This window comes from Catharus ustulatus, chromosome 3, assembly GCF_009819885.2.
Source record: "Catharus ustulatus isolate bCatUst1 chromosome 3, bCatUst1.pri.v2, whole genome shotgun sequence".
Classification (NCBI taxonomy): Eukaryota; Metazoa; Chordata; class Aves; order Passeriformes; family Turdidae; genus Catharus; species Catharus ustulatus.
Window position 1 is genome coordinate 42,486,818 of NC_046223.1, and position 288,358 is coordinate 42,775,175.

The following is a 288,358-nucleotide window of genomic DNA, read 5'->3' on the forward strand; positions in this document are numbered from 1 at the left end:
AGTTATTGAAAATAAAAAACAGGGCAATACATCCTCTCTGGAGTCTTTGACTGTTTTTTAAAGAGATAGCTCTATTGAGCTCTGTAGCAACAATAGAATTTCCTATTAAATGCTTGCAGAAAAAAAAAAAAATTAGGACATTCTTAAGTTAGAGAATACACCAAAAAAGTAAGTTTTCAGCTGTGCTGTGCACATACAACTCCCATCAGCACTGATAATAAGGAAGACACGTGAATACTGGGGAAACAAGCCCACTAAAATGGCCAAGTCAGATAGTGATTCTCTCTTGTTCTACACTAACAACAGACAACATTCATTTGTGCCTTAGGGATTGGCTTTACTTTCAAAAGGGAAAGACAAAGGACTTTAGTGTCTCTTCCAGATTCTTCGTTAACCTGGTGGCATTGCTTGCTTTCTCTGAGCTCTGAAGCAGTATAACCTGCACATCTGTCGGTGTTTTCCGGAGACACCCCGCGCCCCTGAATGGTTTGTGGCAATGCTTGGAAAAGCACAGCAGAGGGCAGAAGTGACGGACTGCTCTCTAGAGCCAGGCTGGCAGCAGTGCAGAGCCCTCTGTGCTCCTTTGCCATGTGCCTGCTGTGCTAGAGTGATGTGACCCTGTTGTAAGAGTCTTTCATGGACAGACCTCTTCCAGCAGGGCACTCTGAGCTGCTTCCCTACTGGAGACCCGTTCTCCTCCTCCTTGTGACTAAACTCAAACCAGATGGTACCTCCCAAAGTGAACAAACATTTTTTTCTTCATTTAGTGCAAGAGTAACACATACAAAATGTTAAAAATGCTAAATACAAAAAGTGGCATTATAATTGTGGTTCTGTGGCAAAGGAGTCACACAGCTAGGAAAAGACTTGTTAGATACATCTTGATAAACAATCAACCAGCTTTAAATAGCCGTACCAGAAAAAAATGAAGTAAGCAGTACATTTTCCCTTTGAAGTTTTGACAAGGGTAGGGACCACAGATTGCACTATTTTTACTAACCTCATTAAGCATTTACATACCTTTTTTTCAAACTTTTTTTTTCCCAAGACAGCTGTGAGCAGACAGCATAGCTACTCACACTTTTGGGTACTCTGCAAAAAGAAACATTGGAGAAGCTTTTGGATATATTCTCTCATTGTCTTACACATCACAGTACAACATGTGGACAGGATTTTCTGTGCCAGAAGGACCGAGAATATTCTTCTTTCTTCTGTTCTATTATTGTCACCAAGAAAAACTGATTCTGCTGGCAACGGAAAATGTTAAATTTCAGTCATGGTGGATCTGATGTTTTAATCCCATAGTAGAGGGCATATATGAGAAAATATTGTGGCCATATCTGATTATTGTCTATAGCATCAGATAACAGAAAATGTGGTGCTTTATGAGTCTAAAATACCTAAACAAGGGTTTCTCTAGGGGTGAAACCAGTTTTCTCCAACTCACACTTGTATCCTTGGCAGCTGGTAGCTCTCACCCCATGGATGAAGCCTGCCATTTGTACAGCTCGTTCAGCCAAGAGCTAAAAAAGTACATCATGGATGTTATTTCATTCCAGATGTTCTGTGTGACAAGTCCTTGCCACAGCTCAGCTGAAGCCCTTTCAGGCCAAAGCAGGACAACCTAAAAGAATGCTGCCAATCAAATGAAAAATGTTCAATGTATTTTATGTATTTTGAACATCTTTGGTGCTCAAGGAAGATTTCATGGAGTTCTGTAATCATAGAATCATAAAATCATTAAGGTTGGAACATGTAATTAACTTCACAATATTGATGAATTTCTATCCATGGTTTATGGCTAGGGAGATTGGTACAGGAAAGACAAACAGCCCTTTGGAAACAAAAATATTTTATACCCTAGAAGAAGAAGAACTCAGGCAAGTCAAGCAGTAAACCTGCCCACATCTTATTTTCCATAACACCTGTGGAACTACACTGTTTCTAATTTGGAGGAGATGGCAAACAACAGTTCCAGGTTACAAAGAGGTGTTTTGCTTTACACCAATAAAAAGAGAAGGGAAATGCATTTCTTCTCAGATCTCCTTCCTCTAGGTATCTAATAGCAACTGAAAATTCCAATAAGGCAAAGCATAAATGCATGTAATTAATTATTCAGGCTTCAAAAAGAAGGAGATTGTTTTAGACTGTGTCCTTCTTTTTAAAAAGGTATTTGTATATTTTGCCTTTCAAATTTGATCCTGTATGGTACACTTCAAATGTATTTTTAGCTTTCCTCCACAACCACTGGAATTAGAAGCATTGCTATTGTTGGGAATGAGAGCTGAAATCCGTTTCAGAAATTAACTAGGATTTTCAGAAAAGGCAATTTCTAAAAGGGCTGTCATAGCCACTATCACTTTTGCTTTTCTTGGTTAGCAGAATAAAGTTTTAAAACATCCCTATCTCTTCATAGGCAACATGGAAAGTAAACAGGATCTTTCTGCTGCTTTCAGATCACATAGCTGTACATATTTCCAGCGGGGGTGTTCAGTGCAGGTGTCTGGGTTCTGGTTTGCAGACTGGCTAGGCTGGAAACATCTTCCACGTACATGGCAGCTTCTCCTGGTCCTGGCAGACTCTGCAGCGCTCAAGGGGCAGTGATGGCTGGAAGAAAAGATTCCCTCTCGTATGTCCTGGGGACCCCATTCAGAACATCCTAGGTTTTGCAGAACCACTGTTTAGATGTAGTTTACATGACTTTGGTGAAGCTATTGGTGCTGCTCCTTGTTAGAAGCTGTACCTTATCAGACCTGTGCAACCTTTGCTGTTGCCTGGAGATGCAGAGAGGCAATCAGGCACTGAGCAGCAGTGGTTAACACAAAAGGAGCAAGTACCCTGCCACACATTTAAGAAGGGGAGTCCCAAGCCCAGAGGAATGCAGCTTTGGCTTCCAGAGCCTTGAGGCTGTTAAAAAGAAACAGATTTTGTAGAAGTGTCATAATAGTAAAAGGGCTTTCAAATTGATTTAGAAACTTTTGACACATAAAACAGTGTAAGAACAGATGTGTGTCCATTTTCCTGCATGGGAAGGAGTGGTCCCATGGATGTATTGAGGTGGTTTTTCAGCTGAAGGTGAAACAAGTGGAATATCTGTGTGCTTCACACAGCCATGTTCAATTTTGTGCTTGCAAGGGGTATGGGGGGAGCAGAGCAATGGGTATTTCTGTCGGAATTGAGATACAGCTCCACACTTATGTGGTGGGGGAATGGGCAGTGGGGATTAGAGGTCCTACAGTCAGGACTAGGAGGATCACGGATGCGGTGGCTGGGCTCCAGGGCCTTCCTGAGGCTCCAGAATTGCCATGATCAGCCAAGAGCTGTCCACGTCCTTCTCAGCCCCACCAGCGGTAGATGGCACCATCTCATAAAAGCTGACAGCAGAAGGTGGTTCTGAACCCAGAACAGTTTTCTGGAGCCGGTAGTCAAGGAGTGTGGAGCAAAAGAATCCCTCCTGAAAGGCTGAGCCCTCTTTTGGATGTGGGCCAGCGTGTGCCTTAGAGTTTTAAGGATGTGAGCAAATGGTCTGAGCACAGCTGAAGTTTACAAAAACTGTCTGTCAACAGGCAAGAATTGTTGCTTCTCTGATGTTTGGGCAGGTGACGTAAGAGCAGATACTAGGTGCACAGTCTACCTGAAGGCATACCACCCAGTTTCTAAACACTACTGTATTATCAAAAATTACTGATGAAATAACAATGCTTTGAGGAAATTTCATGGGAAGAGAGTGATTGTAATTCCAAAAAACAACGGAATCAGAAGAAATGGTGCCTAACCATGGGTGATTACACATTGCACTGAGATTTGTTTCTATGGAAGGGAAGAAGCAGAGCTTGGTTAGGTAAATTCCTTTGGTACTACTGAGAGTGCCCTGGAGTGCGACTTTCCTGCTCTGTCACATAGAAGATGCTTTATATGGGACATCTGTGATTATATATATATTTTTTATATGGGCTGCAGTTCTCCTGCCTTCCTCATCTTTAGGATACCAGCCAGCTGTTAATAGCAGGCAACAAAGGTGGCAAGATGGGGTCCTGATTTTGTTTGTGATGTTTTTTGGAGGCAGAGAAGAGACCCTGTTGGTTTTTTTCCTGGTCTACCAGGGCAGATTCCTGGTGACTTGAACAGTATTGCATGGTGGAGACAGACTGAAGGGAAAATATGGAATTGTATTCCCTGGGCTGGAGAGGAGAAAACATTGGTTTTACTACACTGAGGGCTCTGGTCACAAAATCAGTAGCACTTGTGCATTATATAGATGCTAGATAGAAGAGACCAGCTGGTCAGTGGTGTCCTGCTTTTTCTGAGGATCCTTCTGACTAGCCAGTGTTGGACATATACAGTGGCAGAAAAATCATGACCAAGAACTTGGTGAATCCCACTGAGGCTACTACTTTACAAACTACATGATGAACTGAATTAGTGATACTCCAGATTCTTCATTTTTTGTTATTAAATAAAAGCCTCCCTAAGCCCAAATACCACTTTCCTGTTGAGCTGAGATGTGGGAATATCCCAGCTGTGAGACCAAGCTGCTGTTGCCCTGACCCTTTCGTCCACCACTCCCTCAACAGAGACTGTCATACAAAAGTTCCCATTGCTGGTACTCCCAGCTCCAGCCCCGCAGACCCAAGGTGCAGTAAATGCAGTGCTGTGACTGCACTGACCAAGTTGGCACTGCTGATCGGCATTGCCTGATAACCAGAAAACGCTCGGAACAAGCCAAAAAGCACGGGCTGCTCGGGCCTTAAGGGTGTGAGCGCTAGGTGTCAGTGCAGTCCAAGGAAAAGGCAACACTGCAGGGCTCCCAGAGGCTGCCAGGGAATAAGAAATATTTCGCATTTCAGGAAATGTTGGTCCTACTGATGGTAAATAAATAAAAGAAAAAGACAACCCTATTATAAATATAGCCACAAGCATAAATATATTAATTTTACGTGAATAGCATCTTTTACTCAGAAGGAAAACGGTAAATCGCTCTCCATGGTTGGATCACCTTTGTTGGCACACAGTGATAGAACTCTCATCTTGTTTCAGCTGAAGACTCCCATATTGCAAAAGATCTGCTGTATTGAAACTGATTGATATTATCTCCTTAATTAGCTGCAAACTTTAGATAACCGGTGTAACTTAGGACACAAGAGGATAAGAAACACAAAACGTAAGTGCAGAAACAAACCTATGGAAAAACAGCTATACCTCTCCAACCCCTCAAATTTTTCACTCATCTTTTTAAAACTTTTTAACCTTTCTCCCTTATTGCTTCCTCCTGCATCCTAGCCTTATTTCTTCTACTCCTTCAGTCTAAATGTGTTCTGAAATAATTGCAGACATTGCGAGTTGGAAAAACTAGAGTGAAAAGTGAGAAATATAAATTTATATTCAGAGCAAATAAATCCTTTTATTTCTTTTTGTCTAGATTTCATAATTTTCTGATTTTTAATGTAGAAGAGCAGCATGAATAAGAAACAAAGTTCTGGCAATGGATTTGGGTTTTTTTCTGTCTTTTGACAAATATTGACTTCTGTCAAAATAACCCCCCATAAAAACCTATATAGCTCCCTTGTGAGTTCTTCCTATGCCAATAGTTCAAATGAAATGCAGTGGCACTTTTAAAAATTATTATTTCTTTATTATTATTTATTAAATGTGTCCAGACAGCCTCTGGCTACCATCAGAAATTTGCAAATAAAACAGCTTATTGATGTTTGTCAGCTCAGCTCCCTCAGAGTCCCCTCCAGAACAAACTAGACATGTTCACCACCACATCCTCAGGCAAGGGCCTGAGCAAACAGATGAACCATGCATCCTGCCCAAAAAATCAACAAGCTGGGATACTGGCAGACCAGTGGAGGAAATGATACTCAGAGGCAGACAGATCTCCTACTGGTGGGTAGGTAGGAGGCATTTCCATGATGAAATGTCCCTGCTAAGAATGACAGGTGAACTATCCCTGCTGATCTTCTGCAAAGGAAGAGAGGAGGACTGGGAAGTAATTTGGTATCTGTCTTGCCTTTTCCCAGCAGTGGGCTCAAAGCTGAGCTCTACATTCACCCACTGGTAGGAGTACTTTCCACTGAAATGGGTGGGTAATTATGGATCCAAAAAGGTTTCTGGAGGAGGTGAGTCACAGGATTGGCTGTTCATTTTGCAGATGCAAGGAAAGGATGCAGATTCATGGTGCTGAAAGAGCTGCTCTTGACCCTGCTTTGAGAAGGGGGGCTGAACCAGAGACATTTAGAGCTCCCCTTCCCACCTGAAAGATTTTTCCATTTCTAGTTCCCAGGTGCATGGATTGTATTACAGAGAAGTGATAGCAAAACAGTTTCTGGCTTACACCATTGCAGGGAAGGAAAAAACGGAGAGTTCAAAGATGTTGAAGTAGGATCAAAGCACTCTAAGAAAAGAATGTGACCTCATGGTGGCCTACCAAATTTGCTCTAGTTTAGTTTAGGAACTTTTTCACCCGGTTACTTCAAGTGTGAAATTATCCTGTTAAGAATGGGTGTTAACAGGTTAAAGAGCTGCAGACTGATAAATGCAGATCTCCTCAATCATGCTTGATGAGAGGCACTTACAGGCCACATGAGCTGCCAACAGGACTATCTATCAACTCTGTAGGTGTCCAGACCATAACAGAGGTAAGCCAGCAGATGACATGCCATTTTTCATAAGATGTGAATATTGAGATCTGTGACACACCGCTAACATCAGACAGTGAAAAAAAAAAAAAAAAAAAAAAAGTGAGCTGAAGTAAACTGGAAAGCTTTGTGTAGTTGGAATTTTTTAAGGTTTAATTACGAGTTAATTCACAGTAAGTGAGAGATAAATTAAGTTAACATGAGCTTAAAACAATGTTTTCCATAATAAATTGTATTGTTTTATGTCAAGACCTACAATCAGGGTCCAGGTCCCTAAACAAGATGAATCTATCAAAGACCACTTGAAACAGAGAATTTTGCTTAATTCTCCTGACAATTTTACTGTAGAGTATGAGAATGCTGCTTTCTTCTAAATATCACAGTGATAGCAAGATCAAATGCTTCAGTGTCAGTCCTTGAGCTCTTGGCGTGTTTGGGGCCGTCCCATCGTTCTCCTTTCTTCTTCTGTCCTGTACCTCCTCTTTTCTCAGCTTATTTTCCTTCATATGGTCATGTTCATGTCTTTTCCATAAACAACATGTTCTTTCCTCATTTTTCATCTCTCCTTAAACATAAGCTCTCCTTCACCAGGGCCAACTCTGTAAATGTCTGAGTCTTGCTGAATCACTCATTAATATTATCCCCACAGACTTCTCTTGAACAATCATTTCCAACAGCACATCAGCACACCACGACTGCCAAAGAAGCTGCTTGAATGGAAACAAACTGCAACTCAACATGCCCAGTGTGACACCAAACACATGTGATGTCATTCCATGACCACAAGACTCAGTGTTATTTTGTTTTGATTTTCCCCAGCCACTGGTACTGGACTAGCAGCTTCACAAAGAATGGTTATTTAATGGCTGCTGTGTAAGCCAGAGAGTCTGAGCTAGTAGCTTGGGAAAGCTGTGATTTGATTTCATCCTGACCAGAAAGTCTGAAGCATCTGACATTACACAGGCCCAGACAAACAGAAGACATAAGACAGTGATTTCATAGGAGGAATTGAGCTATTATAATAAGCTTGGGGACCAAAAGGTGAACAGCAAAGGTTAAAGAGAGCATGTGGAAAGACAGTCTACTTTTCTTCCTGGATAAGAGGGAAAATATTTGTCTTCTTTCCTCTAGCTTGGAGCACAACAGAGCTCTCTCATTTCTTACTAAGTAGGGGGATTACATGATGAATCAAAATATGGAGCTTGCTTTTGGCTTAAAGTAGCAATCCAGACGTAGTCTCTTTCTAGCCCTTGGCCAGCAGTCACAGGAGCACTATCATGCACTGTATATGGCAGAGTATTTAACCTTTCCCTTTTAAACAACATATAGCACAGCAGTTAAGAGAAGATCTAGATCAAGCAGAGTACGACAGGAATGGTTTTGTCTTCTAGCGGCTGCTTCTGAGAAAGGAGGATTGAACAGACCCTGCCTTGATGACTAAGAAAAATAGACAGTGCCATTGGTACCAAGTGCTTGAGCCAAAACTAAGAGAAAATAAAATTGCAGTATCAGCAGATTCTTCTCTGTGGCTTTCTGTAATGGAGAGGGGCTAAAAAACCCAGAGGGGGCAGGCACAAGCACACATATGCACCATTCCTCCTTCCAGGGACATCCCTGTTTCTTTTTTCTATACCCATCAGGTCACTAAATATTTTTCTTGCTTATTTAGATCCGTTTTAAATAATACATGGAAGGTTTATTCCCAGGTGTTTGGTCAACATCTAGTGAAAACAGAGGAAGTGTTTTGCTTCCCCTACTCATCAAATCCTAGTCCCCCGTTAGAAACACAAAAGCTTTATTTGTCATAAATGCTGTACTTCCATAAGGCTTCCTCTGCTTTTAGTCACAGAAATTCCGTATACTGACTTGTCCTGCTGTGCCAGCTCCATGCTTCTGCCATGGCCAAACATGACATTCCCAGTGTTTACTGGGAACTACGGTGACAATAAGTTCAGACGTACTCCAGGCATGCCTGTGCAAGCGTCAGGGAAAGGCTCTGAAAAACTTCCAGGTATTTCCATTGTCACTGGGCTTTTACAGCCTTGCTAACAATTCAAGATATAAAGTATTAATTTTTCTAGACATATTTTCTGATTCTCAGACAACCCACAGAAATATTGAAGTTTTCACACCAATACTTTCCCCTGAATATACTTGCTTCAAAACTTGTTTACCATAAATTGCCTGTCTGCAAAAATTTGAGCCAGGCTTCTCGCATCATATGATGTCATTGCTGTTGTCTGAGCCCAATAAACAGGAAAGTATTTCCTGCAAGAAATATTGCACGTGCATTTTTTTGAATAGTCTCAAGGGAGAATATTCCATTAAATTTATTATTTCCTTTTCTCTGGGCATTCAGGTCAGTGGAATATTGTCACTTCAATGTTTAAGGAAAGATTGAAGGGAAAAGGAAATAGCAAATGGCATAAGCATATTTATTTCATTGCTGTTATAGAAGATTCTTGGATTATTTTTTCAGTTCTGATTTTCTGGAATTTGAAATAGATTCATAAATTGGTACATTCCCCCAAAGAATTAAATATCATTTGTGTTGCTCACAGAACTGTAATATATCCTCACAGATTTCATTGAAGCTTTGCATTTCAGCTCAGGTTATCAACACTAGGATCTGTAGGACAGAAATAGGAATGCCATGGGTTTTTTTAAACACTGGTTTTCTGCTGAGTTCACTAAATCTACAAAGAAATATGCCAAACATCTCTCTATTTCAACCACAAATTTGCATTTTATCATTGCCTCATTCCAAGTTGCTTATTTCTCTCTCTTTCTAGGGGTCAAATGAAAATTTTCCCTTGTAAAGAAAACTTATTTCTCATCAGAACTTTTAAAAACATATCCGAAAAAATCAGCACATTTTAATGACAATTTAAAAATACCTGCTTTGGTTAGAGAATGTACTATACTCTGTGAATAGGACATGTACTGATTTATGAACAAAAATAAATAATAAAATATGTTTTAAAGGTTCATTTTAGTTTGACAGCAATTTTCTATCCAGGTCAACACACATGACACTTGTAGTGTTGCCATTTCACATAATTTAAGCTTTAAAGTTTCAAAAGTTGGTGTTCTTCTATGAGGCTTGAAACTGAGCAATTTGCAAAACTCAGGCTGAATTATCACCAACATATTGAGAAGTGTCCACTATGTGTATAAGTGAAAATGATATAATTTCTTCTGGGATGGAAATAATGTAATTGAGAATAAAAATAGTATCAGATGACACAGTTCCAAACAAAAATGTAACCCAACAGTGAGTATTTAAAACGCCTAAGTGTAGTACATTAACATTGATAGCAGAAGTGTTAAAATCACTGCGTACAGCACTTGCCCCAAACAATATGAAAGTCTGATGCATAAAAGAGTTAAAAAATCTCTCAGCAATGATTGATCAGAAAAGTGTGTGTGAACTACCTCTTTTTCCTCTTCAAGTCAGAGTGAAGGGAAGAGAGAAGTTGTACAGGCCTATTACCATCCTTTAGTATAAAGACACCGCCCTCTGTCCTAGGGACAGTTCATTACTTGAGCATGACAACAGTTAATGCACCTATGCATTGGAAGCTGTATTATTAATGGCCCTGCTAATACCTGGTGACAGTGAGAGAGTGAATTTCCACAGTTCACAGCCCTTTGTAAGTCTTCTTCTGGAACATTTCTCTCCACTATCATCACCCAGACTCCCCCTCTGACCCCTTTATCAGTCAGTGAGTGGTACCAGAGGCTTAAGACACATAATCACTGCAGTGTGCCATGCGTGCTCTGCAGGCAACACAACACAGGGAGAGACTAGAAGAAAACCCCAATACTTCAAAAAATATAAATTCGTATAAATACTTTATGAGGTAATTATAATGTCATTTAGTTCCACTTCTATTCTTTTGTGCTTACTTACTCCATATGAATTTTCATGTCTCATCTTCAGGTCAATCTTCCTTTTTACAGCTAGGCAGCCTGATCTAAAATTCACTGTGGGCAGTGGAAATACTGCCGATTACTTCAGTGGACTTTGGATCAAGCCCATCTCTAACTTAGAACTCTGTTTTCCTTGACTCCTAGAAATGAAATCAAAGGCTGAACCTGGTTTATCTATATATATTTGAAGAATACAGAAGCAACATTAAAAGGAAACACTATTATGTTTGCTTCCACTTCTGCCTCCCTTCCAAGGGGAACAGAAGTAGCTGCTCATTCCATCACCTCTGCAATTAAAGGTAATATAACCAGCTACGTGTTACAGTTTATTTCAAGCATGCTTTATGTTCAGCAAACCTGAGAAAACTGATGTTTTTTGCTCCCACCTTTTAGCACCACAGAACAAGTGGTTGAATGAATCCCCACTGTTTGGTACAGACAATGTTACACAGATGTTGCTGAAGCACAGCACTGGCTTGGACTGTCCTTGGTGTCTGCAGGAGCACCTGGAGGGTGTCTGCAGGGCCTTTGAAGCCTTGCACTTGGCCTTTCACAGAAATGCACCAAAACACAGTGATGCTGCTGTTGAGAGAGGATTGGTGTAATGTCCTGCTCCGTGTGAGACAGCAAACACATCACCTCTCACTACTGCACCTCTTGAAACTGCCAAAGCTTCTTTAGACTCTTTGTTTACCATTAATGCTATTAAAGGTTACTGTGCTTCCATGGAAGCCTAAGATAAGAGGTTGACAAAACCATCCTGAGTGTCTTCTCTCTAAAAAGAGACCATATTAAAACAATGTAAGTAGTTCACTACCAATTTTTAGTAATGCAGACTTTGAGTTTACATTTAATCTGTTCAGAGAGATTTAAACATTTTTTTCAGCAGCATCAATGAATTTGTATTGCATAGCATCTTCCATTACTAAAAGGTCAGTGAAGCTATTTTCAAGTCTGCTTCACATGAGAAGTAACTTAAATCTTCCTGTCCCTCTTCTTGGTGTTTTTCAGCATCCTAGAAGAGCACTTGAATGAATCACTTAGGGTTAAAATTTTTTAAAAAGTTCTTATAGGAATTTTTTTGTTGGTTTGTTTCCTTAACACAAAATTTATATATAATTTTCGCTCAAATTCAGTAAAGCTGAATTAATATTGGATTAGCTAATGCAAATAACTATCCTGGTTTGCACAATATTGCTGAGTAATGGTCAATCAGAGATAATTTATACAATTTTCCCCCTTTTGTTTTGCTTTGATTATGAATACTGGTGGTACTTTCAGCTTTATTGGGAACCTGGGCAAATTGAGGAGATACTTTTTCTTATTTTTTTTTTCCAGGAGTAGCAACTCTAACAGTTAGGTCAATATATAAAACCCTCTGATTAAGGGTAAACGGGGCCCAGAAGCTGTTCTGGAACCACTGAGACTGAATGGCTTCCCAATAACATGTTATATCATTGAAGATAATTCTGGTATTTCAGCAGCTGGAGGATACTGTGGCTCTTTCTCTGCCTTAGCAGCTATTTCTGGCTGCTTACTTTAATGACATTTGAAGGATCTTAACTTCCTCAGAGATTGTTACTCCTCCATCAAATTGATCAATGAATTCATTGGGAGATGGGGCAGGAGGACAACCAGACACATGCAGATCATGACAAATGTCTCATTTCTCTATGACATCAAAGAGAAAATCATCATCATGTTATATTTTAAAAGAGTTTGTGTTTCTGCAGATTTTGCATGGGTAGCATAGAGCTCCTTGCAGTGGGCTGGCAGCAAAATGCCCAAGGCAAAATGTGGTTTGCAAGCCTTCAGCAGCTTCATGGGGGGAGAGGGGCAGCTGCTGTGAGGCAGCCCCTCCTTTGCCCGGGACTAGACCTTTCCAGGTGCAGCACATGCTGGCCCCACTCCAGCAAAGCACTTAAGCACATGCTTAACTTTCAACACATCAATTACTCACAGAGAAGTCAAGCTCGGAGAAGCTGCTGGTGCAGAGATAGCGGTGAAAAGGAAATGGGGAGGTGGTGACCTTATTGCCTCTCTTTCCCAATGGACCTGTCTGCAGACATCATTCAGGGCCTGGGGTAAAATGATCACAGAGGCTAATAGGTCAATGACCTGCTACTCTGTCCTTAGCCCAGCCCCAACCTTTGCAAGAGAGAGGGGAAGGGAGTGGGGAAGATCTGTACAGTTTGTCAGATGTTATCACACTTGATAAGACAAAGCTTTGCTTTCAGGAATTTCTTCTTCCCTAGTTTGCTGTGATGAAAAGATGGCAACCCAGAGATCTGTACTGGCAAAGAGGAAATTCACAGTCTTTTGTTCTTGCTCTGCCACTCACATCTGTGACAGGTTTCCTTTCTCCCTTAAGCTATTCCAATTACTGGCTCTGCATGTGTCAAAATAAGTTTCCAAAGCAAATCACAAATGTATGGGGTAATTAGAGCTGTCATTTTATTGTCAGAGGAAGGCACTCCCCTTCCCGAAGAAGAATACACCTCCTTGTCAAAGGCTTACTGTAGCGATGATGAAGAATTTAACATTAATCTCTTAGGTTGATTAATGTTTTTTTCTTCTCACTTGAGGGATGGGATAAGGAAAAAGAGGAGAATTGCCTGATATTGCTTCTATATGGACCCTTCTCTAAAAAAACTCCTGAAAAATGCTGTTGAGTGGTAGACGAATATGCATAACCACTGAAACACACAAAAGTGACCCCAGAGCCACCTTTTCAGACATGTGGAGACTTGCCTGAATTCAAAGAAAATTTAAAAATAAGTATCCAAAAATGACGTTCAAAAAAATTGAAATGCAGCTTATTGAAGAACAAGATCTGTACCTTCAGACCACCAGAAACACAGAAAACATTTTCTAAATGTTTGGAGGAGTATCTTTAGAAAGATGGGCAGCCCAGATCCTCACTCTTCCAGGGAATCCCTCAGAAACACATCTGAAGCTCCCTTCACAAGCCACAGTAATGACAAGCTCACCATAAACCTACTCTCAAATGTTTTAATGGTTTTTAATGTGAGTATTCTGTAATAATGGCAACATATATGGAGATAATTATTTCAAAAATTATTTGTGGGAGTTTAAATGCACACAAAAAGAAATTACTTTACAATTAAGCTTCCCTGCTTTAGTTTTATACTCCTTTAGCATACATGACTCCCCAGTCTTTGTGAAACAGTTTTCTCCAGGGCACCCACAGCACTTCACTCATGGGAAATTTCAATTAAAATGGAGTGAGACATGTCTTTTAGATGCAGAAAGAGTGGAAAGGTATCTAAAATGCAAACTGCAACATGGAAGAAGAATGGGCTTTCTAATCAATGTGCATTCAGATTTGCTCTCTTACTGCTATCCAATCTACTTGTGGTGACCCACTTACTTCCAGTGCCCAGTTCCCAGTTCCACAGAGGGAATCACTATGATTCCTTTCTTCCATCTTTCTGGCATATTTTGCAGCATGATATGTTATTAGTGTTCTGGGAATAACTACTGTGGAGCACGAAGCATGGTGAAAGCACCAGGCATGGAAAGGCCCCTCTGAGGTGCCATTCAGCAGTGAGGTTTAATGGTCAAGTCAGTCTAAGGACTCCTGCCCATTTCATCTCCTTATCCCTGCCTGTGTACTACAACTCACCGCCTTGTCAGTTGTTCCACTCTGAATTTTTCTGGAAGATGCTGAAAACATATCTAGTTAAAAGTAAGTCTTCTCTCACCAACACAGTTTCTCATTCAGGTCAATGTGCAGATAAGGACAGTGTCGTCCCATCAACAGATCTTAGCACAAATAAAATCTTACAAGGGCTGTGAAACCTAGCACAGGGGTGAAAACAAAGACTTTGGGTGATCTTAAATTAGTTTAGTCAACATTTCATTTCACTCATTAGCCTCAGCAAAACTTTTTAGACTGGAGAAGCATCAAATGTTGTTACATGAGTCCATGCTCCAGCTCCATTGTGAAATTTTGCCCTTCTGCAGGATTTCTGATCAAGTACCACAGCAGCTCTTTGCAAACATTAAGTGCTGTGTCCCTACAACACACCTGGCAGGCAGATACAATATCCTCTTATCAGATGGGCAAAATGAGCTGCACAGTGATCACAACTGGCTCAGCCATGCAATGCAGCACGAGCCAAGAGCCAACAAGAGAGGCAGCAAGAAGCAGAAAGTCCCAACAGCCAGACTGATGTTTTAACTATAAGGCTTCTACTGGAAACCAGTGGCCACTGGCAGTAACTGCCAATACAGAGATGCTTCAAGCAGCAATAGAATGGGGTGAGGAGTAACAATGATACAACTTGCAGATGGCTTTCATTAAACAGAGTTTATATTGGATTAAAGACACAATTTTGAGTCTACAGTAAAACTGCTTGAAATTGTTTAATCTAATCTGGAAGAGGCTTTTTGACCAAATCAAACATTTTGCTGCAAATTTTGCAACTCCACTGAAATTTCCTGGGGGATTCCATGTTTGAAAAAAAATCCAAAAAAACCCCAACCATCTCCCCCGCTCCAAAAAAGAAAGGAATCTCAATACAGTCATGTTTGTAAGTCTTATCACTGAAAATGGAATATATTTTATAGGAAATGCACGTCTATGCTTTTAAAAATAATTCTTATTTTCTAGCTTTTACCAGCAGAAGCTTTGTTATTCATTAACACGAGTGAGTGACTGGGCTACAAATAATGTAAAAAGTAAAATGATTTTCTATGTTACAGCAGTAACAAGAAAATAGTTATTCCAATGACAAAACTAGTGGTAATCAGCTTTTGTTGAAAGAAAGTTTGTTTCATGCTGTATTTGGTGTCTATCTTCAAACTTTAAAAATAGTATTGTTTTTATAGCAAAATTGTTGTCATGTGGCTTTGTATTTGTTCAGGGGTTTTGGGACCCTAAAAGTTAAAAGATAATTGTATTATGCCAAAAGTTACCATTTTCACATACATTCATACGAAACTTCATCAAGGCACATATTACTTCATCTGCAATGCACAATTCAAATAAGGTTATATACATGCCTGCAACACCATTTCCTGTTGTATTCTTGGACATTAATAAATTTTTTTCTGAAGCTTTTCTTTTTGGGGGCAAACCCACATAGGTAATCTCATGGATAGACACTGAAACTATGAGTGAACAAAGTAATTATAAGTTTGCCTTTGAACAGTCAAAAGAAGAAAAGAAATTGCCTTAATAGGTTTTTGAGCCTATATGTAATTGGTTAAATGCCCAAACCAACTGAAACTTTAGCTGCACTTCCCTTCTAAATTTCAATTGTAAAAAATTAGCTGGGGACCTCAGGCTCCAGTAGAGAGACACCTAGGCTGACTCCTTGAAGGACAGAGAAATCCCTTCTGATTATAGTTCATAGAAAGAAAAATTGTTTATAAGCATGGAAAATAATATTCATATTTGCATAAATGATGATAACAAGGGGTGAGGGAGGTTAATGTAAGGGATGGAGCTTGGAATTCTAAAGCAAAGAACAAAAAACTAAACCAACAGCCCCTCAAAAGATTCAGAAGTCCCATCAGACCAAACCCAAATGTTTTCAAAATCTGTAAAAACCTTCTGGTAGAAAATAATTTCAAGTTTCAATGACAGTGTGGTTGGCAATAAACTATAAATCACTGCACACAGAGGTTTCTAACTGGCAAGTGGCAAACACATGAAGGCTCTTTCTCCATGCTTTTGGCTTATTTGAATACAGTTTTTTGAAGTTATTCATAAGGAAACAAGATTTATATAACATTGTATTTCTCAGCCCTTTTAATCTCTCTGATCCCTACTGGATAACTCCAGTTGAAGTTAACAGAGCACTGGAGGCTTGGAGTGATTGTGGTCCTAAATGCCCCTTTGAATGTCACTGCCCAGGTACTGGAAAGACGCTCAGATGCACAGAAGAGCTGTGATAGGAGATCAACTGCATCACCTGCTGCCAGAAAAACTGAAGAGATGAGACCTGTGGTGCACATATTGGCAGTAGGGAAAGCTGTAGCTGCAGCTCAGTTTACCAGATGTGAGGTGTTTCAGCAGAATTGAGGCCAGAGGCAGAGTCTGCTACTCACTGAACAGGTTTGGTCTCTTTTTTAGGGAAGGAACCTCTGATCATTCTTCACTCTCCTTCTACACTGTTATTTTTATTGGCTTTTAATTTTTTCCCCATTTTTCTCTCCTTTAGCTTCGTCTTAAAAGCTAAAGAACAGAAACTGAGCAAATGTCCCTGTGTGCACAAGGATGTGGGTAGTCCGATGGTTTTGTAACAGCTGCTGTATTCTCCTTCACTTCTTCTTCTCTCCTGCTATTTCTCCTTCATCTTAAGGGAATTCCTTATTCCACGGTATTCCCACCAATGAAATAAAAAAAAATTAAAACATGTTCCCTGTGTATGCAGCAGTCACTGCTCCAACAGTATCATGTAAGACCCTAGTGAGGCAGAACCCTCCTCAAGATTCCTCCTGCGGACAAGAAGGATCTTGGCAAAATGTTCTTCCAAATCTACCTCTCTCTTAACCTGCTGTGATAACAGGCAGGAAAAGACTTGTCTTCCAGCAGTGGATCCGTACCTGACAATGGCAGGAATGGAGAAAGGTGAATACATGAAAGACAGGAATAACCTGCATTATACAAGCATCTGAGGATTTTTCCATAAGGGCCCATGAAATTCAAAGTTACCTCACATACCTAGTGAATCAATTTTCGGACACAATCTGTACATCTATGTCACCAACACTCTAATATAAAGGTGCTTTTGTTGCCACCCTGCTGTATGGTGCAGAAGCAGACGCAGACAGGATCACATTCAGCACTGACAAGTCATCTGAGTATTTAACAGCTTCTCAGCAAGTTTTGAAAATTTTATACAGATTCTGGTTCAGCCTGCAGCCAGTGATACTCCTCCTAACCCCAGCTGGTCAGCAGTCAGGACCCCCCTACAATCTCAGTGCTACATACAATGAGCATGACAATGTATGGTGAGGTGTGGCTTTGAGGTGCAGCTAATCATGGGCAGGCAGGACAAATCTGAGGAGCATGAACCTTGATTCAACCCAAAGTAACCGTAGCAGGCTGTTCAGAAAGTGTATTCATTGTACTGGAGTGGGAATTATTACTGTGCATACTGACGCAGAATTAAACTCAGGCAGAGACAAACAAGAGAGAAGGGATACTCCCCAGGAGCATTCAAAATGAAGCTCTGTATTGGGGGACGAAAAGAAATTAGCCAGCTGAGATTGATGTTGGAGGACAAATGTGGTTCCTATTTTATTAATAAAAGAGGTCTCCCCACAAAGGAAATTCCCATCTTGGCCTGGCGATGTAGCACTAAGTGGTAATGGATACATGAAATGCCAAAACCCATAGATCTCTGGTTACACCAGAGTAGACACTCTTTGGGACTTGTAATTACAGGGAGCTGGCAGACATTCAGATTTCATCTTTGAGAGAGAAAAGGACTTTCTGCTCTCCTGCCAACTGGGAAGACGTAGCTCAGTGCCAAGTTGGACATACCTTCCAGAGTATTTGCAAAGTAGCATTCAGCTCTACCTCAGATTCTTTCACTCTCCAGGTTTCTGAAAATGAACAAATAAAATATTTGTAATGGCACCTGTAGCAGCGAGGCATCTCAAAGAGAAAAGCCAAGTCCTGCCTCCCAACCAGAGGAAAGCAAAGTCAAGAAAAAGCAATAGCTGAGAGCTGTGTGGGACTGAAACAGAAAAAGAATCATAATGGCTGGGGAACAAATGATATGTCCAGGACAGTAGATACTCTTGGACCCAAGTTTGCTCTCTGGACCCATCCTAATAGTGTGGATTAGGCACTGATGTACTGAAACATGGAGCAAATGTGGTTTCCCAGACTAAAGACAAACTGACCATGCTGCCAGGGGCCATCTATATATTGTTGTAACAAGACCTGAAAAGCCAGACCTGTCCTCGGTTACTCTCTTCAGATCATCCCTGGACATTTTCCCTCGATGTGTTGTACTGAGCTTAACCATACCAAGTCTGCCCTAGGAGATTTATGCTGACTGCCAAGGTGGCAGATGATGAGCTATCTGATATTAAGTTGGACCTCTTCACATGAAATATGTAAACCTGTGAGCAAAAGAGCAACCCAATACTTCTTAGCCAAATTCTGTCCTCAGTTGCACCAGAGGAATGCAACTGGAGCCAATATGATTTACAGGAATAAATGACAGTACATGGCTTGGGTATTTTTTGAAATGACTTGTAGATTCTAGTTGTAGTTAATAGGACTAGCCACAGAAAAAAACTCAAAGAAAACTAACACTGTTGTTTGTTTTTCTTCCCTAACTCTAATGTCAGCCCCAGTCTAACAAAGCACCCAGTAATATTTGCTTAGGCACTGAATTTGTTAGCCTAACTTATTTTCACTGTTTATCCCACATTTCTGTAAAAATGTGTTAAAAAGAAATAATCTGTTAATGCCAAAAGTTCTCAAATACTCTATTTCACAGGCATAGTGTACACTAGAAGGAGCTTGCAAGTATAGCTGTGCTGGAATTTTTATATCAATAAACCCCAGAGGGGTGGTGCAACTCCTGACACTGCACCAGTTCCAAGGATGAAATAACATCCTGGCAACCCAACTGGATTTTGCCAGCAGAGTTGCAATGCTTTTTTTTTTTTCCTGAGACAGAATACCAGCAAAAACTTCTCCTGAGAAACCAAGCAGGGACTACACATTAGCTGGTTGCTTGGGATGCTCATCTCGCACACAGGAGACAAAGATGCACATCCCTGCTCCTCTCAAAACAGCTGTATCAAATCTTAACCCCTCTCCTAGTGAAAAATTTCCCCAGACCTGGCCCTGCTGACTACCAAAAGATCATTCTGTCCTTCTGAGCTCATCTGACAGAGCTGCTCCAGAGTAGTTTAATCAAATGGTGCTTAGGATGGGATGTGGGAGAGCTGGGTGTCATTGAGGCAACACAGGAGCTTGAAGAAGGGTGTCCTCTATCTCCAGACATTTCAAGCAGCAGCCTTTTGGCTGAGGGGCAAAGTTCTGTCTGCTTGTCAGTGGAAGCATTTGCTGGGGGCCCAAGGAATCTCTCCTGACAAGGGTAATATTGCAATTGATGTGCCCCCATTGTGAAAAGTGTAGCTTTTTAAAAGTTGGTGTGTACTGGCACAAACACATGTACATTTTGTTTCCCTGAAGAACTTCTCATCAACTCTTGTGAGCTCAGAAAAGGCCAAATGACCTAAGGGTTATAAGGTGCCAGTTACAGATACTGTTTCACATTCTTTCTTAGAAAAATAGTTATGAAACTACTGGATTTTCTTTCCTTTTTTTTTTTCTTTTTTCTTCTGTATCTCTTCCAATGCAAAACATTTTGCTCTCTCAGTGGAAACAAATCATTTACTAAATACTTAATGCAATTCCTATCACTGTCTCTCAAGTGGGCCTGTGTTTACATTCATAAGCAAGAATCTTTTTTCTTATATCATAGTCACTCCATAGAAATAAATACAAGCCACAGAACCTTCAAAAATCTTTGCTGACACACAAAATTTTAAACACCTTATGGATTAATGTTAATGAAACCTGTCAGAGGTTTAAAACCATAATGAGAAAGAAAGATTTTCTTCAGGTTTGAGAAATGAATTTTTGGTCTAATGTCAGCACTACACCGAAAAAGCCTTTGTTTGTCTTAGCCAATACTCCTTACTCAATTAAGCACAACGTCTCTCCACTTAATTCTTGCTATAAATTTGTCTCTTTGCCCACTTTTTACACTGTACCTCAGTGTGCCCCAGAGACATGGTGAGCCAGCAGCTCACCACTAACTCAGCTTAAGAAGAAATGCTAGCAACAAACACCAGCCTGCCAAAACCCATAAAACTTGCTGCTTTTTGCTTCAGTTTAAAACAAAAAAATAATATTGTCTTTTCTCTGAAGTGGTAAAGCAACACATGCCCAAATGAGTTCTTGACATTACTCTACAGGATTTTTAACGGTTTTGAAGAACCCCTGGCACTTATGAACACATTCTCCAAAATGTATGGTTGTTAATTAGTTTAGTAGTCAGGATAAGTAAAAACAAACAAACTGGTGACAGAACGTGTAACTACTGGCTTTTGGTAGGCAATGGGAAGTACCTGAAAATCACAGCTTCTGAAATACTAAATAAATTGTAAAGGAAAGAACTGATTAAAAGGTAGTCATATCCATTGCCATGTTAACCTGCTGCTGCTGCTGTTATCACTGGGTCTGTGAGAATGTACCTGTACTTACCAGCTGGGCAAAAAACAGTTAATGAAAATCCAAAACATGAAGAAAAAAGAACATTTTCCCCCAGGTGTGGGGTTTGGTTTTTGTTTTTTTTTTTTGGTAGATTAAAAGTCACTGTTACCCATTGGAAAGCAAAATTTTGCTAGCTCACATGTAGCAATTTTTGCACAGAACTCTGCATGTTGACAATACCACTTTCCCACCAGAAGTGCCTGCTTCTCTGCATACTTCCTCAGGATCATTCAAAAACTGGCTGCAAAAATCTACTGCAGATCTGCACCCTCTGTAAGGCCTGTTGGGTAGATATTCTTGCTCTCCCCCAGTTTCAGGGTCCTCTCCTGTCCCTCTTGCTTGTATTTCCAGCATCTCACCTCTGCAGATGAGGCTGTTTGTAGTCATGAGTCACGTTTTCTCACCCAGCACAGAAAATTTGCTCTGTCTTTCCTTGGACAGTCATGGAGAAACACTTTTCTTTTTTGTGTGCTCATTATAAGGAGGGGGCAGGAGTGAAGGGCAGAAGGGCTAAGGAACTTACAGTAATTTCACGATTATAAGCCGCACTGAGTATAAGCCGCACTTCTGGGTTTCAGCAACTTTTTGGTTTTTTGTCCATATATAAGCCGCATGTTACAATACAGAGTGTGATAAAAGGTATCTGTTCTATCACCATCTGTTGAGGGTGGGGACAGTGATCCTTATCTCAATGGCAGATATTCTGCTAATGGGCCATCCATTGAAACCAGACAGGCCATTGTTCTTTATCTTTTCACACCCCGTCCTTCCTCCAGGGAGTCATTGTCTGCTAATGGCCCATTGAGTCCCACTGTGGGACTGATAAAATTACTGCATCCCATTGAAAGTTGCTCCAGCCAGGGGGAAGAGCCCAACATTTCTTACCAAGATAAAAACAGAGGTTTTGGGACACTAAGGGAGCCCCTTTCTCCACTGGACTCCAGTGGAAAACCGGATTTCTCCACATCACCACTGGACCTCCAGAGGGAAACTGCACCTTCTACAGGAGCACTGCTCCAACTGAGCCACATCTGTCACTGCAGGAGGATGCAGCCACCATGGAATGGGACTGCTACCAACACCCTGCCTGACGGGGTTTCAGGTTGTACTCTGACTTTGTCAGGGTTTGGAGTTTGTTTCTTTGTAGTACTGTATTTCTATTTTAATTTCCCTAGAAAAGAACTGTTATTCCTAATTTCCATATTTTTGCCTGAAAGCCCCTTGATTTCCAAATTATAATAATTTGGAGAGAGGGGGTTTACATTCTCCATTTCAAAGAGAAGCTCCTGCCTTTCTCAGCAGACACCTGTCCTCCAAACTAGAACAGCAACTTTTTGTTCTTTGTCCATATATAAGCCGCACCTGATTATAAGCCGCACTTTGGGTTCGGACCAAAATTTTAGTCAAAATGGTGCAGCTTATAATCGTGAAATTACTGTATTCCTTATTCCTTTTTCCTTATTCCTTTTTCCTTATTCCTTATTCCTGTTTGTTTTCTGCTTCCTAGTGTCTTAAAAGGCATTAATGTCTGCGCAAGGTGCCCTGAAGAGGAAAGCCCTCTGTTTATGTAGGAACAATGTGGGAAGGGACAAGGATGGCAGCCCTGCATGCTCAGGCAGCTTTGCCTCCATCCTGTCCTGGATTATCTAGCCAGAGGTGATGGTGCAGCTCTGGCACTGGGCCCATGTCAGCCTTGGCCTTTGGGCTGAGATCACTAGGTGTGGTGAAGGCTTTGCAAACACCTCATGCCCACAGACAGCTGGCTTCAGACCACAGAGCTCCCTTTGCACAGGGCTGAGGAAGAGGAATGACAATGTAAAGGGGTTTGGCTTACAACAGATTTACAAATCTGAAATGGCAAACTGGTATACAATACAAATGTCGGTGCTAGTGATTAGAAATAAAAAATATTCACACACAAAACTTAGCTTTTTATTCCACATTTAGGACTGCATGAAATTTCCACTGGTAAAATACCACACTTTTCCTGTGAAAGCATTTCCATTTGACCTCTTGGGATTAGAACAATGGAACCTCTTCCTATTCTTCTGAGAGCAGTGCATATGGATGCTGAAGTGGTAAATCTCTGAGATCTGGTCAAGATCTTTCCCGTAAGAAGATTTCCTACATTATCGCTTTTAAACTGTTAGTTCCTTCTTTTATTTGAAAATAAAAAATATATTTCCTCCAAAAGATGATGAGCCATACAGTAAACAGGTAATGATAGCAAAATAAATCCAGCCATGGAAAGGAACTAATAGTAATAATACTAATAATAATACTAATAATAATAATACTAATACTACTACTACTACTACTACTAATAATAATAATAATAATAACAACGACAATAATAATAGATAAACACATACTACTTCTGTGCCCAAGAATTTTGATGTCTTAGATCTTCTGGCATTATTGTGTGTTCTTATTTTCTGCTGCATCCTAAGTCACCTAAGTCAACTACTCCCCTGGCTCTCAGAAAACTATTTTACAGCCAATATTTCACTTCACGCAATAGTTCTTTTTCCTATATGATTTTAATGGTTGGTGAAAATCTAGATGCAAGAATTCAGGATGAATTTATCCCCCCCAGACAGAGCTTCTCCTGCTGACATTCTCCACAGCATGGTTTATGTCCAAAGCTCCAAGAATCATGCAGAATTCCACAGCTGCTTCCAGACAGTCAAGCCGGAGACAAGGTTTCTTAGCAACACTTCCAAAAAGTTGTTTTTTTCCTCTTTATCCTTCTTGCTTATGTTGGTGTTCACATCCTTCTTGCCAACACTAGTGCTCCTTTAACTCAGCCACCAGATGTTTTTTCAGGGTTTGGTTCTCATCCCAGCCATGCCATCCCAGGCTCCACATTTGAGTGAAAGTGGAGCACCTGCAGCTCCTCATTAAACCTCTGATTTAACTGAAGGTGAGTGAATCAACAGCAATGCCTCTCTCTGCACTGAAGTAAGGAATCTTCTGAGAAGTCTAAAGAGTGTGCTGGCATTGGGTGATGGGGAGAGTGTGGAAGAACTGTGCCTCTGGCAGGTGGGAACACTACTAGCATTGCTCTCAGGTCAAGATGTTGCCCTGGAGAGGTCCTCTTCGTCATACTGACTATTCCCTAAGATATGATGAGTCTCCACATAGTAAACTCTAATAATGAAAAATGCAACATGCTGAAACTAGAACATCTAACTGAAGGATGATGCTTTTCAAAGATGTCTGTTTTCCCAAGGACAAAACAGCCACACACACTGGTCTGTGCCTCTGCAGCTCTCACGTGACTTCTGTATTCTGTCCCCTCCTTAAAAAGTCTGATAACTTTATTTTTAATGATCAAATAATGTATAGGCCTTGGTGTTTTGGCTCACTTGTAAAACTCTCAAAAAACAAGATTTCAGCCTCTAGTTCCCATAAACACCTAAAACCTCCAAGTTTCATATGGCACAGAATACATCTTAGTCATCGATTGCTTGCTCACAGCTGTGTGAAAACTTAATTTTATAAAGACCATTTTCTACTTAAAAAACGAATTTAAAGAATGAGCAATTTTTACTTTTTTTTAAAGAAGTCCCACAGACTCCTAATTAGTTCTTGGAATTCATCTTCCCTACTACTCACAGCAAACACAAAATAAGACAGCAGAGAATTTTATTGCTCCTTTAAGCTAAATATATGTTATATACGGGATCTCACCCCCATCAAGTATGAAAACTCATGAATACTGTTCAATGATACCACAAGCACAGTACAGCTGGAGTTCCTCAGGTTTCTATTTTGGAACTTTTCATCCATGTTCATTTTAGAGCCATGAGAGACTTGCATGTCAGTTGGGTATGATTTAGTATCTTTGTTTAAAAGAATTCTTAATATAGTAATAATAATTATAGACAGAATTATAATTATAGATAGAATAGCTATAATAATAATGCTTTACAAGAAAAAAAAATAATTACTTATATTTTCTTATTATTTATTACAGGCACAATCAGTCTCTGTCACTGACTGGGGTTTCATGATACTCAATAATGTAGAAACCCAGAAGAGACAGGTATGTCTTAGTCACACAACACTGAAATAACTTTTGTACTTGTTTGCATGTCTGTAAATGCCTGTCTATTCCAAGAACTGGAATAGACAAGGTATTCCAAGAACTGCTTGTTTGAGTTTTAATATTATTTCCCATTATTTTTTCAAACTTTAAAAATAAATCAAATGTTTGGAGTATCTCAAGTGAGGATGGTATATCTCAAGTGAAGCTGCAGAATGCATTTGCCTCTTGAGAAGCAGCAAACTTGAAAAGCGGGTGTGAACAGAGAATCTGCTTGGTAATTCTTTGAATAGATGTGCCAGAAATTCATAGGTGAAAAGGAATCTCTTTCTCAGCATTGCATTATCCTCTGCCAAACAACACCTGATCCTGATAAGCAGACTCCTGAATGCTTACACACCCCCGCCAAGTAACTCAACTTGGATCTAGCAGTCCATCCCTGTCACTACAGTACTATATTGTAAACTAAAAGGATTTACTTTCTGTAGGCTTGATAGTCAAGAGCTAGATAAGTCTTCCTTTCTCCCGAACAGAATTGCCAAGATCTTTATTGGAACAATCCTGTTGAATTTAATGCAGGATCAGCAGCCATCCCCAGGATTCTAGAGCAGCCTGCACAATTCTACTGCAGCAAGATAATTCCCTTTTGCTTTTTCTGAACCAAATAGAAGCATGAAATGAAAGCACTCATTAAATTCTGCTGAGTTATTTCTGTGTGTTTGGATCCACTGCTGTTGAACTATAAGGGTGCTCCATGAGGTTCTTTCATCTGAGCAACATGAGCTGTTTTCGTCAACAGCTCTTGAAAAACTCAGGGGAAGAGAAGAATACACGGGCCTCATGATGCAAATGGAAGCGTAGGACCTCAGGAGACTTGTGTACAAGCAGAGATCCAGTGTGGACACAGTCCTGGTGTTAGGTAGCAACTGACTCCAACATGACTCAAAATGTGTCTAGCTGTGGGGGCCAAAGGCTGAGCTAAGGATAATCCCACCACTGACAAACTATAACAAGTAATGTAAACCAAAGTTTTCCTTCAGTGGCTTCTATGCAGAGGTGATGGCTCATGGTGCATTGTTGTGAACAGACCTATGAGTCCTTCTGGAGAGCTGTCTCCTTTTAAAATGGGAGGTCAACATCTGTAAAGATGTTGATCTGTGAGGAGTATTGATGCAACCCTTTCAAAATCTTTCCCTGACTATAGCAAGAAAAACCTTTTCTCCTCCTTTTTATGGCCCCTGTCTAATCAGACGAAGTTCTTGGAGGCAGGTAGGCTTCTTGCCACATGGTGCTGGAAGCTCTGCCTGTTAAAATCACTCTGTCTTTTACATTTATACAATGCTACATTCAGTTGCTTAAAGCTTGCTAAGTTTTTATCACTTAGTCTCATATTTTCCTCTAAAAATATCTACTTTAGGCTGAATTATTTTCTGGGATAGGGGGGCAGAAAAATGAAAGAAGAAATTTTAAATGGCATTTTTAACTTCTTTTGAGAAAACCAAAGCTGGGGAAACGATAGTAGAGTAAATAATAGTGTATATTTTGGCAAATCATCTTTATTTTAAAATGATAATGTCAACAGTTTCTGGACTCTAAACTTGCCTTTTTGCAGAATTTTGGCCTTTTGGCTATTGTCCAATTTGTGTAAATCCACTCACATTTGATTAAACCCTCAAAAACCTGCAGTTTGTTTTTATTAGATATATTTTTCCTCAATTCTGTGAATGTATTTTTTCATATTGTGTCGTTCAGAATGTCCTGACAGATAAACCAAGAGCAAAGGGACTGCTGGCCATGAATTACCTTTGCCCAGCTACATGCCAGCAGTGCACACAGCACTGAAGTGAAGGTGAAGGAGCTGAGGGGTTTGCATGATACAAAGAGCAAGGTGAAAGAGGACGGACAGTAGGCACGGGCTTGTGATGAAGGGGACACGGACCCAAACTGGGAAACAAACTGGGGTGGACTGGAGAACAGGGAAGAGGACTAGAAAGATGGAGAAAACATGTGGTGAATAACTTTGTGGTATGAAGGAGGCTAGTCACGGTCACAGGAGAAAAATAAAATTCCTTTTGTCTCTGACAGACACATCAACATTGCCAAATTTCACCTAGCTGGGAGGAAACGGCTATGAAGCCCAGGTTGGCAAATTGTACTGCAGTGCCTTCAGTACTGCATTCAGCAACTGGCAACTTGCTACCACTATGAGAGATGCTGCTACTTTGAGAGCAATAGAGATCTGGTCCAGTGAAAGGCCTCAATCATGCTCCAAGCTGGGCAATAGAATATGATAGCTTGGTTTTCTTTTCCCCATTTAAAAAGCACAGGAGATATTACAGGCCATTTACACACAGATGTGTGCAAATACTTTGTTAAAAATTGCATCATATAAAATAAAACCTTTTGAAAAGGGAGCTTTTCAAATTCTTGTGACTGTGGGTGCTCACTGAGACTTGACGATGCTGTCACTAGTTTGCTGGCTGCATCTATTGAACATTGTAGGATCTGGGATTTGGAAAAGTCAGCAGTGTCTTAAGTAGGATACTCAAATCTCTCTGTAGTCAATACCTACTTCTCTCCACCTTGGTTCACCATGCATGCAGCTACTCCTCTAGAGAGCATGCTCTATCCGGAGCCTGCAAGGATGCTCTATTCCGAGCCTCTCACTGAGCCATGTGTGACAAAGCCTGCAAGCATGCCAGATTTAATGCTCGAAGAAATTGTCACTTGTGTGCTGGGAGCGTGCCACTTTGCAGCCTTCCTAAAGCCCTTTCGTGTCCTCTCCCAGAAACGCACACACACGGAGAATAAAGCAAGCCCTGATGGCTTCAGAGTCCCTGGTAGTACCACTTAACTCTGGGAATCTCTGCAGGCTGGCAGTGCGCTCTGGGTTCGCGGGAGGAGCGGGGAACTCCAGTGACAAAACTGTAGTGAAAGGGTTTCTTTCAGGCAGCAGGGATGAGGAGATCCTTCATAGTAAGGAAACATAAACAGACCTCTATTTGTCTCCTAAGAGATGAGCAAGAAAAGCGCATAACTCCGTGGTGGAAGATTTCACCTGGCACTACCTGCACGCGTAGTGGTGGCCCCGCATCCCCCCGGGGTATCCCGCCCGGGGCCGGCAGTCCCGCTCCCCGCCGTGCCTGGCAGCCCCACGAGCAGCTGCCACCGGGCTTCTGTCCCAGCCCAGAGACCTGGGTGCCGCGGGCCCGGCTCCCGCCCCGTGCGGTGCCCGGCGGGGCCGGGGCACTCCCGCAGGAGGTCGGGGCTCAGCGCGGCGGAGGTCGGGAGCAGCTGCCCGCCTGCCAGGGCTGCCGGTGTTCTGCGTGTTCGTTCAGCATGAAACGGGGATGGGGGAGGAATAAACCCTGCGGGGGAAGCAAGCGGTGTCCCCCAGGAGCACCGGGGAGGGTTAATCGGCGAGGATCTGTGGGTCTGGGAGGAGAAAGCGGAGGCCGGGCTGGGGAGGGGGAAGGATAAGAGGAAAAGGGCAGAGCGGCGCGGAGAGGTCGCACACCGCCAGGCTCTGCAGCCGCGGCGGTGCCTTCCCGCGTGCTCCCGGCGGCCGTGCGTCCTCCCCGCCCGTCCCACTCGCTTCCTCCCGCTTCCCTTGCACGGAGGGCTCGGGGCTGCAGGGCAGAGCAAGGGAGCCCGGGTCTCGGCAGCAGCCCGCCCCAGGCGGAGGCAGGCGCAGCGCCCCGGGGGAGGCGGCGGCGTCCGGCAGATTGCCCCGGCAGTGGGAGGGCTCCGGGAGAGGAGAGGCTGGGGAGCATCTCCTGGCCGGGGCTCACTCCCGAGGAGCGAGGGAGGGACACAGAGAGAGGGAGAAAGTGCCGCCTCTCAGCTTTATAGGCGTCCCCAAATTTGAAGGACTGGGGTGGGGAAAAAGAAGACCGAGGACCTGAGCTGGGACCTCCCAGCCGGAGCGATTGAAAAGGAGCCAAAGCAGGCGTCGGGGGTGGGAGCGACATCCCAAGGAGAGTCGCGGTGCTCCGCTCGCCGCAGCCGCTGCGTGCCCGCCGCCGCCGCTCAGGATGTGGGTGCCGCTGCTGCTGCTGCTGCCGGAGCTGCTGCCCGCCGTGCCGGCACAGAAGCTCTCCGCTCTCACGGTAAGGCCACCCTGCCGCTGGGCCGGGCGCTCCCGGGAGCACCTGAGCGGGCGATGCGGCCCCCGGGCGGCCAGGGGCGGCCGCGGCTGCCGGGCCGAGCGCGGCTCCCCGCTCCGGCCGGGCGGGAGCTCCGCCGCGGCTCGCCCGGGAGAGCCGGCACCGCCGCCCCGCCGAGCGCCGCCGGGACAGCGCGGCTCGCCGCTGCCAAGGGCAGGTTTACTGCGGCTCCCCGCAGAACTTCGGTCAGGCGTTAATGTCCCTGTTAATGCTTTCATTTGCCCGAGGAGGAATAATGCTGCAGCGTGGTCTGCTTTTGGGCTGACCGATTTTACTTTATTTTAATTATAAGGCGACATGAAGCAAGCCTTTCTGGCTATTCCAGGCTCCGTGATGCTATACATGGAGCTCCGAGTAGAGATGGGTGAGCCAATTCATTGGGCTTACTAAATAAGCCATAACCACTTTTCTAGCCAAGACCTGAGGTTTGCAGCTAATAGCTCCGTTCAGTCTTCTTGTAGAGCTTGCAGTGTTTGCAAAGCTATAATTAATGCAATCTGTAGAAATAAAAACATTTTGCTTAAATGTGTTTTAAAACAAGTGCTTGAGTAAACATAACGGGCAGCGAATACCTCTTTCAAGCTGTTTTTAAGTGTTTTGGTGAAGGCTGTGTGCTCAGAGTTTATTATGGTAAAGTTACAGGCAGCTGCAAAGTGAAATAGACCTATTTTGTTGAAGTTTTTCAGAAAATTTCTGTGAAATCCCGAGAGCTGAGTTTTTTCTTTTTTTGTTTTTTTTTTCCTTTTCCCCTCCTTATCGAGTAAGGTGCTATAGGGACAGCTCAAGCTGAAATGGCAGTGGGGGATGGCTGAGCTGGTCATACCTGAAATTCTTCGGGAAAAGTTTTGCTGTGTTGTCTAAGTTTGACTTTTTTTTTTTTTTTTTTGTCTTTTAAATGATTTGTAGATTAAAAGCTGCTAATTGAAAACCTTAAAGGAATTAGTTTGCTCTGTGAATTTTATTGCATGTGGCATTTTAAAGTTTGGGACAGATAAAGTCAAGTGATTATATATCCTACTTTTTAAGACCCTCATTTGAAGCCCCCTTAGACTGTCAGGTGATATATACTATTCTAGTAACCAGATTAACATTGCAATTTACTTTCAAGTTCACTTTAGCAAATATGTAAACATAATTTACAAGATAGGACATGTAATATTCTTTTCCTCTGTACATAAAAAACGTTCTAAATATTAGTGTGGAAGTAAACTGGAAATGCTACCAAACCTTAGTTTGTCCAAATGTAAAGTAAGAGTGATTGTGACTGTTATAATAAATGATGCATAACCCGAATGATGTCATAACCTTTTAAAATGTGGATATAAATCACTGCAGAATATACGTTTCATTTAGTGAGCGGTTGTCTGCCTCACAAAAGGGAAGAAAAATTTGGCCAAGAGCACCTCGGCAAACTTTTTGCAAATTAAATATCATAGACTCATGCAAATGCATTTAATTCACTGTTATCTGAGTGATGTTAGAAGTCCCTCTGTTCCTTCTTTCACCAATTCCGAGTGTGCATTACTCATTTCTGTACCTTATAGTAGTCTGCATCTTTATGAACTATGAGCAGAAAAGTTAATCCTTGTGGAATTCCCACCCTCTGCCTCTGCTATGAAAAAGGTGATGGTTTTGAAGACCTCAAGTTTTCAGACTGAATTGAACGTGAACATTTTGGTAGGCATAGCTAGCTTTGTTAGTAGAGGACTGTAGGTAGTGAGCTCATGCGTGTTTTTCTGCTGCCTGTGCTCTTCTTACGGAAAGGGCTCACCCATACAAATACTGGACTACATTGGAAATCCTTCCCTGTAACAAGTAATGGACACAGGCAGACACCCATAGGAACGAAATAACACACGCAGGGATGGATGCACATCTGCATCTTCCCACAAGGCTGAACGTTGAGTGAGGCAGGTTTATTTCTGCTCTTTCTGTACTTACCTATTTCAACAACAATAAAAAAACAGTGCTGTTACAGCAACAAGTACCACACCACTTAATCATTCTTAACTCCTGTAGTCATTTTGCTTGTAGCTCACAGACTATACAACCCCTTTCCACATGTACCTTTCTCAAATATTCATGGATAGTATCTGCATAATTACAAACCCAAGCTGTGTAGAACGACCAAGAAAATCTATGGCTTTTTTTTCACCTGCCACTGTGTGGCAACTGAGAATGGCCATTCTTTTCTACACATTGGATGCAGATTATTTTTATTTTTATTTTTTGTGGCTTGAAGAGTAACAAATAAAGGCTGAAATTTTCATAAATAACCAGAGGTCATGGGAACAGGCCATGTTTCACTGTGGATCTGAGTTTTATAAAAACTGTGGGATGATCATGGACAGGGAATGCACATCCCTGATGACAATACGGTCGCAGGTATGCTAATCTTGCCAGGTGGTGACAGTATACAGGGACACAGTCTCCTTTACTGCAGTAGTAAATCCGACATAAGAACCTTGGCAGACACATGACAACAAAATCATAGTTTCCTCTAGCAAAAGCAACTTACCATTTTCCAGAAGGTAACAAATGGATTAGAGGTTTTTTTCTTTGCTTGGGCTCTAAGCAACAAACTGCGTGACGGCATGGAAGGTAGGGAGGATATCAACATATGTCTTTAAAATTTTCATCTGTATAAAGAGATCTCTGGGCTGTTTTAACTTCATGTCCTCACTAGCTCCAGGAATGGATCAAGTACTACTTTCAGGAAAGACTTTCAGTAGTTTACAGACCTGCTTCCCCATGTAATTAGGAATAGTATTTTTGCATTTCACTTGTACAGAAATACCCACAGCAAGCACCCAAGTCTGTAGTCCAGGTGAATATGTGATTTTCAGATGTTGGAAGCTTTGCAATAAATTACAATAACAATAAATGGCAGAGTTTTCACACAAACAATACCTACAAGAGATTTCTGATTGTCTGACAGCCTTACATGACTGCAGGTTTGCAAGGAGTGATGAGCATATGGCTTCCTACCATGTAAGAGCTATTAGGATGATTTCTGGCAGGCAGATGCATCAGAATAGTGAGCAGCTAGTTGAAATACTCTAGTCTGTCTAGAGTCTGATCCCCTGGACCTCATGGCTATATCTAAAGTGAGTGTGAGTGTTGTAATCTGTCCCTCTGTGCCAAAACTGTGGACCCACACAGAAGTTACTTGACTGCCTGCCTATGTGCCAGGATAGAGAAGGAACATGAGAGATGGGCTGATGCATACCTGAATCTTTTTTGGGAAGCCATGATGTGCACCAGGGCTAAGAGTTTCACGGTTTCTGTGTATTTGCTGGGTTAGAGAATGTCCAAAGTTGCTTTGAGTTTGTACCAGTCTTGGCTTCTTGTCACCAAAATTACTCTTTGCTAAGGTTGCTCCTGGACTCTGGTCTTCTGAGTAGGACAATATTGCAATACTAGATAAAGTGAGGGGAAATGTAATATTCCAATTATTAATTGCTAACTGAGCCTCAGGGATGCATGCAGGACAAGAATGTTCTTTAGTATTCTATTTATCATTATTTCAAATTAACAAATACTGGCAACAGAACAATGACTTTCATTATGGAAAGGTAGGCTGAGAGCTGTCTATTAAGGACCCATGAGATCTGAAGGGACTGTAGCCAGTTTGGCTGCTCCTGTTTTTTTCTCCCCTTGTGTCAAATACTAATGTAAAACATTAATACATTCCACAAAATGTCTTAAGTAGCCTTGTCCTTTTACCTTGTTTACAGAAAATCAGGTAGCGCTCTGCAGTTTTTGTAACAGTCTGTTGAGATGTTATTGCAATACTGTATTTTCATTCTCCTCTGTGAGATGCACCCTTTCTTTCTGGATGTATGAAACTGAGGAGACCTGAGTCTTGTTGACTTCTTGTATTGGGGAAATTAGGCATAGGTACTTTTGTTTTGAAACACAGTGCTTTGAAGGAAGCTCATTTTGTTCCTCGAATAAGTAAGTTTATGATCACTGCACTTACCAACACACTTTGTCATTGTTTATACTGCATTTTTGAAACCCTCAACTTTGCTTTCATCTCAGTTGCAGTGTTGTGTGTGTGGATGTACTTCTACAAACAATAGGATACAAGTGTTTCTTATTTTAAAATCTTGATGACTTGCAACATACCACAAACTATTGTTTCAAAGCCTTGCTGAACCATGTACTTTTCTCAATGCAGTCGATAGATCTTACAAGGGAAGAAAGTTTGCTTGAAATTACTTCTTGTAATGAACACCTCTGCCTGTTAATAGTTTCTTTCATCAGCAGCTGAATATTTTGGGGAACAATTGTTTTCTTTTGGCACATGCTTTGTGAGTATTCAATGGCATTTAGTGCGCTGGATAGCTTCCACAACACTGACCAATATAAGATGGACCACTAAGGTGGTTCAGTAAAGGGAAGCTAAACACAATCAAAACTTTCCAAGTTAAGGACCCATTTGGATGGCGCCTGCAAACCAAAACATTTGGAAAAGTTACTCTAATTGTGACTGAAAAACCGAGACCATAAATAAAACTGTAAGTGGCTCCAGATCCTAACAACATTGTTACTGCAAATGGGCATTGGTACAACCAAGGGTACATCAGCTCTGAAAGTAAAACACTTTCAACAATGCTTCCGTGCAATAAACTCTTAAGACACTTCTTATTAAAGAAACAACAGCAAAACCTGTGGGAGTTGATACTGAAAGTGTCAGGAAACTTTTGATTGAGGGTCAGAAGTAATTTTTGTGCATGCAGAAAACATAAACTGCATCTTATGTGTAAGACATTAATGGGGATGACCAGCTGACTGCATGCCCATAAGATTTTTAAAACTGGAATTGAAGAGTAGGAATGAGTGTGAGTGGGGCAGGAAGAGCAGGACAGAGCAAACATAAAGAAGTGGATGGATCATGCATATTGTGGCCACTTTTGATGCTGTCATTGGCCCCCTGTTGCCTACTCAATACCTCGAGGAACAGCTGTGTTTCTTGACAGTGGGCAAACCTCAGGGTTTAGTTCATTCTGAAAAGCCTCCAAAGGTTTAGCTGCTATCCAAAACCTATCTGAACCCTGTTGGTCTGGAAACCAGGCTACAGATCTTTTCAAGATCTGGCTTGCTCAGGACTTTGCTCATGTTTCCATTTCTTCAGCCAGACCAGCCTCACCACAGGCACAGCCATTTTCATGGTATTTTGGTACTTCATTTCCTCTCAGGCCTGAGACCAGGAAGTGCAGAGGCGCCTGAAAATTAAAAACTGAGTAAGAAAGAGTTGGATTCAAAGACCTATTTTTGAACAGCGATGAAGGTCTGAGTTTGGTTCAGGAGTGACATTTTTTATCTGAACAAATTCAAACAGTCTTGGGGCAATCTGCAGAGTGAAAGGAGGTTACATCTTGCAAAGGACTCGGGGATTTCCAAAAATTTTGCGGTTTTTTTTAGAATCAAAACCCAAATGCATCTTAATTTCCTGGTTGTGAGGCAGATTTTTAAAGATTTGACAATATAGATTCACGAAGAAGGCCATTTCACAATGAAATTTTGTAATGTTTTCTTCCAAATTAATGTCGTCAAAGTAGTTTTTGACTTTGACTTTGTGAATACTGCCTTGTCTACCCCTCTGCTGTCTTCTACAGCAAAAATCTGGTGATGCCAGTCATTTGGTCTCAATGGCCCTTTGTCTTTTCTGGATATGCTTCTGTTGACATTTCTTTATCCACTTCTGGTTATTAATAACTAATCACTACCTTAATATTATCTACAGTGGCAGATAAAACACTTTCCAGTGCAACACTGGAGGCACTGGAAACTGGAAAGAGAAAATACTTTAGAAAATATCTGCAGTATGGTAATCTCACACAGAATAACTTATGCCAAAAGAAAAGGAGGGATAGTGAGATGTTACACGGTATTGTGTATAAGCAAATAAACTAAGCAGAGAAGGTACAACCTAAATACCTGCATTTTTTCCTGCAGTTTTTCAGCCTTTCCCCAGCTGCCCCATATATGTCCCATGGTCTGAATGACAGCCATTGCATAGTGCAGTGGTATGCATGGGATACAAGGATACAAACTTTGGTTATGGGGAAGTGAAAGCTGCCTAGAAGAATTTGGACAAGTTTTGAGATTGGTGTGATAACACTTGGTATCAGTGGGTTACTTAATATGACATTACCAAATTATCAGTGCCTGTCAAGCAGCACAGCTAATGCAGTGTCACATCTTACCACAGAACCTGTGAAGTCAGTCTCCCAAATGGAAGTTTTAGCTGATCCTTGCAGAAAAAATTGCTTTGATAAGTTAGTAACTGCCCTTCAGTGATTTTTTTTCCCCTCTCTATTTTATTACCTTTTAAAAATGACCACTAAGTGTTTCATCAGCTGTTGAAAATCCAGGCTAATAGAGAATGCAACCTAGAATTCTGGTTGGGACAGAAAGAGAAAACATTTCCTGAAGGCAGTCCTTTCCAGCTCTCTCCCTGGCTTGCTCAGTGGGTTGCTAGAAAACTTACTCGAGAATGTTTACATCATACCTATCCAAAACCTAGCTTTTCTTCCTTCATTTACTTTAGGGCTGCTTGTTGTGTCAACTTCTGAGTCAATGAATAAAGATAATTTTTTTCTTTTGTGTTGCCTTAAATTTGTTTTGAGGAGTTAATAATATACTTTCTTGTCTTTTACTTGTTCATTTTTAAACTATACAAATTAGGTGTCATATGTATGCTATAAATCTTTGAATCTGTCCTAGAGCATCTAAAGAGTACTTACATGCAAATAAAGAAAAATGCCTTTACTTTGCAATGCTTTTTAAGTCATGGGTTCATATTGTATTTTGCAGATTTTTAGAATAAAATTGCTGCCATGAAGTCTTTGCAGTCTTTTTACTTGGGCTACCTTGATCATGCAATTACTAATATTCTGACCTTTTCTCAGAATTAAAATAAGGTACTATCAGTGAGTAAACAATGCAAAAGTTCAGGAGAGATTAGTACATTTTTTGAAATGCAATTAGCGACAGGTAAATATTAATTTTATTAGTATTCAGGATGGACTCACTGTGATTCATGTAGCATGCTGAAGTACAGAGAAAACCTGCAGATTGCAGGTGTTCTGGATATCAGAGTGGGAAGGCAATGCCTCAGGTCCATTATCTTTTTCTTGCTCTTGACTGGATTAAAGTGGAAGAATGGTTGAGTTTAATCTGAGTAAAATCTGCCCTTGAGTCTCATTACTACTTTGAAGGATGGGTAGAAGAGTGGGTGACATTTTAGTAGGCATGCAAACCATTTTAACCATGTTTTAACTGCAGCATGTCTACAGACATGTGTCTGGAAATATCACAGAATAAAAAGTATGTGAACTGGGGACCTAAGTCATGCCATCCAGAGAATTGCTTCCCAAATGCTTTTCTTTTCTAGATGCTGCTCTTCACAGAGGCATCTTTCTGCAAATGGTAGAATCTATGTTTGGGGCCACTGTTCTGAGAATACGAGGTAGAAATGTGACACTGACAGCATGTCAGGAAGATGGTGATACTAAAATGTGAGAATCTCTTCTCAATGAGGCTGATACGTATTGTGCCAGGCTGGTTTCCGTGCATTTGTCTTCATCCTGATTTTCTGCGATCATCCAAACACACTGAGTTCCTCTTTGGGACTGTGAGGTAATCCTAATGGTCTTAAAATTAAAAGATTTTCTGTTAGAAGCAGGAAGACACATTGAACACAGCTTACCAATGGTCTCTGGTTCAGTTATCTCAGTTAATTTATTTGTCCTTGTCTGTGCAGGTGAAGAATTATTTATTGCATTTAATCACAGTGTATTAATCAGTTCTTATTCACTGTAGCCTCCACATGGATGTCTCTTAGTGCAGACAAAGGGGTGTCAGTGACACTGACCCAGGCTCTGTAAAGTTGTATTTGTTAGTGCTGTGGTCAGTGTGCCTCACCTTTTTTTACCTACAGTGCTGTATAACACTGCTCAAGTCCAAGCAGCAGTTGTCAATGTAGGCTGATGAGTCTTCTAGAGTGAAAAATCACAGCGGCAAATGTCACTTTTTAAAAGTGACTTTTTAAAAGTAAAAATTTCTATCAAACAAATGAAATCATGTAAGTGAAACTTGGTCCTGAAATAAGTATGCTATGATGTACTCGAGGGTAGCACATATTGTAAAGATACCTTTGTCCCCACAAGAGGGTGCAGAAATTAAAAAGATTGTCAACATAGAAAATAAATCAGGCTTTGAGTTAACCATAGGATTATTTGTTTAGTAAATTATCTCTGGTGTGTTGGATGGCTTATTTTTGGAAAACAGCCATCAAGGATTTAAATTACTCAAAATAGAAAGCAGAGATGGGAGGGTCTGTACAGATATGTCTCCATTTCTCCCCCCATCCATTCCGCTGCGGGTGCAGAGTGGTGGCACAACTTGAGCAGCATCCTCAGGGACAGGGAGGTCACCTCTCCTCTTCCATGGCTTTTCAGGGATCCACCACGGGAGGGAGAGCAAGAGCAGCGCTGTCTGCCCCGTCTCCTCTGGGAAGGGCTGGAAGGAGGGGAAGCCCTTGTTTCCCTCCCCGTTGCGTTTAGTCCGGAGAGGAACAGCTGGGTACCTTAATTCTTCAGCACTTGCCACTCAGTTGCAGGTCAGATCTGAACTCAAATGGGAAAAATCTCAAATGGAAAAATAGTCAAACTATTGAAAGGTAGAAAAGAATTCTGCAAAAAGAAAGTGTCTTTAATGACATGGCGTGGCTTGACATTAATTAACATGAATTAGCATTCATGAGAGCTCAGGCAGGCTGGGGTAGACAAGAGGGAATATATGGCTTAACATATGAGATGCTCTTGGCTGAGAGACTGAGGAGGGGTTCAGTCTGCAGAAAGCATAGGGCATATTAATTTCATTTAGTGTATCCATGCTGTTCCTTTTTGCAGCATTTATTACATAAATTCTGGTGAGCAAGACAAAACAAAGTGGACAACTTATTTTTTACACTGTATTTAATGGGATTGCATTTCAGACCATGTCCTCCTGGGACGGTAGTTTCCAAGCATGCCAAATTTTTGATAGATTTCAGCCTAAGTGGATTTAGTTGCAAATCTGAACTTTAAACAGGAGGTTTTGTCTTTCCATCATGTTTTCTCCTTGAAAGGTTCCATAAATTACATTTCTGAGAGAAAAGGAAAGTGTTTTTTTTGAAAGAAGTGTTCATTTGGTAAATTGCTCTTCTGTTCAAGCTTCCTTTTTCCAGGTGCTGAATCCCAGAGCAAAAACTGTCGTTACTTGATAATGTACTTCCATTAATTTGCAATAAAATTACAAGGCAATATTCATGCATGGATAATAGATTTCACTCTGAAGGGAATATGGCAAAAAGCAGAGCTCAAATGTCTACTTGCCTGTAGCTAGTGGAGCAATTTTCTCCACTGCAAAATGGGTATCAAGTACTTCTCTTATGAAGTGTCAGTGTTTATGTTCATTAGCTGCAAGACCAGGAGAGGTGTAGGGCAATGAGAGAGTCAGGGTATTTCCTACTGGATGAACAAAGCCAGACCTGGCACCAAGACTAAATGGCTGATAGAGATTAATTTTTGCATTTTGTGGCTGGTGACAAGACTCACTAAAGCTCAGTAGACACAGCACTGCTGGTTTCTAGACACAGCACTGCTGATTTGGTAAAGTGACTGGTGAGATAATCACAGGTTTACAATATGTGTAGTACTGAGGTGAAACTGCTGCTAGGAGTGATCCCAGAGGACCTGGAAACTGGCATCCTGTGGGACTCACAGTTTTGACTGGGTTCTCTGACCGCTGTAGATTTTTCATCAGTATTCTTCTTCCCCATCTAGTTCATCTGGGTTGATCTAAGTTGATCTTAGTACATCTTCAGTGTTTACATGCTTTTTCTATTTGTAGACTGCAAGCTCTTTGTGTTTGTACAATGTTTTGGGCAAAAGAGGCTCATGCCTGGTTGGCCTTCTTGGTCTGCCAGTAATAAATAAATCTTGAATGACACCTTCTTGCAGATGAGACTGAACACAAATAGCCGAGGATATACAAATAGTAGAGTTCATCAGGCAGTCGTGGCCACAATTTGGTTCCTTACACCCTCTGCAAGTTATCCAAGCTGGTTGTTTTGTATAGACTTTCTTATATATGTGTGTGTATATACACACACACACGCACACAGAGAAATACATGTTTGATCCTACTCTACCTTTTGTAAAGAATTGGAGCAAGCATTTCAACATTACAGGAAGTGATCAGCAAAATTTCTCTTGTCATGCTGTTGGCCAAAGTGTTCTGCACAGTGCAGAGAGCCAAGTGTCATCTGCTTGGTATTTCCTGACTTGTGAGAGCTTAGTGTTTCAACCTTATCATTGCCCTAAAGCTGGGGTTCTCAGGCTGTGGTATGTGTTTCCTTTCATGGTGCAAAACTCTTTCTCCCCTAAAGAAAAAGAGCCCTGAATCAACGCAGCCTGGTCTTCCTACAAAGAATAACACGAATGTTTGGATGCCTCTCCCTATTTTTGCAGGTAGGTCAGATGGAGCTGGAAGCATTTCTACCCACTGCCCTTCCCTACCTTTCAAAGGAGAAGAGGAGATGGGTTTGGATGAAAGGTGCTTCCATCCTGTGAGTGCAGTCCAAAGTGCTGAGAGGGGTCTTGCTGCTACATTCATCACCTCTGAGTATACTCTCTTTTTCTGTTGCAGAGCACCAAAAACCCTCTGGGAAACCTGGTCCAAAGGCTCTCCTGGCAAACTCAGAGAGGTGTCAGGCATTATTAAGAAGCACAGAATGTCTTATTGGCTTTCTGTGGCTTCAGAATGTCATATCCATCAGCTGCAATAAATTCCCTAGATTGCCATTTTCTACCTTAAGATGACCCATGTGTGTCATGTATGTGTGTGCAGAGGTACATTATGTACATTATATTCCCATGCAAACCTTTTCTTCCTTTTCTTTTTCAGCTATGATTGGAAAACCCCCATAAAAGCTTGAAGTTCCCTTGAGGTTAATAACTAGAATGTCAGATACTTTTCCCCTGAAGTTTATGTAATTTGATATGACTGCTTTGATGTGCAAATTTTTTTTGTTGTTTGTATGTTTTGATCTAAGGGAAAGATGCATAGGAGTCTAGTGTTGTTTTTCATTTGACAAGATTTCTAAGTTGTTAGGTTTTGACTGTGTTGGAAGTGCTATAGGACAGCTGTGTATTTTACTTGATGAATTTGTGTAATCTAAAGACTGAAAAGAACAAAAAGAATAACATCTCCCTTCAAATCTCAGATCAGGCCACTTCAGGAACTGCCTCAGGCAATATTTGATTTTATTTTAGTAGCTATTATCATTCTAAATAATGACAGAATAGAGCTTTTACTGCATGCATTGCCTATTATGACAGGAGAAATCAAAAGGTCACACAGTGTCTTTCCTTCTTACAAAAGTAAATTGTTTATTGAAAACTGCTATCCTGAGTCTTCTCAACACACCTGGGGGTCAGGAAACTCCCAAGTCAGATTCATTTTACAGCCATGTCAGGAAATCACATTCATTTAATAGAAATAAGAAGCAAGCAGACGTCTCCAATGAATTTAGGAGGTTACAAATAGGACTAATCACATGTAAAAATTCACTATTTCCAGCTGACAGCAATTAAAGCAGTGTCAGAGATGCAATGAAATTCCCTCCAGGGATCTTCATAAAATTGAGACAAACATTAGAAAGAGTGTGCATGATGGATGGAAAAGTGAAAAAAAAAAGACAAGTCTATTAAAGCTGAAGGGGGTCACAGTTCATACTCTCCAGCTCTTCTGTGGTATGCAGGATGTCTCTCAGGAAGAGCCCTGCAGCTGTCTGCTGTCAACAACAGCAAAGCAGGTGTGCATGTGTGTCTACACTATATGCTTTCTTTTTCTCATACCTGGTGCTTCTTGCTGGATAAAGGTCAACATCTTTTAAAACTTTGTTATTATTTTTTTCCTGCTTCTGTTTTTGCTAGAAAACTGTTCAGTGGAGTGAGATTTAGAAGCTGTTGTCAAAGTATAATTTGAGCTGATTACCAAATTTCCTTTCATTTGTCGTGACTATGAAATAGCCTGAGGGCTGCATATGTCATATGCACGCATTCTGTGTCCTGTATTGATTAAAAAGTTGTGTGATGTGTGCCAGGTGTCTGCAAGGCAGTTCAAGGAAGTAGCATGGGTGAGAGGAAGAGATGGTTTGCCCTGGTTGTACACTCTTCTAAAAGATCAGAAATAATTATGCCTCACCATGCTTCAGTCCTTCCTGGTAAAGAGGGCTGTCACAACTGCAGTTTCTGTCCCGGCTCTCTGGAATATCACTTTGCTTCTGTACATCCCTGTGTTACTTGGAGACAGGCACTCAGCTCAAGTGGAGATCCCTGATCGTGGCCTGTGTGTTGTGGATACAGGAGCTGCAGGTTCAGCTGTGCATGGGTCCCAGAGGATGGATTGCATAATAGCAATCCTGATATTCCACAGTATTTGTAATGGGTGTGTCCAGCCTTCTCCATAACATCCTGCTGAGTCCAGTGGCAGTTTCAGCAAGACAAAGCTGGGCATCTGTCTGTCCTCTTATTCTGGAACAAGGGAAACTATGGGTTTACCCCATAAGGGCAGGAGTGTGCAGAGGAACTTGGAGATAATTGAAGTGCCTGAAACAGATACTATCAATGTGCATGTTTGGATATGAAGCCTGGGAGGTGTGGTAAAATCCTTTCGTCTCTATGTATCTGGGTCGTGGTGCTGTTCATAACTGAAACATGTTGGCAGCTTTTTGTGTATGCAGGTAGAATTTGATGAAAAGGATACCACTGGGCATATGCTGGGCATATAGAGTATAAAATCAGCTCTCCCTGCTGTTTATTGCTACCAGATGGTGTTTCTTGAATCAATCCTGTTGTCATATTTGTTCTTCTTATATGTTATTGACACATGCATGTGACTACAGAACCTAAAGGTCCATTGAAATAGCTGCTAATTCATGAAATAAAACTTGTTAAAATCCTGTTGTTCACTTTTCAGGGCAAATATATCTCACTCTCTTGCTACAAATTAGATAAATCTCATATCCACCAAAACTGTTACTATGAGACTACTGTGTTGTTTTTTTTACCCCTGTGAATATGATGATTTTGGTCTTTGTGGCAAAGGCACAATCTCTTCCAAGACACAACTGTTCTTAAACAACATGCTCAGTGAAGCTCCAAAGACTCTTCTGGGAGACAGAGACTGGCTTATAGATACCTTAGCATGGTGGAAGCACTGGCTGCATTGAAATAGAAATGAGCAGAACTTGCAAGAGACACAGTTTTGAAGTCAACAGAATGAGGAGCTGTGCTCATGCCAAAAATGTGTGCAGAAAAAAGATTGAGTCTCAGATTTTTTTATGTTTCTTTTTTCCCCTCAGAACTAGTATGTTTGTTTCAAAATGGGTTATAAATAAAATGGGCTGTAAATAACATGCACACATTTTTTTAAAATTCTTTTCTTACAAGCAACCTGTAAGGCAATGTCCAAATGATTCATGTTACCTCAGTGACATACACTATCTGTGCATACAACTCTGTTAATTAGACCTGAGAGTGTGTATGTGTATGGTTCAGCTATACAATCATTAAGAAAAGCTCATGAAACTGGGAGAGCTAAAATACCTGCTCTTCATTCTGACTACATTATCTGGGCAAGCCCATTCAGTGTGCACTGGTTTCACAATGCACTCTTTTTCCATGCCTCTCAAGCAGTCCTGCTGTTCCCCATGGCCTGGAATCCTGCTGAGCTTGACTGCAGTATGTCAGGTGAACTTCCTTAGCTGCTTCCTTAGCTGACAACTTCCCATGTTGTCCAAAAGTGCTTACACATTGTTTTAAAATTCCTACAGATTGCCTATGGAAATATGGAATGAGGGAGTTTGTGTTTTCAACAGACATCCTCTGTCTTACCAACTGTGTGAAAAAAGTCAGTGCTGTTATTTCAGTTAATGTGGCCAGGACTCCCTCGTGTCCCTTAACCTGAAACTGTGAACGATGCTGTGAAAAGAAGGGCTGGTCTTTCTGTGTTCAGGTCACTTGCATTATTGTGGTAGCACATTGATCAAGATGTTAAGCTTTTTCTAGCTCAGAGATCTCTGTTGCTTGCTGTTTTGCTGTCTTAAATAGCTGATGGCTATCTGCTGTCTCTCAGATCTTTTTCTTCAGTGCATTTTGCGTGTCAAAGGTGGACACCATTGCATTATTGCTATTTCATTTTCCATATAGCATTGGGATCTGTGCCATGGGAATCCATTTAACTGTTACAGTGTTGTTGAAATAAACTGAACTTGAATTGAACACTTGGCAGATTTAGCCTGATAGACTGTGAATCCAGATGTTACCCTTCTTCTGCTCATCACCTAATAAAATACATACCCAGTACTCTGTTACCCTAGGGATAATTTATCAGCTGCACTCAGTTTCATTATTGACACTTCCCTTACCCTGTGGAGAGCGGCTGATCTGTCTGATGAAGTGCAGTCCCACTCTATGTGGTAGGTTGTTTGGGAATTTGTCTGGGGACCCCTTCCTGGTAGAAAATATATATTAGGGATTGGTAGGTAATCCTGATGTTCTGGTAAAGGCCAGATTGGTGACAGTGTGCCTGTAATGTCCCTCAGAAACATAGGAGACAAACAGGTTAAAAAAAAAAGTTGGCAAATATTTCTGCTTTATTCCTAGGTGACTGTGTTTCTGGTTGATGGCTGAGTATACAAACAACCTCACATGTGAGGCACAGTTGCAGTTGCCCAGATGTTGCTGTTTATTTACCATCACTGAGTTGGTGAAAAGGATGGCTTCCTCATCTACTCAAAGAAGCGCTTGTGAGAGGCTGAAAATTGTATCAGCTATAGCATGGGCTGAAAAACAGAGAGAGAAGAGTCACAAATATCCAAAGATAGGTACATATGATTTTGAAGGATCAAAAAAGAAAAGCACAAAAGAAGAATTTGTCAATCAATATCATATACAAGATAGCCATCTAGCTCCAGGCAGCCTAGGGAAGGTGCTTTCCTCTTGCCCAAATCATGTACATGCATGTACTGACTCATTTTTTTGGTCTTTTTGTTTGCTTTTAACTAATTTCCTTCATTTGGGGATAGATGGCTTTTCATTATCTGAGATTTTAAAAAAGCTGTTACCAGTAACAAAGCATGTGGAATCTTTCCTAGCTAATCTGATTAGATGAATGGCTGAATGTTTTCTCTCATTATAAGAATTATGTAATCAAAAAAATACAAGTGATTAAAAACTGTATTAGCATAAAGAGAGAAAGAATAAGAATTTTGAGGTTTTTAAAATAAGTTTTATAAAAGGCAATTTGCCTATGAAATGTTGCATTTTTAGAGAAAACACTTGTTAACAAGCAGCTCTTCTTATGAAAGTTTTCTGTAAACTTGGTTGATTTTATTGAAATTCTTAAGGAGATGGAGAAGCACTCTTACTGTATTCCAGAGATGTGTAGTAATGCAAAAGAGCTTGGTTTCCAAAGAGAACTGACAGAAGACAAAAACGCAGGAAATCTAGCAATTTTTAAGTAGAAGGATTTTGATTAGAAGGAACGTCAAACAGCTGCAGAATTTCATATGCAGTGTAACATGGATGAAGCTACAGGCTGCTATAATTATAATTTTGTTTCAGTAAAAGGATGTCTGCTAAACAGGAATTAATGCAGTTTTAAAAGTTTCATGAACTGATTCTTCTGAAAATCTTTTCTAATCCGAAATGTATTCTGCAAAATTATAAAATTCTGCAACTTCTCTTAGTTTCTTGTTAGCAGTCACACCATCTTATTTCAATATTGAAGACAATATAGAAATATTCAAATATTCATTTTTTTTCTTTTTTTGCAAATTTCCTGAGAAGTTTCTCTACTATTTTTAATATGTGAATATCTATTTCTGATGAAAGATTTGATGTATGTCATAAATGTGGCTCATTTAAAAATCAGCTTATCAAGCCCTCTGTTCAGAACAACCATAGCTTTAATACAGAGCAGCTAAAATATCCAAGGATTTTGCATATTTTACAGAATATTTTCCAGCCTTGAAATATCTTATAAAATTTGACTCTGTTCATGAAACACTTGTAGGCAAATAATAAATGCTGGTTAATTGTCATGCCATGCAGGACAATCTTGTAGGTACATCTGAAGTATGGGACAAATTGACATTTGAATTTTGAGTAACAAGAGGCTGAGATAAGACATGTCATGCTGTTGTTTTTTACTTTTGCTAAATTTGTTTCTGACTAGGCATATCAAAATATCCACAGATAGCTGCAGATTTATCCCTGCAGAAACAGGGGGGAAAAGTCCTTAAGTAACTATTACCAAAGCCAAACACTTTGAAGTGAAACTATTTATTTTATTATCACAGGGTTTTTTTCTGTTTCATACTCACACTCTTCTTTGCATGGGATATATGATCGCCTGAAGAAGTGTAAGGATGTGATTTGGGAGATGTCTCCAAAGATGCATTTTTGAAAAATCTCAAGCTAGTTAATTAATGTATTTTTAAAGATCTCTTTGGTGTTATATAGAAAATTGCTTTGTTTCATAGTGCAAGTTCCTTTATATCACTTTTATGACTTAGTGTCAGAGTGACCTTACCCATATCAAAATTTTCAGTGTCAAAAAAGTCCAGCTGTTTTCTCCAATTACCCTTATTACCCAATGTCAAAACATCCCAACAACCCAGTCTAAACACATTTGAGTCCAACAAATTAGCACATGTAAGGCTTTTTTTCTCATATTATTCAATTAAAAATGAATTTTCCTTCCTCGGTCCAAAGAAAATCATTACACATTTGTCTCAGGAGACCAATTCCTTTTTACTTGAAACACTACAACTGCCTCTTAATATGGTAAAAAATGTAATGTAAAAGGCAAGAAGTCTACATTAGAGTGTCAGGTGCTGTGAGGAGCAGGGAGTGGGAGCAGTGGGAGCCTGTCCCAGCCCCACTGGGAGCCCCAGCCCCTGGCATCAGATGCCTCCCCAGGTATGGGATGGTCTCTAAGTGGGAGGTCGCTTGTGGGATGGAGTATGGGCATGGATGAGCAGAGCCTGTGGGGAAGATGGAATGTGGCAGGGGCAGTGGATCAGGCAGAGGCCAGGCAGTGAGGTTTCAGATGGGAAGTAGGTCCTGTGGGTCCAACAAGCCTCAGCAGGGTTGTCTGCTCTCCAGCATGGCATGGGAGCCCCTCTGCAGGGACACCAGGAAAGAGGTGCTGCCAGTGGGCTGTGCTGTCTCTCCTTTGGTCCTGAGCTCACACAGCCAAACCTTTATGAAGGGCGTCATCTCAGGACCCGTACATGGAGAGCCAACATTAAGTTCTAACAACCAGAATGTACCCTAATAAATCTCTATAATCTGTAAAATAACTCTTCTGATGAAAAATCCTGGCAGTCAGGATTTTGATCTTGGCAAGGTGACACAAACCAACTTAGGCAAGCACAGGCCAAACTTTGTGTCTAGTTTTACAGGACAAAACTGTCCTGGGTTGGTTGGTGCCTGCATAAGCACCTCAGTAAACCACCTCTGCATTCTAGTTGATGTTGAGTTACAGTGTGCTTTCTATAATACAGATTTTTATAGCTTTAATTGCTATGAAATGCACAGGCAGCAGAGACAATTAACTTCTCATCTGAGCACATAAGCTGTGCTGAAGCTGCTTTGCTGTTTGTGAGTGAAGACTTTTCCCTTGGAGAAGGAGAATTAAAAGAAGCTAGCGCAGTACAAAACAAAACTGAAGGGACTCATCATCACCTAAGTCATGAAAAGACTGAACAGGGGATCTGCAGAAAACTGTGAAAGAATGCAACCCTCTGTGTAGTGGGCTGACTCAGACTGTGGAAGCAATGTGTGTGCTGCTGTCTTACAGCTAACCACCCAGTGTGCCTAAGGAACATTAGGTTTTGTAGGTTCCCACGTCATATTGGCTGTTGTTTTGCCAGACAGCAGTAACCAGACTGTTGACAGCCTGTGTTCATGTATCTGATAGGACAGCAACCTGTAGGTAAAGTTTCTGCATCCACAGTCTCCTCAGGTGTGAGTAGCAAGCTGTTGCAGGAAATGAAGAACACTTTCCACATTGCTTTCACTGCTTTCCACACCCTATAAACCAAGAAGTGCAAGCAAACCTTGCTGAGGCGTGGGTAGGCTGCCAGAGACAGAAGCTGCAGAGGGACATGTCTGTGCCTATGTGCACATCTGTGTGTCCAAGTGAAGGAACACAGGAAAGACAGGTGCTTTATAGCTATTTTCCTACTGCACAGCTAAGTATTGATCAAACACTCCTGGTAGTAGGAGACCGCATAGTTCAGTGTAACTGTGGCACGGTGCCCATGCTGCTGTGGCTTTCAGAGTCCTGCAACAGGGAGTAAACATAGCCACCTACATCAAGACTAATGTGGCAGTAGAGTTCCCCAGCAGGCAATGCAGGGATGCCAGAGATTACAGTAGTTTCACGAATACAAGCCGCACGGATTATAAGCCGCACCCCCGGTGCCTCGACAATGTTGCTGTCTTTGTCAATAGATAAGCCGCACCCCGAATATTAGCCGCACTTTCGTTCGTGCGCAGCTTTCACAAATTGGCCAATTAGTAACAGGATCGCGGCATAGCGGGCTTTACTGGCTCGGGGCGGGGCCAGGAAGGCTCGGCCCGCTCATGGTTGCCGACGGGGCCGGGTGGCCCAGCTCAGTGCCACGGCTCGGCGGGGCTGGCCGGCTGGTGCTGCCGCCGCCGCCGGGCTCGCTGGCCCCCCTCTCCCGTCAGCACCGCCCCGCTGCCGCTTTCGCTCGCCCTGCGCCGCGCCTCGCGAGCGCCGCGCCCGCCCCGCGGCGCTTCGCTCGCGGCGGCGGCGCTTGGCTCGCGGCGGCGGCGCTTCGCTCGCGGCGGCGGCGCTTTCGCTCGCGGCGGCGGCGCTTGGCTCGCGGCGGCGGCGCTTCCGCGAGCGGCGGCGGCGCTTCGCTCGCGGCGGCGGCGCTTCCGCGAGCGGCGGCGGCGCTTTCGCTCGCGGCGGCGGCGCTTGGCTCGCGGCGGCGGCGCTTGGCTCGCGGCGGCGGCGCTTCCGCGAGCGGCGGTGGCGCTTCGCTCGCGGCGGCGGCGCTTCCGCTCGCGGCGGCGGCGCTTCGCGAGCGCCGCTTTCGCTCGCCCCGCCGGCAGGGCTGCCGCCGCCGCCACCAGGCTCGCCGGCCGCCCCCTCCCGTCTGCACCGCCGCCGCGTTTCCTCGCCCTGGCCGGCACTGCAGGCCCCCGCACCGCCGGGCTCCCCCACGCTGCTGGCCCCGATTATGCTGGGCTTCCCCCGCTGCCAGGCAGCCCCACCCGCCGGCCTTCCTGCTTCTGCCATGCTCCCCTGCACTGCTAGCCCCAGTTCTCCCGGGCTCCCCCGCCATGCTGGCTCAGGCTCTGCCGCCCGCCCCCACACTGCTGGCCCCGCCTCTGCCAGGCTTTCCCACCTCTGCCGGGGCCGGCCGGGCTCCAGCTTGGCTTGGGGCTGCCGCGGGCTCTCACTTCCGTGTTGGCAGCTTTTAGAATTTTGTTAATAGATTAGCCGCCCCGGAATATTAGCCGCACTTCCGGGTTTCCACCAAAATTTTGGTCAAATTGGTGCGGCTTGTATTCGTGAAATTACTGTAATTACCATGCTGGTAATTGTCACATGCATCTTTCACTGTGTTCACATTTCAGAAGACTAAACTGAATAAGCAAGTTGCAGGTAACTAACAGACATGTGGCTTGCCTTCAAATGTTCAGACCAGAAATACCCTAGTGAAATCAGTTTCTATTATATTGCAAAGTTTGGTCAGAAATAGTTCTGGACCACAAGAGCTGATCTCATGTTGATGAAAGATCAAATTTCATGCTTTGTGTTTGCAGTTATGAAACGAAAGGTGCTTGCCAGCATCAGCCTTCCTGAGACAACAAGAAAACTCTTGACATTTTCTCCTCCCTGAAGAAAGAAGATAAAGGAATAAAGTATCCATTTCTCAATCCTTGCTGCAAGAGAAATATTTTTACTTTCACATTCTTACTTTACCATATCAGGATTTTTTCCCAGACTTTGGGAGAAATGTTTACACTGAAAGCACTTGCAAAGTTATTTATGTTGCTGTTATATCTGGTCATAAGGTGGAACACTAAACCAAACTAATTTACGGGATTTGGAGCTGATTTCCATTCATAGTTAATATCTTGGATCAACTTGAATAAAAAATAGGAAGAATTTTAGAATCTTACAGTTGTCCTGGAAATTTTCATTGCTGTTTGGTTTTGCTACATGAGGCTGGTCTGACCTCTTTTGATGTCTTTCTTCAGAATAGGCAGTAGCTCATGAAATGATTTAATTTTTCTACAGGAACTTATTAAGAGTTTATGTAGGGTAAAAATTTTATTGGTAAGTCCTGTCTGCCTTCACAATAAATGTATTAACCTTGAGTGATCCATCACTGAAATTTTGTTTAAGTAGTGAAGATTTTGTCATGTCATTGCAGTAGCCTTGTTTTTTTAACATGATGTGGTTAGAAATAGACTTTTTCACCCATATAAATTTACGGGTAGCACTTGAAATGGATGGTATGTATTTAAGGAGAGATAAAACCTGTTTTCCATTGGCTCCAGCCTGTGTCAAGGAGATCTGCTGTAGTTGTCTGTTTAGCTAGCTCCTTCCCTGGCCTTTTTATAGCTGGTAGTGCCAGGCAGTCTGATGTGTTAGGCTGGGAAGGGTCTGAGGGAGCTGTTGGTTGAGCTGAGGCGTAGGGAAGGGGCAGGACTGTCAGTGCATCCTTGCCCAAATGCCCTTTGGGGTATTGGCTCTCAGGGTTTTTCCCAGTGCTGCGGCTGACAGAACAGATAGGGATTTCTCAGGAGGGCTTTCAATGGATTGCTTCTCTGTGGCTGGCAGCCCCAATCTGCTGAGGAGACTGCTTGTTTTGCTGCCAGCAACAGTGCATAATGCTTGCTACCTAGATAATATGTTCTAGTTTGAACTAAGTGTTCGGGCTGGAAACAAATCGGGTGGAGAGACTGTCCCTATTTAAAGTTCTACTCTAGACGACTTTAAAATGCTTGTTTTTCTAGTGGGAAAGGAGCCTGTGCCCTCCCTCTCCTCACCAGAGCTGAACACAGCCCGTGTGCTGCAGATCTGAATAGGAGTAGTTTTTCCTGTTCCTTCTGTACTTTTTATGCCTTCTTTAGGTGTTGCACACTAACAAACTATAATTTAGGAAACAGTTTAATTCCTCAGATAAAGGTACCAACAGGGAGGGAATTCTGAGTGTCAAAAATGCATTATGTTTTTATACTGCAGGAGCCTTGAAAATATAGATTAATAATTTGGGAATTAAATTTTTTTCATTATGTCACCCAATGTCTTTCAGTCCCTTTATTATGCAGCCATCTCCCTGAAGAGAATGTCCATTTTCATGGGTTTAATCCCATTTTTTTGTGGTTATTACTGTACAAACATTGAGTATCTCTTTGAGCACTGACATCTCAGAGGGGCCAGTTCACATCTAATGCATTCAGGGCAGAGATTTCTGGGACTGGGTGAGGTAAGGGGTAAATGTGAGGTTGGGAACTGTAAAACTCCTAGAAGTGCTTTTGTGGGGTAGTTTATGTACCTCTCTATGGCAGTGGTGGTGTCAAGGATTCTGCTAAACTCTATTTGTTGGTCCTTTTTAACGTGGTGGAGGGAGCTGTTGGAATCCGGCTTGTGGCACATGGAGGAGACATAAATTCATTGGAAAGAATTGAGCAACATCCCATCTTTCCAGGCACTTCCAGACTGAGTGCTTCTGTCAAGGTCTTTTAGCCTAGAGGCAGCAGAAACCTGTAGCTGTTTGGCAGGAACAAATGAGAATTTGTCTAGATGAAATTGAAATTCTTCAACCTTACCTTTTTAGCTTGAACAATCTGAGGATAAAGCACTGCTGCCCATGTAGTCCTCCCTTAGGGAGAGCAGTGTGTTGGAGGAGCGGATTTGTTAGGCAGATTGTTGTGTTACTCAATTTGAGGTATCTCGAGTAAAATCTTACACGGTGGTGAACTCTTACATGAACTGAACTTTAGGGTGGATTTAATGCCAACTTGCATGTCATAACTTAACCTTGGTGCTCAGAGCTCTGTGGTTGCTTTCAGGAAACAGGATTTTCCTGCACTAGCATTGTGTGTGATTCATTCCACAAGTTCATGGTTGGGAGAACTAAATGTCACCCCTATTTCTGGTGGTGGTGGGAAGGGGAGGATGTGAAGAATGTTGAAAAGATGTTCTCTAAACCACATAAGAGAAACAATGAAAAAAGGAAAAGTTGCGTCTCAAGCCTTTATATCCCATGTGTATGTCACTGTGAGTTCACTCAAAATTGCTGTGAACACAGTGCCAATATTCTTAACTTAAGGTACCACTGTGTATTTAAGTCTGTTGCATACAGGGGCATCCTGCAACAGTGAATTTGCAGCACATATCCCAAGAGGAAACTCAGGGGAATTCTGCTGAATACCAGCCCCTACACACCTGTCAAGCCCTCCTTTTATTTCACTGGTGTGATAAATGCTATTGGATATGTACATTAGATAACAAAAGGAATTTTTTTTCTTGTTATAGCAGTGAATCCTTATTCAAATGGAAGTCGTTGCACAGCTGCAGCTTGGAAGCTTTTGACCTGTACTATTTGCAGGTGGGAACACAGTGATGGATTACTGACATCTGCTATTTGTTTTGTCTTCTGTGAGATGCTGCTGTGTTTAGTGATGATAAACAGCATTTCTCAGTGATCCTGGATGTGCCCATATTATTCAGCTAGTAGTCAATCTGTTCAGTTGCAAGGATGAAACTAAAATAGTTAAATGCACCAGGAGATCCTGTATGGAATAGGGACTTTCGCCACAGGAAAACATTTATAATATTCTAAGGTGTCAGCAGATGAAACTTGCACCTTTCCTGAAGGGAAAAGACAGATAACACTTCCCAGTACGTGCTCACTTTAAGATCAGGAGAACAAACCCTACTGAAGGTTGTATTACAATTGGGTCCTTGCAAGAGTTCATCAACCTCTTTGGTTTTCTTGTCTCTTAATAACAGAGCAGATTGACATCCAACTGGCTTGTGAAATTTTGAAGATCTTACCTATTTGAGAGGAAAAGCACTATAGTTAGCAACATTTTACTGACTCCTGTAAATTGAATTGAGTGCATTAGAACTAAGATTGTAACCATGGAGCTTTTTTCTATTTCTTTTTCCATTAATGGAATCTAAAAGGGATGAAACACAAGGAGAAGTAGTAAATTGTTTCTTAGTCTGCTAGGAAAATTTCTGAAGCTGAGCATTTTCACCACAAAGTCTATTACCTGCATTAAAACACATCAGTTGAAATACTGCAATATAATTAAAGAAATTTTCATTTTCCCTGTGTAGTCTTACAGTTAGTAAAAATCCCGGGTGCTGCCTGGATCTTAGAAGTAACAAATTACAAAATAAAGGAAAAGAGGATTTTTACTATGAGTTTTTAAAAGTTCAGCCAAGCATATATGGGGATGGCTTTCTCTGCTGAATCTACAATCCAGGGAAGGTTTAAATCTTACAGGAAAATGGTACATAACACATTGTTTTCAGGTCTGTTTTTCTGCAGGTACACTGTGTGTTGCTAGTGCTTTTCTCTATGAAATACAAGAAATTATTGTTACATTGATTGGGCCAAAACTCCTTGAACACTGATTTCATCTGGAAGCTTCCAAGTCCTAGTCTCATAAGAAAACGTCCTTGAGTTACCAGTGGGGAAAAAGGGATGTTTGTTTCACTTTTGTTTGTCCCAGTTATATGGCCCATCAATGTACTGATCAATCTAGTTAATGATTTACCCTTTAGAGAGTCAAATGAGTTTAAAACAAACTAAATCTCTCTAGCTGTAAGGTGTAGGTAGGTGTGTTTCCACTGAGACAATAGCACAGTGTGGGGAAATTTATCAACTTATTAGGGTAAAATAAGCCTTGCACCTCTGCATTTTAGGTACTGCTAATCTAAATTGTGTAACTTGCAAGAAAAAGACACAGCTGGGTACACCAATGTAGTTTACAATGGCTTCTTACAGAGTCCAAAAAACCAGCATTAAAAGACAAGCTAAAATTAACCAGTTACTTGGGAAAATATTTTCCAGATGTATTAAAATCTTTCACTTCCACAAGCTATCTTTTCTAGTGACAAATGGCCAAAAAGATGTTTAGATAGAGATGGATCTTCAAAGTACAACAAGTATACTGCTGCAGTATTTAAAACTCTTCTCTATGCAGGGTAGCACAATTCCACTTCAAAGTTGTGATTTTGCAGATGATACGCTGACAATTTTGGAAATTTTTTTTTGTGCCCATCAGAAACAGCAATAGCTGGAAAACTCCATTTCCCTGGTTCTTTGAGCCACAAAAAAAGACCACAGAAATTTTCATTCAGCCAGTTACTGTTAGTTGTGTGGATTTATTCACATAAAAGAAGTTGAGTCTCCTGTCTGTGCCAGAGTGAAGAATCATTGCAGACATGCTTGGGTTTTCATAATGAGTGCTTATCACCCTTAAATGTAGATAAAAAATTCCAAGCCAGACATCAGAAAAATCAAGATCAGCTACTTCCAGAAACCTGCATTTTATTTGTGTGTATTCTCTAAAGGTGTGCCCAAGCTGACGAAGGCACAGCTGGGCTGACAAAATATCACCTGGCCTTTTTGGAAGCAATTGATATTTTTCATGTTATCTCAGTATTGACTGGAAGATTTTAATTAAACTATAGATGTTACTTGCAGCTGTGAATCAAATATAGGTGAATTTTCCCGCTCTCATGTGATAGAGAAGAGGTTGTTTCCTACTTTCTGGCTCCCTGATTGAAGAAAGATAATAATTTAGTTGTCTGAATGCACTCTTTGGGTAAAACAATAGCTGCCCTCCTTGCTTTCATAGTAAGCAGTATATTCTTTGCTGAAACTGAACTGCAACATACTAAGTCAGTAAAATAACACAATTCATTTCTATAAGTCTGACTTTGTATGTTTTTCTTGTATTTAATATAAGAATCACAGTATGAGCAGTAGTAAGGGAAATTTCTCATGCAGTTCATTGGCAACGTGACCTTGACTCAGATATGCTTTAAATGAAATAGTTCTATCCCTAAATCTTTCCAGGCTCAGAATTTTTTTAGGTACTCAAAAAAGTGACTGTAGCAGGTCACATAGACTGTATAAAGAAAAGAAACTATGCCCAAACTCCCAACAAACTTATGATTTCACATGTAAGCTAGCTCTGAATAGATAGATAAGAATGTAGATAAACACATAAACAGACTGATGTATCAAAGTTCCCCATTTAACCAAAAAAATGCCAGTTTCCCCCCTCTTGTTGAAAACATTGAGTTTACTCCTACAGTAACAAAACTAAAACATCTGGCTATGACAGGTGTTGTAGCGTGGATCTCTCTGAGGCATCAGAGTTAATTTATGGATGTTTGGAAACGATTGTAGCATTTGTAGTTTTATTTTGATGAATAGTGGGACTGTTGATGTGGAGACTCAAGAAATCGTATTTCTCTTCACCCTCTTTGTGCTTTGTGCTCAGATGACAGTTAGAAGTAGAATACTGCTTGTTTTAAACTAACATACATAATCTTGTTATATCATATCCTGGTAAGTGTTGCTGTTTTTCTGGCTGGGATGAGGCTTTGGGATCTGCTCTGAAGGTTGCTGTTGTACCCCAGAGACTTGTACCTTTTGCTACCTGAGCAAAATCTATGGAAATGGTGAAAGGAACTGAATGAGAGAAAATAGGCAGAATATTCTTTCACTGGGGAGAGATAAAATACTGATTAGTTGGGAAAATGTTGCATTGAGAGAAAGGCTGACAACTACAGTAATGTCACGATTATAAGACGCACTGAGTATAAGCCCCATCTCCGGGTGTCGGCAACTTTTCATTCTTTGTCCATATATAAGCCGCACCTGATTATAAGCCGCACGTTACAGTACAGAGTGTGATAAAAGGTATCTGTTCTATCACCATCTGTTGAGGGTGGGGGCAGTGATCCTTATCTCTGCGAGAGATATTCTGCTAATGGGCCATCCATTGAAACCAGGTGGGGCATTGTTCTTTATCTTTTCACAACCCATCCTTCCTCCAGGGAGTCATTTTCTGCTAATAGCCCATTGAGTCCCACTGTGGGACTGATAAAATTACTGCATCCCATTGGAAGTTGCTCCAGCCGGGGGGAAGAGCCCAACATTTCTTACCAAGATAAAAACAGAGGTTTTGGGACACCAAGGGAGCCCCTTTCTCCACTGGACTCCAGAGGAAAACCGGATTTCTCCACATCCCCACTGAACCTCCGGAGGGGAAACTGCACCTTCTGCAGGAGCACTGCTCCAACTGAATCACATCTGTCACTGCAGGAGGATGCAGCCACCATTTAATGGGACTGCTACCAACACCTGCTTGACAGGGTGTCAGGTTGTACCCTGACTTTGTCAGGGTTTGGAGTTTGTTTCTTTGTAGTACTGTATTTCTATTTTGATTTCCCTAGTAAAGAACTGTTATTCCTAATTCCCATATTTTTGCCTGAAAGCCCCTTGATTTCAAAATTATAATAATTTGGAGGGAGGGGGTTTACATTTTCCATTTCAAAGAGAAGCTCCTGCCTTTCTCAGCAGACACCTGTCCTCCAAACTAAAACAACAACTTTTCATTCTTTGTCCATATATAAGCCACACCTGATTATAAGCCACACTTTGGGTTTGGACCAAAATTTTAGTCAAAATGGTGCGGCTTATAATCGTGAAATTAAGTAAATGCTAACATCCAGCACAGAGCTTCAATTTTGCATTTTTGTTCTTTAATACTGCCTGCTGAAGAAGAGGATTTGAAGCTGTCTTACTACACCGAAAACTTAAATTACCGGGTTGTCACAGATCAGAGTGAAAGGGGAAATGAAGGCTTCTTTTGCATATTCCCAATATTTCTGAATTGTCAACTTGGTTGCCAGCATATACCATCCCTGAGAGAAAACATCTGTGTCTGGAGCCAGTAGACCTTTAACTTAATTTGAAAGCACTTTCTCAAATGTGAAATTACTGGCCTAGACTCTAGGAAAGAAACCTTTTTCCCACAACTAACTGCATAGTCAACATATTTTGGTTTGGACACTGATTCTCAAGAGTGGGATGATGATTTAATTTTATTACTAGGTTAATTACTTCTTATACAACCAGTTTCAGTATATACATTTAAAAAGATGAATACTTCAAAATTCAGAAAAAAATAAGCTATTAGGAAAGTATGTGTTAAGCATATACATATTCCTAGATGGGCTGCTCCTGTTCTTATTCATACTAAGGGTATTTAAATTCATCTGATTAATAAGTTTCAGCTTTTAAAAATGAAATCAGTTTGTGTTTTGAATTTTTCTAACTTCAGCTTCCAGTTATTGGGTCTTTGCCTTTGCTGGAAGTTAAGACAGATTGATTGAATGAGAAAGGTATTTTGCTTGTTTATTACTTTCTGCCAAGTTTACTTGCATTTCAGATGAGTTTTCATCATAGGTAAGTTCTGCTTTCTAATGTGTAAGCATTCAATGACTTGTCCTATGGAAGGAAATGGGTTTGCTGCTGCTAATGACATTAAAAGAGTTCAATGTCTTCCAAAAATATTTGAACAAGGAAGCAGCTAAAATTGATGGATAATCACAGAATCAGAGTTCTGACTGTAAGCAAAAACTGGGTTTGGAATCATGACAATTTTTGCATGCTGGAAATTGTTGAGTTCTGTCACAGGTGTCCCTGCAGCTTAACTCTGGAATGAGTTCTTCCAATGATCATGTACTTGTGGATATAGCAAATTAATGATCACATCTGAATTATGGACAATGGAATTTATAATTTCAACATCAAGTTGGCGCTTGCCTGTTAACATGTTTATTTTTCATGTTTCTTTTTTGTTCTACACCAAAAAGTACTTACTGTTTATGTTCCACAACTTAATTTACCAGTTACCACAAAGCCTTTAAAACCCGAAGCAGGTGCCGATGTATTCAGTGTGATATATTACTTAAAATTACAGCAAATTTTGAGTTGCTACAATTTATATAGACAAGGACCTGAATCAGAATCTTGGATCTAAAACACACTGAGCTTGAGGAGGATTTGGATTCAGATCTAAACTCTGTGGTTTGGGTTTCTCTTTAATCACATGGTGTTAGAAACATCTATTTCATTTTTCTAAACCATCCCAGCTGTGCAGAGTATTTCCTTGAGCACATTGGACTTACTTCTACACAGATGTAAATCAGGAGTAACTTTGCTAAAGTGAGTGCAACTGGTGCTAGTAGATGATCTGTAAGTAAAGGTCTTTTCTGTCCCTGTGAAGTCTCTCTGTGCAAATAGTACAGAAATTGCATGTATTAATTGCATCCACTTTGGGAACAAACTGTCTGCAAGTCTTTGCGTGTACAGGAACGAGGTGCAGGGGTGTTAGCAAACTCAGAATATAAATGAGTTGGAATGGCTGCCCTTTACAATGGCCACTTCACACTTTTCTTAAGGTAATGCTCAGTGCCATTGCTGCATCCTCCTTCCCGTCTTTCTCCCACCTCAATGTTTTTTTCCAGGCTCTACTACAACCAGTGAATTCTCTTCACATGTTTTGTAGTCACATCCTGTTTCACCCTGTCACTTCACTGGATTTGCCATTGTGCTGTTTGCCTCTCACCTTTAAGGCTATCACTCATCAGCTCTTAGGAACCAACATTATACTGTATTTGAGGTAAAGAGAATATAAGACCTGGATCAAGTGTTGATTTCCACTCCAGCTTTCCCTATTGAATTACATAAAGGTTTCAACCGAACTTGAGCTATAAAGAAACCCAAGCCTTTCTTTAGGTTGGACAGAGCTTGTAAAAGTCCTGTGTTTTTGTGTCTGTCATTCCCCATCCCTCCACCTTCATTATTCTTGCATGCATATCCAGTTTCAGATTAAACTGTGGTTGTTCTTGTGGTATTTCTTGTCCTGGCCAGAAACAAGAACTCTGGAAGCGTTGCTGCAAAACCCTCTTGTTGAGTGTTCCTGTGTAGTTTTTCAGGCTTGCTCAATCTAATCTTTGTTTTTAGATCCTCACTAGATGAAAATAAATTACCATTCCTTTACCTGCAGCTTTCTTTGGATGCAATTGCTATTCTTCTGTTTCATCAAAGGAGGAGACTTGACTTATCTGTACTAGTGAAAGTGACCTGACTTGCACCATATTATGCTAGCAATGAGAAACTGCCTTACAGATTCGTACTTTCCAAAGATGATATGTGGTCTCTCCACAGCTGCCATTCCCCTGGAGGAAGATGGTCAGACTTCTCATTGGGGGTTGTTCGTTCTTGCCTCTTCAAGCCAAGAGCAATATAAACCAGGGTCAGTCAAGGGTAAGATCCATGCAGTTACCAGTTCAGTAATGCTTAGCATGAAAATATACTCCACGAAGGGAGTCCATCTGGACAAAAGTATTATACTTTTGAGCTGGGGAGAAAGGAGGTGTATGATAAGTGGAGTGTGCTATGGCCCTTTTTATTTGCCTTTTCTAAAAGTTGCAACTGGAATATTGTTGCAAGAGGCAAAGCTTTGAGGGGACTGACTTAAGCAATAAGAGTGAGCTGTTCTTTATATATTAATTACAGTTGACTCATGTCACTTCACCTCCCAAAACCAATGATGGTTGGTTGAGATTATATCCAAACCGGTCATAAGTTACCAATGAATCAGTAAGAGAATATTCTGGGCTGGTATACAAAAACATGTCTTGCTCCATATTTAGTTAGCTTGGATCCTTTTGTGGTTCAACAATATTTTACAGAAACAAAACATTTTCAGCTTCAAACAGAGTCCAGTTTCCTTAATAAAACTCTTAGTGCAAGGAGGGAAAGAGTTCGGCCAGTTTGCAGTTTCATTCCTCTAGGAGCAGCTAACAGGAATACATTTTGCCTACTCTGTGTTCAAGACTTCCTACTGTCATTTATTTTGATTACCTGAAAACTGTTGTGATATTAAAAGCATGGTTTGCAGCAGATAAATTATGATATCAGCTTCTTGTCTTGCTAATCCTCTCTGTTTTTCCAACTGTGAGAAAAAAAGGTTGAGATGCTTGAGTATGGAAACCAGGTTGAGCAACGTGTTCTTGTTCATCAAAGCATTTCCTATTTTTCTCAGGTTGGTTTGCAATTTGGTTAAAATATTGCTGTGAAGAAGCACTGAGGTATAGCTTTTAAATAAATTAGTGGTAAGAAAAAATGTTTAGAAAAACCTTGAAAAATATGCCTCTGCCTTTACAGTGTCTGTTTGCTATAGAAACACTAATGTATCATATCTATTCTGTTTGGATGGATATATTAACAATGCTGTCATTGTTTCTCTATATCTGACAACCACATAAAGAAGTATCTGGAAACTGAGGTGCTTCTAAAAGCTGAAAACCACATAACTAAACAAAACTCTACACTAAGCTGATATATGTAATACAAGTAATTAATGCTTAACCATAAATAAGCCCCAGAGAACTAAAGCAAAAGTCAAGTCTGTGGCCATGTTTAGAGCCTGATCTTGTGGCTTTGGCACTTATTTAATGTTTTGTTCTTACTGTATTTTTCATTCATGGTTTATGAAATGCTTTACAAAGACAAGTAATGATAGTCTGATTTTTGTTGGAGGAGGTCTAAAGAAGCACTAAGATAAAATGTCTTGTCTGATTTAGTCAGTTCATTGTGGGTAGAAAGAGTACAAATATTTGCCTTGATTTTGAGGGCAACATGGTTATTTTAAGAAGGAAAATTTTGGTTATATATCTCTTACAAACTAAATTATTATTGTTTTCCTCTACTCTTTTAGGCTCAGAAGTGGAGAACTCTGTGAGACCTTAAATTCAGGACTTCCCCTAAAAGAATTAGAAAACCAGTCAGTACCACACCGTTCAAAACTTGCAAGAACTAATAGTGTGCAGAGTCCAAACAGATCAGCCTGTGTTTTTTGCTGGGAGCATCATCCTAGATTGCATTAAAAATGACATTCAGTGAAGGCTTGTTTGTTTTTTTTTAAATTGAATCAAAAGTTATAAATTAGTTTACAAAATATCCTCAAATGTTTTTCACAAGAAAATCCATGTGCCAGTTTTGAAGGACTCATACTGTTTGTCTTGCCATGTCATTGGTTTTTTAATGAACTGGGCTTATTTCAGCCATGACTAAATCTTATGTAGGAAAGACCATTTGAAAAGATGACACATGTGGTTAAGAAACAGGAAGGAGTTTCTGGAGTCCTGTATTTAATTCCCAGCATTGCCACAGACTTCCTCTTTTGACTTTGAACAAGTCACCACATCTCTGTGACTAAATTAACTCTCTGTAAACTGATGCTAGCAGAAATTTTCTCCTTTAATGGCAAGTTGTGGGTAGAATGTATATTTGGGTATCAACAGCAGCTGCAGAGGACTTGGGTTTTTAGCTTTCTAAAACGTGAATCCAAGAGAATTATTTAAAGGCCATAGCCATTTTTTCTGGGTTGTTTCGATAATGGAGAAATACCACAAAATATTTGGAGTTGTTTTGCGTCAGCACTCTATGGTACTATGGCACCTCTTCATATCTGACAAATTCATGGCAGAATATGCTTTTCTACCTGTGGACCTGGGTCCAAGGCAGTGATAATGACAGATGTGTCGGTCTGTCCTGTGGCAGATGTATCGGTCAGCTAATGATGCTGCTCTGAGCAAGCTGTGTGTAGAGCTGTGGTGTAGATTGCAGAGGTGACAGACCTCAGGGAACTTTAATTAAAAGAGAAGCCTGGCCTTCAGGTGCTGTAGGAGGTGGCTAGGGATACAGGCTTAGTGTAGGGCATCCAACAGGTCAAGTGACAGACTGCAGCTGGCAGGAGGATAACTTAGGTATCAAAGGCAATCTGTTCTAGGTGATATGGGACAAATTTTATGCCAGCAGGCCTACATCTTGAAGACAGGAAGGTCTCTGAAGTACTAAATATGGGCATGCTGAATTGACATAAAATATTTACTCTCCTGTTTTCCGAACAGTTAAACAGTGATTCACATTTGCCAAGGTGCCTGAAAAATACCCATGTTCATCTAGTCCAAGCCATATAGCCATATTCATGGCTGAATATATTTACACTCTCATTTGTGATTTTTATCCAGATTACTTTAAATGAGTTTAAGTGCTGTCCACTGAGAGCATCATTAGCCAGTGGTGGGCAGCTTGTAATTGTCCTTAGTCCAGTCTCCTGATTTTCTTTTTCCTCAGGCAACAACATAAATGGAGGTAAGAATGTCTCAGCATTTGCTGTGGAGTATGCTTTTTTTATCCTCTGTGAGGCAGATGACAGGGGAAAAAGACTTAAGTTTTTTTAAAAATGGCATCACTATTTCTTTTCTTCCTCCTATGTCAGTGAGATGTGGTCAAAACTAGCCAGCTGACTGCTGGCATTCCAGGCCACTGCATGCACCAGAGAAACAAAGCTGTGGCTGAGGCTTGACCTCACAAGCACTAAAAGACAGAATAAGATTTGTGAAAGCCAGATTCCACACTCCAAGGAAGGCAACAACTTGTAACAGTGGGAGGAAGAGGATGTGGAATTGGTGTGATGGGTCTGCCTGTTAGAAGGCCATGGGCTCTCTTAAATATTCTTCCAAATGCTATAATCTGTGCAAAACCATATCAGGGACCCATTTTCCATAATGAAATAGGAAAATATTTCATAGGTGCCACCTCTGCCTGTATTTTGTTGGTCAATTCCACTGCATATAAAAAATATCTGTAACATGGGGTAATTATAGGCTTCCAACAAAAATAATCTGAGAGGAAAAGATTCTCTGATTTTTCAAGTACGGCTAGAAACCACAAATATAAAATACTGCATCAGAGACTTCAGAGTGCAGAAATCTTCACTCTTGAGCTGTAAAAATATGATGTTAATATAAGCTCTAGGTAAGAGCTGGAACTCCTGATGGGCCTTAATTCTTTCACTTTGTGGGGTGAGATAAAATACGATTAAAATGAAATACCTGTTCTTTAGAGGTCTGGGGTTCCTTATCTTTTGTATTTTCAAAGTACTTACAAGCATTTCTTTATCACAAATACAGTGTCTAGGCTTCCTCAAGCGTGCAGAAATTAATTCTAATTGCATATCATTAAAAAAACTCCAAACTATACAAAATCTTTGATGTGGGTGATTTTTATTAAAAAAAATCTCAATAAATTGTTATGGTCTTCTTATTCTGTGTGTTCTCAGATCCGCTATGTTTAAAAGCAGCATTTTTTTTTCACTTCTGAAATGCAGTAGTCTCTTCTATTGTTGATTCTTCATCTACAATACAGGATGTGTGACTGTCATTACAGACTTTCTGGAGATTTTTTTGGTACTGCACCAACTGTTGTGAGGTTTTTGGTACTGCACCACTGGACTCAAATGGAAGCTCTTCAAATTCTCCTCCATTTGGTTTGTCACCCATAAGAATTCCTTTTGCTATCAAGAAATCTCACACATTTGGGTCTGTGGTGGAAAATGAGTAATGGGTTGTACAACTAGTACGACAATTTAACATCCTTAGGATTACCGGGGGATCTTTTAGGACAGATTTTAAAGCTACTGGCCAACTGGTGTGTAGAAGGCAAAGAACTGCAAGGAAAAGTTCTGACAAAGAAAGCAGAGGCCACTTAAAATGTGAAACAGAACGTGGAAAAATTCTTTTGTGTCTGGTTTGAATCATGGTTTGTTGACCTCTTTTATCCACTGCTAGATGCACACAAAATTTTGTCTTTCATATTTAAGGTTTTTTCTTTTGAAAAAGTTCTCATAATAATTAGAAATAAATGGCTTCCTAATGACTTTTTTCCTTGGAAAACAATGGCATAAATTAGAGGAAAAATGTTTTTGCCCAGCATGCAAACAAACATACAAGAGTTCCATAAAACCCCAAACTTGAGAGGAAATAGAACTGCCAGTGGTTTATGAAAACTGCTTACAGGTTCTTGTGTCCTTGTGGAAAGTGTTTTTTTTTTTTCATTAGACTGGCTTGTTAAACCCTTGTATATTCTAAATGTGTACTATTAAACCCTTTGCTTTTAGCATGATTGCTCTTTTTAAAGATGACAGTATTTAAACCTAGCAACATGTTATTTGAAGATCAACAGTTTAGAAAGAGCAAAATCTGCCTCCCAGACTCAGCTGCTTGCCTTCTTTCCCAAATACTTTGTTCTGAAGGAGCTGATGGCAGTGATAAATGTAAGAGAGTTAGAGCTCTGCAGTTATTGTCAGCAAGTTAGCTTTATGGCTTGGGGATTAGACCTTTGATGTCTTATCGAGTTTCTGCCCTGCGTGAATCAGTTGCTTACTTGATTTAAATTATAAAAAGAAATGCTCTGTTGTGATATTGTCTCATACTGTGTCTTCGTCATTTGAGATGCCTCTGTGTTCTTTAGTTCCCTAGGAAGAGAAGGCAACCAGCCATATGGAGAGTGGCCAGTTGCCTGCCGATCGTGATAGGCACTAAATAGAGTTGCATAGAAATTCAGATGTAGAAAAGCCCTGTTTAGCTGAGCCCTTCTGTCCCCCACAAAGGGAGATTGTTCCCTACAAGTCTGCAATGCAACTTCCAGCACTGTTTCAGTTTAGCTTTTGAGGGGGGTCCCTCTATTCCTTTAATAAACGATTTCCTTTTCACAGAGGTAAGTGCTTCTTGTGAAGTTTTCTTTTTGACATCCCTCAGTGTAATTGCAGCTGGACCACTGCTTCAGCATGTGGTGTGGGGAGAGCAGAGGTGACCTGGAAAGGAAGTTCCCCTTTCATGATTCCAGGAATAGTGATACCTTACACTGGAGACATCTAGGAGCTCATTTCTAGGGTTTTTGCAAGTCCTCTGTGCTGGAGATTTCTGACATTTGGGATAGAAGTTTAACCTAGTGCATCTTATTTTGAGTTATAGGTCATTGCCTTTAGTTTTATTGTTTTACGCTACCTCAGACACTTTAAAGGGTGTGTACTGATATATTCCTTAAACCTAAAATAAACCTCTCAAATATAGAAACGTTGATCTGACTGAGATTTTATTTGCATTTTAAAATAGCTTTTCAATATTTTGGAAGCCAAAGTATTTTTCAAACAAGCGACCTTTAAATAGCACTAAGAAGGGAAATGTGTCTATTTTCCCAAGTTGTTGCTGAGGTTATGGGAGATACCAGCCAAACAGATTAGCTGTGTCTCAAAAAACTGGCTAACAGGATGGTTGTGCTAGCCCGCTTGTATTCTGAAAGCTGGGTCAGTACTTATGAAAAACTTAAGTAAACCAGAGGATAATTCAATACATAGACAATGCATCCCACTGTTTCTCTGTTTATTTTCTCCCTGTGTGACTTCTGGCAACTGAGAAGAAGCACTATAAATGACAGTGACCCGCCAAAGAAAAGATTATGAATAACAATACCACAAGAATGAAGGGCATGAAATTACCACTGACTTGGGACAAATGCAGAGCAGTGGACACATGATACAGCCAGCAACTAGTGGATTGTAGTAGATGCAGAACAGAGTATCTTCAGATTAAAACCGTTTCAATTTGAGTTTCGATTTAAATTTATGCTAGTTTGTCCTGTCTCTGGTAACCGAAGGTCTTTATATCTGTAGGTTTTTTTTTACTTTGTTGGACCAGTATACTTTGCTGGTAATACTCTGAAACCAAGAGAAGTGATGCCACTGGACACTGACAAAATAAAAAGGCTGAGCTGTCTCTAACTTACATTATGCATACATAGAGATGGTACTAGCTTGTTTTCTGCACTGTGCAAGTCTGTCATGCTTTCTATCCCAATCTAACATTTAATTTTCCAGCAATGCATACCATAAGTTTCAATATTGTTTAACTTTTTGGATGTTGCAGAATGAAAGAAACCAGCTGTTTATGTTAAAGTGAAGTTAACTGTAATAGAAATCACAGGCAGATTTTTCTTATCCCTGAAAAGTCAGGTAACCTCTTTTTTGGAAGAAAATAAAAGGTTGCAGATCATATACCATTGCTGAGGTGCACTTTTATTACTTCTAAATACCTTCAGTATTAAATGTGTTGGCTGTTTTCTTCTAGAGTGAATACACTAGGATCAGTTTGCAAAAATAAGTGCTTTCATGAATATGAAGGACTCCTCATTTTGGAAATGAATGAATGTAGTCAGTTAAAGTGTGTTTTAGGGTCACTTAAAATATTTATCATATCTTGAACATTAAGACCATTATTTTATTTTTAGTTGTATAGAGTGAATGCCAAAACATTTTTCATATATTGTTTCTGATGCTCAGATTTTGCACCTTCTGGTGTGACTCATTTGATGTGAGTGCTTTGTGCTTGAAAAGACTGCTATAGAGGCATTGAAATGAATCAGGGAAAGATCCTTCTGAAAGAGTGATTCACCAGGGTTGAGTGCCACTCAATAGGAGCCCCAGTTTGCTCCTGTTGGTGTCTGTATATTTACATTAGTAGGAATGGAATGAGATACTAGAATTAAGCTACTGAAGAGAAAAGCCCTTCAAGAGGTATGATTTCTCTACGTTTAAGTTTCTTTTTAAGACAAAGGGTGGGAAAAAAAGTAGATTTGGACTCCTTGTTCATGTAGCATTTTTTGGCATTCATCTGTCCCTCCTTTCTTGAAAGAAGGAAAGAATGTGTGTCACTGTTTGCTTCAGTTTCAGTCTAGTCCTTCCTAGTTTACAGGGTTGCACAACTGAGACGTTTTGCCTTTTTTAGTGATTTGTGAGGCAGCAGTAAAGGAAATGATGGATGTGCTGACATTCACCCCTCCATCTCTCTATCAATACAGCAAAGTAGAGGTCCCTTTAAAAAAACACCTGTTAAAGCAATAAACATTTAAAAAATAACATACCAAACCAAAACATATCAATCAAAGCACAACCCTGTTTAAAAATTTTCTGTGCTGGTCATAACAAGAGGAGACTGTAGTTTTGGCAGTGAGGCTCAAAAAGCCCTACTACACTCCAGGCATGGAGGGAGTGAAGCACAGCACTGTTCTAATTGATAGGTAGGTAGCTTGGAGCTGACTTTGAGTACTAATCCTGGGTGATTAAAAAAAAAAAATAAAACAACAAACACCACCACAACACAAAAAACAAAACCCAAGAAACCCAAACCCCAACTTCCCACTCAGTGAAATTGCATACTCTAGCTGTTCATTCAACCATCCTGGCTAAATTTTATAGGGAAAGAGACTACACATAAGTTACATATGAAAAGTTTCATGAAATATAATGAAGCAAAGGCAGTGGTGGTAAGGGGTCTGTGTGCAAAGGTTTAACATGATTCTTTTCAATAAAACCGTGTCTCAGCAGGTATTAGAGGCAGTTCTACCTCCTGTGTGTCCCTGCAAATGCATAACCTATGGAGACCTTTGATAAAGTTATTTTTGAAACATACAGCCCACCTCTGTTTCAGTTGTCTGAAACCTGGGACTTTGAGAGTTTGTTTCCCTTTGTTTTTCTGTGACACTGTGGGATGGATTACTCTCACAGGACTTGAAACAATTACAGGAGAGCTAGTTTATCAGACTCTCCAGGTCATGAGGTAGAAGGGATGTTTTTAGGACATGATCTGTCTTTTCCAAGGCAGGTGAATCTTATCCTAAAGCTGCCAATTTCTAGTTTTTTAGTCTACATAATTAGTTCCACACTATGACAGCATGATAAAGGCTTGCTGCCCTGGAGAGTGCTGCACTCTTGTGTCTAGGTCACTAATTTCTTTTTAAACAGGGATAATGAACTCCAAAGAACAAATGTTCATTTTTGCTCAAGTATAGCTTCATGGAAACCAGTAATCTGCTCACTTGTCTGGTAGGTGAGTATAATGGGAAGATTCGGATGCACACCATGCACCCTTAGCACTGAGAAAAGACAGAAATGTTTTGATGAGACTCTTTGTTGTAAGTGTAAATGGCCTTGCCCACTGTAATAGCAAGTACGGGCATGTTCTGGCTCATCAGAATAATATCTGATTAGTCTCAGAATTGCAGAACGGGTCAGTCTGGTGATCTGGTCCAGCCTTGCTGTTCAGGCGGGGTCATCCTAGAGCACACTGCCCAAGATTGCATCCAGATGCTTCTCAAATATCTCCAGTGAAGGAGACTCCACAACCTCTCTGGACAATCTGTTCCAGATTGTTGCTCAGTCTCCCGCACAGTGAAGTTCTTCCTTACGTTCAGGTGGAGCTTTCTGTGTATCACTTTCTGCCCATTTCCTCTTGTCCTATTGTTTTGCACCACCGAGAAGAGCCTGGATTCATCTTCCTGACACCCACCTTCAGGTATTTGTACACATTAATGAGGTCTCCTCTCAGTCATTTTTTTTCTTAAGGCTGCACAGACCCAGTGTGTGATGACTTCTGTGTAAATTCTTCCATGCAAACTTAGCCTTAATGGTGATGTTCTGTATGTTGTAAAGAAAAGGAGGTCACAATTTCAGGTACACAGCTCTGCGTTTGTCATGTAGTCATTAAGTTACATTAAGTCAGTGGGACGGTGGAAGATGAACAAATGTTAAAGATTGGTTGAGTACAGAGTGGGTATTTTGAAGGTATCTTCTGGTACTGTCCTGAAAAACAAGGATAGGGACAACTTAAGTTTTCCATCCATTTCAGTGCTAGGGCTGAATGCTTTCCCATGGCATTGGGATGAGAGTAGAGTTTGTTCTGTAAATATACTTTAGAATCATAGAATATGAGTTGGAAGGGACCCATGAGATCACATGCTTAATTCCTTGGGAGAAGTGTGAAAAGATAAACATTGAAAATACTAGTGAAATTAGCAGATCAATTGAGACGGGCTAGCTGATTGGAATGCTCTCTAAGGCAGTGCAACATGGCTGTTTAAACATCATTGCCTTTTTCTGAAATACACATGAGGATATGACTTTACAGATTATAACTTGCATGTGTGGATACATACCCCACATACATATATGCAGACACTCACACACACAAACACACATATATTATTGTCATCTAACTCATTTTTCTATTGTAGACAAGCCCAGAGGGAACAAAATATTCCTAGCTTGGAGATTTCTACATCTGTCTGTCAGGCAACTATCAGACAGAAACAGCATGACTACATAAATCACTGCAAATCAGCACATTTTTCACTAGCACAAAGCTCTCATCACAGAACCACTTTAGAGTGCACTGCTCCATAGTTTTTTTGCAGACCTCCCATGCCAGCAGCAGGGAAGTCAGATCATTCTATTCAACATCTCACAGTAACCAGATGCAGAATAAAGAAATTGCCCTTCAAAGCTGGAGTCTGCAGTAGGCTTTTCCAAGAAAACCAGTGAAGTCTAGCATGCATCTTTTCTTTTCTGCTTGTTTTTCAGGCCCTTTTGGCTTTCTGCCCTCCAAGATGAGGTGTTAGTCTCCTGTTTTACAAGAAGTTTTGAACTGTATTTTAGATTCTGAAAGTAATTTGCACTTGGTAAAAGGGAAAGTCTGTATATCAGTTATAAGCTGCCCACAAAAATTAATAAAATAAAAACCTGTTGTGTTGTGTTGTGTTGTGACCTAGTGTCAGTGGAGGGTATATAGCTCCAGTCAAAATTGAAGGAATCTGTAAATTGCAGAAAGATTGGTTAAAAACTTCTGATGAACTATCCAAATCCATGGAACTGAAGGTCTGTCTTTCTTGTAGTACACAGACTCCAAGCTGTGGAGGATGGAGGTTTCTGTCCAAAGACAGAAAATTGATTTCCTAGTGTTAGCTTTAGTAAGAAAACTTATATTAGGGCAAATTAAAAATAGGTTTAGCATAGTTATGAGTTATGCTCTATGTGCAGCCTGTTTGTGTTAAGTCTCTGTAGGACTGCAAGTATTACAGACAAGCTGGCCTAAATTAAAAAAAAAAAAAAAAAAGCAGCTGGGGAACTGTCCTGCCTTGCTCAGATTAATCAAACCAAATCAAAGTGTTGTCAAACCAAAGACAAAATCCACAGCTGTGCACTAGATTATGACATTTAGAGTAGAGTTTAGGAGCCTTTGAGCCAGATTCAGTAACTAATCTTTATGCCTCAGCCTAAGTGTGTCTGTTGTCAGCTTTTCTTCCAGTGTAGAGAGATGCTGGTGCTCCCCATGGCCAGGCTGTAACACTGGTCTTGACTCTTCTGCTTTCTTGGACTGACAGTTCAGCTTGCAGGTGAATCCAGTTGTTGGTGCTCTAGCCATCACGAACATCTTTGTATTTCTGGTGCACAAATCTTGTGAACCCACACTCTGTAGTTCAGAGAAATTCTACTTGCTCCTAAGCAGATGACAGAGTACAAGGTGAGAAAAATGGTGCACATGTGTCTCAGTTTTATCTGAGGACTTTCTCTGCCCTTGTGATGATGTAGTTGCAGGATGTAGACCTGAGGGAATGACTCTGAATCCCTGCATGAGAGAACAGTGTAAGGTAAGGATACATGTTACACCATAGCAAGGTTATATCTACATGCTATTTTGATGAGTAGTTTAATAGCACAGTAAGAAAACCATCAATTTCCTACTCTTAAGGTACTGGAAAAACTTTCTTATTTTTTGCAACACATTGCTTGTGGTTGAAATAACCATCCTGCCTGTCCATAGCCCACATGTGGCACCAGTGAAACAAAAACAAAGTGAAAAGATAAATCAGAGCAGAAAACAGAGAGAAAAACAGAGCAGAAATATCTTCATCCAGTTATGCCAGGTTTCATGTATCTACTACTTCATAATCTGAACTTCAGTAACAGAGATGAAAGATCGCTGGGACCATCCATCAGTGATACATTTCATCTAGTATTAAGATTCTTTGAAGTGTGAGACAGTGAAGGAATTCTGTGATGCCAGAAATATATGACAGTAAATAATATTTCAGAAATGCTTATACCTGTTAAGTGGGTATACATATCTAGTGACTTTAGTGATTAGGTTTTATTAATGAGGTAAACCTACAATCAAACATTTTTCTGCTGTAGTCCCATTATCATTCTTTCTTCTCAGAAATACTGCATGAGAAATTAAAGCAGTGCCTAGTACAGAATAGTAAGCCCCTTGGAAGCTGGGTGTTGTCAAGTATAGTGCTTTGGAAAGGCTGAAATAAATGATGCTGCACTGTGAAGGAGAAGATAAGTTCCAGCAATTCCAGTTGAGTCGTGCCTCTTAATCTGTGGAATAATTTTTATTTGAAACCAATTTTTCGAAACATGACTGGGCTGACTCCTGTGTCGTTAGGGCAAGAACACCTCTGTTAAAAGTGTTTTGCTTTTTAATAGGGTTTAACCATAATTGTCCACTTTCTGCTGGTTGTTCAAATAATTCCATCTCAGATTGGTCAACTGCTGTTGGTTTCATTTCGGTTATTACCAGCATTCAACAGAAATGCTGCTTTAAGCTTGTCTTTCAGTGAATCACATGTTTGTACAATAACGCATTTGTTTGTTAAATGAATGCAAAGACAGAAATAGATGAACCAATACTGAGAGTGAGTCACTTTCTGGTCCATATTGAACCATTTTTCTCTCTTTTTAAACTCTCCTATTTTAATCAAAAGGACTATTTTCATAGGAAAGTACCAGCTCTAAGATTTGCACCAGTGTGATTGCAGCTTTTCTCTCACTGACAATGCTTCTTCCTGTTTGAACAAGTAGCAAATCTTATGAGAAATTCTATAGCCCATTCTTGTTTCAGCATTGGTTTTTGATGTGTTGACCAATTCCTTTGGCTATGTGAGCAAGCAATGCTAATTTTGACATCTTATACTGCTGCAGTAATGATGACAATGAAGTATTTTCCAAATGTTTTTTCTAAGTGCATTTGCTAGTCTCTCTTTCATGCTGTCTTTCCTTACAATTGCTTGCCTTTTTGTCCTTCCTGCTCTTAAATACCTCAGTTACACTAGGTTGGTGGAAATTGTTTAAATGTACAACCCAAATTCTCCAGTGAGGTTTGGCTAGCCAATAAGCTATTCAAGTGGTTTTGTCTCCTTGGTCTGCTTTTCCAGGTTGCTTGAATATCCTTGAACCCTTAATTTGCCCTAATGTCCTCTAAGGCTTTGAAATAATAAAATACTTAAACAAAACTTTTTGGATAAATGCCCTTTAAAATACGGATTTATCTGTGAACTATTATGCTCTCAAGGGAGTAGATTTTGTTCCTCAGACGATTAAGGGGATTTTTCTGTCCACAGTGTTACTGCCAGGCATACTCATCTTAACTCCTGCAACAGTTCAAAACAGAGCAAAGGAGGAAACACTGAGGAAAAAATGGTACTGGGGCTAGACTGCTGCTGTTTGTGGTTTTCTTCTAGTGCCTGGGTTCAGCCCCCTGATCTGCTGCATGACTTTCTGTGGGTCACAAAGCCTTCCTGTGCTTTTGAAAACGAATTCTCTGCTCAACGGGGATGTTGCTGAGGATAAATTAAGAGTGGCAAAGTGCCTAACCATTACAGAGGGGTAGTCTTCTACACACAGAAAGGCTGTTTTCCTTACTTGACAAAATAGAAAGAGGGAGATCACTTGACTTGCTGTCACCAAATCCACAGGGGGAGTCAGAGGCAAAGCAGAGGACTGAATACAATCTTTTTTGCCAGGGGACACATGTGGTCCATTTTTCATTGAGAAATACTTTTCACAGTCCTAGGTAGGCCTAATCTCACAGTCCTGCAGATTCCACCCAGGCAAGAAGGGGAAGCTTGGATGACCTCACAGGGCTCCCGCAGTGTAGCTCATCAGAGCACCCAGACAAGTCCTGGAAACCAGCATGGTTTGGGGGCTGTTCAGAGCCATGGATGCCTGCTTTCACTGTTGCTCCTTGTACAGGTTAAGGGAGATGACCTCAGTTTTTCTTCCTCCCCCACTCAGCTCAGCTAATTACTAATTTCTGTCGGCAAGAAAGATCTGCAAAATAATACCGAAATGGGGAGAAGGGAACATCTATCTTACACTTCTGGAATTCTGTAGCTAGATTCCTTGGAGAAAGATTAGGGGTTTATATGTAATTTGTGAGTACAGTAATTTCACAACTATAAGGCGCACCCTTTTGACTAAAATTTTCCCTGGAACCCGGAAGTGCGCCTTAAGTTCGGTGCGCCTTATCTGATGGACAAAGTTCAAAAAATTTGCCTACCCAGAAGTGAGAGTTGCGAGCCATGGGGGGAGCTGGCAGGCCATGGCTGCCAGGTGCAGGCGGGGCGGAGCAGCGGCGGGCACGCCCCGGCCCTGTGGAGGCGGAGCCGCCCCTCCAGAGGCACGCCCTGGCCCCGTGGAGGCAGAGCCGACCCTACACAGGCAACCTCTGGCCCCGTGCAGGCGGGACGGCCCCTCTAGAGGCACACCTCGGCCCCGTGGAGGCAGGACGGCCCCTACAGAGGCACCCCCCGGCCCCGTGCAGGCAGCACGGAGCGGCGGCGGCCATGCCCTGGCCCCGCCGGATGCAGGCAGGCCTGGGGCCCTGTGGCACTGCCCCTGCCGGGTACAGGCAGGCCCGGGGCCAATGACTGCCAGGTTGAGGCGGGGCCTCGGCCAGCAACCGCGCGGAGGGAGCTGGGGGCGGAGCCTTGCTGCAAAAAAAAAGTGCGCCCTATAGTCCGGTGCACCTTATCTGATCTACAAAGTTGCGAATTTTGCCAACTCCCGGCGGGTGCGCCTTATAGTCCAGTGCGCCTTATGGTCGTGAAATTACTGTAATTTTCTTCTGAAATGATTTCTTCCTAAATGTGAAAAATTGCTCAAAAACATTGGGAAAAGGAAGCTTTCCTTTTTATCTTAGTGTGCCACTAAAATATAAAAATTATGGTAAAAGTCCAACCATATGACTGTTATTTTAAAGTGATACCTTTGAGATAATATCTCAGTTTTCATGCAGACTCTCCAGAAAGACATCTGTATTTCCTCATGTTAGATGATAAGAAATGCAAATAGACCACAATTTTAAGTATGAAGATTATGGAGATTTATAACTCTCTTTATATGTTTCTTATGTGTAGCAAAATGCCGGAGAACTATATGTAGCAAATGGTTTTTTTTCACTTTTAATCCCAGATTAAAATTTTCCTCCTCCAAATTTCAGTTTCTCATCTGAGGTTCAAAATTTTCTTTGCCTGAGGTTTTTAATTAAGAAGTAACAACAATGAAAATGGGGCTTTAGCTGGATGCAGATCTTTTCTGGGGCATCTCATGATGCTTAGGAAAATTATTACCTCCTGGTAGCTGTATGCCTTGCTTAATTTTGTCCTTGTTCAGAAGAGGCAGAAGGATAGAGGAATTAATCTGAACACTTACTGAATTCGCCTCCTCCCTAGTCTCAGCTTTGCAAGAACTCAGAAGATAAAGTAATACCTTTGTTTTTATCTGCCTTTGGTTTTGACTGGCACATAGTGGCATGAGATCCAGTTTGATTTTTTTTCTGGCAGCGTGTTTCAGGGTGGGAAACTCCTTCTTTTCACGTTGCCAAGAATAATGCCGAATTCATGAGCCTTGTGGACTTGGCATTGGAGGGATGAACAATTAGATCAGGTTCGGTGTAGTAGAAAGAGATGTTTTGAAACCCATAGTGAAAATATTTGTGTTAAATATCCTACTTGAGTCTTAGAACAGACTTTTCTGCTTGTTACTGTAGAATAATTAATACATATATAATAAAATAGACAGGCATTCATTGTTGTCTCATTTTTGTTGTGAAGAATGTTTCTGCTGTTGCCATTTTCACTCAAAAAACTCCCAAGTTGTTTTGAGATTCATAATGATTAAAAGAGAATCAGAGACTTCCTGATTGCGATACTGGATTTAGTGTATGTTATGGAGATGTTGCAGTCACTGCCATGTCACAGCAGCAGTGGAACAACACCAGATATGACAAATCGGCTAGGATTTGAATAGACAAAACAAGAGGAACTTTCTTTTCAGTCTTGGGTAATATTTGTATGTCTTTGCTAGGGAAGCGACCATAGTGCAGTTTTCACACTGGATTAGCATTTCCTACAGCATTATTTTTTTTCCCCTAGTTTTTGAGAGTGGACCAAGACAAAGACAGAGAATGCAGCCTGGACTGTGCAGGTTCCCCTCAGAAATCACTCTGTGCATCTGATGGAAGAACTTTTCTGTCCCGCTGTGAGTTTCAACGAGCAAAATGCAAGGACCCTCAGCTAGAAATAGCCTACCGAGGCAACTGCAAAGGTGAGAAAATCAAAGTTTCTCTTGACCATAATGAAAAATAATAGACCCTGAAATAGTGTTTGAAATGTCTGTGAATTGAAAACTAGGAATGCTGGGCTTGAAGAGTTTTCTAAAAGCAAGTGGGTTGAAAGCAATCCTGTTATTTCTATAACAATATGCTGTCTAAAAATAAATTAATCTTGAACCTTCATCAAAATTGTGACTCCCACATCCACTTATTTTTCAGTAAGTCACTATGAAGGAAATTGCATGGCCAGGTCCTTGTTCGGAGGGACCATATCACTGGCAAGTTCAGAGAAACTCTTGTGATTGTAATCTTGCAAGGTTTCTTGTCTAGCACAATTTGGTACTTTGAGTTTGAGATGGTCAAATTAAGTCTTGTATTTCCTCCTAATTGCATTCATGTTGTGTGGTGGGGGTGGTGGTCTTTGGGTTGGTTGATTGAGAAAAAGCAAAAACCAAATAAAACTTTGCAATGCATAGAGCTCACAAAGGCTATTGCTCCCTATATCACCCACTCCTTTACTTCTGATCTCTGTTTGGAGAAATTGTGTGACATGCAACCCTAAAAAATATCGGCAGTTAAATCTTTTAATTTCTAGAGAAGCATGGTGCTAGACAATGCAGTTCCCTACTGGAGTGCGGGGTGATTCCCAGCACAGTGATCTTTCTAAAATATAAGAATAGCAGTGGTCATAAAGATTTACTTTCCCTTTTTCTCTGTCCTAAAGAGATTGGCAGGGAGTGGAGGCAGGGGGCAGGGGAAAGAAAACCCCAGGGACCACACCAATTCAACCTGTAGGAGGCAATTTTCCACATCATCTCTGTCCATTAGCTCCTGCAAACCTCTGAAGCACCAAGACTGCTTCAAAGAGAGATTCTTCTCATCTTCTGCGGGATGAAACAGTATCCTCATTCTTCAGCCCTTTCATAGTAAACCATTGTATTACATGATGGATCTATTTACTGTGGTGAGCAAGGATAACATAATGAAGCTACCTGAGCCAAAGCTTTTGTTACACTCATGAACAACACAGACAATTATTGTGCATTTGGTATTTGTTCATTTTATACATTACAGCTTTGTGGAAATTAGTTTTGAGTGTTTTTCTTTATTGTTTTTTAAACCATATTGAAAAAGTAATCTGCAAGAAATTTTCTTCATTAAGACAAGAATTGCTCTACTGAAGGTTTCCTCACTGATGCTGTCAAATTTTTCTGCAGTAAATAGCTGCATTTTGAAGAAGTGATCACTTGCTGCTTATTTATTAATGCATAGAGTAGAATTGTAGAATTAGAATTAGACACCTTAGGCCCCGTAAATATTGCTGATAGCAGGGACACATCATATTCTCTTCAATTAAATGTTTTTTTCCTTTGATTGGTAACAGGCAGATATTTGTCAATAATGCACTTGGTCAGTATCAGTAAGAGACCAGTGCTCTTTTAATTTTACATTTTCATAGTATTTCTTATTCAGTAAAGCAGTCTCAAATTTTGAAGTGACCAGTGTCTTTATTCCTACTTATGGCTGTGATCATCAGAAATATTTCAAGCTGTAAAAACAAGTTTCAAAGAATAAAAAGATGATTCATTCGCCTAACTGCAGTTTCAGTTTGCTAAGGCTAGTCGGATAATCATATCAAACATTCTGAAAGAGCCAAGGAAGTCCTCTGATTAAGACCTTTTGAGCCAGTTGCTTTTGCGTGGTGAAATTTGTTGTTGCAGGTGATGCTTGATCAAAAAGGAGAGGGTTGTTTTAGTAGTGCTAACCAAAAAATGATGTTTTGTTAGAGAACAACTTTCCAGGTTTCAGAATTTTCTTGCATTCTATGTAGGAATGAAAACAGATCCTTTTGGCAGTGTTTTTTTACCCCTGAAAAAACAGACACCCACTCTAACTCCCCATTAGAGCTTTGATTTTGAAACTAGTTTTGAACTTGCAGGTAAAAGAAAGCATGCATGTTTTTGTGTGGATGTTCTGAAGGGAGAAAAGAGGTGATTCCTGGTATAGACTTCACACCTTTAAATCTGTGCCATGGTAATCATCCATCATTGATCAAAACAGGCAATCTTAAGTGTGTCTCCTGTCTTGTGAAAAAAATCTTTATTCACCTCACAAAAATCTTCTCTGAAAATGAAATATTTCCAGGTACCATTTTAATTAATTTAATGATGACTGGCTCTTTGTTTGGTTCAGTCTATTCAGTAGAAATCTAAACACCTTGACGGTTTAGCTTGACAGTCTTTTGGAATAATTTTGAGTCCATCATTTCTTGTTTAGGTATTCAGAACTGTAATTTCTTTTTACATCCATAATGAATTTAGAATGACTACCACACTGATAACTGCTTTCTCTGTTTCTTTTTTCCTGAGAAAGGCACATTTATATTGACTCTTCTTTCTCTTTTTCACGTGTTCTCAACATTTTTCTCACCTATTTGGTTTTGAGCACTTAAATACTAAAAAGTACAAAGGGATAGTTTGCTCTGTGTGTGCTTGCTTCCTCTTGAATTCAATTCTAATTCAAGAGTGCTCAGCCCAGGCAATTGTTTAGAATTGCAAAGGAAACTGTTTTAGATCCTAGATCTTAAAAGATCACAGTAAAACAGTAGCATTTAAACAATTTTTCCCCTTGTACTTCTGTTCTAGTTCCTGATGACAGCAGCAGAGATCAAAACAGTTTAAACAAACCTGAAAGTGAATGAACCCTGAACTTTCCTTTGATTTCTGAAAGATAACCCACCTTTAACAAAGCAAGCATCAAAATAGACTGTTCTGTTAACTTTTTTTTTCTGAAGACATTAATTTTATGATTTTTTTTTTTTTTAATTTTAAGTCCACTTTCAGCCTTTGCTGGAATCCATTGCTAAGCTTGGAAATGCTATAAGTTAAAATCTTACAAGATTTCCAGCCTACTTTTGGAGTTTCTAAGATCTCAAATGATCTGTGTACACTGTAGATTAACATCCACATTTTTGGATACTTTTCCAAACAAAATCTTAATTCTGAATTTCTGGAGATTTGCCACTTGCTTGACACAGACATTTACTGTCCAGTGAGATTACGGATCTAATAAATAAATGTATGTTGACAGCTGAGAAATACTGCTCATGTTGTTTAGCAGTTAGGACTGTTAAAATATCACCTGTGATGGGGATCAACCACATGCACACACAAGTGCTTCACAGTGAATCTGGCCCAGCATAACCAAAGGAACAAACCATCCACAAAGTGGAAAAGCAATATAATTGCATTTAAACTGCTCAGAAAGACACAGACACTATGTCTGCACACATTAATTAAACAATGCAAGGAGACAGTGTGAGCACCAGGCAGGTGAGGTGGTAAATGCTCCCTGTTGCACTTTGGGCACTGGCCAACTCTCCTGAGGAGTGTATCTATGTGGCTCAGCAAGAAGACGGACAAGGACTATTCCCAGCAGGCAGCATGCACAGAAGTGCCTTCTTTTACAGGTTTAAGGTTGTTCAGCTTACTTTTAAAAATTTCTTTCTTTTTCTATTTCTCTTCTAGTTTCTTAAATAGTATTAAGAATACTAATTTCATTTCTCAGTTTAAGTGCCTGTGCCTGGCCCCATAATTGAGACCTGGAGACTGATATTCTTGATGTATTGAGCAAGTGGCTTGGCAATAATATTTGGTATTCTGGCATCGTGATCAATGAAAAAAACAAATTCATATGTGCTGTCTTGCCAGCATGTCTCTATCCTAACACAGAGTTCTTAAAATATCCTAGCTGAGGTACTTGGATTTTGTGGCTTCTCTCCCCATACTTCACTAAAATAAGACTTCTCTAATGTGAGTTTTGATACAAATTGTCAATTGCTGAAAAATATCCACTGCCAGCTCACATCACATTTCCTTACTTCACTATCATCATGTAACAGCAACCTAGGTTTATAAGCAATTGGCAAACTGGAATTGCACAAATCTGTGTGGTCCTTATTAAAAATGGCAATGTATGAGCTTTCCACAGTGATACTTAATTTCTGAGGGGTTGGGAATTTAACCTAACACTGAATATATATTCAGTATTTGCAGAGGTAGCCCCAGCAGTGACTTACTGCTTTGTGAGTACACCAAGGAAAACCATCACACAGAGTAATATTATTATTTCTGTAGCTATGTAGATCCACTTTCTCCATTGGAAACCCTAAGTAGATCATGTTTAGCTTAATTCATTTATGCTGTCTTAAAGAGCCTCACTGTTTAAAAATGCTGTTCTTTTATGAGCTGTCATAGATATAACAAAGGGTAGCATCTTAATTCTCACAAGCCACATAAAGAACCAAAACACATCAAAATATGAGTGAAATTTCTCATAAAACAGATATTTTACTATTTGCTTTCCTTAAAGAAGAAAATGCTCTGCATTTGTTTCTTTAAATTAGGACTTTCAGGGATAGTGAAAAGTTTCGCTCATTTAAACTATTAGTACAATGACTTAATGAATGGATTAAAAGCATGCTTGAATAAATTGAAATTTCTGCCTTTGGATAAACATGCTAATAGGATTTTCCCTTTGTGAAGAGAATGAAGGCATTGCTGGGCAGTAGTTGTTTTGAGACCACAAGTTCATCTTGGTCCCATAATTAATGAATCCAAGCATAACTTGGAGAAACATTACTCTTGCCTGTTAGCTAAAGTGCTGGGTTGTAAGTGCTGGACGTGGTTTCTGAGTGCACAGCTTTTCCAGAATTCCCATGGAGGCTGCCATCCAGCTCAGGTGCGCCTGTGAGCCAAGCGGGTGTGAGCTTGACGTGCGCTGGCAGTGCCTGAGCACGTCCCTTGGCTCAGGGTGTGGGCAGGGACCTTGGCTTGGGCTGGCACCTGCTGCCTGCAAGGCAGCCCCATGGGATGTGTTGGGCTGGTGGAACATGCTTCCAAGATGTTTTGTTTGGAGACAGAAAAAAAAAGCAGTGCGTAGGCATGGTTCTTTTTCTAGCTGAAATGAGTGAAAGTGGGACTGGACCAAGGTGTCAGTCTTAAGAATAAACCTGTACAGAGTGAGACTTTGCACAGTCTGTAAACTGAAAACAGGACAGTTTTCACATGTCCTTAGCTCTCTCTTTTCACTTCTCCCTTTTCTTTTTTCTTCTCATCTTTTATGAGGAAAAACAAAACAAAAAAAAAGAGTGATGCAGGTTTTTTCATTACTTTCAAAAATGTATTAAAAAAAGAATACAGTAATTTCATGATTACAAGTCGCACTGACTATAAGCCGCATTGCTGGGTGTTGGCAAACATTTCGTTCTTGGTCCATACACAAGCTGCACCCAATTATAAACTGCTCTGTCATTTGCAGGGAGGACCCGCGTGCAACAAAGTTGCCAAATAGTAACAGAATTGCGGCATGGTGGGGTTTACTGGCTCAGCTCGGGCCGTGAGGGCTCGCGACTGGGCCAGGTGGCCCTGCTTGGTGCTACCGCTTGGCGGGGCCGCTTGGGGCCGGCTGCAGCCGCTGCTGGGCTTGCTTGCCCCGGCCCAGCGCTGCGCTGCGGTGGCAGGGGGGGCACAGAGCCCGCTGGCACCCGCGGCGGTGGTGGGAGGCGGAGATGGAGCCCCCCCGTTCCCACGGCGGCAACAGCAGGAGGGGACAGGAGCCCTCTGCCTCCCCCCGAGCCACGGGACCAGCAGGAGGAAGCCCCCTGCCTCCCTTGGGCTGGGCTGCTTGAAGGAGGGAGTCCCCTGCCTTCCCCACCTGCCATGCTGCCTGCATGGAGCCGGCTCCACCTGCGGCACAACAGAGTAACCAACGTGTAACAATCGCGAAAAGCCGGGTTTTACTGGCAGGTTACTTGACTCGGCACCTCAGTTTGCACTTCCAGGGTTGTAAATGTCAGAAAATTATTCACATATTAGCCGCCCCTGAGTATAAGCCGCATTTCCAGTGTGGGAGCAAATTTTAGTCAAAATGGTGCGGCTTTTAATCGTGAAATTACTGTATATTGAGAAGTGGTACTAACTTTGGGATTTTTAAAAATAAACTTTACAGAAGGAAGATTGATTATATGGCAGATTTTTGCCTTAAAATACTTTCAGCTAGGAGCCATCGCCTCCTTTTTCAGACATATTTTCTCACGGTAGACACTGTGTTTAATCTGTGGGATGACTGCAAGTGTCCAGACTGTGATGCTGGCAATCCTGGTACAATCACTTGTCAGCCACAACCTCATTTTGGTTTTGACTCTTCATTTATATTATGTGTCAAGATGTTACACATCAAACCACTGTAGTAAAAGTGTTGAGAATGTCATGGTGAAAAAGGTATCTACATCATGAAGTTACAATTCATGTTATCTCTTAAAGCAAGTAGAGTTGGCTTCTGATTATACTTTCTAGTAAGTATTTAATGGAAATTAATAAAGTTTTAAGTATGTTTGAAATATTTTTGTGGAATATTCTTTGCTCTTGTAAATGTATCTAGTGGTACTTAGAGCACAAGACAAGTGACACTGGGATAGTATCCACAATTTTCTGGAGATGGACTTTATCTCTTTTTAATATAATATATTTGATAATACTTCTCCAAGCAGAATTTACTGAAGCCAGACTGCTCAGAAATAAGGCATGTGAGGGCATTCTTATGCACAAAAAATGGGTCATCATAAAACCAAGTATGCACTACAGCAATTTGATTTGAAAGCGATCTTTCAGGGGGTTTTCTGTGAAATTTTCATTTCTGGTCTTGTATTTTCAGTTTTAATTTCAGACCTTATATAAAAATGCAGGTCCTAAAAGAGGTGGAGAGTTGCTAAAGCAGTAATCCTGCTCTGAAGACTAGGAACCACAAACAGTTGCAAATATTCTCAGATTTTCAGTGCAATAATTAGCAAACAGGACGTCGCAAAATTATCAAGTCTCTGCTCTTCTGAGAAAGCCTAGTGTAATTCTTTGGCTTCTAAAGCTGTTGCTTTAGTTTTTCTGCAAGTATTTGATTCAGTTCTAAGCAGACTGTATCTCTCCCAATGTGACTGTTAGCAAACTGAAATAGTGTGCCAGGAGGGAATCCAGCGCAGCATTCCTTATTTTATCTTAGAGCTTAGATATCTAAATTGCTATGTGGTTGCAAAATGTGAGGGGGAAAAAAAGCAAAAGCAAAAGCAAAAAGAAAATAACAAAGAAACCCCACACTGCCTGACTCTGTCTGTTAGATGCCAGCAGAGGAGAGTTTAGGCTAAGATTTCTCTGCTGTTTTGTTTGAATCCAGAAAGCAGCTATAAAAATAAATAGTGAAAGAGTTGGCCAGCTCTTGTCACGAAGCAGCAAGTCATTATTTTATGGCTGTGTCAGGCTAAATGTCTGTGCTGACATCCTTTCCAACCCAAGAGACTAGTATCTCTGCATCTTTAAAACTGATACTTTCAGCATATATAGTTTGCTACGTGATTCCTATCACTAGAGGCTACAGCTTTTTATCTGCTTTGCTGTTGGACACATTCAGTTCTTTACAATATACATTGACCTAGGTCAAATATAATGGGAAATTTTCATGAGTGGTTTATTCCATAGAAACCAAGTGGTGCCTTGTGCTCTGAATAAAATTTCTGTGCTAAATTAACTCCAAATTAAGATTGTTTGACTTTCATTATATCATTACCAGTTACCAAAAGGGTACAGCAGTGGGAAGGAAGCGCAGAAGCAGAAATAAATTCTGGTTTGTTTTTAGGACAATTCACTAAAGTGCTCAGGTGAGCAGCTGACTTGAAATGGCTTGTTGCACTGCATGTTTCTAAGTGTAAGGACAAGTGTAGAAAGGTATTCTGGCAAAACTGAGGTGCAAAGACAGTGAAAGGTCTTTGAATTATGTGTGTCTGCACTAGGTCTGCCTTTTTACATCTATATGACTTAAGGAAAGCTTTCTCTTTCGTGTAGGAACAGCTGACTCTGTGGGAAGCTCTCAAGGAAACCTTCAAATTATTAAATTAACTACTTTATATATACTACAAAGTAGTAAATGTTTCTGATATGTTCAACAGAATATTCCATCTATAATAACTAAGTAAAGGAGAAAGTGTATTTTTTGCATGAATATATAACAAGGTTGTTTCAAACACAATAATCTCTTGCAAAGCAAGCAAAATTTACTCCATGTATTGGGACTGAGAAAGGTATTTTTATTCTTACTGCGATATATAGCAGACCGAGAAATACTGGATGAACTAAATTGAAACCTTTGCAAGAGATTTATCTCTACTTTTGGAAAGCTGTTTACTTTTCCATGAGAGAATATGAGTTAGAATTCCCTGTAGAGCCCCAAAATTCCTGTAAATCAGTTGTACTGAATGTCACCTTAGAGATGGTGTTTACATCCTTGACGAATTTGTGTCATTGTTATAACGATAAGCTTCAACTTTGCAGTAATAAACTTCCCTCTGTTTGATATATTATTCAAGGATTAGCCAGCAGAGTTGAAGTTGGTGCATGTTTCTTCCCTGAAGCTCCATGTTTTTGGAGCTGAACTATTGGAAATAAAGCATAAAATGAGATTAGTTCCAAGTCAGGCTGGTGCTGTTTGTGAGGTTGACTCTATTTCCAGAATTTCCTGTTGACTTTAGTGCTATCTCAGGAAGATCCTGTACCAATGTAGTGGTACCAGTTCACTTAATAGGTGAAAGTTTTCCCTGTTGCAGAGAAACTTAGATCAGAATTTAGATAACTTTTTATTTTGCTTGTGGTGTCTGGTCACTGGTCTGCCCTGGAAGCCAGAATTGTCACCAGGGAAATTCAGAAAGACCCCTCCAAACAGCTACAACTCTGTACTCTCTAGAGTTCTGTGTATTTCTGTCGCCTCCCATACACCCATTTTTGTCTTGCATTGTACTCTTCAGGATGTGTTCATCTCATTAAACCTCTGGCTGCTTTTGCAGTCCTGGTGCTAAGTCACAGAGGTACAATCAACACATTGGCCAACATAGTGTGCTAAAATGCAATGAGCCTTGTACCAATCCAGTTTGACAGCTAAGAGAGTCCCAGTGAGCCGATTTAAGGTAAACTCATGCAGCTTCATGCTCAGTTTCTATGCCAGGAGATATTTTTTTCCAATTCCCCGCAAGGTTGTGGGGATGTAAAAGCCCATTTACCTGGATTTGAGAGGATAAAGTCTCACTGAGTTAGTCATTGACACAATTCCAAATTACAGCTTCATGTCTGCAAAACCAGTCCTTCTCATTGTAGAACTATAGGCAAATTAGGCTGCATTTCAACCAGATTTTAACAGGTCTTAGAACCTAATGGTCTTTTCACCAGGTTATACACCAGAATCCAGCTTGAGCCTACTGGCTTCTTTATTAATACTTTAGTTAGGAAGAGAAATAAAGTATAGTGGGAATTCTAGTAAGAAACCAGTAAGAGTTTCAAGCCCCTTGTTTTTCCAATAGAAACTTCCAAAAAGTTAAAGAAAAACAGATTAAAAAATAAATTAATAAAGCTTTGCAGTGTTATACAGTGTTTTTCATCCTTCCCAAACCTTGCAGCCTCAGAGTCCCCTCTGCTCTCAGGTTTATCACCAGAGGGACACTGCTTACCTCCTAATTTAGCCTGCTTTTGTCAGGGATGATGCTGAAAAGTCAAAAGCTGTGGGCTGATTAATCAGCCCAAATGTACTATGTCAGTCCTATAACCTTTCTCGGTCTTCATTTCGAAATATTCAGTGTCCATCCTTATCTGAATGATTCCTGTCCTACATAAATAGCAAGGTTGAATCTCTGTGTGAGAGACTTTATTCGTACCTATCCCCTTAGATGTATTTATTGATTGATAGATTCTTTAATGTAAATGAAATTCTGGCAAGCCACATAAGCCTAGACTCATCCTATTAATTTGAGATTCATGTGAGGCATTTTCATTACCTGCACTACTATTAGGTGCACAGAGGGGCCTGCAGACAAGTGTCTGGGTGCACTCAAAGGAGACTTTGTACAGTGAATCCCAGATTTGCCTTTGCTGAATGGACATGAGCAGTGGCCACGTGGAAGGTTTTTCTCCCTATGGATTAGGATGTCGCCCATCCCTTATTTATGCATGTTAGGAGCTGGGAGGTTTCCCTACAACTCTCTCTTGTCTGGTATTTTGATGTGAGCTTGTGTTTCAGCCTTTCACCCAGTCATGTCAGAAAAGAATGTTTTCATCCTTTTTTAGCTGTTATTTTGCATTAACGTATAGCTCTTGAAAGTCTTGAATTCTTTTTCCTTGGAAAAATTGCTAGAAGTTATACAAGAGATTTTGAAGGCATTGCAACCAGGGCACAGAGGAAGATGACCAGATGGTGAAATCTTACAAATTTATTGAAAATGTTGTAATTTCTTTTCTCTTCAGTCAATCACTTTTTTATTTTGAAAGAATTTACCTCCTCTGAATTAATAATTTAAAATTTCAAATTTATATGTAAGTATATATATTAAGTATATATATTTAAGTATGAATCTTTTTATATTCTTTTTTTCTTGATCACCCAATTACATTTCTTCTATCAGGTTTGGACCTCAACTCTGTGTCATAATTATTCTTCTGCAGTAATATCTTGGTAAAATAAAAAAAAAAAACAACTGGAAACAATATTTTGACTTTACACAGTTTCAGATGCTTAACTTGATAAAAGGTCTTCCTTATGCTTTTATTTTGCATATACTGAAGCACAGTAACGGCCAACAGGTTGAAAATGTTTCCATGGTTATATAATACAAAATAATACTTCAAATGTGAATTTTATATTCCAATAAATTTGGTGACTGTTGATTTTAAAGCATATTAGATCATCCATGAATAGGAGACCTTTTGAGCATCAGGCTGTTTAGAAACAAGTAGTGGACAGTTTTGGAGAACTTCTCTTTCTTCTTGGCATATTTTCATGATAATTCAACTATTGAAGATAATTTACAACCCTGCTGGTACTGTACCAGAGACCTTATGTGATGGAATTTATATCACTTTTCCTTTTAGACATTTAAACCACATGTCATTCTAGAAAAATGAGGACAGAGGTCCAACAAAGGAGTGATTTATTTTCAGTTAAAATACTAGCTACATTAAAACCACATGTTATTAAGTACTGTGTAACCAAACCATGCTCAGAAGAATGCTTACTACACCAAAGCTTACTTAAAATGTTTCTTTTTTTTTTTTTTTTTCCCAAAAAAAAACTTCAGCAGTGCACACATTAACAGATTTTACCTGAGCTGCACAGTACATTGGCTATAATTCTCCCTTGGAGAAACAAACTATTAAAGTGCCATAGTACAAATTAATTCAGTTCCTTATTATTTTTCTTTCTCACATTTCCGGATGCTTGAATTTCTCTGTTCCTTTCGGGTACCATTGCATTTCTCTGTGAGTATCCCTCCTGAAATAGCATAATACAATTAATTATGCTAAGACTGAAACATAGTTTGTCAATGTGAAGCTATTTGTATTTGGAGCATATTAGCAACATGAACTCTCATAGTGCTCCTTTGAGAAGAGTAAAGTAACATACACAGAGCTGGTGCTCATGAATCCAGGATCAGGAGGGAAATAGGAAGATTAGAATTAAGGGGCCCCAATTTTCTTGTCAGAATGCAGATTCTGAGGGCAAATTTCTGTCCTCATTATGCTGAACTTCCATGCCATATTGCCTAGGACTTGAAGGGATTTTTTAATGCTAATGTTGCCAGGTGAGTTGTCCAAAGCTCAGTGGAGGTGACAAGGGAAGGATTTACCCTATAAAAAGGAACTTCTGCCGCTCCACTAAGTTTCCAGGCTGGTTCTGTGAGTGTGTGTCTGGATCATACTGGCACAGAGGGGGTGCTTGGGGGACTGGAAGTTCAACTGGCTCACCTGTGTGCTCCTAGGAGCACCTCTGTCAAGTGCTGCTGCCTCACTGTTCAGATTCTGTTCAACTTGCATGGACTAGAAAGGCTGTCCCCATGCATTTGAAGAACTGCACAAGCATTAATGAATCACCACAATACCTCTGTCTCGCAGTTTTAGCCTTAAAATGGGATTAACCCGTTTCTATCATACAGTCTTTAAACCAAACTGGGATCAGAAGCAGCAAATTTCTCTGCTTGTATGTTTGAAATTATTCTAATTCAAATGTTCCAGTCACATCTTGAAGTCATTAATACTACTGTAAGCTTGTCTGGTATTCTCATTTTTCCTGAAATTGCTTAACTCAAGTAGATTATTAAGTTCTGATTCTGCATCATCAACATGCTAAAATTTCTAGTGTAAAAGGTACAACAGTTTATAGTATGTGTCTTTTTTAAGTTCTTGGCTGCCTAACTGAAATAAAGTGTATGTAGTAGACAATATAGTTTATTAGACAATGGAAACTCTGCCTAATTAAAGCTGATGGAGACCAATACCAAGTAATGAAGGAGATGGTGCAGGAAAATTCACAGTGGACAAAAAGGAACATGTGGTAGACGATGCCCCATGCTTAAATCATAAACTGTTACATTAAATTTTAGCATAATATGAATCATTCTTGTCCAAAATTATTATTTAATCACCTTCCCAATAAGTCCCTGCACCATACTATATATATATTTATTTTTTTTACCAGCCTGGTGGGGACATCTGTAGTTACAGCTGAATTTGCTGCCTAATTACAGTTAAGTAGGAAGTACAAGGCAGTTGTGGCCCTGCTACCTCCTTTGCCTTTCATGAAGTACTAGAAAGTTGTTGTTGCCACCAGCTTGGAAAGAATATTGTGGGATGCAATGTGGGAGCTACTGATGTGTTAAATTGAGAGGAAAAGCCCTGTTTGGGCTTCTGCTCCTTGGTGGCATTTGGAACAGAGAGGTTGTCTCTCCAGGTATCTCTCCATTTCATTTCCCAGTTATGGATTATTGTCCAGAAATTATTGGCTTGCATTGGTTCCCTTCCCTAAAAATAACGCATGCTGATCATACATTTTCAGTTATTAAAATTCCATTACTCTTTGCACTGAGTCTCAGAGTTGTCTTTTTCATAATAGAGATGATCACCTATCTTTTCTTCATATTGCATCCTCCAACTGACTTATCTTTTCCCTTTCTCTAGATGTTTCCAGATGTGTGGCTGAGAGGAAGTACACCCAAGAACAAGCTCGCAAAGAATTTCAACAAGTGTTTATCCCAGAATGCAATGATGACGGCACATATAGTCAGGTTGAAAACTTTTCATTCAGTGTCTTGCATGACTGGAAACTCAGAGTATGTGTGTTTGAAAAGGGTGAGGAAGAGACAAATGTAATGAAGGGAAATGTAATTTCAAAATTAAATGTAATGTGTGCCAACACATCCAAAAAATGGAAGGAAAAATCTGTGTTTTGTGTTGAGTCCTTGTTCTCTTTTTCTCAGTTGGCCAGCAAACGAGCCAAACATTACCACTGTTCGTGTAATACACTCCCTGTTCTTCTAGGATGAGGTGGCTGAGTCATTCTTGTTGCCCTCTGAATACTCATCAGATGGTAAAGTGCTTGGAATTTGTGATCTGTTCCTGATTTGAACCAGAAATCTTGCAACTGGAATCCATATCTTAAGTGCTAAATCCTGAATCATACAGGATCCTTTATTCTCTGCTGAATTTCTTCACAAGCATATGGTCTGAGACTAATTTATTTAGATCACGGAATTCAGAAGGAACACAGTTAGAAGCTTATGCTGAAGTATATATTTCAATCATGACCACCTTCTGTTCCCTGTGTACTGCTTTTTGGTTGTGAACTTGAGCAGAAAACATTTTTCTCTTTTTAAGCGTGATGAGGCAAGTGGTATTGGCCCTTAGAAAATATAATGCAATTGATTTCTAAGTGGAATTCCAAGAGCTTCCTTTCTGACAGCTTGGGATATGAATAATGCTGGCAGAAGCACTCTGTCCTGCTCCTTCAGTGGGTGGAACAATATGTTCTCTATGTGGGAAAAAACTCAGGATTGCTTGTTTCAGGAACAGTTTATGTGTCCCTTGAGGAACTTCGCTGTGAGGTTTGTATAACACCTGCCCCGTATTCGTCTAAGACAGGGTGTAAACAACCCCATATTTCAATAGCTTTCTCTTCCATTTGATTCTGAAGACCAACCACACCTATCTTGAAATATGCTTTGTGTTAAAAAATCAGATGTAGAACTGAGATGGGCCCATTGTGGTCTGTTCTAGGTTTTGTCCATATAGTGTGCTGGATAAGTCTCTGTACTCAGGTGCCATGACTGCTGTGGGATAACAGGCACATGTCTGACAAGCTGCACATGGTTCTTGTTGTTTCTGACAGGTTCAGTGCCATAGTTACACTGGATACTGCTGGTGTGTCACTCCCAATGGCCGTCCTATCAGTGGTACTGCTGTGGCCCACAAAACTCCCCGCTGCCCAGGTAAATCTTGTTTGTCTGGCTAGGTTATGACCGTATGTCACGAACAACAGAGTTTATCTGTGGCAACTGATTAGACTTAAGCAAAATAAGTTTTCAGTGGAAGAGTGGTTCAGCCCAGAAACAGGTGATGGTGGAAGCTGTGGATGCCCCATCCTTGATATTTGGTAAAATTGAACTGGATGAGGTTCTGAGAAAGTTGGTCTGGCTTTTCATGTGGTCAAGCATGAAGTCTTAGGTCACTGCCACCTTAAGCCTACCTATGATTCTGGGATACATCTACTTTGTACATTACTCTAGGTAGTGAAGTTTTTCTGCAGTCGTCATTTATACCATATTTAAATGTCCATATATGAAACCAGGTGACTGAATTGCTGATATAGCACTTCATGTTATAAACTCTGTTGCCCATAAATACATTGCAAAAACATTTCAGAGGGATTTGCATTTTTTGATAATTCAAATATTTAGAGTACAGGAAAAAGTGTAGTGGGAATGTCTATTTGTAACATAGCCCAGTGAAAGAACTCCCACAGCACATTCCACGAATGACCAGGTCCAGAGGATAAATAAGAATAAAATAAAAGCATTAAGAGCAAAATGGAAAAATTACCTGCAGAAATTAGCTAAACTCACTGCCTTCCTCACTGCCTTTTGTCTTTCATCAGGACAGTTAACAGGTTTTGGTTTTTTTAGGGGTTTGCTTCTGACCGTATTTTATTAACACTGATGATAAATATAAATGCCGAGCGTAGGAATGGTTGTGAGAATCACTGTTCATGCCTCTTGAGGTTATGAGAATTGTACAGAAATAGCTCTACAAATATTTGCACACTCCATCTTTCGTACAACTGTTTGTGCTGCAGCACCATTCTCTGTCAGAAAGGGGAAGAAATAGCTTTAAAAATCCAATCTTGTGTGTGAATGAAGCTGAAAAAGAAAGTGGATCAGGGAATTCACCACTCCTGATCTACTTCAATCATTCAAGCACAACATTGTTGTTTTTAATGAATAGAGGGAGGAAGGAAGAGATCAGAAGTGTCAGCATAATTTATAGAAAGCTCTTTTTATTTTTACAGTCTTTCTTGTTAAAGTGACTTGCAGAATCTTTCCACATCCTGCCTGTAGGTGAACTTTATCTAGAAATAATGTTCTTCAGAGTATTCTTTTAAATCCAGTCTGAAAAGTCACTGTGAAGCAAGACTCAATTTTGAAAAATAATATAAAATATTCAGAAACATTAAAATAGAGGAAAATGTACATTCATATTTATTTTAGGGTCATTTTCATTTATGAATGATCTGCATCTTCAGAAAACACATAGATGTGTCTTCTTCAGTTGTGGATGTACCATCCCTGGAAATGTTCAAGGCTGGATGGGATGGTGCTCTGAGCAAGGTGGTCTAGTGGGAGGTGTCCCTACTCCTGGCAGGGGGTTTGGAATGAGATGAACTTTAAAGTTTCTTGCAAACCATTCTGTAATTCTGTGATGCTATGGCTAGGACAACACTTTCATACTTCAGTTTAATTTTGAGTAGAGATGTTTTTACCTGTCCACAGACAGGGCTTCTCTGAGAGTGTACCTTTGTTACTTTCTCTGCAAAATCCATTTTTAGCTTCCTCTCTGCCTCTTTTCACTGACACCAGTGAATAAAGGGTTGTGCTGATGCTGAAAGTTCAATAAATAATTGTTTGTCAGGTGCCTTATAACACATGACACTATTTCGGCTCAAAATGTTGTTGAATTATTTGTTATATTTTCACTTTTTATATTTGTACTGGTATTACGGAGGAGCAACTGCAGTGTAGTTCTCAGATAATTAATCAATTAATATAAGAATTATTCTGTATCTTTACAGGAACCTAACTCTAGTTCCTCTCAAAAGTATATTCATGAACCTAGCAGATAACCTGCCAGACTGCTTCAGGTCATTTTTGGAGGGATGGGAAGGAAAATTATTTTTAGAGAAATGCTAAGGTGAAGGTCATAATAGTACTCAAATTTAGTAGCTCAGAGATAAATAAACTGCTCCAGGGAACAGGTGAGTATTCAGAGTCTGATTTTGATCCATGGAAATATTGTGGGTAATTTTTCAGTTGTTATGAGACCCTGTGGGATTATCTCTGCACATTTCGTCTCCTGCTTGTGTCGATGTTCTCATGTTTTATTGTTCATCACTTCTCCTTTGTCCCTCAGGAAAGAAGTCCAGCTACAGCAGAGTTTGGAAGTAAGACTTGAAAAGCTAGGGAATTTTGCAGTGGTATTGGCTAAGGACTCAGTTTTGAGAGATCTGGAGAAACCTTCTCATTCAACAGAGAAGACAGCTACAGATTTTCTCAGAAAGTTATGGAATATAATAAAGCAAAACTTAGTTCGTATATTGCAAAATAAAAATCTTGTGCATAACTGCATCTTTATCCCATTTTCAAGTATATATTCAAAATTGCCATCTGTTTAGGATAACAGAGTTGAGGTTTTTTTACTCACAAGAGTGTTGATGTTTTCCAGATTGCTATTCATTCCCTTTTGTACTTTTTTATTTAGTATGACTGTGCACAAGAATTACAACCAAAACTTTAGTGGGTCAACTGAAATTGCATAGATATATTCCCGTTTCAACTAGTATTGCAGAAAGGCCGTTTCTGCCAATACTGTTGTCCCTTGTTAGTCCAACATACCATGTCTTGCTAACCTTGATGCAGGAATTGCCTTGATATTTTTGATATGCAGGCAGATCTCCTGCAATGGTGGCATCCGGACACTGGTGCTGTATTTTCACTGCTCTTGTGTCCCAGGCTAGATGCTATAGGTGTTTCAAAGACATTTCTATAGATTTCTCAGTTTGCCTGTACCATACCTTTTTCTCCCAAGATCACTTTTGCCACCGTTTTGCTTCAGAGGAAAATTTGTACAGACAATTAAAATTCTTTTCTAATGGTTTTCTTGTAGGTTATGTGCTACCATGGTATGAAAATTTCTTGCTTTAATGAAAATATTCAGTTAATTTTCAGTTTTAGATTAGTTCTTCAGCAACTTCAGATAAGGTTCAAATGCATGTCTAATCAACTGCGCTGTTCTGAAATTATGGGATAATTTCTGGCCTTTTATTTCCCCCCAGTGGAGCTCCCTTTGGTGAATGCCCAGAAATAAGAAAGAAGAATATAGCAGTCTGGAAGAACTTGAATTTTAATAGAGGAAATACAGAGCAGAATTTAGGATGGGCAGTTAGGAGTTTGGTTTAGCAATTCCAACCTCTATCCATGCTTCCCATTTACTGTGTGATACTGGATAAGCAGAGCAACCTCTACATTTCCCTAACTGTTAAGGTTGGTTAACTGAATAACTTGGTGTTTCATAAAGTTATATCAGGGTCAAAAATTGTTCCTTATATTTTTTTAAGGTATCAACAAGTTTCCTGAGCCATTTTTTTCTCATCGAGTTGTTCTTGTTGCTCTAATTTAAGCTGCCTTTTGTGCAAGAGACAGAAGATGTGGAAGGATGAAGGTCATGAGCATAATGAAAAAATGCAGGACTTTCCAACTGTTTTATGTAAACCTTTGTTTCAATTACTGTATCTTTGCCTAAAAGAACCTCTTCTTCCATCCTTTTCAGTTTTTCCCACATCAACATTTTGTACTGCTAAGACATACATGATAAATCTCAAAATGCTGTTCTACTCCATGAAAATAGTCTTCACTATTGCAGGGGCAATGGTGAGAGGGACAGTAAATCAAACACATTCCCATGACGGCATTAAAAAGGAAGCTCCTTAAAAATGATTAATGTCTCCCAGTACTTTCACTAAAGAACACCAGACATTAAAAAAAGACATTTTTACAACTCTCCATCTCTGTTATCAGCATTGCAGGGAACTACAGAAATTCCATAGGCAGGGAGTCCTGAGAAATGGGGCAGAAGTTGAGAAGCAGGTGTTGTATTATCATTGGAAAATACAGTCTTGGCCTATTGTTAGGGGTTTGTTCCCTACTAAATATGCTGGGCATATTGAGAGGTATTGAGACATGTTTTATTCTCCTGTGATGTAGTTTTGTTGCCTTTTGATTAAAATGCATTGTCATCTTTTATGGCTAAAATTCAAGTACCTTTAGAAATTCAGAACTCTTCCAGTATAGTATTATGATCAGATAATATGGTCGAAAAAATATATTTGGGAAGGGAATGAACTTCTAAAATTTGCATTAAATGGCTTTTTTTTTTTTTAGCTGGAGAAAAATACCCATCCTTGATTCATCTAGATATTTTGTCCTCATACCTAGTACTTTGCCTATACATAGAAAGTCAGACACAACCACAGGTGAGATAGGAATAGTAGGGGGGAGTTTACCTTTCCTGGTGTCTGCATTCAATGATTATATTTCAAGTATTCTCTAGTAGGAGATCAGAAATCAGTATCTAAACTAGATAATAGCAGGTTTTCACTTTTTCTTCATAGTCCAGTTGCATATGATCCAAACTGTAGAAAATGGGTATGCAAAAATCACAAAACAAAAAACTCACATCACATTCCCTGGAAGATTTATTGTGCCTCAGATGCTAGAGCGAAATTAGATGGAATTGTGGGGTTTGCAATAAACTAATGCATGTATACATCTGCCAAAAAATAAAAAGCAAACAACAGAATCATAAATAGATAAATGATTAGACAAGTGTACAGGCTTGAATGCTGCTAAATTCTTCCTCTTAAAGTAATGCTGCTGAAGCTAATATCCCTCCTCCTCCTCCATTATTCCATAAGGGTATTTATTTTATGTGGTGATTTAGTTGCTTACAGTATGCTGAAAACTGCCAGTTGCATTGCCTAAGCTTTAGATGTTATAAATTGGTTTTGTTTCCTGCCCAGCTGAAAATGTGGGAATTCATCATGATATCAAAGACACAATTTCCTAAAAACTTGCAAATGCAACTTGCTATCACTGCTTAAACTAGAAGTTCTTCTACCTTAAATATATTAAGGAAATGGTAGAAAAAAGATTCAAACTCAAAAACTCAAAAATTTCATAGAATTAATCTAATTTCTTACTGAAATTAGATTAGGTATGATAAATTAGTTTTTAGTACTAGTTAATGCCATTCTCTTCCTCCATCTGTTAATTTTCCATGAAAACTTAGGGTGAAAAAGAAATCAAGTTCAGTTCTCCCAGACTTTAGTCATTCTCACAGTTTCTCATATACATGAAGTAATGTGAATGCATCTGGAAAGATGTTTCTGCTTTTAGTTTAAGATGTGGGATATTATATAAATTTCACCAGTGAGTTAAATTACTTACGCATAAACTGAGTTCAGTTTATACTATGTACATAAAGAGAATGTACATAGAGAGACAACACTGGTGCCAGACTGGAGCAGAGTGGGTATCAGTAGCAGTTCATCACACACATTCCCCCTGCTGAGACATCATTTCTACTCACAAATGAAAAGCCTGTTTAAAATGCTTGTGAGAGTCGGGCCTAAAGTGTCTGGATTTGCAAGAAAATTATAATTATAAGCCTGTGCACCAAAATGAAGTTCAGAAACTACAGAGTTAATAGTAGCTGGATGAAATTTGAGGAAAGATTGGATCACTGGTATTTTGTGCAATTAGAAAAACCTGTAATTTTGTATGTAGTACTTCCGAACACTGGAACATCTTATTTGAATTCAAGCTGAGCCTTTTAACAAATGCAAGCCAAGCACCAAAACTCAGATCTTCTAGCTTCAGCATAAATACAAAATCTGCCTCCTCTTCAGAACGAACAACATGGATTGGTATTGGAGCCCATTTAAAACAAACACTTTTGGATATAATTCCTGTAATGTTAGCCATTTTATTTTTCCTGCATCAATTAATACTCATGCATCACTAAGTTTATTGAATATCTGGTGACTCAAACATAATATAATGAAAGCACACAAAAATACACTATCACCATAAAAGGAAACAAGTCTAAACAACAATATTTTAATATGGATCTGTAAAGCTGTAACATGGATATATAAAGCTGTATTAAGAGCTGAATCCATCAGAAGGTTTTTAACTTGGCTGCATTGTCATGTATTCTTTTATGGAGGCTTTAAAATCAACGGGACTGATTTGTAATGTTAGGCATCTTCCCTCTGGCAGACTCCTTGTCTAAACTTCCTGCTGAAGTAACCATCAGCATGGTTATAAGTTCAGCATGGTAAGCAAGGCCTGTGATTTAGTGGGTTCTCTTATTTAAATTGTCCTTTTAGAACACAAGTATTGTGCTGCAAGGTTTGGGTTTTCCTTAGTTTGTTTGGTTTTCTTTTTAATACAGTGATTGTCGTTATTCCAGGAGGAATAAATTAAGAAAATGAAGGCAGCTAAATTATTTCACACACATACAAGCATATGTCAGACGTGTCAGATGGGTGGTTTTTCGGTATTTTTTTTTTATTTTAGCAGGTGCATGTAAGAAGAGACTGTGTTGTAAGAATTGAAATACTTCATGTTTTTAAAATTTGATCACTGCATGTGGCTCTTCATAGAGAAAAATACCACTTCTAAAGGTGATTTTTAATGCAGCAGAGACATAAATTGTGAAGAAGTGTCTGGCAATTAGAATCATAAAAATGGTTGTAATGACACATAAGCAAGAAATAAGGAAGGATTTCTATTTTAAATGCCAAGGACAATTGCCTCCTTGAAAAACTACCATGAAAAGCAATGGATTCTCCATTTCTGGATGGCTTGAAAGCAAGGCTGGATTCTGGGTTGTAGACCAGGCTAAAGTCATCTGTAGACCAGTTAAAACTCATCTGTTGTAATCTTCTTGACTCCCTTCTCACCTCTGCTGTATCTTGTCCTAAGGGCCGTAGTTCTGGGGATGAGTCGTGAGCCTTGCTCAGGCTCAAGCTCAGGCTCAGGCTCAGATTCAGTGTTCCAGCCATGCCCCTAAACACGCTTTGCCGCATCAGCACAGGGTTTCCACAAGACTTTGTGTGAAGCCTTTAAAGCAGAAAGGAGGAGTTTTTAATCTGAACCAGGCCTGGCCTAGAGGCTGGAAATCCCCTCAGTGCATCTGAAATGTGAGGACAAGACTGAGCAGAGGGAGGGACAACAAGGGAGTGGCTCTGGGGTGATACTCCTTCCTGCAGAACCTGTCCTTGCTGGGGCAGTGGGGAAGGGAAAGGGTCATCCTGCAGTACACGAGCATTTTCTTAGACTTGTGGCTATGTAGTGTTTGATGCTACCTCTTTCTTGGGTCTTGTGTTGGCCAAGAAGTGGGGTCTGGCAGTGTATGGATTGTGCACAAAGGCAGAGGTCAGGCAAAGCTAAAACCTTTGGTTTGCAAAGGAAGAATTTGCTGATATATGCAAAAGTGAATCATTGAAGTTGTGTTTCTCAGCATATCGGAAGTGAAAATAGTATTTTTCTGGTTAATTCCTTTTTCCAATTGCAGGTTCAGTGAGTGAGAAGCTGCCACAACGAGAAGGTGCGGGCAAAACAGGTAAATATCTTAGCTGACCTTTAAATAGAAGCTAAAATAGCAGTGGGAGACACTACTGTGATTTTCCTCATATTTAAACTATCAATATAAATTGGTGATATATTATAGCTGCATATGTAATATATATGCATGCATGTTACTAATTTCATGTTTGTAATACAGATATTTAGTAAACGTACAAATATAAACATATACATATATATATGTGCATGTATTTTTATATGTCCCAGTCCTACAGACTTTGCAATTCAATGCTGTTTGGATGACAACTTTCCTTCCCAAATCTATGCTCTGAAATATTTTCCCATACTTTTTGCTGGAGGTCAAATTATTCTGTCTGCTTGATAAGCACTGCATTCTGCAGTTCCAAAATCTTGGGAGCTGGAGTTCTCACTTTATTTCCACAGCAGTCAGTGTTTGAGTCATCTTGGATCCAACACTTGGCTTTATATTGTGATTAATTCATCTGATGGCTTACACTTATGGCCAAAAGATTGTTGTTGTTTGGTATAGGTCATGATGTATATCTTTTTGGCAGGACAAATTCTGATGTGAATACGACATAACTGGTAGGTTTAAATGAATGAGATATCTATGCTCTAAACAAAATTAAAAGTTTGCACTCTCCAAACAGTTGAATGAATTTTAGATTCAGCTGGAAACAACATACTATTTCTGTCAGTCACACTGCATAAATTAATTTTAAAGAAGTTATTAATTTTTGTTTTAATGTTAATGCCTATCTGTTTAGTGCATGGTAAATATAATCTATTTTTTTTAAAGGAGCTTTTGCAGTATTGCAATAAACCCAACATTTAAATAAACGATAGTTCTGTTAGGCTAAAAGACTCCATACTTCTTTAAAGCTAATAATTACAAGGTGCTGAAAAAAATGTTCCTTCATGTATTTCCAGACAAATTGTGGGTTCCACTAACCTTAGGTTGCCCATTTTCTTCAGGTCTGAAATTTCATTTTCAGCTTTGAACTGAACAAACTATCCTGTATATAAAACGTGTCTGGAATCCTTTATTTTTGTTTGTGGCTGTGGTGGCTGAACTACTGAACCCTGAATGAACAGTCACAGAACAAGGAAGTGAACACAGTTGATCAAATCTCCCTTCTTACCGTGTGTATTTGTGTCTCAAGTGACATGATTGCATTTTACTCATGCTGTGTTTTTATTCTCCAGCACAAGCCTGCAGCATGAAAGGCTTCTGACCTGGTTCCCAGGTGTTCCCTGCTTCTCCTCAAATGCTGCTCTCTTTGTCTCCTCACCTTTCTTCCAGATGGTCACTGCCTTATGCTTTAAATAATGTTGTCAGAGACATCCCAAATTCTTTAGACACCATCACAGAGTAGGGATCAGGATCCTACATCTGAGTTAAGGAGTTGTGCTTCAGCTTCATACTAAAACATACTTTGCAGCTCAGCTTGCAAGGGCACAGTAGTATTTTTTGCAACAACCATAACACTCTCTTGCTCCTCTTTCCTCTGCATGCTCCTGTGGACTAACCAGGGGAGTCTGCCCAGCAGGCTTAGGCTGGTTCACAGTGTTCTCAGTGCTCCAGAGAATATGCTTCAGACCTTCAAGGTGTGATCTTGAGGATTCTCCTCAAGAGGTAGCGTAGACTTAACCTGAGACAGTCTCCCCTTCCAGGATGTCTCATAGATAAGGGTCTGGTGAGCCATATCTCTTGTAGTTGTGCACTTTGCTTTCTCTGAGTATTCCAATACTGGAAGAATATTTCCAGCTGCAGATACTGGAGATCAGGGGCTTTGTTTGCATGTTTGTAAAATTAAACATTAAACTGAACTGAAATGAAGCTTAAAATATACTCCCTCAAGTATGTTCTCTGGCCCCACAGTTCTCTCCTCTATCCAAGGAAAATATTTAGACTCTGAAAAGTACAGGTGTCAGAGTTGGGATCACATCCCTTTTTTCTGATTCTTAGCTGACTGCAGGACTGTGTTCTTGGTAACTGACTTCTGATAGCAAACAGAATTTAAACAGTTTATTTTTAAATATATACATGATATGCATGTGCCAGCCAGGAAGACTTATGCAATTAGTCAGTGAGATATCCAATTAATATCAATCATTAAACATCCGTCATATTACAACACCACCACCAAAACTGTTCTAAATGCTGCTCAAATAAAGTTCAGGGGGCTAAATTTGATTGGGCTGATTTTCACTGATTGCAACATTATGCTGAAATTCAGGTAATTACATAGGATTATATGTGTCACAAACAGAAATTGTGTACCAAAAGATTATTAGAAAAGTACCGTTTAAATGCAAACCCAAGTTTCTGGCTTGGCTCTGGGTAATATCTGCCTACCATAAGTTACTTTCTGAAATACTGGGTTTTCTGAATCACATACTAATTGATGATCTAAATATATGTCTTCATTTTCAGTACGCTAGGATACTTGATAACTTCTCTGAAATTAATCAATGGTCTTATTCCACCACCCAGAGGACACCACAGAAATGCCAGCAAAACTAATGAGGAGTGACAGTCTTTCATAGCATTGGAACAAAGAATCCTGCTTTTGTGTGGATATGAAGAATGAGCACTCTTTTAAGAAGTCTCCTTATGCTTTGGTTAGATAATTTTGCATTGAAAATAAGCTCCCATTGCTACTGCTTTGGTTTTGTATAAAGGTCACTATAGCAGGGCTGGAAATTTGGTTTTGCCTGCTGTCAGTATCTACTTGGTATTTGGTGTGACCTAGATGGTGACTTTTAGAGGGAAAGGCCAGAGTGACTCCAAATCCTCTGCATGATTTAAAAACAACTCAGACTTAAAAAAAATCCCAAACAGCAATGGTGACAGCAAAGAGAACAGGAGACTGTTCTGAATTGCAGTAGCAAGAAGAAAAGGAGAGATAGTGTGTTAGCCTAAAAGCTCCCTTGTTACTCAGGTAAGGCTACATGCCAGAAGCAGCTTCTCAGTTACCTTTGATTCTGTCTTCCATGAAAATGCCAAGAAAACAATCTGGAAACTATTTTGGTCCAAGATCCAATTGTGAAACTGCAAGAAATAGTAATAAAACCTTTGCACGGAAGATGCTGTTTACGGCAGTACACCTTGGTCTTGGAGTTAGCTCCATGCCACAGGAAAATATGACTGGAAAATATGTACTAGCATGGCCTCCTGAGTCATATTTACCCAACATCTGCAATAGTTTTATATAACAAAAACATAATAAAGTAAAGATGGGTCTTTGGTACCGCTCTGTTTAGCAAAAGCTTATTTAAATAGTTTTATGTTTAATTTTTCTTTTCCAGGATGAAGGTCTGCTGTACTCAACCTAAAATGACTCACATCTTCTTGTCATTTCTGTCATTTTCCCTCCCTCTTTTCTTGCAGTAATGGTTGGAAGTGGGTGGATGAGAATGCTGACCAGAGGATAACAGTTGTGCAAACAATATTTTGGTTATATAATCTGTGAATCTTACTAATAAAATCAACTTGATTCTTAAATAGATCCTGCTGTGCTTAACGAAACTTCTGATTTTAAGGTGTCTGCAACCACTCATTCTCTCCAGACTGTTTTTGCTTTCACAGGTCTTATTTCTTCTATATATTTATCTAATTATTTCTTTAGAAATGCTGATTTTTCAGTTATAATCTTTAGGTATTAGTGTGCAGCATTAGAAATGAAGAATTACACTCTGGAGAGCAACTTGATCACTTCATGCATCACCAAAGAACTTGCAATAAATTCCATAACCTCAAACCCCATCCATTTATAAAACACAGTCTGTATATGTAGTATATCTGTGCTGTGTAGTGCCTATGAAGAATGTTTAAATTATTGTTTACTGGCCGGGGCTATGTGCAAATCATTATTTTCAATCATGTATGTACACTTATTTAGCTTACTTTCATAATTGTAGTCTCCTTGCAAATCTTTTCCATTCTGAATTCAGATGATGCCTCAGCTCCCGCGCTGGAGACTCAGCCTCAAGGTGATGAAGAAGGTGAGCAAATTAACAGTGTGGTATTAAACTGTGCAGTTATGGATTGTAGTCGACAACATGAAGTGCCATCTTAGGAGTATCTACAACTGCTGGGGCAGTTGCAAGAAATGGCCAACGTCTGTTCTTTTTTCAGGAACAACAAAGACAACAAACACAATAGAGTCATACAGGCAGTGAATTTTGTGTGATAGTCTTGAGATGAGATTTTATGTGTGGAGACCAACATCAGCAATTTTAATTGTTGCTACTGAGGGCAGACACGGATTTTAAACTTGAGCCGAAGTGCAGATTAAAACTCTGTGTTCAAATAAACGAGTAAAAGGGTAAATTCTATCCTCAGCATGATGGCTAGTATTTATCACTGTTAAGGCTGATGTTTTGTGAGGTTTATTTGCCTCTGGATAAATTAATTGCTATTAAATAAGCAATGATAGTCCAGTGTTGTAGCTGCCTTATCACTCACTGATAATCTTGCAGAATTTGGTGTGCAGTCATCATATATTTTGGATCCAGACTAGCACGTTTTTATTTTAATTAAACATAATTTTTGTCTAAAAGTATTTATTTCAATCTTCTGTACAAATAGGATAAGAAAAGGACTGTTCATGCCTTTGCATGAAAAATAGTCTTAGCTGCCCTAATATAAACCTGTCTGGCTTTTTTTTAAGGTTCATGTTTCTTTAAAACTAGCCATGTACTATTCAATTGCTAATAACTTTTTAAAAAGTTAACACTTATAAATTGTTTTCTGTTGCCTTTTTTTCTTTCTAGATATAGCTTCTCGTTATCCTACCTTATGGACTGAGCAAGTAAAGAGTAGACAGAACAAAACCAATAAAAGCTCAGGTAAGAAACTCAGGTTGTCCTTTGCAACGTGTGAAGATATGCATGAACCATTTTAATAATCATCATGCTTCCACTCTTGTTACATGAAAGTGCCTTAATGATTGGCATGGTGATGACTTACTAAGCTCATGCATCATATGTTCCTTTTGTAGGGAAGTACTTTTGGCCAGGCTTTACTTGGATAAAATTATATTAGTCCACTAAAATCTCTGGCTCACACCTATTTGCATCTGTTAGTAGGTCAGACATTTATTTTTTTTCATTCCTCATAATATCTTCCTCTTTTTTATCTGCTTATTTTTGGGTGATGTGTAGCAAGAAGGTGTTTCTAAAACGACAGTGTGGGTTACATTTGTTTGGTGGGAAATCCTAGAAGGCAAACCTGAAAAGAGGCAAACTCCCATCAGAAGCCAGTTGTCAGTGAGCAGGAATCAGACAGTGTTACCTGCTTTTTACTACCTCAGTCAGCTGCTGTTTACAAACTGATCACTGGCTTGATGTGAATTAATTATGTTGCTTTTTAAAAATAGTTGTGGAATTCTGGCTTTACTTATTTTCATCACTGTTTAGAATTGAACTTTTAAAACCTGGACTAGGAATGTCAAGTGAATGTCCTAAGACTGAAGTCTCTGTAGTGTTCAGATAAATTCAGTGCTTTGGTGGATGATAAATTTTGATGCCTTTCTCATTGCTCCTTCCTTTCAGTGGGATAAACTTTAGAGAATCTTCCTGGTTTCTATTTCTATGGAAAAACGTGTAGTTTGAAAGGAAACATTAATGATGTAAGCTATGATTCAGTAAATCACCCCAAACCACTCTTCAGATCCAGTAGAAATTGAGGTTACATTAAGTACTGTGCTTAAGTATTGTACTGAATTGAGAGCCAAAAGCATTTAGAGAATATAAGCTAAAAGGTTTAAAGATTCCTTTATACAAACTATTTTTAACATCAGTGCAATTATTAATAATTTTTTCTCTCCTCAGTTTTCCAGTAGGCACTTAAGGGAAGGACTTTAAACAGTGTAGACAGGAGTTTGAAGCAAATACTTTTCATGCTGGAGATTTGTCATTTCTTTAATCAGTGTAGGCAAGAACAGAATTCCTTTGGGACTTCTGTGGCATAAAATATGTGTATAGAAATTTGTCACTGTTAGGAGTGTTTAATTTTTACAGTGCTAGAGACTAAGGCAAGACTTCCTGAGTTGCAGTGTAGCTGCTGTAAGCCAAAGCTTCAAAACACACACACCCCCCACACAAATGGAAACAAAATAAAAAAGGTGGGTTTATTTCTGAGAGCTGGTAACCTCCAATTCCACCTAGAGACATACTTACAATAGAAGAGTAATCAGAAACATGGTTTACCTGCGTTGTGACTGCTAGCCCATCATCAAAAGCATGATTGTGTTAGATTTGCTAACAACAGGACTTGCTCACGACTGTGGTGCCATACCCAGGCTAGCAGAATTACTTCAGGAGGTACTGTGTAGCAAACCTTGCTTTAATTTGTAGTTCTATCAGTGTCCTCACTGATTGTTGTAGGCAGGTTTTTAAAGTTTTGGGGAAAAAAAAAAAAAGAAAAAAGTAAGATAGCAAGATTTTTTCCTCCTTATTACCTCTCAGAGGGGTGTCAAGGCTTGGCTTTTGGGAGCATCCACAGAGAATCAGCTCCAGACTGTTGTGTGTACAGAACAAGAAAGGTCTTGCCACTGAATCCAGTGGTTTGTAAACTTGCCGTCTTCCTACTTCTAGGCTTCAATATGAAGGATAAATATAGATGTCGTCTTTACTCAGTTAGCTTAGTAAACTCTGATTCAGACTTGGTCATACAAACGTCAGAAAGCTTAGTGAAAAGTATTTGTCTGAGGAAAATGAGGAAAATTTATCTCTGCATAGGAACTGTGTTTACAAAACAAAACACGAAGCCAAAGTTATTCATAATGGGCTACATTTTCCTTTGTTTTTCTGTAGTAATCCTAGTGCTGTTAAAGAAATTATTGAGGTGCAAATAACAATATCATCTAGCCCTGCCTATAGGACATAACTAAAAAAAGACAAAACTGAAAATTTCAGGCAAGAGACAAATATCCTGTCTAAAATTTATTATTTTATTCTGTACTGCTTTCTTCTCACTATTTTTTACCTGAATATATGGTCTAATATATTATGATCAACATGTTACCTACAAACTTCTCTTGAGCTGAGAAATCAGTCTCCTTAGGAGAAAGTTTTTGTGAGTTAATGTCACAAATGAGTACATTAAATTTGTTTTACCCCTCATTAAGTGGTTTGCTTTTACTATTCTGCAAATGACCTGCCAGTCACAATTAGCCACTAAAATCAGCGTGAACTATTTTAGGTTTTGGAAGATAGAAAATAATGGCTCAGGAAATTCTAGTTTATATTAGTTCTCCAGTGCATTCATTTGACTGAATGAGCCTAAATTAATTTAACATGGAGTGATGGCATTTGCAAGACTCACAGATGCAAGGCATAAAATTAGTGGATTATATATCCATGTTCTATAATGCCTTCTAGTGTATATTCTTTTTGTTGGCTCAGAGAAATAGGCCTTTGCTGTTCACTTAAGACATTTGTGGAGTGGTATTTAACCTACTAGTTTTTGAGAACAAAATTTTACTCCTGGCCAAAATGCCATGAACATTGGATCATGTTAAAATAGCTCTGTTTAGAGTGGCTGATTTGAGTAGAATCATCTCCATTTTAGCTCTTTTGGTACATTGAAGATGATTTTCAAAATACCTTTTCTTTCCATACTTAGAATAGAGTATTTGTCCCATTGCTCAAATAGGTTTTTTGCTGAGATATTTTATACATATGGCACAGTGCCTTTGCAAATATTTTGTGACTACCCCACTCTCATTTCCTTCTCCATTTCACAGAAAATACTGCGGATTTGCCATATCAGATTGACAGAAGTAAGAATTTTACCAACAGCTATAGAAAATAAACATTGAACAAGAGACTACATGGGTTCTGATTAAGACATCAAAATGTAGCAGCCTCTACTGCTGTGTGTTTGTGAGCTCAGTGCCTGAATTCCTGCTGTAGTTTGTGGAGCTGTAACCAGGGCAGTCAGTGAAGAGGCACAGAGTTCATTGTACAGCCCTCAGTGTTGTGAAGCCAACTGGGTAACTGGAGCTCACTAGGCAGGGTGGCTAGTTTAGATCTGCAGCTGATATTAAGGTGTCAGGGCTTTAGGCAGACTTAATTCCACACCAGAATTGGTTGATAATCCAGGTACTTCTCTTTTAGAGCTCCAATATTTTGTAAAGAACAGAGGACAGAGGGTTTCTTGCCTTGAAGAAACTGGATATTTTGGACTATGTTCTTAGCAATTGCCAGTTGCTGTAACTCCAGGGCTCAGTGTAAATTTAATGTGAATGGAGAAGACATGCTGATACTTTCCCATCGCCTAACAGGGAAAATGCAGTCCCCTGAGGAGAGCTCAGGCTGGACTGAAAATCTCTTAGGCTCTCCTTGCTACATCTGCTCTGTCAGCAGTTTATGTCCCTGTGGGATTCTTGGGAACAAAATTTTTCAGAAGTTCTAGGCCATTTTTTGTGTTTGAGTATAGACAAAAAGTTTATTTTAATTATTTTCACAGTGCCCAGTGAAACTTCAAGTTTATTTTGTTAGCCTGAATTTGAGAGCCATAATTTTCAAATAGTCTATTGTTGGAGCATTTTCCTGAGAAATAAATAGGGTGAGTTTAACGGATAATATTTTTAATGGGCAAAAGGGTTCTTAAAATACTCAGTAATTTCTCAGTAGAATCTGTATACCACAGAATAAACCATACTTAGTGTAAAAATTCATTAATTTTGCAAAACAGGAAAGAAAAAGTCATTCATAATCTGTAATGTACTTACATAGGTACTTAAAGACCTTAGAGATTCTGGTGATAATGTAATTTAAGATAAAAAATGTTTGAATATTCACTATTATCCTTTCATAGTCTGTTTCCATAAAGATGTAATAGTATCTTACTGCTAATGATTTGTATGCTAATTGATCATGCATTTGTTGGTCCTGTATTTAGTGAGCATTGTAAAGGGGTTGTAAAACTGGTGTTTGTTGTCTTGATAATCCGGTATGGCCAGTATGACCAAAATAGAAGGGAGGAAGAAATTATTACCTTTCTTTGTTGGCCCAATAGTTCACATTTCATCTGAAGCACACAGACACGTGATACAGTGTTTGTGCCAGCTCCATGATTTCTGCCACCTTTATGCTTTATGCTTTAAGCAGGTGCCAGTGGCCAAGCCATACATAATCCATCATAAAATGGGGTTGACCTAGAGGAAACCCTGATCTACCATTGAGGCTTCTGAGGCAGGGTCAGGTTTATGTCATTATGATATTTTCCTTCCAGAATAAAGAATCCTAAATCAGAATTAATTGTCTCCTCAAACTATGGTTTTAATGATTTCAAGAGTTTTAAGATTTCAACTACTTTATCTAGATATTCTGGTAATGTAGAATCATCATCCTCATAATTTTTTACTTCACCTGTGCACATGTGAAAGGGACACACAGCTTTTTATTTCGTTTTCTGACACAATGGAGTAGTGTTTTATTGCTGCCTTTTTGCTACAGACTGTCATTTTCAGGACTTAAAAAATCTGTTGCAAGATTTTATCAATTAGTCCCAGAGAGCTTGATTCAACAGGAGTTTCATTCTCAAAACACCATCTGGGAAAACACTGACGTGCACATACAGCAATGTATTATAGGCTGCAAATGCAAGTGAAAACAGTTTGTGTAATGTCTGCTGGGAATACCTTATTAATAGACTAAAATAATGAAATCTAAAGTGATAATTGTGTCTGTATCTATGCAAAATAGCTGCTTGCATTTATCTGTATAGTCTGAATCTATTGGCAAAGTGTTCCAGTGAGACTGATTAATATGACAGAGTGACATTCTAAGAGGTGAATGCAGTTTTTATTGCCTTGTCATCGGACAGTTTCAAAGACTTTGTACATAAGAGCATTTCTGACATGGAAACTATGTTGGTTGTGAGTGAGGTTTCTGTCTTGTTAGCTTGCTTTGTTTTGTTTCTCAGAGGAAATTGTTTCAGTGGTATCCTTGTGCACTGCTCATTCCCTGAAGGTCACGTCCTGAAAGGACCAAGACAAACCTTGTTCCATACCCCAATGCTCATGTTCATTCCAAACTCAACCAGACTAACTTCTTACTGTTTTGCTTATCCCGGCAAAAGTCAGTCCTAAAGTAAAAAAAAAAAAAACAAACAAAAAACCCAAAAAAACCCTAAAAAAGCCCCCCAAACTCCCATTTTCTTTCAAAGGAAATAAATGCAGCAGTTCATGTGTCTGCCCAATTACATCAATTCTAAGAGCCATACCTTTCTAAGCATAGGAAAATTAATAACCTAGACAGAAAACTGAGTAATAGCTCAGTGACTTTTTATTCTCATTAATTGTTGCGTTTTCCAGATGTTGATTTTAGTGTTCATTGAAGATAAATTACTTGCAATTGAAGTTGTGTGAACTAGCAAGGAAATATTAAGATCCAGTTGCATGTTTCCACTTACATATTTATTACAAAATAGAAGTTTTCTAGAAGTATTTTGAATTAGGTTTATTTCACAATGTGAAGATTTAAGATATGAGCAGTTGTTACCGAAGGAAATCAAAATGGATATCATAACAAAGTGAGGTAAGAACATAAGCAAGAGAGGAAGAAAATATTTTAAAAGCTTGTTGCCTTTTGAAGCACAGGTTGCTAGGAGGTCATGGCCTACAGAACCCTGGCTAATCTTCCATTCTTAGATTTGCTTGTATTTAGCATTACAGGGTCAGATGAGGATGACTCCTATTTGCTCTTAATATATTATGCCTATATTACACACTCAGAAACAGACTTCAAATTAATGGCATGAAGTAGATTTGCATAGGGAAAGAGCCCCAGTAGAAGTGGTCCATTAATTACAAACCACTGAATTACATAGAAAAACTGGAACTTGTTACCTTTTACTTGCTTATTTCAGCCCTAAAGACAGTGTTTCTTTCCAGCAATTAGTGGGGTATGAGCCACACTCAGCCATGGGAATTGCATTCCCAAGCTTGTGTAGTAAATGCAGTCATTAGGTGTAGCTGGAGAAGTCAAAAGCACGGCAGTAAATCATTGAAGTGTATCCATGTCATATTGTCATGGGCTAAAAGTTACAGCAGCCTATTGGAAATCTGTAATGTTCTGGCACAGAGGTTTGGTAATCCAGAGTATCTGAAATGGAATTGGCTTAAGCCCTAAAAATGTCCATTCAAACCACAAGAGGAAAGTAGAAGGCACAAGTATTGATTTTAACTATCTTCAAACATCCCAACGGGCTATTATTGAGTTTAAATGTCTTCATACATCCAAATGGGCTGTTAAGTCAACACATGGATCCTGTCAATGGGAACTCAGTCCGTAACAGATGGGCAATGTGTCTCTGCCAAATTTTAGACAAGTTCAAGTACAGACATTTTTACTGTGATCTTTGTACCTTGGACTCATATGCAGGTTGGTTACCTACACAAGAAAAGTTACTAGCATTATTTCATGACATCTACATCAAGTCCAAATATTTTATGTTAGCCATAGATCTGGCTTTTGGGTCTTGTAAAATCGGTGGGTGCTGAAAGACATGAGCTGGTAGAACATTTTTGTTTGGCCTGTTCTCTCAGCAAAGTGGTGCATGGCAGTTAAAGAGAAAAGCATTGTATGGAATTTTAGTAAGGAATACTCACTCAGCTGAGGACTGGAAGCTTCCAGAACAACAATCTTATGGTGTTATCAGACTCTTTGGGTTGTCTCTTGTAGCTGATTCACTAAAGTTTAGAGTTCAAGAAAGAACTTAATTATTTGGAGTGAAGTGTAATTTCTGATTTTGTTGTTGTTTTTCTGTCAAGAACCACAAAAGTTTTAGGGTAGAATTCTTTCTTAATATTGCTTGCAAGATACCCTCTGGTAGCTGAAAAAGTCACAGCTTAAAACCTACTGAATGTTCACACCACTAGGGCCAAACAGTAAATGGTTAACTTAGTTCCTAATAGACAACTTTGTCTTACTTTTCAGCAGCAATTTTTGATGATATTTTAGTCTTGATTTACCTGTTACAAAAGAGGGAAGAGTACTCTTCAACCTTTTCATGTTCTTCACTAGGGAAAAAAAATCATTCTTTCTTGTCTGGTCCTCTTTCTTTTCCTTGCCTTGCTTTGCCTTGCCTGACCTAAATTGGTAAAGGAAAATTACTGTTTTCTTTCAGTTCTTTCAGAGTCGTCCAAGAAGAATAAACTTTCCAGACCTCCCCACACTGCTTGTATATTGTGATTCATTCTTAATTCATAGGCTGCTGGATCATGCTTATTATAGAACTGTCCTATCTTTAATAATCCTTTTCACAAGGATTTTCATTTATCTTCATTTTAATTTTATGTATTAGTTCAGAACCTTAAAAAAGATCAAGCACTGACATTTTCAGCATTTTCCTCCCACTACAGGGGAAGATCCTCCCGTCCTAAACCATTAAAAAAAGAGCTCTGTTTTACTTCCAGTTGATGTTCTTTATCCTCAGGTTGTTCCAGGGCTTTACTGGACCCCCACTGTAGGGAGGAAAAAAAATCTGTCTTATGCAAGGCTGATAATTTCTATTTTACTGCATGTGTTAAAATTTAATGCCAAAAGATAGTAATCTTTCCTAACCATTTTTAATTATATCACATTACTTTCTACAGCAAGTAAATGACACAACAGTCCTGCTTGAAGTTCTTTAGCTTTCAGACATGCACTCCTCCACCTACCCACAGCTCTCTGTGGTTTGCCAGACATCAGATTGCAGAATCATAAAAACATCAATAAGGTCCATAAATCCTAAGAGGAATGTCAGGTTAATGATCTGTATTTTAGTGACAGATGAAAAAAAAATCATTTAAATCCTGTTAGTGCTCAGAAACATGTTAGACTGGATGATATCTAATGACATAATCTTTCTGGGAAATAGATAAAACTTTCAGTCAAGACAGTCTGGTTCTGGCCCTGGCTGTTCTGTGATTGTTGGGTGGTGTTTTGAAGACAGGTCTTCCAACAGGGTAAACAGTTAGAGCTGCCAGGCCTTCCAGCATCATCCAGTGACCAGATAGTTAGGAGAAAATGTCCATGTTCTGTGCAGACATGCAGTTTTTTCTTCTACCAGGATAAGTCAAATAACCAGCTATCTACCCTTCCAATAGTTGAATGAGCTTTGTTTGGAAAAGAAGTGAAAACCACTTATATGGCCTGTGGAATTCTGCTGCTTAATCTGCACAAGAAAGTTCTGACCATTAATGGAAATACAGACCATGGGAGGACCATGTAATGTTCCCCAATATATCAGGTTATGTCTAGTCATGGTGGGTTGAACCTGGAGAGATTTTTAATTGGATTATTTATCACATATGAATTCCAGATTTTTTATTTGCCAAGCCATGTATCTGAACAAAATTGTTGAAGAGACTGACAGCTTGTGTTACAGTTCATGTACTGTTTAATTATTAAAAAAAAGAAATCTTGTCTTTTTCCTTAATTCTGTAAAAAATTGCCACATGATGCAGGAACTTTTTGAGGCTTCATCAATATTTTTAGTGCTTTCCATTAGGTACAGAAGCAAGAGAAATTCAGATCCTGCAGTGATTCCTGTGTGGTGGGTGGAATTCACCCCCAGATGTGTGCATTGGCCACACATCTGCAATGAAGCTATTGCATTAATCTGACTCTTCACAGCAGTGTCTGCTTTTATGGATTGTTAAAGTCCAAGGTTAATGCTATCATCCATGGATCCTTTACCCTACCCTGTCCTTAATGCAATGTACTGGATTATTTTGTTAGTTTCCAATGTAGAGCCTCCTCTCCACACAAAGCCGCACCAAGGGTCATCAGAGCAAGGGAACTTCTTGTAGTAAAATGATGTTTCTAAAGTACATAAACCTACTTCAGTATCTTCTCATCTGTAGCCCAACTATTGGGTTATGTCTGGGTTTACATTTCACTGCTCTCTGTACACTGTACTCTGTCATCTCTCAAATTAGACTATTCCAGATAAATGTTAGGCACCATGTATTCCCTGCACTCTGCAGTGCCTAGGAATAATTGCATAGGAATAACATTAAATAGTCTTCCTGCAATGCATCAGACTTGTGTGTTTCTGGGGAAGAAGCAGTGGTTGAAGAGACTGACCACTGTTTTCTATTAAGCTGGTTTTAATACCTGTTTTAGTTTAAAAACAGCAGGCTAAGTATCTCCACTCATCCACAAATAAAACAATGTTTAAATGCAATTAAGGCTGTAAATTAAATTTCAGATCTTAAATTCTCGTGGTCAAAACACAAGAGAAAAGACAGGGCAAATCTTAATAGGCCAAACTGGTTGAAAATTCAGCCTTCTGTGGAAAACACGTCTTACTAGGGAACTTGTTTTTTAAATTTTTCAACCAATTGTATTACAGTCATAAAAAGCTGTGAAAAAATTTATATTCTTGCCATTTAAACAGTGAGTTACCTTGTACAATTGTTTGCCAATGAGATCTTAGTCATATTTAAACTCACCTGTTTTGGTCTTCAGTGAGTAAAAACAACTTATCAGAAAGAACTTTTATTGGCCTCTATTTGAAGGAATGGTTAGATGCAGTTTTTATGGCACTAGAATGCATTATAAGTACATAAATTCCTCAAATATGGGTGACTTTTAATGTCCTTGAATTATCTTCCTGTGCATTCAGTTAGATCAGGCCAGCAAACTGGTTGATATTTGGTCTGGAAGCAGAGGAGTTTGAAGTCAAATTAACTCTTCAAGTGCCTCCAAAATCTGAGATTTGCAAGAAATGAAATAGTTCAGAATTGCAAGATCTGTTCAAGTTTAAATCATAGGAAGGGTTGAGTGTCTCCTTCAGTCATTAGGCCAAATTTTCACATCTGTATTTTAGCAAATTCTACAAGATGAAAAGACTGACAAAGACTGATCGTGATGGTTGTTTGCCTGCTGCTTAGTGAATTAATCCACATACAATGGAGACTTTTAGCAGAGTCAGAGGTGTGATTGGTTGCAAAGGCTCATGACCACATTGTCCTGGTGCAGTCAGAACATCCCTGTGCCCAGTTATTCTGGCTGGCAAGGAAGTAGGGACACTTTCTGTTTGTTTACTTGCCTAAGTAGTTTGGGGAGGAGAAATTTAAGTAAATTCTGATCTTATTTTCTCTCTGACTTTCCTAAAACTCCCATTACGTAGCTAAAGTCATAGTCTCAAACTGCCAGATAGGATAATGAGAAAATTGCTAATCTCATTGCTCTCCTGTTTGGCAGTATAAGTCTCTTAGCTTAAGGGACTTACAGTTTTATTGTTCTTGCAGTTTCTAATCAGATTTTAAAAGCAATCTGAGATAATTTTTAGGGCATGATTTTGAGTTCCTATGAATTGACACAACAAAGAAGCAGCAAAGCCAAAAATATCAGTATAAATGTCAGTGGTTTAAAAGGTCACTTCTCCCCATTTTGCTACCAACATCTTTAGTATAAAACAGTGACTTGCAATGTAGTCACACATCCTGTAGTTCATCCCTTTAGCTAAACAGTCCAATATAATAATAGCAAATGACTGTAGGAGTTGATTTAGTTTCAACAGGCATGAAGCCTCATTTTACTCAGAGTAGTGTAAATAGGAGTGACTAGTGCAGTTACAAGGCTAGTACCAGTGGAAGACTTATGAGGAGAGAGGCTTGGAGGGTTTCTTTTAATTTTTAAAAGTTTTTCTCTTTATGACAACATTAATGGTACAGGACCAATGATGGTGATATAATTTCTCTTGGAAACACAGTTTATACTTATTTCTTAAAGTAGCTATTATGTAGTATATCAGTCTGATGAATCAGTGACAATAGGACAGCCCACCCCAATCCTGCTGCTGTTACACAGCTGGAATTCTTCTTGACTTTAACGAATTTGCTGTCAGCATAAGGGCTGCTCTGCTCCACTGGTATTGCCAGCTGAAAGGCTGAATAAAATATTTTAGCTTTATTGCCTTTATATACAACTTAATTGTCACCAGATGATGTGTTTTGCACACTGAATCATAAATATGTTCAGAAAAGTTGAATACTCATAAATACCTTCTCACACCAGAGAATATGTCACATAACTAACCATGGTGCTAAGAATGTCATGGTGCACTTACCTTTTCAATACTCTTGTCAAAATGAACCTGTGTGGCTTCTATATAGAGCAGCCTCTGTCCACAGCAAGTCTAGAGGAAAAATGCCTTGCTTCAGATCTTTTTATCCCTATATGATTATGAAAGTTCGTGAATCATAATACTATATTTAAGCTTAATTTATCTTTTATTTCATACCTGCTTTTATTGGAGCCCTCTGCAATATTATTACAGTCACTGTTACTCATCCTCAAAGTTGGTTGCCTACAGACAATTCCCCATTTTGTTTCCCGTCCTTTCTTTGGAGTCTTTGTCTCCTGTCAATAGCAGATCTTCACTGCCTGTTTCTCAATTTTTGCCTAAATATCATTGTGCAATCTCAAATTCTGGTGGACATTTCTTGTAACACTGATTTATCATCTCTCTTTTATCTTCTCCTTTTAACTAAGGCAGCCAGAGGCCTAAACTGGAGGCTTTATGAGGAGAATAAACAAGGGGATAAAGGCTGTTGGTCCTGCTATGAGTTTGCAGGCTGTATTCTGAAAATACTGTCACCCCAAAACCAAGCTGAGAGTTCTTTGGAGCACCCAGTTGAGCAGTGACTTCAAAGGATAGGAAAGAGGGCTTGATTCCTAGATTGAGTAAACTTGGAAAGGTGTTACCTGTCTGTGTAGGATATCAGAGACTATTTCAGAGATACCTTGTCCAACTGTGTTATCCATACTGCAGGAGGGTACCAAAATGTAGGAACAGCTAGATGTTAAAGCTAGTGAAGTATATTTTCAGAATTAATTCAGTATTTTCCTAAGTAAAAATGCTTCCTTAATAATAATTCATCCTAAGTTATAATGTTTCCTAAGTAAGAACGCATCACCTTAGTCAAAGCTGTGAGTTGTTTTGTAGAAGTTCATTTGAGTTTTTCAAATGAAACTCAGTACAAGTGTCATAATATCAGTGCTGTTGGTCAGACTGACTAGTGCTCAGAGTCTTGGACTATATTTTGTGCCAATATCACTTCCTCAGGATGTCATTGTGGAGACTTAAGCAGTCTACAAAGTAGCCTACAAAACATCTGATCTGACGTCAGCTAGCGGAGGCAGACAGTGTGGTTTCATTGCTTACATTCAGGGCAGCCAGCCAGGGACTCCAGGGCTCTAACCCTGCCTCTGCTTTGGCCAGGGCTGTTGCAGTCTGCACAGATCAGTGCAAGCAGAAGAAAAGTTTCATCAGAGAGGTTGTTGAAATAGCATCTAATACAGGACTATGGAACACAATATGCAGACTTATGCAATGTAGCAGGTGGAAATGAAGAAAAAGATGTTGTATTGACCAACTGATATAGTGGAATTTCTCTAAATGAAAAGGCACCCATTTTTAATAATTTTGCATGTAGACTTCATGCCTTTTGTTTCGTTTGTTGATCTCAGTGTTTCAGTCATGTAAATCATGACATTTGATTTACATCTTATTCCTTGTAACTGATTGATAACTTTAAAGATTCCTTCGCTTGATTCTGCAAACTATACCTGTTATTGTGTCATTATGTGTGTAAAACACCAGCAAAAGAGGATAACCTTGCCACCTGGATGCAAGGGAGAACTTGTGTCTTCTCCTGCATGTTGTCTGTATGAAAATGTGCATACATCTATGAGGCAAAATTACTGGTGTTCAAGGGTACTTGCCCTGGGAGTGTACTGTAGTTATTCCCAAATGAGACCCCAGGCAAGCAGGTTTATAAATACACAGGATTTTCCACTCTTCTTTAGCCTGTGTTTGTTCCTCATGATTGATGAAAACAAATACCACCAAAGGCCCTTGTGGACTACATTAATTATGCCAGTGGTTGATTGTTTTGGCCCCAAATGCTTTGTAACAATAGGCAGATTTAATTAACAACAGCTCTGATTGCAATAGCTTCACAACCTCCTGGGAGCATCATGCACTGAGCTTCCTTTTGCATTATTGTCAAGCCACTAAACAACGTTTAATTTTCCCAAATTAAAAAAACACAAAGCATACAATGCATTATATGTAGAAACAATAACAGAACTGTCTTCACATAAGCGATAATAAAAACGTTTCCTTATTAGGTGACTAAATGCCAATGTTGCTCTTTCCTGTGATGCTCATTGTAAAAGTTAAATATTTATAATCTGTTTTACTTGAACAGTACTGCCAAAATCAGTCTTTTGTATTTTCTTCCTTAGTTGTAGAGAGCTTCAAAATAAATATGGTTTTAGGTAATTGTCCATATCTGTGTGGGGAGGCAAGATGGGAACAGGTCTGAAAGGGCTGGAAATACCAAGCAAATACCTTGAAAAATAACACTTTGGGAAACCTGTTCTTTACTCTCACACACAGCAGATTGTTGGGAAGTATTTTTTCAAGGTCTGTACTATTTATACAGGTTGCTCAAGTGTCATTTTAAACACTTAAAGTAATGATCTTCTGAGCACATAAAGTAATCATGGGTTGTAAAAGATTAAGAATCCTTAGACGCTTTAAAACTCTCATTTTACTAGTTCAAAAGTCTTTTGCTACTATGCATTATCTAAGAAACCTTTGGAATTGTTCTGAATATTCTTGGGACTGACTTTTCTGCTGCTGATCCCTACTGTGTGCAATGGAATGGTTCCAGTTTACAGGAGCGGAAATTTTGGCCTGGAATTTTCAGTATGATTGTAGGTCTTCCATTCTTCAAAAGAATAGCGATGTTTCACTCTCACATCATATTTAGCATTATCGACTCTTCGGAGACCTATTTATTTTTGAAAACAGAGATAAAAGTGGGGTGGAATTGGAATTTTTAATTTTGATTGCTCTTGAATTTTTCCAAAGTTTGACGGTAAAGCCAAGCCAAAGATTTGTCTTTGCTTTTGAAACCAAAGCTCAGGCTGAGCTGTTTAACCACAGCCATATGACAAAAGAAAAAAAGGAAAGAAAGAGCAACATAAAACTATATTAAAAGTTGTTGGAGCCGAAATAATTAGTATTAGAATATTCTTACTGGTTTTTATTCTTCTTTGGCTCATCCTTTTTATTGCACACACGACGTTGCCAAAATCAGTAAACAGTCTTCTATCTGAATCCTGGAGCTCTCCTGTTATGAATACTGACATCCTACGTGCTGTATAAATAGTGTACTTTGGATATAGTGTGCTGGGGGGCAAAGACCTGTACAGCCTTTAATCTGAGCCTTCAGCTTTATGCAAGGTTACAGCAGTGCAGTGACCTTGCTGCATGTTCATGTTGTTGAACCTCATGCTGAAGACAAGAGTTCTGGGAGCAGTATCATCAAGAGATGATACCACCTTAGAGAAATGGTTTGTTGCTCTGTTAATAGATTTTTCATTGCACAACACAGTCCTTGTAATTAGAGACAGAAGCAATAATAGGCATGCTCATTTTCCACCTGCTTTTTGCCTTCTCTTTGACGAGGTGAAGAAGAAAAAGTAGAAAAGTGGGCAATTTTTGATTTATCTGTCGTAGGTTAGCTTTTAAGGGTGTAATTATGTTTTCAGAATTACTACAATTTTTAAATTTTAGGATTGTTTGAACCAAGTAGGTTTTAAGGGTACTTATCTGAGAGGCTATGGTAATGGTAGCATAAACTTCTGCATTATGGTTGTCAAAGTAACTGCCTGAAATACTGAAGAAAAGAACTTCTGTCTCAGTAGCCTGTTTAATCTCTGTATTCCTGCTCAGAGGGCCAAATTCTTACCATTCTGTAATGCCCATCCACAAGGGTGCAGACAGACAGTATTGACCATTTTGTAAGATACGTTGACACATGCAAAGGAGAGCTACCAAAATTCAAAATATCTTTTTTTTTTTAAACATAACTGCACAATTTTAAACTATGGATATCAGAACACATTCCCATAAAACAGACAGAAGTCCTTCTGGCTCCTGCTAGCTCCTGCAACAGTAGTGAGGGTTCTGTCTGTATGGTGGTTGGAATGAGTTGATACTTAAAAAATTGTATGTAGGTGGAGTGCAGTCACCTCAGGCAGGAATTAAGCAATGAGGCTGGAAAACACTGCATGGTGCCACCAGCATTAGTAGTGTGAACCAGTGACAGGAACATGATACAGGCTGCAGCCAGAGATGCCACTGTGCACCTCGGAAAGGAAAATTGCTTGAGTGCCTAAGGTCAAGTATCCAAAGTCATATCCACACACTGGTGTAAGTATCTGAGTTTCCCAAATGGGGAAGAGAAACAACTTCTGTTTCAAGGAGGGGAAATGCTAGATGGATAAACATTTGTGTAAGTTGTCTGGGTTATTTAAGTGTCAAAGTATGAATTTAGGCACCCCCATTCGCCTTTTTTTTTTTTAAATTTTTGGTAGAGCTGTTCAAACAAATATGAACCCTGAGCCTACCTGGCAAAGAGTTTCATTTTCACAGCTCTATGGAAAAAGTGAATCAGCTTTATTTTCACTTCAAATCTCTCTCAAAAAATGAGATATTTTTCCACTGGCAGGAGTCTCACATTTGCTGGTCAATATACTCATAAAGCAAGAATGATAGCTTTGCGCAATTTTCTTTAACGAATGAGCCTTCAGATTGCTATAGCAAGCTGACCAGCCAGCCACTGTGTTTGGGAAATGTCAGTGATTTTCATTTGCTGTAATTTTGGGTGGTGGCTTTTTTGTTTGGTTGGTTTTGCAGTTTGAACACAGTGGGGCTGCTCTGCTCTGTCAGGCAGCCATATGCAGCAATAATAGGTAACAATATTTCCTCGTATGTAGGAAAACCAGATCTCATCTCATTTGGCAAATAACTGGTTTCACATGTATCCTTGCAGGATGGGGCAGTCATTTGCACATCATCCTCTCTAATGTTAGGGAAGTCAAGTTAACAAAGCCTAGAAGGAGCAGAGCATCTGGTGATGATAATCCATGCTCTTTCCAGTAGCTGAGCAAATGCAGAATGAGGGATCTCATCTCCTCAGAAGACCAGATTTTTCACTGTCCTTGTGAAGCCCAATGCCATGTCACTGACCATTTGGCTTTAAATTATTTTTGATTTGTATAAAGGTTCTTTTTAAAGATCCATTGAAGAAGGTAGGGTGTAAACAGTCCTTGTATCATGCCTGGCGATTTGCATTGTCTTGCTATCACTTTCATACGCTGCTGTTAAAGATATAGCAAAAATACACTGCTTTTGGTATACTGCTCTCTCACATTTCATAGATGGTACAATAAAATGTTTGACCTGGGAAGTTCAACACAAAAATTTTGGCTCTAATGCAGAATCTTTGAAATAACTCAGATCTATGATCTAATGTATACTCACTTCATGGTTTTCTATTATTTATCTACTGTAGAAGTAAATGCTAATATTTAAACGTTTAGAATCTGATTGTGTCATGTTTGTAAGTGAAGACTAATTTCTCTGTGTTTTCAAGTTGGGACAGATCTCATGCTACTATTTTATTCAATCTGAATAAGGTTTATTAAATACAGAATTACATTTGGTTTCAAAGAGGTAGCTAGCTTGATCCCTTAATCTTCAATGGCAGTGATGTGAGAAAGGATCACAAACGAATAGCTGATTAGTTATAATTCTGTGAGAAGATAAATTTGAATACTTGCATAATGTTTCTCATCTGTTTAACCAAGAAGTTGGGCTAAAATAAATAAACAAGCAAGCAAAGGAACAACCAAATAGAATGCTAAAATAGCAGGCTTTTTGAAGCAAAACAGTTCTTTTTCTTTTGCAGTGACTGTGGTTACAGTCTTTCTCAGTAACTGTGGTTACATGATTTCAAATCTTAAGAAAATAAAGAATTGCAGAGGTATGTGCAAAAACTTCCCTAAACCAGAAACTTAAAAAAAAAAAATCCAGCAGAAAAATAGGTTTGGATTTTTATTGAACAGCAAGTCAACCCATTACATTTCAGACATTTGTCTTATCGTAGAACCAGAATTTGTGCAGACTCAGGGTAAAATTTGATAAAATCTTGGAGTATACCAGTAGATGATATTGATTATGATTATATTCTTTTCAGGTAAAGCTAAATGGGGGCTAGTAGTCTCTGTCTTTTGAATCTTTTTTTTTTCAAAGGACTCTGCATTTTCAGATGATTTTGCTTGTGTATTGCAGTGTCTTTGCGTATGAAACCACATAGATAAATGAGAGCATCTGTCTGTGATTTATCCTTCTTTGTTCAATGGACTAAAGTACATAAATTAATCATTAGGGCTGTGTTGAAGCAATGAGCTTTTTGCTTTTTGGGCCACAATCATCGGCCCAAGCTCCAAAAGTGCAAAATAGTGATCAGCTGTGCATTGAGAGCTTTCTGAAAATGCACACAAGGGGCCTGCAATATTTGGTTCCCACAAATTTTTTCACAAATGAGAAAGAATATGGGTAGGAAAGTTGCCAGCTTCCTCCAGGCTTTGAGAACCCTCATGCTGATGTGCATCTGAACCTTATGTAAATCAAAACATGTGGCGCCAGATGAGTATTCATGCTGTAGTTTAGTCCTAGGTTTTGGTTGCCATCTAGATGTTGGGTCTAAGGTTGAGCGTTTATTAATGTTACCTGTTTCTTACAATCAGTACTTGGTCCATGAACAAATATTAGGCTTAACTGGAAACATACGTGCATGTGAATATAGTCAGCTGCAACCTGAAGTATTGTCCATTGAATTTAGTAGATATTTTTCCATGGATTTTTATTGGGGGAAACCTGGCCTACGTAAATACTCTTTACTTGATTCAGGCTAATGAACAGCCCTTACAAGAAGCTAGTAGCATGAGGAAATTAATTCTTGCAAATTTTTGTATATTGAGCTGCACTTGATTGCAGTTAGAATCGAGGTTACTTGAAAGTGTGAAGAGGTGGCAGGCAGACAAATTCGTGTAAGAACAGGTGTCCTGGTTTGGAAAAAAACCCAATCTTCTTCAAAAAGATTGATGTGAGATGCCCATGCTCTGACCATGAGGGACAAGGAGATAACTTACTGTACACAAAGGGTAGGAAGTTGGCATTCCAAGTCCATTCACCACTTTTTCTACCTCTTCAGAGAAGGAATCTGTCATGTTAGAGAATGTCTGTACAAAAGCTAGAAACCCTGAAAAAATAGAAAACCATGGGATTACATCTTTCCTTTACTAGAATGAAATAATTTGTATTAGCTGTGCTTATAGCAGGAACAGAATTGATGGATTCTGGATGATTAAACTGGTCAGCTATAGGTAAAAAGCCTGTTAGTTTACCTTGAAGGGGCATGTTTGCTGGAGTTGGAATGATGGAGCCACTGCTGTAGTAGACCATTTTGCCATCCAGTTAACTTGAACTCCTCTGCAGGAAGTGCATAGCTTGAATAGATATTGTCCCACTTTCCACTTTCCTTTCTAAAGTGAACATTTTGGTCATATGTGGAAATACAATTTGGTGTAATGTAAGTGGAATTCCATTCAGTGAAACTTGAATACTATGAAAACTAGTTAAAAATATAAAAACATATTGTGATCAGTTTCCTTGGAGTGTATTAACTTCACTGGTTCAAAGAAGGTTCATCCTAAGCAAATGGATCAAATTCTTATTCTCATGAGATGTGAAATTTCTTGGAGGGTTTCATGTGTATCAGTAGGATAACTATTTCCCCATCTTAATGATGGTGTATTGAAATAAACTAGCAAAAAGCTTCTGTAAATCAGTACTTGAGGTGCACTCAGATTAGGCTTAATTAACAGACAGATTATTTGAATAACACTCTAATTAGCAGAGATTTTCATACAATATAAGTATACTGAAATTTGGACATTATTATTTTCTTTCCGTATATCCTTCCAGAAACAGGGCAGAAGTGCAATATTAACTGCCTGTAATGTTACACTGCACTCCTCTAGAAATCGCTTATCACTTTTGGAAGTATTTTTGTTCACAGGTTTCTTGTTACCTTCTTTCTATAGGGAACACAGAGCTTCAAGCCCTAATAAAAGATCCACTTACCCTGGAAACCAGGCTATCTAAATTGTCCTTTCATGGCCTATTATGATAATGAGAAAAGGAGGGAGAAAGAACCAACTGAAAACAGAATTTCTTGGAATGGATTCTGTTTGTTATATACACATTGTGGGGTTAAGGAAATTGGAAGGAAATGTTTGTATAGTGGCAGGAAGTGTTAAAGTACCATACAGATGCCTCTGTAATTTTCTGCAGATTTGACAACTTGTTTCTGCAGAACACACTGAAATTTAGACATAATACAGCTATTTACATTTATGCAGAAAAAAACCCACTCAAATTATTTGTAATCATGAAATTTCACATGTTGGGAGAAGTTGTGATAAGACACAGCAGAAAAACTGCTTGAATTTCTGAAATAAGGGACCTGTTATAAGACTAACAAGATGATTATCCTAACATACATAATATAACACTCAGCATTTTAGATGTGCAACAAAAAAGTGCACAGGTAAATAGATTATTCAGGATGACTTTTCCAGAAAAGTCACTGCTATTCTCCTCTAGGACTTCCCCTAGTAAACATTAATTACAGTAGTTTCACGAATACAAGCCGCACGGATTATAAGCCGCACCCCCGGTGCCTCGACAATGTTGCTGTCTTTGTCAATAGATAAGCCGCACCCCGAATATTAGCCGCACTTTCGTTCGTCGCGAGAATCCGTGCGCAGCTTTCACAAATTGGCCAATTAGTAACAGGATCGCGGCATAGCGGGCTTTACTGGCTCGGGGCGGGGCCAGGAAGGCTCGGCCCGCTCATGGTTGCCGACGGGGCCGGGTGGCCCAGCTCAGCGCCACGGCTCGGCGGGGCTGGCCGGGTGGTGCTGCCGCCGCCGCCGCCGGGCTCGCTGGCCCCCCTCTCCCGTCAGCACCGCCCCGCTGCCGCGTTCGCTCGCCCGGCTGGCAGGGCTGCCGCCGCCGGGCTCGCCGCCCGCCCCGCTGCCGCTTTCGCTCGCCCTGCGCCGCGCCTCGCGAGCGCCGCTTTCGCTCGCCCCGCCGGCAGGGCTGCCGCCGCCGCCACCAGGCTCGCCGGCCGCCCCCTCCCGTCTGCACCGCCGCCGCGTTTCCTCGCCCTGGCCGGCACTGCAGGCCCCCGCACCGCCGGGCTCCCCCACGCTGCTGGCCCCGATTCTGCTGGGCTTCCCCCGCTGCCAGGCAGCCCCACCCGCCGGCCTTCCTGCTTCTGCCATGCTCCCCTGCACTGCTAGCCCCAGTTCTCCCGGGCTCCCCCGCCATGCTGGCTCAGGCTCTGCCGCCCGCCCCCACACTGCTGGCCCCGCCTCTGCCAGGCTTTCCCACCTCTGCCAGGGCCGGCCGGGCTCCAGCTTGGCTTGGGGCTGCCGCGGGCTCTCACTTCCGTGTTGGCAGCTTTTAGAATTTTGTTAATAGATTAGCCGCCCCGGAATATTAGCCGCACTTCCGGGTTTCCACCAAAATTTTGGTCAAATTGGTGCGGCTTGTATTCGTGAAATTACTGTAACATTTTAGGTAGCCCATCACAGATGAATAAATGCAGTCTTTAATAAATAAGGATTTACAGTGTTACATCTTGTTACTATTGAGGTAATTTTCTTGAAAGTTAATTTAAATTTTCTTAATTAACATAAATTTTCTTTTAAAAATTATTGTAAATTAACTTGATTTATTGATATCCAGGCTGCTTTCTTAGTGAAGAGTGGCAAAAAAAAAATCAACCAAAGATTTTATACAAAACATGAAACTTCTGAGTTTGTCATTAGCTGAAGTGTGTTTCTTATTGACAGAAGATGCAACATTTCAGTTCGTTGTTTGTAATGGACAGCTCATTCAAAAGGCATCTTAAACCAGAACATGAAAAATGTACTTAGCAACTAGTCTTTAAAATGAAAAGGGAAGAAACTGAATAGCACTGTGACACAGGAAGTGTAACACACATTAAATATAAAGCATTTTTTTAAAACTCTCTCATAGTGATAAGCAAGAATTTTACTTTGTCATTCAGAAATGGCCATTGGATGGATGGTACAAAGGTTCTTGTGCAAAAACAGGCAAAAAAGAGTATTTCCTTATATGATTGAAATGTCTGTGTTGAATCAGTAATGCTTATAAGCCTAAAATAAAATGCAGTTTGGGCAGGAAATGTAGAAAGGTTTGTCAACCTGAAATAAATTATCTCAGCTAAGCTGTAGCACTGGTTAACATGATAGAGTGTGCAGAAATTATTTTTTTAGCCATGTTTAACTATTTTTTTACTAAGATGCTTGGAAAGTATTTCTTTTTTTCTGTCAAGGTAAAATTGAAGGAACTAAGTAAAATAACAGTGTAAGCACATTACTTGAAAAGAAAAAAATGGAGTGTCAGTGCTTTTCTGTTCCCAGAAGGAATGTTTTTGCAGTAGCACATTCCATAGAAAGTTTGATGCATTTTAATGAGTGAGGTATTTATCCCACTTTTATGGTGGCATAGATCCTTTTCCATACTGTTCACTTTATGAACTTCTGGCATCCATCTGTTATGGTTCCAGTTCATAGTTGTTGCCAGATTGTTTGGACAAACTGTCAGATATTTTCTAAGTTAATGACATTTATCACTGGTTCTCCTGGGAAATGAGTGTTTGTTGACCATGATTCTTCTGACATTACAAAGGCAATTATTTTCAGTGGCATGGTAGCTCTAGTGATAAGAGCTCTTAGCATCACAGTTGCATCTTTCCACTACTGTTGTAAATAAGTGAAAGGAAAGTCTGAAAGGGGATGAATGGCTCCCTCAGACAGGAAATCACACAGAAGATTAATGTTCTGGTTCTGGCAGGCAGGATTATAGATAAGCACTTTAGATCAGTTTTCCTTTAGGTAGGGACAATGTTCTAGTGGGGAAAACAAACAGGGAAGTAGTAATAATGACACAAATGGTTGTGTCAAGAGTGTACAAAACATTAGACTTCAGAAATTACTGTCTTGGGCAGATGGTCTGATAGCTGACCTGAAGCTCATTAGCCATTGTATGAGGCAGAAAAATGATAAGCTATTCTGCACTTTTGTTGAATGAAATTAGTGAATTCTGTTCAGTAGATTTGTAATAAGACTCAGTCATTTGGCTTATAGAGAACTGACAGATGTAGTGTATATCTTACTCTTTTTTCCTCCTAGTTTGTTAGAAATAATCTAGATTTTATCTGGAAACTAATTTAAGCCCAGTGATAAGTGTTCCTCTGCTTGTTAAAATTCCCCATCTGTAAGGGAAGGATAAGAAATTAAAAGTTTCAAGAAAGGGAAAGTCTTTTTTTCTTTAAACCTTCCTTTGATCACTGTCTGCTCTGTTTCCAGTCTCACTTGTGGTGTTAAGTTCAAGCAGTCTTCTGCCTGTCCCTTCTAAAGATATAAGCCATGTTTTGAGCCTTCCTGTGACATCTTCCCCATGATTCTCCTTTTTTGTACCTCTGAGATTTAAAACCTGACATAAGGGAATACAAGGACCAGAAGAAACATGACCTAGTGCAAAAGATACAAATTTATGGCTTAGGCAGCAGCTGGTAGAAAATCTTGCCTCAGCAAGTCAACTAGTAAAGACCAGTTATCTAAGTCTAACACAGTCTCCTAAGTCAGCTCAGCAGAGGCAACAGCCCTGGCCCATGAGTCAGCAGTGCAGTCCTTCAGGGGTTGTTTCAGTAGAAACTAGAGCTTCTCAGAAATTAGGGAGTGTCGCTTATGTCCACAGCTGAAACAGTTCCTATCTGCTTCCACACTGGGAATTTGCCTTCACACCCTCTGTTCAGATACATTTTGTTTATCTGGATGACCTGACTAGGTGGTCTTTATGCACCAGTGTATTTTCTAAGTAAAGCTGGGAGCGTACAAATGTATTTTTCATACAAACCTGTGTTTTAGGGAGATAAGGATACCTGCACATCTGACATATTATGTTGCTTGCTACAAGGATGTAAACCAAGAGAAGGTCACAGTAACTAATGGCATGGTCTCAAGGTTTATCAGTACGAAAGAGGCATTAATTCAGTGGAGTTTAAAGAGGAGTAATTATTTCCTCTCTCTCATGGTGGTTGCTTCACCCCATATGCTCTTTTTTTCTTGATTGTATACAAAACATAAAAAGTGAACAACAAAGCTAAGTGAGGTGTTCTAGAGTTGCCACTGTTTGTTATTTGATAGTCATCATAATCCAGATTCACTGAGGGCAAGACTTATTTTAGCTACTCTAGGAAGATATTGGTGATAGATTTCTACTTTGTCAAACTGTAGTTATTTCTGTGAAAGTTTCAATATGCAAATAATTTCTATTTCCCTTTTAAAAGAGTACTTCTGTCCCTACTACAGTGATTCTCTAAGTACACTTTATTATCAAAACACTGGAAATTCGAGCAGTATTCAGTCTCTGTTTATGTCAGTGGGTAGATCAAGACAAAAATGTGCAAAATCATCAACTTATCTAGATACCCTGTTCAAATACTACATGAAACAAAAGAGGAAAAAGTCAGCTAAAGACCTCCATCAGTGCCTTGTGTAATGAAGCTACTTTAAACCTTTTACATGGATTGGAAAAGAGCACACTGTTCTGTAAATTAGGCCATTCTATAGATCTAATTGTGTGCCACTCAAAGTATGAAGGTATTTAGCTTCCTACCACCTTTTCCCCTGCAACAGAAATCTTGCATGTGTTTTTGGACATTTACATATGCAAAAAGCTGTCAAGGAGCAGTAGTATTCTGGACATGATTAGTGAGTTTCTGTCAGTGCCTACAGTTTGCAAAGCATTTTCTGAACACTGTGGATAAAATAAAACAAGATTACCTAGAGATGAGATTTGTTAAAATGCGCTAGAATATTCAGTCAGGATTCAACTTGTTCTTTGTACACTGAACTATTTAAAGTCAAAGAGTAATTCCTTTAACTGGTTTGAAAGAAGAGCAAATAGTACCCACTTTTAAAACAAATTGTAACATTAAAATTACTGTTCTTTAACTGAAGACAATCTCTTATTGATTGAAATTCTACTAGCTTGAAATTTTCCTGTTAATAATTTGAACATCTGTTGAGTGCTTAATATTCTTGTTTTTCAAGTATTTCATTTTTTTTTCCCTACTGCATAGTTTGGGAATTATACAGAATTGTATTTTTAACAATCTAAATTTCACATGATAAGTGACTGATTTTAACGTTCTTGGAAAAATAATGGCTTGAATGAATAGACTTTCTTATTTACTGTCTCTGAAGTTCCACATGTACCAGCTTATTACTGACCACAAATCCTCAGCAGAGGTGTTATTTTGCTGATTGTTGTAAACTGACAGGCCTTCTCAGGCCCTGTGGTTTCTGCTCTTTCCCCCTTGCCTCATAGTTTCATGTAAAGGCTGGGAATGTGTAGATATGTAAGTTTTTCACACATTCTGAAAGATTTCAGGCATACTGATTGAATGACATGAAAATGTATTCTTCTCATGGGTCTTTGCTCTGCAGAGCAAATAACACATTGCCAATACCAGAATCACCAGAAAAGAACGTGGAAGAATTTTCACTGTGTTAAGAGGTTGTTTCAAATCTGGAAAGAACGAGCAGAATATAAACATCCAAATGAATATCTAGATGAATCATTTATTTAAGGAATCCTAAGCAGTTAAATTTTTACTATTCTCTCTGAAAAGAATTCATACTTTAGGGACTATGGAGTATATGAGGACTTTTTTAAGGTCACAAAGTATTTGCTTATCCATAGATTATATCAAATATAGGAGAGGGGGCATCCAAGATATTATTAGGACTATAAAGTGAAGCAGCTGCATGAAAAGGAAACTAAAGTTTCTAACAATATCTAGCCTAAACCAATGTAGCTAGTACTTGAGCTGTAGCAAGCCTTCACAAAGAAAATCTTATATACAATCAAAGAAAGATATAAAATCTGTTTGATAAATCAAGTAGACTCTTTCCATCTGTCTTCAATACTTTTTCTTCTCCATCCAAAAGCATCATCATGTGATCAAGAACTTCAGTCAGCCCTGGAGGAAGCAAAACAGCCCCAGAAGGACAATGTGTTCATTCCAGAGTGTGCTCAGGGTGGCCTCTACAAACCAGTGCAGTGCCATCCTTCCACAGGCTACTGCTGGTGTGTTCTGGTAGATACAGGACGTCCCATCCCTGGTACATCAACAAGGTAAGGCTGTACATATTCAGTACTCAACAGCTGCACTAAGAACATGCCCTAGTGTCCATGGACTATCATGTAGATTTCTATTGCTGGTGGAATTATGTCATATAGTTTTTTTCCACTATAAAGTTAAATGTTTTGAGACATCAAAAATTAAGGCTAGATGGCCATGGACTGTTTCACTGCAATGGCACAGGCAGTTTACCATCCTAGTCTTTTTTTTCAATCCTATTTTGTGCTGGGAATCCAAGGCTTGAAGCATATAATGAAGAATCTCAGAGGAAATCTCACACTCCTTATCCTGAATATAAAAGAGCCAAGTAAGATGGTCCGTGACAGAAACCACATCCAACCTCAGAAATGCTTAGTTATTTTTCCAGCAATCTCCTCCACTATTTCATATGATGGGCTTAGATGGAACAACTCCTTGGGAACCCATAGAGAGGAAATATCATTTTAGTGTGTTATTAATAGAAAATTGGAGTTCAGTCATCTCAGCTGAGCCGGATACATGGTAAAGTATTGTGAGCCACACAGTGCAGATGTAGGCAAAGAGCATATCAGGTTCCAAAGGATGTTATTTAGGTTGGTTATTGAGGTTTTGGCCGTTGTAGGAATGCTATAGAAGCTTATATAGAGCTGGCAGGCAGTATGAGGATCTTGATGCAATCATAACTCTTTTATAACTTAGGCAAAATCTTTTTTATCATTTGCATAAGGTTTGAGAAAGAAACATGCTTCATAAGGCACTTGCTATAAAATATGTGTTCTTGGGGAGGATTTTTTCACGTATTCTTCAAGTGCTGATTTGTTGCTAGCTGTTTATACATAGACTAGACTATGCCAGTTGCAGTGCCATCTGAAGTGGACTTGATGATCTTAGAGGTCTTTTCCAACCTTAAGGATTCTGTGATTTTATGACTTAAAGTTGCTGTTGATCAACTGTTTCTGGCAAGTTGAGGTCCATAAATGGTCAAAACATAATAGTCTAAATTTGATCCTAAAACTGCAGGATCAGTATTCATATTGTGTGAGGATCTAAAAGATGACTTCTAGACATTCCAGATACTTCCTTTTGTTCTATTTCACTGTTCTCCACCCCCAGGTTTGTTCACTGTTTCTTCTTTTTAGCGATGATCCTTCTTTGAATTACTAGCTTAAATAATTTTATTTCCTATTCTCTAATTTGAGTCTAAATAGTCTTCATGTGCTCATCAAGCAGTGGGGCTCCTGCTGTGGCTTTTTTTAATTGGGTTTTGGGTTTTGGTGGGGTCTTTTCTGTTTTTTGGTTTTGGTTTGGGGGTTTTTTTGGTGGATTTTTGGTTTGGATTTATTTGTTTTGGAGGGGGTTTGTGGTGTTTATTCTTTATTTTTCTTTTTTTTTTTTTTTTTAGTTCTTATTGATATCATTTTTTTATAAAGTCACAGATTAGCTGAGATTGGTAGGGACCTCTGGAAATTCTCTGATCCAATCCCCCTAGTCAAAGCAAGATCATCTAGAGTAGATTGCTCAGGACTATGTTCAGTTTATTCTGAATATTTCGAAGGATGAAGCTTCTCTAAGCAACCTGTTTTACTGTTTGATCACCATCATAATTAAAAGTAAGTTTTTTCTTACCTTTACATGAAATTTTCAGTATTTTATTTTGTGCCCATTGCCTTTTTTGCCTACAACTGGATATCAACAAGAAAATTATAACTTCCCCTTCATTATTTTCCTCTCTTTGGATACTTGGAGACAACATTAAGATCCTCCCTGAGCCTTCTCTTCACCAGGGTGAACATTGTCGGCACCCTTGTCTTCCTTTATCAAATGCTCCAGTCCCTTAATCATATTCATGGCCTTTTGCTAGACCCACTCCAGTATGTCCATGCCTCTGTTGTTTGGGGAGCTCAGGGTTGGACACAACATCACATATAAGTCTCATTCTCCCATTGAGAATAAGAGGGCAAGGATCTGCTCCCTTGACCTCATGGCAGTACTTCTCCTAGTGCAACCCTGGAGGCCATTGGCCTTCTTTGCTACCTTATACTCAGTATCTATTAGAAATTCCAGGTTCTTGCTTCAAAGTTGCTTTCCAGCTGGTTGGCCCGATACTGTACTGGTGCAGGGAGTTAATCTTTGCCAGAGGAAATAATCTTGCATTTTCTTTTTTTTTAACTTCATAAGGTCCCTGCCAGCCCATTTCTGCAGCTTGTTGAAGTTCCTCTCAATGGCAGCGCAACTGTCTTGTGTATCAGAAACTTCCTGCCAGTTCTGTATCATCTTCAGAGTTGTTCCATGTCCCAGCGTCCTGGTCATTAGGGAAGAGGTTAAACAGTATTATCTCTACAGTCTTTGGGGCACTGAAATTCCAGCTGAAAAGTTTCTGCTGATCCAACTATTTGAAACTGGCTGTTCAGCCAGTTTTCAATTCACCTCACTGTTCATTTATTTCATACATACTTCATCAGTTTGTCTATGAGAATGTGATCAGAGACAGTGCCAAAAGCCTAGCTAAAACTAAGATAAATAATATCTGCCCATCTCACCTTATCCCCTGAGCAAGTTATAGAATCATAGAAAGCTGCAGTGTTGGCCAAGTATGATTTCCTCTTCATGATTCCATCCTGACTACTGTCTATCACCTTCTTCATATGTTTAGAAATAGCTTCTGGGAAGATTTACTTCATCGCCTTCTCAGAAACTGAGGTAAGGCTCTCTGGCTTATTTTGCTCTTCCTTGCCCTTCTTGAACAGAGAAGTGACATTTTCTTTCTTCCAGTCCACAGGAGCCTTCCCCAGTCAGTATGACCTTTCAGATATAATAGAGAGTGGCCCACAGATCAGCCAGCTTCCTCACCACTTGTGGGTACATCCCATTAGGTCCCATGGAGTTGTGTATGCCCAAGTTGTTCAAACAATCCCTGATTTGATCCTTCATGACCCAGGATAAGTCTTCCTTGCTCTATACTTTACTACTGCCCTCAAGGAGCTGGAATTCCTGGAGACTGGTCTTACAAGGAGGTGCCATTGAGTACTTCTGCTTCCTCTCTGTCCTACTCAGCAGCAGGCTCACACTTCCTTGTCTTCTTTTTGCTGCTATTAAGTGTGTAAGAAATTCTTGTTGCCTTCATGCTCCTTATCAGATTCTTAGCCCCATCCCTGCACACTTAAAAAGTTTATTCCTATTGTATCAGCTGACTAATTGTATGCTTTGTTTTTAAATGTGAATTTTGTTAGGTGCACTTTGTTCATCTGTGTAGGCTTCCTGCCACATCCTGCACGCCAGGATGAACCATTAATGAAACTGGAGGTGACGAGCCTTAAAAATCAACCAGCTTGCTCTCCTATTCATATATATCGTGTGCATGCAGCATGGGCCATTTTGGCTCTGACTGTCACACAGACTGGAATTCTAGGCCTTCCAACCCCTTGATGAATCACCTATGGACCTAGAATCACTCTCTGTCTCTTTTTTATCCTGTTTGGTCTGCTGGGCTCTTGTTTTTGGCAACTACACAGTCACTCAGCTGTGGGAGAAGAGGCGGCAGGAAGACCTTTCACTGTGCTGCATGTCTCCAAGGTTGGAAGGCTGGAATATTGGACTCAAATCTTTCCATGCATATGGTTTAGACACAAAAGTGCTTTGCCTGATGAGTGATGCTGTAAAGATCAGCTGCTATGTTCTTGACCATTTCTAATTTTTCAGCTTTGTTAGACTTAAGGTCAGTCCTCAGTGAAGCTCTGCGGAAGTAAAATTTAGTGATATCCCCAAAGAGGACATTTCTGAGCACAGATGGGTAAGGAGAGTACTCAGTTTTAGGAATTTCATACTAAATAAAGAATGACTGGTGTATTTTGGAATGTACAGTCTTGGTAAACAAGCAGGTGGGGTTACTGCCTGGAGTTTAAGAGGAATGTCTAGACCTCATTTCTGAGAAATATTTAGATGGGCTGGAATCCCATTAATTATTTCTTCATTTTAATTTTTTTCTGTATTGATAAAACTAATTTTTTTTTCTCAGGCAGAGGGAATAAAGGGGGATTAGAATATAACTAGGAATATACACTTGTCTTTTTGTAATTCTTATAGAATGGAAGGAATGAATATGTGAGTCTTTCCTAGTTTAAACAACCATGGGCTTGTGTAAAATTTGGTGTACTGTCTGTCAGTTTTTCACTGCAAAATACAAATTAAAAGATGTTAAAACTCTACTGTACTCCTGGTAGCAAGATGGATGCATACCATACTGAAATATCTGTTCTGCAAGTAAGGATCGAATCACCAAGGGATTGAAACACTTAAATGATAGACAGATCCAGGAAGCTATTGCCAGAACACCTCAACATTTTGCTTGTTATTTCCTTTGAATGTATCCATGAGGATGATATTTGTCATATTATAAAGTTCTGATCACCTCAATAAATGGTAGTCGCTTTAAATAAGACCCTCAAAATGAAGAGAAGTTATTCGCATTCGTTTACCTTCTAATACACTGTCATCTGAAAAAAAGACAAATCATTTGTCAGTGAAGATACTTCAGAAAAAGATAAGCTCATTCTAGAATTAGAATAAAGATATGTCAATGAAGACCCCCCTCTAGGACATTTAAGACAGTAAAACTTAGAAGAAATCGGTGAAGTTGTGGAATAAATCTAGATTAAAAGAAGGTGGTAATTGAAAGGCTAAAAACAACTATTCCCACAAAAGCCTATCAGTATGGTCCTCACCAGCTGGCTCCCCATGCCTCTTGGAAATCACAGCATGAACCTCAGCCTTCTGGCTCATTGGCGACCATGGGGCTGCGTTCTCACGTGTGACTTTTTAGTGACTAGGATCTTGTGCAGAGTAAACCCCAAACTTGCACAAGATTCTCTAAACTTAAAAAGGAACATAAATCATCTGTTTCATGAAGCTGCTCACACTGTAGAATCCCTGTGGTAGCCTCCATCCTGCTTTGTACACCTCAGTAATCTCAGTGCTTCCCAGCAGACTGATCAGAGGTATAAAGCAGTCTTCCTAAGCTCTTGCCAATTCTAGATATATGTTTACTACTAGGGATTCTTTCCCCTTTTAAATTCAAAAGAGTAACTTGGGATGTCTTTTTTAACTACACTATTTTTAACCTGACAGTGCTCCATTCTGACATGCTATCCCATTCCCACTCTTTCTCCATGAAAACTGAGGCAAGTCTGTTTTTCTTATCAGTTTTTAGTGTGGCTGTTCCTGTCTGGTAAATTTTAAATGACTTGTTTTCTTTCTTCAGTTGCTTTAAAGAGTTAAACATAGACTTTTCACATTGCAGCATTTTAACACCTATTGGGCTTTTGTAGATTTAGTTTGTATCGATGAACTGTGTGTGTATTTAACAAAAATATCAGCCAAAAGGGTAGAAGAGTAGAAGCCAAAAAATAAAATGTAGGCACAGAGCAGCCACAGTAATGGAAGAGAAGGAGGGAAATGCAGAGTCAGGTATCAGATTAATCAGGGGGTCAGGCTGTTTGCCAGATACTGCATTAGTGAGTATTGCTCAGAGACTTCCCTTTCACTGTTTTCTTGGCTGATTGAAGTGGTCATCCATCAAGTATCTGAATCCAACCCATGTTATCAAAGCACCTTCTATTTCTACCATTCTTTAGGGTAAAAAGGAGTCTGTAGCTCTCCCATGTCCATAAAAACGATACTGTTCCTTCCTGCAGCAGCCAAAATTTGATGGGCCAGTAGGCAGTTTCATCACATGATGTAGAAATAAATTAAATCCTCAAAGGAAAAATAATATTGCAGTTTTCTATACTGCCTGATAATTAAGAGAAAAATATTTAGGCACTGTTCTTAGAAGCAGTTTAACCTTCCAGGACATTGCCACCATTCAATGTTTTTAGAAATACTTTGTTCCAAAAGATTTGGGTTAGTATATTTTAATAAGACATTTTAGTATGCCACTCAGTAAATGTGATTTTGATGAAGTTGGAGTAGGAGAACTTCAGTTATATAAAGTACGAAAGAATCTAGATTCAGTGAAGAGTAGTGCACACACGTGTATGTAGACGCAATTCATGTTAGTTTAGCTGAGAATTGAAACTTTCTCTGGAATGCTACCTGCTGAGTTCTGCAACTTCAATCTGCTTTAGGACAATAAAGTAAAAATTTCTCAGAAAGAGACTCTGTCAAGGAGAGTGAAAAAACACCATGCATTGATAGGAGGACATGGAAAAAGAGGTGAAATTCAGCAGCAGATGCTCCCATGCCTTCTGGTCTTGCATAAAATATATTTCTAGTGGTGTTGCATAAGTCACTGTTTGTTGGAAGTACAAATAGCACAGTTTCTTGTTACCAGTTAGACTAACAAAGTGACTTTAAGTAAACTCAGTAAGCATAGAAGAGCCAGAATGTTCCAGTAGCAGATGGAGATTCAGTCTTTTTCACAATTCACTTTAAGCAGTTCCAGCCCAATTACCTTCCTTCTGGAAATCCTATCACTTTTTCATTTTTGTTCAAAACATTCATAGTTAACCCTTCTACTTAAACTATTTTTTAAGGAGATAGAGTAGCACATGAATTTAGAGCCGCGCTAGTACCTAACTACAGTACCTACCTTGTTGTGATTTTGAAATTATTTCTCTGGTCTTTCCCAACATGAGAAGTGTCTGTGATATTGTTTATGACTTCTTTGTTTTGTAGGTGGGAGACAGCCTTATTTTTTGTGCTTCTGTGGAGTTTCTTTGGTATAGTTTTCAAGATAATTTTTATTTTGTATTAATTTGTATCAATTCTTTAGTTTTCCTTCCAGTAGAATGGGCTTTAGAAGAGACAGTATTCTTTTCATTTGGTGTCAGCTCCAGGAGAATAAAGATGGTTTATTTGAGTTAAGTTAAAAATAGACATAAGTTTGCATTGCCCTCTGAATGAAAATGGAGGCTTATTCCCTGAAAACAAGAAGGTACAAGGACTACAAAATTGGAAATAAACTAATTCTTAATCCAATTTAACCTTGACTGGTTTTATTCTGTCACTGTTTGTTCTTTAGGTATGAACAACCTAAATGTGATAATGGTGCCAGAGCTCACCCAACAAAAACAAAGGATTTGTACAAAGGACGCCAGCTTCAAGGTCAGTGAAACTGATAAATTTAAGTTTATGCATTCCAATGCTTTGTTTATTCACAACAGTAAATTAGAAAGCAATTCCTTACACTGTATTAAAACAAGGTATCTTAGATACCGCTATATTGATTTGCCACTGACTAAAGTCTTTGACTTTGGAACAGTCTAAGTCAATGTGGGTCTTGGGATCTTGTCAGAGAATGTAAGGCTCATTTTCATCAGTAGTTTAATGGCAGTCACATTTACTTACTGGAATTATTCTTTGCTGCTGTCATATCAGGGAAATCAGCAAATATCAGCCTTTTCTAGATGGAATCTTAGAGAGAATGGGCAGGTGAAGGTTTTAAGATTTCATATATCTACTTTTTATCTAAACTTCTAGTGCTTTCATACAGTACAGTCATAAAGATTTATCCAAAACCATGATGTTTTTCCAGTGAAATAGTTAAAGAGAGTTTTCAGTGCTGCAAACTCCTACCTGATAAACTAACTTTCATTACATTAGGCAATGATTTTATTTTTTTTTTAATTATGGTATTTTGCATTAGATGCACTTAAAAACAGTTCAAAAAACCACTACAGCAATGCAAGCCTATAATTATTATAATTGATATGTATGACATGGATTTGCTCTGTCTCATGACATTTGCTCAATATTTGACTTCCAAATGCCTTGTGTTATTTTAAAATAAGGCAAGTATCAAAATTTCTTCAATACTTACCGGTTAGCTAAAAGAATCTCCTTCTATTCTACAGCAGTATGGAATAATTACATGCCTACAGAAGTTATTGGGGAAGAGGCTATTTCCCAGTTGCAGTGGTGCTAAGATGCTTTGTTTTTTTTTCTTTCTCTCTCTGTAAGGCTAAATGCACAAGTCTTCAGATGGCAAATTTATTTCTCATTGTGAAAACACTACATCAAGTGAAACGAATTTAATTTACTTTAGACATTTTTTTGAAAAAAAGAGGAGATTGAAAGATTATCTTGTACAAGTATTTCTAGTTGTTAACAAGTAACACAAAGTTGTGCAAATAGCTAATATGAATCAACTTTTTAATAGCAGTGAATCACTGTTACTCATTTTTTCTATTGTAAGCAGCCTTGCAAAGGCATGTTTGCATCTGTGTTGTCTAAATTTAAATATAGCATATAATTGCTGAGTGGTGCCAGGACTGAATAAAGAAAAAAGTAGGTTAATTGGATTCTTACTTTTAAGGAATAATACATTTCTTAAAGGATGGGTTTGCTCGATTTGCTGATTATAGCCACAAAAATGCAGTAGCCCTAGGTGAAACCACCGTGACTGCCTGCCGTGTAAAACCAGGAAGATTTTAAAATTAATTACTTTACTGCAATGAATGATCTTAAATGGGATAAACTCTACTGGTAGATCCTCAAGTGGATTAAATTGACATGGTTCTGCAGATGCACTGATTTATACCACCTGAAAATTTGAACCCATTATACTTTAAGCCAAATATTTTTAGCAATAATTTTCAAATAAATTGAGAAGCAGTTTTTGGCAAGCACTGATACCTTGTTAAGGCAAAATTGTGGAAGATTAGTGTCCCTTGGAGTCTTCAGCAAAATTCCCACTAATTTAAACCTAGCTAATACTATGTCTTCACATCCTAAAGTAACCTAATATAAAGCATCTGAAACTGAAGGCTAGCCTAATGTTTGTAGGGACGATCCAAGCCACCTGTATGTCTTAGTTTGGGCTGGAAGTTGTATCATAATAATAATAAAAATTCTTCCCATTAGATTTCTAGTCCTTTTTTAAAGCCAAAGCATTTTTCTAGAGGTTACTTGCGGTTGTGATTCTTCTCAGAAACTGGTTATTCTGAGATAATGAAATTGAACTCAAAAAAGAGTGTAGAGAATGTCTCATACTATGGAAACAAAAGGGATTTTTATTTTTCTCACAGTCAGAGTTTTCAAACATTTGTATTTTGACCTTTTGTTCTCCTCTGTGTTATACAGTAAAATGGAAGCTCTGTGATGAATTAACATATTCTGTAAAGTCTGGAATAGTTTTTTCCTTACTTTGGATTACTGGTGTGTTAAAGAGGAGTTCTGTTTTCTACATAAGCTGATCAAGAGCATTTAAAAGGCTTTAGCATGAAAGCTAGTTAAGCTAAGCATATAGTTTGATGAAATGAGGTGTAGGCGGCCCTATATTTTCCTAAAATCATGAGTCAAATTCAGCCAAACTTAGGAATTATCAGCTCCTGAAACTGTAATTTTTCAGGCTGAGTCTATGGATGAAGGCATTTTGAGCATTATATATATTCTATACTTTTTTATAATTAGTAAAACATTTTTAAGCACATATCTGCAGTAAGTGTATATTTATTTATAAATGGTTTAAATTTACTACTATAATAATAAATTAAATATATTATAAAACATATGCAAATATAGAAATTGAAAAAGGATGAAATAAAGCTGAAATGCCCACAATTTAATTTTTAAAATTTCATCTTCAAGTAGCACAAACAATACTTTATTTCTGCATTCCAGTTGATTGTCATGCACCTCCCCCGGGGTACATGCACCCTGCCTTGGCTGCAATGGATAAGCTTCCTATTCATAAAGCTAGTCTTACCTCTGCTTTAAGCAGCCTGGAAGAAAAACACCTTGGTATGTAGGAGAGCAAGACATGATAGCATAGTGAGACAGTGCCAGACTACTCAGATAATTTGTCTCCTGGGCAAATCTTTTTCCTATTTAAAAAGTATGCATTGAAAGCAAGAAGTCTTTGTTTTAGTCTCTGCTGTGTGTGAGGGCTGGATTAACTTTAGATAGTACTTGATGTGGTTTAAGATTTTTGTATTCCTACCTGACTTGGGAATTTACCTGTTTTTCCTGTAATATGATTTTCATTACTCAGGCCTGAAATTTAGAATACAAATGGAAAAAAAATTAAAGTATTCTGGGAAATGTCATTTTGTTTACATAATATTTTTAATTAGAAGTACCCTTATCTTTTGTGCAGAAAAAAACCCTAACAAAACCAAAGAAATGAGTAAATGGTACACAAGTTTCAGCAAGGGACACAATGTCAAGCTAGATTTTCAGACTTTACTGGGTTGCTATGGTCTTGTTGATTTAAGTCAGACCACTAATTTTGTTTACATTTTATTTTGGTTTGCTTAAGTTTCCCCTTTAACATGGTGTGGGGTTTTTTTTAAGTTCCTACAGTTGTGATACTTCCTTTCATACAAAAGAATAATTTCAGAGGGGAAAACATAGTTTGAAAATGACAGTGCTTCTATCAGTAATACCATCTATTGACTTGGATCAAGATGTGAAGGTGTAGTAAATCAATCTAATAAAAGTCTTGAAAGTCTCCCTTTTTAATTTTCTCTAAATAGCATAGCTCCTCACTGTTGAATATTTTGTTTTTCTGAGATGCTGATCTCAGTTTACCTTGCTGGAATTTAGTAGAATGTGTCCATTGCATTCAAGTTATTGTTGGTTTTTACTGGTGACAAAAGATCAGCATTTCACTCCTATTTCTGTCCTTATTGGTAATCCTTCATTTAGTTGATTATCATGACAATTTTTGATTCTAGACCATTTCTCATAAAAAGGTGGGTATTTCAGGGTTTCGATACTACAAAATTAATAAGCATCTGAAACGTTACAATTTTTATTGTCCAGGCACAAGAAGGATTCAAATTAGTTCTGCGCAGCCTCTGTGAGACAGATTTTGAATTCTCTGTGCCCCCTTTTCCCCACAACCCAAATCTGAAACTCAATGCTTTCCATCCAGGGCCTAAGCTTTGCTTATCACTGTGGTGGTACTCTGGTGGTATTCAGTTTAAGTCAAACTTAGAACTTTATCACTCAATGGAAAAGGTCTCTTGTATAGTTAATCAACTTACTTAATAACAAAACAAAAAAATCCCTTAAAACTCTTCCTTAAATATGAACTGTGGGATATTTTCTAATTTCATAGCCTGCTACTGACTCAGCTCTTGTTTTGAGCTATGGGTGTTCTTAAGCTTAGTTCAACCTTGGCATTCAAGCAGTTAATATTTTCTCCTGCAAATCATGCATGAGAGCAGTTTAACTCATCTGTTTATTTAATTTTTATGTTACTTAAGAGAAACAAAAATATTCTAACTGCCCAATTTTCTTCCTATTGTAATGGCTTTATTTACTGTGTTTCTGATGGGATAATCCTACACTGACCCTGAACAGTTTATGTTTTGTGGAGCAAAACTCATGATTTAAGGTATGGGGGAATTATGTGTGGATGAGTACAGTTTACTTTTGGTTGTTGGCAGTGTATCTTTTTCCAAAGTTAAAGGGAAATCATCGGAAGCACTCAAACCACGATGATGCAACCCCCACAGCCAAACAGCCGTCATATGAAGTGTCTCACTTCAAAGGCATCTTAAAAGAAAAGGAAAGTGATAGAGGCTTAACTGCTTTTCCTTTTGAGGTTCATTCTATCATGCAGTGGGTCCCCTTTTGACCATGACTGCATCAGCTTTCATAAGGTGCCAGAGTATTTCTCAGTTAAAATACTGAGGTACCACCACTGCCCTACCTCATCTGGCTTAGTCTGTTTCCACATAGTCCTTCGTTTCCTCAGTGTAGTGTGGTACCAAGTAGAAAAGTAGAAAATAATCTTACCTTATTTCACATTCTTAAACCTTTGAATGACTAAAGCTTTTTTTTTTTTCAAAGGCATCAGATAAGGCATAATGCAAATTTTATGCACATGCCTGCCTTCCCATGAGCTTCAAATTGTTAGATCAATTGGCATGTAATTGTCTCCACTGAGCTGTGATTTTAAAGGATTATATTTTTATGATGTAACCAGATTTCTGGGTGCATGAGCTAATACTCAAAATACTGCTTTCTGCTATCAAATCTCAAAGCTCCAAGAAGTCAGTCAACCATTTGAAGTTGATGGCTGTTATGAATGAGCCTGTAACCATTGCCCTGAGCTCTGTGCTGTTCTGTTTACCAAGAGATACTTGTCAAAAAGGCTCTGTATGGAGCAAGCAGAACTACCTAACAAAATTGCTATGACCAGGAAATGTTACAAATCTGGTGTGAATCTTCATGACAGTGGTGGCAGAGCTGAACATCTGCGTGGTGAGTTGATGACCTACCTGGGGCATGGTGGGGTCTGCAGGGAGGACGTGGGGCTCAAGAGTGAGGTACAACTCCAGAGCTGGAGGTTCATGACAGAAGCAGAGTGAAGCCCCCATAATCCAAAAGGAAGCAGCTAATGACATTGTATGGCAATTAGACACCCACAAGTGTGGGCCCGGATAGGGTGCAGCCAAGAGTAGTGAGAGTAGTGGCCAAAAGAGCTTCCCAAATCATTTAAGTCATTTACCAGCAGTCCTGGTTAACTGGAGAGGTCCCAGAATTACCAGAAGGTGATTAGCAAATGTAACACCCATCCCCAAGAAGGGAGGAAGGATGATCTGGGAAACTAAAGGCCTGTCAGCCTGACCTTGGTACTGGGGAAAGTCATGGAGCAGATCATCATGAGTGCCATCACGCAGCATGTTCAGGGCAACCAGGGGATCAGCCCAGCCAGTGGGGGTTTAAAAAAGGCAGATCCTGCACGGGCAACCTAATCTCCTTCTATGGCAAGGTAACTTGCTCAGAAGATGAGGGAAAAGCTGTGGCTGTTGAGTATCTAGACTTCAGTAAAGGCTTCTACACCACCTTCCACAGCAGTCTGCTGGAGAAATTGAGGCTTTTTTTGGCTTAACCAGATTTTTGGCATTTTTCACTGTGTTAAACACTGTCTGGATGGCTGGGCCAGGAAAGTGGTAGAGGATAGAAGTAAATCCAGTTGGTGGCCAGTCACTAGTGGTATTCCCCAGGACTCAGTATTGGGGCTGGTCTTGTTTTGTATCTTTCATCAGTTGTTTGGATGAGGGGATTTAGTGCATCCTCAGTAAGTTCGCAGATAACAACAAATTAGAGGAAGGCTCTACAGGGAGATTTTGACAGGCTGGAGCAGTAGGCTAACTGCATGAGGTTCAATAAAGCAAAGTGCTGGGGTCTGCACTTGCATTGCGACAACCCCGTGCGTCGATATAGGCTTGGGGAAAAGTGGCTTGAGAGCTGCTTAGCAGAAAGTGATTTGGGGTTGCTGGTTTACAGCTGGCCAGCTGTGTGCCCAGGTGGCCAAGAAAGCCAATGACATCTTGGCCTGTATCAAGAATAGCGTGTACAGCAGTACTAGAGAAGTGATTTTCTCCCTGCACTCAGCACTGGTGACACCACACCTTAAGTACTCTGTTCAGTTCTGGGCCTCTCCCTGCAAGGGTTTTGGAGAGTATTCGGAGAAGGGCGCTGAAGCTGATGAGGGGCCTGGAGTCCAAGTCTTAGGAGGAGCAGCTGAGAGAGCTGGGGGTGTTTAGCCTGGAGAAGAGGAGGCTCAGGGGGGACCTCACTGCTCTCTTAAACTGCCTGAAAGGAGGATGTAGCCAGGTGAGGACTAGTCTCTCTTGTCATGTCCCAAGTGAAAGGATGAGAGAAAATAGCCTGAAGTTGGACCTGGGGAGAGTCGGGTTAGATAATAGAAAAAAGTTCGCACTGAAACAGTTGTATTGGAATAAGTTGTCCATAAGATGTCCAGGGCTGTGGTGAAGTCACTATCTCTTGAAGTGTTCAAGGAGTGTCTGGATATGGCACTTGGGGTTTTGATTTATGGATGATTTAGGTTGGTGTTAGGTTGATGGTTGGACTAGATGATTTTAAAGGTCTATTCCAACCTTGATGGTTCTGTGATTCTGTGCAGAGGAGTGCTGGAGGGCCAGGAACACTCCTTGTCCTAGTGCTGGGGTAAGAAGGGGGATGGCTGCTTCCCTTCCCAAAGCCCTTGCTATCTTCTGGTGTGTGCAGTGGTGGCCTGGGGAGAGGGGAGGCTATGGCTTAAGAGCAGCTGATCATTCAAAGAGGACTCAGTGTCTTAAATCTATAATAGTTTCCTTGGGCTTTTGAATTTAGTAACTTCAATATTACTACCCCATTGTCTGGCTACATGAGCATATTTTAGTCTCCCAGTGGGAAGTTTTGCTCCAGAAGGAGGAAGTATTGCAAGTTACTTTTCGAGGCTCTGCAGATCACATTTATTTCCTGCACACCCTCTTCTATTCATCTCCTCATCCTGATTTTTGGCCAAAGTTCTTCATACTGCTTTAATATTGTCTCAATTTTGTAATAATTTCTTATCAAAATGAATCTTCACACAAACCTACAGTAGAAATATTAATATCTGAAAATAATAATCTCAACCACATAACCCAAGAGCTGCTTAATGTGCAAATTTGCCTATAAAAATTACAGTGAAAGCATTTGTGTTAGTAGTAAAATGCCAGTGAAGGACACAGTTGTTTAACAGCTAACAAAAGAGAAAAGTTTGCTAATTAAAGGTGATGCTACTGGCTCAGCAATAGCATTTCATTCACTGGTCTAGTTCATATTAACCTATAATTTTATGTTTCTTTTAAAGGGCTATAACAGGACTAATAAACACTGACTTCATTTGCTCCACAACATTTGGCTATGCCAAAGAATGTAAATTCTGTTTCTCACCTCACTTGTTGCTGTCCTCCTTTTCCAAAAAACCCATGTTTACGGACATCAGTCTTGCCTGCTGTGCACTGGGTCCTGCTGTCAGTGTGAGCAGTGGAACACCTCCAGGAGAACATACCCAGAAGGGAGAATGTTCTCCTGGATCGGGCTGGTTTCCCACACCAGCTGTACAGTTAAATCCATAATACTATATTTACTCTACTTCTGTATGTTTTTCCTAATAGTAAAGAGACAAAGAAGGAAATGAATTTATGTGAAATGTTTCAATGCAGAGATTAGCCTAATCAAGAAATCCAAAGGAAAGTGCAGAACAGTACATTTAAAACGTCTTTGTTTCTTTTAACAAAGTCTCTGCAGAAAGTACATCTGCGTATTATGAAAATCAAGATACAGTAATTTCACGACTATAAGGTGCACCCTTTTGACTAAAATTTTGGTCCGAACCCGGAAGTGTGCCTTATAGTCCGGTGCGCCTTATCTGATGTACAAAGTTGGGAATTTTGGTCCAACTCCCGGGGGGTGTGCCTTATAGTCCAGTGTGCCTTATGGTCGTGAAATTACTGTACTTATTTTAAAGACATTCTAAAGTTTACAGTGAAAATACCACAGACCTTTTTAAAACTGTTCCAAATACATTACTGTAGATACTGAGGTAGTGCCTGTGCCCACTATAAAATCCTACAATAAGCAAAGTGAAACTTGGATCATACTGGAACCTAAAAGGAATTAAAGAATTTGCCTCATTCAACAAACTTTGATACTGTATTCTTAAAACTACAAACTTCAAGAAATGCTTTTAAAAAATCTTGAAATAATCTGTTATAGTGAAGACATAGGAGAAGTATCTCATAATAACATGGAGCAACTGGATTGTAGCTCTTGGATAAGCAGTAGAAAAAAAACAACACAAGAGGGGAAGATTGATATAGAATAACTTCAGTATTTTCTGCCAGAATGCCTGCTATCATTATCCTGTTGCAATCTAAAAGCTGTCAAGAAAAACTCATAATAACTGAATGGAAAAGGTGAAAACCTTTTAGTGTGCCAAGGCTGTAATCATAATGAAAAATGACACCTGAATTTTATCATGACAGTGAGTGGGAGTCACATAATAAGACACTATTTCCTCAAAGGCACGTGGTATGGGGCTTCTCCTTTATAATCTGATAGAGTAAATTGAATAAAAACTTGCCATGGATTTGTAACGCTGTTCCCTTCAAAATGGATATCTTGTTTTGTTGTGTTTTCATGTTTGGATACAAGTTTTCCTTGATTATGTGGCAGAAAAAGCTCTCATGTTCAGTCTCTGGACTGGGAAAAATAAATATTTTTATTTCAGATTGAATGTATATCTGCAGCTGTATTTTCGAGAGGGAACAGCAATGGTTAGGCATTTATTCTTTATATTTAGTCACTTGGAGAAGTGTTCCAGTTCTCAAATAAAATGAGCACTTCAGTTACTATGAGTTCAGTGGGATTTTCAATTCCCAGAAATTTTGAAAATATCTGGTACTTACAATAAATCACCCTAGAAATTTTGTGTTTTTCATCAAACAATGACTTTCTGAAATGCAGACTTGTGAGGCTGGAGCTTGTGGAAAGTTAAGCCAGGGCAAGACTTTGCACTTCCTAACATTTTGAATAACTTAATGTGTAATACAGTAATAACATCAGTCATTACTCAACTGAATAATGACTGAAGGTATCAAGCAATAAGCCTAATTTACTTGTCAAGGAAAATGAACTAGATGTGGTCAAAATTGTTGACACGGATCTCACATCAGGAGTATATTTTTCTGAAGAAAAATTAACCTGCAAAAGGCTTTTTGTGTAATCCCCTGCAAAAGGGAAAAAAATTTCCTCCTCAAGGGCTGTCAGTTGAGGAGGCCTAGAGGTTGTATTCAAGTAAGGAATAACATCACATATTTAAAACCACTGAGATAGTCTTGTATGCACTACGGTGTGGTATATTTAGCCTGCTGCAAAAAAGAATTACTCTGTTAACTTCTTTTGAGAAAAGGCTCTGATAATCAGAGAGTCCATTCAATGCTCACGTTTTCTAAATACCAGCATAGCTTATCTGAGACCAGTGCAAACAATCACCAGTACAAGAGGCAAAGTCAGTGTTGCATATCTCATTGAGGTTGACTTTATTTTACAAAGTAAAGTATGATTATTGAACATAGTTTCTGACTGAGGTTTTGTCCTCCTAATCATATGGGATCAAAGACATGCTATATCTTGGCAAGGAAGTGCTGCAACCTTGGTGCAGCCACAGATAGAGGATGTCATTCCTGCTGTTGTTAACGTGGAGAACCTGCAACCAGCGCTTGGAAAGACTCTGTGCTTAGTATTGTTAAATGTTTGCATCACAGCAATTTACAGTTGTGCAGACTGGGATCCCAGTGTCCTGGGCACTGTGCAAATACAGAATAACAAGATGATGCCAGGAAAATTCGCAGTCTAGATGATTGCAAAACTGCTTGGACAATGGGTGGACAGATGCCATCAAGTGGAGAGGCAGTGAAAGTTCCTGCCAATTCCTCAAAGTGCTTCAGTCTGCCAGCATGTGTCACCTTCATTTCACACTGGCTGAACCTAAGCCAGCTGGCTCTCCTCCAGGTCCTTCTTCACATCAGGTGTTTAGACTGCAGGGAATGCATTTTTCTGGGCTCACTGAAGAGATGTAGAATAAATACTCTTGTTCACAGGGATGACAGTGTATATGAGACTACCTGTGTTTTTCAAATATATGGTGTTATTCCTTGGTTAAGTACAGTTTATAGGCCTCCACAACTGAGAGCCCTCAAGAAAGAAATTAAATTACCCCATACAAACATCTGGGAATTCTTTCAAAGGATTCAGAATGCTTCATAAGGTTCAGAAATTTGCTTCTTTCTAGCTCAGCAGGAGTGCTACTGTTCATAGATTCCTGATGCTAGTATATGGTAAAAATCCATGAATAATTTTGGGAAATAAATTAGTCACAAAATTTGCCCTTTACATTGTGAAGTTCTTGAATTTGCTTTGCTATCTAGAAATGTTTTCTGGTAAAGCCTTTTTCTCTGTAAGTCATCCACAAGCAACTCATTGTAAATATTCCTAAAGTACAATTCATGACCTGCTGAACCCTGATCCTGCAAACACTTACTCACATTCTTCTTGTGATTAGTTCAATTAAAATCAAAGAAACTTTTACATGTGGTTGTAAAGTTAAGCGCAGGCTTAAGTGTCTGTAGGACGAAGGTTTAGGTTGTTCCATAACCCTTGATATTCTATGTGTTATGTAGTCTCTGATTGTTAAATGAGGCACAGACAGTCAGAACCAGTGCAAAGTCAGGCATTTTCAGTCTCAGGGTATTACTTCTCTTCCCTAAATGGAGAATTATGGAATGCGTCCTTATGAGTCTGAGGTTTGGGTTCTTTGAGTACATAATCCAGATTTGCTGGTTGCAATCCAATTTGAAATTAGCTTTGGAACACAGTTCAATGCAAAGCAAAGGTCACAGAATCAAATTAATTTAAGAAGCAGAGTGAATATTCATCAGCTTTTTTTATGGCTTCTTAATCACTACAGACCCTTCTGTGCTGTGAACTTTATAATGGGGAAAAAATACTGATAAGTGAATTCCTAGGCTTTGTAGCCAGCCACAGTTATAATGGAAAATGTCTACTAGAGCTGACCAGCAGATTTGTTTGCAGAGAATATTCAATTCGCCTGACTCACTGAAGAGAAAAGCAGAATCTAAGAATAGCTGTTGACTAGCATATTCAGCTACAGAGTTAGCCAGTGGTTTTAGTAGTAGTTAGCTGTAGTATTTTGTTTACTATACATCTGGTGTTGAAAAGAATAGACAACTGTGGATAAATATGAATTTAACTCAAAAATTTCATTTGGCATTTGGCTCTATAATCTCATTTGCCATTATTGCTGTGTCCCTCTCATTTTTTTCAAGCAGGAATTGATCATAAATAACTCCATTAGTTGTGCACCTGTGTGTGCATCTAAATATAGTCATCAGTGACTAAGCAGTTACTCTTTCATGTATGCTGGAAATATCCATATCATAATTTGAGAAGTAATGTTTAAATGGTCACAAAACAATATCTCCAAACTACTGAAAAATAAAAGATTACTGTTTTTCATTAGGATATTTAGCATCTATTTCTACCCTTGGAAATTTTTTCAGTATGTTTGCTACTTGTCCTTTAGGTTTTGAATGCAGAAAGTTAATCTGGAGTTATTTAGAGAATAGTTTTATTAGTTAGAATTTTTGTCTCTGTCTCTGAGATCTTTATATCCGAATTCATACTATCAAACAAAGAGCTGGAAGATGTAAAAATATTCCTAATAAAATGTTTTTAAAACTCTGAAATATTTATACAAGACAGTTTTGGATTATTTTCTCCCAAAATAACATGTACAGGGTTTAGGAGGGTGCATTGAAGTATAGTAATTTCTACTGGTGCTTTATGGTGTTATGTGTGCTAGTAATTTCATCACACAGGAATAATGTATTTCTGTTTTATGTAGATTAAAAGTATTTATATAATAACTAACATAGCTCTAAATTTAAATCTGTATTTATACTCAAATTCACATTTACAGACATAGATCCTCTTATGTCTCTCAACTCACAGTCCTAGGAAAGGATCATAAACTGGTTTTGCTTAAAAATATATTCCATATAGATTCTCAGTAGCTTTCTCATGTTTTGAAATGAACCAAAGCCATTCTGCAAGCTGTATCCTATCTCTGCTGTTTGCAATGAATTGTTGTGATGCACCTTAGAGAAAGAAATCACAGTTTTACTTAGGCTCACTGAAGCTGCGTGTACTATGCAAATATAAGAACAGTGATTTTGCTGTGAGAAATTTAAAATTCATTGTGTCATTGTACTAAGAATAAGTAAATATATATTTTACCAATATTTTCAATAGCTGATACCATCCAGATGATTATATACATAACTTCTTGAAAGTAAGTTTGTAATTGTATGCTTGGCAGTTACACACTCTAAAAAAGAATTTTATTTTATTTTATCTCTGAAACTGTTGTTCAAATTCTGCTTTTAATTCATTGCTTTGCATTGAAAATAGTCTCACTGTAACGAGTTCTATTAGGGTGTAAAATGGTATAAAGGAAACCAATAACTAGGACAGAGCTCACTGAAGAGAGCTCTTGATACTAGTATTTTTCTTGCCTTTTATTTCACAGAAGGAAAGAGCAAATGAGATTCAGTAGCAAGTGTCATTAGAGGGTTTCAAGGAGTGTCAGTATTTCAGTCGAAGTATCTCTTGTGAATACTGATATCCCGGGGAGGGATGCTGGGACCTGGACACAAGATACCACATCCTCTTCTCTCCAAATGTTTGAGTGGAGGTTCTTTCTTCTGCCACAGCTCTCCTACTCTTCAAACTCAGTTCAAACTCTGGCTCTGATGGGGCTGCAGGACATGAGGCTGGGCTGGCACTGGCATCCTCTGTGTGGCACCCACTGTGCTGAGATGAGTTGAGACTCTCAACTCCTTGCACACATGGCAGAGGCCAGCTTGCACAGGAATGAGTCTAGGCTGGGGGTGAGATGTGATGAACAAGTTTTTTGTATTTTCTTGTCAGCAAGACTTAGTAGGGGTTTTGAACTATTCCCCTACCAGAAGTGGGATGAACTCTGACCAGCGCACTTTCCCTGAAGACACATGTATGTGTCTGCATTTTTTTGCCTTGAGCTGGTTCTGTGACGCATTCCTCCAAGGAAGAAGGGTTACTCTGTGCTGTGTCAGTGAGCTGAACAGCCTCGGACGATGCTGGGTTCACTGCATGTATGATGTGACTCCTTGAGCATATCCACACTCTCCACTTATCGATGTGTGTCTTAAAGCTACTGAGTGGTAGGTTACCATGTACAGCGCTAGAAATAGCCACATTTTTCAGCACTTTGCACACTTATCTTTCAGATTTCTCATGCAGACCTATTAAAAAATTGGGTGTACTTAAGCATGAGAGAAAATATTATTCTACAGTCCTTAAAACTGTCTCAGCATCTTTTGTCTTAGAAAAGCAGGAAGATATCTTCTGAAAAACTGTATGCTGTATATATATCAAAGGACTACTTTCTTTATACAATAGTAGATTTTCTACAGCTGGCAAGCCAGGACACATAGTTAATTAGTAGCTCTTGGTAAATATCTCCCTTCCTCCTTAGTAGTTCAGCTGGATCCAAGTTTTTGTATCAGCTTTGTGCAAAGCATAGTTCACCATAATTAGGACACCAGCTGGACTGTAGAGGTTGAGGTCATCTAAACTTCATAAACAACACCTACAGGGAGTTCATGCTCCAGGTGTCATTGACATTACCATATCAATTTGAACCAAAGTAATGGATAAAAATAATTACAGTAATTTCACGATTATAAGCCGCACCATTTTGACTAAAATTTTGGTCTGAACCCAAAGTGCGGCTTATAATCAGGTGCGGCTTATATATAGACAAAGAACGAAAAGTTGCTGTTTTAGTTTGGAGGACAGGTGTCTGCTGAGAAAGGCAGGAGTTTCTCTTTGAAATGGAGAATGCAAACCCCCTCTCTCCAAATTATTATAATTTTGAAATCAAGGGGTTTTCAGGCAAAAATATGGGAATTAGGAATAACAGTTCTTTTCTAGGGAAATTAAAATAGAAATACAGTACTACAAAGAAACAAACTCCAAACCCTGACACAGTCAGAGTACAACCTGACACCGTCAGGCAGGGTGTTGGTAGCAGTCCCATTAAATGGTGATTGCAGTCCCCTTGCAGTGACAGATGTGATTCAGTTGGAGCAGTGCTCCTGTACAAGGTGCAGTTTCCCTCTGGAGGTCCAGTGGTGATGTGGAGAAATCCGGTTTTCCTCTGGAGTCCAGTGGAGAAAGGGGCTACCTTATTGTCCCAAAACCTCTGTTTTTATCTTGGTAAGAAATGTTGGGCTCTTCCCCCTGGCTGGAGCAACTTTCAATGGGATGCAGTAATTTTATCAGTCACGCAGTGGGACTCAATGGGCCATTAGCAGAAAATGACTGGCTGGAGGAAGGATGGGTTGTGAAAAGATAAAGAACAATGCCCTGCCTGGTTTCAATGGATGGCCCATTAGCAAATTATCTGCCGTTGAGATAAGGATCACTGTCCCCACCCTCAACAGATGGTGATAGAACAGATACCTTTTATCACACTCTGTATTGTAACATGCGGCTTATAATCAGGTGCGGCTTATGTATGGACAAAAACCAAAAAGTTGCTGAAACCCAGAAGTGCGGCTTATAATCAGTGCGGCTTATAATCGTGAAATTACTGTAATATTAGATATACAATCCTGATGTCAAATTTTGAAAGGAATTCTCTGACGGAACTTAGTCTAGTTCCTATTGAATCAAAGGAAGCTGATCTCTTTTATAAAAAAATACTTTGTCCTCTGAATTCCTTAAGTTTTGCTAATTTTTCCATTAAACTTTCCTATTGCAATCTGGGCTAAATTTATTTTCTTTTGGAAACACTAAAATGCCAATCTGTTATGAGCTGTTTGAAATCATGTTTTCTATTTCAATTGACCACTTGCTTGGACACAATGCTGATTTCATCCTTTGTCTGCTGTGTTTCTTTTTCCCTTGTTCCTCCTTCTTGATGAAAAAATGAAGACAAACAGAGCCACAACATCTGTGTCTCACATGTTTACAAGTCCATTTCATTAGTTCTATGAACTGTTCAGGATTTATGTGTGGCATTTTGTTCACTAGGTGAAGTTGTCAACAGGAAAAGTTTAATCCAACAAGGATTACAAAAAATAAAATAAATTTAAAAAATCAATTGAACTTCCTATAAAAAATTATTTTCTTTAAACAGGTATTTTGTCCCCTGTATTAGCAGGGTACACAGTTATCTTGGACCCAAGCTCATGGTTCCAGGCATGCATCACACAGTGTTACTGCAAACTTGACAACTAAATTGAGGAAAGAGATTAATGTGCAGTGCAGTGGCTGGACATGTAAGGTCCAGGAATCGGGCTTTAATGTATGGCTTGGTGGAAAAGAAGGCACACTGCTGTGGTGCTGGCATTTCTGCTGTTTAGAAAAACAGGGCTTGTTCTTTATCCGAGTTGTTTTTACTTTTGAAGTTCATTAATTTCCCTGACATAGGCAGGTGGCTTGGTTAAACTAGGGTTATTTGGGAAAGCAGGATTCTTCTGGGAGAGTGAAAACTGTATGGTTTATTCTACAGTGAAACCTTGTTTTGTCAAATTCCTTAGCTGCTTGAGATTTAAGCTTGGAGGCCTAGCTAAGCGTTTGGGTGAATGCTTTGTTGTTGCTAGCTCTCCTTCATATCTGGCTGTGAGGCATCTTGCAGACAGCCTTCACTTGATAGTCACTTCATGTGGAAGGCAGCAAGGGAAAGAGGAATGTGAACAGATATAAACTGCTCTGATTCTTCACAATCCACCCAAGAAAAGTTGCCCTGGGAAGCAGGTCAGAAAACTCTGGTTTAATATGAAAGGAGAGGCGTGCATTTCATATCGTAAAACTATTACCTAAATGAATCTATTAAACCTGAGCTCTTATTTGAAATCAAACCTGGTTGTCTGAAGGAGGAGTAAAAAAACCAAACAGATTAGACCCACTGTATCTTACTCTAATTGTAATTATATAGGTGATATATAAAAGTGAGCTCATTGTGGGGTACAGTGAATGTCCTGATGCAAAAGTTTTTCCTTTTTCTACAATGGATTTCCTAAGGTGTTCGACTGGGCAGAAAGAGTACCTTCTATGCTTTATATCTTTGATGGAACTCATAGGTTGGCTAATCTTAGGACTGTTTTCGGTCCTAACATTAGGAAAGAAATGCATTTTTTAAAAAAAGTTCTTTAAAAATGAATTTTTAAATTTTTTTTATTAAAGTAAGGATACATACCATGTGCACAGGCTCAAGTCAAGCTCCCTTTCACAGATTTGTTTTCTCTCTCAGATATTTAACTTCAGAACTTTTCCTTAGTAACATTTGTAATTTGGAGACAGGTAGGAATTAATTAAGTTAATTTTCTTGTAGGCAACCCAAAATTTGTACTTCAACTGCAAAAGACTAATTCCCCAAGCCCATTTTCTTCTTAGTGATTTATCTCTGTTTACACATAAAGCAGAACACTGTAATACAGGACAGATAAAGTGAGGACATTCTATACTCATTATATTTTCAGTAGAGTCAACAGATAAATGCCTGTCATAAAAGAAGAGCAATTTATTCTTCAAGTGTGCTTTGATAACTAGGCATTTATATTCTTTTTCATTGTTTCCTGGTAACCATTTCCAAACATATCAGCATAATTAATGGAATCTCTCAAATACTGGAGAGACGAAAAGTGATCTTTTTCATGCAGAAAAAAAGCAGAAAACAGATTAAATAAACTTCACTAAAAAATTATTGTAAAATTTGAAATTGGAACTCTCATCCTTTCCCCTTGTCTTGACAGATGTTTTTATCTTCAGGCATTCATGAAATTCATAGACAAATTGATTCTGCTCCATCTGAACAACCCAAGATACACTTGATATAATAGGCAAACCTAGGTTCTTTACTAAGCTTAGTCTTAAAGTTTGTTTATGTTTTTGAAGGTACTGTGTGAGAGCCCCATTCCCTTTCTATTAAAAATTTAGACAGTTGAATGAAACCTTTCTCATTAAAATGAAAAAAAAGTGTCAGAAATTGAAGTTGTGCTTTGTATTGTGAATGGAAATTGTCAGGTTGAGATAGAACCACTCAAGTACCCTATGCTTTTTCTTGCCCCTAAAAGTGATGTTTCCTTTTTTTTTCCCCACTCTTTTCCATGACATTGGAGTGTTTGATTCCCTCCAGCTGCTCTATATTTTCCAGTGTGCTCTGAATCCAACTTTATACCACTGGAAGTTGTATTGTCTACTCTTTTAAGTCCCCTAAGTGAAATACTTATATTGAATAATAGAGAAGCTTAAATGCTCAGTTTTAAATTGAACAGGTTTAAAATCAGAAAATAACATCCAACGTACTTAATGTGTTGTTTTATCAAGCAACAGGCTTCTCTTTTGCATTTGCTGAAAAAAAGTTTTAAGCAGTGGCTTATAGTATAGAAGGATGATAGAATGCTGCTTAAGCATCCGTTCACACAACTCTGTTGTTTGGTGAGACAAAAAGCCTCAAGGCCAAAACATGCAAGGCAAAAAAAACCTTTTTACTTGAGAATTTGACTCTTCAGGCTATGAAGTGCAGTGCCTTTATCCAGCAAAGCACTGAAGTCCATGCTTTAAGTTCATTAATTCCTTTGATGTAGTGAGAAGACTCTGTTGACACACTTGCCAGGCTTTTTGGAAGATGCTGGTTGCATTTCTTTATGCCATGCAGGATGAAGCCCTGACTTAAAGAACATACCGTCCAGTTCTGATGCTATTTTTATTCTGCTGGAGAAAATGTTTTAATGTAGCAGTAGGAATGGTTTCTGACATTCTCTTTGTTCTGAGGGCTTGCTCACAGCAAAAGGAACCCTTCTGCGGACACACAATAGCTTGATGATTAGAGCACTCAGCTGAAGAGGAAAGAACATAGGTTCAAATCCTTGATCCAAACCAGACAGAGCAGGGAATTGAACCTAACTCTCTAGTGTCAGAGATTAGGGTATTCCACTGGGATTACAGCAAGCCAGGTTCAACTCCCTGCTCTGTCTGGTTTGGATCAGGGAGTTGAACCTCTGTCTCCTCCATCTCAGCTGCGTGCCCTCATCACCAAGTTATTTGGCCAAGATGGGATAGGGTGTTTTGCTCTTAAAAAAAGAAAAAAAAATTTAAAAGGCATTAAAAATCTCATTTTGCACCAGAGTAAAATATAAACTACCCACTCCTGACTATTTCCACATGATGGAATTGTTGTTTCCTGGCCAGGCCGAGAGAGCTACTTCGTGGTCACATACTGAGAGTGCCAGAAGCAATAGGAAGATATAAAACCCTTCTGTCCCTGCAAATGCAGCTAAAGATGCAGAGATTCAGCCATGTTATCCACATGGCTTTGGCAGAAGCAGAGGAAACAAAACCACCAGAAGCCAGTTCATGTGTGCGCCAGAGCTATCTCAGTGAACCACAGTTTTGTTTGGAGGAGAATGGGGGAGGAAGATTAATATTCTGTCAGTGCTGTTGGAGGTGTCTGTGTCAGAGCACAGAGTGTGAGCTTGCTTGGAGCTTCAAGCAGCTTTTTCCTCCACTGGTTTCAATGTCTCATCATTCCCTTGATTTTCTACCTGGTTCTCTCCAATTTCCATGCTTTTCTCCTCCTTTCACTGCCTTTACCATATATTCATTCCTTTCCAAAAAAATTGTTCTGCCTTAAGCTCTAGGCTTTGCAATGGCGCACATAATAGAAACTTCTTGTAAAATCCTCTGCAAATGTGCTTATATCGGTTGATGGAAATGGATGGGTTGTAACTGTTTACCTTTTCCTTGTAATCCACACATACATGTTGAATTTCTTGATCTAATCCTAGGCATTTTTAAAGGTTTAAGTGTCTGTTTTGTTTGTTTTTTAACTCTGCTCATTACATGCTCTTTTGCTTCCTGATTTTAACCAGCAGTAGAGGACCAAGTGATTTTTGACAATTTAGCATGTGAGCCCTTATATACCTATCTGCTTAGGGCTTGTTTACTTCAGTCATGCAAAGTTCATAGACTGATAGTGTTGAATTTCACAGTATTGAGTGTCTGCAGGTATGGAGCATGGACTTCTGGTTTTGAATATGAGTTTTTTTACATTCATTCACTTGTAATGGAAAATGACCACTGTATACTATATCAGCATTAGAGTATGCATATTTTACACCAAAGAATTATTCCCAGTAGAGTTAGAATGGAAATGTGGGGTGTGTGCATTATGGAGTGATTATTTCAGTTGCATTCATCAGCAGGCAAGCACTGTTGCAAAATGCATGGCTGGAAATCAGGTTAGTATACATGTCCAACAAGGACTCAGTTTTGCTGGGTCTGAGCATTTGGGATGCTGCTTTTGTACACTCAGATTGTATTTTCCCCTATCCCCTGCAATACCCAAGGCACAAAGTTATTATGTGATGTCTTGTTTCCATCTCTCCCCATTCAGTCAGCAGCACAGAGTAAGACACCTGAGAACCTTGCTCATGTGTTTCTATTGCTGTGTTATCAACAAATGAGATTCCATGGCCTGCTCCAGAAACACACACTGCTGTAACTGTGTACACATGGTCAGTCTTGCAGCATGCCATGTCAGGTCAGACTGTGTATAAAATGGAGTCATGCTTGTTTGTAGACCATGCCTGATGTCTGGAGGGGGACAGTAGGATATTTCTGTCTCTCAGTTTCCTGTAGAGTCCTACAGTCAGTAAGCCTGGTTTTCGCATTTCAGTAACCTTTCTCCTCAACCCTATTGGATATTACCTGTTAATACCAAGAGTCAGTCAACTCTGTGGAACTTTGTTAACATTACACTTCATGGCATCTGCTGAAGTGGACAGGGTGAGCTTCTGCACAAGCACAAGGAAATCAAGGCCTTGGCATGGCTGCTTGGCATGGCTCCTTAGCTGGATTCCTGACTGAGTGCTGGACATGCACAGGGGAAACAGACCACACTGTACACAATGAAACTCACCTACAGTGTAGTGGTCCAGTGAGGAAAATGTCCTTATCATCCTTAATGGAGTGTTATCATGGAATTGGATCTTCCTGCTGTAAAGTGACCCAAGGTGTTTTGTAATCAAACTGCACACTGTAAACTGTTTTACATGAAGTCAGCTGCATTGCATCCTTCCTGGCAGACACGTTAGAACCATAATTACATTAATCTCCATCCTTAATTTGCTCCGTTGTGCTCCTGTCATTGCAGGATCTCTGCTACCGAGTGGGATGTGTTCATTTCCTAAGTGCTTACTGTAAATTGCAAATTAAGGGTGGCACGGTTAATTCTCAGTTACTTGCTTTTTGTGGGATTAAGTCCAGTTCACCATTACTTGAGCATTTAGTTTATTATTGTTTAATGAAGAACACAGTACTATATTTGAATTGGGGATCTGTTCCAAATAGAGGTCTATTTGCAAAGAAGAGTAGTTTGAGAATCTGCTGTAGCTACAGAGTCCTCTGTCAGTCCTGGAGAAGTGAGCTGGGTAATGTTGAATTAGGAGAGGACCATCATCTTTAAATAAATAGCGTCTAAGTATTAAAGCCTGGGCCTATTCAGTCTGTCATGATATGTCCACCTCCTTCAGCAGGAACTGTGGGCATTTCATTCTTGTGTAATTTCATACCTTGTAAGAGTTTCTTACTGAGGAATTGTAAGTTGTATTTTTTTTTTTGTATTAGTCATTTTACAGCTTTTATCATCAAAGGATGAGCCAGTAAGATTTGAAATTGTATTTGTAGAGGAAATCTGTTTAATGGAAAGTGTCCAGAAGGGTAACATGACTGCAGATCCAAAATTAAAACTGCATAAAGAGAAAGGGAAATTTTTGTGATGCCAGATTTCTGAGGACTGTTTCATTCCGTAGTGTTCAAGTAATGCTTTAGTGGTACTTGTTGACTTCTGTTTCACTTCAGTTACTTCCAGGATTTCCATTTTATAAACCTCTTGTAATCACTGCTGTAAAAATCCATTCTGAGTTGCAATTCAATATATAGTTAATGTTCCAAGAAATAGCCATGCCTGCCTGCCATTAATTCTAGCTTCCCTCTGTATTGAATATACAATTTCTAGATCTGTCACTTGCCAGTTGTGGAAGGGAGAGAGAAAAGAGTAATCAGATAAACCTGGTGCAAATTTGTCTCAATGCAAGTTCAGTACTCATAGGTATCAGCAAAATAAAGCAAGAGTAAAGACAGATACTTTACATGACTGCTTGCAATATTGCTAGATCTTCTGCCTCCTTCTGCTCCTCCCTTCCCTATCTTTTTTTTTCCATCTCATCCTTTGCCATCCAACAATATGCTTTGGGCCTTGGTAGGACTTAGTTTTGCATTTTATGGTTTTGCCACTGCTTTTATTTCCATATTCAAGAGACACCAGGTCACTGCATCTGTGAAATTCTCCATTTGTGTGCCACAGTTTGGCATTCCTCTGTACCACCCATATTGTGTTGGGTTTTTTTTAAACAAAACAAACCAAACCCCAAAACAATGAATGTACAGTGTTTCAAAGGTGTGTTTGGAAAGATCCATCATGTACAAAAAGGTATCTTTATGGAGTGCTAACCTTCCATTTCTATCTGTTCTGTGTTATGATTGCATAAGAATCACACACGAGCATGAAGATGCACTCTGTGCATGGAGACTCTTAGAAAACTGCTCTAAAAGGAGTGTGTGCTGCTGGCCCAACAGCTCTGAATTTCCTTCTTCTGATTTAATGGCCATTGGTTCTTAGGCTCTGAATAAATACCTTTTTTGTGGCTTTAGATGTTAGTGGATGCTTTGAGGATTTTCAGCTTTTGCTTCCAGTGGTAAAAGTCTCAGTAGGACATAGCCAGAAAAGTTAAAATCAACATCAGTTTGTAGAAAAGGCTATGTTTCATTAAGGTTTCCAAGGAGCAGGCTGCTTCAGTTAATTAATGTAAAAAACATCCTCCCTAAGTCAAGTCCCTATAGTTCAATTTTTCCGTCAAGAGACCAAAATTATGCACCTTATTTCTGAAGTCACTTCCATAATTACAACAACATACATTCATTGTAATAGCTTTTCCTTTTTAGTGTATACTAAAATGGAGCTAATTAAATATGTTTTCTTTCATACCCTTCTCCTGAGAGGAAACATAACAACATGATGAAAATACAAGTGAATGGGAAGTAATAAATGTCTACAAAAATAAGTGCATTTTTACTCTCTATTGGTTGCTGATTGTTAAGACTCTGTGAGTGATAACAGGGAGCTTCAGATGCCTGTCATACTATATAAAACTGAATTCCAAAATCTTTCCATTTAATAAGCTATTCTTAAAAGTGTTACTGCAGTCAGAGGCACCAGCTGTTTATCTCAGGTCCAGGCAGCCATGAAATATGGTATATAAAGCAGAAGTATAATGTTTTGAAAATCTGATATAGTTGCTTTTCTCTTTTACACATTTTTGGTCCCCTTTCTAATTTTTAAGCTCTGCTCTCTGTGTCCTAGTCAGTGGGGTGATTGACTTCTGTCAGTGTGCCAACACTTCAGTGAGATGGATTGTGTTTCTTCCCCTGGAGCTGGACCCACATGGCTGCATTGCAGGTCCTGCTCAACCGGAGCTCATGAGCCTCTAATGGCTACAAGTTTGCATGGGCAAAGAACCTAAATATTCAGAATGTTAGTTCCTTCTCAACGTACTGAGATGTCCTTGGCCTCCAAAAGTGAAGTAGATATTCTCTAGGCATTGACTGCCAAATAAAAACATCTGTTTTCTTGGATCCAGCCAAGCAGCGAAGAGGTACAACTCTTTGTGATCTGAATTTTTAGAATTTTTCCTATTCACGGTCAAATCTAGAAAGGTAAAGGTCTACAAGAGAATGTTTAAGAATGGCACATAAGATCCAAAGATTTTCCCAAGTTCAGTGTTGATTTTTGGCTGGATGGTCTCTGAAAGGATTCCAGTGTTTCAACTGGTTTATCCCTCCCTGTTGTCACAGTGACATCTCAGAGCTGTTAGCAACAAGAAATTCACTTCTCAAAACCTCTTCAAACCTTCATGGAGGGAAAACCAAACTAAAAAGTGGAAATCAGGATTCAGCCCTTTCACATTGCCTGTTTTATGCTTTTATGTTCTGATACAATTTTCTTTTTCTTGTTTAGTAATAATAGTACAGGAACTGAAATGAAAGTAATGGACTGTTTTTCCTATCAACAAATGCCCTAGTCTTTGTCACTCTGTTGCCTGCAAAAGCTGCTTATAGGATCTTATGTTTCTGCTATGAATATTATCCCTTCTTTCTTCCACGTTTACGCAAAGAATAGGAGAGTAGTTGGAGCTTAAATCTATTTATAAAACAGATACATATCGAATTAATCACAAGCTGTTTAACACCACCTGGGAATGTAAGTTATCTGTCTGGGCTTCCTCAGCTAATAGGGAAGAAGTGAAACATTTTAAGGGAGATTCTCTTCTATTCTAAGAAAAAAAACCCTCAGGTAGTTGGGATGAATGCCTTCTGAATGGGTTCCTTTATATTGGGCTTAAATAACTATTATGGGTGAGACACCTCATTTCAGCAGGCTCAAGTTCGACAAATCCCCCTCAATGCACTTCGGTATGATATGAATGCCTAGGGTTGAAGGGTAGGGTCTAGGGAGAACATCATATGTTAACTCTTTAGTGTGTGTGTGTGTGTCCCTTGAAATTAGAACAGAAAGATAATTTTTAAATAGTAACAAAAATAAAATCAAATACTTTTTAAGAACTGAAACCTGCTTCCTGCACTTGTCGAGAAATAGTTCTTTCTTGTAAGACATGGAGATCTGTGGCTACACAGCAATGGATCCATAGCCCCCCTACAGCTAATATCCACTGTATTCTATTTACTTATTTTTGAAATTTGAAAGAGAATTTGTCTCTGAGCTTAACTTAATTCTTTTAAATTGTATGAATATTTAAGAGAAAAAAGAAATTAAAATTATAAATAAATATTAATACCTGAGGGATGTTAAGAAGGAGAGGTAATAATGTCTTCAAGCATTCTAGGATGCAGAATAAGGAGTAGATAGTTTTTGTCTGTGAGAAGTTACCAGAAGCTGCCGTGAGGGGAAAATTGAAATGAGCCATAGAGTCATGGAATCAGAGAATTCTTAAGACTGGAAAAGACCTCTAAGGTCATCAAGTCCATCTGTTAAATAAAACTATAAAGGCACTGACTCTGTCAGTGAGACATGATTTGAGACCATGATTTTTAGTAATCAGCAGAGTAACAAATTTCACTTCCCAGGCTCATATTTTGAAGAATTTTTTTTTTTTTTGAGAGGGAGTCAGGATGAGCTCAGAGCTCAGGAAGTCCTCCAAAAAAATGAGGAGGCCCCTCAGCATGTCTAGACAAACACAAACTTGTGGTTCACATGGATCAACAGAAATAAATTCATAACTGTACATATATGTGTGTGTAGAATAAGTGTCCAAGAAAAAAATGTTTTTGTTGTATTGTCTGTTCTCCCAGAATAACCAATAGCACTAATTTTTTTTTTTTTTAATTCTTTTCTTCTGTATAACACTGTTTTTCAGTGAAATCAAAGGTACAAATGAAGCATGAATAATTCTGATCATTCTGCATTTTGGCAGATCACAAACTTACTTGCAATCTTTAGAGGTATTTCAGTGGTCATTGCTAATGTGAACATAAAACAGTGCACTCAAACACAAACAGGGAATAAAAAAAGAAACTTTATATTTGCTACTTGGAAGTTGTTATGCCTTTAATGACTTGAGTGACTGGCTCAAGGCAGTTTCCTGTCTTGCAGGAAGATTAAGGTAAAATCCCTTTTAAGGTGGTTAATCTTATCTATTGGATTCCCATTTTTACAGAAATTAATAAATGCTCTTCTAGCCATGACTTCAGATATGTTGTAAATGATAATCTTCCAAGACTGACGGTAGTAGATTATTATCACCCAGGCAGGGAGCTCCAAGGCACTAGGGTGCATATTTTAGAATGTTTATGGAAAATCTCCCCACAGATTTAACTTCAAAAACTCCATTCTCAGTCCTAAAAGTACTTATGTGTACAAAGAGATGTGTATATATCAGAGATACAATGCATAATGATGAATCTCTGATTTAATTTTTATTATAGCTGAAATGAAGTGTTTGTGTATTCCTGTCATTTGTTGTGTGTATTTGTTGGTCTAAGGTTTATGCTGGGTTATACTATCCTTAAAGTAAACACTTCAGTCTACATTATGAAACTGTATGTTAACTCCATGTGGTTTCAGCCTCCACCCTTTAACAACAAATTGCTATTTATGTAAGCTGTCAAATGCACATAGGACAGGCAGCTGCAGAAGAAGAAACTAAAGCCTATAAACCATAGCAAGAAGCATAAGGCTCCCATAAGAGACTAGTCTTTCCCTTTCTGTATTTAGCCAAATAAGAGTGAATTATTCATTACAATCAAGCTAAAGCTCCTCCAGTCTTACCAGTTCATCCACAAATTTGTTGAAAATTAAAGCTCAGTGTGAAGCCTCCAGAGAATTATTCTGAGTTAGCAACACCTGCAAAGAACAGAGATTTCACTGTGGGGTAAATTTCTGTGTGATTTGCCCACATGTCAGCAAAACTTGAATTGGGAGAACCTGAATATTTTCTCTGTATTTAAGTGATGAGGATTTTGTGGGGTGTTATTTTACATTAAGTAGTAGAGTTATAATTTAGAATGTTTCACAGCAACCAATCGTGTTTGTTTTAACAGCAATTTTTCTGTCAGCTGCTATTGCAACTTTATGAAATACACATTTAGAAACCTTTCTTACTCTTAGGGAAAATTGTCAGAGACAGGCTTTAAACTGTGGAATTTTCTTCCCCCGATTTCTTGTGAATGTAGAAGTTGATACTTTCCCCTGCTTAGCTGTATCTCATAAATGACAAGTGAGGATTTTGATCTCTCTATCTATAGCATATGTACATTCAGCAGCTCCCTGGACAGTAGTGGAAGCTACCTATAGCAGATTTTTGTTTCTTCCAGATGTTTCAGAAATACACTCATAAATAATATGAAAAATTCAGGTGGAGCTTCTAAATCAAATTGGATATTGACATTATTAGTTATCCAGAAAAAGGACAGAGAAAGAAAAATGTCAAATTGCGGTTTCTCCATGTTGTGCTGCATTTTTATGTGCTGAGGTCTTATTTTTTTCCACAAGTCCTATATCAATTCAGAACTTGTGTTTGGAGCAGAATTAGGCTTCTGGCTGATGTTGGTAATAACAGCTCCAATATGAAATGAATAAAGCTTATAACATTCAAGATAGGCCCGCATGGAGAGCGTCAGACAGACTTTTCACCTGTCCTTTGAAGGGAACCAGCTCTGGCCCACAGTGCTGTCCTTGCTAGCCAGAGGTAGCAGTGAGCTCAACAGGTTGCTCAGGGACTTGGTTGCTTGATTCATACAGGGTTGGCATGCTGACACAACTGGATATGCCTGCTGCACGAGAACTGCCTGGCCTCATCTCTGGACAAATGTGCTTTTGTGGCTTGCAAAGTTATTTGACCTCATTTAAATCACAATGCACAATTTACTTTCATGGCTGGAATGCCTGAAACTAATTTGACAGCACACTCTTTCCACTAGAGAATGTGCACTGAAGGGAACAGTTTCCTGTCCTTCCCTTATTAATATCTTGCCACCCTTCTAGCTTTTGCTCCTTCCTGGGAAAATTGAAGTGCTTGCCTTACTGAACTCAAACTTATAGCTGCTGTATTATTTGGTTTGGGATTTGGGGGATTTTTTTTTTTTAATTTCTTTTTTTGTCTTTTTTCCAGTTGTGACAGGAAAAACCACAACTGATTTAAGATTAAGGAGAAAGGGATATATCTAACAGAGTGACAACTGCTTTCATATGTGTATTTTAGCGCAGTGAAACTTGCCTAAGTGAATTCCTTTTATATACCTTTTACAGTTACTGGAATAAAATGTCCCTGGTGCCAAAGGCAAGGAACTCATAACTACATGAATGTGTTAGACAATAATATCTAGTGGGTACTCCTGCTGTACATAATAGCTGAGTTATTCTTACTGCAGCACAACTAAGGGCTAATATAACACAGGTTTATTTCCTTGGATCAACATGCAATGTATTAAAAAATAATTTGCTGGGCAAGATGAAGCTTTTCAGGCTCATGTAGTCCTACTGCCTGCTCCAGAGGCTGCTGAGAAATATAATAAAATACCAAATCCCTACTGACTGACTAATCTTCCTTTTCCACAACACTTCAAAGTATTTTTCTTTTTTACTTTTAAACAGAACTATAGTAAGTGGCTTCCAGCACAGAATATCTGTGAAAGTCCTGCCACGGGCTCTAGCTTTAAGCTTGTAATCTCCATGTCACTGATCATAGATCATCCTGTACTTTAACTTAGCTATTTAGAGGGTTAGAGGAAGACCTGGTGTTTGGCTCAGGGCTCTGGGGAGGAGGAGAGGAAGCAGGTGTATTGTATAAGCAAACCTCCATGTGTCGCCATCCATGGGCTTGTCAGAGGAATTTATCTGCTCCAGCTGTGCTGCCTGAAGAGGGAATCTGTCAGTATATATTTATCTGACATATTATGTGTCTGAAACATGCTGTCAGTTTCTTTCAGAGAAGAACTTGGTAGCATAGGGAATGTGGTTATAAGGATGATCTAGCATCACTGTAGGGTCTCACATTATGAACCAAAGTACCAACTAGCAGCAGCTGATTGGGCGAGGTGCCATGTAGCACTAGTTAAGAGAAAGAGAAGGACACAAGGAGTTGACTATCATTTCACAGAGAGGAAAACCAATGCATTGAAAGCACGTGTGTTGAGAAAGCCAGTGGAAAATAAGAGGAGCAATAGTGGAAATTTGAAATAAGTATTGTGTTGTCAGCTTCTGTCTAGTCCATGTTTCTGTCTTCTGCCATATACAAACTTTTATTGCTTCAAAGCTGTTATTCTCAAAATGTGACATCCATGTTAAAGACACCTGAAAGAAGGAGAAATAATGGCCAAAACAGAAGCAAAGGGGACTGAAGGTATGCAGAACAGACTCACATTTGCTTCAGTTCAAAGAGTTGTTGGTTTATTCCTGCTCTTTTACAGATATGTACCTGAATTTAAATACTTGTCTTTGAATTACGTTGTGAAAATGCCCACAATTTCTGGAAATTTGTGTACAGCGAGTAATATCTATCTCAAAGTCTAAACTACTGTTGGAATGGAAATGTTGTAAAAACAGGTAACAAGAAAAGAAAAATAAATTATTTTCTAGGTTGTCCTGGGGCCAAGAAGAATGAGTTCCTGACGAGTGTTTTGGATGCACTGTCCACAGATATGGTGCACGCGGTCTCTGATCCATCACTGTCTTCTAGCCGGTGGGTTTCAGATCCTTTTTTGTGTCTTTAAAAGGATTCCAGCAGTGGTGAACTGAGTGTTGAGGGCTTTGAGGACCCTTCAAAAAGGGTGAATTTCAAGGACCTATCTAGGAGAGTTCACTTCAAAGTTAGCACTGTGGACTAAACAGAGATAGAATTGACAGATGAATTCTCAGCAGCACAGCTCAGGGTTTATCTGTAGCTGCTGGTGCAATGTGTGTCTGGCTTTGTTCTCCTCTCAAGACTTTATTTCTTGAATATGTGCTACCTTCCTGATTCATATTCTTCCTAGTTGCTTGCAAAACAAACCAATGCTATCAACAGTCATACATAGTGTTAAAAATGTGTAAGTGCTGTCAGCCTTAGGGTATCTTCAGGTCAGGTACTTATCTGAGGAGATAGCATTTATTTTTATAGCTTATCCTGTAATTCAATACATTTAGGTGCTGTAGCTCTAGGAGAATCCATCATGGGCTGTAATTGGAGCTTCAGTATTTGGCAATGCTGGTTGTGGATCAACTTCAGTTGGTTGCTTTAGACATTTAATGTGTCTGCTGATGGTGAAGCTGTTTTTTATTTCTTTCTCCACTTTTCTCTGTTTGAGGAAATTTAAGGGGAAGGCACTGTTTGCCAAGTATGATGCTGACCTCAGCAGGGTTTCAGAGAGTACACTAAAAGCAGATTCTAGCCCTTAGTGTAAAATTTAGGATATTGTTGGCCAAAGTGAAAAAAAGAGAGATTCACGACAAGGAGTTAGTGTCCAAAAGCAGGGAGTTTCACATAACAATGGTGACGGTCATCTGACAGTGATGTAACTATTCTGAAATAAAGCTACTAAATATCTGAATTAAGACCAAATTATCTTTTTTTCTTGTTCCAGTGTTTCTGAGCCTGATCCAAATCATACTCTGGAAGAGAGAGTCGTTCATTGGTATTTCAAACAGCTAGATAAAAATTCCAGTGGTGATATTGGCAAGAAGGAAATCAAGCCATTTAAGAGATTCCTGAGAAAGAAATCAAAACCCAAAAAATGTGTGAAGAAGTTTGTGGAATACTGTGATGTGAACAACGATAAGTCCTTGTCAGTTCAAGAATTAATGGGCTGCTTGGGAGTAACAAAAGAAGAAGGTAAAGCAGAAACAAAGAAACGCCATAGTAAGAACCTTTTCTCTCAGTCCTTTTCACTAAATTCTTCAAAGCTTATGAAGTCTGATATTTATATGTGCCAGAGTTATACAAAATAAAAGAATACACTTGTCTGCAGCTAATGCAGCTGTTGCTTGGGGCAGATGGCAAGAAAGTTTTTTCTGTATCCCTTTGCTCCAACAGAATCAAAAACTTCCTGTTGTTTCCAACTATTAAATGTACTATGGTAGGAAACCTAAGAAGATATAATCAAAAAAACAGATTAGTGTTATTATAGAACTGTGTTCTGAGTGAGTGGAAGTATCACACCTGTGCTTTTTGGATTCCTGGAAGGAAGCACATGGTTGAGCTGCATAATGAATTCTCATTTCTCAAATGTGGTTTAGAGATGCAGAGAGGAATGTGGTCATATGCCAAACAGGTGGAATAATGGCTAATACATATCCAGCTTACCTTGCTGCCAAAGGTATGAAGGGGAACAACTAACTATAGAGTATAATAGTCCCTGCAGAATTCAATCACACAATTCCTGAAAATGGGAGAAAAAAAATTAAAAAAAATAGTTCTAAACAGCAACAGTAGATCCCCATACTTTTAGAAGTGTAGAAGAATGAATATAGGTAAATTGTTTTGTCCAGCACCTTAAAATGAAGCAAGGACAGTGTAACAAAAGTTTCATTGGTTGTGTTAAAGTCTAGAAAAGGAATACAGCAGAAAGACAGAAGAGGTCTACATTTTACTAATGAAGTAAATTGTCTATGGCTCACAGTAACAGATCTCTCAAAACAAGTATCAATCAGATGCAGGATTTTTTTCTGTGGCTTTTTTTTTGTGGACCTCATAATGATACCTTCCAATTTTCATTTAGATGATGAAGATTAAAAAAATGTATATGAAGGTGGATGACTGTTGTTATCTTTATGCTATGAATATGGAAAGTGAAACACTTCTGTCCTGCTGCAGCAGGCATTCTTAGGACTTATTGTGGATGAAATTTGGGTCCAAAATCACTACACAGGAGGTAAAGGAAAGTCATAACGAGACTGAAAACAAACCTCAGTTTTTTTGTCTTCATATTCCAGTGGAAAAAAATCCCAAAGATTAGGATAAGCTGCCTGTTTTGGAAATGAAAATTGTAAGAGGCATGAAATCATGTGAAGATCACACACGGATTTGGCTGAAGTAAAAATTGCATCCACCATAATTGAAGTTTTGTAACATATCTTCTCTAAAAAAATCTATTCAATAATTAGATCATTAAACTTTGAAAGGAAAAAAAAAAAAAACTCAAAAGTTTGGCATTGAAAAACTAATGGTATCCAGTCAGAAAAAAGTTCTTAACCAAATCATTGGGTTGCTTTACTAGAAGTACATAGTTTTAAGGACAAGACAATAAAAATTACTTTTGTTAGAATTATTATTCTGTTTTGTTTTTCTTACTTGATAATTAAAATTTCCTTTCTGGTACTCCTTTCACTTGCACAAATGAAAGCAGTTACCACTTCATTACAGTTAGGGTTACATTTCTAGGAAAATATGGGACTCTGAGGTGTGAGAGCTGGGCTAAGGAAGTGGCTCTGTATCATTTTGTGTGAGTCCCAGGTGTCTTGTGTGAGAATAAATTGAAGCAACATAAAAGCCAGGGAGTTGTAAAGCATCTTTTCTGAAGGGAGTACTAGGTGCTGTAGCATTTTTTCAGGTCCAGTTTTGTTTCCCTTAGTTCCAGTTCAGATTGTTTGACTCACAGACTGACATGGAAAACCAAGAGAGCAAGTTCCTCCCTAGTCTCACAAGTTAACATGGGAAGATTAATGGGCTAGCAAATTCATTTAGCTTTTTGGAGGTTTATTTTCCCCTATTTTGAGCATTGTCTTTGAGACTAAGAAATTTAAAAAAAACGGTGATAATTTTGTAGATTAAATATGAGCAATGTCTTTGGCTTGTAGATCTGTTACTGTTACTGTGCAATATCTTTAATCAAAGTGAATGCTTGCCAGACTGCTTTTCCATGCTTCTTTACTGCCAGGGATAATAGACTATATTTACCACTAAAGATTTAGTAAGTTTGAAATGCTCAGCCATGTCAAGATGCAATCTCCTAAGCAAGTTTGACATGTTAACTGGCAAGAGATGTTGTTGTTCAGCTTTAATATAAATCCTTGAAATAAGCAACATGTGTATTGAGGAAAGAAAAAAGTAGATGTGTCAATGAAGATCTGAAATATTTTATGTCTTTTATAGAAAGCTGTGCACTTACTCTGCTCTAAAAATATATTTTCAGAATGAGAGCTTCCATTCTTGAGGATAACTTGCAAAACATATTTATGATGTTTTCTTTCCCTTCCTTTAGCGGTTCCTAGGACCAACACTGAGAGCACATCATCCAGCAGGCAGGTGAGTACTGAGGAGAACAAGATCTCCATTTCTGCCTCTCCTGGCTGAATTTCTTGGGGTCTCAGCAGTCATCATTGCAGCTTCAAACTGCTTTAATCTGCTGTTCTGCAGAGTTGCCAGAAAAATGTATGGCAACATCCCAATTAACCAATTTTTACTTAAGTTCTGTGTATGGAAAGCTAAATCAGTCAATTACAGGTGCAGAGTACACGTGCATCATTTGCAAAGTGTATTAGGCTTACATGTGGAAGTTCCTAGAAAAATGTAAGTTGACCTATAGGACATACATGATAATTTGATTAGTGTAATTGAGCCCTCATGAGTCTTCTGCATTTCTAAATGATAGCATTTCCATACACTTTTGAATGTGCACTACTTCATCTTCATTTAACTTTTACTTTAGCTGAATTCTGTCAGTTTCCTTTGTGTCACTCTATAGACACAAACTGACATTTATTGAAATGAACAAAGCCATGCATTTGCCATGCCCTGTGAAAATCTATACATTTCACAGACCCCACTGCATTATTATATGATGGCTTTAAACAGCTTTTAAAATCTTAGTGCAGTGAAAAGAACTGTCACTTTCAAATGCCTTTGCTGGCTGGACAAAATGATGCTGAAGAACTAGGATTTGCATCAGTCTGCTGATCTATGTTTGAACTAAAATTGCAGAGTGATTGGAGAAAATAAAATGTCAAGTGCCCTGACAACATAATCTGTGGGGTTTTCTTAATCAATTTTTTCCAAAACTTGATCTTGTTTTTCGAAATAGCACCAGTGTATGTCATCCTTGGAGGTTTGGCTACTCGAGCCATTCCGAGCTGCAAGAGGCACAAAAGCAGGTTTTTTTAAAGGAAGGAAAGGTGCACTTTGAAAAGGAGGGACTCAAGTGAAAGGACAGGAAAATAGGTTAAATAAAGTGGGGTTTAATTTGTGTGTGTCTATTTTTATAACCATTTATTGAAAAGAAAATTTTTCTGGGCAATATGGTCATACCTTCCTAGTACTTTTCCATGGTCTTGAAGGAGAGCTTGTGAGTCCAGTAGTTTAAATGGTCTAACAAGAGTGCCATCTTCACACTATTCTTACCTCACTATTGTATTAGTTAGAAGACTTAAATTATTAATGCCCACAAAAGCATTAGTAAATGATGAACTGGTTCAAAAGTTACTCATGTAACTATATTATAAAAACACCTCAGGTAATTCTGCACCTATGAAAATAGGAATTTGGCTAAAAGTACCCCAAAAACCTAGTTGTGGTGAATGTCTTCCCATCTATCATAAAGCTAGATTAATTTGTCAGAAAATGAACCCCAGGTGAACCTACCCACAAGCCAAGAGAAATCTTCATCTCAAAGTTCCCTTTTTTATCTCTTCTCTGTTTGATGTTAGGTTTGCACTTCCTAAGGCAAGCTCAACATTGCTTGTGGTTTTTACCAGAGACTTCCTACATACCTTTGATGGAATATTAAATATTCTCACAGCTACAATAATGTGATAAGTTTGTTTGTTTAAACAAGTGTTTGTGGTCTTAATTTTTCAGGTTTTCCCCACAAATCACTTATGCTTTAAACAAGGCAGCCTGAAAACAATTATCCTGTCAGAACTCAGAGGGGTTATTTTAATTATATAATGGCAATTACTGGCACACATGCATTACACTTGAAGCATTGGAAACCCTCTCCTCTTTCTTGTAACCTGATACTGACTTGTGGAATTGGTAATAAAAGTGTCCTTAGAACATCTACGTTTTTCAATTTTGTCCAGTAATTTTGCTGACTCAGCATCAATTATTTTAGGAGCTGTTGCTGACAAATGATAGCCTTAAATTAAGGCTGGCTAAGAAAACCATCTGTTGGCAGTTTCATACTTGAACAATACATGGCTGCAAAGGCAGAAGGTGGTTTTCTTCACAGAAGTTCTCACTTAGAAGGAAGCTACTCAAAGGAAACCACCCATCTAAGAAGGCCTGATCAGATTTGCACCATTCAGGAGACACGCACTCAAAAGCTTACTCTGCACTAATTTATTGCAGCAGTTTAGTTAAATATATGCTCATGTGTGCTTCGGCACATGCTTTTTCACATATGTGGAAAAACGTCTTACTGAAAGAAAGCAGATAGGGAAACATACACTAATATGCTGGCTGAGGCAGCTGTGGTTGCTCTAAAAGAGGTCAGACAAGGGATGGGTGTAATAGGACTCAGGTAGTGGCCAGATACGTTTGCCTTGCTCAGCTCCACCCTGTCCAACAAACGCACACGAACATGCCCACACGCTGTCAGTGAGACCTAGGGGGTCTTTTGCAGCCTAGCAAAAGTTTGTAAGAAAACCACAGATTGTTTGTGAGACTTTGGTGAGCAGCCCATTCCTTATACATCACATGCCATAGGAGGTGTATTGAACCACGGACTTGCACAGGCTAAAACTGTGTGTTTGACAGGGCATTTAAAGGGGCGATAGGTAAGTAGTCAAGGTATTGCTCATCCCCTTGCTCATAGATCCGATGAAGGAATACAGGGAAGGAATTTTTTTATTCCCTATATACATTTATGCACAACTCTCTTCTGATAGTGGTAGATAGGCACTGCTGAAAAACAGAGATAGAATATTATACTGGACTAATTGAAAACATCATTAATAATGCAAATTTTCCCAACTTCCTTTCAGCAAGTTTCGAAGAAGCAAGGGTGAACACCTTACTGATCCAAGGCAGATCTCTTTGACATGTGGGAGATTTCCTCACCAAAAGGCAATAAAAACAACTGTAGTATTTGCACTTTGTACTTAAAAAATGTAAATTCACTTTGTAGAAATGAAATATTTAAACAGACTTTTTTTTTTAATCTGTGAAAAAGTAACAGTTAGTTTTGAAAAATTATCACATACAATGTATGTGTATTCTTTTGTTGTCTGAAATATGTAAAACATGTTGAAGATGTAAAAGTTTGCATTTAAACCATTTTCAAAAAAATAACTTCTTGTCAAACAGTAGCATAGATACCTGATTCTATGTATTTTTGGTTTCAATAGTATGCCTTATTGTTCTTAATATTGTCATTTAAGTAGAGTTATGCTGAAAAATCTACTGTATTCTCAATTTTGTCGAAGCAGTGTTGAATGTTTCAAGTTTGCAGGACTGAGCGAATTATGTAAATTGCTGTTTACTTGGTTTTGCAGTTTTTTACTGAACAGATTTTTCATTGGTGGCAATATTTTATTTCATTTTGTTTTTATTGTAATTATTAGGCTTTCCAAAGAGCATACAATGAGAATACAACCACTAATGGATTAAAAAAACAGTTATTCTACTTGGGATGCTTATAGAACAATGTATCCTTTTATCAATTTTTGAAGTGCCTTTTTAAGATAAGCTTTGGTAGGATTTTTTTCTCCTGTTTGCTTTCATTTGGGTTATTAACACAGCAAACCCAAAAGGAGTAAGGTGCATTGTAGTGTCACTCCAGTCTGGTTCAACCTGGGCCTAAACTCATGTTTCCATGGTCAGTGCAAAGCAGGGACAGACTTTGTATGGGTCAGAATTGCAAATCTTACTGTTGTGACAGGGAGGGATAAGCCTTTTCCCTACACCTGGCTACTCTTACCAGCCCTTTGACTTGCCTGGGGGCCACTAGAGGAGGGACTACTCACATTGCCCCCATTTCTTTGCTGACTGAAGAAACTTCTCAAAAGCTTTTTCCATCATTTTTTCCCCCCCACTGTTTTTTTTAATATGTGTGTCTGAGGGGAATAAAAACTTCTGGATGTGAATCTAAAGCAGGGGGCCCAAATGAAGAGAAGTTCTGCTCTTGAGCAGCTGTGAGTTACAAGCAGCTGGGTTGATCGATGCAGTGGTAGAAGGACTGCTGGCATCTAGGAGCTGACATGAGAAGGCAGGAATGTAGCAGCAAGCAGTGATTTCATTATGGTTTGTTTAAATAATGTGTAGGATCTAACATGTGACCGGCTATTCATAGCACCCTGCTTGAGCTTGTACCTGGAAAAGCTTTTTTTTGTGAATCAAAAGGTGTCATTTCAATTCCAACATATTCTGAAGTGATAGGAAACAATGTATGCAATGGAATTGTATCCCAAAAATTATGTACTCCAAGCTCTGGCAACAGGAGAAACCAAGGCAACTGTGTGTTTTCTTGTATTTTTGTTTTAAAAAGTATTTGTTATTCTTTTATAATGTTAAACTCTGAAATTAATCTTCTTTATAGATTAAAGATTAGTATGTTGTCAAACTGTGCTGGTGACTTTTCTTTTGCAACACAGAGAGACATGTTTGGAAGTAGATACACACAGTGACGATTTCACCACTGCTTTGAGTTGACAAGAAACCTCATGACCTCACATTGTATCCATCTTCTTCCCTTGCCTTTTTTGAATTCTTTTTTAAGATCATTCATGTCTTAGTCATACCACTGCTTCCTCAAATTCTCTATGTAGCTTTGACCTGATTTCTTGCTGCTCCTCAGGGAGGTGCAGTGCGGCGTAGGAAAAGATTATAGCTTTTCCCCTCCATGTGAGTGTGAGCTGCAGGGCAGCTTTCAGGCTGGCTGGAAACAATGAGGAGAGAGAAGCAAACCCTCAAAATTCACAGTTAGGTGGGTTAGGTGGTCACGGTATGGTTAATAGCAGCATTTTGTAAGAAGCATTTAATTCCACAGCTATGGCCTTTGGAGACAATGTAAACGTAGGTTGCCAAATATTTTGCCATGTCCATGGTTTGAAATTGCACCCCATTTAAACTGAGAGGTTGTGTGGGGAGGCAGATTTGGACTAGCAATGTGATTATATAATGAGTAGCCTTAAACAGTGATCGAAGTGCAAGTAAATGCTGGAAGCCAAAGATTTCTACAACATAGAGTCATTTAATAACTCCATAGTGGCTGAAACATGAGGTATTTCCTCTTTGTATACATTTCTGTGTCATCACTTTTGTGATTTAGATCAATTACCAGGGATTACACCACTTGAATATAAGTAGTACTGACTTCGCATACTGTCAGGTAGAGTCCAGATCCCTAATGGAATCATACTTGCAAGCTTGCTAAATTCACCTTGGCTTCCTGCATCACCCATATGTGCACAGGATATTTAAACTGAGAGAAATGTTTTATTTGTACCTAGGAACAGCCTTGATACCAAAAAGGAATCCATGTGGATAGGCCGTTAGGCTCACACTACAATGTTTGTTATTTACACAGTAATTAATTAGTTCTAGTTTTTATCCTACTCCATGTGGAACAATTTAATTTCAATTTTAATCCTGTTACTGAAACACAACTTACATGCTGCTGCTCATTGACCAATATTTGTTCTAGTTCCGGCTATTGTTGAATGTATTTGTTTACAGTTTTTATAAGGTTGTAAATAGAAGACTATAAAGTTTGAAAAATGTGTATGAATTCAGTGACTTGTCCAGCCTGTTGCCAAGTCCATTAGTCAACAGGCCACACAGTGACAAATGCTCCATATTTTGTCAACCCTTTGGAAAAATTCCTCATTTTGTTCCTATCCCTACATTTACGCCAATTTCAAAGTTAAATTTTTACCAAAACCACTTAATTGTCAGTCTTCTCCCAGTCGAACAAAACACCTGGCTTTCAGGTGCTCATTTTGTAGAATTGGGACCTTGGTGAGTGCTCCAAATGACTGTTTTTCTTGCTAGTGTCATTTCAGATATTGAAAGACTCAAACAGACAAATTTTAACAATAATCACTGCATATAAATAAACGAATACACTGTACTTTTTTTTATTTAGATCACTATTTTGCTCTTCATAAGTACCATAAGCCAATGGAGAAAGCAGGCATTCCTAGAAAGCTGAAAGGAAAATAAAAATACAGATTGATTCATTAAAGATATTTTAGTGTTTCCAAGATTTGATAGATGTAATTAATATTCTCTTTTTACAGTAGTAATAAAGGATGGATTTTTGGAGGTTAAGAAATCTTTGCTGTCAAAGGTAATATAGTTGTCCCTTTTAAATATTTACACTGATGTATTATATGGCTAAGTTATAGAAACTAGTGTTTCTAAGTAAGGATCTTTAGTGCTGGAAGTGAAAGGTTTATTGCTTTTATTTCCTTTAGGATGGCAAATTGATGTAATTTGGGAGTAATTACTTTGACATTAAATAGGAACCAACTAAGTTTATTAATGTCTGCAACATTAGAATGTTTGTAGTAAATTATTGATACAAACTGTACTCTTTGTCCAATTTAATTCTTTCAGTTCAAGTGTTATGAGTAAAAACATGCCCTTTGTTTAAAAAGCATCAATAATACATGTTATTTTTTTCTTTAAACAAAAGCTCATGTGGAAAGCATTGAAAACAGCACATTTCCCTAGAACATCCAATAAGGGATAATGGAGAGAGGTCTATTTATATCTAAGTTAGTGATAGAAATATAGGCAGTATTTTGCCTCTGCTACATCCCCCTTCATTTCGTCATCATACACTTTGTCCTCTGACTCATGGTACACAAAGCTTTTTTGGAAGGTAAGATAATGAATTGAGAGTCTCTTCTGTACATAGCAATAATCTTTTACATCTAATAAGAATCCTCTGAGTCATCCTTTACCTAGATACTTTCTTTACTTAACATCAGGTCCATGCATGGGATTTCTTGCCTCGTATCAAATCCCGAATCCTTCTTTGCACAGCCATGGGATCCAATCTTGGCTGAATGGGTTCTTTATGAAGAAAACCACTCATAGTGATCACCAGCACAGTCTATGGGATTGTAGGTGGACAGCTGCAATTTTTAATCAGGTCAATAATAACTGTTGATAAAGATTTATAAAACCCACTCAGTATGTGAAATGAATCCATGAAGTTGCCTGTATTTGTTCTAAGTAGTCAGTCAGGGAAAAAAAAGAAAAAGAAAGAAGTGGTGAATGAAACTACCAGTGAGAAATATTGTTTCACTAAACCATGACGGACTGATTTCATGTGATTCAGATTTACTGTGAAATTTCACTTTTAAAAGTATTTTTTGGTTTAGTGGTTACTTTTATGGAACTTCTTTTCCTTTAACTAACAAGCATGAAATGTCAACATGGAAAAGTGACATTTGGGCACCTAGTTTGTCACAAAATTGGGTATTGTGAAAGGTAGCAGCATTCTTATTCTTCCACCAAGTATAAAAAAAACCCAAACAACATATCTGTTTAAAAGAAGTCAAGTTTCCAAACAGTTTTTCATGCTTCATCTCAATTTTTGAGCACCTTGCCATCCCTGTGTGAGGCAGAGAAAAATGAGACTGGGGCTCAATGAATGGTTGGATTTAGCACTGAATGCATATGAAATGTGATGAAAACTGGAATATGGGTAAGGGTATTTATACTAGTTTGTATCTATGCAAAACAGTTGAAGCAGTGTGAATGATATGCAGAAATATAAGGGGCGCTATTCCAGCTTGCAAAGCAAGCCTGCCATGGGACTGATTGCAAACAAACTCAAAACCTAAAATGTTTTAGCCTATCTCTAGGTTTACTAGTCATTTCACTCAAAGGCTGGTATGAACCAAATTCCACTTTGACCCAAGGTATACCTCTAGCTCCGTTAGTTTGTAGCTTCCCCGTTAGTCTTTCTGAATTCACAGCTTGGGTATGCTCTTCTGAGACCCCCCAGGCTGTGATACCAGTGGGACCAAGACCCAGAACAAAGAACACCAGAATAAACATGGTGACAGATATGCAGAGGACAGGATATTACTCCATAGCTCAGATTTTTCTACCCTGGTGGGCTGTGATCAACTGAAAACTCCTGCCCTGTATCATCAGTGATAAACCCTAACTTCCTGCTTCTTAAATCCATCAAATCCATGCTCAGAGTGAGAGAACATAATGCTTCAACTGAGTGGGAGTCAGTGTGAGTCACAGCTACTGGGCATTTGAGAAATATTGTGACTCCTCAATAGATGCATGTGCTCAGTTAACTCCCACCACTTAATTCATCTTTCTGCTCAGCACCATATGATTGAGCAGTGTCTGCACACATCAGTTCTTCAGTGCTCTGCAGAAAGGAGCTGTGCTTCTCAGCCTGGAGCATAGTTCTTTGTATTGAATTCTCAGCATCGAGGAAGGAAGGTTTTTCTGTAGCTTGGTGTTATCCCAGGAACCTGAATTGTATCACTGCTGCCTTACAGAGGTTTAAAGAAATGTTTTGCAACACAAAATATACAAAGAAAGAGATGCTGGCTGAAGTGCTAGGAAAAAAAAAAAACCCTAAAGAACATGCAGTTTAAAAAAGGCTAATAAAAAAAAGAAAAAATTTAACAGAAGAGAAGAGAGAAGAGAAAAATCAAAATAGGATCATGGGAGCTGAGGAAGGTGGCCAGAACTGTGCTAAAGCCACATGTGGGAATGAAGAAAGAGCAAAGGGACAGAACACATAAGGAAGGAGAGAGAGCAGGTAGAAATGGGAGCAGGGCTTAAAAGGGGATGAATGGAAAGAAAGCAAGGAGAGAAACGCTACAGATAGAAAGAAATAGAACAGATAATTAGGCTCCCATGACGAGGGAAAGTCTGAGATGCTGAGGGGAGAAATGAGAAGGGACACAGGTGAAAAAGAGACTGCAAATGTCGTTTTTCTGGGCACAGCATCTCTCTCACACAGCACTTTCTGGCAGGTACAAGAGGTTTATCCTGCCTTTGGATGTTTCTCTATCCATACATAAGGTCTGAATTTGGTCCTTGGTATCCTAGTCGCTCCAGTGCTTTCTTCCAAAAGACGTTTGTTTTCATGGCCAATCCAAAGGCTTCCTTTAGATCCAGGAAGTCTGAGCAACATTTAATGAAAATGTGAAAGAAGAAACCAGCATATTTCTAAACTAAGAGCAGACTTGAGCAGGATGAGGAAATCAGAACCACAACAAAGATAAATTTCCTTTTGTATTTCTTATTCAGTAAAGATGCAAGCAAAATTTAATTAGCTGTGTTTTTTTAGTTTTTTCTTTCATTCATTTCATCAACAAATTCTCTGCAGACTTTGCTGATACCCTACAGTTTAACATTTTCTTTAATCAGCACACAGATTACAAAGGATTACAAGAGTGCTTAATTCTCATTGTCTTTTTTTTTCTTTTTGTGGTTTCCTTTATGTTCAGTCTTGGGGTGGCTAAAAACTAATTATTTAAATCCTTCTCAAAGTCTTTAATCTTTAAAGGTTTGTATCTCTGCAAGAGAGAAAAAGGCAGAGAAACAGACTGCAAAAAAGATGTTCAAGAAAACTTTGGAGCACATAGAGAATATCACATGTTCAGATTAGAACTATTTTCAAGGTACCAATTGTTTTCATGATCTGATGACAGGAGTTTGACATCACTAGCTTTGAACAGTCTTTTGGAAAATTACTTAGAAAACAGCTAATGGCAAATAATGTTTCAGGATTTTCAGCAGTGCAGTGGAGAAGATATAGGAACAAGTTCATTACATGCTGTCCTGATGTAAATAGCAAATTGGCATAGGCTGGGACAGCTCTAGAGAGAGGCTGTGAAGGGATTTCACCTGGGTGCAGCCTGAAGCTAGAGAGAGCCATCTACATGCCCATGAACATCCTGGAGGGGAATGGGAGAGAGGGACCAGGTGAAGAGGCTGCAATCAGAGTGACCAGATATCCTGTCCTACAACCAGCACCTGCTGCACCACTTAAAGCCCAGACTTTGAACTGTTCACAGTCTATGTCCTGGCAGTAGGCAGCGCAGCCAGTCCATATCAGATTTTGCCTGGAAGGCTTTCACCTTAAGCTAGGCAGTACAACTGAGAAATGGAAGACAATGACAATTGGCACAGATTTGTTATTTGCTTACAGTGGTGGCAGGTGGGGAGGAAGAGGGGATGGACAGTGACAGAAAGATTGTTTTAAACTCTGGAGCCTCAGCTCCATTTTGTAAAATAGAAAGTTTAATTCTCTTCTGAAACCTATGAGATGCAATTTCCCAGGATTGAATGTTCTTTTCACAGTGAGAAAAGGGGATCAAAGCACCACGGTGAGACAGACATCTCTGAAAAGAGATGGCCCCAATGTCATGGCTGTTTAGTGAGAAACACTGATAGTTGCCTTAAACTAGAAGCTAAATATATGAATACTGCCACACTGAGACTTAATCATCATATATGTGGTCCACTTTTTTTTCTTGTCATTTTCAGCATCAATTTGATGGATTCTACTTAAGAAATTGTTTATTATAGCCTGGGCCATAGAGATGAAACAGTTTCAGATAAATTTTGTAAGGTTTGCTTTAGTTTGTATTTTTGGTGTTGGCCTTGTTGCGGGGGAGAAGTCAGTGATGGGTGCTTTAGCAACTTTGGTTAATTGCAGCTGTTAGTGTATCTTTTATTTTATTATTTTATCATTTTTTTTCTTAGGGGCTTGAAACAGTCTTTCACACCATGAAAGATCACACTTTTACCAATTGCTGTCTGTTAAGTAATGTTGCCAATCTTCTTTTGGACAGTAGAAAACACATTTGAGAGAGAAGTAACAGGACAAATCGTGCAACATCTGTACATTGGTGACAATGCATTGCTGATGGCTTTTTCATATTTGCTCTTCATGCATTTAGATTGTCATTTTCTTTCATCATAATTCTCTTAATCAGCACTTTTAAATAACAGTGAAAGCAAAGAAAATTATTTTAGGAGAATAAAAATTAAATTCTGTCAGGGAAATGATTGTATTTAAATTATATTAATGTTTATAATCTTTTACACACATTTCCATAAGCAAAATTCAGCTGATGCTGATCTGCTACAAGGTTTTCACAGAGCAGCTTCCCATTGTTTGACTGTCTGACATAAATTTAAGGGAGTTCACTATTTTTGTCCTAAACCCTTTATGCTTGTAGTCTATCACAAAACCGTGAGAAAATTTTGTGTGGCTTACAACCTTTGTTTCAAAAATAGTGGGGAATGGAATACAAATGATTGAGGTGAAAGTGCAAAGGCACAAGTACACATGGAAACTTGTAAAATGCCTTTTTCAACTATTTGTAAGCTTGTCTTTTAGTGAATTTTCAACTCAGTTTTTAAAGAACACATTTAATAGATAGTGAAGTAGGATACATGTGCTACAGATGTTTCTGCATATAAATAAAATGCCTTTTGTGAATTGCCTCCAATAAACACTCAGTGTTGTGGTTAACAGCAGAACCTATGTTTATTAAGACAATCTAACATGCAGGCAGATTTCTGTTCCCATATAAAGCTCCCTACCTTTCCAGTGTGCAGGCCAGCTGTGCTCTGGTTCCCTGGGAGCATTAAAGCAGTGTTTAAGACCAGAGCCTGGGACTCTAATGAGAACAGGGTGGATTTAGAGAGTCAGCCACATTTGAAAGGGGAGTGGAAGCATCACTTTACCACATCTCATTCCTGTGAGTGTCAACATACAGGGCTGCCACAGGTAGGAGTTAAGGTGCTCTGGAGTAAAACAGTACCCCGTTCCCTGGAACCAGGGGCTGCAGTGAGTGAGTGCAGGCTGTGAACTAACCTGCTTACAAAGTGCTGCTGCCCTTTCCCCTTCCACCTCAGGCTGAAGTGTGGTGAGGGTATGATGCTGTGATACTCGGTTCACTCTGGAGTTTCTTATGCTCTTTGCCTTAAAAACCTGTCTGGAGGGTGCTGCTGGATGGGCTGGCTGCACATCTGATTAGTTGCCAGGTTTAAGTGTGGTGCTTGGGACCATTTCAAAGCAGGTCTCCAACACCATTGCTTCAGATCATGGCTTTGTGGGATCAGGCACTGAGTAAGACTCTAGACAAGCCCCAGCATGAGCCATCCCTACCAACAGTCCCTGGCTCAGAGCAGCCTTTCCATCAGGCTTAATAAGTATAGGCATGAATAAACAGATGAAACAGATGGAACCTAGTCTGGATTGCAGAAGTGCTCAACGACTGTCTTCCATGACCAGGGAGGAGAAATGATCCTTTGCCAGCAGTAACTTAGGGCAACAATTTGAATTTAATTCACACTAAGACCTCAGACAAGGGCGTAGTTAAGCCCCAGATGCAAAGGAATGTAACTGTGCTTATTGGCTGACTTTCTGAGTAAAGAGGTGTATGTGAATCCAAGATAGAGATTTCAAGAACATGGCAATGCTGCTTTTATAGACCAGATACCTTTTATTTTTAAGTTGAATTTTAATTTTTCTCTTGGGTAAAGCTAGGACGAAGGTAGCTGATGTGTAATACAGGCATCTGTACTGATGTAATGGTTTAGACCATCATCAGGACAAAATAAATGGTGAACCATATTTTCTGAAAAGTCAACAAATTACAGTGAGGGATACAAAATTGAGTTAGGAGCAAGTGCATAATCTAAAATTTAGCAGTCAATCAAGAAATTAGGTCTATGTGTGCTGTTTCTAATAGCGAATAAAGTCTGTCCTGCTGAATGGAGTCACTGAAGTTCTATGCAGTATTTATATTCTAGCTGAGTTTCACCATCCTTGTACAAGTCTTCTGAGAACCTGTTTCCAGTAAGAGAACAAGGTTGGCAGTGCAAGCTATACACACATCTGTTTCCTGGTGCATGGCAAATCTGCAGTTTGCATCAGAAACTGGGTTGCACATGTTCTAGAAAGCCTTAGGCATTGATTCTGAGGAGGAAAAATGTTAATATGGGTTATTTTAGAATGGTTTTCAGGTTTAGTTTAGTTGATTATTCTGAAAACAGACACCAATATAAATTTTCAGCAAAAGTAGAGAGACTTTACTTACCGTAAAGCTTTTTTAACTGCATAGAGTGATGAAGCTTGTGGTGAATAGTTCTGTGCAAAAGTTATGGTGAGGTTTAACAAAGATTGTTGGCCACCAGAAGACAGAAAAAAACACCAGCAGAAAACAAAAATGGATCATTAACTAAAGTCTCAGATGACTTGAAGCATATTTTGTTTGCCTGTCAGACAAGCACATACATCACATGGAAGATTCATATTTGGTTATATTTTCCTTTTGTGGTCTGGTGACAACTGAAATACAAGATATATAGCAGGAAGTTCTCAGTAACTCTCCAGGTCATGAAACCTGAGAGGTTGTGCAAAACACTAGAAATTATCTCAAACAGGATTATCAGTGTAGTCAACACGCATAAAAAGAGAAGCAGACACATTGAAGTGAAAATCCATTTTCTTTGCAGGTTTAGAAGATACACCTGCCAATTCTATTGCTTTGGGAAACATACTGAAACCCTCAGTGTTAATCTATTGTCCTCTTAATATAATGCTATAATCTGTATTTCCAAAACATGTAGAAATTCTCACCTACCATGGCCATGAGGGTCACTAAACATAGGACAAAGTATAGTTAACTCCAACACATTAAACTCTACACAAGGCATTCACTAGATTGGAGTCTAAAATCCTGGTGTCAGCAGGTGTCAAAGCACATTACACACTTGTGACCTTTTAGTAATTCCACATATTCATCAGATTGGTAGTCAAATATGGATGGACTCAAACAGTACCCTTCTTCATAAAAAAGATGGTGAATTAAGTCCAATTTGCAACATGCTTAGGACAAGTGCTATTTTTCCATAATCCTTTTAAGTGAGTATTTTTTAAATGTTGTTGTTAGATCAACATCAATCTCTTTTCTGTTTTTCTCAGCTTATGTCAGGGATCAACTGTCCTATCAATTTGCTAACGCAAGGAACAGCATAGCAGACTTCTGTAATAGCAGTTTCGTACCTTTTCAGTTTGCAAACCTATTTTTTTTTCAAATGAGCTGCTTTCTCTTGTTGAGTCAATACAAAGTACTATCAGTAGGTATTTCTTCACAAGGTTTTGTGAATTTCTTAGAAATAGTCCATGGGCCATCAGCTCACACAGAATACAGTTCACAGTTTGAGATTTCCACTGTAGAAAGAATATTGATAATATTGATAATACTCCACATGAATCCACCACCAATCATTTTGATCTGCTAATACTTTTTCTTGCACCTTGGGAAAATATCAGTTCTGCCATGAGACCTATTGGAAAATCTGATTTATTCCAGTTTGCAAGTTAACTGATACTACACATTTATGTTTTGGTATCTGTAGCAGTATTGCTGATTTCCTCAATTATAGATGTTTGTTTGTCCTTTTGAGTCTGTCTCTGGTGAGATGTAATGAAATGAAGAATTCCTTCTTCATATTTGCTGGAGGTTTATCACAGCCAAATGTTATGTGGTAATTATACAGGCAGGCTGCAGGGAAGACTTTCCATGTGCTTCTGTGGGGACAGAATTTAATTTCTTCAATCATGATTGGTGTATCCCTGAAAATATTCCTGACTCAGACAGAATTCTGAGCCTGGAGAAGTAGTGACTGAGCAAGGATCTATTTAGATTGGTCCCTATGACAGGAAGTCAGAGCGTGGATTATGTGGTTCTTGGCTCTCACAACTTGTGAATTTCAAAATAGATGGACAATACAAAGGAAGAAAGTTAAAATACCCTTAATGCCACTCATTTAAAATAATTGTTTTAATTGTTAAGATTTAATTAGAGATGAGATTAGCTTGTAGGACTTGAATCTGTAAAATTTACTATTTTGCGTACTTTATAGGAAGAAATAGTGGCTGCGATATTTAGTTTCTGGTATGCTACTTTAGATTTCAAGTTTATTCTATCCTCTTTTCAAACTAAGTAAAAAAATTGAAAGATTGAAAACATTGTGCCATTCGGGTATTACCAAAGCCCAATGGCAATTTTTTCTTCTTGTTAATTGAAAGCTAAAAATGGGGGAAAAAACATATTAGCCATTCCTGTTCAGGCTGGCACTGTGAATCTTGGGTTTTTTCTTACCTGCCTCTGTGCAATGAGATGTGTTGGGATGAAAGCTTTGAGGGACTGACCTAGGACCCACTGTCTGACAGAGATTAAGCTGGCCAAAGAAACTTTGCTTTGCCCTGCTCCCTGTCCATAAGCAGACAGACATCCCCTACACCCTGCTTAGAGCCAGCCACCACTGCAACTCAGCAAACCAAACAGAAATTTATTTAAGTGCTTTTCAAGTGAGACACTCTTGGGAAGGGCTTGCAGATTCAGTTTAGAGCCCACATCTGGACTCACCCATGTATGTCTGGTTGGGAATCTCGGCCCACATCTTACATTAACTTGTTCAGGCATTTCCTAGGAATGCAAAGAGGTCCTGATATTCAATGGAGAAGTTTAGACAAGTTTCACGAAGCAAATTATATACATGGACATAGAACCAAGTACTGGAAAGAGTCTTATAAAAAAAAGAATATTTCTGTAAGAAGTGCATAGGGATTGGTTTCTGATGGTTTAGCATATGTGATTGAATTTACTGGTATGTAATAAGATACAAGAGACATGTGGAAACAATATCTTGAAGATGCTCACTCCTTGTTCTGAAATTGTCTGAGGAATTAAAAATTTTTTAGGACTACACATAAACACATCACACTTGCTTGGGAGTTCTGAATAACAATTCATAGGAAGGAACCAAAACTTTCAGAGTTAGATACTTCAAAACAACTATCCAAAAGCATGTTCTGATGCTCTAACCATTTCTACAGAAGGTATGCATGATTGAGTACTCTCTAAAAAAATCAGATCTACTCTTGTGGTGTCTAGCATCATAAATATTAAATCTTTGTCCCAAAGTATAACTCACGTTCACTGATTGATTTTATAGCAAAATATTGAAGCTGAACTAGCCAGAGAATGCTTATAATAGCATCTTTCAAAGCTTTCCTCCAGATGGAGCATCTGTCCCCCTGCTGCTGTGCCAGTGCCTATAAAATATACTATCACTATCTCAAAAATCATTTTTATTGTGTAAAATGAAACCAGAAGTCTGTTTTGGTTTAGATTATTGTTTCAAAACAGAAGATTACTGCCACGGTTACCTTTCCTAGTAGCTTACAAGTAGTTTGTCAAACCAGAGTGAAGGGAATCTGCTCAACTATGTTCTAGGAAATATTCACCCAATGTTATTACAGTTTTGGTAAAAGGTACATTAAAAAAAAATCACTTAAAATGATCCATTGTCTTCTACTCTCTGGAAGAGAGCAAAAATCAGCTGTTCAGCTAAGCCTTACCTTAGGCCAAATTGGAATGTCTGATCATTCTTCTGTATCTCATTCAATTCGTGAAAGAGACATGTCAACCATATGTGACTGCTAAGAATAAATCCTATGCCTGGCATCCATTCTAACAATATGATTGTTTCAGTGAAGAGAAGCCTCTCCATAGCAATTAGTAATTTCCTTTAAATGGCAATGTCTGCACTTTACACTTGTCTCTTCAGTAAGGACCACCTGAGAAAGAGTTGCTTGAGAAGGAAAGGAGACCAGACAGAATTAGGAATTTCAAGTCAATTCATGGCATGAGACTTATCAGCTGGACAAAGAAATGTCAATTTGGGCTCCAAAGTGAGTAACTCATATCACTTTGGAATAAACCCTCTTTATTACTTTGGAATAAACCCTCTTTATTACTTGAGTTGAAAAATGATGGTTTTCTTGCTACAAATAAATCATGCTTTTTACTCTTTTCTTTTCCAAGCTTCATTCCATCACTGAACCCAAAGAAAATCTTATCCCACAAAGCTGCCAGGTTTAAGTGTAGGAGAAGGACAAGCTTGACCCAGAGGAAAAGGAGAATGAAGTTTTAGTTCATAGCAAGACCTTTCTATCTGTGTTAAGTGGGTCTGGCCAGATGCCAAACAAAATTTGATAGCATGGCTCAGCATCCCCTAATATGGAAAGGGTAGGTGTGCATTACAGGCAAGGTGCTGTTCTTATGATTTTATGTTCTTATGATTTTGGAGGAATTGATTCTCTCAAAGGAATGGATGCCCTTTGGAGACAAAATAGAGGGGTGGGTGATTGCCACTGAGGTTCAAGAAGGGAAGGTACCAGACTCTGCATCTGGGATGGGGCAACTCTAGATTTTTGGACAGACTGGGGAATGAGATGCTGGAGAGCAGCACCATGGAAGCCAAGCCAAACATGAGTCAGCAGTTCCTGGGCAGCCAGGAGGGCCAACCCTGTCCTGGGGGCCATCAGGCACAGCATCACAACTGGGCAAGGGAGGGGATAGTCCTGCTCTGCTCTGAGCTGGGGCAGCCTCACCTCCAGTGCTGGGGGCAGGTCTGGGAAAATCAATAAAAGAATATTAAACTGTTAGAGAGTGAGTGTCCCAAGGAGGGCCAGGAGGATGATGAAGTGCCTTGAGGAGCAGCTGACGTCACTTGGTCTGCTCAGCCTGGAGAAGAGGGGACCTCACTGCAATTACAGCTTCCTCACAAAGGGCAGAGGAGGGGCAGGCACTGATCTCTGCTCTGTGGTGACAGTGACAGGAGGTCTAAAGCTGTGTCAGGGGAGGTTTAGGTTGGATATTAGGAAAGGTTTCTTCACCCAAAGGGTGGCTGGGCCCTGGAGCAGGCTCCCCAGGGCAGCGGTCACAGCAGCAGCCTGACAGAGCTCAAGAAGCATTTGGACAGCACTCTCAGGTACATGGTGTGATTCTTGGAGATGGTTCTGTTCAGGGCCAGGAATTCGACTCAATTATCCTTGTAGGTCCCTTCCAACTCAGCATATTCTGTGATTCTGCAAAATAATTAGACAAGTGTGCCAAAGGTCTCTGCATGTCTGACCACATTCAGACATGACAGTAACCAGCCCAATTTAACTGGAGTCTGACAAGAGGTGGATCTACCTCACTTCCAATTTTTGTTCAGTCAGAAGGCAGAAAACATAAGCTGAGACATTTATTTATGTGAGCTTCCAAACCAAGTCTATTGCATGCCATTCTGCAGTACCATGAGCAAGTCTGAATGCTTTTTTAAACAAATTAAATTCTGCACCACATCAGCAGAATTTAGTGCAAATCACAGCTACATTCTGCTCAGAAGTAAAGAATAATTAGTCATGGAATTTGCCCAACACCATGAATTGGAAACCTGGCTCTATTTAATCCACTTTGACTTCCTCCCCACCTGCCTATGTTTATTACATTTCAATAATTACATGGAGGTAGAAAACACCCCCTTTATTCTTGGAAAAATTCTGATTTATAGATTTTGTGTGTGGTTTTCTTAATTCCTGTAAATAGATTTGCTTAGGGAGCAGTAAGCACATGAAAATTAATTTGAAACCATAATCAGACTATGGAGTACAATTATTCTTTCCCAGACAAAACAATCTTCAAGAAGTTTCATGCTAGCCTTCTTCTGATGAGACAGACTGTTGTTGAAGAAAAGGATTCTTTCCAAGATCTTCACACTTTCTTTCCACACCTTGTGTAGAACTGTTGCCCTAATTTTTCTGTCGCTGTTCTCTTTGGAATCTTCCAAGTTAAATTTTGGAAATACAGTTAATTAACTTTGGGAGTCTGTTTGCATTTGTGCCATGAAGGGCATCATATTATCTCAAAGAAATTATGCCAATTGTGTTGCTACACTGATGGCAAACTTTTCCTGTCATGTGGTTGCTCTTGAGTACCAGATTGTCTCTCAGAACACGTTAAGAGAGGTGTTCATGCACATTGTGTTGGGGTTGTTTTTTCACCAACCTGCCAAGAGCTGTTATGTTGTTATGGGGATGCAATATACTTCTATTAGAAACAGAAATCCAGTCTAATCTGAGACCTCTGGTTCAGATTTAATACAAAACCTGACAATTTTCACTGCAGTCAGACTCAGGTTTGATACACAGAAACCAAATCTGTATGGAGCCAAATGCAGACTTTGGGTATGAGAGAAATATTGCTCCAAGTTTACCCTCAAAGGAGAAAAGCCTGTCATGTGCAAACACTGTTCTGCTGAAGTTATGGCGGGTTTAGTTTAATTGGGACAACATTGGACTCCAGCTTCACAAACTTTTGTCTGAATAAGTAATTTTATACCTAAGCAGGAACAAAACTCCAGTGTAGTAATAAAGTTCTTTAATTCTTTTCTTGTGTAACAATCAACACATATTATTTTTTATTATAATAATTAGGACTAGAGAAATAAGGTCTAGCCAAAATAAAAGCCAATTAGGTATTATTGTTATTAATATTATCTGATGATGTGATCTGCAAAAATAATGGGTACATTCTAAATGCCTTGGATGAAAATATTGAAACTTGAAGGAATGAAGTTAACATCTAAATTATAGGCCTGATTTATTTTTTTGTAGAATGCCAGGCTGTTAAATGAAGCCAAACCCAGTGGTGTGCCAGTGAGTTAACAACATACCACCATGAGAAAAACTTCAGTTCGATTTATGGCCCCTGTGTCTGAACCTTTTCTGTTCGAAGATGCCTGACTTAAATCTGCACCCTGGGTGGCAGGAGAGGGAAAAGGCTGCAGTCACTTTCCTGGTCTCTCCTGCAAAGCAATGGCACAATAGCACCAGCAGCCTATAGGGGCTTTCTTCATGCTAGGCAGAAGCAGACAAAGTGTCTCCTCTTGTTCTAGTCACAGCATTGCTTTCTTGGGGATTTGTTTTTTCTCAGCTTGAAATGTTACAAATAATAAAATGGACCATTATTTTCCAATCTGAAGTTCTTTGGAAGTGAAGGTGATGTAAAAATTATTTCTGACTGTAAAGAATAATTTTCCCTTTTGCTGTTTTAACTATTGGAACATAAGAAAGAAGGCATCATGCTCAAGAAATAAATAAAGTAAAAAATGGGGAAAAACCCTCAAGCATTTTACTCAGCAAGTAAATTAAAAAAAAAAAAATCAACCCCATCAAACCAAAACAATTTTCACTTCTGGAGTCCTTGGGACTTAATTTGGTATTTTGCCTTTCTGTTGAAAACCTCAAAAAATATAACTAGGCAATTTCTCATGATAGCTGTTGGACAAAATTCTCTTTACTAGCAGAAAGATAACACAAACTTTTTACCTCGTTCTACTTCACATTTTGAAGATATAGCCAAACCCTCCTGCTTATATTTCATACTACAGCAACACAGACACTTGAGGGAGAAATATCCTTCAGTGTACTCTTTCCCTGGAAGTCATTCAAAACCGGTAGGAGGAAAACAGGCATGCTGCCATGAGCCAGCATTGTCCTCTCTTTGCTTTCCACATCTGGCAGAAATCCCTGCTGTCACTCCCACCCCATCCTATTTTACCTCCCCCTGGAATCTATGTGGAGTGTTGGTTTTTTTATCATTATTGCATATGACCTTCTCAATCTGTCCAGATTTCTCCTCTTAATACTTGCTTACTTGTCCAAAGTCACCTTCTGTGCCCGTCCTTGTGTGTCATCGAGACAACTGCATCTATACTGTCTCATGGGGCGTCAGGAACATAATAAAGCCATGACTGTACATTGCATTGAGACCCTGAGAGAAAAATCACTAATAAAAGCGTGCTTAACTAGCGTGCATATCGTAATGTATAACATTGCTGGACAGCAAAATGCACTGGATGAAGAAATACTATTGAATCTATCTAAAGGGTGAAATTCTGAACTTTCTCATATTTAAATAATTCTGTTTTATTTTATTTTATTTTTTTTTTACACAGCTGTTCTCTGGTATTTAGAAGTTTGTTTTAGCTAATTCAAACACAGCACAGACAAAGTAGCTACAGATCTGCTTTAATTTGCACCACCTGCCTTATTTCCCTTGCCTGTACCTAACTCCCCATAAACCTCTCAAAGTTTCATGTTAGAAAGTTTGGCTCTGGGTGGTTAACTACACAATCTCAGTTGTATGGGATGTCCTTGAATCTCCATCCTGCCTCAGAAAGTTTGGGAAAGATTCTGGGAACTACTTTTGTCCCCTCTTTTAGGAATCCCACAGAAGGAAAATAAGTTTCCTACTGGCTTTCATAGACCGTATATGATCTTCTCTGACTCTCCATTCCAAGCTATGTTCCTGGGAAATAGTGTATACTAGTGCCAAAAAGGATTAATCAGCTGGGTAATCAATAATATTGATAATAAAAAATAACAACATGGTCACTTTAAACTCTGTTCTCCATTCAAGCTGAAAATCTTCCTTTTTAAGAACATTCAAAGAATTAAAAAGTATCCAAATAAAAAGAAATTTCATTTGTAGAAAAAAAAAAATCAAACTCTCTTATCCTTACTTGGACCAGCTAGGGAATTTTCACTGAGAAGTGAAAAAGGAAAAATATATTCCCCTTTAGGGCAGATTTTGTTTTTACTAAATAATTCTTTAAAGTTGAACTTAATTTCAGTGCAGAAGGAGACTTTGCTCAGGAACACAAATTTTCCTAACAAAAGTTAGACTTATTTGCATTTCCACTATTTTTAAAGCAGAGAAGTTGTCTTTTTTGAAAAATAATATGACTTGCTTCTGCTTACATCAGGATAGGCTGTTTGGTGGTTTTTTTGGTTTTGGGTTTTTTTTTTGTTTTTTTGGTTTTTTGTTTTTTTGGTTTTTTTGGTTTGGTTTGGTTTTTTTTTGTAATGCATTCAACGGTTTGCCAGATATTATAAATTTTTCCTTTTACTCCACAAATATTTCTCTAGTTCTGTCTTTGGCTATCAGAAAATCATAGTATCATGTCTAGCAAGAGCATCCCTCTCAAACATTTCACTACCATAAGCTTAAGGCAGTATTATGTCCTAGATCTAATTCCTGTGATTTCTGCCCTGATCTACATTTCCTCTTATTTAATCAAACTTCCTTAAGAAAAATTCCTAGCCATTGATTTATTTTTTGTTTTCCTGTAAGTTTAAGCTACCTATGATATAACCTTCTCTGCCTCCTTGCTTTGTCATACCATTTCTGTTCTACAGCTTAGGAGGAAACCAAAGATAGGTTAGGTCTATGACCTGAATCTTTTCAGATGCTGAAGCTAGCTAATAAATTCTGCTTAACTCAAACCTGGTATATTTTTTTTTCTCTTAGAAAATGATTAAGAATATATAATTTTTTTGATCCTCTGAAAAGGGGTGATACTTGATAGAATTTGCATTTATACTAAACAGTAGGGCTGAGTAGGTTTCAGAATTATGATTGTTGTTTTATGCATAATTAGTACAGTCAAATAGAAACAATCAATTGTATTAGAATGGAAAAATTTGTAACAATTTTTTCATCATGTTTAGACAACAGGAACAGTTGTAAATGGTTTCATGGCTTTAGGTAAGGCAATTAGATGAATATAGTTTTAATGTTGCTACATGTGGTAGCAGACAGGAAAACATTTAACTTTTATACTGTTTACATTTTAAAACCAGCTTTGGTTTCAACCAGGACACGCCTTGAACCTGACACTGATGCGCTGATGCACATACTCCTCCCTCTTTCAGTTGTGCCTCGTCAGTTGGTCAGGGTCATATAGGTGACCTTTCCCTGTATCTTGGCAGGTAGCAAGAGTGGCAAATGAATGCACCTTTTTGTGCCACTCTTGGCTTAAAAATGAGAAATTTACTCCTGAGGACATCACTTCTAACTGTACCCTTCAGTTTCAAGTAAATGTTTTTTGTTTGGAGCTATTATGAGAACACTGCTCCTTCTCACTCTTTCCAAATGAGAACCACATGCTAGTAGCTTGGGATCTCTCAGAGAACAGCAATGTAGTTTCTGATACATGATTTTGGCTGTTTGCATTGACATCTATCTCAAGGGAAGTAATGAAAAACTCAGAATGACAACCGTTCTATTATAAATATCATCATCTTGGGAAACAGTTTGGAGAAGTACATAATGAACAAAAGTAATATTACCTAGCCTTCTATAAAAGGACCCTTTTCATTATGAGCAACCAAAATATATTAAGCTGACATAAACTGTGACAATAATTTATATTCCCAAGCAGCTGAGGTGAGACTTAAATTTGTTCCATAAATAGAAAAGGCACAAGATGACTATGATGCATGTGTTTTGTTTCCATTCTGATCTGCAGTGGGACTTAGGGTTTCTCATTTTTACTTTTATGAATTTGAATTTGCACACCTATTGCCAAAATTCTGTCTGCCAAAATTCCTTCCTCCTTCTCACCTTCCCCAAAATCATGCAAAAACGCTAAGCATGAGTATCATGTACAGATGACAAAAAACAGGAAATACTTTGATTGAGGTTGATATGTGACCTGTCACTCTGGCATCCTCAAATGATGGTATTATTATAGCCTTGCTGAACAGGACTTTTCTGGGAGTGCCCAAAAGACAACCCAATTCCCCTTAGTACCACAGCCATACTTTGAAAGTGTAAATATTTAGACATTATATTAAAAATAGAATTTACATATATATTTGTAATAAGTTCTCCTCTTCCTTATGCATGTGCAGTGGATAATACTGGATTTCCAAGGAGCAATGTGTATATTGTAACTGTAACTGTGCTTGTATGCCCAGAAGGAAAAGTTTTGGTCTTGCAGTCAAGATAGTAACTAATTCTAAGTTCATTGGAGTTGACACTTGCAATATTGAGTACAGTAATTTCACGATTATAAGCCGCACTGAGTAAAAGCCGCATTTCCGGGTGCCAGTAACTTTTCATTCTTTGTCCATACATAAGCCACACCTGATTATAAGCTGCACATTGCAATACAGAGTGTGATAAAAGGTATCTATTCTATCACCATCTGTTGAGGGTGGGGGCAGTGATCCTTATCTCAACGGCAGATACTCTGCTAATGGGCCATCCATTGAAACCAGGTGGGGCATTGCTCTTTATCTTTTCACACCCCATCCTTCCTCCAGAGAGTCATTTTCCGATAATGGCCCATTGAGTCCCACTGTGGGACTGATAAAATTACTGCATCCCATTGGAAGTTGCTCCAGCCAGGGGGAAGAGCCCAACATTTCTTACCAAGATAAAAACAGAGGTTTTGGGACACTAAGGTAGCCCCTTTCTCCACTGGACTCCAGAGGAAAACTGGATTTCTCCACATCACCACTGGACCTCCAGAGGGAAACTGCACCTTGTACAGGAGCACTGCTTCAACTGAATCACATCTGTCACTGCAGGAGGATGCAGCCACCATTTAATGGGACTGCTACCAACATCCTGCCTGACAGGGTGTCAGGTTGTACTCTGACTTTGTCAGGGTTTAGAGTTTGTTTCTTTGTAGTACTGTATTTCTATTTTAATTTCCCTAGAAAAGAACTGTTATTCCTAATTCTCATATCTTTGCCTGAAAGCCCCTTGATTTCAAAATTACAATAATCTGGAGGGAGGGTGTTTACATTCTCCATTTCAAAGAGAAGCTCCTGCCTTTCTCAGCAGACACCTGTCCTCCAAACTAAAACAGCAACTTTTTGTTCTTTGTCTGTATATAAACCGCAACTGATCATAAGCCACACTTCGGGTTTAGATCAAAATTTTAGTCAAAATGGTGCGGCTTATAATAATGAAATTACTTTACATTTTTCCCCCCCATAAATGGAAATCCTGCTTTTTCTTTTATTTAGTAAAAAAAGCTGAAAAGACCACATCCACCTAGGAAAAATTTCCAAATACAACTTGAACAATATTAGAAGGGAGAATATAAGACCTTTCAATCTGTAGCATAAACCTGAACCACTCGAACAACCAAGCAGTTGATAAGAGTGGTGTGTTAATAATTATGGTGTGGACCAGTGCTGAACAGCACAACTTGTGGATTTTGTTAAGTGACAAGAATAAAAGGAAAAGAGTAATAATAATATTTTCTATTTTTGCCTCTTGAAATGCCTTTCTAACTCACTCTGTTTTGTTTTGGTTTGTAGTTTTCTTTTCATAAGTGGGATTAATTTTTATCAAAATTATTTAAAAGAAATTTTAGTAATAATAATTCAACTAACCAGGATGTAAGATAACTGCAATAATGAACTCGGGTTAATAAATTCCTGTGAGATCCTCCCCGGTGCATCTTATAAGTAGGAATGCAGAACTAAAAAAAAAAAGGAAATTAGGAGTTTACCCAAAGTTTAGCTGTGTTTGCCAGAAAAGAATAAGATTAAGTATAATGGTTTTTGCAATATGTGGGGCAATCTGAAAATGTCCTGTTTGAATTAATTGGGAATAAAGATAAAAGGTGACCTGAAACAGAGGTAGGAAAAGAATCTGTTTTTAATGGAAAAATGCACTTTCTGTAAAAAAAAAAATCCTGCAAGATTATATTTGGAGTTGTTGTCACATAGATGTTGCAGTTCAACAGTCTTGGTCTTTTCTGGCTAGCTCATGGACTGCAGAATGAGGGATGGGTCCTGTATGAAGCATACAACTTATGCTTTGAGAGACCTAATTTAGCCAGTAAAGATGAAAGCAAATTAAATACCAAAAATAATGCATCAAAATGACACTTCCCAAAAACCAGTATTCAGGTTCATTATGAGTTTTGACCCAAAAGCAACACCAAAGTTTTGAGTAATACTGTTTTTATCTCTTTCCACCTACAACATAACACTTATGTCTTGTAAAACGCCCTAGAAATGAGCACAGGCTTGAGGAACTCCTTGGATAATTTTTCAATAGAAGCAGAATCAGTGCTTTCAATTTTCTACCAGAGAAGGGTATGGATATTCAGAAAACTGCACAGAGCAAGATCATGTTCTTGAAACACCTCAACTCTACATGATGAGAAGCTCATGACCTAGAAAAAATGGCTCTGAGTGTTCCTTTAAACAATACCTACTACAGCTGGGATTGGATGCCTATTTCCTAGCTACTTTGAACTGTTACAGCGTTAAACCTCAGTCAACCCTGTTTGCAAGTAGAGCAGCAAGGTAAAGGCTTTGTTTTAATTGGCAGTGTTGTCCAGGATGCAGAAAAGACAATGTGAATGGAACAGGAAGATGCAGCAGACCCACCACAGAGAAGGTTACAGCTGCCTTGGCACTCACTGCTGCTGCTACTGCTGGCATTCTAAATATTTCCCTCCTATTTTTCCTCCCTCTATTTTATTTTGGAAAGAGTCCTTTGCAAATATGAAATAGCTAATGAATAAGGACACCCACAAATATTTACTAGGCTGATAAACAATGGAAAAGTCAGTGAACGATCTCAGCTTATTTTTACAAAGATGAAAAGCTGTTCATGTTTGCCAGGTCTAGAAGCCTCAGGCCGTCACCATTAAAATAGTGAAGGCATCATCAGAATGAAAAGGACTTGGAAATTGAGTTCTGGACCTTGTCTCCACAGCAAAATGCACGTTTTTAAAGCAAAAATATTGCTTTCAAACCACATTACTGAAGCAAACATGAATGTCACAGGGTGGGCTTTTAGTGCATTTACCTAACAAGCAAATATAAATCTCTGGTTGAAGTCATTTCCAAAAGGACCTTTGGCTTCTTACCTGTGAAGATGAACAGAGAAGTAATACTATCACTGTTGCTGGTATAGACAGTTTGTAAAAAAGCAGGGCTGGGCATAATTATTCACAGGTTTGAAAAGATATTCCAGAACTAGAGGAGGTGCAGAAAATTTTTTGAGATTAATTACCATGCAAGGAGAAGAATAAACAGTACAACATGCTTAGTTAATCAAACAGAAGACACAGAAACATTTTAGTTGGCATGGAGTGCCTCCCTAGAGAAAAAATGCCCAGCATTACTCTCCTGAATCTGCCAGGGCCCTGCGGGATGAGGGGGCCGCCCATGGGGCACAACAGCCAGGACCTGTCCTGCCACCCCAGCAAGGTGGGGACACTGGGGCAGTCCCATCTTTGGACATCCTGGGCATGGGATGGGCCAAGACTTGGACAAGATCTGGACCTGGCTTGGCAGGACTAAGGGGAATTGGGGAGCAGATGTGCTGCAGAGTCACTGAGACAGGGCTGACGAACCTGGGGCTGACACAGGGTCCTGGGCTGTGGGGGGAGCCCCACAGTCTGGGCAGGGACGTGACATACCAAAGGGCATGGACCTAATGATGAGAATGATCATCCCAAGTACAGCCCAAGGAAGTAGAGTGTGCTCCATTTTTGTATTATTCAAGTGAATCCTTTGTTGTTATTTTTTTTCCCAAGATAAGATTTTGTTGGTGAAAACATGTAAGCCAAGTCAGATAACGTGGCCTGTTTGTGTTGTATGATCTCATAATCTGTGGATCTTCTCTCCAGTTTCAGTTAACATGGTTCCCATTCAGCCCAAATCATGTCTTCCCTGCAACAGAAACAAATAAAAAATATCTTCTCTTGGTATCAAATCTGTGCCGACGTTTACCTAAGTTTAATTAAATCCAAGTAAATTTTTGTTCCTCTATTGGCTTATGTTTGGGCTTTATGCTGAATTTAGGATACGTTCTGATATAGTCCCAGGTCAGAAAATGCTAAATTAACATATAATATCTCCTAACACTGTTTTTCCTTGGGTGTCAAGTAAAGACACTGTCACCTTTGTTTCTGTGCTTAATTTGAACAGTGTAATGAAGGAAATCAAGCAAGAGACCTTACCATCTTTCTACAGGAGGTCTGTCTCAGGTGGGAATGGGAACAGGGAGATAAACAGAGGAGCTTCCTCTTGACCACTTCATTTCAAGGTCAGGGTATGGTACAGCAGAAAACACTTTGTCCAAATAAAACCCTCTTCTATATCGTGTAGGGCTCTAACCTGTCACACGAGAGGACACAGTTTGTGTGCATGTCTGCCCAAAATGAGATATAGAAACTATAGGCACTTAGTGAAGCAGCTGTTTATGAAGCCAAGTATGTTTGAGAGCTGGTAAGCACAATTACTGTACTGTAGCAAAGTCACTGGCACTTGCCAGAAGCTGCTCTTCAACTGGCTGCTGTGCAAGCGTACTGCCAACTGGGTTAATGGGACTAGGAACTGGAAGTCTTGAAAGCTTTTTGGCCAGTCTTTTTCCAGCAATCAGTAAAGTTTGAATTGCCACTGCCTTTTGCACTATGGTAATTTGTTGTGTTGCTGCAAAACTTATACTACCTATTAATATCTCTTTTAAAATGCCACAAAGGGTGCAAAATTTGTTTAGGGAGTTGCTAGGATTTGCATAATCATTTGACAACTTGAAAAATGGTAGATAGATACTGGTAAATGGTAATAGGAGGAATAAGAAATGTTTAGAGGCTAGACCAGATAGTCTTTGGAGGCTCCTTCCTGCCTGGGTTGTCCAATGTTTGCTTATAAAGGAAAGCAGAAAATTCTTGGCAAAAGCCTGCAAATACCTGGGATTGATGATGCTTGAAACAGATACACAAAATAGCTTAAAAAGCCACAAACTTACTTGCTCTGCTGTTCTGGTACATATGGACCCTGAGGGAGAGAGCAGGTTTTAAAAAATAGATTCTTAAAGACCTGAAATTGAGATTTTTGTAATTCCTATGGTACCAGAGTAGACGGTTTAAATACCTTGTTTTTCCCTTGCCCAAAGACTCTGCTTAGCTGCAAGTGAAAAGTTCATGTTGCTGCCCGAGGCATTTCTAGCTTGCACTGTCAAAGTGGCATGAAAGGACACCTTCATCTGCTGTGCCTGGCAGCAATCAGGCTGCCCATTGCAACACAGGCTGGCCTGGAGGCAGCAGGCCTACAGCTGGCCGGGCTTGTGCATGAGAGACCTGGAAAGTCACTATCTGACGCCCACTTGAAACAATGTCATGCTGTAGAAGGCTTTAAAAAAGTTTTCCTAATTTCAACATCTCACGAGTATATAATGAACTAAACTTTTTTTGGTTTTGTTAATTAACCAGTTAGTTGCTGCTTTTGTTTGTGTGGGTCTTTCAAACGACAAGATTGTAGGTTTGCTATTCTTGCATTATATTTTAATAGAGAAAATGTGAATGTAAAGAAACCAGGAAAAAAAATTGGCATATAATGTCAATATAGTACCTGGAATTACATACATCTCAGTGAATGAAAGTGATTAGATTGCAGATTGTCTGCAGGGTTGATAGAATTGTGTTCATTTAGTGTCTGTGGGACTGGAAAAAACCCTGAAGAGAGACCATGTAATGATGTTCTCACATTTAAAACATTACTGTGGGGAAAAGTACTGTTTTTGTCTTCTTTCAAGGAAAGGAACAGAAATTATGAACTAAGTCTGTAGCAGGGAAGATTCAGGTTTGACACCACAAAATTCCTTCCATTAACAGATGAAGTACCACAGATTGTAGAAGTAGCTTATGTATAAAGTGTTAATGAGCAGACTGAACATGTTGTAGACAAGAATCAGACGTACCTGATTCTCAACTGGACAATGGGATGGAGCAAACATCATCTCATGTTCCCTTTTGGAAGCTGCTTCTACCATTTTATGAACCTTTTTTCTTCAAACTTTCAGACAGAGTTTAGCTTTTGGGGACTGCTTAGATTATTGTTTCCCCACCTTGTCCCCCAAACATGCACATCTAGCTCCACTCCCAGTGTCCAGGTCTGGTTCCAGAATGGCATTGCTGACTTTGTCTCTCAAACAACAATTAAATGTCATCATTGCAGAATTCTCCAAGAGTTTGTATAAACAAAGGGCTTTTTATGCCAATCATTTTTTCTCCTTCCCATTATAGTGCTTCCATTAGAGTGCTAGGGTAAATATAGCTGGACCTGGTACTTCAGCATCTCTTCTATTCTTTTATCCACTTAGTGTACCTAGATAATACTGCCTATAGTGTAACCTGGCATTATAGCTCTTTCAGAGCTTCTATAAGCTGAACCATCAGTAGTAATGATTTTTTTGGTAACGATACGCAGTGGTAGGACAAGAGGAATGCCCTTAAACAGAAGGAGGGTCGATTTAGATTAGATGTTGGAAGAAACTCTTTGCTGTGGGGGTGTGGAGACATTGCCACAGGTTGTCCAGGGAACCTATGGATACCCCGTCCCTGAGAGTGTTCAAAGTCATGTTGGATGGCACTTTGAGTAACCTGATCTAGTGAAAATTGTCCCTGTCCAGGGCAGAGGGGTTGGAGCCAGATGATCTTTCAGGTCCCCTTCCAACAGCAACCATTCTATGATGGGAAAATTTCAGGGAAAACTAAGTTCCTAGTTCTTCCCAACAGATTTTATAATTAGAGTCATTTTACTTGCATTGTATTTAACTTATCTGGTCAGACAAAATATTGTATTTTGCATCCCTGCCCCACCCCAAAAAACCCAAAGCAAACCCTAAACTAAGCAAACCAACAAAAAAATAATCTTTAAACCACAAGCTTTCCCTGGGCCCTCTCCCCAAAAACCCCATAAAAAAACTAAACCCTAAACAAAACAAATAAAAAAACATCCCACTCCCCCTCTACCCCATAAAGCCACCCTTGAACACATTTTGGATAAAAATGGGAATGTCTTCTCTTTATTTTGTCTTTTTTTGCCTGATCTTAACTTTCCAGAGTTTTTCTAATTTGTTTTTTGGGAACATGTCCACATCAGTGAATTTTCCTGGGAAAATTTCCTCCAATATTAAAGAAACTGTGCCAGCACTGTGATTTTAAATGAAACAGGTCTGTCTCTTTTAGCCAGCTTGACTTTGATTGTGAGGCAGCAAGAGGCAGAATTCTCCTTGGTTTGGGATCAGCTAGATCTCTTACCCAAAAATTATCGTGAAGGAGTCACGTGCATTCATTTCACTCCTCATGATCATCCCCAAGCCTGCCCTACACATACATATTGGTATTTATGGGCTGTTAAAGAAACATATGAAGATAAAGGACTCAGGAAAGTTTTGATGCCTGCAGGTAACATGAACCTACTCTGTTTTTAAAACTGGTGGGCTTTGCCACCATTTTTTATGTGGTTCGTAAGGATATCCACCCTCATCCTCACCTTCTAATCTGAAACCTGGATGACTGTTTATTTGACAAAGCTTGCTTCTGCTGTGGTCTTCTGAAAAATGGCATATTGGTGTTTTTCTGCTCTGGTATAATGAAAGAAGTGCCAGAGATAAATTAGCTTTAAACCAGACCACCAGATACTATAGATGCTGACTTCTTAATTAATGGCTCACTTGAACAAATACTTAAAATTTCTCTTCCCAGTAGACTTTGGGTACTTCCAGCCACAATTTTTTGCATCATCATGAGCTGCTTATCTACTTGTGGTATTGTCATAAATCGTAACTAAATATTTCTCTTCCTCCTTGACTTTTCTTCTTATTTTCCCCTAACTTGTGCCTCCTCAAAATTTACTACCCATTTCCTCTCATCTTACCCACCTTTTATTTTCAGCAAGACTGTAAGTTTTGTAGCGCTAAAAGAAAGGCTATTAATTCAGCATTCCTTGCATGCCTAAGTGATTTGCACATTAGCAGACATGGAAGAGAGCTTTGGAAGAAATGCAAGCCCATGGAAGACAATAAGTGTTTTGCTGTTGATTTCAATATAGTCAAAATTAGTGTTGTTTATACAAAACATGTTCACTTCCCTCTAATTTTTAAGTGGTATCTCTTCATAGGGATGGATAGTCTGAGATTAACTGTGTTGGTCTCGGAAAGTTCTTTTTATCATGATGCACTGAAAAGGGCATAAGATAGGTCCCTCTCTCTCTTCCTTTCAGATTTTCTTTTTCTGGTTTCACATGATAGTTTTTCAGCACAATATATTCCAACCTTTTACTAGAATTATATTATTTCATTGCATTTCCCTGAATAGTTCTGGTCCCACTGCAAAAGGTGTCCGGGGTCTTTTGGACTGTTTTTTTTTTTAAGACTTCTAAGACAAATGAAGTATTGGGGTTCAAGGGTGAAGAAAAAGTACCTTTGTTCCAAAACCTACATGCAAGATATTGCTCTTCATATTCAGCCTAGGGCTTCCAGTTTTAAATAGAGGCTCTGCATTACACAACATCACTTATTTGATGAATTTAGCATGTGCCTATTTGTAAAATCTGTTCCTTGACATTTATACACAAAAAAGGAGTGAATTAGCAGAAAAACAGTACCTACATAAAATGATAGTGGAAAGATCATCCGATAGATCAGGACAGGGCATGTTTTTTTCCTGCTTTCCTCTCTAATTTCTGTGGTGGCTTGTATCATTCAGAAACTATCTCTGCAAGTACATCAATTACAGGAAACTGTGGATAGAGATGATGTGAATATGGGTCCCAGTGGTTCACATTACAGAGACAAACATACGTGCCCATGTTATATAATAAGGTTTTTTAGACCAGGTTAAATTATTTTCCTCCTCTTTTGCATTTATTATTATCTGTTCTTTGACATGACTTGACCTACACTGCATGGTCTGTGAGCGACTCTGTTTATTCTTGGCTCATAGCCACCTTTGTTTTGTTTCAAGGTAGCATTGAAACAGAAATTATGAGATAAGCAGGGCTAAGAAACACCTTGCTCTCTCTGAACACCCTTCTGTCATAATAGAAGCAACTGCAATACTCTCAGGACATTTGACTAGGCTGTTACTAAGAGAAGATTTTATAATATGGACTACCATGTCTGATTGCAATATTCTCCCTGTAGAACCTTTATACCACTTCCAGTATTTAAGCACATTTTTGTGAAAGAGGACGATTGAGATATGAAGTCCGAGGCTGAAGAACAAATCAGCTGAGGTAGAAAGAGCAAGACAGGCACAGTGAGAATTGACCACATATTTCCTAACACAGCAGGAACTGTTCTTATGCACAGCTTCAGGACTGGTTTAAGCTTCAGAACAGGTTTAATTACTTTGGTGGCGTTGGGTTAGGCTGTTCCCTGTTATAGATGTGCATCTCTCTGACTCTTGTCATAATCTTCTATGTTTAGGTTCAATATTAAAAACTGAGAAGTGTATATTTGTATCTCAATATCAATTCCATGTAGTCACAACTTAATAGCTATTCTAATAACATATTTTTAATTATTTTCATACTTTTGCAGACAATTAACTGTTAAAAAGCAAAAAAAGAATAATGTTTGCAATCTATCTTGGAATTTTAATAAACCACTTCTCTCTATTCACATCTCTTGCACATTACAAAATAAGTCTTTAAATGCTTTTTGTTACTGAGGAATGTGACCAGAATGCTCCACTTCAGCAGCATCCAAGTGATGGTGGAATAAAGGGCTTTTATTTCAGAACAATATTTCTAATGGAAATTACTCCAGAATCGGTTATTGCATGGTATGTCTTTAATTCACTTTTACCATGCAAACTCTAGACTGATTTAGTTAAATCAGTACTCAGACTTCATGCAGCCGAACTCCCAGACATCTATTCTCAAAGTGTAAGTGTAATTATAATGAACTGACTGGATTAGATTGGCCAGGAGATTTTAGTCTTTCCATTTTTCACCATTAATTTTTTTCTATCAGATTGACTATTTTTAATTAAGACTTCAATTTGCCAGTTCTGGAAATATATTTTCATTTAAGAGTAAATAAAAATGCATTTAGCAGAAATGTATAGCTACCCTTTTTCATGCTTGGTAATCAGTTCTGCTTTTGCCTGGGAGATTCAGGAATCCTGTGGGATAGCCTTCTTTACAAAACGTGATCTATGACTCCTCTTTTTTAGTGACTGTGTTAGCTCCAGAGGTGTGCTTAGGAGAATAAACAGCTCAGCTTTTCCAGACCTCCAAATCTGACTTTGTGCTTTGGGCAAATGGTCATGCAGGCATTTATTTTATTAGACCTTGTTTATCTATTATTAACTGTTAGCTATAGATGAGCACAGGACTGTGGTTTTGGTCTGTTGCTTTGTTGTTTTTTAATATAAACAGCCCTTTGAACATCATGCTTTGCCTTCCGTGGACTGGGGATACAGAGGAAAATTAAACAAAACGAAAAATCAAAACAAAGAAACCACACCAATGAACAAATAAATAATGAAATGCATGACGCTTTCTGTACGGAACTAGCAGTAGACAAGTCCATTAATTAAATCATCCAACATGAAATGTAATGAATAGTAAAAATTAGGCTAGTGGTAGTTTCTCACATTATTTTGCTTCTTTTACTTCAAGTATTTAAGTATTCTCGGACTCTCTTTCTTTAAGTGATTTTTTGAATATAGCATTCCAAATGAGATGAAGTTAACTTTGGATAACAAGCCTGGATCAGCCCATGATCCAGACATCCCTCCTAAATCTGACTCTAAGGAGAATAAAAACTTCTGTTGGACCTTCATCTACTAGATATTTAATAAGGTCCAGAATGTCAAGCACTGTACTGGAACAAAGTTTATGTCAAGTTATTGCCACCCCTCAGGTATCTCCATAGTACTGACCACTGAGAGTTAAATACCAGTGGCAACAACAACCTATCCTGGAGGCTTGCTCAGAAGCAGTGGGTGTGAAAGATTTCCACATCATTTGCCAACCAAATCCTGAAGGAAAATGTGTCCACTTGTATGGTTAAGTGAAGGGGAGAATCTGAACCAGCCTGGAAAAAAAACAAACAGAAAATATCATTAATCTGGGTGAGCTGGGCGTTGCTGCGGGCAAGTTGTGCTTACCAGATGGCTGAATGGCTGAAGGCAGTGGGAAGTTTGAGTTCAGTGGGCAGATATTTCAGGTTGAAAGCTGTAGGTTTTTATACCTCATCCTTAATAATTTTTGCCTGAAACTGTATTGATGTTTGGAGGCATTTAACACATGCAAGGGGTGCTGTTTTGTGAGAGAACATTATGTTACATGCAGACCTGTGAGAAGAAAGAATCCCTAAAATTTTAAAGAAAAAAATATTATGAACTTTTCATACCAGTGACGCAGACATAAAAGGGTTAGACTCTTCAGAAGAGTTTCACATAAGGATAAAATTCTTCAGATGAATACCTCAATCTTGTATTCTCATTTATGGGGGAGCTTTGACAGCCATCTTTCCTCATTTTCTCTGGGATCTCGTGTTTGCTCTAGCATGGAAAAAGTCAGAAATTCTGGAGGAGTTATTGCTGGACCTCAAAGGCCCATGAAGTTAGACATGAGCTGCTGGGCTTCAAAGGCTGGTGCCTGAGGAACACATTTTCCCCTAGAGTGTCTGTTCCTCCAGGAGATTCTCTTGGTATTTCTGCACCCCTTCTGAGCCTCTGTGTGGCCTCTCAGGGAAGTCTTTGCAGCGCGCGCACACACACACACGCAAATAATATACCAGGGATAGGTCAGCATCGCCTTGACCAGACTCATAGTCTTTGCAGGGAGAGGTTTATACACACCCTCCAGCACACACAGGATCTTGCAGGCCTGAGCATGCTAATCAGGTTACTGTGCCAGCAGGGGTGCTTGGCAAACTCTCTGCAGCCTGTCTGCAAGAAGAAGGAAGAGCACCATGATAAAAGGAACTCTTAATTTCTTTGCTAACATTACCACTTTTTGCCCTGCTACCAGACCAGTTCCTCAGTGCCCACAGGGACTGAATTCAAATGCCTGTGGACAGATGTTTCTGTGTCCAGCTGGATGTGAGTTCATTGGACTTGTAGGAACTTACTCCATTATTCAATGGATCCCTTCAGGCAGGAGCTTTGAACATTGTCTGCCCTCCTTTCAAAGGGTCACTGCAAGGTGATGCTCTTGTGAAGTTCCTCTAATCACCTTCTACCTGCAGAGAAGGAAGCTGTTCTTTGAATCTTCCTCAGATTCTCCTTGTAGCCGGTAATATTAATGTAATTTATGGAGTCAGGTTCAGTTATGCATCTTTTGTGACAATGTGTGGAAAGAAGGAACCCATGCTAAAACATTTCCAATTTTTAGCGGTTTTACATTTGAATTATTAGTGCAGAGGTTTAAAAAGCAGCACTTAGCCTGTCAGTTCGATTTGTACCCTTATTCTTTCTGAGTCTTTAGAGCCTTTCTTTTACTTTCTCTGTATTTTTCTTCTTAATGGCTTCTTCGTGTAATTGTTATTGTTACATTGGCCCAAAGGTAATTTTTCCTGGCAACACAACTTTTATTTTAGGCCTTATACTATTGTTCCCTTTGAAAGGATTTTCCATTCTGACTGGTTATTCTGATCTCTTTCAAATTTTTTTTTTTGTTTGTTTGTTTCATCAAGGAAAGATCATTCTGTTGTGCCTTACTTTCCAGAATGTTATACTAAAAAAAGTTTTAAATTTAATATATGCATGTATGTATATTATATATATATATATATATGATACACATACAGATATGTATGGAAAACATATACATGTAAGATATATAGATATATATATACACATACATGAAAACCACAGACAACCCGACTAGGGAAATATCAAGGGAAAGGTGACCTGCAGCTGATTTTGTAAAGTCCATAAAAATTACTGCCTCTAGTCCCTCATTCCACAGTTGTGTTGACAGCATGGCTGTAAATACCCTGTATCTTGTTTCGGCCAGGGACTAGTAAAGAACAGCTGTGTACATCTCCTAAACCAGAACAGTTCATTTTCCCTGGAAAGGTCACTGCTTGTTGAAACAGCTCAGGGGAAGAATAAGATGTAGCAGTAACCTCCAGCTGGGAATATGTGGTATGAGAAGTGCTGAAGGAGAAGTGGAGTGAGTGGAGTGAGCTGACAGCAGAGTAAGAACTGAGTAAGATAAGTTGACCCATAGTTATACAGATTTAGTCAGATGCTAAAGGATGCCCATCACCAAATTATCTTATCTGTAGTACTGGCAGAGAAGAGACATGGGATGACTAGAGGCCACTGGAAAAGTGGGAGATAAAAGTGATTCTTCATCCTGTTTCATGGGAAATGGGTCGGTGTTAATGTTTTCAAGTCTTAGAAAAGATTACAATTTAAGTACTTTAATAAGAGCTTCGATTTTCCCTGGAGTCTGAGCCACCAGGCTCCCAATGAGCCAAGAGTAAATGGATTTTTTTTGTGCCAGACTGAGGCATTCAGACACTGCAATACAGTTGGAAGAAATCCTAATAACATTGGGGTGAGGCAGAAGAGGGGAATGCGTTTTTATTTTATAAAACAAACCATGTCTACACTACTCCCCCAAAACAACATAAATTTAATTGATGATTCATCTTGATCCACCTTGCACTCAATCATGGGTGGCTTTTTTACACTCAAAAGGCAGAAAGATGTTCATGAGGGCAGCTTTCAAATTCCAGTAAATCTTTTACCTCTCACTTTCTGAGCCACTTCAGAAATACTTGAATACTGTTGTAAGTAGAGTTATAACAATAATATTCCTCATTTATGCACTGACTTAGCTTGAAGCATTAAACATCCTAATAAAATTGTCATGATTTCTCATGTATTGTCTTATTCATAAGTGGGAATAATCAGGGCCTAAGAATAAAGGAAGGCATAACTCATGTCTCTCCACTTTTAATGTCTGTACTTGTTGTTTTCTTTCACAGGTAAATTATAAAAAAAACCAACCCAAAATACATGGATGACTACTGAATGAAAGCAATTTTGGTGACATAAATGAGTCTATAGGATGTACAGAATGAAATTTTTATGAGTGCAATGGGTTTTATGGTAGACTTGAAGGTAGAAGCTATGACTCCACACCTGACTAGCTCTTCAAAGCTTCCCCAGTTCAATGAAGAAGAGCACATCAGGCTCAGGTTGCCTGGTATTTATTCCTGTCTAGACTACTGACTTTTCATTTAGTACTATTGCATATTGGTGTACATTGGTTTCCCACATTGTAAAAAAGAGTGAATGTGTGTCTCTCTTTTTAAAGCCACTCAGGTTGCACTTTAGGCATCCTTTAAGAATAAGGCATTATTTCTGAGTTCCAGCCATGTGATGGTAATTGCAGGACTGGGATTACAGATTCTTTATTGGGTATTGAAATACCGTAAAATCCTGAACTGGTCCTGACTGCTCCTGCCCTTATCTGTAAATAGATTCTGACTGTATTTGCAAGGATTAGGACTGCCTGTGTGGGATTGGACCCACTTTCAGCACTACCCACAAGATTACTGATTATTAGACATCTGTATGCTGACTTGCTGTCTTGTGATATATTATTAGAGGTTGGTGTTTAAGGGAGGGGTGCAGTGTACAAACAACATTTAACTAGCATTTCTGATAATGCCCTGTATATCCCACAGGGCCAGCACTAATACTTTCATCACAGGTCATAGGTTTTTTTTCATTTCTTTCAGCATTGGGGAATGCAACTCTGTGATTGCAGCAAAATTGTGTCTGCCAGTGTTCAAATATGTGAGTTCATTTGAGTTATTGCTTGCAAATAAAATCTTATCAATATGAGTTTAAAAGCTGAGAAGCTGGGAACATTGATCCTATGGCACTGCCTAGATTGTTCCATCTGGACCTGGAAAAGCTTGGAATTATTCCAAGCGGTCCCAAGTAGTTTGTGTGATTTCAAGCCCTTCACTCAAGTTTCAGAGATATGGAAGCACCTAATACCCGCTGGAATCCAGCAAAGAGTGAGAGGTCAAACCCAGGTGTAAAATCTGGGCTTTGTTTCTGGGATGCAATTCCTTTTTTGCAAAGCGAGGATTGCAGATCATTCATGTTTCGCATAGTTTGGGATGGTTGAGATATGAAGCCTAGTCATGCAGGAATCCTCTGGGAATAGAAATTAGATGCAATGAGAAGTCCAAAATGTATTATGTTAATTGGGAGAAATGTGTTCACTTGTGAATGTGAAGGTGTCTGTCAGCATATGCTGGTAAATGTGAGGGTCACCATTTCCAGGGTGAGGAGCACTCACTTGATGAGACAAAGCTTCCATGTTTCCCCAAGCATGGTTCTTTTTTGCAAGTGCTTCTGCATGTGAGGGAGCGAGAGATGCCCCAGGTGCTGTGTTGGTTTGAGGACAAGCCAGGGTCAATCAGATCCAAATCTTGGCCAGATATGGCTCACAAGCATTCTTTTCCCTGACATTTTCATGTCTTTTTCTTTACCAGTAGTATATTAGATATCAACCCTCTTTTTGCTGTTCTCATTTTATGGGCAGTGAAAGATATGGTTACCCTCCATTTTTGATTCCACAAAACTGTAACCAAAACCAAGGACAAGTATGTCTTCCGCTCTAGTACGATGTATTATGTATCATATCATTATCTTTTGGGTTTTTCTAGCTAGCAAAATAATAATAATACTTAGCACTGACATAGCAATTACCTCTCAGAGCCCTTTGTAACCATTGCCTGGTTCTGTGGTTCCCAAACTGTAGTGCATGCCCTGGGAGAGGTTGCAGCTGGTGCTTCATGCTGGTGAACCCCCAATTTTACCACTGGTGCACTTCTCTGAAGAGAACTGCAGATCCCTTCAGCTGGCTAATGTAGAGTAGCAGACAGAAACCCTGGTACTCAAAACAGGCTGGGGCCCCCTGCCAAATTGCACAAAATTGATACCTTGACACCTGGACCTGGAACAGTTCGTGCTTATACACAGTATAAAGGCAAACTGGTTCTCACAAGAACAAGCGTTCCAGTGGCTTCAGCTATGTTTTGTGACCAGGAAAGTGAGGACAAATGACAGCATGAAGAAAGGCTTTCACTGCTGCTTCTGTCTTCAGAAGAAACTGGGATAAGAAAAAATGTATTAAATCTAGAAATGTAATTTCATCCTAATGAGACCTTTTTTGCATGAGATTACCAGTAATCAATTTTTAAAGGCCTTACAACTATAAAAATAATTATTTAGATTCCTGCATATCCATCTGGAATGCAGACTCCAAACTGAGCCTTCCTAACATCGGTCTATACAAACAAACAGAAATTTTTCTCATAGTCATCCCCGCCTAAGCATCTCAGTATTTTATCTAAGTGGAAGAGTTTAGGCAGCCTGGGATAAAGGCTCTCCACTAGCACATCACAAACCTTAGTGAAAAAATATCTCTGTTCTTGATCACAGAACAAAGAAAGATGAACATGAGTATCCTAAACTGCAGCTATATAGAGAAGGAAGAGCATAGATGTTCTGTTCCTCAGTTTTTCTACGTCTTTGACTTTCCCTAAGTGTGCCCAGAAGCAAAGCCATTTTGGATCCAGAGGAAATAAACACATGGGGATAATATTTTTCTTCTGAGCTTCACAGGTAGCTAAAATACCCCAAATAAACAAAGAAAAACATTATCTCCAAATATGTTTGATTTTTTATTTGGCTGCATCAAAGTTCTGTAGATCATGTAACTACATCCAGGTAGCAGAAGCCATTATTTAGGCTTGGTGTCATTCTGATTTCCATCAAGGGTGCTTCCCACCCTTCAGAAGGAACACACCAGGTTGATCAAACAGGCACAAGCCACGAACCTTGACTGTCTGTGCTGAGGAATTGTTCAAACAGTTCCTGGGATGTAACTAGGCACAATCAGGAGCACGCACAGCCTGGCAATCATTAGCAATACTTAGGCTGGATTTGGCCAGACTGTTTTGGAAAGTATAGGAGTAGCTAGTCTAACCTACTTACTCTCAGGGCCAAAAAATGGACCCTACCTATTTTTAAAATTTCAATGCTCACATAACCACAAAGGTTTTGCGAGTCCAGGGGAGAGGAGGATCCTCACATCTCTGTCATCCAGGTGTGTCAAAACATTTCAAACCAGGCTGTGTCAAACCAGGCAAGGCTTTCAACAAAAAGGCTGAATTGTACCCCCAGATTTTGTAAGCACAAAGCTAATCAAGAAATTGAAATCAGTAGAGTAAAACAAGTGTATGAAAATTAAAATTTCAACTGTGAATTCCAACACATCTTAGGAAGGGATGTACTCAGGAAAACTGCTATTCACGTGTCCTTGAAATCCATTTTTTCCACACAGTTTTTCATGGTTTTCAGCAACAAAGTGCTGCATGCATGACCTAGAGATTAAAGGAAAAATTGTGTCAAACTAATAGTGTCAAATAGTGTCAAAAACAGTGTCAAATTTTTCCAGAGAAATAAATCCCAAACGTCTTCTAGTCTTGAGGATGCAAAATTTTTGCAGAGGTCATTTTTTTGTGGCAATTCAATGAGGACCCTGTGAAACACAGTCTTTTTTTTTTTTTTGTAGTCATGAATATTTTCTGCAGGCATCTGCTCTCAAATTAAAACTCTGAGATGTAACCTCACAGAGCTTTGCCAGGTACAAGGTACATTCCCCTTGGTATGTATGAACATACACTTTTGCATTGTTGTGGCATTAAAATATATTACTTTACCATGCAAAATGAAGTAATCTTTCAATAGTCTTGTTTTATCTTTTCAAGTTGAAAAGAATATTGCAACATTCAACTACAAAATTAAGCTGGAATTCTCAAGAGAAAAAGGATGTTTTGTGAGGTTATTAATCCTTCCTGTTTCCACTCTGTCCAAAAATACCACAATTTCTGTTTTGGTCACGGCATTTCAACACTTCTTTTTCAGCCAAAATCTCAAAATACTCAAACACAAGTAAAGGAAATAATCATGGGTGATCTCAAATTTATGTTCTCCCTCTCCTTCTACCCCCACTTCAACTTTTTATGCTGAAACTATCCCTCTCCCATTCCCTTTTTGTTTGACAAAAGATTTTTTAGTTACAAATTAAATTTGATCCAGTAGTTCTAAATTTTTATGCTTTTGAATAGAGAAAATATGGAAAACCGTAACTACTTTTGTGAAATAAAATAAAGTCTTGCATTAAAAAGCATTCTGGAAAAACAACAATTTAACAGAAATATTTTGATAGCAAATATTTAAGTTCATTCCAGAAAATATGCATGTGTAAGATTAGCTCAAATCAGAAATACCTTTCAATGTCTTTCTACTGTAGAAAGTCATTCAGTAGAGACATTTTCAGAAATAAGGTTTAACAGAAGTGAGATTATAGTGGCTAAGAGCTATAGAAAGGCATCAAGAACAGGGCAAACGTAAGGCTGGGATGTGCGGTTGGAGGATTATTTTTCTCTTCAGCTTGACTTTGGCCCGTAGCAATTAAAAGCCTTCTAACTTTGTCTAATTAAAGTCTCTCAACCTTGCAGTCTGGTACTTTTAAATGGTGTTATTAGGGGCTCAGCAGCTTCCAGGAATGCACTTTACAATACCACACTGACAAATTTGCTCTAGCTGTGCAGTGCTCTTGGTAGGCATGAAATGACTTTTTGTAAAATCTGTCAATTGTTTTCTCTGATTTAGAAAAAATATTTCAGAAATAAAAAGGGTGACACAGCTAAAGACAAATGTTTTCATTCCTTTTAAAACAAAACCTTGTCTTATTGTCATTTCTGAGAAGGGGATATTAGATACCTGCTGAAATGAGGACAGGAGAAAGGGGAGGGGAGGGGAGGGGAGGGGAGGGGAGAGGAGAGGAGAGGAGGGGAGGGGAGGGGAGAGGAGAGGAGAGGAGAGGAGAGGAGAGGAGAGGAGAGGAGAGGAGAGGAGAGGAGAGGAGAGGAGAGGAGAGGAGAGGAGAGGAGAGGAGAGGAGAGGAGAGGAGAGGAGAGGAGAGGAGAGGAGAGGAGAGGAGAGGAGAGGAGAGGAGAGGAGAGGAGAGGAGAGGAGAGGAGAGGAGAGGAGAGGAGAGGGGAGGGGAGGAGAGGAGAGGGGAGAGGAGAGGAGAGGAGAGGAGAGGAGAGGAGAGGAGAGGAGAGGAGAGGAGAGGAGAGGAGAGGAGAGGAGAGGAGAGGAGAGGAGAGGAGAGGAGAGGAGAGGAGAGGAGAGGAGAGGAGAGGAGAGGAGAGGAGAGGAGAGGAGAGGAGAGGAGAGGAGAGGAGAGGAGAGGAGAGGAGAGGAGAGGAGAGAGGATGCAATCTAAAGTGGACAAGGTGAAACACACTGGGGTGCCATGTAAGTTAATAAACAGCAGAAATTCAAATGTTCTGCTTGCAGAAGAAGGAGGCAATAGAAGTGGGAGTTATCTGCCACCTACATTGTCTCACTGTTCTCTTTGTAAGCTGTTGTCCCTGGGGACAGCTCAAAAAAGCAGGAAGAGGCTGTTTGCTCCCCTTCTGTTTCTCCAGAATAAGCTCAGTTTTCTTGAGAAAAAGTTTCTCAAAAAAATGAAAGGAGTTAAAGAGTGTGGATTATAAACACACTGCACAGCTGGGTGACCTGCAGTCTGACAGTAGTCAGGATTGGAGTCTGATGGACATTGGACTTTCTCATCAGTCTTTCTGATCAGGTTTAGATCATGAGCTCTCTCCAAGACAGAAGTGCTCTCTGTCTCTCTGACTGATGACATTCAGTAACCTCCTGGTTGTTATGTATAAGACCAGGCCTAAACTCCCAAAGCTGAAAAAACCACCCAAAGTTTGCAAAACGTCAAAGCAGCAGCAGCAAGAGAATGAGAATCCAAAAATACTAAATTGAATGGAGAGCACTAAAGAATGTGAGTCTGACACCAGTTGCAGGTTATATATCCATATGGCTTAATGTGGAGGTCCCTCCCATTTTGGAGGGACCAAAAGCAGCATGGAAAGTTAGCAGTGTTACTGTGAACAAATTATAATCAATGTTACCCATTGATTATAATTACATGACAACAGATTTATGTGCCTCACAAGCAAGTGAAGGCGATTAAGTCCCACAGATGTATGTAAAGCCACTTTTTTCCTGGTTTCCTAGTTTTCAACTTTTCAACCTAAGTCATAAACTATTAGCAATATTTTTTTAAAAAAACCATCTAATACATTTTATATCAGATGTCACAGCATAGGCTAGTATATGTGCTATTTCCCCAAACAACCAGCATACCATTTCTCATCTGCTAGAACAGTCTTTTGGGAGTAACCAAACCTGACATACCTGAATGTAAATGTAAGTTTAAATGTTCTGGGTGCATGTCCATTCACTTTTATTCAAAATATTTGGAATAGCTCAGATCTATCAAAGCCTAGACCAGATTTTTAAGCAAATATTTAAGTGGTGAATTTTAGTTCCTGGATGTGGTAAAAATGATGAGATTTATTGTCAAATCTTCTGGTATGTCCTGTGGTTTCTATGCTGACTGATTTCATTTTTTGAACGGATGATCAATTGTTAAGGATGGACTCCACAAAGTACCAGCTTCAGCAGGCTTCACCTAACTCAAGGTATGTACTTGGCACAATGTTTTCGTTTATGCTATGAACATATTGCTGGAGGCATGTCTCAAGATTGACATTATAGGTACGAGATGCTATTCAAGCAGCATAGAAATACTGTCATCTTGTCAGTCAGTCCAAACCTGCATTTGCCTTTCATGTCCTTTGCAGCTGTCCACGATTCACAGAAATGGATTACCTCTGTTGTAAAAAATGCTTTATTGGTCTTCTGGATTAATCAGTAAATTATATATATGACATCTCGTGTTCCCAAAGCTGTAATGAATCAGCTGTCTTTGGAAGTCCTTAGAGAACCAGTGCTCCTATTCTGTTGGTTTTAAAGTTCTCTGTAACTGAGAGGAGTATCTTTTGGGTGTGTAATGTCCTATAAGATTTGTGAGATGGAAGCCATACAAATTGACTTCTCAATTGTCAAAAATCACAAAAATCCTATTCAAGTTCTGTTTATAAAAACACACCTTTCATTAAGTAGAACATTGAACTGTTTATCAATGTGGTTTTGTTTCAACACTGGCAGTTTAAAAATTCCTCTATGCAAGTTTAGTTCATTTTAATGATGAAAACATACTGTACAAATATAATTAGGACAGATTACAGGAAAAACTCAGAAAGTGACTAATGTTTATGTCTGCAAAAGGTTAGGAAAAAAACCTGCAAAACTGCTAGCTCACTTTTGTTTCCAAAGAATGTACTCCTCTACATGACTTTTTGTGGTATATTTAAATAAATGAACTGTGCTATTTGTGGTTTTGTGGGAGATGATGTTATTGTTCCTTCTTGTCTGGAAGATCTAACAGGTTGAGCACAAATACCATCACTATTCATCCCTGCAGTTATTTTTTTCACAGGTAGGTATGGAGTTAGTTTCTGAGGGACCTCAGAAGTCAAATTCAGATTGATTGCTCACTGTGTATGAGACTGTGCAAGATGTGTTAGTCATGTACCAATTATATGCTCAATGACTTGTGTCTTGGCTGGTTTTATTCCCTTCTCTTCAGGTCCATCTGAGAAACTGTAGGAAAACAAAATTCCATGTTAATTAATTTATGTGGAAAGTAAAAGAGAATACCACAAAGCAGGTAAGAATCTGTAGCAGAACTAATCGAAGAAAAGAGATGCCATATGGAGAAAAAACAGTGGAAATAAAAAGTTATTTCCATTTTACAGAGACTGAAATCCAGGCATTTCTTATTACATTATTTTACATTATATATCAAAATATGAAAGTTTAAGGAATTAAAATGTATTTTAAGAAAATTTTCCTTTATTTATTTCACTTTTCTGAATGTATGAATGGGTTGGCCAGTTTCCCCTTAGCACGTAGACACACTGTTTGCATATTTATATTTTAGATGCTTACATATTTTTGTTTTTCCTTCTACTACTTGCAACCATTGAAATATGAAAAAACTGTCCAAAGAATAGCCTTAAAATATTAACTGTATGCATGAGGACTGTTTTTAGCATTTTGCTTCAGTCAAGTGACTTCTTAGCTATGTTTTTGTAAAAGTAAATACTGAGATTTCAAGAACAAGACATGTCTATCATGTGTTTTTACCAACCTTGTAGTGACCAGAATCAGACACATTATTTTTAGAACTGTGCCAAGTACAGGAATTCATTGAACAGAAACAAAAAGCTCCTTATTTCAGCTCAATACATTCTTATTCATGCAGTTAAAGAACATGACCTCCTTTGCCATAGTCTTACAATGTGACCTGCTCACCATCATGACTTGCAACTGGTCAAAGTCAGGGCTTTATGAGACTTTTGACACATACATGAAAGTCTGAGATGGATATTTTTGCTCTTTAATATATGATTTTATAGGTGATATCTTTAAAATATTTTGTGGTTTCTTTGCACTTGGCTTATAAGAAATACCTCTGTCTTATCAATATTCCCATTTACATTTTGTCACCTGAAAGTTTGTCAGAAATTACTTCACATGGTTCCCCAGAAAAGAAATACAAATGGAAAACACTTTAACATTAGATCATCATCTCTGGATTTCCCTCTGAAAACCTACCCAGAGATGACTTCCTGCAAACAATCAGATTTCAGTTGCTGCTCAGTTAAGTAGTTTTCTATTATGGTTTTCTTGTTTTGTTGCTGTTGTATATTTCTTGGTTGAGTATTTTGGATTTTTTTATAAAGTGGAACCCATTAGCATGACAAACATTTCATAAAAGTTTGGCAATATTGTATGAATTGTTGCATTTTAATCAATCAAAATATTATTAACAGTTAAAATGCAGTCTTTTGTGAAAACACTATTTCCTGTAAAGACTGTCTTAATTGACTTCTATTACACCACTTTCTCCTAATCTTTATTAATGAACTCCTTCATCAGTTGTTTAGATACCCAGACTAATGTTTAGGAAGGCAAGGATTATAACTGGCTCATTCTATTTAGCTTTTATGAATATTGGCGTGATATTAGGATTCTTCTATTCTACTGGAACTTCCCCAGTCTTTCCAAACTTACGGGAAAATTATATTTGCAATTTAAACAGACACTCAACAAGCTCTTTTAAAAAATCTTGGATGCAAGCTAACCTTTATTCACTGGTTGAAATGTCAAGTTTTAGTAGTTTTTGTTTAGTATCTTCTGTCAAAGTGGAAACTATTTCATCAGACTTAGAGCTAATAGAAACTTGCCAAGAACAAATTCTGCCTAATTTATTTCACTCACACAGTAACTGAGCAGCTAATACAGTAATGGCATTGTATGTTCTCCTTTTAATTAGGTTTTTGATCATCTTCTGAGGATCCTGAGGAAATCTTGCGTGAACTTTAAAGTGCATGAAAAAATCAAATGGATAGCAGTTCCAGAGAGTTGTTAGCAATAATCAGTGATAGGACTTACCCAGTGTCACAATGCCCTGAATCTAGGCATGCTCAATATTTTCAGGACTTCAGGAGGAAAGATAAATCAAGCCCATGAAATTTAACAGATGATTGGAGGCTGGAAGAGTATGAAGATAAATCAAAATGATCATAACCAACTGAAGAAATTATCTGAAAACAAAAGACTGTATGGCATCCAATAGTTACAAGTTTAAGGTTTACCAAAACCCCCCAAGAGTGTAGCCGTGTTTTAGAAGCTCATCTAGGGATTTGAATGCATCATTGTTGAACACAAGTAAGAAATGTTCAGACGTTGTGCAAAGGCTAACATTACAGTGGGAAGTAAAAACTAGACAAGACATAGGAAATAATCCTGCTTTTCTTAGCACCAACCGGAGGGCAGTTTTGAAAAGTGCATCTCAAGGAAGATATGAAAATATTGAAGGGAATCCAAACATGATTGACAAAAATGCTCAGCAGTATAACAAACATGAGGATTTGTCTCATCTAACAAAAAGTAGAATGAAGTAGGCATACAAGCAATGCTGAATTGTGTAAATAGTTTTTCAAGGATGAAAGGATTAATTGTTCTCAGTGACCATGCTGGATTGGACAAAAAGCAGCAGGCTTAACCTGGAGCAGGAAGTAAAAGATATTTGGAATAGTTAGATGGGAAACAACTTGGTATAGGTAAGTACAGTAGCACACTGCAATAGGAAGCCAAATGAAACTGCAAAATTTTCAGTGCTGGAAGTCTGGTAAAACACAGTAGAAAAAAAAATGTCATGGAAGACGTTAAGTATTTCAAAAGTCATGAAATGTACTAGAGAGCTTCTTAAAATCACATCAAATTGTTTTTCTATGATTTTTTTACCATGATATATGTAAAATATGAATAGACCCTCTGTTTCCCCCTGTGTACTGAATAAAGAAAAATCTAGACTTTTTCATTTTCCTGTTCTGTTCAAGCATTTTCTGATAATATGTCCTAAACAGTTTTATTTTCTTTATAATACAGTTGGCAATTCTACCACTGCAAAATAGAATAAGAGTCGTTCTGCAAGAATTTCATTTATTCATCATAGCCTTCAGTTTACCCAATTGATTTTAAGTCCTACAACAATTAATTCCAGTTTACCTCATTTTACAATAGTTAATTACATTTGAAAGAGCTGCTTTAATTTTCCCTCTTAAACATGCTGGTTTTTGAATCAATGAGGCCCTCTCTTTGGATTATGGGGTTACAGCTTCTTGAATAACTACTGACAGTATTCTTAGGCAATTCACAACTATTGTTCATAATTTTCTACTTAAAGTTATTCCTATAAACTGATCTTGTTCAAAATTGCTTTGAGATTTTTGAAATTGGTAATGTTAAAACCTCATGTGGCACTAATTTGAGTATTATTCTCTTTGTGTCTATGAGTTACTGTGTGCTTGGGTTAGCACAACTTGTACTGTGAGAAAAATTTATTCCTGTTTTTTTTCCCAGCATTTTGATCTGAGGATTGTTATGGGTGTTGGTGGAGCATTCCAAGAACATTTTATTGATAGCTGTGTGAGAAGTTTCATGGGGCTCAAATAAAGATGTTCCCACTTCTTTTAATTATACTCACCTTTAAATTATAATCCATTTTCCCCACACACTACATACTTGTCCTTAAAGCATTGGTATCACCAGAAAACACTATTAAAAATTTTTGTTGTTCAGGGGCTAAGAAACATTCCCATAGGTGTTATTTATTTTTGCACATTTTGGTCAGCTCTGCAGCTATGCAATGCTTGACTTAAACCTCAGGAGGGTCATACACAGGGGATGTGACTCCATGTGAGCCCTCAGTGAAGAAAGGCTGGGGAGGTGGGTTTGTAAACCTGAGGGAACCCATGTGCCTGGTGGTATCCTTCAGATTCCTAGGAGTTTCTTAAATATATTATATTTCAGAGAACCAAAACCAGGCAAAGGAAGAGAAGGGAAGGGATTAATTTGTTTAAAATATTCCCAGAAAGCGGAAAAAAACCCTATAAACCAGAATGTCACTAAAGCCTGAGTGGCCTCATAAATGTATAGGTCTGATTGAATCTCTAGTGTGATGGAGAAAGATAAACACAAGAGGTGGGCTTGAACTCTGGATTGTATCTTCACAGCAAGATGCACAACTTTACTAAAAATACTTTGCAACAAAGGGGCCATAAGAAGCTTAAGATCAATTTGAAGCCCAAAGATGAGAGATAGTGTGCAGGTCTTGTCTGCACATGTGTGTAAGTACCAGCTTAAACCTTTCATTCCTCCGCTAGGAAAAGACATCTGGAAAAAGCAGTGACTGGTATACAACAGGATATGTGAATCAATGTGTCAGTGTTTTTCTTTCTTCATCTGCTAACTTTGAAAAGAGACCAGCTTGCTTCCTAACTATGTAAGAGACACTCCGATAATTTTCTTGATTTCAGTCTTTCGCAAGAAATCCCTCATAAATATCAGGTTTCATATCCTTATGTTTTCAAAACATAAGTGAATGTGTCTACTTCCTCCTTGGAATCACCCTGCAATGGGTTTTTACAGCTGACACAGTTTATTCCCACTCAGTCAGAAAACAAACCAAACCAAACCATGAATAAAAAAGCCTTTCTTTTGGTAATGTATGGCTAAGATCTGTAGAGGTGACTGGCAGTTCTAAGTGCTGAATTTATTACATTGCCTCACAGCCTTGAACACTGGATGCTCAGCATCTTCTGAAAATTAGGTATGTGGAAATTGTCATAAATTAAACTCCCCCATATACGTAGTTATTTGATAATGTACTACTGACATTTGATAATGTCAGCTGCTGAAAGCATGGATATACATCAGTACATTCACACCATCCACTCATATCAATAAAATATAGACAGATTACGATGATGTGGGAAAGCAGAAACATTTTATAAACATTGATTTTGAGTGTTTTATAGAGAGCAATTGAGAACTAACATATTGACACATACATTATGTTAGATAAAACAAATTAAAAATGTCCTAGTTAAATGTGTTTTTCAAAAATGTGTGCATTTTCATAGAATGGTGCATCTTTAAGCTAAAACTATTGCCCTAAGTCTTTCTCTTCAACAGAAGAGAAAGAATATTGTAACTCAGCAATCCAGAAAAATAACCCTGGACATGATTCAGAGAAAGGAATGAAGCAGTTAACTCTCTTTGCATGAAAAGGAAATGCAGATAAATGCATATTTCATCGAATTTGAGCATCAGATTTGAAGGAGTTGTCCGCTCTGCTGAAAAAATGAAACCTGCTCACTGAGTACTCTGGTTACTCACATTTGTGTATCTCATGGATTCTGGAGGAGGTTTGCATTACCGTAGGTTCTTTCTGATTATTAGGGGAGCCTAATCATGGGAAATATCTATAGTATCTGTGAATTTGACTGCTACAGTGTTCATCTGGACTGATGGAACTGTATAATAGCCCTAGATATTTCCAAAGCAAATAAAGCATAAGCAGACTCATTGATATTCAAACCACTAGCACAGGTTTGACACTAGCAACAAACCCAAAAAACACCAAGAGAGAAAAAGTTCATCTGACTGATAAACTGTGTTTTGTTGCCTCATTTCAGAGAAGAGCCTACTGAATCAAGAGGATTTGACAAGCATGTTAACATAATCCTGCAAATGCCCCATCCCATGCCTCATCAAATCCCCTTATGTCTTTCTGTCTGCCCTGCAGAGAGCTTGCAGATCAAGCCAATGGAGTCAAAAATAAATCCTCCCTGTGGTCTCTGGCTCCTGACCTCCCACCTAGGCTGGCTGAGCTGCACAAACCTTCAGAGGCAGTCATCCCTGACTGCTGAGATCTACTGTCTGTGCCTGGGTTTCATGCTCCTCCAGATCATGCTTGCTCTCACCTCTCCAGCCAGGTTTGTCATCCAGTGACTCAGTGCCTGGCTCACAGCATCTTTGGCAAAAAAACATCCTCCCAAAACCAGAAATGGAGTGTTTATACCAGCACAGCTCCTTTACAGCATGAAAGAGCTAAAATGCAGAATGTGATTGCCTCATCACTGTAAATATTTTCAGTAAGGAACCAGTTTCCAGTTTTCCTGCTCTTTCTAGGGCTATCTCAATTTTTTTTGCCTTTTCCTGACTTTGTCTCGTGAAATCTGATGCATAGCTTCTTCCCAGTTCTTTTCAGCTTTCCAGTCTACCTACACTGGCTTGGCCATGCAGGTCTTTTTCCTTCACAGACGAAAGGCTTTTGTTACAGAAAGGTATTCTGAAGACATACTTCATATTTTTGCCAAGAACAAACAAATAGAACCTGTAAAAATAATTATTATTAAAAAACCCCAGAGGGACACACACTTCTGCATTCAGGAGATAGGAGTGTATCTGAAGAAGATAATCATAATTTAATTTGATTTTGTTTCTTGTTTTTTTCTAATGGAAATGGAAGGAAATGAAGACAGGAAATAAAGGAAAAAAACCAAATAAATTGTTTTCTGCTGAGGTTAGCATTTTTCAATGACAACATTTTCAAATAGTATTTATGAAATTTTTCCCTAAAACAAAATCATGGATAAAAAAATTAAATCTGTGTCTCTGTCCCATAAACCAGGAAAGAATAATTGTTCCCATTTAAATATTTTTGGCCATATATCCTTTTTAGTTTTACTATCATAATGCTGGGAATTCCATTCCTTCTCTGAGTAGTTCATATTGCTGTCTAATAGATTTCCTTGTTACAATAATCATCTTACCCCCACACCACATATTCTAAACTTTTTTTAAAAAAAAATTGACAAAACAATCACACAAAGAGCCCTTATGGAGATATTCTTACTTGCAAATGCCTAAATTGAAAAAAACAGTCACTGAACAGAGGAAAATGAAGTGCTGCAATTTTGGCAGTGGTACAGAAAGGCATAATTGCTTCACTGAGTTTTGCAAAAATAAGGAATTAATTTCTGTAAATAATCATAAAAACAGCTTTCTGTTCTGTTTCAAGGCATCTTGATCCAAATTTTTCTTTGCCACAGTTTTTTGTGGCAGGAGAACAAAGGATGTTAAATGCTTAATTACCAGGACAGTACACGTGACTGGTGGGTTAAGTTGGATAAATGAAGCTGCAATTATTTCACCACAGTGTGGCTGACTAAGATTGATACTTGGCCTTCACTCAATGGTTTTCATCATTCCACCAGAAATAAACAGAATACAGACTAATCTCAATATGTTTATGCATCAGTAACTTAAGTTGCTTTTGGAAACTGTGAAATTTCTGCCATTGGTTGTAAAAGACAGTACAGTTTTGAATTTTTTCCTCATGTCCTGCAACTTGGAAACAATGTATGCATAATTTTTGTCATCTTTACGATACTTGTTATTCCTAACAGCTGAGACCAAAAAAAAAAAAAAAAACCAAAACCAAAAAACTAAAAAACCTACAAAAACCCTATTCTATTCTGCCTTGTTTGGAAAAATGAGATATGAGTACAAGTTTCAGTTTCTTTAAAAAAATGTATGGAAGCAAGAATTTGGTTAAGAGCAAAGCAGGTTGCTCTGCCATAAAATTCGGATCTGTGATCTAAACCTTCTACAAAATCTAGAAATATAGGGTCACATGCAACCTGCAGCCCCAATGCTGTGAAAGTACATGATTGAAGGATAGCTTATGGTAACAGTGGCAAAGTAATGTGGATATATATCTCCAGTTTGGAAAGGCTTATGTTCAGCCAGCTCAGAGGTCCAGCAAGTGATAGGGCCCTTACCTGAACATCCTTGTCTGGTTTTAGCTCTCTACCCAATTTAAAAATACAGGACTGCAGAAGCTGTGGTGGGAATACTGGCAAGGACATGGGAACTGTGACCTTTGATCCTCCTTCCCACCACACTACCCAGGTTTGCTTGAAGAAGAAAGAGGTGACAAAAGTCTAGCTGCTTTTTATATATTAATGTCTCTACTGTCTTTTACCAGCATGGCAGCTTTAGAAGTGTTGTTTCAATAACAGAATGATTGTATAAAGTGCTCAGCATGGACATGACTACAAGACACAGCAAGCTGTGAAAGGAAGACTAGAGTTCATTAAACTGACTTTACCCATTTTTTTCCGACTTACACTATACCTTTTGTAAAGAAGGATATACGGAAGAGTCAGAATTAATTAATTTTAGGCTCTTTCCTTAGTGTGGTTTACATGTTCTAATTCAAGCAAGGACAAGCATAAAGCCCTTGAAGTACATCTCTGGCATCTGACACAGGAAAGCAAATAATCTCTGTTGTGAAGACTTTACATTTTCTTAACTGATTGATTTCCTATATGATTTTCTATAATTTAAATGAGGCCTAGCATAACTTTCAGATCTATTAGCCACTCTAAACAAGGCTGTTGTTCAATGCCATGTGGCTAAACAATTTCCATATAGTGCTTTTCTATTTATTTACCATCTTCTAAAAGACATCTTGTTTATACGTATCGGTTCAGTTCTAAATCTGGTCTAAGTTAGCAACATCATGTGTTCCATATGTTTGAATGACATTTTTGTTCAGTTAAGGAATTTTTTAATTTTTTTTTCGGTTAAAATTAATTCAAGAAGGGTTTCATATGCAGAAAACAGAAGAATACTATCTGAACTGGTAGATACACTAGATCTCAGTCATCAGCAGTCTGCTCAAACCAGTCCAAGTAGGTTTGAAGGCACAAGAGAGATGAGCTGACTTTAGCAATGAGATACTACTTCTCACACACAGAATACAGATCATAGGGCTAAGAGAAGACAATCTGTAGAGCAGGGAGAGGGAAGAAAGACTCATCTAGGAAAAGAAGTAATGTAGATATGTAGAGCCTTGGGTACATAAGAAGTTATATTTTAAATTTATTCACTAAATTTCTTCAAGACATTTTCTACAAGGCCAGGTTGGATGGGGCTTTGAGCAATCTGACATAGTGGAAGGTGTCCCTGCCCACAGCAGGGCAGTTGGAATTCAATGATCTTTGTTCAGGTCATTTCCAAATCAAACAGTTTCATGATCCTATGATTCTAAGACTATTTTCTGGTTGTAGTACAGAAGTAGTTCCAGTTCCTGAAGGAACCTGATTTTCATTTTGCCAGTGAACATGATTGACGTGGGTTACCATGGTCAAGAGTTAGAATCTAAATGTGCAACAGTTACAAAGCTCAACTTTGGTACAGATTCAGGTAAGAGCCAGCAATATGTTTCTGAGCAAGGCCAAAAGGAGGAAAGAAAAAGGTTACTATTCCTGTAACTACAGCACTGTTTCCTTACAGTTAAAAATCACTTTCCAGACACTAGCTTCAGTGTTTGGCTCAATAAAGTTAAATTTGCAGTCCAAATGGCATAATTGTTTGTAACTGCTTATCTATTGCATTTAGTAATACTGAAAATAACTAAAACTGATTTTAAAAAACCCCAAAAAAACCCCTAAACAATACTTTCTTTTCTGTTCTATTATTTTATTTCTTTTTTTTCATTTTACAGAATATTTTTCCTGCAGATATAGTGCATCTCTGATTTTATAAAGGTATGTTTGAGGTAGGAAATCTTTCAGTTAGCTTAAATAATGTGATGCAAGTGGTTAAAGTTATTAAGTATGGATGTTAGAAGTTGGGTTTGGTCAGCTTGAGAAGCGAGAACTCAAGCATTAGTATATGTCTCTGACTTGAGTTTCAAAATATTTCCAGAAATTGGGTTTTTTTTAAGTATTCTAAAAGCCCAGGGAACCTGTGTCAATGTCAAATTTCTAAATTATCCTTCTTGAAAACTCCAGGCTTTTTGCATATGAACATGAACTACTTAAGGTTCCTTTCAACCCTAAAGTCTGTAATAGATAATTTAAATCAAACCAGCTGATATCACTTAATGCAGAGAGTTGTTCATCAGAATTCAGTTTATGGAGATGCCATTTAACCTTAAAACTAAAAGCTTGTAATTAGAAAATATATGGAGGTAATAAAATATTCTTGGAGAAAATCAAGAACTTTGGAGATTGTGGAGGCTTATGCTGTGTGGTGTTGCAGTCAGTATAGGTAAGTAATAAAGCATTAGCAAAAATAAAATAACTTCATGGGTTAGACACTTGACTTTTCTTCTTTGAAATTCAATCAACTTGACTTTACTTCTTTTACTACATCTTGTGGAGGATAGTGCAGATATTAAACAGCAACACTTCATTCAGAATGAGCTTCCAAAGCATTAAATTTGCTCTTCCACATCTTCAAAAACCTCTTATCATTTCTGATTTATGATGTGCCCATTTTTCCCATCATGCTCATCACAATGCCTTCATGTCTCTCAGTTACTTTCAATCTCCACTAATCTCTCCCAAGAACTGGTTAGAGAACCTATTACAAAATGTCAATCTAATGTAGAACAGATGACATGAATACCAAAAATGATAAAGAAAAAGGGATTATGGGAGACAGAAAGAAAAATTATTACTGAGTTTCCTTCCCCTTAATTTTCTTTTCTCCCCCTAAATTTTCCTTTCATCTGATACATAGAAAGAAATGGGGAAAATATTTTAGCTTAAACATTATTTTGTTTGGTCAACGTTTCTCTGTAGATTGCTTGTTTGGAAATTGTAATTTACAGTGTAAATATTTTTATAATCCATATTATGTGTTCTCTATAGAGTATTTTAAAGATTATTTGTTAAAATTAAAATTTCAATGTATTTCCTCCATTAATCAACTATTTAATTCTGAAAAACATAAACCTGGAAATGGGAAGAGTAACATAAAAATTAAGTCTCAATTTTTAGACTTTCAGAACAGCTTTCCTGGAAATACACTGAATATAGTGCCTTAAATAAATGTAAAGTGACTTGATTTATGACTTAACCATCTATGTTATTTACAATATCTTTTTCTTTGCTTCTATTTCTATTCATGTCAGCTATGGGAAAGAGATAGTCAAACACAAGGAAACTTCATAAAAGCCTTTGAATTCCTCTTGCTTCAGATTGCCCTGGACTTCTTTCATAGGAAGATTACTTGCAGCTACTCAGAAACTCCTCAGTAAATAACTTTCCCTAATATAAATTTTCCTTCATGTCTGTTACTATGATAATAGGAGGTACATTCAGAATTACTACAGGCATTTTCTGGAGATTAAAATTCCTCTCTTCAGAAGGAGAAACGTCATAGTCAGTGTTAATATAGCATATTATTATTACTATAATTAATAATATTATTATTAATAACAATAATGCCAAAGAATAAATTGTATAATAGTTATTCTTTTTTATTAAATATTTCTATGATCTATGCAGACTTAAATTTTTCCCTTAAGAAGCAGAATCAAAGTCAAGAAACACTTGACTAAGGCACAGTAGAAACTACAACTATCAACTTCAAATTTTACTACATGGTTATAGAGCTTTCCTCTGACTTCTCTTAGGCTTTTTGTGCTTACACTGGACAGTGACAGAGTCTGGTTGCTACCATGCAGATGAGTCAAAGAAGAAATCAGCTAAAACAAGTGTTTAATTATGGGTGTGAAGTGGAACAGAGTCTGAAAATTTACCTACTCTGTTAGTGTTCAAAACAAGTTGTAGCTTCCTTGTCTTAATAAGAGCAATATAAATCCTAAAACTTTGCATAGTTTGCAAAACTGGAAATATTTGGGGGAGACCAAATTTTCATTATTCTTTTTCATTATTTTCTTACATTATCAACATCAATCAAATCCTCTATCACTGAATTTCCATTTCTCTCATACAGCATTGCATACTGAATTAGCTAAACAATCAACATCATCAGAGTTTTCTTTTAAGAGCAGTGCAGTATGGAACCTCCATAATTGCTGTTTAAATAATTTATTTATTCTTATCTGAATTTCTATTCCCATCTTTTCCATTCCCATAATTTCCATTTGATGGTTCATAGAAATCCTGCCAGAAGAAATCACAAAGATACAACTAGTCGCTGTGAGACACTGAAGTGATGCTTAAGACGTTGGCACATTTTTGAGATGAGTCTTTCTAATAGAGGGTATCTGTTAAAAGCAAATACTGGTAAAAGTAAACACACAGATATGGAAGATGTTTATTTGTTTCATGGTCTCTTGCAGCTCCATTTCCTCATTTTGCTACTTGTTGGTTCAAGAAGTAACCACAGACTCAAATGGTATTAATTTCCAGGTTATCCAAAGCAGATGGAAAAAATGAGAATGAAGAAGCAACCATTATTTCCTACATGACGCCTAAGACAGCTTGGGATTTTTACAATAGTTGTATCAGTGTACAAACATAATAATTGCTGCAGAAGAGTCAAAGGACCATCTAATTTGACCTTCTATCTTCAACTGAGCTGATGCCAGCCATCTCAAATGTAGACATAAAACTCCCTAATACACAAAATTATGCAATGGTCTGTTATAGAGGAAATGATTCCTGACTCCAGCTGTTGCTCAATTATGTCCTGAGGCATGAGGATTAATGGTTCTTGTGACTTCTGTCCCAGCATGAGTAATTGTGGATGCCATTATTATTCAGATCAATGGATAATTCTGATCTGAACCTTCCTCAGTGCTTTTCCTTCTACTAATTTGTGGCCTTAAATGGCAGAAGAATTCACATCATTTTAGAAACAGATCCCAGACGTATCCTATCATGCACCAAAGAAGTAGATTCCATCTTGGTGTGAAGCAAAATTTATCTGCAGAGAAATATTAACTGAGATGATAAGTTATGCAATCATTTGTTGCTGGAGGGTTGGAAGGTTCTATAGAGAGATCTGGACAGGCTGGAAGGATGGACTGAGGCCAGTTGTATGAGGTTCAACAGGGTGACGTATCAAGTTCTACATTTGGTCACCAGACAACTCCAGGCAGCTCTACAAGCTGGGGAAAGTGTGGCTGCAAAGCTGCCTGGCAGAAAAGGACCTGGAGGTGCTGGTCAACAGCAGATGAACAAGAGCCTCTTGTGCCCAGGTGGCCAAGAAGGCCAGTGGCATCCTGGCCAGTATGAGGAAGAATGTGGCCAGCAGGACCAAGACAGTGATTGTCCCTCAAATCTTGTGTCCAGAAGGGAATTGAGATGCTGAAGTATGTCCAGAGAAGGGCAAGGAAGGTGGTGAAACTTCTAATGATTAAGTACTACGAGAAGCAGCTGAGGGAGCTTGGGGTTCAGTCTGGAGGCTGGGGGGGAACCCTTATCATTCTTGACAACTCCCTGAAAGGAGGGTGTATCCAGGTACATCAGTGTGTTCTCCAAGGCTACCAGTGACAGGATGAGAGGACACAGCCTCAAGCTGAAACAGGGAAGGTTCAGGTTGGGCATCTGGAAAAATTTCTTCATGGAAAGGATTATTTTGCATTGGAATGGGCTCACCGGGAAGGAGTCATCACCCCTAGAGGTATTCTAGAAATAAATGGATGCAGCACTTAATGCCATGGTCTAGTCTACAAGGTGGTGATTGGTCAAAAGTTGGACTCTATGATCTTAGAGGTCTTTTTCCAGCCTAAATGATTCTGTGATTCTGTCATGAGCTACCCTTGTCCCATTCCATCGAAGCTGAGGGGTTGACATCAGCTAAGTGGTTGAGGAGGTGTTGGCCCAGTTTAGCTTTTAGATCCTGCCTGGAAGTTGCATTAGATAACCATAACCTGACAGATGCTGGCTTTGATGAGCAGGCAGCTCCAGGAATGCTGACATGGTCTCCTATGCAACTTGCACCTTTGTTAGTAAGTCATTCCTATTCAGGATAGACAGTCCTCCCCCTGCCAAAAAAATAATTTTGCTGCATGTTGTGTTTTGTTTCCAAAGCTGGTTATTTGCAGAAATGTATCCATTAATGAGATAATTGTTAATGTGTATCTAATGTTTTTATCTAAAGGTATACTCTTACCGAAAGCAGAGGGAAAAAACCCTAAAAATTCCAGGGTGTCTTTGAGTTAGAAAGGAATCTTTCAGCAAAGTGTTTACTAGGTCAATTTTTAGTAGGAGCCCATTACTCCCGCCTTGAATAAAATTATTTTGTTTTTAAATTGAAGCAAAATAAATAAGCAAACATTTTCCAAGAGTCATTAAAATGATTGGAAGAATTCGCCAAGTAGGTGAACTAACTGTTGAGGGTAGAAAGACTGAGATGTTTTTATGTACAGACCAAAGAAATTAAGGAACTCTCTGTGAAGGCAGCATTTCTCACTACCCATGAAATTACTGTTGCCACCTATTTTCCAACACATGATGCATCAGCAGCTTTCTGGCAGGTGCCTTAGGGAAACATTTTTGCATTCTCTATTCCCATTAGGAGACTGTTTTTCAGGCTGCCATTTGGGTTGTATTTGGCAGCCACAGTGATTCACTAGAAAATGAAACACATTTTTGATTGTATAGAATACACTCGGGTCTACACACAAGAAGATTTGATCAGGAGGAAAACGGTAGAAAAGCGAGTCCAGATGCTCTGAGCCACTTCTGGAAGAGACAGGCTTGCGTCCTAAAACAAACCAGCAAATGAAAACTCCATAGTATAAGTGTCACATCAGAGGAAGAGGGAACCTAAGGGAAAAAAGTTATGTGCAAAGAAAAATCAAAATTGGTTTGAAAGTATCATCACCTACCTCTATTAGGACACAAAGATGGAATCAGCCATCTGCGAACTAGTAGGCAAAACTGTCTTGTGTAAACACGTGAAAATCTGCAGATGAAATTGCAAAATAAACCAGCTTGTTAATCATTCCCCAAAAACTATAGTTGTTACTTCTTCACTCAAAAGTGGATTTTTGCACAATCTTAATTCAAAACTATAGAGAATAGGATGGATGCTGAAAGCTCTAGCAAAATCCTGGGCATCCTTGAAATTAAATATAGATTAATTTGGTCATAGAGGTTGGGTGGAGAAAGGGTTTTTTTTTCTTCTGTTTTGAAATAATAGAACAGTATTGGCTGTGTCTAGAAAACAAATAAACAAAAAAATCTAAATGGATTTTCAAAAAATTCATTTATTTACATATTTTTAAAGTGGCTTTCTGAGAATATTTAAACTTACTTTCTCCCATGGTAAAACCTGAGCATTTCCTTTCTGTTCCTTCCAACGCACATTCTGAGCCCATGCTGTTTGTGAGTGGTCTTTTCTACTTGGGTTAAGAAAGAGTCTAGACAAGGAGAAATATAAAGATGGTAATTTGCAAACCACACTGATATGGGCTAAGCCAGTTTACAAGCGACTTTAAAATCAGTGAAAAGGTTTCTGCCTGCTTCCTTGCATACAGTGTTTGAGTAGAAACCTGCTCACATTTGTTCTACTGATTCTCAGTCTGTTAAATGGTTTTTCTTCTCTCATTTTATATCTTTTCAACACCTTTTGATTTTTTTGTTTTTAAAAGCCCTCCTCACCTGCTATTGCCATCTTACAAAACTTAACCATGCTAAGAGCTCCTGTCACTGCCTGCTCCCTACACTAAGATACCCACAGCCACAAACATTATCCTTGCTTCTCCCTTTCTCTTCCCAAGAGCCTTTTGGTAATACTTTGAACAGAGCAAGTAAGATATAAATTGTCATTCATATCCATTCTTTAAGCAAACTTCAAAGAGATGGTATTCAGTTAAAATACCCCCATATGTTATATGGATGTGCAGGTTTCTTATAGTTTGTGTTCTTTCTGATCTCATAAACTAAGGCTGCCTTCTGTCAGGGGAGTTTCAGAGAGTAACAATATTCCCCCATCTGCTCAAGCTGAATACATATGTCTGGATTTGAAAATTCTTAGTTCAGACTGAAGGACTAGGTCAAATTTGAGAGTTACATCAGGAGGTAATAATGGCATGGAAAGGATTATTAGCTAGCAAAAGTTAAAAAAATAGCATAATAGCTGAATCTAAATTGCAGATGTTGACTTTCTAAATGCTGTGTAAGTGCAGTGACAGTGGAGGAGCTCCAGGTAACGATAATATATATTTTATATAAAAAACTGTCTTAACCTGATTGTATCAATTTGACATGCATAAAATGCAGTTATTGTCAATGGAATTAGTTTTGAGCATTTCTAATTTTGTTCAAATATTGTTGGCTGTAGCAAGCAGATACTACTTGGCTAAACGACAATTACATGTAGTCCATAAAGATTATATGTGAAAGAGACAAGGGAGGAGAAATAATTTAGCCCAAACCAAACTTTTTTCCCAAATAAGGACTATCTTTAAATAACAAGTGTTAAGCTTTTTAAACAGGAAAATTGTTCTAATTAAGATTTGTTAGTTTACTTAAATCAGCCTATAACTGTATAGTTCATACAATAAATATACCATATATTTCACAGTTGTAAAATGTGCACCTAGGTGCAGATAATGTTGCAGCAAATGGAAGGAGGTTAAAATTTGAGATTTTAAAGGAGAAAAATAGTACAAAGCACCCTGAACTTAGTTGCTTACTGTATCTGCTAACTGTGAAGAGTCCTATGAGGTGTCACATGAATGTATTGTCTTCTGTCTGCTCTCACTGTTGTGATGGAATACTGTGGACTCTTTGACATAGCTGACATCTTCTGGGGCAACCACTTCAATACTTTAATTCTCTCCTCTGTAAATCAGTTATGATGGCCATGAACACATGGTAAATCACAGTTTGGGGACACTCAGAATCATAGATGTTCACAAGATGTTCTGCCTGTTTATAAGGGATACTGAGATAGCACTAGAAGGAAAGAAATCCTGGCAAGATGCTAAAATCTCATTTTCACGTCCCAGAATATGTTATTTTGAAGGATTCTCAGCAACATTAGCTCTACCAAATCAATGTTCTGTGCCTAAACTAGTTCATTTAAGGGTTAAACCTAAAAAATATGTGCTCAGCCTGTTTATTCTATACTTGAGAGAAATCATTCCAGAGATGACTGAATAAAAGACCATATCCACAAGTGTGTAACCCTTAAAGAAATTTATGTAGATCATTATGTCAGCAGCCAACCATAGTCACATGGGAAATTTTATTAGGAAGCTTCATTTGCCTGCTGAAATCTCTCCATGCTCCATCCACTCCTAGTATGATGTGGAAAAGAGGAGGAGGGAAAAAAATAACCCAGACATATACTCATTCTGGATATTTGGATGAGGGGATGCGTGAGAAAGCACAGTTTTCTGATTATTAGAAATATGGTTATGAAAATCAAGGTTTAAGGTATGGATATTCCTTTCAAAACCTATTTATGCAGAAAAAAAAATAAAATCACCAGTCAACAAGTTATTGCTGAGGTTTACATGTGAGACAAGAATGGTAATTATATGAATAGGCAGAAAACATGCAGGAATTGTTCTGCAAGGCCACACAGTAAAAAAAATAAATGTATGTGGGTAAACCAATGTCGAGCTTGTTTACACATGAATAAATCCTAATTAGAGAAATGGAAAAATGTCTGAATCTAAATTTAAAGTGGAGACTGTTCATGAGAGTCATGGGTGACTAAAAGTAATTAAGGCCATCACTTAACTAAACAGATGTAACAGATTAACCATGTGTTTCTATGTTTGATGTAGATTTTTTTGTTTTGGATACACTGCAGTTTAAAGTCCTTTAATGCTGCCTGAGATACATCTGCCATTATTTTGATTTGGTGTATTTCTTGTTGCAAATGCATTTAGTGCTGGCTGACATTTAGTTTGTCTAAACAATTGAAAGTGTTTACAACAAAAAGTACTTGTTCAAGCAAGCTGCAGTACAGAGAAATACATTCAAAATGTGAAACAAAAGATGTGCAGAAAAACAAAATACATTTTAACGCTTCCTTTTGCACTGATTTTTGCTAGAGATGGATTTAGATAAGAGTAGAAAAAGGAAGCTCAGTTTCATCCAACATCACACAATAAAACTAAATTTTCTTACAAAATAATATTCTTTTTTTTATTGTGTTGAGGACTTTTATTTTTATTTCCAATCTTGCAGAGCTCAGATGTGCTATTTTCCTAAGAGTAATTGTATTCTATCAGATCTTCTCTGAAAAATGGAAGAAGATAAAATAGTTATTCTTTAACATAGTTTATTCTCCTGAGCTTCCCACCCCGATAACACAATGTTGCACATAATAAACCAGCTCAGGTGTTTACATTGCAGACGCAGCTCTATGAATAGGATTACATTTCACACATACATTGAAATTGGACATTTACAACAAGGCTGAATTCTCCTATTACAGGAGAGAGAAACTTTTTTAAGGTTTGCTCCATTGGCAATAATATTGTATTGATCAATTTGCATGCATGTGCACGAGAGAAACCCTGAGGTACATGCCTAGTGTCTGGTTTCATACTGGCTGAGGCAATGCCACACCTACCTTACACAGGGTTGGGAAAGAATAAGCTAAAGATGAAGAGTGTCATAGAGTATTGCCCAGAGTCTCATCTTATGATGATGAGACTTAAATGTTGTGTTGCAAATTCTCTACATGCATCTAATGGAAGAAAAAAATGGGTGAAGTCAGATTAGAAAATTATGACTGATGATGCTCTCTGGCTTAAGTCTGGCCAACCAAGTATGTGATGCTCCTGATCTGAAACCTGAGACTGGGGATGATTGTAATTCCCTGTCTCACACAATATTGTGTAGAAACTTCTGATAACCAACAACTGTGTTGAATTGTCACAATGGGGCTCACAATTTCTGAACTATGACACTTTATCCTTGCTCCTCCAGAAGCTGTACTTGGCAAGTCAGTCTCCGCATTAGCATGTTTTTGATTTTATTTCTTTTAAAGAAACATAACTAATTTTAATCACTGAGTAAAATAAAATATATTTTGCAGATTTTTACGATGAATGTGTTTCCTGCACACTGCTCTGGCAAGTTGGATTGGATTAATTGGATTTATAGCGTCTGTTTGCCGGACAGCCACTCTCTAGCCTCAGGTCACAAAAGTTTCACCCATCTAGAGTCTTCAACCATCAGTTTTTTGAAGGGCAGACACCTGTGGTTTTCTTTGGACTGAAATATTCCTGTGAATCAAAAGAATCAACCCCCACAATTAGAGGGAAGGTACTCATGAAGCCTAATATTAGACATCAGAGTTGAACTCAGTGATCCTTGTGGTTCCCTTCCCACTCAGGATATTCTGAATCTAAGATTCTATTCCTCAAAACCTTTTTTCATGCACTTCACTCCCTAAAGGCAGCAGCAGTTCCAGAGGACAGCTGTCTACTTCAAACAACCCCGACATGAGCCTTTCACCTTCTCCATGGACTACTAAGACAACTTAAGGAGGCAGGCTTCAGCTGCTGCTAGGCTTGTGTTTTGTGCACTCATTTATCTCTCATATATAGAGTCTGGAATTCAGAGTTGTACCACGAATGATGTCAGCTAGTACAGCTAGAAGAAAAGGACCTTAAAGTACTAGGTCATCTTGTCTATGCTCTGTTTGCGTGGGGTCGTTTCCCACACAATGCATGAATATGCCACCCATAAAGGCAGTTGGTAGGAGCAGCAACTGAGTCTGAATCACACAAACAAGGGGGGAGGGAAATTGTGTAAACTTTGTAATATAAGAAGAGGACATTTTCTCCAGGGTTTTAAGGACTTCAGTCTGATGGTTCTTAGAAGCTGTAAATCTTCCAAATGTTGCCTCAGTAACTGAGAATTTTCCTGGCGATCTTGTAGCTTTATGCTGCCTCCTTCTGTGCTCATACCAGGTGGAATATCTTCAAGGAAAGTACAGGTAAGGCATTCCTTATGCTGACCATAAAGTGAGCATACTTATCGTGACAAAAGTAACCAATCTAGAGAGATGTTAGGTTTGGAATTACTTCATTCTGCTGAGAACAAGAATGCCTATTTAAACAGCCTTTTACTGCTCAAATAAGAAGTGATAAACACAAGGTATGATGCTGAAGGAGAGGCATCAGTAAATTCAGAGCTCTGGAAACAGAGAAGTGACTATTTGAAGCCACATCTTGGTTTTCAACTTACATATGACTGGTCAAATGAACCTCAGCAATTTTTGTGATATTCAAGACATTCAACACCTATATACTACCCTGGGGACCATTATCATAACTTTTTGTTCTGTATCTTCTGTCTCTTTTTTAGCTATGTGAATCACCCCTTAAAGATTTATGAAGACACTAATTTCCATAGACTCTGTACAATTGTATTTGTCTCTGGGCCATCTACATCCTGACAAAACTGAAATCAGCAAGAAGATTTATAAGCTATGAAGCTACTACCTGTATTTAAAAGCTGTGTTCTCATTTCTTATCATTGGAAATGCAAAGCCAAAATTAATTTACATGCAAAGTTTTTTGGATAAAGTTTGCAGTATTTGGACCTGCTGTAAGAAAATAAATACAGAGTCCATGATTGATAGTTGCCTTTCTGTAATTTGCTAAATGAGTGGTCGAAATCTAAAGCAACGCAGAGAAGGACACTTTTGGACCACATCTGAGTCAGGAAATGTAAATGTCAAGCCATTGGAATGTCAGAACTTCTACATGTTTTACATAGAAAATTCCCAATTACTAGGCTTGCCGAAAGAGGCAGGAATGTCTAAAGCAAGCATACTTACAAATTACAAAATGGTGATATGAATATTGAGCAAATATTGAGTTAACAGCTTAAGAACAACTCAAATGATTGTTTATAATTTTATCTATCCTAGGTTTCAATATAGAAACCTATTTGCATAATTTTTTTAAAAAACATTGTTTTTAAATAGAGTGATATTCACAAACCCCTTAAAGATTCATAAACCCTCGTGGTCTTGCAATTTCACTTCCAGTTACAATAGACTCTCTTCTGCAGGATGGGTGGAAAATGCTGGAGCCAAGAAGAAAGAAGGCATTTTTATAAAATGGTTTACTCTTGACAAGCAAACATTCCTTGTCCTGCTGCAGCTGACACCAGGGAGCAAATGTAGCTTTTCTGCATTTAGTCTTTTTTATCACTTAGATTGTAAGTTCACTCCAGCATAATCTTTCTGTCTTTCTGTAGTGCTGTGAGATCCTTTCTGCTCTACAAAAACGCATCATAATATTAGCAATGAATAAAATAGTCTTATCTTCTTTCCACATCTCAGTCAAGAAGCAATTTAGTTTTGATTGATGTCCCAGATCATCTTGTGTCCAGTTCCATTCATGTCTGTAAAAATATTTACTTGCCCTCTAGAAAAGAATGGCCCCTGATGTAAAAGAGCTGATTTCTGAGCCAAATCTGTGGTCAGCTGTCTCTTCCTCCTGAAATCCATGAGAATTGATCCTAACATTACTCTCAGAGCATGAAGAAGTGGAAAGTTTTCTACAAATGACTGTGTATACCATGCGGTTTGAGCTCTTCATGTAACACATTACAAATTCTGGTAAAGGCCCATGGCCAAAAATATAATATTCCTTATACTGTTCTGTTCAACAGTTCACCAACTTTTAGAAGATTATATACCATATTGCTAGAACTATCCATTCCCAGGACTTAATTCAGCATCTTAGATTGTTTTCTTTCCTTGCTAAGAATGTAATTAAGATTGCTGAAGAGTCGTTACATATTATGAAGTTAAGCTATAAAGCCAAATGCCATTAAGTTGCCAGGAAACGGTCCTGCCTGTTTTCTGACCTTCTGGTCATGAAACTCTCATGTTTGACTTCTACCCAAAATCTGGAATTAAATGTGCATTGTTGTGTAATGTTTAGAAATTGATGTCTTAGACACTAGTGGGAAAAAATCAGCTATAAACAAAGTTGGTTGCAGGGGATCCTGCCTCACATGTCTTTGGGTGTTAACAAAAGGGAATCCAGGACTTATTATCATGTTGGAGAGGGAAACAGCAAAACATGATTTTGTTTTTTGGGAAGAGAAGATCTGAACAGTAAACTATCCTCTGAAATATCTAAGGACCTTGAAAATAAAGGAGCCCAAAGTATAAGTTCCATTGACTTCAGTGTAGGTTGGCCAAAGAATATTACGACTTACAGTGGTTAAATCCTGGTGTGTGCCTAATAGCACTTCTGCCAACAAAAGTAGAAGAGAAACCATTTTAAACTTACATGGAAATCATGGGCAGATTGCCTTCTCAATAAAAATGATTCTGCATATACATTATGTTTTTATGTAAAATGTATTGTTTATGCTTTGCAATGTGATTTAAGTTAGGAGAAATACAGAAAAAGAATACTGTCTTTGTAACGCTTGTACATGTTGAAAGAGCAGTGGAAGAATTTTTTAATTATTTGTTTCTTTTCTGCAACTTACTACATGTTAGAAACCTTCTTCCATGTTTAAAAGCTTTGCTGGTCTCTGTACATTAACAGAATCAAGTGAAAAATATTCCTTTCAAACAGCAGTATACTGTCATCTGTTTCTAATTACTTCATCATGTGTTCATTTGTCTTTGCTTTTAACACATCTTTTTTACACATTTGTATTTGTTCATGAAAGCTATTTTATAATTGCATAGACATATATTTTACAACAGCTGAGGAGAATATGCTGAAAATCTCTGTGTAGTGGAGGCTGCTTGCTGTTTGCCATCTCAGAATGTTTATTCCTTGTTGAGCTATTAAGAAACCCTTCAATGAAATAACTTTTCAGCATGGTAGGTTCACATTGGATGCAGATATCAATGGTGGGCTCCATTTCACCCAAAAGGGACTTCCTGTTTCAGTTTATTGTGTAGGATTCTCAGAAAAGCCAAGGCAAGACATATGCACTTTATAAGGGCCATATATTTTAGCTGGACAACTTATGGTGAAGCAAACTGTTCTTTAAAAATGGCAAAGTGTCTCCTCTGATGAGAGGATATAAGGTTTAGATCAGACACCCAAATTTTAGGCTGTCAGAACAAGGAGAGATGGATCCCGGCTCATCTGTTTACACGTATTTGTGATTTTTTGCCCTAATTTCCTAACACACTCAATGAGTGTTTCTGGATAAGGCCCTGTTAGTTGTGCTGTAGCTTAGCAACTAGAGACCTGAAATGGCTACCTCAAAAACAGAGTAAGAAATAAAAAGGAAAGACTATGTTCCAGCATGGATCAATGAGTGCTGCAAAAGCATGGAAAAGAAAACTTAGGGAAGTAATGAAAGCTTAAACTCCTATGCTTAAATTATTGGCATACTGGAGCTACATTTTATCCCTGTAAGAAGCAAAGCTGCATGGGACAGACTCACACTGCTCTGAGGACAGGTGCCAAGAGCAAGTCTGTCCTTCTCAGTGAGCAGCTGACCCAGATAAACAATTACCAAACAGAAGGCTTACTTGTACACATACTTTTTCCTTTATAGCACCTGCTGTATTGGCCAAGCACTGCAGCCAGCCCAGCTCCTGCCCCAGATTTGGAATGAGCAGCTGTGATTCCCAGCAGCCGAAAAGCTGAGCTGCTCTTGGAGCTCTCACCCTTCTGGCTGTGCAAGAGAACTGAGGCTGCAGGAGCGTCCAGAGCTGCGTGCTTGGAGAAGTTTTGGAATGCTCCCCTTGGAAGGAGCTGGGAAACTTGAAGGCATTCACTGTGCTGCTGGGACGCTGTGAACAGCAGAGTAAACTTGCCTGTAAAAGGGGCCATTTGGACAAATCCATCTTGTTCCCAAGTAATTTTTGGAAAGTCCTGTACACCTGTAGCACAGTGGATTTTCTGAATATTAAGTAAAGACTTTGTATTTCATATAGGCATATGAAAAATGTATAAATATATATTTTAGAAGTATTTCTTCTAAAAGAACTTGCACTTTGAATGTATAGATGGCCAGACCTCAAAAAATGATTTAACTGTTTTTTTTAAAAACAAGCCAAATATTTGCAAGGCATCTGTTTTTGGTGAGAACACACTGATCGTTTTGTAGAATATTTATATATATCTTGATGCTTACAGATTTTTTTAAAAGAAAACATTTATATTGTGGTTTCTGAATCAAACAACATTAAGTATGTAAATAATGAAAGACTGGACACTTCTTTTTAGTTGTTTTTATAGGTTAATTTTTTCGAGATCTGGACTTAAACATAACTTGAATCAGCTCATATGTAGTTAGGTGCCTTCAGACATGAAAAAAATAAAGACTCATTTGTTTGAAAGAGATTTCATACACTTTGATTGACATTGAATTATAGGCTTGAATTTCTTTAATGTAAGCATAACTTAGGAGTATTTCAGCTGAATGTGGGACAAATGGAACAGCTGAACTGCAAAAAACCTGAGAATAATTTACCTTTTTTATCTGAATGAATTGTGTACATTTTTTTAATGAAGTTCACAGCCATGTGAAATTCCCTTCTTTCCGTAGCAACTGGTTTGGAGGACAAAAGAGACACAGGAGGGATTACTTGCCCCTTTCGAGATGGGTGTGTTTTGAGTTGTCTTCATAATCCTCAATTTGTCCCAGATTTGTCAAGAAGATTTTCCAAGTTTTACTGACCCTTGAAATGAGCTCAGGCTGAACTTCTAAAGTATAGATTGCCTGTCAAGTTAATCCTATCTTGAGCTCCACAGAAAGTTTACTGTTTTGTTCCAAGCCATGGAAAACTCATGGTTATGATTGAATATTGTTTTGAGTTTTAGGGTTTGTATGAGCCCAGAAACCCAAAGTTAAACTCAGCACATGTGTGAACCCTCAGCAACTGAAACAAAAACAAAAACAAAAAAAGGAATAAGGATATATTGAACCCTGGGGATGTGAAACTGCCAAAGTTCTCAGAGCTTCAGCATATGAAGAAGAATGTTATTGCAGCATGAGAAAATTTAATGTCAGAAGGATAACATTATTTTTAAAAGTGTTGAACTGTCACATTGCTTTTGGAAAAGATGCAATAAGTTCTTAGCTTTAATTCTTTATTCACAAACTTCAAATATTTAAACTCAATTAAAAAAAAAGAAGACAAAAAGTGTATTTTTTAATCTAATCTATATGGAATCTAAATAATGTAACCAATGGCACATAATTAAAGACATGAAAAAGTTGTGCTTGGATACATTAAAAAGCTGTATTACCTAGAAACTTCTCAACTTACTTTCTGTTATAATGTTTGATATATATAACTGAGCAGTTTTCAGCCCCAACACGAGTGCCTGAATTTCTGCAAGAAGTGATACTATAGTCACTTTGATATCTGCATTCCCTTTTGCAGGAGAGTGAAGATGAAAATTTAAACCTTATGGACGGCTCGGTCTCTTGGGAGAGTTGAACAGTTTATCAGATTTATTTCATTATTTTGTAGAATTTTCGTCTTCAGCTATGAATTCAGCTTAATGAAAATTGCCATCCTCTAGCCATGGTTTGAAAGATGGCAAGTTCCTTTCAATGTGTAAACAGGGCAGTGCATTTCAGCTTGAATCAGTCCACTTAGGTATTAATACACTTACAGTTTATGGCTGCTTTCTTCAGTTTTCTTATTCCCGAGAATGAAAACAGTCATAAAAATTTGCAATAACAGAATTTCAAGGGAAAGCAGATGACCATTCTATCCATAAGAGAGCGAAAAAAGCCATCAAGGAAAAACTCTAGTCATACTGTTACTTGCAGAGAGATAAGCATGATTCAGATGAGTTGCAAACACTTCTGAAAGAGAGCACCTTCCTGTGAGGGGGCTCAAATCCCGTGGCTTTTCTTTGCTGAGCAGCTTGCTCGTTGCGAGGTTACGATTCGCAGTATACAAAACCAAACAGATGAAGCCACTGGGGAGGTGTTGGCTGACACTTGCATCAGTAACAGATGCTTCAATGACCATTGCTTGCATCCAGAGCTTTCAGTCTGTCCTCCACCCTGGCTGAATTCAATGGGAATTTTACCTGCATCATTCAAAATGCTGTAGGATTTGGGCCTCTTCTTTTCCTAAGATATTCACTATGGAAAGGACCTCTCAAGAAAAATGACCCCCAAAATTTCTGTGTCATTAAAAAAGTCATTGTATGTGATGTAAGAGAATTCCTCTGCAGAACCGAACAGTACGCAGTAAATTTTGGGAGTAATACTCTCCACATTTTCAGAAAATAAATAAACATTTAACACAGCTTAGCAACATCTCTTTTTGTTTTGAAAACACATTAACCATTTTCCATCCTTCAGGTAATACTCAACATCTTTTTAGACAGGCAGTGTTCTCACTCTTCTTTTGTGGCACATAATAGAGAACACAGGACAAACATGAGTGATTATGGGATTCCACTGTCCCAGTTTACACTGACCACACAAGCTTCTAGTCAAAGCCTTTTCACTGCACTCCTGAAACAAAAGAGAGAGGTGGACATCTATCAAAGACTTCTAGACTTTCTTATGTTTAAAGGGTGGATTCTGACAAAATGCATTTTTGCGTCTCTTCTGTCATAAAGAGAGCCTAGTTGACTAGCTTAGGATAAATATTTCAAATTCAGCTAATTAATCTCATTTTATCAGCCTAAAAGTGTAAGAGGCTGAGCCAACCTTCTCCCCTGTGCTGAGGCACCTACTTGAAGCCACCCCACTGTTGATTTGCTTGTTCCTCTTGCCAATGCTCTGCAGTACCTCTGATGCCTCAAAGCACTCAGGCAGAAGGCGCCTTCACCACAACCACATCACCTTTCTGTTAGCAGCCACCTGTACCCAAAGGAAACCCTGATGGTTTAGCCAAGAGGCACCTATTCACAGACCTTTCACACATTTTATGTCTCCACAAATAAAGCCTGACCGAAATATCTCCAACAGCTTGTAACAGCTCAGTTTTGATTTAGTGCGTTGTTTAGTTTGCAGTTTGAAATTTATTGCTTCTGTTACAGGCCAGAAACTTTCGGATTTTCAGGTGTTCAGGTTAGAGGTTTTGCTTTTTTACCCCCAAAATCTTGATAGCAGCAGTAATAGGGCCCCCTCCCTACTCCTCCCTTAAAGTTTGCCTTATGTGCCTGTGGCTCTCCTGTTCCACTGTTCTCTTACTGGGGGGTAGGCAGTGGACAACGACCTTGACTGCTTGTTTGTGTGCCCATGCATCATTACAAGGCCAGGCATATAATTTCATAGGTGTGCATTTTATGAATGTCTTATGTGTAATGCAAATCAGTTTAGGCTTTCCAATTTATTTAGAGAACAAAAAATTCCTCCATAGAAGCCAAGCACTGCCTCTTATCCTTCTACTGTAGGCTGCACTGTCCTTTACATGACAACCTGATAATTTCAGTTAAAGCAAAATGTGTTTTAACACCTCCCTCTTACATTTTCAATTCTAATTTATCTTCACATTTAACACCTTATATATAATTCCATGTATTACTCTTCAAAGTTTATACAGAGAGATTTATAAATTTTGTCATCTTTTATATTCTGTCTCCTTTTCTCATGTATGTTTACTTTTCCGTAATTACAGAGATATTCCATATGGCAAAAAATTTCCATTCCCACCTGGTGCAAAATATCACAGGTAAACTTTGTATGAAATGTTAGGAATACACACCATGGCCCCCTTTTTCTTTTGTTTCTTCTTTTTTTTTTTCCAGAGGAAAAAGTTGAGGGTCCTTTCCAAAGATACAGAATATTAACAACTTTTCTCAAAAGTATTAAAAGTTTCTTTCATAACAGTGTTGCCCTTTAAACATATATTACATGACCAAAAGATGGTTTAATAGTTAATGATATATTTATATATACATAGTTTGAAAAAATTACCTTTTTTTTACTGGTGGATCAAATAAATCTATGTATTATTTTAGATGAAAAGGTTCATAAACCAGTTGCACAGTGTCCACTAATGCAAAAGACAAAGAAGAAAAACAAGAAAAAAACCTAATTAAAAAAAGTCCCTTTGAACATACTGGGGAAAATTTACAATTTTTTTATTTGAGCAAAAGCCGTGTTTCGATTTTTCTGTAAATTTAATTTAAAAAATTAAAATCAGTGCTTGCATTGCCAAAGTTCATCAAATTAATATACAAGGGCACTGTTAAGACTGCCCTGAGTAAAGATATTTGATAATTGCAAGATGAACAAAGCTTAGAGCAAAAAATTATGACTACATTGCATTTTCAATTGTATACTGTTTAATTCTTCTCTTGGAGTAAAGTACACATTCAAAAAATAAAATAATACTAAGGTTTTTTTCCCTGAGAAAAAATTGATTTTACTGGAACATCTTTGTCAAGTACCATCATTGAAAATCCTGAAGGACCACATTCAAAATCAGAAAAATAGTTGTTTTTTTTTTTTTTTAAATTATGAATCTGGTGGATTTTTCCAGCCAATATGATTTCTTTACTGTTTAAAAGGACATGTCAACAGAGGTAGTATGCTGACATGTGGTAACAAAACATAGCTGTTGAAATCTTTCATTTCAGTGTTACAGAATTGCTGCTTCATGCTGATTGAAACAGCTTTATTTTTTCCTATCACAGCACATTCTGTGCTTTGATTATATTTAAGCCATTTGATTTTTACCACAGGTGATATATGAATGGAAAAGGTCTTCAAAAGAGCAAAACCTCCCACAGAGTCAGCAAGATTCCAGCTTTCATTAACTGTACAGCCAAATGTTGGTGTGACACACCACATTAACTCCAAATTAATTAAAATTTTGATGTAGGGTATTATAAAATTACTGGTCATAATTCTGTAGTCCAGACTGAGTGTCATATTTATATATTCTTTAGACTCACAATTTTAAACTCATTAAAATCTGAAAAGAAAACACTGGGGACAGGAAACTATATATTATAAATATCCCTTAAAGAAATACAGACTTCTTAAGCTAATTCAGGTAATAAACCAAAAACATTTTACAGTGTTTAGATCCTCCTGTAGCTGGGTTAAGGAGAGGTGATCTAGAGATGTTCTGTACTCTCTTGAGCTCTCCTGCAGACTGGAAGCCCTGCAGATCATGGCAGTGAGGGTAACAGCAGATTTTGGCACACACTGCAGTGTTCCCAGGTTTCCATACAATGACAAAAGCACAGAGGGGGGTAGTAGGGCCATCAAAGCAGGGATAAGTGGGTGAATCCTCAGACTGAGAGAGTTCCCTGCGTTGACCCTCTGCAGTAGCAAGGCAAGGAAGCAACCATGCCTGAGGGAAGGATGCCCAAGAGTGAACTGTGCAGTAATCAAAACTTCTCACTTCAGTCAAGGAAGCTTTTTCATGTCATGCACAGCCTCATCTGTGGGAGCTGCTCTTTCCATGGTGGTTAGCAAAGCCATGGTTCCTACTACTGACTGCTAGTAGTGACTTCTTCCTCACATGGGTTGAAAGCCATTCTGTACCTGAGCCATACGCAAATCAAACAGAAAACCAGTCCCCAGTTTATGACATGGTACAAGTAGATTTGGAATATAAATAACTATTGGGTTGAGATAACTGAGCAATGGATTGACTTTATGGAGTAAGTTCTAATGATAACTCTTCATTAGCCACAAGGCAAATGTGGGCAACTCTGATGCATACAGACTATAAATAAATAGATAATAAATATACATATTAATTAACTTTTATTCATAAATACATTAAAGAATATAGGAAGAAACACAAAAATACTTTTAATCTAATTCCCTACTCCTGTAAGGTTTTAATGTATTTTGTAGTCCTCTAGTATTTTATTGTTTGCTCAGAACTTTTCAGCAACCAGATTTTTACCTTCCAGGTATAAATAACTACAGGGAGGAGACAGGTGTTTAAAAGAATTCAGAGTTGAAACTCTTCAAACTAGACGGTGTCTCTGATGAGAAAGAAACTTTTGTTTGCTTTATGTCTTTATCCTGCAAGAGATCAGAAAGCTGTTGAGAGTTGTGAAGTATGTATACATAAGGTTATTCCATTTGATTTAGCATTTGACAGGGTGTATAGACATTTTAAATCCCTCTATATACTTTGAACTTCTAACTGAAAGTCTTCTCTTTGTGATGTAGTTGCTTATCTTACATTAAAGAATTCAATGGATTCAGTAATGTGGAATAATGTTTTAACTTTTTTTTAATCACAGTGTGCCCAGTCACTAGTCCTAACCTGAAAAAAACAAAATAGCTCAGAGTAAATGCAAGTTTATGATGATGTGAAAATAGGTCATATAAGCAACTTCCTGCCTGAGTTTTCTGGAATCTGATATGTCAACTCAAATGAAGTATTCAGGATCTGTCAAAAGTGATACATCAAGTCTTTGTCACATAGGTAATATCAATATTTTGAGATACAAGTTGACAGAGTCCTTGTATATGTTAATATCTCCATAACAAATACTGCTGAACTGAATGCTCTAGCCAGTTGAAGATTCAAGTCTGGATCAGAATTACATGACTGGGATGGTGAAGTAATTTTGTCCTGTATTTCTGAGAAAGCAATTTGTCTTGACTTAGAAGCTCCATTTTCTGTTTGAAAGAAGCAACTTTTCCACAGCCCGTTTTTTCTTTTCAAAAAATACTGAATAGTGTCTCACATGATTTGGCCAAGTCACAGTGTATGCCTAGTAGGGTTTTGCACTTTAAAAGAACACTTCAGATATTACTGGTATACACAGTCAAACACACCTCATTGCTGCAAAGTAGTTAGCTTCAATTTGTCACATGATTTTCTACTAAGACTCCCTTCAGACACGAAGAATTTGCTTATCCATGCCTGTTAGTAACAGACAGGACTTTCTGTATCTTGTTGAAACTGCATCCTGAATTTTTTGCTAAGGCATTTCCTTATTTTGATCAATACAACACTTAGTGGACCACAAAAGCCCCAGATAAAATGTGTACTGTGAGGGTTGCTGTGTTATGAAGAGGACAGCCTGCATCACCTTCTGAGAAAGAATTAGCACCCCAAAATAGGCAAGAGGCATGTGGCAGAACTGGGAGGAAATTGTCCATGAGGATTAGCCATTGGATGATGTTGTCTTTGGCAGGTTAGTAGCTCAGTAGAAGCATGGATGGGTGGGCAGGCAGGCATGCATATAAATCTGCAAGCCACAAAACAGCAGTCAGGACTCAGGAGCTGTCACTGTCCTACTAGAAACATTTTAAATTGTGGTCTGTGGAATGATTATGTCCCTCCTGAGGATCAGTGTCCTCTGCCATAACTGGCTTGGTGCTATGCAGGCACTGTGGTGAAGGACACTTGACTCATCATTACACTGAAAAAATGCCTTCCCTTTGCAGCATCCCTCCTCTTCTGAAACTCTTAAATCCTTTCATAGACAGGATAAAATTAACTGTCATTACATCTGAACAGGCTTGTCTTGTCCCTGTAAACAAGAGTTGCAGACTAGAACTATTCTAAACAAGCAGCGAGCTTGTCTGTATCTCTGGGTCTTGTCCTTTGCTGTGTGGGATTAGAGACAAACTAAACAGCATCCTTTATTCTTCTCTAGTGTCAGACTTGCAGGCCAAATGCCTTCGTTTTAGGTCAGTCTTGAAGAGTGAGGATCAGACCAAATCAGTCACAGATTCATTCCATGGTGTCTTTGGCAGTATTTGATGGTATTTAAAGAGTACTTATGCAGAGAGCTGCTGATTTTGCTGACTTGGCGGTTAGGAACATCCTTTATTTTTCATGTCAGCCACCACTCAGGCATCAGTGTGACTTATCCATCTCCAACCACTGGGAAAAAGTATAAGTTATAAAATCTCTTCAAGTCACATCCTGACTGCATGCACTTGTTCACTGCATACAGGACAGCTTTGATATTTTCCTACTTAATTCTTTGTATCTTTATAGCGGCAATCTAGTCCTCCAGTGAGTTCAGGAGAAAGAAAAACCTAACAGGAAGCAGGGTTGCAAGGGTCACAAGAAGTGGCTTGATGGGAATTGAGGTGGTCTACATGTGAAGATGTGAACTCGAGAAATCTGAATGTGACAAAGATTTAGGAGTAGTGCCATCCAGCATACATTTTTCATGTTATGTATTGTTTATCATCTGCAAGATAAAAACCAGATGGAAACAAAAGGCTGCAGAAAAAAGCAGATACTTAGGAGTCCTTATCAACCCTGTACTCTCCACCGCCTGGCCAGTCCTGGAACATCAGCCAAAACTGGGAAAGTACATGGCACCATGTCCCATGGTGTCATCATATAGTTATGATACATTTTCATATCTCCAGGAAAAAAGTATTTTGAAGAGTGGAAAAGAAGTAAAGAATTAAAGCAGCAAAGTAAAGAAATTAAGTAAGGAATTTTGGTGGTGGCTTTCTGTAATGACTGAGATTTCTGAAAACTCAAAGCAGATTCAATTAGTAGTGCTGAATTCTTGTATACCTGAATTATTAATGGAAAAAATAAGGAATATTGGGATTTTTTTTCATTCTATGTCTTACTGTCTTTCATTCCTCAAAGTCATTGAGGCAGGGTCTCTCTCCTTTTTCTACAGAGTGGTTAGCCCAGGTTGGCCCCATGGTTGAGCTAGTAGTGTAAATAACTACAACTGTCCAAATGCCTTCTGGAGCCATGCACAGGAGAGGCTAACTGCCCTGACTTTGTTCTCTGACTTCAACTAATTAAATATATTGCCAGTATTTTATTTTCACCCTTCTAGAAGATCTGCAAATAGAATATTTTTTCTCTCCCTGACAGGTTCCAGAAACTTGATGTACCTCTTTTAACAGTATACTTGCTTTTATAAGTATTGATAACCATTCACAGCCTTTATCCTGTGCCTAACTTGATACTGATTCTAAGTCACCTAAAAATGAAGCCTTATTGTTTTTCACTTCAGTTAAGGAAAACTTAGCTATGTTGAGAAATAGCAAGCAGTAAAGTTCTTTCATGGCTGCAGTTTTAGTCTGCCCATTGTATGGGTCTTACCTCTAAAATATGGGTTTAGAAGAAAATAAGTTATTTCCTTGAATATAAAGGACTGTCTAAAGTCAATAAAAATAGTGTGATTAAAAAAGTCTGGATTTTCATTTGATTCTTGTGCACTGAATGTACTGTGAAAAAAATGATAATTATGTGATCAAACATAATTGTGTATGTTGTATTGTGCCCAATACAACAGGCAACATCAGAATTAGGAGTAACAGAATATGTATGGTCTGCAGACATAGATTCTCAGGGTTTTTTCTCTCTCTTGTTGAGGTTTTCTTGGGAGAGGGGATGTTGTTGGTTTGATTTAGTTATTTCATTGTTGTTTGTTTGTTTCATTTGTTTTATTTTGTTGGTTTGATTTAGTTATTTCATTGTTTGTTTGTTTGTTTGTTTCATTTGTTTTGTTTTGTTTTATAAGGCCTTCAGGACAAACTTAGAATAAAAAATTCAAAAAGTCCCCACAAAACAGCAAAAATTTAATTTTATTCTTGGAACCCAGGCAGACATGCACCTCAGATAATCTGGGCCAGAGTTGTTCTTGAGGTCAGTTAGTAAAATGCCTGTATAGTTCAAAAGGTGATGTGCAGGGGATATAGCAGTATTTTACCATTCAGGAGGGATTATCTAGTAAAAATTGAGAGTCCCAGAGGGTTTCCATATATCACTGGAGGAATTCTGTTTGTGGTAAAGTAGAACTGTTAATCATTAAATCAGTTTCTCTTAAAGATTATTTTTCTCTTAATAATACTTTCCTGTTTATTTTTTGGACTTGATAGTGCGTTTTCAACTAACTTGCTTTCCACAGGAATGTCATTAATTTTTCCAGTGACAAAAAAGTTTATTTTATGTACTGGAGTGACAGAAAGCAGAAAAGAATTAACAGTTGAAACAAAATGTCAGCTTGAACTTGTTGCTGATCCTTGTGTCCCAAGGATCTTGTTTTGCAACCCTGGGCTGCTGTTCGTTGTTTATTCAACCTCACATAGTGAGGGACTGTCCTAGGTGAGCCTTACAGCAGGGTAAATTTGGAGATCTTTTATGTTCATTGGATTTGGGCATTACAACATCCTAACCACTCTCTGTGGTGTCTCCAGTAGTTGCTGATGAGACCTCTTTCCAAAGAGAAATCCAGTAGTAAAAGAAAGAGGCAAGTCAGCTCCTGCTGTGGTAGGCTGGTCTTATTTGGGTTCCAAGTAAAAGAAACTAATTTTCAGACTCAAAAGGCCTGGGGCTCAGCCTTTTACAAATTCAGGTCAGTCACTCCCCAGGGAGGGGAGCCACTCCTCAAATACCTTCCCTACACCAGGGCCTCTCTCCTTCTCTTTCTGACAATTCCAACTCTCCAATGCGAGTGAGGCATGAGAATTTCAAGTGTCAGGGCGGAGGGATGTTCCTGGTACGAACACCCCATCCCTTGCCTGAACCCTGGTAGTGATGAAATGTCTGACATAAACCCTTTCCTCTGCCCTGAGACTGCACATCCGAACAGGCACAGGGACATAATCACAGCAAAGGAAACATTCATCACACTGAGCCTTTTCTGATAATTTCGGATCAAATGGGCTAGAATGAGTCCCAGCAGACTCATTGCTTCTCCCCTCTCTATTCTTTTCTTAAAGTAAAATGAGATATACTATACCCTGAGTCAAACTATATGACAACTTCCATATCAAAGTATTCTTGGATCTTTTTGCTTAGATAACATGTTTATTGAAGGCTGACAATGGATCAGCTAAGCATTTAACCTGCTGAAACGTATCTGCTGAAGAGCTGGAACACTCAACAAAAATGTGGATTAGGCATGTAGGATCTGCAGGTTGAACTCTGTGAGTTCAAGTTGTTTTTGTCTTGGATCTACTATAATGGGATTAGAATTGACTAAAATATTGAAACTTGATCCTCTTGTAATTACATTTTATCTCAGGTTATGAAAGGTATTTTTATTCTCTCACTTTTTTAACTCAGCTTGCTAAATACCAAGTATAACAGGAACAATCGAGTTACTATTGTTTCAAATTGTGTTCTTCTGTTCTCCTTTCTCTTTGAAACATCTCCTCTTTATGGACAATAAAAACATACTGAAATAGAAGAACAGATATCTTGATACACTGTAAATTTAAACAAACAAAAGTGATGGAGATAAAAAATGAAAAAAAAGTTTAAAAAATGCACTCAATGTATTTAATGGGAAAAAAAAAATAAAATTTATAAGAGCTAAATATATTTAAAAGTTAATTCTTTAATTAATTCCCCAAGAAGGAAATGTTTCACCTTTGGGTACCACTTGCCACACAGATCTCTCCTCTCCTCTCCTCTCCTCTCCTCTCCTCTCCTCTCCTCTCCTCTCCTCTCCTCTCCTCTCCTCTCCTCTCCTCTCCTCTCCTCTCCTCTCCTCTCCTCTCCTCTCCTCTCCTCTCCTCTCCTCTCCTCTCCTCTCCTCTCCTCTCCTCTCCTCTCCTCTCCTCTCCTCTCCTCTCCTCTCCTCTCCTCTCCTCTCCTCTCCTCTCCCCTCTCCTCTCCTCTTCTCTCCTCTCCTCTCCTTTCCTCTCCCCAAAGATTAACTTTTTGAGTCTTTTTTTCCTGTAAAAGAATAATAACAAGCTGTGATTATTTTGATTTCATCATGAAGGAAGTGAGGAATACCAGTGTTTCTGGCTAAATTTTTGGGGTTTCATGACTGAGGTTTTAAGAAGGCACTGCTTCCTGCAGGCTTGTATGTGTTTAACATTTCCCTGTCATTGTTCTCTACACTTTCTGTTTTATGTTTTATCCTGTTTTATTATATTTTATTACCTGTCTCCTTGACAGTGGCCTTTCTGGCTGCTGGCAGTGGACACATCTTTATGGATATGAAAGCACATATTCCATAGTATGTATGGTCCCAGAATTACTATTGTGTCCCTTAAACAGAATTCCACACCCCCTTTTTTTACATAAAATAGATGGCCTTTGCCATCTATTTGTCACCTGATATTTTCTGACGCAGTAGAACAAAACATCCTTCTTTTGAATTAAAAATCCATTGTTAGCATTTATGTAGCTCAGGTAATCTTTCCAACATTTACTACCAAAGGATTTAGATATGACACCTCCAGCAACTCAACTTGTATGGAAGACAGAGGTTTGTTGTCACATTTCTGAGGGAAAGTTTTTGGACTGTGGTGAGTCTGATCCCTTAGGACTAAGCAGTTTTGAGCAGGAACTAACATTTGGGAGCTATAGACAAAGGCAGAGGACAGATGAATATTCCTAAGTCCCTAAGCAGGAAATGGATGTCAGGGAGTCAACCATCAGTTTAGGACAAACTGACCAATTGTTAATTAGGTGGTAGCTGAAAGAAAGTCCTGCTCTACTTTGCTTTTGTGAGATTCCACATGGATACTGTGTCCAGCTCTGGGATTCTCAGAAACGAAAGACACTGACGTGTTGGAATGAATCCAGAGGAGAGTTACTAAGTCGATCACGGGCTGGAATGCCTCTTCTGTGAAGACAGTCTGAGCCAGCAGGAGCTCAGCCTGGAGAAGGGAAGGCCTGGGAAGATCATATAGCAGCGTGCCAGTCCTAAAGAGAGGTACAAGGAGGCTGGAGAGGGACTTTTGGCAAGGGCATGTAGTGCTAGGACAAGGGGCAATGGACTTAAGCAGAAGGGGAGTAGTTTAGGTAAAACATTAAGAAGAAAGTTTTTACTGTGAGAGTGATGAAGTACAGGCACCGTTTTCCCAGAGAAGTTGTTGTGGATGCCCTGTCCCTGGAGGTGTTGAAGACCAGGCTGGATGGGCTCTGAGTAAACTGGTCAAGTGGAAGATTCCCTGCCCATGACAGGGAGCTTGGAACTAGAAGGTCTAGTCTTAAGGTCTCCTCCAACTGAAACCATTCTATGATTTTACGAACATCTCAAGAAGATTCTTTCTGATTTCAGTGAAAGAGAACACGGTGTCTGGAAGAAGCTCAAAACAACCAGCAGGAAGGGAGGTCTTCATCTACAAAGACCTTGAAGATCTCAGGGAGTCTCATAGGAAGCATTAAACTTTACTGTACTTTTACATGGGAAAGTACTGTGGCTACATAACCAGACAGTAAAAAGTCTAGAAATGTTTAGTAACTATGTGTGTGCAAAGCTGGTCTAAGAGCTTGGTCTGCAATTTTTGTGCCAGCCACTGAAATTGCAATTTCTTAGAGAAAATTTGATAAAACGAGCCAAGTCCTGTAGGTTAAATTCTCCTCAGTTACTTAGGCATGCTGTAAGTGCCTCAGAAAATCTGAATCAAAGTCAGCCTAACTTTTGGAAAGAGAATCATGAAACAAGATTTTCACAGAATCCCAACACGACACGAGAGCCCAAGAGGATTTTCTTTAGCTGGAATAACTCATAGTTGCTGAAACAAGTTTATTTTCTTATCTGACAAGCTCTGGCAAATTAGCCATGCTGCACACCAGCAAAGCTCTTGGTGCAGCTGCTACTGACATCAGAGAGTTGGAATGTGTCTGCAGCACATCCACTGGGAAGAATTACCAGTCATTCTCTGAAAGCAGACGAGGTGTGAGAAACTACTGCACATCTAATGAGGCCTCTTCTATCTTTGTTAAATATACTGTTTATGCTGAAGATGTTTTACGATCATTTAAAGTCAAACCAGAGTGTGAACACACCTGACATGAGAAAGCACAGCTGGGAGAAAAGACTTCCTTCTCAGCAGTTGTTTTCTCCTTAATACCTTCATTCTGGGAGTTTTTAATGCATTTGTTTATTTGCCTTAGTCCAACTTCCTCATCTAAAGTTTGTTTTAAATTTTTAAGTTAATAACTCTGTCTTGAATAAATACTGGAGAGTGGATAGGTAGAGACATCAGGCCCAAACACCTCTCCAGCTCTTAAGAGCCAAGCATCACTTCACACCCTTCTGACACCACTTATCAATAGCAAAACATTGGGACAAAGTTCAATCAGTTTCACAGTATCCCTTTTCCACTGAAGAGCTTAATGTATGTTCTCTGCAGAGGGAAGAATTACAGCAGAACTCAGCTGAAAAATGTGACACAAACAGCAAGAAAGCAGAGGATAGAGAACTAGATACTGTACACCTAGCCACTGTGAGACATACCCTAGCTTGAGGATTGCTGAAATCATACTTCTTGACAGCAGCAGCTTCTGAATGCATTCAGGCTTCTCAAGTACCCTGTGAGCAGGTGAGGACTGTCCTTAAACTTGTCACCTGTGGCATCACAAATTCTCCATAGTCCCCCTGTATCAACACGATCTAGCTCCTTCCCTCTTCAAATACTAGTACTAATTTTCTCAAAGCTGTGGCTAGAGCCTTAGGTATAGCAACACAAAATTCATAACCTGCAATTGTTTATGGGTTTCATATTGATCTGTGCTTATACCTTTTCCAGAAAAGAAAGTAGCAAAGCAATCCACACATATACATATATTTGAGTCCTGATCTGAAACTCACTTTGATGAACCTGCAAATATATCACAGTAAAACAGCATCATTTCATGGAAGGTTATATCTAATTGCTGATATATAGTAGATATATAGATATATATAGTTTCTTGAACAAAATCTCAGGCCTAATCATAATTTTGTCTGAAACCTTATTTCATGCTTTTCACTTCAAACTGAAATAAGCCAATTTGTATGCAGAGAAGATCAAGCAAACCTCTTCGGCTTGCTCTCAGAAATGTATAACTGCTGTTGAATATAGCTGAGAGCAGCCACTTAACTGATTGTTGGGACACTTCTCCTATGCATCCAACAAAACTGTTGGGTTTAATGTGTTGTTTGGATCTTTAAGTGCTGCAAAGTACAGATACAGCCAAGGTAGTCTAGGGAGCTCCCAGCTCTGTAGGACACTTGTAGGTACAGCTGCAAACTGTTAAGCAGTTTAGCTGAATTGTAGGAAAGGCATAGCCTCTCTAATGACCTTTCAGTTATAAATCTCTGAACTCAGAGTGATGCTGCTTTTCTGCATCCATATGGTCTGTGCATCAGGATTCCTTGCAAGAGAAACCCACGAGGAAGGCACCCTTTCTCTGGATGTTTCCTACATGAATGCTCAGACAGCTAAAGGCGCCATGCTACAGTGGTAGCACTGTGCAGAGCTGCTTGTGAGGTAGTTAATTATGTGAATGGTGTTGGAAAATCATTTTTTCTGTAAGAAATGTGCAATATGTGCTGCAAAACCCAGAAGTTTAGCTGCAGATTTCTCAAAAATTGTTAATACTGAGCTGTGGAGCCAGTGTGACTTCAGGGTCCAGTGGTTATGAAGGAAGTGATGAACCTTTTGACAGGGGAGATAATTTTGGTTTTTCTTCCTTTAGACCTCTCCAAAAACTGCACAAAACATTTTAATATAAAAAGCCAAAGTTATGCAAAATGTTTGCAATGAAACCAAAACCGTATTACAAATTTGGAATCCAGCATGGGGTTGCCCAACACTTGCACGCCTTTTGTGAAAACTGCTTTGAGAGAAGTCAGGCTGATATATGGTTTTGAGCTGGAATTATGGGAAGCAGAATTCTTGGCTGAGTTTCATGTTGCATGCTCTGAGTTCATTTCAACCTGAGAATTATGCAAAATTGAAAGCATGAAAATTCTTATGGATCAATACTGGGAAATGCACTGAGGAACTGTTTCCATGATTCCTTAGAGCTTCAGGGCAAGCATTTGGTGTTGTTTAGTGCACAGAAGCTGTTTGTGATTTTCATTACTAAGGTCTTCAAGAAAACTCTACATCAATAAATTGCTATAGATCACTTTAAGATAGTTTCTCTATGTTTATTTTCTTCCTACCAACATATTATAGAAATGAAAGGCTTAGCATAAACATTGGCCTAAATATGTACAGCTGATTTATGGGAATTATAAGATGGAGATGTATATTTCTAGAGTTGAGGTGCAAACTGGATTTTGAAGTACCTTTAGGATAGCCCCAGAAATCAACAGTAAAAATGATCCCTCCGGTGTGCAGTCATGTTCAGAGAGAAAACATGTCATGAGAAAAACACAGAATATTTAGACATGTCCAAGGGGTGAGGGGTGGGAAAAGACTAGACAATTCTCTAGAAAATTCATGTTACTAGAGTGGCATAGAGTTTTGAGGGGGAAGAGCAAGCATAATACAGAAAACTGATCTTCTGTCAAGAAATGGAGAAGACCTGGAATAATTTGGGAGCTGGAGAGAAAAAGTTGTGGCATTATGTTTTGCAAAGGCAAAGTGTATGTATGTAGGAGGAATAAAAAAAAAGAAAAAAGAAAAATGTAAAAATAAATTAAATTTAAAGAACTAGGTCTTTTGTTTGTAAAAAGGTAGTTTATTCTTACCTCAAAAAGTCTCCTTTAGCATTTACCTTGTGCTAAATTCAATCCCTAGCTGGCATCAGTACAGCAGCAATCCAGTGAAATTTACTTAAAATGCCAGAAGCTACCATTTCTTGATGAGTGAAAGCTCATTAGCAGAACCATACACTACTTACTGGAGAACTCTTTCTGGGAGGAAGAATAATAGATACAGTACTAATGTGTAAATAACTCTCTCTGCTTTTTCACTCACTTGGAGGTCGACCTGCCAGTGGATGTCAGGAAGAAGAGAATAATGTGAGTCTTTTATTACTTGAAGATGGTAGGCAGGAGAAAGAGAGGAAGCCCAAGTCTTACCAATGCCTTCAAGTTCATAGCAAAACTAGAACAGTTTCTGATGACAGCAAGTCCCAGCTGCCTAAAGCAGAAGTACAAAAGTACAAAAGTACTTTTACAGTAGGTAAAAGTAGCATGATGCAAATAATGAGGAATTTACCTTAATGCAAATAGATAAACAAAGGCACTGGGCACTGAAAAATGATAAACATAAAAAGAGGGTTTAATGTTTTCAGAACTACCTCTCAGCCTGAGTAATTCCATCACTGAGGGTTCCTGTTTATCCATTTAGCCTAATTTCCAGTTTCCAGATGCAAATATTTGGAAAGTCTGATCATATACTTAGGAAGGGAAAATAAACATCTCCACAGTCTCAGGTGTGTCTTGATATTTTTTCATACAACCATAGCTCCATATCCTCAATTGTTTCTGAAGCTGTTTTGCAGTACTCTTTTCATGTCTGCACTAGTCAAGCCTATTAGAGGTCATATTATTGCTGGTGAAAATTTAAAATAAATAGAAATATTTTATTTCATATCCAGACATTTATTGGAAGTCTGTAGCAAATAATGAAGGACTGTCACCTTTAATTGATCAGATTCAATGTTGTTTAATACAGGGAAATTGCCTGGGAGCAATAGATAACTTACTGATTTTTGCTTACATTCTATCACTGTGGAGGATGTCATTTCCATCCTACAGATTGAATGAAGTAGGTTTGGCAATGCAGACAGCTGCAATTGTGAGTCTTAACATTAAATTCATACAACATAGTTTACAATACCTCTCTCTGACCAAAAAATAAAAAAGAGAAGAGAACCTTTGAGAAAGGTAGGTGAATCAAGAGCAGGTTTTCTTGATGCAGGAATATTAGGAGTAAATACTTTGAATATATTTCAGGATCCTTAGAAAAGAGTCTTATCGAGTATACTGAGCATAAAAATTGTGAAAAATAATTTGATTTTTGCCCTTAAAAAAACCCCTGAACCTTAAAACTAACAAGCTGTTCAATGTTCTAACAAGTTAGAGATTGAAATCAGAATGTGCCTGTGTTTTAACTGAATTGATGAACTATTATACCAGTAATCTGGAGATAATATCAGAGGGAATATTAGTGGACATTCATGGTTTGAGTTAAATATACTGAGAAGCTGGGAGTCTTTTGGCTTGAAGTCATTCTTAGCTTTCCACCCCAAGTTGTAATAACAAAAAAAAAAAGAAAAAAAAGTCTTTCGTTTTTCTTATTAAATCCATCTATTGTAAATATCACCTAGCAGCTGTACAGCCCACTTTATCAGGAAGTGTGCTTGAGTTCAGATAAAGTTTGTTATCTCTACTACAGTGACCACCCTGATAGAGAGCAGCAGCCCCGTGTGTTTGCATAACTCAGAAAATATCTTCTTCAACACATAATCCCTTTGGCCTTTTCTCTACAACATTAAATCAGAAATCTGTTTTCCAGTGAAACAACATCCCCAAAGTAACAGAAATTAGACTCTACAGCATCCCATACCTAGCAACAGTGAACTTGCCAGGCAACCTTTTTCACAGTCTAAAGCAGCAGCGAGCTGTGTCTCAGCTATTTGTCTTGCACTGCTGCTTCAATTTTTCTGATAACAATATGCAGAGTGGAGAGCATCTGCAAGAGCATCAATCAAAACTAGATAAAAAGTGTTCTGTTCTGAGCAAGTTGACTGGCAACCTTGCTGGTCAGATTTTCAACCTATCTCAACACTGGCCACATAACAGATGTTTCTAAAAAAAAAAAGCAAGAAAATTTTTCAGAATGTAGGGGAAAGGGACTGTAGATGCCTGATCACAAAGCCTGTGTAACAGAGAATTTCCTTAATAAGTCTGAGTTGTGGTATGATCCCTTCCATGCTCCATTTCAGCACACAGAATTGTGAAGGTTGCAGCTCTTCATAGCTAAAAACTGGTGGCTTGTAGTTTTTCACAAGTCCTATCTGTTTTGTAACATTTTTGGAGTTAACTTTTTGTAAAGTTCATAATTTGATTCGTATTTCTTCTGTTTTATGTTATATTTTACCACTAAAACTTTTGATAATCCTCCTCACAGAAAAAAAAAATAAAACAACAAAAAAACCAACCAGAAAAAACCGTGCCACAAGAAAAAAAACAAAAACCCAACAGGATATAAAAGGCAGGTAGGCAAATAAATTAAACTAGAGAAGAAAAGACAACGGAAAGGATCTCTACTAGTAAAAACTTGGAGTTGGTTAAAACACTCTACACAGCACCCCTTCCTATCTGCTTTTGTCTCCATGTCATGGTTGAGAAGGAATGGGATCTCTCATCACCAAATTTTAGTATCAGTTTGGATGAGAAAGAATTATTTATTCTTTCTTTTTTATTTTATTATGAGAACTCATCATACAAATGGCTGAATTCCCCACTGACTGCATTAGCTCATGATGATAGGCACGTCTTTTTCAGAAACAATCTCTCCAAGTATATTTGAAAATAAGAGATGAAAAGGAACTACTTTAAAAACTGAAAGTTTACTTTGTAGTCTGGTGTTCTAAAGCACACAGTAAATTCTGTAATAAAATTTAATGTCATAGTATTTCTCAAAGCTGGGAGAGGACAGAAGCTTTAGGCATTTTAGGGTTAAAAAGGGCTGGCAGAATTAAAGTGAATTGTAGACAAAGGGGCCAAATGTTTTTCAGACATGTCAGCACGTAACTGATGAACACTTAATCCTTCAGTAACAGGTTAACCTGCTGCTCTGTTCTAGCCATGAGAAATGTCACTATGAGAAGTTCCCTCACTTGTCATTTGGGCTGTGTCAACCTGCTCTAATGAATTTGCTTCAAAGCCCAAGCTAGTTTACATACTGAAGCACCAAACCAGCTAATTTTCACTCTCAGCTGCAAACATTTTATTCTCAAATCATTCTTCCCTTATCACCTCTCTTTCTTAAATGCTTTCCCAGAGACTGATGGCTAGTGGGAAATTTTTGCATTGGGGAAACTGCCAATGGGCAAAGGAGAGAGAAGATCAGATTTGGAAAAAAAAATTAAGTTCTTTTGTATTTTAATGTTTTTGATTTGGACACTTGCTACTTGTGTTACACTTACTGTTGCAATTTTTCATTAAACTATAATGCACTTCAGATAGTTGTGTACTCTGCTTCACCTTCAGATGAGTGTTTTAACCTTTCAGATAGCATCACATAAAACAGTGGTCAAACTACTCATGTAAGAGGTGAGAAACTGAGAAGGTGTAGAAGCTCAGAAGATAAGGGCCTAATGTGTATGTCTCAAGCACCAATATCCAGATAGCTCTGGAGCCGAGCAAGGATTGTTGGGAATAACAGCCAAAGATTGTTGGTAATAACACACTGTGAGAAAGAGCAGGATGTGGCTGGAGAAGAGGGCTATATTGGTGTAGGACAGCACTTTTCCAGGAAAAATGCCCTTGTTCTAGTTCCTGGAGCACAACACAGTAGAGAGTTGTGCAGGAATAAGATTGAGAAGCAGCCATGGACAGTAGGGGCAGAAATTAAGACCACCAAAGACCCCTGACTCATTTCCAGAAAGGTCAAAAAGAACGAACTGCACAAAGCTAATTTGGATACGAAGCAAGGCACTTAGCTCTAGGGTGGGGAAAACTTATCTATAAAAAGGCAGGCCCATGAAGCCCAGGCATGCAGGACCCCCAACTGGAATGGCTCTGGATCCAGGGCTAGTGATCTTTCTCTCTTTCTCTCTTTCTCTCTTTCTCTCTTTCTCTCTTTCTCTCTTTCTCTCTTTCTCTCTTTCTCTCTTTCTCTCTTTCTCTCTTTCTCTCTTTCTCTCTTTCTCTCTTTCTCTCTTTCTTTCTCTCTTTATCTCTTTCTCTCTTTCTCTCTTTCTCTCTCTTTCTCTCTTTCTTGTTTTCCTTCTCTCTTTCCCTCTTTTTTCTCTCTTCCTTTCACTCTACCCTTCTATCTAAACCCCACTTTTGCATGCTTGTACTGGAAGGTGAGGGACTAACATACCAATTTCCATGTCAAGTGTGTAATTTACTAATAAAACTTTTGCAGCTATTGTGGACCCTCTGACTTCAGTTGTTCCTTTTGACCATAAGTACCTACAAATCTTGAGTGCTCCCTTTCTTTCAAGAGTAGGACATTGCAGAAGGGAGGCATAGAGCACAATTTCTAAATTATTTGTCTGACACATGAAGGAATAGAAAGTCCAAACTGTAAGTCTGTACTTCCCATAACTTTGAATGGACCAACCATGTGCTTGTTTGCATTCAGCTTGCTGGTGGGAAACATGAAGGTGACAAAAAGTATTTCCCCAACGCTTTGGTAAATCACTGCTGGGTTGCAAACAATCCAGAGCCGACTTGAGGCACAGATGTTGTACAGCTCTCATAGCAGTGGAGTATAGCTCTTGTTTTTCCTTTCAATCCATAGACTGAATGCTGGAGGAGGTATTTCTTTGAGTGCTTCCATCACAGACTTCAGACCAGGCCCTGCAGCGTGTTGGCATACCTGGTAATTGGTTACTGTCAGAGTGGAAGGGAGTGTGGTGCACAACTGTGTGTGCTGCACTGACAATACTTACTGGTGAGTAAAACCAGATTAATGACCAGCCTCAGGAAATACAACCACATTTGTACTTTAACCTGGAAGGCATGACTTATGTTTGACTTAGGGATGTTCCACGGCAGCATATTTTTACAACCTAGCAGAATTTGGTGTTTTATCTTTCAGTGGCAGAAAATTAACTCCCAAGAAGCTTTCTATATGATCAAACTTTTTTCACAAGACCAGAATCTTCTGTTCTATGGGGAATTTCATGATTCCACAGTGTTGTTCTTTTGTGGGATATTTTTTTTTCCATAAGAGATGTTGTTTTCCAAGTCTATGAATTTTCAGCCAAAATTCTCCTTCCCCTGCTGCTCTGCTCTTTGTCAACTTTATGCTTGGATTCCAACCTCCAGCGGAGAGATGGAGGCATTTCAAGGATGGGCAGAGTAACTCTTTTATGGATATTATTTGTAAATTGCTCTGGGATGGTAGGCACTATATAAATATAAGATATCATTACTATTAAACTGTCATTCAGCATTCTCTTCCATTTATTTCTCTTGGAAGTAATATGGAAATAATATTCACCATAAAAACTGGTTGATAGCGTCTACTGAAACAGCTGGTACCCTGACTTGTTTGACAGAAGTGGGTTCTTATAGGAAGCTTGACACATTAAAATGATGGTAGACACTGCTTAAGTTTCTGAACATGGAGTTAAAGCATTTTTTGTCAACAGGTTTTCTGAGTACCTGCCTCACATCTTCCTGGTCATCAGGAGCTCCTGATTGCATTAAACCATGTGTTTGTGGTAGTGCCTACACAGCTGAGGCAATATATTCAGCCCTACTCATGCAGTCCCATGAATATCTAAATGTGTATGTAGAGACCTTGGGAGTGTGGGTTTAGGGAAAAGAGAGTTTCACTGGACTAGGGGAGAAGCCATTATTTTGCCAGATGTTTCTTTTCCTAGGGAATGGAGGAGGAGGTAATGGTTTGAGTCAGAACAGGGCAAGCCAGTGCTACACATATGAATCTTCAGAAGCTCAGTAGAAACAGAGTAGGGAAGGCAATGTACACAAAATGTGAAAGACATCTGTTTCTCTCATTAAAAAAAAAAAATATTCAATGCATCCATCATTAACTAGGTTATTGAGAGCTCCTGAACTTCTCCCTTGGAAAGACTGTGTGCGTGTGTTGGTCTTCTTGTAGGAAGACTGAGGCTTCCTATGGTAAGAAGTGCAGCACATAAAACATCTATTTCCAGAAAATATCCCATCCCAGCCAAAATCTGAGTAGAGAGCTGAAGGTGAGCAAGGATGGAAGGAAGATTTCAGTCTGGGACTTGGTTGATCACAGTTCACCTGTTTTTATCCCAAAGAAGAGCTGTCTATACAATTCAACTGTTGCTGAACAGGGTCTGTTACGAATCCAGACTTGGCTAGTAAAATCTCTGCAATAAAAACATGTCTTTGATGTCCGGCCCAGTACATAAAAACCAAAAGTATGCTGTTACCAAGGTGAATGGGTGAATGGTTTGGGTTAACATCTGAGCAGTTACAAATGTCACAAGCTTGGAGAGATTTAAAAAACCAATTGAAACATCCACTGAAGCCAGGTTTCTGGTTTAAATTTAAAAGAAATCAAAATATCTAATATATTTTATGGAGTTGTCAGGCATGAAATTGCATCTTTGAGAGTCTGAAAAGCACTGAGAATTTAACACATGTATCTTAGGTAATGACATACAAATAAAAGAGATAGCAAATGATTCATGATGCGGTATACCAAATACCAGACTGTGCAGCAGGGAAGATGAACATCTGAAGATAGCATGTGGCATGATTATGGTACTGTTCTTCCTTCTGGTAAGTACACACTAAGAAAAAGTTCACATGGCAGATTTACCCTCATGTGAGACAATTATTCCAAAAAGAAAAGGTCATCACAAACTTTCATCTAGAGAAAAAAGTGTGTGAGGAATGTTTTTATTTTATCAGATAAAAACCTTTCCTAGGAGAAATTACTAGTTCTTCCTTTTGTCCTTTTCTATTTATGAAGGAAAGCAAAACTTGGTTGGACATGGCCACCTCTGGTGTCTTCTAGAAGATCATATATGTATATATCCTGCCTATATGCGTCATTACTTACTTCAAAGAAGAGCGCATGATAATTGGAGGCAAGCTGAGCCCTATATATTAAAGAGGGAGGTAGGAGGAAGGAAATAAAAGAAGAAGAAAAAAAAAAGTAGTAACAGCAATCTCATGAAGGGTGCAGCTGCTTCCATCAAACCTATATTCACAGAGACTATAAAATTTCAAGATATAAATTAATATATATACTTCATATTTTTCTGCATAAAGAATATTTTTCTTGACTTTTGGGATCAATAGAGTTTTCCAATAATAATTTCTCCTTCTTGTAACTCCATAAGATACTAATGCATTATCATATGCTCTTTTCTTCACAACCATAGTGTACAGCCCAACAACCTCAATTGCTGTTTCAGACATAATATCTTCCGCACAGAAATGCTGAATAAAGAAAAAAGACCAACTTAATAATTCAATACTGTAAAATAAAAGTCAGGCAAACAAAAATGGTACCAGAAAAGTTCAGTAAAGCTTAGGGAAATGTTTCTTTGGTAACATATGAATTTTTCATGAAATGTCAGTGGCTACAGCAGAAAGCCATGTGTGAGTTGTAAGACCATTTGGCTAGCAATATTTCCATCTAGAAAGATGAAATTAAAAGGAATGTTGTGTGGTGTTAGTAGGAGAAACATGAGGAAACCTCAATATCTTATGCCTTCATGAATGTTTAATTTTGTTGACTTTAGCAATTCTGAAATCTAGCATACCTCTCCATAAGTTACAGCAGTTAGAAGAAGGGTATACTAAATTATAAAAGAAAAGAGTAGACTGCTTTGAGCGCCAGTGCAAGCCAGCATCTGAGAACACAGGGAATTGAAGGGTTTGTGGACTGAGGCGAATTAAAGCATAATCAAGTTCTCAGCATTATGAGTCTTTGTCCCCCTCTGGTGACAACAAAGTTGCAGAGGTCTGTGAAGCACTTAGGTAGAAAAGGAAGGGGGTGGTCCTTGTTGCTGTTCTATCTGTTTTGTTTTAAATTCAGACAGGTGCAAGTAATCCTGGACTATTCTTGCTGCTTCAGGGCTAACAAGCCATAGAGGAATATCCTATTCCATGAATTGTACCTGATAAACCTAGTCATAGAGCGTTTCTGGCTGTGAGTTGTCTTTTGTGCCTAATGGGTCTTAATGGAGATGGAGGCAGGCAAATCCTTCCCATGTGGCTAAATTATTTGCTTCAAATGGCTTTTTCATGGTTTATGAGGGGAGTGGACATTGGGATTTCAGAGCCATAGAGGTGCTTTTTTTCAGACAGTTGTGCCTGTGTTCATGCTCACACCTGCGTGCTTGTGGGGTGCAGAGTGGAATGGACTTTGTGCCTGCTCACATTACGATTCAGAAGGAGGATGATGAGGGTCAGACCTTTTCCCTGGTGTAGCTTTATTGTATCATCTTGCTGAAATCCCGGTTATTCTTAGCTGCTGATTAAAAGCTAACTAAAAAGTGTAGGAAATGAGTATGTTGATTCATGAAAGTACAGATCTGTCCAAAGGTCAAGGTAAGCATTAATAAGGGATAGCCAGAGTGAAATACAGGGCTGGAGTCACTGAAGCTGTGCCTAACTTCTAAACTAACTTCTAAACTATTGGCCAATGCATTGCTTTTAGTCACCCAGGTATACAAAAAATTGAAGAGACAGAAAGTGCTTCAGAAAAAGAAACACCAAAAGAAAGCGCAGTAAATGGGTATTTGCTGAAATGGATAAGAAAAACTGAGGACTGGTGTGATTCTGAATATGTCAGTTCCCTTCCCTACAGTGCTCTTATTACATAAAAAACGAAAACCTGGACAAATCATTCCTGACCACAAGAAGTAATGATATCACTCCTTTCTCCCCAGTACCACCATTTAACCAGAGGTCTTGCTTGGGAAAAATATGGATCTGGAGGGCACTTCCTTGGCCTTGTGAAATTTGGTACTTCATAGTAAGGAATAAATTTTTTCATTTCCTTGGAACTGTGTGTTGGGTTCATGGACCTGAAGTGGCTATTGTAGACCTGTTTCCCTTGGGGATCTAAGCTGAAAAATCCATTGCAGATGGTATTCCAGCTGACATCAGCTGAATTAACAGGTGACTACACCAGCTGGTACTAGATTAGTCAGCAAATATTCTCATCTGAATCTCAAATACTAACCACAGACACTGGTTAGAAATTTTCTTAACCTGCTTCTTTACTGCTGTCTAGGGGTGACAACTGCTTAAACTGAATTGCCAGAGCGATAGAAAATAGCATAATTTTGTTTCCCATTTCTTCACTCTGTGAACATTTATGCAAACTCATCCTTCAAAGATCTGTATTTGCATCTATCTGTTTCAGTGTAACCACTCTAGATCTCTTTTAAGATCTGATGTTCCTTCAATATTTTGAATACATGGAGTCTAGTTAAAATTCCATGACAGTATAAATCCATTAAGTTAGTGGACTCTGGAAAATATTTCTTTTGTTCATCGTCCTAAAGTAAGAGTTGTTTTCCCCAATATACATAAAAAATTTCTAATGGTGTTATGCTAATTTTTATTATTACCCCACCAGTACTGAGATCACCTGCACTATCAGCACTGTGTATGTCATGAGCACGGTGCAATTTCATAAATGGATCCATGCCTGAAGCTAAAACTAGCATTTTGAAAAATACTTGTAGATCCTACCTTATATTGCAGAGAGGAACACATAGTGCAGACTCCTAGAGCTTCAGCTATATTCACTAACTCACTGACTCGGAAAAAAGCTCTGCTAGGGTAGAACACTGGATTATTGTTACTGTATCAAAGGGCATACTAGTCTACCTATTTATCTTCTCATTGAGCCTAATAGGAGGCAGAATTGCACTTTCTGCATGGTTCTGAAGTGCTGCTGCAGGTCTGTTTGCCTGTCTGCATATGGCAGATGTAGCTTCTGAAATGACTGAAATCCCCCCAAACACCTAATTTCAAAGTACCTAAGTATGGAGAAAAGTGAGAAGTGATAATGTCAAGATCCTTGTGTCTAATTACTAAGTCTGGGAACATCTTTCAGATGCTCAATTTGTGAATGGTCAGGAAGGGTTAAATCTTCAGGAATGTTAGAATGATATATCTTCACACACTCTTTGTATGGCCTTCCTTTTATTTATGGTAATTGGGAAGTAATGGTATTCTGTCAGGTCACCTGTGAAACATCTGGCTTCAGTTTTTGTAAAGTAGTGCATCAAAGGAGTTAAAATTTATTTGACTATGTTTGGCACAGGTCAGAAAACATTTGGCTGTCAATATACCACGTAGATTTATGGTTACTCATGGACAAAAAGAAAGATTTGAGTAGATTTCAGAGAAATAACAATGTTCTTTTCCTTTGATAAATCTATTGGATTTTCATTTTTGTTCAAGTTCAAGCAACAGATGCAAAATGCACCTGGTTTTGATGGCAAAGTACAGAGTGATATGAACACTGAAAAAAAAAAAAAGCTAATCTTCCATACTTTGAGAGGAAAATTTTTTGTTTTGACCACCCTCTATACAGTAGATAAATCAAAAATATTTCATGTTGATGGAGTGCCCAAGCTAAAAACTCTGTCTTAGCCAAATCTCTTTCTGAGTATTATATTAATTTACTTTAACTTGCTCTAATTGTAGATAGCAATTACAGATTCACAGAATGGTTGAAGTTGGAAGGGACCTGTGGAGTTCTCTGACCCAAATTTTCTGCTCAACCAGGGTCATCTAGAGCTAGTTTTCCAAGATGAGGACTAGGTGATTTTTAAATATCTTCAAGGATGGAGACTCAGAAACCTCTTTGAGTAAACTGTTCTTGATAATAATTTCATTTGTGCCATCTCAAGCTCTAGGGTGGTGTTGAGGCTCAAAGCATGAATTTGGTACCTGATGGGAACTGCTTTTCTCATTTCATCGAGTTCACTGACAAACTTGGCCCATGAAAACTAACTCAAAATGTCATGGGGGTATTTGAACACTAGTTTGAAGTTCAGTTTACAGCAGCAGAATGCAGACAAAACTTCATAGATGTTTGACAGAAATTTAAAAGTGGGGAACTTGGAAACTGGAAATAGATGGTGCAAGACTTCTGGAAATGCTAGTTTGCTCTATGAATACCTAACAATAACATTTTCATGCATTATTTTTGACTATCTTTTATTACGGTGCAAAGATTAGGCAGAAGTCCCCTTTCTTGCACATTGTGAAAGCATATGCCACACAGGCAACTTCTACAAAGTCAGGATGGAGAAGTACCCAGAAAAAGAAAAAAAGGGTCTTATAAAAAAAAAAAGGATTGATAAATTGAAGCCCCAAATCCAAGCTTATTAAATGGTTCAGGATGGTGACCTTCAGACTTATGACTTTAGAGAACTATAGATGTTCAGAGGTGTGAAACAGCTTTATGTTTTCCAGGATAAATGCATGGGGGACTGATTGAGGGTAGCTCTAGGCAAAGCAGAAATTGCACTAAGGATATTTCATGGAGGCCAAACCCACAACTTAACAACCTATGAAGGGAAGCATAAGACTTCCTAAACACCCTGGCTAGAAATAACTGTAGCTGGAAACATAAGCTGACAAACAGGTTTTTTGCATTAAATCTTAAGCTTTTTGAAAGAGGGTGGTATGAGAATTAAGGCTTGAAGAATTCCCCTGAGGGAGAATACTGATGGAAAAAAAGACAATGCTACAATTACTTTAAATAAGAGGAAAGTAACAGAATTCCAAAGTGGAATTCTTTCCTTGAAAGGAATCTGCTTTGGTCAGGGGATGATGGAAAGGACTGTAGTTGAAGGGAAAGAGGTGGTGGCATGTTGAGAGGAGCTGAAAGGAGAGGGGGGCATCTGGACACCTGGGAAGTCTAATAGGATATAGTGCCAGAAAGCACTATTTTCTCTGGTTTTAACTTCGGTGTATTTTGTATTGCAACAGATTTATATTCTACCTGGTAGCCATTGATTGCTGTATTCACTATGTTTCTGGGTCATAAGAAGAGAACACTTCTGTATTTGCAACCTATATTATAGCCACCCTTTCATAGGATGGAGCGGACCAGGTGACCCTTAGCTTTTCTCACAGTCAGTTCTTGCACAATCACAGGCTGGATTGGTGTTGGAAAAGAGCTCAGAAGGTCTCCAGTGCAAACTCCTTCTCAAAGCATGATCTGCTCTCAAGTCAGACTCTATTCTTTCAGAGCTTGACAGCTGCCAGTCAGTTCTTGAAAATATCCAAGGATGGAGACAGAACAATCTCTGGGCAGGTTCCTCTACTTCTTGACAGAAGTAGAATGGTATAGAAGATTCTTCCTTAAATCCAGTCTGAATCTCTTCTTTCAGCTTATGTCTGTTATTTCTCATCTTTCCACCATACACTGGTAGCTATGTCTTGTCTTGTTGATGACCTCTTTGTGGATACGGGGATCCTGCTGTTATATCCCTGCAAGCCACCAAAATCCAAAGATAACACTATCAATACCTTACCCTCACTGTGTAACAACACCTAAAGGCTAAAGGGTACTGCTATCTGCAGTGCAACTTTCTTTATTAGAACAAGAACTTTCTGAGATGGAGTCACACAGAAAGTGATGCAAAAAAAAAGCCAGAGATTTGGTCTTACTAAACCATGGTTACTTTTCCAGACTTTCATGTTTCTGAAAATAAAATATCACAAGAACTTTTGAAATTTCTGCTACTTCTTTATTTTTTCCTTTCACATCTCAACATTAACATAAAACCAGCTCTGTGCATCAGGAATACATAATTTATTAAAATTTGAGGAAAGTAATTTATTAAGACTTTGTGTAGATTTCTGAGCCTTAAAAAAATAATATTGAAAGTGTTGAATAGTGTCCACTAAAGATGATCTGAAGAAGTGCATGAAACAGAACCAGCACCAAGTCTAACATTTTTTCCTGCAAGAAGATTCTCGGAGAGACATTGTGTCTACTTCCAGACATTAAGCACCTACAGAAAATTTCAAAGTCACTTGTCAAGTTTATCAGTCCTTTGAGCAGTCTTTTAAACCAAAACCAGAAAACTTCTGTTAAATTTTATCAGGAATATATTTTGCCAATAAAATCTGTACTGAAAAAGATAAAATATCAAGCCTCAAGTCTTGGGAAATCCTATGAAGATGTTTACAGAAGGTTCAACACAGGCTTATTTAAGCAAAGCAAAGGCTGAAGAAAATAAGTCTCACATGCAAACTTTTAACCAGAGCATCACACCTTGATAACCTTTGTAGAAAGGCAAAAACAGAAACTAGAGGCTAGGATTTCTAAATACTCCCTAGACAGGATGGACCTGAAGGCTTACAGAAATCTGAATGCCCAGCTCATAGGCAAAAATTCCTATCTAATACAAATAGGAAGAAAATTCCAGCTAAAGCCAGTGTGAATCACAAGATGAAACAGGCCATGACCCAAGTCCCATCAGGCTTTCAGTGTACTCTGAAAATAAAATAGGAGAGAAAAAAAATATACCCCAAACTACCCAAACCTCCTCAACTCCTTTGTAGCAAAGGTATTTCAGCTCCTGCCAAAAATGCATAAACTTTCCTAGATCCCATCTGCAAGACAAGGACAGAACACAGGGCAAGGACAGAACCTGGTCAGGATCTCTGAAGTTATTCATTGCCTTGTAGTTCTGTTTCACTGATAAGTTTGAACCTAAGTTGCTGGCAAGCAAACTGGAAAAAGTATGTCCTAAGCTGATAAATACCTAAAATGCAGGGCCTATCTCAGACTGCACAGATGAACTGATTCCAGCCATTCTTATGAAAGCAGAGAGGAAAGCAATGTTTTCTAACCATAAAACAAAACAGGAAAAAAATCTCTGATGTTGAAGAAAAACAAGGTCAGCTTTTCTAAAGCACAGACTTTGGGAGAAAGGGTGTAATTTTTTACTCTCCACCTACTGCACTGACACATAAGGCAGGAAACAAACAACTAGTGCCAAGATCATACTTATGTTTAAATATTTGCAAAGTCATCAGACATTTTAAAGTTCAAGGGAATTCACTGAATTAAAGATATTCAAGGAATAGTATGCTGGATCTCCATCCTTAGAACAGTTAGAACAGAGCTACCGACATATTTAATTAATATTACTACAGAAATGTTATGTAATATGCTGTTCAGATTTTTTTTTTTCAAATCCAATTGATAAAGCAAAAACTGAAGACACAAAAAGTCTTTTGGTGAAATCGACAATAACATGAAGTATATAGATGGATATAAATGCAGATTTGCTTGAAATCTTTGGTAATTTAGCATTTTATATTTAGTTGTGAAAATTTTCATTAGATGTGGATGCATAATTGAGCCTAAACTCATGACTCCAATTGCAGCTGAAAGATAAAAAAATACAAATAAAAATCTCAGAATGAGAAACATTAGTATTTTATCTACTGATTGTAATTAAATGCACTGGAACCTCTTGTAACATGACAAGTCCTCACATTTGGTGTAATTGCTTTTTACATTTTTACAATAATTACTTAAATACATTTGATTTATACTTTGCTGACTGGTAGAAAATACAATGATATCACCTAGACAGAACTAGAACTCCCTGGTGCAACTTAGTTTGAGGCAAGGATATTGTCAGCAGCAATTGTAATGTTTAAAACTAAACAGTGAGTTGTTCAATTACCCATATACATCATGCAGAGGAAATTCCAAAAGAACTCTCAAATTATTTGATTAGCTAGTGCCTGCGGTCTATAGACTGGTTATCAAACATGATATCTATTTAACTTGATATCTATTTAATCAAGTATGAACACAAAGGTTATGAAAAATCTTAGCAGAAGATTGTGAGGATGTTTTGTCCCCTTCATCACAAGTAAATGGGACGTATGTGTGCATATTAATCTGAACTTAATCCTTGTCTGTGATGCCACAACCCACTCAGCAATCCCCTGCAGCCAGCACAAGACAGCGTGCTGCCAGCTCTGACCCTGCTCAGCTCAGCTGTGTGCAGCAGCACAAACGCTGCAGAGGCAGTCATAGGCAATCCCCATCTCCTCTATTCTTCCACCTCTGCTCCAGCCTTGTTCCACAGAGCTGATCACACTGACTGCAAGGTGAGTTGCTGAGGAGGTGTGGCAGGCACAGCACCTTCCACTTGTGCGGCACTCAGTGCAGTCCCTGACTGCAGGCACCCATCTGCTGGGGCTGGGGTTGTCGAGACTCTCTGCTGGAGGCCGTGCCACAGCCAGGTCTTTCCAAAGATCTAGACAAGTGGTTTGAGTCCCACTGAAATCACTGTCCCCAAGGCAAGAAAGAATGTGTACTAACAAAAGCCCAAAACCCCTGAGTGTGTTTAGTCCTGCTCCTGCTTTCAAGTCACTGCTGTTGTCTCATCCATCACAGACACCCCTTTCTTCTGGATCAAGTCTCTGCCTTCAGCTCTTTCAGCTCATTAGTGAACCATTCAATGTGTCTTCCTATTATGATGCCAGTATTTATTACTCCAATATGGGAAAGAAAACATGCATGAGAGAAGAAAAAGAGCGAAGATTATAAATACATTTTCTTAGCTTTTTGCACTTAGACTGTCAAAAAGATTCATGGCTGAGCAATATAACAGTAGGATAATTAAAAAACCATTCTTTTGGAATGTCTTCAGAAGTCCCTGTTTTTGGCATACTGCTAAAATAAAAGTCAGCATGAAAGTTGCAAAATATTCTATTTTTATTTTCACTCCAGTGATTGCCCCCCTGCTATCCTGACTCAGATTTCTTTCTTCTTTATGTGCAAAACTGAAGCAAATGAAGCACACATCAAAATAGTTCAGCTAAGAGAGAAATTGTTGAAAGGATCATTGCTTTAACAAGGATCACTGACTTTCCTTCCATATTTTCTACAATCACCTTCATTTTTCTTCTGAAGTCAGAAGTCCCCAGGCAAAACTTGACTAAAAAAATTTTTAAATGTTTCATGTCCCTGCCACCTATATATGATTAAACTTGTATTATTTCTTTATCATTTTGAACAAAATTTTGAATTATTTTTGTTTACATTTATGTTTTAAGTAGACTTCCTGGATTCATCAGATCATTCACTCATTTCTACTTTCATCCAATGTATACCCAGCTCACCTCTTTGAACAGTCTGTGGTCTGGCCATTCTCAACTCTGACCTTTTATCACAAAAGCCAGATTGAGGAGTTAAATAGTCTTATTGATTGCCACTTTAGCTGTCTGAACAAAACCCACAGAATTAAAGCACGTCAGGGCCTGGAAACTTCTTTTTTAGTTTAGGTTTAGGTAGGTGGCCATGTTCAAATAGCCTAATGTTTCCCTTGAAATTTTACAGTTTCTCAGTTGAATTTCAAGGGAATGTGTTTCAGTTATCTTCTTATCTGTTTACTACCCTTTCTGAGGGGATTGAGCTTTCCTTGGTGTTAGAAATCTAAAACAGGTCACTGAAATGAAATATATGTATATTTATTTTTTTTTTAGTGCTTATATCAGCTCTGACTTTGACCTGCATCTGAAACATCATTAAAAGAATGTGGATGCAGATTCATGACATTTATAGGGCTGGATGTTATGGTATGCTCCCAGTTTATGGCCTCCATGTATGAGGCTTCATAAAATCTTTTGTGAAATCCTATCTTCACTCATGATAATGTCAAAATTCCTATGGATGTCAATGGAGCCAGGCTGTCACTGCTCAGCTTTTTCAGGGGCTTGTTGGTAGGTTTTCAGCCCTTCTCTGCACCACAGAATTTCTGTTACCATGTTTGTGCAGGTAAAACCCCTTAGTGCAACTACAATGTGCAGGCAGAGTTTTCTGACTGGAAAAGTGTTTTGCAGGTGTACTTCAACCATCTTCTTGAAAGTCATAACCAAACTCAACTAGAATTCCCTTTTGGCAACACAAAAATGTTCATGTCAGTAACTTTACTGGAATTGAATCATAAGTTTGAAGACGATGCACATGAGTTTTTTATGTAATACAAATATAGTCATGTCAGGGTAATATTGTGGGATGAGTATGGCCCACTTGAGGGGGTTATGAAATGGCTGTTTTTTAAAATCAGCTTTATGAAAATTTTGTGCATAATTAAGAGAGGAACAGATCTTTGTTACTTTGATTTGTGTTACTGGAGGAGCACTCAAATATTTCAGTCATGTTTAAGAACCCTACTGGAAAACCTCCTAGGACAGGACTTGCTCAGGACACCAAGACTGCATACATAAGGCAGGACAGAAGAGAAGGATGTAGACATTGTGGGCATACACAAAGAGTACTGGCGCAATATCAGCATTAAAGCATTTTTCAACATTTTTTGGGGGGAAAAAACAGAACTTTAAGCAAAGACTCAAAAGAGAACGAATAAGTAACTGTCACAGCTAAATGTCTCTTCCAACTGTGAGGGGCCACCTAAAGGCAAGTACTAAAATGGTCTTGCTTGAAAATGCAGCAAGTGACATAAAGGTTAACACTACAGGTCGATCAGAGGTGGAAGCTGATGTTGTGACAATGAATAAGAAATAGGTGGAAGAAAGCCATGAATGGTCTTGGAAGGGAAATCACTCTTGTTTGAGGGGGAGATGAGGAGCCAATTGTGCACTAAGAGAAGGGGTATCAAGATCAAAGCAACAGGCTGGGAAAATGATCATTAAAACAGCATTCTTGAAGACTCTGACCAGACAAGACTGCATTTGTCAAGGTCAGGGGAAAGGATGTTTAAGATATGAGTGTCTGTGTGACTTGAACTGCCTGTTACAAATCTTGTTGAAAGATAAGATTCCCCGAAAATGTAGGACGTCAGGAAATGTCTCGGAAGAAGTGCAATGGATTGTGCACATTCATGTAGTCATACAGAGAGCATTTCAACTCTCACTCATTCTTGACTATGGTCTTATACAAAAGCAATCATGAGTGACAATAGCTGCCTCAAATATAGTCCAAAATTGAATATAATTTAGTGATCATGAAGTCTGAGGTACCTGCAATCTAAATTATGTTTTTTTTCCTTGTTGTGACAGCAGGATCTATACACCTTCATAATAAAGCACAATTACAAATTAAAGCCTGTTCCTCAGGCTGTGACAAAAGAAATCCTGACAAAATATGTGAAAGTGTCAATAACCATAAAGAATGAGAAAATTCAAAAACCTGTTCATTTATGCTTATTTAATAAAATAGCATTTTATAAATCTGTGCTGTTGCTGAAATGTTTGCTGGAAAAATAGGCATGATGAGCAAGCCTTCTAGTACACCACTGAGGATATGCATGTCTAGAGCCAAGCCTGGGTCTGGAAAAGGCCGGTAACCTTCCAGATATGATGCTAATTATTAGTACTGGGTTGCTCATTGACAGAATGCTGAAATCCATCTTAACCAACTGTGGAAAAAGAGAGAGCTCTGGCAACAAGCTAGCAGAGCCCCATGCCTTTTTGCAGGGAATGGTACTTGTTTTGCTGAGGTCTTCCACTGAGCTTTTGTCAGCACCATATTTAGTTCAGCACTATCTGCCTGAACCGCAACATTTTATTCTGCTTTTCACATACAGGTAGAAAAACATACATGTGGTTTTAGTGTTGTGGCACAGACCTAGGTGTATCCTCCTAGGACATCAGTGCTCCAGCAGAAAGTCAGGTTGTCATTGGGTCTCTGACTGATGGAAAGGAAGACATCAGTGCAGAGGTCTGAGGGAAAGTGAATAAGATGAGGCACAAACTTAAGTATGCCCCAAACCTTATATATTTTCATGTAAACATTACCACATTAAAGAAGCAATTTCTCTTCAGAAAGATGATCTAGTTTTGTCATATAGAAATAAAAACAGTACTGAATTTCTGGTCATGTATTTGGCCTAACTATATGTAGTGGTTTACCTCTATGCCCAAATGTAAAGCAAGTAAAGAACAAAACCAGCCTGAAACTATTGCTCACAACAGAGTTGGCCTCCAGAGTTGGCTCTTCTGAAATGTAAACAGTGAAGTGAGAGTGTTCCATTTTCTACTGCGGTGCTGTTTATTTAAACCCAGATCTGGAAATATGATTGAAGTTTGGCTTGGATTCAACAATTTGATAAGGTATTTAAAGCTGCAGTACCATGTTTTGAATCACAGAGTACTTCACCTCTTTCAGGCTTTTTGTTATGTTGTTAGGCAATTTCTCCTTCTTTGGCTTATTTTAAAATAATTTTAAAAAGATATTAAAAGTGGAACTGTGGGAAACTCTGCTATAAAACACAAAACCACACGCAAGGCTTGTCTGCTGAATAGAATCTGGGCCTCAGAGGCCCTTGCTGAGTTTCAAAGATTTGCAAGAGTTTGCTCCAGGGTCGTCTTGGAGCTTCTGGCTAATGTGAAAATATAACAACAAGAATTTTCAAAGAATTTTAGGCACTAGGAAACTATGAAAAAAAATTCATCCTAAGAGCCCCAGTGGAATAAACAGCATTTGGAACCTGATGCACTTCAAAGTGAAAGGCTTTTTAAAAATACATCAGCAGCATTTAATAATCCTTTACTTTAAGATGTTCTGATAAAACAAGCTGAATTTAGCAAAGCTTGCAGCTGAGGTCAACACTCCCTAGACTGCAGCCATGTAGTATTCTTAATTGAAAAATGTTTAAAAGCTGAACAAAGAAAAGAAAATGTCATTATGTCTTATTTCCAAGCAGCATAATTAAAGCATTGCATAAATAACACAGCTTCCCTGAGGTCACACCAAAAGATCAGTAGTAATGTAGGAAAAGGTTTAAAAACTTCAGGTGGAGGATTTATCCAGCTTTATCCTGAAAACAACACTGTTTCTCTAATTACGACAATCCTAACAACCAAGAGTTTTAGATAGTTACTGAATTTGTACTTGTTCCACTGCTTGCTCAAAAGAAAATGCTGTTGTTTCTCTAGGTACTTGGAAAGAGAAAATGCATAAACTATTTGCATTGATAGCAACAGAAGCCAATTTCTAAACGTCTGTCTTCAGGAGGTAATGATTGTCTTTTTAAGACAACTGCACCAAAAGCGTTTTTACAGCAGCTGCTCTTAAAACTAGTTGCTTCATGACATCACATAACATGCTTCACATGGAAGTTCAACTAACCATAATTTAGTATTTAAAAAAAAAAAAAACATTATTTATTATGAATTTAAACAAAACCAACACAACTTATTCAGGTGTGGAGTTCAGTGAACCACACCATCAAATATTCGGGAGACCTGCACAATCAGATTTTAGTTCTGGCAAGAGTACTGGACAACTTTTCTGTTATATAGGAAATTTCTTTCTTCTCCTTCCTTGGTTATGACACTGTTCTCAAAACAGTAATTTATAAGATATGCCCCTGGCATGATATTTCATACTCACATGTTGAAAAGTTGCAGGCTAGTATCTGCATGGAGCCTTTTGCAAGGGATTGAAGACATTTTCACCAAATGCTTAGAATCTGCAATTCACCCAGAACATTCACTAGCAAATTTTTCCTCATTGGAAAACGGAAATGTGGCTTTCATGCGGCAACCTCATGCCAAATAGAAATTTCCCCAGTTTGCCACATACCCAGAATGGTTCAAAGGATCTGCAATCAAGCACTCTGGTGTTGTCCTAAGTGCTGGGTCAAATGCAAGCTGTGGCTTTGCATGTACTTCAGCATAGCAAAGCTGAAGTCAGTGCTACACCATTTTTCCCAGCTGAGAATATAGACTTCGCATCTGGACATTTTGTGTCTTCACAAGACACTACTGTCTAGGAATCTGTGAACATTATCTATGTCTGGCACAAAGCAGTCTATACAGAAAGCAGATTACAGCTGCCTCACAGAGTGTCTAAGTGCCAGAGCATTCAGCAGCTAGATGGGCCGCTGTTGATGGATTAATAGAAAATAGTAACCTTAAAAAAAATAATATTAAGCCAGAACCACACATCAACTATATGTCAACCGTGGCTGGGAAACAAGAATTCCAATACATGCGCTTACGCAGCATACATGCGCACATGCACAGGCACACCAAGTTTCGGCTATTGTTTTCATTTTGTGCTAGGAAGAATCTTGGATATTTTAAAACCCTCATTTTTTTTCCTCTGAAACTTGGTAAAACACAGAAGCCTCATAATGAAAAGCTACTACCCTCATCTTCTGGAGCCTTACCACCACTAGCCTGAGAACTCCAAACCGCTGTGTAGCATGGGACTACATGCTCTCTCTCTCTTCTTCCCTTGTGAGAAATGTCGTCCTAAATCTGAGACTCCTCACAAAAAGCTTTTGAAAAAAATGGATTTTTTTCCTGAGAAGTTACATTTTCAAGAAATCAGCATTTCCAAGGGAAGAGGTGTTTAATAAAAAAACAATTCCCAACTAGCTTGTGTGTGGAAAAGCCCTTGAGAATGTATTGATTGACACCTTGATGCTTGATGCATGCTTTCTTCCCCAGACCATGTCCTTAATATTATACACATGTAAAGTTATCATGTCTTTTGTCCTGAAGGAATGTGAAAGTAATCCTAGGGCAACAAAGATATTATGCAAATGACTCAGTCCTGTCTCTGGCAAATATCCGAATCCCATTTGCCCTTCAAACGAGGGCAATAGGGGCCTGTCTATTGTGGAACTTGTTCTCCAAACTAATTGCATATGTTATGGATTGAGGTCAACAAGCAGTACATAAGGTAGAAAGGCTACAGATGGGGATTTACCTTAGCTTTGGACCTCAGTTGCTGGTGCCAGTAATATAAACTTGTGCAGTTACTTGATATTTGTCTTTTTTTTTTTTTTTTTTGGTGTATGTCTGCATGCATATGCCAGTGAATATTATGATCTTTCCTGCAAATATGTACTAGATCCCTCCAGACAAAATTGTTTTAAATAAACCTATGTTTATAAATGAGCACAACCATGTCAACACTGATACATAACATACACATTGCTGTAAACTCCATCAGAGTTAGAACCAGGGCTGAGTTGTACCAGTCTGGCAAACGTCTCATCGGAACACTTTACTCTAATAGTTAAGCACAGAAGTGACTATTCCAGGAACTCTGAGAGCCACATGCTTGGCTCATTTTTATTAGGTATGTCTGTAAATAGTGGTGCTGAGTTGGCTGGCACCAGAATAGGGCTTGGCCCTCAGCACTGCATAGGGAGCATAAACTTGGGAAGTGTGCCTTACACATCACATATAAATCAGACCTGCCCAGCAAGCTGGTCCCATTGCTAGAGTTCCTATTCCCGCACAGGATTAATCTTTGAAGCCAAGTGCCTCGAAGATGTTTTTGTTTAAACTGTGGTGATGTAAACATTAAGGTTTCAAGGAGTTTATTCCTTCAGCAAATATTTTTACAAGACAAATAGCTGTTGTCCTATTTTTATATAATTTTGTATTTTCTTTGTAGAATCATAAAGTATAATCAACAATAATCTGATGAGAAAAGAATACATATCTGCGTTATTTTTTTAAATTACAGCTAGTGTTTCACAGCTTCTCTCATTCCACATGGTAATGTATATTTGTTTTGCTCTCTAACATATGCATATGCATATTATTTTATATGTGATTTGAGACATGTATAAGGAAATTTAAACTGGAATGTTAAGCTTTTTTCTTGGTGGAATTGAATATGAAGTATTGTAGACATATATATCAGAAAAATGACACATTTTGGTCTATAACATAAGCTATTTTTTTCCAAGGAGCCTTGTCATTAATAAAGCAGGCTTAATTTTTCTTCTCCTGTAAGTTTTTGAAATGGAGGCATTCTTGATCTATTCATGCTGTTTCTGAGCACAGAGAAGTGTAGGTGCATCCGCTTCCAAGTGAAGTTAGTGTGCACAGTGTTCAGCAGTCTCAGCTAACAGTCACAGGATGAATAATGAGAAATCACTTCTAAAAAATATTCACTTTCTGTTCATGTTTGAAGTAGACAGTGGCTCGAATGAGGCTTGATTTTTCTCAGCTCTAATCAGTATTGGCTAAAGACTCGAGTATTTTAGCCCTTATCCTTGTGCATTACACATGAGAGACAGACTGAAACCCAAGCAGAAACCACTTATTCTTGAAGTTGTATATAAAGTTGCCTCACAAGATTTCTGGATTGCAGCCAAAATGAATTGATTTTCAGAAGAGATTAATGTTTAAATATGTATGCATGTATATATCACGTCATGTAGCTAGATGCTCAGAAGGCGAAGTAGAACTTCTCCACAGAGTATAATGTTTCATCTTCTGGTTGGAGGGAATTTTATTGGCTTGAAAAGTAGATCTCTTAAAGAAAATATCTACAGAGAGAGAAGTTATGTTTGACAAGCCTGTTCCAAAGTAATACTCCTAACACTAGTAACAGCTTTTATAATTAAAACAAACAGATCACATCAGTCAAGTTCATTTCATCTACAAAGTTTGTAGTTGCTGCCATTAACAATTACATTTGCTACAAGTGTGTGGGAGTAACTTATACTGCTGAGTGTATAATACAATTTATTTTCTCATACAGACAGACTTTTGTCATTAAATGAATCTAATACAGCAATAAGGTTCTCAAATAGCTGTACAAGTTCACCACTATACTTAACAGAAGTTGTTTTCCCGAAACTCTGTAAATATAAAATGTACACATCTGATGCTGTGTGCTTTTGAAAGGTAAAGGTATTTATTCTTAGGACACTGCTACTCAAGGGAAAAGGTACTAAAAAATACTAAGCATTCACTGTATTTTCTCTGCAAGACATTCCACCTCAAAAAACTCGTACTCGCAACAACTTCTACAGCAGTGAATTTTTCAGAAATCTTCTTCCCAGTCCTTGTGGAAAGGTACTTGCCAAATTTCTATTATTTTCAGCAAAGGATGCACTTAAAAAACTGGCAGAGTGCTTGCAGGGCAGAAGGTTGGAACATGCATGGAACAAAGAAGGATCACTCTGGATGCTGTGGTCCCCCAGGGGGATGAAGAGAAATATTTATTATTCTTGTCATCTAACTAATTATTTTGGGGCTCTTTGTAATGATTCTGACTGCAGATTAGCCACATCAGTACCAAATACCAATTTAGTGATAAAACAGAATTCCTGTACCAGAATACTCTCTTTAAAGAAAGGAGATGCAATTTAAACTGAAGAAATACAAGACAGAGATAAACAGAATTGAATGGTATCAAGTGCTAAGCTTGAACTACAAAGTTGTCTAATTACATGAGTAGTGATTTATGATATGGAGAAGCATGAACTGTTCCATGGCAAACAGTAAACAGGATACTAAAAACAGTGCCAGGATAAAACAACAGCAGAGGTGGTATGTGAGCAGAGATTTAAGTGTAAGAAATGGGGAGATTGCACACTGGAAGAAGCATGATCCAATATCCACATGCAAGGATGGGAAGGGAGGATACAGCAATGAAACAAGAGGGGTGGGAAGGGCAAAAAACCACAGCAGGATTCAAGACATGAGGGCACAGCAGAAACAAAACTTCTGTTGGGGCTTTTGAATAGGATGTTGAAGGAGTGAGAGAGAAAAAGGGACTTACAACAAGAAAGAAACAATGATTCAGCTGAGGAAGAAGAAATTATTTTAGCTGTTGAATATTACGTAGGCTGCATAGGGGAAGCTGGGTGCCAGAGAATGCGCACAAAAGGAGGTTGAGGTAGACCATGAGAGCAAAATGATGAGTGACACAGAAGAAAAATAGGTAGGTTTAAAAGATTATAGAAGCAAAGAATACAAAATTGAATGGCGACTCAAATATTAGGAAGTGTGGAGTGAAAAGTAGTTTCATGGTTGTAAATCTGAGTGTCTGGAAAGATGGAAGACTCGTCAACAGTGATGAAAGAAATGGCATAGGGAATGAGTTTGGAGGAAAGACAAGAATTTCTCTTCTTTCTGGTTAGTTAAACTGGGGACAAAGAGAAGGGAGCAGAGACAATGCCTGCGCAAACGAAGATCCTGAATTTGAACAATTATATATCAAAATTGCTGCATAGGCATTAGGCAGGACACCAAGGTGGTAGTGAGCTGACCCAGAAGAGCAGTATGTATGAAAGCATGAGAAGATTAAGGAGGAGCACTCAGACATCTGTGAGCTCACATCAGCCAGCAAGAGATGCTTGGTTTCTAAACCTGCACCATGGCACCAAGCCAGTAAACTACAGCTGCTGCATCAGCAAGACTGACAACATCTGAGGAAGATTTTGAATTAGCAATTTCATTGAGGTCTGCACTTGACACAAATCCAACAAATACATGTTGAACTACAAACTTTCCATATGTTGAAACTACTGATTCCCCTGAAAGCTGTGCACATCTCATGGAGGTCTGAAACATTATCTTCTGAGATAATTTAGCCCCGGCAGCTAGAGCAGCTTTACTAAGGGTAACCTTCCAAAAGTTCACTCTGCACAGTAAAGAGAAGTGTTAGAACTGATCGTGATCTGACAAGGGTTGTACTTTAAAACAGAGCAAAAGCTCCACAAAGAAGCAACATCTCTGTGTCATCTGCCCTGAAATAACTTACACAGAAATTTCTGTATTTCTGGGTAACAAACTTTAGAATGCAGTGCTGGCTTTATTTAAGAGAGAAAAAATCTATGTAATGCAGATGTAGCAAGGATTTGTTTTAGTCAGCCTGGACATTTATATGAATCATAAGAATAACTGGAATAAATAAAATCAAAATTTTAAAAATATGGGATATTAAACCTCACACGTTCAGGCTCAATACATGTTGTGACTAAAGAGCAGCAGCAAAACTTTCCACACCTTCCTGCTGATGCTGGTTAATATCAGAGGGAAAATATTGGAGTGCATTGCACTGTGGTTACCATGACAAGTTCCTGTGCTCTTACCTGTGCCTGATGCAGGTACAGGTATTCATATAGGCTGTTCCAGAGAAGCCTAAAATAGAGACCTTAGGCTGCTCACTGACAGTTATTCATTTTTCTCTCTTCTCATTGCTTTTTAAAAAAATAAATATTTGGATAAATCTAAAGTTATATGAAAATTTTAGTTTTAAAGTAGAGCTCTTTTAAGTCTAGTTATAGAATCATAGCTGAACATTGCCATGTGGAATATCAACTCTTGTAACACATTTGAAGTAAGTATCCACTTCCAATTTCAAAAGTCCATGTCAGAAAAGTAAGTCTCAAAACATACAGCACCAATCTTCTGCTCTCTTTATTCCAATGAAAAAAATATTACATCATTTAGCCAAACTGCCAATTCATTTCATATACAATTCTCCTTCCTGTTTATCTCCATTAGTTTTTTTTTTTAAAACTGTAGACTCTTCAGAAAGGAAGCTCATCACCAATCCTCCCTGGGAAGGTGGATGAGGAAAGCACGAGACAGAAGGGAAATGAGCTGTTAAACCCTGGTCTGTGTTACCATGTTTGATGAAGTGGAGGGGTAGGTGCTCTGTTGGTCCGTCAGTGGAGGGGAGTGGAACGATTTGCCGCAGGGCACTGCTCCTGCCTGGCGCCTTTCCACTCCTGAGCAACACAGTCATAATCCCAACCAAACAGACTGTGCCAGTTTAGCCCCGGACATCCCACTGCCATTGAGCTGGCTGGTGATGCAAATCCTTCACACCCCTCGAAATAAAAAATGCCTGACTGGAGATTTTGCAGGGGACTTGGATACTGCAGCAATACAAACTTAGTGGGAAGACCCAGTTGCCTCCTTTAACCTGAACATTTAATCTGTACAGGCATGACAAATTGTCATGCAGTGATTCAAGAGTGTGCACATCCAGATAATTCTACTGATGGGTGCCCCTTCTGGCTCACTTATTTCTAGCACTGTACCCTTAGCATCCCTATTGCCTTGTTCTGTGTTAAACAAGATAATACCCTGACACCTCATGACAGCAGCAGCCACAAGATTAAGGAAAATCGCATGAAATCTACATTAAAGAGGAGATCAAAAGCCCTCTTTAGTGTAGAATATAAGAACAGAATATAAGAAAAGTTGGAAAATTATTCCTTGAGAAATACAAAGTGGAGGAAAGCTTAGTAAAATCAGACCATTTTTCAGAGGCAATGAAGCCAGAGAAATCACAAAGTCTGCACCAAAAAAAAAAAAAAAAAATTCAGAAAATGAAAGATTGAAGAAGAGAATTTGAGTTGTCTGCCAGAGGAGAAGAAAGTAGACATGAGGTGTCGAGGGGATCATGAATCCCGCCTTAATATGGAAGGAAAGAACTTGTAAAAAAATGGAAAAGTGAAAGAATAAAGGAAATTGACAGGCACAGAACTGATAGGAATCCGAAATCCTTTGGATTTTATGATTAACAGAGAGCAGGGGAAAAGGAATGAAGGCCAAAGAGTTTTTCTAGAAAATGTCAGCCTGGTCCTTAAACAAACTGTCAAAATACTGTGCATGGGGATACAAATGAACAGAAGGGAGAAGGCTCAGTCATACTCTGACAACAGTATGGTAGTAAATGAGAAAGAAAACTTGTCTTTTTAAAAAAAATGCTACACGTGCATAGGAGGTTATCAAAGTCATGTGCTTCCTCCAGAGATGATGCACAAGGTAAAATCAGGGGCAAATATAGCCAAGATGAGAAAAGAACCAAAAAAATATACAGTGCATCAGATGGACAGACAAATAATGTGGAGAGAGGTAAATGTCTGCCAAGTATGAAACTGAGTATAGAGTTGAGTTGGCAGGTAATACAACACAAAAGAAATACTCCCAGCTCTCTGTCTGACAACTTGGTTTATTAAAGTTTTACAAATGTTTGAAATTCAACTGAACATTTCTGAGGAAATTTCTCCATAACTGTGATAGCAATCTGATTCCCTACCTTCTCTTTCTTTGAATTCATCCATCCTGCAATATGTGCACCACTCACTCTTGACTGGTGGTTGAGGTGGGGGGGGGGTTAGTGCAGGATTTTCATCTTAAAAGCAGCTGAGAAATGGATCAGTCCTGTCTGAAGGTAAAAATTGCTTTTTCAGGCTACTGCTGACACAACAGATCTTTCATCAGAAAACAAACAAAAAGGACCATTTTCCCCACATTCTGTAATTTTTTTTCACTAGAATTTATGTAGTAAATCTCAGAATTGTCCCTTGGTAATCTAAATTAAACTGAATAAGTTTTTCCCCTCATCTATGGGATTGACTTACTACGCAGAGGGGTAGAGTTAGTCTGCCGGCCCTTGGCATTGAAAATGCAAATTGAATCCTGGCGTTGACAAGAATGTTTGGATTTGGTATAAAAGAGACTTAGTCACGGTACATTTCCAGCTCCTGATTATGCCAAAGCAGGAGGGCTGAGTGAATGCCAAGAAACAGTGGTTGCCACTCCCCCCCTAAGGGAAGGAAAAATGGATAGCCCACTCCTGGCCCACACACGCTTTCTGTATTTCGCTCTTGCGAGTGCCTGAAGAGACACTGCAAAATAAGGAGATACACAGAATTTCAAATTGTGTGTTTATTTTTGTTGCTGGTATTTGTTCAGAGACTTGCAGAAGGAAAGTCCTCCATTACTGGCTCAACAAGCACTTCACCAAAAGGTACCAAATGGCTTCCAGTGTTTTCCAAAAGGAATATTTCAAATAAATCCATATTTGGATCTCTCGACCTTTATGCACAGATCTGGTAGGTGAAGAATTCTCAGTTCTTACAGAAAATTCAGGTTTCTCTGACTCCTTGCAAAGACTTTAGCCTCAAAAGCAGAATCAACATGCAGCTGTGTCCTGAAAAGTTTCTCCTTCATACTTTCTGGTTTATAAGGCAAAAATGGGTGAGCCTTTGTAAGTTCTCAAGTGAATGGACCAATAGTGACATTAAGCATTCTTATATAAATGAAGACCTAGAAAATCCATTAAAAAACCCCTCAACTCATCTTAACCAAACAAATACAAATTGAGCATTTCTTCTCTATTATTTTGTCATTCTGGTTCACAAAAAAACATTCAAAAACATGACTATCAAGTTTAAACACTCACAAATAACACAGATTTAATAATCTCTCCTCTATCTTAGCTTCTAGTAGACAAAATTCATAAGACAAATGAGTATCACTTATTTTCCTGTATGATGTAACTGTATCTAAATAAATTCACTGCTTGTCAAATGAGGGAAAGGAGCAAGAATTACATATTGCAACCTTCTCTTTCCGATTAATTAAGACTCATAGGAAAAGTCTAGCTCAAATGTATTTAATGTTTGAAAGGGTTACATGGTAGAACACACTGAAAAGAATGGGAACTTAGGAGCTGCCTTTGCAGGAAGAGGGGAAAAACAAAAGACTACCCAGATTTTTGTGGACACCTCTTGTCTCAAAGTTAGAATTTCTTGCTTGCTGGCGAGTCTTGATCATGTTTTGCCTTCCTTTCTATATGTATTATGCACCATAAAAATCAGCAAAATAAGTTAAGGGAGTTAAGGTGGTGAACTTTTCTTCCAGAAGATAGGGGAGTGTTATTAGGTTTGGGTTTGATTTGATGCTTTGGGTTTTTTCTTTTGCATAATAATGGGAATATTAATTGTTATTAATGATTTTGTGAGATGTATTCCATTTCAAAGAGTACGTAAGTTTATCTCAGTTCAGTGAAAAGTGCATTGTCTTCATTAAAAGTTGTGGCCAATAAGACTAAAAGCCATGTTGAAACTAAAAGCAGAGAACTATGCAGGAGAGACTTCCCCAAAGCTGACTTTGTTCTTTAGCATGTGAATAACCTCTTTTGCAGCCTTCACATCATAGAGGGCTGGGCATTTCCTTTCCTTGTCCACAAAGCCTTCCCTTTGAAGGCAAGTACATTCACCAACCAGATGTGGAGGCATTGCCTCCTCGAAGTAATCCTGAGATTACTAACAGAAGTTAGTTTTGCCCTCCAAACGCACTTTCTCCTCAGTAAAGCTGACTTCAACTTCTTGATCAGGTTTCAGGGTTCTTTCATGTGCAGGACAGCTAACTGCCTCTTCCAAATTGTTAAGGGAAGACTTTCTCTAAGGGGACCTCTGATGGACTGAGGCTTGCTGCTCAACCTGAGGAATGTTACTTTCAATTTTTTATACAGATGACAGAGAACATTTTCATACCCATTTTTTTAATGTGTTAGCTTAGTGACCCACTATAAATATACACTAATATTTGAAAAAAAGAATGCTTAATTTAATAGTACCACACTGGGATACACTGGAGTATTCTGGATATTACCATGTAAGTAACTGAAACATATTTGGTTTTAAATTCCCATCCTTAGAAATATTTTTCCCAGGGTTGTGTAACATCACAAGAAATCCTCAGATGTTCCGTTGCCTTCTCAGCTTACTGTTTCTGGGAAAGCATAGGTATTTTTGAAGGTAAGATATTTGTGATGGTTTTTTTCTTACTTTTATTAACTTTTTGGGAGTCTGTCAGTCTTGTAGTTGAACTTGGACTCCTTGGGATTTAACAGCTGAAGATATTTATGTTTGGAAAAGTGTATTCTTTGTGAAACATATGGATTTGTGAAGATAGTACAGCAACTGACAAAATCAGAATTGAATAGAGTGTTAAACTAAAGGATTTTGAAGTGTCATGCTGACAAACTTTGATGCAACAGGCCAAATTCCAGTTTTAGTTGTGGGAACTGAATTAATGTGGGAACTCCCTGCCCCTCTCCATCCACAACAGAATTTGCCTTCTTATGTAAATAAAACTGGGGGTTCTGGTCTTCATTAGGTACATCTTTGTCACATGGAGGGACCTTGAAATTACAGCTTTCATTTTTCTTATCCTCCTCTCTTATTTTTTCTAGCCTTTTAACTTGACTTTTTTGGGTGTAGCTCTTCGCTAAGTTAGTCACCCTCAATTCTCTTCCCACCTAATGGAAAGAAATGGGTATTTCAAGGGTATGATTCATCAGGGAACTTTAAAATGTCTGGCCGAGGTTTAGATGAATCAGTACTAAACTTAACTGACCAGGACATTGTTGACTGTGGTGGGAATATGGAATTGCAAGTTGTGATGGAAGTGTTCGAATTCCAGACATCACCATTTGATCCATTGAAATCCAGCCTTTGTATTTTTCTTCACAGGGGATTGAATGCTGATATTAAAGAGACATTCCCCTGGCACTCTATGGAGTTTATTGAGGGTCTAATGACTTTTGAGCCTTCTGTGATTCAGGCTACCTGTCAGCTCAGGCACAGCATATGAATTTTCCTGAAATTTGCTATTGGAAGTTTTCAGCCTATCTGAAAAAGTGAGATATTTGCATTTTCTTACTTTCAGGGGAGAACTTAATCTGGCTGTATTTTGCAAACTCCATAAATTCAGAGAGCAGAGTGCAGCAGGTGTGTCCCATTTTAGGCTTTCCAGCAACTCTTTTTTTCTTTACTTTCTTCATCTGTTCATCTGTTCCTCCCCCCATCAATTTCACACAGATCTCCATCTCCTGTTTTCTTTGAAGAAAATTGCCATACTCTTGTTTCTTCCTGACCATGCCCATTAGGAACACAAAACTGGTTAAGCAGTCTCACATTGACAGCTTGGAAATCCTTAGCCACAAACCCACTTCCCTGCTACAGACCCTTAGTGGTGTCTGAGCCAGCTCTCTCTTGCCTGAGGAATGGTTCAGCAATTGGAGGAAGACAAATTCAAAGCTTTTATATATCTCCTCCACTGTTTTCTCATCCTCCTGTGTCTTCCAAGCTCTCTGCTCCTTCTTACTGTTTCATAAGACTGACATTACTTTTTTTATCTACTTTTGGTCATTTTCACCAGCCAGCACTCTGGTACTCTGGCATCCTGTAGTTAGTGCAGCTGTTGACAAGACTCTGTGGCATGGCCCATCACCCTTCTCCAGTTCCTCTTGACAATGGTTTAATCCTAGTGCACTTTTTCCTGAAGCAGACCCATCTGTCTATGGCTAGGATGTCACAAACTGGTTGACACATGGGAGATTATCTGACTTCCCACTGTTTCCATCTGAGCTGAATTCCCTGTTGCTTTTGCTTCTTAAAGGAAGATTTGGATAATTTCTGAATGCCCCACTCAGTATCAGAACCATAAATTTATGCTCTTAAACTGGAGAGTGAGCCACACATACTTTTTGATTCTTTATGTCTGATACTGCTTTTCTTGCAAGCACTATTTCCAGAGTGCATCACACTGTTCTCTGAAGAAAGAGAGTTAGAAATAAAAAGCAGGCTTTGGAGACTCCACAGACACTGGATCACCACCTTCCACAGCAGAAAGCAAATAATCTCAGATTATTCCACACTAATAAATATATGAATGATTATAATCAGCTAGAGAATTTTGCGGACACTCAAAACATGCAGAGTACAAGCCACTATAAATCAACTTCTACCACTAAAGGAAAACAGTCTTCCAGTCAAATACTCCATGAGGAAATGTTTTTCTCATGCATGGCACATTTGCAGTGGTGATGTTTCAATTAAAGAAAACACACAATTATCTTGTAAAAAATTTATTTTGCATTTTAGCAAAATCTTTTACTTTGATTGACACCAAAGTGTGGGTAAATTATTAGGAGACTCTTTTAAGACACAGGAGATGGGATCTTCTGGATCCAGTATTTTCCCTTTAAAATAAAATTAACTTAGTTCTGCCTTGTCATGTAGCTTCCTTCATTCAGTGACATCAGCAGAGAAGATGGCACGACCTAATTTAAAGTTTTTTATTATGATACAATCCTAGTTTAATTTTTGATGATGCAGAATAGCTCCACTGAAGGTAAGAGGTTGACACCAGGAGAGAGAACTGAATTTAGTTCCCTCTTTCTGATAGGGAGCATTTCAGAAGTAGCACAGATTTGTGGTAGGTCCTTCTTGTTTATTTTGTGTGTGTGCCCACATCTGTTTTGGGAACCTGCGGTAATCTTGCTACAATCTGAAGTCCCAAAATACCACAAGAAAGGGTGTCTTACACTGTCTTCAGTCTAGCCAACAATAAACAATTCATAGGAATACCACATGGAAATTGATTCATGGTTTGATTTCTCAAACAAAGCACTCTGGATAAAGTTCAGATAAGCAAGTAATCTTATGGATGCTTGACTGAAATAAACTGGTGTATCTCTGGGCCTTCATTCAAGGCCAAAATCACCACAAGATAGAAAGCAGAGAAATTGAAAAATGTATCTCATACGAAAGTATTGAAAGGGTTTAAAAACTGGCATGTTTCTCTTCAGGTCACCAGCACATTTCAAAAAAGCCTAATTAATTTTAGTGTGTTTAATTGTTGCCTGTTCCCCTCCCTTTGGTTTTTAATTTCCCCTTTATACAGTTTACGAGCCCAAAAGTTTTTTAAGACAAGGTTAACCCTGGGTGCATGGAATGTATAAACCAACTTTTCAGCAGTAGGATTTATACGAGGGGGAGAATGCAGGATTTGCCAGGTGCAGACAGATGTAGATGATGCCTGCAGAGCTTTAATACCCTGATGATGGTAACTGTAAACCTGAGAATTCAGACAGTGAGAAGAGGCAAAGCACGGCACCAATCTGAGCCCTGCAGCATTACTGAGTTGCAGGTGATAGAATGACAATTCTCCTCATGTTGTGTCAAGTTGTTTTGTTATCCTCTAATTCTGACTAGGTATGAAAGGAAAATAGTTCTTGTTTGTCCATGCAGATGAGCTCTGCTTAGTTCTGCCTCAGCTAACCCAGGTGCTGTCAACTATTTTTAAACTGATTTAATTTTGTAGCCAAGAGCTACCCCTTGCTTTCCAAGGACAATAATGACTTGTTTGATTCTGAGTAATCTTAGGGCACCTCAGGGCATGAATTAACTGGAGTGAATTTAGTTGTGTTTGGTTATTGTGCTGTAGAGAAAAGCATGGGGAGTGGTGGGTGACCTACTCACCTGCAGCAGGGGATGAGGGGCTGAGGGAGCAGTTGGGCAAGAGATGGGGCAAAACCACTGCGATTCTTAAAGATGGCTAGCATGGGAATATCATGGCAATTTTTCCTAAAAACTTGTGCTTGGGGACCTGGTTGCTGAAAGTAATCAGTATGTCCTTAAATTCCTGTTCCTAAGTCACTGTGTAAGGCGTATTATGATTTATATGAACTTTACTACACACTATGTGTGTAGTAAAGAGGAGAAACAACCAGAGAATATTTTTACTTACTGCAGGATAAGATATGTGACAGTTTGATCAAATTTCTAGCAACATAATTGGGTGTGCTCATCCCAGGGATGCCTTTATAATTAAGATGAAGCTTTGGATGCTCACATCCAGCAACAGACTGGATCATATGCTAGTTACCCATACTATTCTTCCACCTGAAACCACAGCACCTAAGGCTTAACATCTTACTAGACAAAAAAGGAAAAATTAATTCTGGTTTTGCAAGAAGGTATTGGAAAATAGTTTCTCAGAAACTCAGTTTCTCAAGTATTTAAAAATTGTGTGTGAGGTGTGCTGTATAGAGTGAAGAGTGAAGTAAGTAGAAAGATTTTACTTCCATTCATTTGATATGATCTCTATAATTCACTTAGGATTGTGCTTCCTGTGATTAATCTCATGATTCAGTATGAATGACTTAAAATTCTTTTGGCTGTATGATGTAATCATGCACTTCATAGGACAAAAAAGCCCCTAAAGGTCATAATTTGATTGTGCCATGAACAATATGATGACAATAAATACAAATATAAAACTGAAAATTAAAAAAAAAAAGTTGGAGGAAAAAATTTTAGTTGTGTACTTTAATAATTTTATTATAATACAATTTTTAATTTTGTGACTGCACAGCCTTTTTTCCATTCAATGCAAAGAACAGGCAGTTCTTGTTTACTTAGCAGTTATTTCAGTGGTGGTTTTATTTCCCACTGTGTCTATTATTTATGTTCTCTTAGGCTTTTCTATGTGCTCATGACTCTGAAACATGCAATTACTTTAGAAATACTGTTTAGAGTATGTTCAGAATTTCCCTGAGGTGTGGTATATATTGTCCCCCTTTCATATGCAAGGATATGAAACTTGCACTGAGTAAGGTTAGAGGTACTTGCTAATTTCAGATGCCAACTTGGAGCTATCCAGGACCTAAATTTTTAAAAATATAATGCATCCTTCCCTGTACTTGAGAGTTCCAGGTGATACTCACTGTTAATGGGAATGCACAGCCCTTTTCCTTCAGATACAACTCTTTACCAGGAGTACTTGCATACAGCACCCAACACACAACCAACACTGATTATTTTGATTTAAGAGATTGTATTGGATACTCCCAGCTGAAGCAAGGATAAGAACAGGTCCCCACAACATCAGCTGCCTTAACTGGGTCCATATTAGTGGCAGTCAACTTGCAATTCTGATTAGAAGTGTGATTCCAAAATACTTTTCTTTCATTTTGTGGCTATGCTGCACCACTGGTGCAAGCCTTTCCTGAGCCCAAATTTATTTTACTTTGAAAAAAATTTATAAATAATCAGACCAAAAAGTTTTCTTATCATTGTACTGACTTCCAAAATAATTCTGAGCGAAAGAAAAGTTCAGAATTAATTTTCAGAGCAGTTTTGCTTTTAAAGTCATTGACAAGAAAGCTGACAAAACTGTCAGCAAGGAGTAACAGCAGTAACAAATGGTTTGCTGATTGGTATCATGAGCATTTGGGCTGTAGGAAAATGGTAACACTTGAGGAGGGATTATAATCTCCTAACCACAGTGCTGTTCATCAGTGTTCAAGCTTTTGCTCAGACCCTATTTGTAGGGGTTTAATTCCATTACATAGCTGAACACCCCTAAACACCCAAAAACCTCTTATTCGCAGCCCCCCTCCCCTTCAGCTGGGTGGTGTAAAGAATCAGCACTGTAAAAGTATAAAAATTTGTTGGTTGAGATAAGGAAAGTTGAATAATTAAAAAAAACCCCAACAACAACAACAAAACAAAAAAACCCAAAAAAAAACCAAAAAAAAAAAAAAAGAGGAAAGGAGGAAAAAGCCATCAAGTAAAAACAGGGGAAAAATAAAAGTAAACACAAGAAAAACTAGTAGTGCAAAAGAGTAATTGCCCACCACCAAGCAAACAGTGGCTACACAGTCCCTGAGTACCGGCAGCTGCTGCCAGCTTCCTCCCCCAAGCGTTATATGTTCGTGCTTTTGGTCCCCTCCCAACTCCTTGTGCATCCCCAGCCCAGGCACTGATGGGGTAGGTGAGGAACAGAAAAGCCCTTGATGCTGTATAAGCCTGCTTAGTAATAATTAACATATCCCTGAGTTATCAACACTGTTTCCAGCACAAGTCCAAACTGTAGTCCCATACCAGCCACTATGAAGAAAATTCACTCTCTCTCAACCAAAACTAGCACACCTTCCTTCTATTCTACCCCTTTCCTGTAGTTCTTACTGCCAGCTTCATTTGACCGTGCAATGCACCTTTCCTTCCTTCCAGCTTCAAACAAAGCATTTTCCAGTTCTCTGATGCATATGACATCATGCAAGCTCTGATGACTGTGACATTCCCTGCTGGTTCCTGGATACCACTCTGTCCCAAAACACCTGAGAGTAATGGTCTTAACATCATATTTTCATTTAAAGTAATTTAAAAATCTTAGGAAGAATTCTTTCTTTTCATAAAGTCTGAACTGAAAGACTTGGAAGAGAACAGACATGGATGGACATAGGTCTTATGTTCATATCAGTGTGATTTATTTCTATTTTTCCTTTCAGCTTTGACTGCCAGTGCAAATTTTAAGGATGTTTCACAGCAGTGAATAGACACAATGCAGCATCATTTTCCCTGTTTGGTGGATAAAAGTCTACTAATTGTACTATTCTCAGGGTCACATGGAGTTATCCAATGTAATCATGCCAACTGCCTAGAGTAAAAGACCCAAGCTATAGTGTGCTAGAGTAGCAAAGAAAGGCATTCTGTATCATATATCCATGTGAATCCATGCTGTGTAACACACTCAGCAAGCTGCTGAGAGGCTGCATCTCAAATTTTCTGTCTCACCTGGGGAACTGTGTTGGTGGTAGAAGATGAGGCAGGGACTAGGAAATCCAGTCTTTTGGTGCCTCCTTTGTTGGAAACATCTGTGACTTCTGGAAACTCCAGTGTTTTGCAACTCATACCTACCTCTCCTGCCCATGAATGACTTGCTATATGTCTCTCAGCCATATGGATATGATTGAGAATTAATGTTATTAAAGACTAGAAAGAATTAGGCTGATACTGCAGCCATATAGATCTCAAAAGACAGGCAGGGCTTTGGATTATGGGATTTCTCAAGGTTCCTTCCAACTTTACATCCACCTGATTTCAATGTTTGCAATACTCATATTACATGGTAGTTAAAATCTGATAGCAGATATCTGATATCATACATTTAATATGTAGAGACATATAAAAAGCTACCTTTTGGTTTCAGTGGGAGGTGTGACTGGATTTAACTCACTTTTCCAGATGAAATAGTAAGTTCATTTCCTCCTTTATTTGTCTTCCAGAACTTGGATTTGAGGATGTATGTTTCCTGAGGCACAAATAACATAATGACTGAAGTGAGAGGTTCTGGGATTCTCTTTGTACACTATTATAAAATATGGAGCCATTGATAGAGTTTCAGTCACTATAAGATAAAAATAACAGAAGCCTAGCTCAGGTCTTGAAAGGTATTTACAATATTTTCAGGTCAATTTTACATTTTGTGATTACATATTTAATTAAGTTTTTGATAACTTTGTCTGGAGGGGTTATGGCTTGATAAATGAGTGGAATAAACATACAGAGAATTTCAGGCCAAAATTTGGAAGCTGTTTAATAACTGCAGGAATGGTTGGAGACTGCTTCCTATGAAAAAATGTTCTACGTGAGATATAAATGGATGAAGCAGAAAGAACAACAGAATCTGGGGTTTTTCAGTTCTTGGCACTGAAAGTGAATTGGATAGAACAAGAGATTTCTGAACACCTTATCTGAACTCTAAGAAGCTTGCCCAATTTCCAAGTATTTTGAAAACATTTTTTTCTCAGATTCTTAATTTTTCATTATTTTTTTTATATCAGTACAATAAACAGTAAATGACTGATGATTGAAATAATAACCATAATAATCTTACATGGAAAAAAAACAAAAGCTATGCTTATATTAAGATATGGGACCAATAAAAAAAGTAACCATGAAAGTCAGATGGATATTAGATCTTGCCCACTATTCTGCTTCAGTATCTGATTTTCCCTGTGTAAATATGAACTCATTACCTTACCCTCAGAGAAAGATTTTATTGTTAACATATCTGAAATAAATTCTTGTCTTTAATGTACTAAGTTTCAGCATCAATACCAGTACAGCCACATACTGGTCATTCT

General features: G+C 38.7%; 1 protein-coding gene across 4 annotated transcripts; it reads left to right on the forward strand.

Annotated features, from left to right (window-relative positions):
- Window positions 1-28,440: 28,440 nt before the first annotated feature.
- On the forward strand, window positions 28,441-169,845 carry SMOC2 (SPARC related modular calcium binding 2). 4 transcript variants are annotated; one of them, XM_033056287.2, is made up of 13 exons: window positions 28,441-29,010; window positions 74,186-74,357; window positions 87,402-87,508; window positions 88,609-88,708; window positions 96,129-96,176; window positions 100,085-100,168; window positions 100,940-101,014; window positions 126,152-126,338; window positions 133,343-133,425; window positions 161,951-162,053; window positions 162,934-163,181; window positions 165,550-165,593; window positions 168,269-169,845. In XM_033056287.2, exons 1-13 carry the CDS (start codon window positions 28,936-28,938, stop codon window positions 168,290-168,292), a joined length of 1,350 nt encoding a protein of 449 aa, XP_032912178.1. In that variant the 5' UTR covers window positions 28,441-28,935; the 3' UTR covers window positions 168,293-169,845. The 4 variants fall into 4 exon arrangements, with proteins under 4 accessions (XP_032912178.1, XP_032912180.1, XP_032912177.1 ...); XM_033056289.2 differs by having other exon boundaries at window positions 28,443-29,010; window positions 100,118-100,168; XM_033056286.2 differs by having other exon boundaries at window positions 28,444-29,010; window positions 162,934-163,208.
- Window positions 169,846-288,358: the final 118,513 nt, after the last annotated feature.

Bases quoted from the DNA above. Each gene is read 5' to 3' on its own strand.
- SMOC2 (XM_033056286.2), top strand. From the start codon at position 28,936: ATGTGGGTGCCGCTGCTGCTGCTGCTGCCGGAGCTGCTGCCCGCCGTG. The intron at 29,011-74,185 runs GTAAGGCCACCC...TTTTTCCCCTAG, and splicing joins AGAAGCTCTCCGCTCTCACG to TTTTTGAGAGTGGACCAAGA. The intron at 162,054-162,933 runs GTGGGTTTCAGA...TTCTTGTTCCAG, and splicing joins CCATCACTGTCTTCTAGCCG to TGTTTCTGAGCCTGATCCAA.